At 27.4% G+C, this 288358-nt stretch overlaps 51 protein-coding genes across 51 annotated transcripts; 49 read left to right on the top strand and 2 right to left on the bottom strand.

Annotated features, from left to right (window-relative positions):
* Nucleotides 1-28896: 28896 nt before the first annotated feature.
* On the bottom strand, nucleotides 28897-30195 carry LOC145841628 (CTD nuclear envelope phosphatase 1A-like). Its single transcript, XM_082948981.1, has 4 exons — nucleotides 30067-30195; nucleotides 29599-29781; nucleotides 29214-29321; nucleotides 28897-28959 (listed from the first exon to the last, which is right to left on the bottom strand). Exons 1-4 carry the CDS (start codon nucleotides 30193-30195, stop codon nucleotides 28897-28899), a joined length of 483 nt encoding a protein of 160 aa, XP_082805107.1.
* A 60383-nt stretch (nucleotides 30196-90578) lies between these two features.
* LOC145841625 (histone H2B 1/2-like) lies at nucleotides 90579-90938 on the top strand. Its single transcript, XM_082948980.1, has one exon. The coding sequence runs from the start codon at nucleotides 90579-90581 to the stop codon at nucleotides 90936-90938; it is 360 nt and encodes a 119-aa protein (XP_082805106.1).
* A 5246-nt stretch (nucleotides 90939-96184) lies between these two features.
* LOC145841624 (histone H3) lies at nucleotides 96185-96595 on the top strand. Its single transcript, XM_082948979.1, has one exon. The coding sequence runs from the start codon at nucleotides 96185-96187 to the stop codon at nucleotides 96593-96595; it is 411 nt and encodes a 136-aa protein (XP_082805105.1).
* A 188-nt stretch (nucleotides 96596-96783) lies between these two features.
* On the top strand, nucleotides 96784-97095 carry LOC145841623 (histone H4-like). Its single transcript, XM_082948978.1, has one exon. It carries the CDS (start codon nucleotides 96784-96786, stop codon nucleotides 97093-97095), a length of 312 nt encoding a protein of 103 aa, XP_082805104.1.
* A 170-nt stretch (nucleotides 97096-97265) lies between these two features.
* On the top strand, nucleotides 97266-97646 carry LOC145841622 (histone H2A). Its single transcript, XM_082948977.1, has one exon. It carries the CDS (start codon nucleotides 97266-97268, stop codon nucleotides 97644-97646), a length of 381 nt encoding a protein of 126 aa, XP_082805103.1.
* A 164-nt stretch (nucleotides 97647-97810) lies between these two features.
* On the top strand, nucleotides 97811-98170 carry LOC145841621 (histone H2B 1/2-like). Its single transcript, XM_082948976.1, has one exon. The coding sequence runs from the start codon at nucleotides 97811-97813 to the stop codon at nucleotides 98168-98170; it is 360 nt and encodes a 119-aa protein (XP_082805102.1).
* Nucleotides 98171-103416: 5246 nt separating this feature from the next.
* On the top strand, nucleotides 103417-103827 carry LOC145841620 (histone H3). The gene has a single exon (XM_082948975.1). It carries the CDS (start codon nucleotides 103417-103419, stop codon nucleotides 103825-103827), a length of 411 nt encoding a protein of 136 aa, XP_082805101.1.
* Nucleotides 103828-104015: 188 nt separating this feature from the next.
* LOC145841619 (histone H4-like) lies at nucleotides 104016-104327 on the top strand. The gene has a single exon (XM_082948974.1). It carries the CDS (start codon nucleotides 104016-104018, stop codon nucleotides 104325-104327), a length of 312 nt encoding a protein of 103 aa, XP_082805100.1.
* A 170-nt stretch (nucleotides 104328-104497) lies between these two features.
* On the top strand, nucleotides 104498-104878 carry LOC145841618 (histone H2A). The gene has a single exon (XM_082948973.1). The coding sequence runs from the start codon at nucleotides 104498-104500 to the stop codon at nucleotides 104876-104878; it is 381 nt and encodes a 126-aa protein (XP_082805099.1).
* Nucleotides 104879-105042: 164 nt separating this feature from the next.
* LOC145841617 (histone H2B 1/2-like) lies at nucleotides 105043-105402 on the top strand. Its single transcript, XM_082948972.1, has one exon. It carries the CDS (start codon nucleotides 105043-105045, stop codon nucleotides 105400-105402), a length of 360 nt encoding a protein of 119 aa, XP_082805098.1.
* Nucleotides 105403-110647: 5245 nt separating this feature from the next.
* On the top strand, nucleotides 110648-111058 carry LOC145841616 (histone H3). Its single transcript, XM_082948971.1, has one exon. The coding sequence runs from the start codon at nucleotides 110648-110650 to the stop codon at nucleotides 111056-111058; it is 411 nt and encodes a 136-aa protein (XP_082805097.1).
* Nucleotides 111059-111246: 188 nt separating this feature from the next.
* LOC145841615 (histone H4-like) lies at nucleotides 111247-111558 on the top strand. Its single transcript, XM_082948970.1, has one exon. The coding sequence runs from the start codon at nucleotides 111247-111249 to the stop codon at nucleotides 111556-111558; it is 312 nt and encodes a 103-aa protein (XP_082805096.1).
* A 170-nt stretch (nucleotides 111559-111728) lies between these two features.
* On the top strand, nucleotides 111729-112109 carry LOC145841614 (histone H2A). Its single transcript, XM_082948969.1, has one exon. It carries the CDS (start codon nucleotides 111729-111731, stop codon nucleotides 112107-112109), a length of 381 nt encoding a protein of 126 aa, XP_082805095.1.
* A 164-nt stretch (nucleotides 112110-112273) lies between these two features.
* On the top strand, nucleotides 112274-112633 carry LOC145841613 (histone H2B 1/2-like). Its single transcript, XM_082948968.1, has one exon. It carries the CDS (start codon nucleotides 112274-112276, stop codon nucleotides 112631-112633), a length of 360 nt encoding a protein of 119 aa, XP_082805094.1.
* Nucleotides 112634-117855: 5222 nt separating this feature from the next.
* Nucleotides 117856-118266, top strand: LOC145841612 (histone H3). Its single transcript, XM_082948967.1, has one exon. It carries the CDS (start codon nucleotides 117856-117858, stop codon nucleotides 118264-118266), a length of 411 nt encoding a protein of 136 aa, XP_082805093.1.
* A 188-nt stretch (nucleotides 118267-118454) lies between these two features.
* LOC145841611 (histone H4-like) lies at nucleotides 118455-118766 on the top strand. The gene has a single exon (XM_082948966.1). It carries the CDS (start codon nucleotides 118455-118457, stop codon nucleotides 118764-118766), a length of 312 nt encoding a protein of 103 aa, XP_082805092.1.
* A 182-nt stretch (nucleotides 118767-118948) lies between these two features.
* Nucleotides 118949-119329, top strand: LOC145841610 (histone H2A). The gene has a single exon (XM_082948965.1). The coding sequence runs from the start codon at nucleotides 118949-118951 to the stop codon at nucleotides 119327-119329; it is 381 nt and encodes a 126-aa protein (XP_082805091.1).
* A 164-nt stretch (nucleotides 119330-119493) lies between these two features.
* Nucleotides 119494-119853, top strand: LOC145841609 (histone H2B 1/2-like). The gene has a single exon (XM_082948964.1). It carries the CDS (start codon nucleotides 119494-119496, stop codon nucleotides 119851-119853), a length of 360 nt encoding a protein of 119 aa, XP_082805090.1.
* Nucleotides 119854-125075: 5222 nt separating this feature from the next.
* Nucleotides 125076-125486, top strand: LOC145841608 (histone H3). Its single transcript, XM_082948962.1, has one exon. The coding sequence runs from the start codon at nucleotides 125076-125078 to the stop codon at nucleotides 125484-125486; it is 411 nt and encodes a 136-aa protein (XP_082805088.1).
* A 188-nt stretch (nucleotides 125487-125674) lies between these two features.
* LOC145841607 (histone H4-like) lies at nucleotides 125675-125986 on the top strand. The gene has a single exon (XM_082948961.1). It carries the CDS (start codon nucleotides 125675-125677, stop codon nucleotides 125984-125986), a length of 312 nt encoding a protein of 103 aa, XP_082805087.1.
* Nucleotides 125987-126168: 182 nt separating this feature from the next.
* On the top strand, nucleotides 126169-126549 carry LOC145841606 (histone H2A). Its single transcript, XM_082948960.1, has one exon. The coding sequence runs from the start codon at nucleotides 126169-126171 to the stop codon at nucleotides 126547-126549; it is 381 nt and encodes a 126-aa protein (XP_082805086.1).
* Nucleotides 126550-126713: 164 nt separating this feature from the next.
* Nucleotides 126714-127073, top strand: LOC145841604 (histone H2B 1/2-like). The gene has a single exon (XM_082948959.1). It carries the CDS (start codon nucleotides 126714-126716, stop codon nucleotides 127071-127073), a length of 360 nt encoding a protein of 119 aa, XP_082805085.1.
* A 5222-nt stretch (nucleotides 127074-132295) lies between these two features.
* On the top strand, nucleotides 132296-132706 carry LOC145841603 (histone H3). Its single transcript, XM_082948958.1, has one exon. The coding sequence runs from the start codon at nucleotides 132296-132298 to the stop codon at nucleotides 132704-132706; it is 411 nt and encodes a 136-aa protein (XP_082805084.1).
* Nucleotides 132707-132894: 188 nt separating this feature from the next.
* On the top strand, nucleotides 132895-133206 carry LOC145841602 (histone H4-like). Its single transcript, XM_082948957.1, has one exon. It carries the CDS (start codon nucleotides 132895-132897, stop codon nucleotides 133204-133206), a length of 312 nt encoding a protein of 103 aa, XP_082805083.1.
* Nucleotides 133207-133388: 182 nt separating this feature from the next.
* LOC145841601 (histone H2A) lies at nucleotides 133389-133769 on the top strand. Its single transcript, XM_082948956.1, has one exon. It carries the CDS (start codon nucleotides 133389-133391, stop codon nucleotides 133767-133769), a length of 381 nt encoding a protein of 126 aa, XP_082805082.1.
* Nucleotides 133770-133933: 164 nt separating this feature from the next.
* On the top strand, nucleotides 133934-134293 carry LOC145841600 (histone H2B 1/2-like). The gene has a single exon (XM_082948955.1). It carries the CDS (start codon nucleotides 133934-133936, stop codon nucleotides 134291-134293), a length of 360 nt encoding a protein of 119 aa, XP_082805081.1.
* A 5220-nt stretch (nucleotides 134294-139513) lies between these two features.
* On the top strand, nucleotides 139514-139924 carry LOC145841599 (histone H3). Its single transcript, XM_082948954.1, has one exon. The coding sequence runs from the start codon at nucleotides 139514-139516 to the stop codon at nucleotides 139922-139924; it is 411 nt and encodes a 136-aa protein (XP_082805080.1).
* A 188-nt stretch (nucleotides 139925-140112) lies between these two features.
* Nucleotides 140113-140424, top strand: LOC145841598 (histone H4-like). Its single transcript, XM_082948953.1, has one exon. It carries the CDS (start codon nucleotides 140113-140115, stop codon nucleotides 140422-140424), a length of 312 nt encoding a protein of 103 aa, XP_082805079.1.
* A 182-nt stretch (nucleotides 140425-140606) lies between these two features.
* On the top strand, nucleotides 140607-140987 carry LOC145841597 (histone H2A). The gene has a single exon (XM_082948951.1). It carries the CDS (start codon nucleotides 140607-140609, stop codon nucleotides 140985-140987), a length of 381 nt encoding a protein of 126 aa, XP_082805077.1.
* Nucleotides 140988-141151: 164 nt separating this feature from the next.
* On the top strand, nucleotides 141152-141511 carry LOC145841596 (histone H2B 1/2-like). Its single transcript, XM_082948950.1, has one exon. It carries the CDS (start codon nucleotides 141152-141154, stop codon nucleotides 141509-141511), a length of 360 nt encoding a protein of 119 aa, XP_082805076.1.
* Nucleotides 141512-146733: 5222 nt separating this feature from the next.
* LOC145841595 (histone H3) lies at nucleotides 146734-147144 on the top strand. Its single transcript, XM_082948949.1, has one exon. The coding sequence runs from the start codon at nucleotides 146734-146736 to the stop codon at nucleotides 147142-147144; it is 411 nt and encodes a 136-aa protein (XP_082805075.1).
* Nucleotides 147145-147332: 188 nt separating this feature from the next.
* LOC145841593 (histone H4-like) lies at nucleotides 147333-147644 on the top strand. The gene has a single exon (XM_082948948.1). It carries the CDS (start codon nucleotides 147333-147335, stop codon nucleotides 147642-147644), a length of 312 nt encoding a protein of 103 aa, XP_082805074.1.
* A 182-nt stretch (nucleotides 147645-147826) lies between these two features.
* LOC145841592 (histone H2A) lies at nucleotides 147827-148207 on the top strand. The gene has a single exon (XM_082948947.1). The coding sequence runs from the start codon at nucleotides 147827-147829 to the stop codon at nucleotides 148205-148207; it is 381 nt and encodes a 126-aa protein (XP_082805073.1).
* Nucleotides 148208-148371: 164 nt separating this feature from the next.
* On the top strand, nucleotides 148372-148731 carry LOC145841591 (histone H2B 1/2-like). Its single transcript, XM_082948946.1, has one exon. It carries the CDS (start codon nucleotides 148372-148374, stop codon nucleotides 148729-148731), a length of 360 nt encoding a protein of 119 aa, XP_082805072.1.
* A 5222-nt stretch (nucleotides 148732-153953) lies between these two features.
* LOC145841590 (histone H3) lies at nucleotides 153954-154364 on the top strand. The gene has a single exon (XM_082948945.1). It carries the CDS (start codon nucleotides 153954-153956, stop codon nucleotides 154362-154364), a length of 411 nt encoding a protein of 136 aa, XP_082805071.1.
* Nucleotides 154365-154552: 188 nt separating this feature from the next.
* On the top strand, nucleotides 154553-154864 carry LOC145841589 (histone H4-like). Its single transcript, XM_082948944.1, has one exon. The coding sequence runs from the start codon at nucleotides 154553-154555 to the stop codon at nucleotides 154862-154864; it is 312 nt and encodes a 103-aa protein (XP_082805070.1).
* Nucleotides 154865-155046: 182 nt separating this feature from the next.
* On the top strand, nucleotides 155047-155427 carry LOC145841588 (histone H2A). The gene has a single exon (XM_082948943.1). The coding sequence runs from the start codon at nucleotides 155047-155049 to the stop codon at nucleotides 155425-155427; it is 381 nt and encodes a 126-aa protein (XP_082805069.1).
* Nucleotides 155428-155591: 164 nt separating this feature from the next.
* On the top strand, nucleotides 155592-155951 carry LOC145841587 (histone H2B 1/2-like). The gene has a single exon (XM_082948942.1). The coding sequence runs from the start codon at nucleotides 155592-155594 to the stop codon at nucleotides 155949-155951; it is 360 nt and encodes a 119-aa protein (XP_082805068.1).
* A 5222-nt stretch (nucleotides 155952-161173) lies between these two features.
* LOC145841586 (histone H3) lies at nucleotides 161174-161584 on the top strand. Its single transcript, XM_082948940.1, has one exon. It carries the CDS (start codon nucleotides 161174-161176, stop codon nucleotides 161582-161584), a length of 411 nt encoding a protein of 136 aa, XP_082805066.1.
* A 188-nt stretch (nucleotides 161585-161772) lies between these two features.
* LOC145841585 (histone H4-like) lies at nucleotides 161773-162084 on the top strand. The gene has a single exon (XM_082948939.1). It carries the CDS (start codon nucleotides 161773-161775, stop codon nucleotides 162082-162084), a length of 312 nt encoding a protein of 103 aa, XP_082805065.1.
* A 182-nt stretch (nucleotides 162085-162266) lies between these two features.
* Nucleotides 162267-162647, top strand: LOC145841584 (histone H2A). The gene has a single exon (XM_082948938.1). The coding sequence runs from the start codon at nucleotides 162267-162269 to the stop codon at nucleotides 162645-162647; it is 381 nt and encodes a 126-aa protein (XP_082805064.1).
* Nucleotides 162648-162811: 164 nt separating this feature from the next.
* LOC145841582 (histone H2B 1/2-like) lies at nucleotides 162812-163171 on the top strand. Its single transcript, XM_082948937.1, has one exon. The coding sequence runs from the start codon at nucleotides 162812-162814 to the stop codon at nucleotides 163169-163171; it is 360 nt and encodes a 119-aa protein (XP_082805063.1).
* A 5220-nt stretch (nucleotides 163172-168391) lies between these two features.
* On the top strand, nucleotides 168392-168802 carry LOC145841581 (histone H3). Its single transcript, XM_082948936.1, has one exon. It carries the CDS (start codon nucleotides 168392-168394, stop codon nucleotides 168800-168802), a length of 411 nt encoding a protein of 136 aa, XP_082805062.1.
* Nucleotides 168803-168990: 188 nt separating this feature from the next.
* Nucleotides 168991-169302, top strand: LOC145841580 (histone H4-like). Its single transcript, XM_082948935.1, has one exon. It carries the CDS (start codon nucleotides 168991-168993, stop codon nucleotides 169300-169302), a length of 312 nt encoding a protein of 103 aa, XP_082805061.1.
* A 182-nt stretch (nucleotides 169303-169484) lies between these two features.
* Nucleotides 169485-169865, top strand: LOC145841579 (histone H2A). The gene has a single exon (XM_082948934.1). It carries the CDS (start codon nucleotides 169485-169487, stop codon nucleotides 169863-169865), a length of 381 nt encoding a protein of 126 aa, XP_082805060.1.
* Nucleotides 169866-170029: 164 nt separating this feature from the next.
* Nucleotides 170030-170389, top strand: LOC145841578 (histone H2B 1/2-like). The gene has a single exon (XM_082948933.1). It carries the CDS (start codon nucleotides 170030-170032, stop codon nucleotides 170387-170389), a length of 360 nt encoding a protein of 119 aa, XP_082805059.1.
* A 5248-nt stretch (nucleotides 170390-175637) lies between these two features.
* Nucleotides 175638-176048, top strand: LOC145841577 (histone H3). The gene has a single exon (XM_082948932.1). It carries the CDS (start codon nucleotides 175638-175640, stop codon nucleotides 176046-176048), a length of 411 nt encoding a protein of 136 aa, XP_082805058.1.
* Nucleotides 176049-176236: 188 nt separating this feature from the next.
* LOC145841576 (histone H4-like) lies at nucleotides 176237-176548 on the top strand. The gene has a single exon (XM_082948931.1). It carries the CDS (start codon nucleotides 176237-176239, stop codon nucleotides 176546-176548), a length of 312 nt encoding a protein of 103 aa, XP_082805057.1.
* Nucleotides 176549-176730: 182 nt separating this feature from the next.
* On the top strand, nucleotides 176731-177111 carry LOC145841575 (histone H2A). The gene has a single exon (XM_082948929.1). The coding sequence runs from the start codon at nucleotides 176731-176733 to the stop codon at nucleotides 177109-177111; it is 381 nt and encodes a 126-aa protein (XP_082805055.1).
* A 164-nt stretch (nucleotides 177112-177275) lies between these two features.
* On the top strand, nucleotides 177276-177635 carry LOC145841574 (histone H2B 1/2-like). The gene has a single exon (XM_082948928.1). The coding sequence runs from the start codon at nucleotides 177276-177278 to the stop codon at nucleotides 177633-177635; it is 360 nt and encodes a 119-aa protein (XP_082805054.1).
* Nucleotides 177636-223836: 46201 nt separating this feature from the next.
* LOC145841573 (CTD nuclear envelope phosphatase 1 homolog) lies at nucleotides 223837-225576 on the bottom strand. The gene is made up of 4 exons (XM_082948927.1): nucleotides 225448-225576; nucleotides 224564-224746; nucleotides 224174-224285; nucleotides 223837-223925 (listed from the first exon to the last, which is right to left on the bottom strand). Exons 1-4 carry the CDS (start codon nucleotides 225574-225576, stop codon nucleotides 223837-223839), a joined length of 513 nt encoding a protein of 170 aa, XP_082805053.1.
* Nucleotides 225577-288358: the final 62782 nt, after the last annotated feature.

Below are 288358 nucleotides of genomic sequence, written 5' to 3'. Positions count from 1 at the left end.
CGAACCAGAACTCAACATAAATTGTGAAAATCCCAAAGCTGAGACCAACGTGCAAAAGGAGAAGAAAGAAGATGTGAAACCAGAAGTTTCCATCAAGCCTTCATCACAAGAGCCTTCATCACAGGAAGAATCTCCAGGGGTTCTACGAACCACTGAAGCTGAATTCACTGAAAATCCTGCAGAAGCTCCTGATACCTCAGAGTCTCCAAAACCTGACAAACCAAAACCTGAGAGTGAGTCTGGAAAAAATGAGACTCAAGAAACTATTTTTTCCACAAAAGAAGGTTTTTATTTGTTCTTGAGCTTAATATTAGAGAGACGATGGCAAAAATTTTAAATACTAACTTATAAATCAAAATATTTCACTTTTAATACCAAGTCATGATAATAAAATAACACTCTCCTCGATAAATCATTTTTACGTCTTAATTTTAATTTTAAATAATAAATAAAATAAAGTTTTGAAATTTAAAATATGTGATACCTAACATTACCAGAACCAATAGAATCCTCTTCAGCAGTAGTGGAGGCAGATCACGAAGAAAATAAATCCCCTCAAGTGAAACAGGAACCATCCCAGCTCATCAAGCAGGAGAATATTGAGGAGGATACTTCAATAAAAACGCAGCAAGTTGAGGAGAAAATTACCGCAGAAGTGAAAGCGGAATATTAATAACCCGGCTGCGTTTAAAGCATATTTTCTTCATCAAAGCTCTTACCTGACTTAAAACTCAGGATTTTGTATCATTTGTTTTGATGTTATGATGTGCTTTTTCCTTTCGTAGCTTTTTCTATATTGTATCGTCAATAAAATTCGAAATAAAAATACAATGGATTTAGTTTTCTTTATAAGTTCTAATTGCATGAAGTAACTTTTTAAATAATAATGAGATCTTCATGATAATAATTATTGATGAATTTAGTTAAAAAGTTGTTCTGACTAGACTTCGGCTTAAAGAATGTAATTAGCTTGTACATTAAAGGTTTAATATTTTTAATTGATAAAGATGCTCATCTAAGTTTTGAAGATCGCAAAACTTGACAATCTAAGCCCGAGTCTATACCTACAGTTGGGATTAGTTATACGGTGTTTGTAAACGAGTTGAATTTGTTGCAGCATTAGAATAAATTTGCCAGCTTGGTTTTCAGCGGGCGTTAAATAGTATGTCAGAAAAAATTAAATAAGTAATTAAATAGCAAATGGGTGATATCTAATAAATGTGGCGGTTATTTCTTTAATTCTAGAAAAGTGCCTTCTTTAAATTACCAGTTTGGTTTGGATCTTGATAAATTAGTTGTCGATTGCAAATAATCAGCTTTTCATCCTAGATTAATAAATTATCTATATTATGATTAGGATTGCCACTAATTCTTGATTTTGACAATTTAAGCTAAAAATCTAGAATTTCGAAGAAAAAACACTAAAATTCTAAGTTTTAAACAGTTTTTACATGTAAGATAATGAAATTTTGATTCGACCCAAAAAACTTATCTTATAGATTACTTATAGTATCTTTTTAATCTTTTTATACTATTTAACACTGCTGTTTTCTTCAAATTAAAAGTAGACCCGAAAACGTGTACTTTCAAATAGCTAGAGGAAACTTCTAAAAAACTAGCGGCCATCCTGATTACTTTTGTTGTCCAACTAGTAGAGTTGACTAGAACTACCAAGGGATAAAAATTTTAGATATATCTTAAACTGTTAACCAGGAGCGTAGCGTGGGGAGGGACACTGGCGCATGCGTGCCATCTAAAAGTTGTAAAGATTTCAATAATGAGAAAATTAAAAATAAATTTTACGGATGGCATCCGATATGTGAAAATATAATTGATCTAAATGATTTAAGTAGGAAAATTTGCTTCAAAAAAGTAATAAAAAAATTAATATAGATATAAAATATTATAAACATTAAAGTATAGATGAAAAAACCTGAAAAAATACTTACATAATTGTCAGTATTTCAGTCTAAGTGCTTAATATCGGCCGAAAAAGTATTACAGAGAAATTTACTTAAAATTTTTTAAACTATATTAATCTAAATATACCCTAAATATACGTTTCAAGCGTTTTTAAATTAAATATATATATAAATATTTACAAAACAAAAAGTCTTTAGTTTTCAAGTCGCTTATGTATTTTAAATGAAAAAAATATTAAATAAGACAAAATTGGTAAAATAAATAGCTATATAAGTATTTTGGGTAATACTGTCACATGCCTTAAATTTAACATAAATTATGAAGTGTTTAAAATGCTCTTTAATTTGAAAAATAGCAAGAGTTGGACGTATTTATACTTATATAGTTTCAAAAATAGTGGATTATAAAAATATAAAATGAACGCAGTTTAAAATAAGTCAGCTCTATAACAGACAATTAAAGCACTATACCTAATTTCTTAGTCCCCAAAAAAGTCAATTTCTGCTCGATACTGTGTAAGGCAAAAGTTCTTTTGTTTAACATATTTTTTTTTTTTACAATAAAAACGCTTTAAAATGGGAACAAAAAGTTTCTGCGCTTTAAGGGGAATCTGAAGTGTATACAAAAACTTTTAATTTTTATAATATTTATCATTAAGTTTTAAATTTTTAGTTTTTAATTTTTGAACGGTTACTAAATGCAGAAATGATTCGAAAGAATTGGCTTTTCTCTCGGGAAAAGTTCCATTTGCGCGGAAACTTCCTATATTTTTACTAAGTACTTTTAATTGACTTTACTTTTTAATGACTACGATTTAATTTTTTACCCAACAAAAAATGATAATTTTAAGTTAACTAGGAACATTTAAGTTTAAATGTAAATAGTTGTAATTAAGAAACAACTTTTAAAACCTCATCTTATATATTATTTATGAATAACTTAACAAAATACATTATTAAAATAAAAAAAGTAGATTAAAACAAACTATGATTTTTTTTTAATTGCATAATCTTGTATATAAAAATTTAAGTAGCTATTTATAACTTGTTTAACTGAAGAAGAAAAAGAAGAAATGTAAGAATTACTATTTAGCGTAGTTTAAAACAAAAAAAAATATTTTCCTCAATTGTAAGTAGTAATCAGTATGTTTCAAATTACTATATACAAAAAAACTTTTACACTAGCAATTGTCGAAATAAAAAATCTTTATAATTTATTCTTTTTTCACAAATATGTCAGTAATTATATTTACACAACTTGCTCAATAATAATTGTTGCCATAATATTTTTTTCGTTTTATTATAACTATATTATAACAACTGCAGATAAATAAAATGACTTGTAAAATTTATAAAAAACTAAAACTATTTAAATATGGTAAACCTAAAAAAATTAAAGCACAAACTTTCAAAATTATCAAAATTCAAGTTTCTCTTTTTGTTATCTAAGAGTAAGTTCTAAATAATCATTCCCTTGAATCGAGCTGTTGTACAGAAACATACTTTTTAAATTGAATTGTACAAATTTTAAATGAAGTTGAACGTACAAAAATTATATATATTTCCTTTAGTTTAAGTTTGTTCTTTTTTTTTCAATCTTCTTTCACTAATAAGTCACTATTCAATAAAATTTACTGCTTTACATCGTGCTTAGTAGAAATAATAATTTTATTGTTTTATGTTTTAATATGTTTTTAAATTTTCACGACTATTTAATGGTAAAAAAAATTGAATCAAAAACTGTTAAACTTCTGTTTTTACTTTACTATTAATTTTAATATTAAACAAAAAAATTTGATCCCAAGTTCTCAAAAGCTATTAAAATTTCACTGGTCAGGGTATTTTAAGTATTTACTTTTTAGTTTTTGAATGCAGTAATACAAACAGTTATAAAAAAGTTAGGTATGTAAGTTTTTTAAATAGTTATTTTGTTCCATTATTAGAACTTTAGATGTATATTTATGTGTTAAATTTTACTAGTATATACAGACAATATGTTTAAATTATTTACACTTTTAAGAATTTTTAGTAAAAAAAAATTAATTAAACTCAGAGTTTTATATAAACCTTGTACAAATATAAAACTCTTCTTGTTTATTATATAATCTAATAATTAACTTTTTTTTTTGATTTTTAAGTTTCTTACTCTAAAGATTTAATATGCCAAAGAATCTTAATCAAAGGTAATATATAAACAACTTAATGTATTGGTAATGTCAAACTTTTTGCACAAATAAAAAAATTTAATATTTTAAAACTTTCTAAATTTAAATTTAACTTGTAGTAAAAACACTTTATAAACTTTATTATAAATATACTGTTAAATGATAGTCATTTAGCTTTCTAGTCTATAAACGTTATATAGTATCTATTATATAGTATCTATTCTATTTGAATAAGATTTATTTAAGCACTTACGATGTCTTTGACAGTAACTTAGTTTGTAAAATAAACTTTTGAAAGAATAAATTCATTATTTCTCTTCCTAGTTTAGATCTCTCTGTTTGTTTTCTTAAAACCAAAACATATAATATAGTATCTAAAGTTAAACTCTACAAAACTAGACAAGCTAATAATAAACAAACTTAACTTTTTTTATTAACTTACTAGTTCCTCTTATATTAATGTAATATGAAAATAATCAAATACATCGAATCTGAGGCGAAAAGTAAACTTATATATTAAAAGTTTTTCGAACTTTACTTACTCATAGCGTGTTTTAAATATTTGTTAAACTTGTCTAATTTAGACTGCCACGATAATGTTATTTTATCTAACGTTGCATTAAAAACTAATTTATTAATTGAAAACTAAATGTTCAAAAAGTATATTTCCTATGTAAAAACTAATTTAATTATTATTTTTTATTCTTTAAATAGCTTCAAAAATTCTACATTGTTTTTTGATATAAAAAAAAATTTAAGCATGTTTCGTTTAATTCTTAACCAATAGACTTTATAACGTAATATACATTATAATTTAAACTTCAAGTTCTAATCTTAAACAGTTGAGCTTATATTGTATCTAATTTCCTAAACTTTTAACTATTGTTTTTGGCTTATTAAAGTAATTCATTTACACTGTTAAACCTACCATCGGACGCTTGAAGGAAATAATAAAATTAAGATTAAGATTTTGTGAATTTATTCTTTCACAAATTTATTTTACAAACTAAGTTTCGGTCAAAGATCTCGTCAGTGCTTAAATAAATCTTATTCAAATAGAACGATTAAGATTAATTGATGGAATGATACTATAGAATTTATTTTAGTTTTTAAATACAATAATTATTTTATCATACTCTTTATTAATTTTAAGATTTTAACCTTCATACTCTGCACTTCAACCAAAGTGTTTTTTATTAGGATGTAAATTATGAAAAACTGATAAAATACACTTTTACTTCAAAACTTTAAAAGAAACAAAAGCATTCATAACCAAATTTAGTTTGAAAAAGAAAATATACAAAGTCATAACTTTAAACAGTTTTTAGTATTTTTTTTGTAATCTTATTAACTGTTCACCAACCTCTTAAACATGTTTTTGAATTATTATTTTTACCGTTGGCTTAAAAAAACGTAAAAATAAAAGTTAAAAATGCATTGTTTAACTTAATTTTAAAATTATTACAATCTTTTCTGTATTTGTAATTACTTACGAAGAACATAAATAATTTCGTAGATTTAATGCATAAAGCATCAAGCACGAAACACGTTCTACCTCAGGTTCTACAACTTATCTATATGGGTATAGGTTTGGTATGCACGAAGACACTTTTGCACGAGTGAAAATTTTGCACGAGAGTAAAAAAAACTAGAAATAAAAATAGAAAACCGATCAAGCATAAGGGATAGGGGTAGCAGTGATATCAAAAATAAATAAATCAAAACTAGTTAAGAAAGTTAATTTAATATACATTATTAAAAATATAAAACGACAAGGATTAACGGTGATAGTAAAAAAATAAATAAATAAAACATTTTAAACCGTGCAAACCGCTCTAGAAAGAGTGACATCTTGCAATGTTTTCTTCGTGCAAAAGTGATCCTTTCTACAAAAATCGGTTACTGCAAAAGCGTCGTGAAATAGTGTCACTTAGTCATTTTTTGACATATAAAAGATCTTATAACTGTTCAAAGAATAAAATTAAAAATCAAACTGAAGCATTATTTTTTAGTGTAAATAAAATTAATTTTCAGCTTATAACAGTTTAATTGATAACTGTACTTATTTACTAGTGCTTAGTTGTTTGTGTTTTGAAAAAAATTAACTGTAACAAATGTGTGTAGGTTTCAGAAAAGCACATCGTCACTTTTGCACAGATAGACACTTGAGTACAGTTTCACTTATGCATGTTTTTTCTTACTAAGGCCAGCTTGTACTTTTAGATCATAATTCAAATATTAAAAATTTCATATTAAATAAAATGCTTTAAATTGAACTTAATACAGTCAGCATTCTATTGATTACAAGTTTTAGGCACTTGAAAAATTGTTTTTAAGTGCAACAATACTTACTAGAAATATTTCGAAAACCTAGTTTTTTTTAATATTAATTTATTTAACTTGAAGCACAATTTATGTTCGTAAACTTTTTGAGTTGTTTTTAATTTTTTAATAAGTATAAAAAACAACTATGCAAAATAGCTTCTGTGCTAAAGTAATCTAATGTGATGTAGTGACACTCTGTGCTAAAGTTTCAACGTGATTTTAAGATCTTTATTTATTAAAAATACATATTTAACATAATTTAATCTTACTTTATTTAACTACTACATTTTTAAAGTAAAATTATCTAACAAATCATAATTTTTTATTAAGTTTTTATTTATAGAAAGCTTTTAACTAGACTTGGTTTAGACTTTATTAACTTATTTACCTATTTTGTCTGTTTGTCGTGTAATAAAACTAGTAAGTTTTTAGATTATATGCTTACAGAAAAACAAATCAACTTTTTATTAAGCAAGTCAAATGTTTGTATCATTTTTTTCATGCGCCTGCTTATACACTGAATACTTAATGAACGTTTCACTTTTAATAAGAAGTATAGCAGACAGTTTGAGGATTTAATATTTTTTATAGTTCTTTAATTGTTTTAGGAATAATTTTTTTTTGCGCTTCTTAGTTCATTCTATATGTTTTCAGTAAAATTAAACTTGATTTTGATTAATTTTGTTTTAGTTTTCAATAGAATGTTATGAAGATTCTTATAAAAAAATATCTTTCTTATGAAATATTTTGGAAAGAAAGTGTGTGTATAAATTGCGATTAAGCTATAAAATAGTTAGAGGAATTCTTAAAAACTTTTAAAGGATATATACTTTTGTAAAATATGTTTGTTAACTTTTGAGTTTTAAAAAATAACTCAAACATTATTTAAGTTATGGGTTTAATATCATAGAGTTTTTAAACTTTAATCCAATTTTTTAAGCTCTTGTAAGCATTTAATAGCTTAAACAAAGTTATAATATACAAGATGAACACATAAAACACATCTATAACAACTCTTATTTTTACCTAAAGTATTATGTATTTATTCACGGTCAAATAAATGAAAAATTTACACATATAAAACTTTAACAGTTTTTAATTAACATAAGTAAGTGTTTTTAAGACGCTTTTTGATTTTTTTAACATTAGCATATCAGTAATAATCTTACTTAATTATATAATACTTTAATCACTATTGGTTCAGTTATAAATTGTTTCATAGTATCCTACAACAAATATCCAGTTTTAAAACTAGTATAATAACTTTCATACCTGAAATGACAATATACCTGTAGATTAATTTATTTGTATAGATAACTCTGTACTAGGTATAAAAACATTTTTTTTTTCAAACTTACAGTCTATACACCTAACATTTGACTTGATGCATTATACTCTATAATCATAATTAAAAACAAATAACACGAAGTGCAAAGTTAAAAGTATAATAAAACTTGTAAAAATATAAATTCTAAGCACAACTAAGACCAGTTGTTATGCTTTTTAAATCAGTTTAAGCTAAGTGATCCAAAAGTAATAAGTTTTGACAACTTTAAGTTTACTTAAACTTTTAAATTAATCAACGTTTTGTTCATTAAATTTTAACTGGTCAAGAATTAATGTAACTTTTTAATAACAAATTAGTTGCTTATTAAAAGTATGTTGATTTTATTGAAAATTTAAAATTATATTTCTTTTAATACCTTTATTCAATCAGCTTTTACTAAGTTTAATTTACATAAACTAACATTAAAATTTACTTTCTTTACATTAGAGTACTAATAAACTTCTTGAAACTTAATTTACTAATATCATACTGTGACATATGTAATAAAATACTTATTTTAATTGTGTTAGCTATTTCGTTGGTCATAGTATTATTATATTATAATTACTTAAAATTACTTTGCAAGAAACTTTGTTACTTTTTAGCTTAAAAATAAGAAAACTAAGTATAGTTCACATTGATAATAAAAAACTATGATATATTTAAACAATTGTTTACTAATAAAATAAAATTACAAAAGTCAGCTTACATTAAGCAATTCCTTACAATTTATTCTACAAAAATTAATAAGCTATAATTTGTATTGCTGAGTTGTTTATAAAACACTTTTTATTTCTTAATAGTAAAATAAGACAGAAAGAAAAAACAACAGAAAAACTAAATATACTGTATAAAATATTAGTTTGGTAAAAATTTTATGGCTGAACTTGAAAAATGAAATTACTATTTAGCTTTGAGATATAACTACTTTAAATTTTGAGAAAAATTATAACCTAAATTCTATTTTCTTTTTTTTTTAATTTGGAAATGTCATCATTTAAACAATCATTATTAAAAATGTTTACGTCCAACCAGCAATCTTAATTGTTTCTTTTCATCCTTTTCTAAATTCCATTAAAATTCAGCATCCTTTTTCAATTTGTTTGTGAACTAACTGTTGTAGAAAAAATAAGTTATGAAAAGGTTTGGTCAAAAAAAAATTAATTGGTTTACTTAATATTTTTTTTGTCTAACAAGCTAGTTTTTTTTTTCTTTAAATCTCAACTAAAAGTTATTAAATTACATTCTTCTGCAAAAAGATAAAATGACTTAAAAATTGTAAATCACAAAGTAAAAAAAAAAACTTTTAACTTAAAGTTAATCGTTAAAAAAAAAAACAAAAACTTAAACATACTATTTGTTGATAGATTTTTCTCAAGAAATTGCAAAATTTCTGCATTTGACCGTTCATGTTGAAACAGCTTAAGCTTTTGCAAAACCAGCTTAAAATACTTGATTTCTTTTTCGTCTAAATTCTCGCGATCTTGCGCTTTCAATTTCAGCTTGTTTGTGACGTCACTATTGTGGATTACGTAATCAATAAACATGTCAGTACTCAGAGTGAGGTCGCCATTGCCAATGATAAGTCTGTTTAATGGTACGACATTGTTGATCATGTACAATCTTTGATATAGACAATTGAGTTTACTATCAAAATAGTACCAAAGATCATAAAGACAGCTGAACACTTTAGCTTCTTTCATAACTGTGGATACTAAAACATTATCAAGAAAGTTCATGATGGAATGAAGCAGGTTTGCAAGAGGCACGTTCTCGTAAACTGCGTATTCTGTTCCAGTTGATTCTAAAGTATCTCTACCATTTTCTATTGTCAACAACTTCTTGAACATCTGATTGACTTCAGGTGTTAGAACAATTTGTCGGTTCTCATAAAATACATGACTAACAAATTTTTCAGTTTCAGGATCCATGCTTATACAATTTAGCAACTTGTTATAATTACAGTTAAAGCAACTGACTAACACTTTCAAAAGAAATTGGCTTTTAAGGTTTACAATTAAAACCAATTAACATCTAAGTGCATTGTTTTTCATATACAATAACATTAAAAATTGTTAATTTTCACTAAGCATTGTTGTTCTATAAGCACATTATTAAAACGTGTTAAAATTAGTTAACCGTAACACTCATGACAAAATAATTAGTTATGCTAATAATAACTTGAAATTGATAACTTGGATTATAAGCTTGTCTTTTCTTATTAAAAAATATATCAATTATAGCACAATGAATTTTATTAAGTTTTTATTTTAATTAAAACAGTGATATACTGTTTATAACTGTTATAACTATAATAACTTACACTGTAGATAAATATTACAAAGAATCTTAAGTATAAGCTTTAGTTTTCATAGTGCAACGTTTTTTATAAACAACTTAAATTAAATCTTTTAAGTATTAGTGTAGTTTAAAACAATTGTTTTAAGTTTATGGCTTTTATCAATTTTTTTAATAAGGAATAATAGGAACTTTTTTTTTTAAATACAAGTCATATGAATTTGAATTAAACATATAAAACTAAGAATGTAATACTTCTTAAATTCGATTTCAGATTTCTAACTATGTTTTAAAGTTTCTAATTGTTTTAGTGTTTTTTTAATACTCACAGCTAATTTACTTAAATCGCTTTTTTTTTCGTTGACGAGCCAAGTTTATAGAAAAATAGCAGGCAAATCTTGTTATAAAATACTTGTTATCGAAAAGCTGTACTATGAAAACTACAAAATAAAATATGCTTAAAAGTAAAATGTCTTTGTTATAGCCAGTTATTAAGGATAACTGTGTTTTAGTTAAAAAGAAAACTAAATAAAATGAGCTTATTTTATACACATTTAATATATATTTTGAGTTTTTTAATAAACTGTTATATTTTCTATTGTGTCTTTAAATACTTTGTATGTCATTAATATTTAAAACATGTTAATTTAACAATTTTATTTCAGTGTACATTTTTTAAGTTTTAGGAACAATTCATTGGTAGTCATTTAAATATTTTTAATTAGAATTGTAATTTCAATTTTACAAGTCAGGGAAATCGTTAAATGTTCTCGGAGGACTAAAACTTGATAACTGAAATGTTTTTTTTCAAACATCAGGTCCTTAGACCAAACTTGTTGAATGTTTTATAGTATTTCAACAAATATTAACTAACAATTTAAAATTTTGTATATTGCATAAGATTTCTATACGATTATAGGAAGGTTTTTAAACGTATTTATATACCATTTCAGCTTGGTATTCAGTGTTTAGAAAAATTTATGTATTATAAAAAGTGTTTTTGTTATTTAAAGACTAAATAATTATCGTTTTTTGATTTTCATCATTTTGAAGTAAATATTTTATTGTAAGGTAACTTAAAATAATTGTATTTTATAACTGAATCAGAATGTGCAAAACAAATTTTGATTTCAATCAATCATAGCATTTTATAACTCGGTTTTTTGTTATCGGTGTTTTATTTGCAAAGTACAACGGAGCTACTAAAAGTAAAACGATTAAATTCAATGGTATGCAAATATATTTCAATGTTATTCAAAGTAAATTTAAAAATTAAAATTACTTTAGTTCCGTAATATTCAAAAAACAGATTTAAATACTAATTATTTTAAACAAAACAAAAAAATTATAAAAAATTCATGTTTGTTAGTAAGAAAAGTTATATGTTTTTTAACCTCAATATATAGTTAAATTGTTTAGGTAAATATTATGACTTGAAAACTAAAATAAATCGTTATGATTAATTTAAATTAAAGTTACAGTTTGTTTTGGAAATCAAATACCATTTTTAAGTATATAGTAGAATTTTTGGAATAACAACTCTTTTATAATGATAAAAAGTTCTTTTGTGTTATACAATTTGAGATAGATAGTAGATATGAGAGCAAACTTTTTTGGTTTAAACAAATTTACAGTAAAATTAATTTTTAAAATAGACAAGTATTGTATATTTTTTTAAAGTTAAATATAATTAATTTATAGATTTTAAGCTTTAGCGGAAAGATTTAAATTATTTGTTTTTAAACAAGTACTTTACTTTGTTTTTAGTTTGTTTAAAACAAATACTAAAATATTAAAAAACATAAAATGAGTATACAATCATAAAAAAAAATATAACACGATGAGCTATTAAATTATCTCTTAATTAACTTTTTACATAGAAATAAGTATTAGGTAGCTGTAACCAAAAATATATAGATTTATGTATGTGTTCTTATAGAGTTATACTGTAGACTTTAGTTATAAAATGACAACTAAACAAGGAAAATTAACAAAATAAAACATAAATAACTTCTTTTAAAATCAGATAAGAGTGTGTAATCGGTTTTTAATATTTTATACATTTTCATTCGGACTTATTTATAGTTTGACGAAAAGCTTTAAAGTAAATAGGATTGTAAAAGTCGAGTTATCAAAAACGAATAGATGGACACAAAGTAAATGTTTATTAGATACAAATACTAAACCTAAAAACTTTACGGTCTCAGTTTACTATGGTTGTTTTATGAAATCAAAAACTTAAAGTGATTAACATAAAGCGGTAGGAACTAGACTAGGTTATAAATTGTAGTTTAAAAATAAATTTACACAATCTAGACTTTTATTAGACTAGAATAATGAAAATTTATGTATCTTCAAGAACAAAGCATACATTAAGTAAAAATAAGTTTGACTTTATTTAATTTTTAATTTCAATCTTTAGCACTAAATAATCTTTCAAAAGTTTTAGCTAATTTGATAATTAAAAATTTTCTGCTACCTTTTATATTAAATAAATAACTATTAAACTAGAGCTGTCTTATGTTAATTTTAGATAATGTACAAGTAATGTACTATTTTAAAAAAATTATAGTTTTATAAGGTCAAATGTTAATTTATTACGTATAACTTCCTTATTTTAATTCGAAAAACAAATAAAACATTATTAAAAAACTAGATTTCTTCTTTTTTTTTTATATTTAGACTTACTTAAAACTTAAAATACAGTTTATTTATTATTATACAAAAAGTTGGGATTGTAAAAACTTGGTATAATTTAAGTTTATTAATCAAACAAATTTTTGAATTTGTCTTAAATGTTAAGTATAAAAGTTATTTAAACATCCAAAACCAATTCACTATCATTTTGCGTCATAGCAAAACCATTTAAGATGTTAAAAAAATAAACTGCCCTAACTGTGTGTTTTTTAGTTTTTAAATATTTATGTCACAACATTCCCCTTAAACCTTACTGAAAAACTATCATTTATAGTTTAAATTTGGTTTTTTTAAAGTAAAAATTTTAAAATAATTATCAAAATTATTAATTCATTGAAACAAACGAAGCAAGTGCAAACTATACTTAAACTTTAAAACTATCAATTTCTTGTTAAGAAAAACATTGAAAAAAAATAAATAAGTTTCATTTTTGTTAGTTTATTATAAACTGTTTTAAATTTAACTATTTTTAAGTATTCTCTTAAAACATGTTTGAACTATATGTTTTTATTAAACAAAAACAAACAATTTAAAACACATCAAATAATTTAAAGTATTTGTGATAAATAAAAAACTAAAAAGGTCAATGTTAAATCTTTTTATATTTTTTTCTTCTCAGAGTATTATTTAAATAGGTTAGGCGTCTAGCTTTTGAGAAGTTTATGTTGTTTAAATTTAAAAAACTTTACTGTAACAAACAAGTCAATATTTTGAATTCAAAATTAGTAGCGTCTAGCTTTTGAGAAGTTTATGTTGTTTAAATTAAAAAAAAAACTTTACTGTAAAAAACAAGTCATTATTTTAAATTCAAAGTTAGTAAACCTATTGTTTATTTTAAGTGAGTGTTAATTGTCTTGTTTATTTTCTACCCATTAATTCTCAGTTGTTCTGTTTTTATGTTAAAGTAATGTTTTACTGCTTATAACTCTAAATATAAAAAAAATATCTTAAAAGGTATACTGCTTACTAATTTAGACCACCTTCTAAAGTACTTTACCCAGATTTTTGCAGAGTAAATTATAAGTATAATGTTAAAATACTTCTTTAAAAACTAAAATGGAATTTTCTTTATAACGATTTTTAAAAATACACATCTATAGACACTCCAAAACTTTCAGTCAAACTATTCGTGCATTTAGTTAAACAATACAGAAAATAAACATACAGTTCTCATTTAGTATTTGCGTAAACAAAGCAATAAGTTATTTTATTTTCTACGTTCGTAATTTTTATTTTTATACTAAAACATGAGCCCTTTGTACATAATTTATATAATTTTTAAACGTTATATTTTGAAAAATACTTATAATGTAATTCTAATTCACTGAAACCAATAAATAAACTTAAAACATAAATCACCAAAAAAAAATTATAACTAAATTTCACTAGTGACAATTAATAAAAAATTTGCAATTAAAAGTTATTTTAAATGTCAAAAAGTTTAGAGTACGAAATTTTTCTAAACTATTTACGCTTTTCTATCATTTAAATAATTTTTCGTTTATTATTTATCATATACTTTAACCATTACCACTATAAGATCTTTTTCAATTTGATTAAATTAATCTTTAGAATAAAAACTTCAATTAAAATCTAAGTGTAGGATTAAATCGTGATAGCGGACTTTTTTTTCCGTGTAAAACTTATCACCACTAGTTACAATTTCAAAATTCTGATAACTAACTTAATGATAAATCAATATCAAACGCCTACATCTGGTTCAAAATGATTAATTATGCAGGAGTGAATCAAGAAGTTTTCCTCTCCAAATATCCCTTAAACAACTTAATTTTCCGACATTCCTGCCATTCTTTAAAATTAACTGTTTTTTCGTTGTTCATAATTCTCATAGTTTTCTCCCAAGTTTACAAAAAAATAGAGGTCTGACACCCTTTTTTATTTTATCTGCTAAGTAAGTGGAAGCTACAAGATCTTAGTGGTACTTATTTAATTGCCTTTCATGTTTAGTACAACCATCAGCAAGAATATTTTTGACTTTACTTTTACTTAAATCTATGAACAAAAAAACAAATATTCGTCAAAACTAGTTTCTTACTTTTGTTAAAGGCGCTGACTTTAAAAAAATGTTTCTATTTTGTTTGTTTAGGAGAGAGGGCAAGACAAACTTATGGTCATCAACTTGTTTTTGAAAAAGCTATGTCCTATATTTTAAGTATACTTCATAAAGTTTTAAGCATTTCGGTTCATAAAGTCTAAGGCAGTGGTCGTCAAGTTAATCAAAATATGTGGATTCTAAACTGTAATTAAAAATCTGTGCACCACAAGATCTATCTTTAGAGAGCCTTTAATGGCAGGTACACGCAAATACTTTAAAATTAATTTTAAAAAAACTTTTTATGCTCTAAAATTATTAACTAAGTTTCTATAAACATGCAAACCTTATATCAACGATAGATTAAAAAATTATCATGTAGTCCTTTTTTAATAAGCTTTATTTACGTTCACCAACAATATTTATATCACGCTCTTTTTACATAGAAAATTAAACAAACACATCTCCGCTAAGCCTACTAAAAACTATGTACTATTTAAATGTTAAATTGAGTATTAATTACATATTTAAAATAACTCCAATTTTTTTCGACTTTGTTGTTTTAACATGTATTTAACAAAGATGTTGAACAAAACAACAGAAAAATGATTTAAAAGCGATAATAAAATTAAAATTAATTTACTTAATTTTATTGAAACTAATTAAGTTAGCCATTTTGTTTCCTTTAATAGTGTTAGTTTAATTAATGACTACTTTTCACTGATTACTAATTACGCTTTTTAATTACTTTGTTAGTTTAACATTTTATTGTTTTTAAAGAAAATCTGTTCATAATTTTTTGTTCTGCTTTACTATGAGTTTCTAAAGAAAAGTAAAAAATAAGTATTAAATTGTCACCAAAAACTTTAGAGAGTGCTATATAGTACTTGTTATGTAGCTATTTAAAAGCTTACAATATTTTAAGTTATAAATAAAATAAAGTATTTTGATGGTAGTTTCAAAATCATCCATTAAACAGGTTAGTTTTATAGCTAAAGTTAATAATTAAAACATTTAAAATCATTTTAAAGTTCTAGATAATCAAAAAACGTGTTTCAAGCTTTTACGCAAAATGCACTGAAAAAATGCATAGTGACGTCACAAGCGAAATAGCAATGAACTTTTGCATTTAACTTGGATAAATACCAACCAAGTATTATAGGCATACTTCAATGGAACTCATGAAAGCTTCATGCAGCTCAATTTTTAGACTGTTGTAAAAACAGTAAATAAGATACATTACATATTACATTCAAGAATGCTTCTACTTTTTTACTAAATTTCTAAAACCTGATCTAAATAAACATTTTGAATTTATGAAAAAAAAAGAACTACACAAGATATTAGTTTTCTTTATATTATAGAAATACTAGTTAAAGTACAATTCATTTTTCCTAAAGTAATTATATCACCGACAAAGTAAAATTATTACAAAATAAAATATTTAATTTTGTTTTTTTATGATAAAATGTATGAAAATTTTGTTTAAGTTTTAATTTTAATGAATAATTTTATAACAAAATATATTACTATATAGACCTGATGAGAAATTGAAAATTAAAAAATAATTTTTTATTGTTGTGATTGACAGCTAAAATTATGAGAAACTACTAGATAGATATTTTTCAAAATTTTCAAAGGTGTTTCTAAACTACTTTACGTAATTAAATGACTATCAAATTAGCCTGCAATTTTATACAAATGAACTATCTTTTATGCGTAAATCATCATAGTTTTGTCCCGAGCTTATAACAAAAGCAAATAGGAAAATTTCAATCTCAGTACATAGTAACTGGTACCCTTTATTTATGGGATAAAGCTGGTTAATATCGGAAAACGCAATACGCTCCTTATGAAAAGAGAAAAATAGTGGTTAATAAATAAAAGTAACTTAAAGCCCACTCCCTCCTTAACTTTTTAAAATAATTATCTTGGTTTTTCAAAAAACTTTACTTGCAATATTTCTAAAAATCTGTCATAAGAAAATTTTTAACTAGTAACTAACAATTTTTTTTAGTTTTTGATCATTATATTCGACTTTAAACTTGTAGAATTTTTTACGACAGGATTTAAAATTATTGTAAGGAACATTGTCTAAATTTTTGTAACTTTAACTTATTATCTTTTTCTGCTGTTTTAAATTTGTGACAAATTAGTAGCTTATTGCAACAAATTACATTAAATTTGAATTCTATCATACAATGGGTGCATAGAGCATAAAAAATGCTTACAACATTTGATAAAGCCATTAACAACCTGGGTTCAATGAAACAAAAAAAAACTAACTTATTATGTCAGTTATTCAGGCACAAGTAAGCTATACACATTTTTTGAATATTATTACTCTATTGAAATAAAAGTTTGAAATTAAGCTCAAAACTTAACAAAGTATTGTTTATGTGTTTTGAAGACTTGTTTCTATCGGATGAATAGTATATAAATTAAAGTTTATTCTTTTTGTGAAGTTTTGTTTTGGTGAGTAAAAAATTTATACATACAGTTTTATTTTATTTTCTTAATTAGTATTACATAAATAAAAAAATCATAGTATATAATATTTTTGAAAAGTGTTAAAATGACTGAACTTTTTATGTCTATAATTTTAGTTGTAAATAAATCACTTATTTTATTTAACAATTCCAAACTTTATAAGCAAATACAAAGAATTATTTAGAATTAAAAATTCATAACCTAAGAAAAACACTAAAGCTTTGTTGAAACTTGGTTCTATTTTAAATGACTTATAAGTAATCATTAAATAAATTCAAAATAAAATGTATTTTAAGCAATAATAAACACCAAATAATTTTTCTCATCTAACTCTGAATAATTAGAGCTATCTATTATTTTTTTTTAGTTTTGGTTTTGCATTATCGTGTTTTGAATGTAGTTCAATAAATTATAGAAATATTCACAAACTTAAATTAGTCAATTATTATTCAGGTATAGAAAAACTATTTTTGTATAACTTTCAGATGAAAATAGTTAAAACAAAGCTAATAAATTATATACCGTAAATAATACTTAAGCTTTACAAAAAAACATAGATAATACCCTATTGGTTTCAATTAACATTTTAATTAAATCATGTTTAATAATATAAGTTTGTTAATAGTAATAAAAACAATCAAGTTTAGGTATTTAATTTTTGAGACGTTGGACAACACACAAAATAAACATAAACCATAAACTGTTTGAACTTAGAAAAAGGTATTACCAAAAAATAAAATATCAAAAACATATTTTTTAGGTTTGAACATGTTTTTGAGTCGAAAACGTAAAGAAACAATTGAAATATTTTATTTTAATTTTGATGTATTTTTGAAACACAGATTGTTTTTACTATGTTTTTTAGTATAACTCACTGTTGATAATTTTTTTTAGCACTTATATGTCATATAAGTGTTTAATATTATTTCCATCAATAAACATGAAGGTTTTTTTAGAGATTTTTCTTTTTTATTCAGTTTTTTACATGGCACCATATAAACAAATGTATTGATAAAACTTCAAAAAAAATTATTAACTGCAACTCTTGTTTTTTTTTTTTTTTTGTAAAACACTAAGAAAATCAGTTCATTTTTTTACCTAAAATATAAAACTTGATGTAGATTTGTTTAATTATTTCAAGTTTTTTTTTAACTTGTAAAATTGGTAAGCTAAACTTGACGAAAAAATTAAATTAATTGATAACTAAACTTTTTTAGTGCTGTAGTTTAAATGTTAAAAGTTATAATAAAAAAATGTTGTTCAAGTAAATCTATCGCATCAAAAATAGATACTTAAAAAATTCAATTGTAATAACACAATTTTGAATACAAATATTTAGTTTCTTAAAGCTGGAATAAAATTTAAGTGTATACTTTATATAAAAAATCCATAAAGTATTATTCATTTTGATATTTTTCACACTTTAAAGTTAAAAATAAACTACACTAAAAATAGTAGCTTTGTTTATTACTTTTTAATTTTTATTCTAGAAATCTTGTTCTAACTATCTTAGATGATTACAAAATCTATCTGTCATAAAGTTGTTAAAAAATTAAGGAAAAAGTTATTAATTTGAAAAGATAAGTTTATATCTCTTAAATTTTAAATGCAAAGTAAAGTTAATAGTGATTCCTAAATTTAAACTAAAGTAGTTAACTTTTGTGTGTAGTTTATACAAAAACATAACAATGATTATATTTGAAGTTGTTAAAACTTCGCAATTTAGAATTCCATTGTTTATTAATTTCAAGTTTATTCGTAAACTACTGTTAAGAAACAACATGTTTAAAATCAAGCTTTGTTTATTAAGAGTTCTTCAAAATTACATAACTTGTATTTAAACGTGTCAAACTGTATATTGTTTATGAAATTAATCAATTTCCTTAAAGACATGTTTTTAAAATGATGAATGAATGAAATCTAAAAACGGTGATGATGTTTTCGTTATTTCATTTTTTATTCATTTTTGTATGTAAGAATTTTAACTTAGGTTTTAAAACTTTAGCTTGATATACTTGTCTTTTTTAAACGTTTTACAGTGTACATTTCACAAACAGTATTCTTAGTTATAAATAACACAACCTATCCACACTGATATAGTAATTTCTACTTTGATGAATTATAAACTATTTAAACACCATAAAGATTTAAAACCTTATTTCAACAAAATGATAACATTATGCCTTTATAAAAACGAATATGCATGTTAGGTATAATCTAATTTTATAATTTACTTCTCCATCTTAAGCTACATATATTCATCAGACACATAAGTTTATCATGTTATAATAACACAACATTTTACAGGTAACTGTTCTTTCAGCGATGGATCGTGAAAAGGCTATTGCATGCAAGACAGAAACCAAATAAACAAAAAGTATTAGATGCGCTTACTAATATATATTTTTTCAAATGTGTTAAATATTTTAAACAGTTTGTCCACCTCACTAGACCGTGGAAAATTTATTTAAGAAGGTTGTGTCCTGTTTTAATATGACGTTATTTTTTTTATCCGTAACATTTACTTTGTCTTATAAGTTTCATACTTACAAATGATTTTATTTTCTTCGACATTTTTTTGTGTGTTGCGTAATAAATTTTAGGTTATTAAAACTAACGCCAATTTTGTCAACATATTTTAAGGTCGAATTTATTACAGAATTATTACTTATTTGTTTCAATAAACTTAAGTAGTAACTTTTAAACATATTTTATAAAAAGTGTACACCTTGAAAGTTAAAACTTACAAAAAAATACTTCTCGTTTGTACATAACAAAACTTAATGAAAGTTTCAAGATACTCACGCTAGTTAGAACTTCTTTAATTATTTGAAAAACTAAAGACAGCTAAAAATTAGTTTAAAAAACTTTAAGCTAAGATGAATATTGTTCATGAATTCATGCTAGTTCCTATGACGTCAAAGTTTTTTTTATAATACTAAGATATTCGGATTCAGATACATTTTTTTATAGGTATTTTATTTTTTTAAACATTTATCCTTAAGTTAAAATGTCTAAAGCTAGTTTTTGATATATAAGGATTGAGTTTTTGCAAAAAAGTGACATCTTTTTACTTACAATAATGATTTACTTACATTCGTTTTTATAGTAAATATTTAAGTTTAGTCGGTTACTAGGCTTCGATGTTGTATTTGTTCTTAACGTCTTATAATTTAACAATGCATTTAAACTTTAATACGGAATGTTTATTTAAAGTTAAATTCTGTTTTAGATTAGTTCAGATTATTTGGTACCTAATACAATGAAGTGGTTCTGATTACAAGAAATCTGATGTTAATTAGGTATTGTAAACCCATTTGATATTCAAAAAAAAAGTTAAAACTATAGTTATGCTTTTTATACTCTGAAGTATAAGTAAACTACTATTTCCAAGATAAAACAATTATAAAGTTTAAGAAATAAACAGTTTAAAAAACAGTTCTCACATTAAGACTCTCATCTAAACACAGAAGTGTAAACACAAGAAAACTATATTTACATTTAATAAATTTAATATTCGAATTAAAAAACTTCAAGCAAACAAGTAGTTTTATTTTTATACCTCTTTTGTAAAAAAAAAAGTAGTTTTTTATAAACTGAAACAAATATAATAACTTTTAGAAATATCAAAAATTATTTAAACTTAGTATTTTAATTGTATTTCGCATCTAGAAGCTTAAAGAAAAAAAAAATTGCTTTTAAATTTTTGTAATGATATTAACATCTCATTTTCGTATTTTAAAGCGGATGTTGTAAACTGTTTTACGCATATTTCGTGACGTGCTTCCAGTATTAAAAACAAACATTTATTTTATTTTAAGGAGTTAATTTCATTCCGACGCGTATATATCGGCGTTTGTCTTTCAAATAAGCGTTAAAGTTACTTGCTTAGTTATTCCGCGTTACGATCAAGTTACGATTAAAGTCAACTTTTTACTTCTAGTTTCAAGAAAAAAGAAAACGGCTACATCTCGGAGTTGAAGTTAGTATTTATATAACTTTACGATTGTTGATACTTTTTATAGATTTTATTTGTGTCGTGATTTAGTAGTTACTTTCTTCAGAACTAAGAAATTTTATTGAAAATAAAGTAAATTGCATTTGTTCAAAGTGTGTTTTATACATAATTTAGGAATAAGTTTGTAACTTTATTAAACTAGCTCGAAAGTAGATATAACCCAATTGTTTAAATTTTTACTTTATGAAGATTTTTAAAGAAAAACTTTAAAAAACTACTAATTGAATTCTTGTAGGTTATGTTCTACAAACGTTTTGATAAGATTTCAAATACTAATAATGTTTCTTTCTTTAAGTAACTCCCTATATTCTAGTTTAGCGTAATTTTGACAACCCTTTAATTGTAACTTAATTTATACTGTTTATAATTTTTGTTTGGTTATTTTAATATATTTATATCTCATTTTTTCATGTCCAATTTAGAATTAGGTGCTTTATTTGTTATAAAAAAAAATCACTTTCCCCCACCCCTTTTTAGATGTTAGCTACTTTATTGTCACACGCTACATGTTAGCTAATATTTTGCTACTTTATTGTTAGGTGAGTGTAAAAAATACTTTGCCTTTTTATCAAAATCTTTTGAAACTATATAAATTTTTTTTACTAAAGTAAGTTTATATTTCTACTTATTGTTCTCTTATTATAACTCTCTCTCCTAAAATAACAAAATGTTGTTAATAATAAAACACATCAAACTATTTCTCATGCCTTAAAGCCTCAGTACTTTATATTTTAATTTAAACATTTTTATAACAGTGATCGTCAAAGTGTGCACGGGTGCAAACTAATGTGCATAGAAATTATTTATTGAGCTCTGAAATTTATAAATATATAAAAACAATTTTAATATGATACTTTTATTGTCTTTACGACGTAAAAAAACTAATTTCAGCATAAAATAACAGTTCTTAAACTGTTATCTGAATACTTAAGAGTTCAAAAAATATATATATACATAATCATTAATAGTATTTTCTATAGTCAAGTATGCACAGATTTTATTTTCCAGTAATTTAATGTGCACAGCTTTTAAAATGGTTAAGATCAATGTTTTTAATACTAACTTTTAGGGCTTATTTTACCAACTAACTTTTTTTTAATCAAACATAAATAATAAAAACTAGTGGTCTAACCTCTAGCGAATCCTAATTTTGAAAAATAATCAAAAACCGGCCAGATTTTACTTAGTTTAAACTTACAGATTATTTTGGGAATTTAAATTTTAAATTTACTTATATTAAACCTCTATACCTATGACAAAGTTTAATTAACATGTTACTATAATGTATTTATAAACCAATAAATATTAATGTTTAATATAAAATTTGTTTGTTAGACAAACATTTTTAATAACACACGAAAAGTTTTTACCTGAACTGATATTTTTGTTAAAAATAGTTAATATTAGTACAAATAATTATAACAAAATTTTATATTATAATTGTTTAAACAATTTTATTCAATATAAGATTTTGAGCATTTCCTAAACTAAAGGTTGTTAAAACAACCTGAAATTTTTATATTAAGTAAATATACTTAAAGTATTTTATTTTAGTAAAAATATTTCCTATTATGTTACTTATGTTAAAAAGTTGATGCATTATAAAATTAATAAAAATAAGAAATTTATAAGGACTTGCTGTAACCCTTTAAATTATTTTTTCTAAATTTCAACCAATAGTTTTTAAAGACGTTATAATTAACTTTTAACAACTTATTCTGCCTAATAAACTTCATCTTAGCTAAATTAGACTTCAAAAAGCATCCCTCATTTTAAACTAGACCTCGCTTTGAAATTATTTTAAAGATATTAACTTTTTTTAGGCGTTTTTGACTATAAGGGGCGTTAATTGCGATGGTGGCAAAAAGTAAATATGTACTCTCAAGTAATGTAACGGTATCTCATAAATGGAGGCGATTGTTTTTTAATTTCTGTCATATAAGCTTAGGAAAAACTGATTTTGTAAATTTTGAAACAAAAACTTCTTTAATCACAGTTATTTTTAGCACTAATAGTCAGCTTTCAATAGTTTTTTGAATAAGAAGTAATGCCTATAGCAGGGAGTCCTAAACTTTTTTTAAAGGCTCCCTTTAAAAAAATAAAAATAAAAACCTTGTAACTAGGTTACTGAATTTCACTTCAAGTTAAGGTACAGATACGCTTTTTAAACAGTTTTAAATTACTATAGTGATTATAAACAATAAAGTACTTATAATAGCATTACTCAAGTGTAGTTATTATTAAACTATGAAGTAAACATCTACATTTAATCTTAATTATATTGTCTGATAAGGAATAAAGTAATACTTGGTAAAGTGTTTTTGAATACTTTACTGTACCATAATACATATTTATAAAAAACTAAATCGAGAGCTAAAAATTAGATTAGCAAAAGTAGAATTATATAGTTAAATTAAACTATTTTTAATTAAAACTTGTAAAGTTTTACTTAAGTAAAAATAACCTACAAATTTACACTTTGTAATTTACCTTACTAAGGTTTTATTTTGCAAAGGAAAAAAAAAATTTCTTGTTTTATACATTGTACCGTTAAGATATTATTGCACTTTAACAATAAAAAAAAATACTTTATATTATTTAGTTAAAAAACATTAAGATAGACTTTTTTAATATAATAAATTTTTAAACATATAGTGCATTTATCATTTATTTAATTGGTATAGCTTCACATGACTAAAACAGATTAAAAAGTTTGAGACATATCTATCCATGCTGTCAAGAGTTTGTTTTTTATTAATTAGCACGAAGTTTATAAGTTTAGCCACAAAGACAAAATAAACACCTAAAATTAAAAACCTTTAAAAATTTAAACTTGAGCAAAGGTGACTAAAGTACATGTAATATACTAGTAATGTTTTAAATTATCCAACTTTATGTGTTTGAATTTTCTTTTAGTATTAAACTTACAAATTCAAATAAATACAATATAAATTACAAGTTATTGAATTTAGATGCTAAATGTTGAATTTTCTACAAGTGGTTTACAAATGCTATTTTCTTCTCTAGTTAACCAAACAACTGAGGTGTTTTGTCACGGCTTTATTTAATTAAAAAATATATGTTTAATTTGATTTTTGTAGTTTTTGTATTAGTATTTTAAAACTCAAAAAATAAAAACTTTTTTTTTATTATATTGTGTTTCAATAATAAATATGTTGTAGAAAATTGTAACATGTAGCTTAAATATCTTTTAAAGGGTTGTTCACTTTAAAATAGAATAGAAAAGAAGTTGTTAATACAGTTATTGTTATAAAGCTGAGGTGATTTAATTACTGGAAACTATGTATAAGCACAAATAAAACATCATTTATATTTGATCTCAATTGTTTTCTTAGTAATATTACAAAATTAAAATAGCTCTAAACAAACTGTACAAGCAAATGTTATTAGCTCGGTAACAAAAAGGTCTTTCTTTACTTAAATCACGTTTTTAAAATGTCTTATGAAAATACTTTTCCCTTATTACAATCAGTTCGTTTATAGTTTATATAATTTCTTAATAATATGCTTACTATAACTCAATATATTTAAAAGCAGTGCAGAATAGGTTTTTAACTTATAACCGAATTGATATTGTATAGTTCCAAATACAAATTAGTTGAAGTGGTATAAACAGTTAAGAAATATAAAATAAAAAGTTAATAAGTGTTAATAATAATAAAATAAGAAGAAATCATACTGTTTTAATTCTCAAGCAATAGCCCTGGCTCAATTTACTATACAAGATAACCTCGAATTCTGAAATTAAATGGCAAATACTATAAAAAATCACTAGCTTAGTACCAAGAAAGTCAGTAATTTTTTTCTTTTGCAATCTAGAAAGAATGGTTATTGCTGACGCGGATAGAACTAAATAACTTAACATAAGTAAATAATTTATATGTACGTGCGCCCATTTTAGATCTTGTTATTTCTAATTTACATTTTTTTTATACCTTTCTTTATGTTTTTTATACTTCCCTAAGTTTAATTTGTTTTTATCATTAAACCTGAAATATTATTAATGTTAATACATAAATGATAAAATGTAGAATTATTATACGGTACATACAAATAAAATTTACATTTACTTAAAACAGCCTGATTTAAAACAATGAGTTTAAGAGGTCATCAAAATGAAAACAACGTGATTTTTTATCGTAATGATGAACTGGTGGTTAGGGTCGATAAACAAAGCCTGCTTGACAAATCTTCTTTTTTTCAAACAATGTTTAAAGACTGTTACAAACATCACAAATCTGACTTGATCGATGTTTATTTTCCGGAAAAAGAAGAAATAGTTGATAAAGTTATGCAGTCTTTTAGTAGCAACAGTATTACTATTGACTTTAACTCGATTTTCGAAACATACCATTTAGCAGAGTATTTACAAATGGACTGTCTACAACAACTTTGTCTTGACCATTTCACCCTTAATCTTAACCGAAAAACTTTTCAATCGCAGTTAAACCTCATTGCAAAATACTTTTACTTGAATTTAAAGCAATTTAAAGAGAGGTTATTGACGTTTAAAGAAAGTGGCAGTCCATCGTTTTCAGGCCTGTATTTTCTGCAAAGGAATACACTAACATCAACCTGTTTGAAAATTAAATCAAAGTCGTTTGAATCTGTTTACGTGCTCAAAGAGTTTAAAATGACACAGTTCAGTACACTACATTACTTTGACAATATGCTTTGTTTTAAAGCTAGTGAAGAGCCTTTCGGAAAAAATGACTTTTTGTTTCAGTATGATCTTTTGTCAGGAAATGTATATAAATTTCAACTTGATAGCATGAATCGTATAGATGAAGACAAGCCATCAATTTGTACTGACAGTAAAAATCTTTATCTTTTTAGTCAATACGTAAATAAATGCAATGAAATTTTTCTACGTTTGTCGTTGTATCGTAGGAACGAAAAAACAGGATGTTTAAAGGTTTGTAAATATAAAAATTTTAGTGTAAAAACAATAACCAAGTCGACAAGTTTATGTAAACTACACATATTTTTTTCGCAATCCTATGGCAGTAAACTTTATGTTTTTTACCTGCCGTGCAAAATTAATTGCTACTATTATGTTGACTATCAAATGAAAACACTCAACAATATCAATATGATGGTAATCTGTAAGAAATCTTTTCGTACTTTGAGAAATCAAAGATTATCCTGTGAAAACATAAAACTAGACAGGGATTTCATGAAACTGGAAAATATAAAAATGTGGAGTTTTGAGAAAATGTTTTATAGTGAAAAGCACGAAAAACTCTTCATCAAAACCGACTTTACTGACAATTTTTATATAGATTTATATGAAAGTTTTGACAAATGCATGTTGGTGTTTGATTTGAAAAACGATTTTTTCTATTTTCACGGAAAAATATTGCCCTCGTGTCGTTATGGAAAGGCTAACAGGGCGTTTGCAGCTTGCAAAGACGGAAGTGTTTACTCGGTCAGTGTTCATTCAACTGGCACCTTTAAAAGTATTCGCAGCGAAATTAGAAGTTTGAAGATGTCTGAAAATGAACGTTTGGTGGATGAAAAAGTAGTCTGGAAAAATTTTGAAAGAAAAACTTACAACGAAGGATATTTATGCTCTGCATGTTTTGTATAGAGATTTATTTTAAAAATCTAATCCGTAGGAAACTTTAATTGAAATGTAAAAAACTATTCTTTTTTTATTTCTAAATGCAGTTATACGAGTTCAAATTAAAATTCTGCGTTACTAATGAAAATTCAATACTTGATTTTTTACTAACATTTCCTTGAACTATTTAAATTTTAGTATTTTATATGTGTGTTAGGTTAAGACTAGGGGCATTTTTTTATGAACAGTTTCTTAATTTAAACTTTATAAGATTGGTAATAGGAATAACTTAAAAGGCTCGAAGTTATTGAATTTAGATATTAAGTTGAGTAGCAGCCAAAAGGATAAATAATCTGTCCTAAAAAATAATTTGATCTATGAGTTATTATAACTAAATTAGTTAAATTGTAATATTGGTAGTATAAATAAACGTTTGTTAGCTGACAAAAAATCTTTTCGGATATCCGTGATATATATATATAAAAGATGGCCAAAATAATTAATTTTTGATTGACCTAATAAGTGTTAGATCAGGTTTGGCAAACTGCGGCCCACGGGCCTTTAGCGGCCCGCGAGCACGTTATTATTTCAAATTTACTGCGCGTTTTATATAGAAAACAATAATTTGTCTTAAACGTTATATACTAAAAGTTAAAGTAATGGAAAATTAATAGTGGGTCCAATTACAATCTAATGGGGTTTCCGTAATGTTTGCTGAATCAGCAAAATATTTTTTTTTATTTATACCTTACCCTAACATATTTAAAATTTTACAATAGAAAAATTTTTGATAACTAAAAATAAAAGAATTACAAAATTTTTTTTTTGCTAACTCAGCAAAAATTAGGGAAGACCCCATTAGATTACAACAATACTCGTTTTAAGTGAAAATATTAAAGATTTCTGTAATAGTTTTGATTAGTATTTCAATATAGCACGGTTGCCGTAAAAACTTACTAGTTGCTATGCCAACTGACCACGAATGCTTTATAAGCGTTAATTTGTTTCGACTTAAAATGAAATTCCCAAATAATTTTTTTATTGTGTTAATTGACTAAATACATGCCTGTTGTATAGTAAAAAAAAACATAACAAGAAGTACCTTAACTAAATGCTTTCTAGATAAGAAATAAGCTATATTATATTCAAACTTATTATTTAGTTTTATATTTCAAATATTTTGATAATTGTAAATTTAAGTATAATATAGTACTTACGTATTATTTTGCTCTAACTTAACTACGCATAAAGTCTTAAGGTACTTTGAGATATTTTATTTGTAACCCTCTTGTTATAACATATTATATTCGGCTCAAAGCGAAAAGAAGTATGGACTCTCAAACACTAATGAAATTTTCAGCTACATCTAACTATGAACGACATTTATTTATTTATTTTGAAGTTTCTATTGTATTATTGAAAACTTTTATGTTAAAATAACTAATATGACATAACTATTTATAATAAATGTGATTTATATGTTTTTAAAATAAATACAAACAAGTTTTTTTGAAGTTTTATTTTGATACATTTTAATTACAACCTAAAAATAATAAACCAAAAAAATAAAGTAATTTTTGAGTAATAAATTTTGTGTAATTTCTATATTATGCAAAGTAAAACTTCTAAAACTTTTGCTCTTACGACTAATTACGACGTATCTGTTTTATCTTTGCTTTCGGGTCTTTTAAACTCTTTTAGGAATGTTCTGACATCATCGCAAAACCTGCAGTGACGTAAAACGTTTAATGACTTTATAAACTATATATTCGTTATAAGTGTACCTAACAAAAAAATGTTAAATATAACCTTGGTTATTTTCCCAAACACATCAATCTATTAGAATTAAAAAAATGTTTTACTGTTAAATAAACACATTTTACAAGTTAATAAAAACTATTTTTACCATATTTTTGATACATGGTAATCAATATTTTAATTATTTTTAATCAATTTATATTTTTAACAGTTTTCGTATAATAAAATATTCTTCACCTCATTTTGTCAAACATTGGAATTAGTTCTTCAAGACATTTATCATTTTTATTTTCATACCAAGACTCGATTGGTATCCCATTTTCTATTGAGTTTATTTTAATTATAATAAATATAATAGTAACTTTTTGATTAAACTACTTTATCTTCATCAGCTCAAAAAAAGTAAGAAACTGGTAGCAAATGTTTTTAAAACTCATTGTAAAAATTTAATGTTTTTGTTTAAGGTTCTGACAAACTTCAGAAGAAAAAGAAACTCTTCAAAATTTTAAATGTTTTAAATTTTCTTTTGAAATAGTTTACATTTTTAATATATTTTTTATTCAACATTAAACATACAGCACCTGGAAAGTTTCTGTAAGTGTTTGGAGAGTTGTCCAATAAAACAACATTTGAAAGATCTTTATCGGCAAGATTTAAATTTTTGGAATGAAAATATCCACAATGCTGAAATGTAATGACATTTATAAAACATTAGAAAAGGTTAATTTTAATAAGTTTTAAATACTTAGTAGGGTAAGTACTTTAATAGTGCTAGAAGAGAGAATGATAAAGTTTGTAAAATTTTCTGATCATTAAGACTTTTAACATAAACTAAATATAAATAAAATAACCTAACTTAAAGGTTTTAAGTTAATAACGACATATTTTTTTTATTGTTGTGAAATTTGAACTATGAAGCTGTTAATGTTAATTTATACAGAACCTTACAAAAATTATCTACCTGATTGAAATATCTTCTTAAGATAATATTTCTTCCGTTATCAAGATAATCAAGAATCGGTGTTGCATAATCTTCAAACCCAGCAGTGTAAATGACCAAATTGTACCACTCAGAAACAGTATCAAGGAACTTGTCAACTCCAGGTCTTTTGTAAACCCTCATCTCGTTTATATGTCGAGGTGCCTGTTTAAAAGAAAGTTATATTTTTAATTTGAAGAAGCTTTAACGACTTTAGATATTCTATCCTATGTTTACTATGTATACCATAAAATCAGTAGATTTTTCATTATTCTATTTTGCTTTCTTGGTAAATATACATTTATTCTGTTCTCTAAACTTAAAAAATAAAAAAAGAAAACTTCAAACTATTAACGTCGTTTAAAATATTTTGCTAAAAGCAAAGTTTCCACTTTTAAATGCATTCTAACAGTTTTTATTATGTTAAAAACAGGAAAAAGTTAAACTAACTCTGAAAACAAGATCAGGCTTGTTTTCAGTTTCGGTTGATTTGTATTCCAACCAACCATAAAGTCCCCTAGAGTGAACCAATGTTTCATCTAAGTCAAGTACCAGGGTCTTTCTTTTTACGGCATTCATTTTTACTTTGTTTTGCTTAACGTTTCTATGTCAAAAAACAAATTTAAATTGGAAAATGTTACTTAAATTAAAAATTAATTTTAAATTTATAATATATTCATCTATTAATTTTATATCTTGATAGTAATTTTGGTGCTCCTTTATTGAATTGAATGTCAAGTTTCTACAAAAAAAAAAGTTAAGATATGTTAACAGGATCATAACATAATACATTTAAAATTAGTTCAAAATTTTATTTATATACATATGTAAGATTTATAAAACAGCAAACTAATACTTATACAGACACACACAAAATAAAGTTAGCTTTAGTAAACATTTAAAAACATACCTAAACTTATAATTTAAAAAGCACAAGTTTGTTTTGGAATTTATTTATAACAAGTAAAAGTTTTACTTAGCTATAGTTATTATTATTAGTTCATTTAACGACAAAAATAGCCAAAAATATTTGGTCCTAAGACCCTTATGGTTATCGAGTCGCACACCTATTTGGATATCTTTCAACGTTTTGTCCACGACCATATCACTAACACTTAAAACATTACTACTTAATTTCACAAGTACAGCTTTATTTGAAAAATTGAACCAAATTCAGCTGTATATACTATATAAATATATATACATATACAGCTGAACATAGCTTAAGAAATATTTCATCAGATTTACTTTCTCCTAACTGTAACTTTTTTCTATATTATTTTGTGTTAAACTAAATGGAACAGAAAGTGAAACAGGTATTCCATTACAACTTTATGGATTTTAATCTGACAACAAACTGATGAAAATAGTTTAGAACTAAATTTTAACTTTATTAAGTAATAAACGATACGTAATTGTATCATAGAGTATAGTTTTTTGAATGCTTCAAAAACTTTTGTCATAATGAAGTTTGTTGTTTATTAATTGATATTTTGTTTTCTTTCAGGAATGTTCTAACGTCTTTGCAGGACCTGTAGTGACGTAAAGTGTTTAATGACGTCATAAACTAAAATGTTTTTTTTGTTTATATACAACAAATTTATACCTGTAAAACAGTTGTAATACAAAAACTGAGACATATATATTCAAAAAAAACTAGAAATATTACGATTTAATCATTGTATTTTAATGGCTAAAAAGATAAATTAAATGAAACAAAAACTTTCTTTTAAAGTAGTGCATTATCATTTCTACTTAAATTACTAAACGCTCAATAAGTAGATTAACAAAAAAAAAATATTCAGTTAAAAAAAATTTAAAAAATAAAATTTAACTATTTAAGATTTAAGATTTAATATACGGACAAAACAGTTTTTTCGTAAAATAAAACGAATGGAATTGATCTCTTTTAAAACAAGACAACTAAAGGCATTTTTTTAATTATTTCACTAAGATATAAGTATTTGTCTTAAGTTTAAATAAAAGTATAATTTTTTTTTGTCGCATTCTCAAAAATTACAACAAGTTGTTTTAGAAAATTACTTATTATTTTATTTTTAGTTAACAATCTTTTAAACGTAATTTAGTATAATTACCTCATTTTATTTAACATTGGAATAAATTCTTGAAGGCAATCGTTATTTTTATCTCCAAACCAAGACTCGATTGGGATTCAATTTTCTGTTAGGATTATTTATAAAAAAAATAAAAAATAATCTTCATTCGTTTAAAAAAAGTTAACATTTCAACCATTATATTTGTTACTACTCTTTGTAAATTTTGTAATTTTATACTGGTATAGCAAATTTATCTACCTTTTTATTAAAAACTGGTCAAAGTTTCATTTTTTAAGTGTTTAAATCAAACTCTAGTTTTAAATATTGTGTATGATGAATAACTATAAAATAAAACCTTTAAAATATCTGTAAGTTTTTGGAGAGTTGTCCAATAAGACAACTTTTTTAAGATCTTTCTCAACCAGTATTACATCTTTTGCGTGGTCATGACCATAGTGCTGAGAATAACAATGTTTGTTGGACAAATAAAATAAATAAAATAGTTTGATAATTTTTCAGTCAAATAGTGGTAAGTTATTTTTTGTACTATCAGAACTAAAAATAACCATAAAAATTGTGAAAAATATAAAAATAAAAAATTTACTTAAAATTATAATAAGTTAAACATAAAGTAAATGTTAAGCAATTTTAATAAACTAAAAATAAAATGTTTTCAGTAAAACCAAAAGAATATATTGTAGGTTGCATTGACCTCAAATTTTTACTAAAAAAATTCTTAATAAATTATTTTAGTTAATGTTACTATTGATAGAAAGCATTATTTGTAAAAAACTAGTTGAAAAAGTAAGTAAAATTTAAATTACCGTCTATAAAACTATAGTCGAATTTATCAGTAGTTGATAAAGATAATAATAAAAAATATATATAACACCTGTCTAAAAAATCTTCTGTTAAGAATACCCCTTCCATTATCTAGGTAATCAAGAATCGTTGTTGCGTAAATTTTAGTTCCAGCCGTGTACATGACCAATCTGTACCATTTAGAAACAGTATCAAGGAAATTGTCAACACCAGGTCTTTTGTAAACCCACAGGTAATTTGATAAACGATTCACTTGTTTGATTATATTTTGCTTAGATGTTACTACTTAGCGTTAGTTTACTCAAAATGATCATTAATGAAACTAAACATTTAATTATATAAGTTTAAATTTTATTTATAGTTTTGTTTTACTACTTTTTCCATAATTTATAAAAAATAAAAAAATAAAAACCAAGTTAGTTTATTAAAACTGAGTTTATTTTATTTAGTTAATAGTTTTGTTTTTTAAAATTTGGTTAACACGTACATAAGAATTACATTTGTTTATATAAGAAAAATCGTACAAAAATAAGAACAGTTTAAAAAGAAAAGGATACAAGAAATTAAGTTAATAGGTAAATTTAATGTTTATCATACTTAATTTTTTTGATTTATATAAAATTTAATCAAAAGGAATAAAAAAACCTACTCTGAAAACGAAATCTGGTTTGTTTCTATTTTCGGAGTTTGTGTATTTTAACCCATATTAAAGTCCCCTGGAGTGAACCAGTGTTTTGTCTAAGTCTAGAACCAGGGTTTTTCTTTTTAAAATTTGTTTGGCAATTTTGGTTTTCATTTTGAAACTTTTATTTAGGTTTCTGAAATTAAAAACTAAGCGTTAGAATATATTTTTATTTTTTAGGACTATTGATTTTGATCTCATACTTTAATATTCAAATACACTTTAATTATTGTTTTTATTATCTTAGTAGACATTTTAGTATATTTTTTATGTACTTTTAATTTATATTTACAGAAACACAGGGTTGAATTATCAAAATACACTTCTAAAACAAATTCATTTTTCGCCAGGTTTGTATACACTATATACTATTTAAAGGACCATGTTTAATACTAAAACACTTTGCTGTACTGATGTGCTTTTCAAAAGCTTTAATCTTTCTGTAATAATAATAAAAATAGAAATCTATTGCAAAACCTAAAAACTTTATAAATTCAGTGATACTAAATTTAAATCAATACTAAAGTTTCGCAGTGGTATTTTAAAGTGATTCAGTATTTAATTTTATTTAACAAAATTTGTTATGGTTAAACAACAAGTTATTTTTAAATTACAGTAGTGAAGTTGTATATAAGCAAAAAAGCAGACTAAATATGTACATTATAATACCATAAATTCTATCTAATCAAAGTATAAGGGTTTTATGAAATTAAATTTGCAGCAAAAAATAATATTGTTAATACAAATCATTAAAAGTTGTTTTTATATATCAGTGCAAAAAATTTAATTGATAGAAAAAAATATATTTTAAGAATGTAAGTCAATAAATTTCATTATTAAAAACTCTTATCTTTTATTTTTTTTAATGAGCATTTGTAAAAACAACTTACATGCTATTTTTAAAACAGGTTTCAGTTTTAAAAAATCTAACGTATAAGATTATGAAAAAAATATTATCAACACAGTTAACAATGCTTTTAACCTATAAGTTATATTTGTAAAGTTTTTTATACTAGCTACTAATAAAACTAAAAATAATTATTAATAAAATAATTAATAATAAAAAAAACTTTCTCATTGAAGAACAATCTGTTAAGTAGTCAACAAAAATGATTGATAAATGTTAATTAGGAATTTAGTCCAACAAACTACAGCTGCTTTAAATTGAGAATCTTTTTTTTCAAGTGTTACACACACTCTATATCAGGGTTTCCAAAAGTGGGCAAAATTGCCCCCTTGGGGGCCAAGACAGACATTCAGAGAGCCTTGAGCAGTAAAAGAGCCACAGGGAGGCCAGGAGGTCATAGCTTGAAACTTACACTAGATATTATGGAGTTGGTGTTTTTAATAGTAATTTTTTATGTAATCTTGTTTGATGGGTCCAAAACTTTTTTAATTTCTCTAAAAGCCAATGAAAAAAAGTTTGGGAAAATCTGCTTTAAATTCTTGAAGTTTAATTCAAATTTTGCAACATTTATGATGATATATGAAAACTTTTTAAAGCAGTTTACATTAAGTTTTATAACATTTAATTTCAATGATTTGAAAATATAAGTTAAATTTTAAGTTCTGAGCAGCAGCTTTTTTAAATTAAATGAAAACATAAATAAAAAATCCTAAAAAATATGTCATGTCTAAATTAATGACTCATTATTATGTTTACTTATATAAGCTGATGGTTTATTAATGACCTAATGACCATTTTAACAAAATATATTAAGTACAGATAAACTTACCATAAAAAATAAAGCTATTTAACTTATAAATCCTTAAGCTTAAAAATATAAAATAGTAAAGTTTAGGCTTATGCTTTTTTGCAGCTTAAGCCTATCTATTTTATAGCATATTTTTAGAAGTTAAATTACATTTTTAGCGTCATAACACTTGTAAATAAAATTTATAGATGAATGATAACATAATGCATTAACTCTTATCCAACAAAAATAATATTTTGTAGGAGAAAAAAAAACAAGTTTTAATGTACTTTAACCATGTCAACTAGAACTAAGAAAAAATGCAATGATGTTTAGTAAAATAAATTTTAGTGCATACCAAGTTAGTCAAATAGTCCAGTAATTAAAACTTATTCCACTTAACTAGAATAAAAAATATGTGCACCTTAAGCTAGAAATTCACCAAAGTTTGTGTGGTGGACTAAATCAAAAAAATATACTAAGTAATCTTTAACTTTCCTTAGTCAGTCTGATTTTTTTTAAATCTACAAAAATCATTTAATAAATTTTTCAGAAATAATTTAAAATAAAGTTTTTCAACAAACTTAATTGTAAAGTAATCTAATATTAAATCTGGAACAACTAAATCTAACTTAAGTTCTAAAAAGAAACTGGACTGAGCTTTTAAGGAAATTAAGAACTACTCTGAATTTTTCAACAAAAAAAAATGGCTTGAGTAATCCTGATATTTAAAAAAATTTAATCTGCGCTGAGCTGTGTATAAAATAATTACTGAGCAACCGCTTATATCTTTTTTCCAATTGTGTCTACCCTAAACTAAAAAACTCCCCTTAAATATAATAATACTTTTTTTTTTTTTTGTCTTAATTAAAGCAGGCTGAAGATAAATAGTTAAAGTGGCCAACAGTTTGACAAACCTTGGATATTAACACAGTTATGCTATTTCCTGAAAAAATTGAATCTTTAATTATCCTTTGAAGCGTGTGAATATAACAAGGTACTGAAGAGAATCCTAAAAGCAACATACCAGCCTTCACCTTAAACGCATTGTTACGCAGAAACTGTTTTGAACTATTGATGCCTCTTAAAGTTTTAGTAACCAAATACTAAATGAGCTGTATTTGTAGATTTTCACTAAATTATAGAGTCATTAGAAGAATGTAATCTGCGAGAAACTTTCAATTAACAATTAACTACTTTTACTCTAATGGATGTATGTACTTACATGTATGTTTACAACAAATAACTTAATTAATTAATTAGTCTGTTTCGCTTGACTAATTTTACATAAATTAAATATTCAAAACAAAATTTTATGAATATATAAAGTTGAAAACAGCTGATTGCGGAAAACAAAGTCTTTCCAAACTAATCAAATACAGACCCGGATAAATCTCAGCTTGGATATAGCCAGACCTGGTTCCAGATTTTTCCAGATTTTCCAGCTGAACCCGTATCCATGAAAAAAAAGGCCGGATCTGGCACATCACTATTTTTTATCCGTTAATGAAGTTTTGTGTATTTAAACTGTTTCTGATTAAATAAGTTAAAATCATTTAAAACATAAGTTTTAGATTTAAAACAGAAACTACAATATTAATTCTAAGAGTAGTAAAGAGCTAGTCACAAGGAAATAAAGGATTAATTAAGCATTTCAAAATTTGTTTAAATTAAGTTGTTGCACAAATTTGATAGATAAAATGACAAATTTTTGAAATAAAGGTTTGTTATAATAATTATAATCTTCCTTTTTTAAGTTATAAATTCAGACTACATATAAACTATGTCTAGCCAGACATTAAGCTGTTTGTTTTAGATAAGTTTATATGCGGCAAATATTCATTTGCTTTAATAAACACTAGAAAATTTGATTAAAATGGAGCAGATGACTTCACACTCTTTGCATATTTTTTTTCAAGCTTTAAAACTCTTGATTCCTATGTTTTAGTAAAAACTCAATATGTCATTTCAAAACCTGTAGTGTTAATTGAACGAACAAAAACAAAAGCGCTAAAAAAACATGGTCTAAGGACTTTGTGTGGAAAAAACCTTTCGGTTGTCAAGTCTTATACCACAGACAATTTATTTTTTTCAACAACTTAGAAATTTTAACTCATCAATACTTAGTGTAAACTTAAAATTAAAGTGACTTTATGTCTCAAGTATACTTAATTATTATCAACACTAAATTAATATTATTTCATTAAAGTTAGCGCTGTTTAAATTTTATTAACTTAATTAATTTTTAAACTCAAGTTTTAAAACAGTTAATACTTTATATAATGTGAAGAAAAGTTCAATTTCAACTTTACATAAAAGTTTAAAACGTATTCATGTTAGCGTCTTAAAGCTTTTAATATGAGCAGAAAAAAATTAAATAAGTTTTAGAAGTAAGTTTTTATCAAGTTAAGTTAAAAATATATTTTGTATATATTTAATTTTAAACTAATTATAAAATTTTTTACTACTTTTAAGTATGTTTAATTTCTTTAAAATACTGTTTTTTTATGAAAATGTTCGACTTAAAGCGAAAATTACTTAATTTTCACTGATAGTTTGTAAACAAACGTAACTTTAATAATAACTTTTTAGTTATAGTTAAATGTTACACGTTTTATGTTTTCATAGGTAAATTTCTAATTAACTTTTATTAGGTAAAATAACTAACAAGCTTTGAAATTTATAGGAAAAAAAAAATTAAGTGAAAATCTACTAAAGTTATTTAATTTAATGATATATTATGCTAAGCTTCTTATAGATTACAAACACTCTCCAAAAAACAAAAATGTATATAATTTAAATATTCATAAGTCGGCACGTGCCTTATTTAAATATTCTCATGCTATCATAAAAAGTTTCAGCTTACTCGTATTTTTCCTTGAAAATCATGCTATATTTAATATGTTATAAACACCTTGCATTTTTATTGACTATTTTTTCATGAACATTTATCTAGTTGTAATTTTATCTATTCGTGCTGTTTTTGATTTTAAGCATCATTAATAGTCTTTAATTTATAGCACTTGCTTGCTACAATTTCAAAAGTTCAATCTATTTACTTGAATCATGTCAACTCTGATATATAAGAACATGAAGAAACTATAAATATTTATAAAAACTTTTTTATCAGTAAATAACTTGAGCTATTTAAGAACTTTAATCAGCAGTATTTTTAAGATTAAATTGTATAAGAGCTAAAATTAATTTAATAAATCAGTTGATGCTAAGAGAGCTAAGCGTAACAGTCAAGGTGTAAAACTAAAACATATTTACATAAATCAAGTTTATAAAAATGTTCTAGTTAAAATCTTGTGATTATATTATGTACTTGTGTTGTTAGTTTGTATTTATACTAAGATAAACTATCTTTAGTGAAAATTCTGCAATATGTACTTAACTTAAGTTAAAAAATGTATGTTTAATAAATTTTTTAAATTTATAATGTAAAACTTAGTGTAATTTTAAATTTTTGACTAACGACTAAGACTGTAGATTCTATGACTAAAATTAATTTTGAAAGTATTTCTTATTTTTCTTAGGTTGTTATTAGCAACATGAAAATGTTTTATGCTTCATTAACAATATTTTAATTTCAGTTGGACTTCTATAAAGTTTTACTTATTAGTTTATCTTCTTTATTTATGGTTAACTTGTTCTCTTGAAAATATTTTAAAGACTGAAAAGTAACGTCTAAGTTAATAAGTTATTTTTTATTTAGGTTGTATATAAGTATAAAAAGCTGAACTTTGAAAATTTATCTTTCAACCTATTTTTACATTTTGATCTAAGTAATAATTGTTATAAAACAAGGGCTAATGAAAATTTTTAGCCACATTAAATTTTTTTATTATTATACTGACATATTGAAAAATACAATAATTTTCAGATTAGTTTTAAAACCTAATAAAATGAATATAAATACAGTTAATGTTTACAATCACAACTTTAATGAAGTTATGCCGCATGTAAAGAGTATTCTACCACATTGTAAATTCATTGGTTTGGTGAGTGTTTAAATGTTGTTTTAGTTTGGAATATTCAATCAAACTATTGAAAAATTTTTAGTGTTTAACTGAAAGTAGCAGATCTTTCTTAAATAATTAATTGCTTTAAAGTTTATTTATTGTAATAGAAAAATTTTATACAACATAGTAAACTGCTCTTAACTTTTTAAAATGTGGAATACCCAGGAGATCCAGTTAAGACTGATGAAGATTGGACAAAACCGATTAGAAGTCAGGAAGCATATGAAATAATGAGATCAAATTGTGACGTCACCAACCCCATTGCGATCGGGTTGTCTTTTTGGGATGCACGAAAACGAAATTGCTACAATGCAAACTTAAACTTGTATTTTGACAGAGAGTTAGTTTTTGTTTCAAATTTTTAAGGGGTTTGTTACAAAAACAAAAGGTTTAATCAGTCTGTATGCATTTAATCTTAAATGAATTAATGTTTATGAAACGAAGGTTATATTTTGTTTGAAGGTTACTTCCATGTTTATTGCTATCTTAAATATATATTTTTATCAATATATTTAACTTCAATGTTTTATACTCCTGATAAATTGTAACTTAGGTATTGTAAAAATGATGACAAAAATCATAGAAACTGCTTCAATATATATTGTTATGGAGATAACTTTTTTTAAAGTTTACAGTTAAACAATGATTTTATTCTAAATTTTAGCATATGTTAATAAATAAAGATAGTTTTTACATTAGATATAAAAGTAAATTTATTATTTATTTGTAAACCAAGAACTAATAGGCGAGCTTCAAACTTTCATTCATTTTGCTAAATTGTTTTCAGTTTTTTGATTATCTAAACTCCAACTTTAAATTAGAAAATTTACGACCTTAATTTTTTAATCAAAACATATTTTAAACCAAACTTAAAACAGTAACGAAGTAATAAAAGAAGGATCTTGGGAATATTTGGAGAAGAGAGATATAGATTTGTCACTGAACAAAACGAGCGGAATATCTCAAAGGAATTTTCATAGATTCTTGTGGAGTGTTGGTATACTTAAAAATCCAAAACTGTATTGGGTCATGTTTCAAGTGTAAGTAATTAAGTAAAGTAGTTTTTACATATTTTTCCTAACTAAGTGAAAAAAATAGAAAGTCTTAAATATAAAAATTAATATAATCATGACCATGAAAAGTTATCCCGAGTATTTTATACGAACAACGAATAATAACAAGCAAAAAAAAAACCATGTAAATTACAAGAAGATAAATCATCATTATAAACCATATTAATATAAGTTTTTTAGTTTATAGAAATATTTTGGATTTTTTTTATATACCACATTTTTACTCATAGCATCAGATAGTAATAAAAGAAAATTATCAAAAACATTGTTATATCTTATATAAGCCATCACAGAATATAGACATTAAGAGGTCTGGTTCTAAAGTGTAATTATAGTATTTGTTATTAAATCTGAATATAGAAAAACTTTTATACTTACAAAATGTATTTAAATTTACGTAAAAAAAAAGAAACAACATTAGAAGAATTTTGTTGTCGGAGTTCAATAAAAGAGTGATACTATATATTCTACAAATATCCTTGAATTTCAGCTAAAAAAAATATGTTATTTTCATACCACTAAAGTTACTTACATCAGTCATCTAAAAATTAAGACAATGTTTAAAACGTTGCACGTCAAAAAACAATGCTAATGTCACTGATCAATACCAGCAAGTGTATGCTTCATGTTTTATTATAATAAGCCTTTTGTAGATTGATGACTAAAAGTTTTTCAGTTTTGACTAATTAAGAAGTACTAATTAGAACTAAAGCGGTCTCAGTCTACCGAAGGTTTGTGGTCTGATAATCGAATTGGTATGAAACCTCAAGTTTTATGTTTACAAAAAATACACTAATCTCGTTAAATTTCTTACTTTTTTAAAAACTTTTTATTACTCTAAGTTTTGCTTAGTTACAACTTAGTATAGAACCTCAAAAACAATTAAACAAAGTTATCTAATAATTATTAATATCTATAGGAAAAATGATTTAATATTTACTACAAAATTGTTTACCCTTACTTACACATAAAAAGTTGTAACTCATTATAGAAAGTTTTTATTATCTGTTGATTATGTATAACAGAAGAAGACTTTTTAGTCTTACTTTGAAATTTCGTATATTTTAAAAATTTACATCCATTAAGTCCTTTTATTTATTCAGTTTTTCAAGAATATTGGTTGACGTTTTCATGAATTAAATTTTGTTAGATTTTAGAATAGACTCGGCATAGTTTGAAAACAGTTTTTTCGCCATGCCGTATTGTAATCAAACTAAAGATAATAATAATAAAGATAAACACCTATAAAAAAAAACTAAATTTAAAAACATGTAATCAAAGACTAAAGTGGATTAAAAAAGGTTTTTCCATAATTTTGCAAAAAAATTCATAAAATTTATACTATGTTTCATTACAACAAGTATTTACATTAAGTCAAAAAAAAACACTGTGTTCAAAAAGTATTGTTTACAGTTTTCTGAACTTGCAGCTTATACTATATGCTAATAGTTTAAGCTTTTTTATAAATTAAGCTTAAAAACAAAAAATAGATAACATTTAAGCGTTGACTCATAATCAATCATTTTAAGCATTTCTAAAGTATACGATAATTTCCAAAAAAAAAGATGTTTGGTTCTACTAAGCTTTATTATCTAAGGACAGGTAATAGAGTTTATTAATAAACATTATTTTTTTTACATTGTATAAATGATAATTATTGCTTATTAGTATTTTGATTTATAAATATATTTGAATATTTCAACCAAGTAAGTCCTTTAAATATTTTTTATACAATGATTCAAACTTAGTAAAAACATATTTGAATTTCCAATTGTGTTTAAATTATACTATAGGATAAGTGTTTTTCAAAACCTGTATACCACAAAATTGTGTAAATATAGAGTTTAAATATGTGTTTACATAAAATACGATTTCAGCTAACTCAAAACTTGAAACTTTATTTAAAGGTGTCACCAAAACAGATTTAAATCACAAAATTTATGAAATTTATTATGTTAACTTTACAAATATATTTACTATAAAATGTCAAAACACAAAGTATTTAAGACTTTTTGAAATTTGAAAAAGGAAATAGAAAATTTACATAAATGAACATATATTCAAACTTTACTGTAGTTAAGTTCTAATTAGACATTACGGCTTAGAAATCTCGCACATAAAAAACTTTCTTTTTTACAATTTATCTGTAAGTATTTTTCTAGGTTCACAGTATAAACTTGCTTTTTTTTAAATGATTAAAAACTTACTTCTTTCTTAAATTCAAGACAATAGATAAGTAGAAATTTATGTAAGAAAATAAGTTAGATTTACATACATAAGTGTTAAATAGGTACATAAAACATAGTTAATTTGAAAAATTGGTTATTATTTTAAAAATTAAATGGAATTATATTTTCCCTTCATCACATCAGTAAAAACGTAGTTTTTTATTTAAGTTTGTATCAAATAACAACAGTTTTTTTGGTATGAAAGTATATTTGCTAGTTAAATCTGAGACTATAAAAAAGAGTAAATTTACAGATTTATATTTCATAAACGAGACTTCTATTTTACATGAAGATAGGTTTTTATTTTTTAATTTTTATTAATACCTGAAGGACACTAAACTTTATCTTTAATATGTTTATAAATTTATTTAAAACTTAAACTTAAGTCGACTCAAGAGAAGTAATTAATAAATACTTTTGATGTTATTCTTGTGTTTTTAATGAATTTTAAAACTCTTACTAACTTTATCACTAACATCTGTGTATAATTTATTAGAAAATAAAAAGATAAGGTTATAACGAACCACTTATTACGTTTTATGTTTCGTTTTTTTTTAGAAGAGTTAAAGTTAAAGAACTTCAATGTTTTAAGTGGGGTCACAATTGGTATTGAGAATAGAAAATGAGAAGAAGAAGCGTAGAGTAAATTTGAGAGAAAGAGTTTAAAACTTGGCTTGCAGACGCGAGTCGGTTGGATTACTGCCGGGGGAGAGAACGCACACAACGACGTGGAAACAGCACAACGACAGAGAGGCGAGTGGAGTCGGCAAGGCGAATGAAAATTATTTAAGACTTGTGTTAATTAAACGAGGATAGGAAACTTTATCATGTCGGTTTTCAATGTTAAACATATTCAAGATGTTTAACACTTGGTTAGCGTGCCTATGAAGCTCTTAAAGAAATTGTCGGTAGAACTTTTATACCACTTTCTTTTTTAACATCTTATTAACTTATTTCACAATGCTTTTATTAATCTTGTAAATATATATAACGTGCACTTATAACTAGTTTTTTAGCATTGTTTCTATAGTAAGTACTAGTATATCAAATTAAGCCCGCGTTCCATCTGAACGTCTGTAATACTTTTAATAACCGTTTCTTGTTATCTGATTTAAGAGCAGCTAAACCAGCCTAACAACATTGTTATCGAGGACGGTTACAAGGTATGACTAGCAAAGTTTGTTATAAAAAATAGATAAAAATACAATAAAGTTACGTGAAAAGAATATATAATACAAACAAAAAAATTAATATAAAAATAAAAAGTTAAAATGATTTTTATACCCAGTATACATAAAAAAAAGTCTTAATAACAAGTTAAGATTTTTATTAGCAAACACCGTTAGGTATTTGAAATAAAACTCTATAAACGTGGCTATCATAACAACTTAAATCGTCGAGTAGATTATTTGTTCCTGCGATAGCACAATCTTGTTCACCCAAGTTGTTTGGTTCGCCTGATGCCCAATTATAAATCAGACCATGATAAGGTTGACCGCTAGTAAACACCCATCTACCTTCAGAGTATGCGTCACTGATGGCAATCCAATACCGTTGGCTAGGACTAAAAGCGACTCTTCTTATTTCGCTAAAAAAACAAAGTTCGTATTTGTGATACTAATAATACTCATACGCAGTTTTAAAACAGTTTTTGCTATTGTATATTGTTTTATTTTTAACATTTGAATAGTAAAATATAATATGTAATTTATTTTAAATTAATTCTAATACTCGACAAATTTTTTAAAAGATATAATTATAATTTTGAATAGATCTTTAGACTAGAATAATTTTAATGTGTTTATATATAAGTTATTAGAAATAAAAAATAATTTAAATACAGTTTTAGGTAAAACTTTACATATATTTTTAATAAATTGCATAAAATAAAATTAGTACAACTCAAATAAACTTGTGGTATTTTATGCCATATTTTCCTAAAATTAAATTCCTTAAATTCAGTCCTTATATTCACACCAACAACACCAAAGCTCATTTTAGAAACTTTTTTTTACTGAAACTAAATTTGAATTGAGTGTGATCTAAACTTACTTTATTTCTGTTTTTAAACTTTTTATTTTTACTTTAATTATATTTAAGTGTGTATAGACACGTTTCAAACAAAATAAGAGTATGACATAGAGTAAGACAGTTTTTGTTCAGAAAACTATTTTACTTTTAACAGTAAGTTTACTGTATACTTCAAATTGATTTTATGCACACCAATGTAAACAGATGCTCACATACACGTTTTCAACTTTTATTTAATTAAGGTTAAATTTAAGGCTTATTTGCATAGTTTTCTATTATAATACTTTTTTCACTTTATTTTAAGTGTGTTCAAACACAATTCAGATAAAACTTAAAAAAAAAGACATTACTTAAACAATTTTTGGGTTCAGAGTACATTTTTGATTTTTTTTTGAAATTTTCTGTGCACACCAATATAGACATACGCTTGTTATATTTAAGTGTGCACATATTTTTTAACAAAGTATGAAAATGACATAAGTTAAAGCATTGTTTTATTAAGAATACATCTTTGATTTTAAAAAAGGGTTGATCATCACAATTCGATCATCAGACCACCAGCTTTTAATTGACTGAGACCGATTTCGTCCTTATTAAGGCAAAAGGTACTCCGAACTCGAATTCCGAAAATTACTATTATTAAGGACGAAACCGGTCTCAGTATACCGAAAGTTTGTGGTCTGATGATCGAATTGGCATGATCAACCCTTTCTAAAACTTGAGCTTGTCTCATGGTAAACGAATGTCCAGACTTTCGCCGATGTTTTTGCTCATGTGTCTCTGATTTTTAAATTAAACTTTCAGTGCACATAAGTTAATTTATATCCACACTAATGTACGTACAATGATGCTCATTTTTGAAAATTAATTTGAACACTAATATCAGAGTTGCTCAAAAACTCATGACATTTCGAAACCTCTGAAAATATCAGGATGACTCAGAGTATTACGAGTATTTAAAAAAAACTTAGGATGACTCAGGCCAGTTTAGCAATTTTATATAATGCTTAGGATAGCTTTAAGATCTCTAAATATCTAAAACCAGTTTTTTTCACGATTTTATTTATCGAACCAGTTTTGTTTAAGAAGTAGTATTCATTAATATTAAAAAGTAAAGAAAAGTTTTTAAGAATTAAAAATTATAAGATGACTTAGGTCATTCAGTACAGTTTTTTTGGATTTAAAGGGTAGCATCCGTGTAATACTTAAGTTAGATTAAGTGTAATTTAAGCATAATTTTCTATTACAATTGTTTCAAAACAAAATGTTTAAGTGTATTTGGCATAAGTTAGAATAGTTTTTAGTTTAGTATACATTTTGGGTGCACGACTATCCTAATTTGAAAATTTCAAATTTCGAAAGTTCAATTTCTAAAGAAAATACTAGGTAATACTCAAAATTTAACGTATGTACAAATAACATTTTTAAAAATGTATATAGGTCTTGTTTATATCTACAATTGTTTTTATCGTTTTACAAGTTATCTATTACTACTTGAGATATGGCTAAAACCAGTTTTAAAGTATTGTAATTTTAATAATTTTTAAATACTTCAAAAAATATTTAATTTTTTCAAAAATAAAAAAATCGCTTTTATATATTAATATGAACTACACACGTACTTTTTTATTTTTTCAAATATTTATTATTTTTAAAGTATGGTCTCTAAAACATTTTTTAAAGAACTTGTATTGTCGGAATTTAAATTTTCCGATCATGTAATTATACATACTTTTTTAACCTGTATTTATTATGACTATCGTCAACAAAGTTTAGATGCTTCATGCCATTAATAACAAGTATTGACTTTTACTGCATGATGAACAACAACAACAACAACAACAACAACAACAACAACAACAACAACAACAACAACAACAACAACAACAACAGACAACCTACGATCGATTAAAGGACGAAACGGGTTATAGGTTGTCTCGATTACTGTTATTGTTGATCGTGCAATAAAGTTCAATATTTATTATTATTTTTTTAAGTATCTGTTTTTTTTGAAATTTATTTCAATTGCACACTTATATACAGAGGTGCTTTTTTTAAACTAACTTTTTCATGTATACTTGATTTAGGTATGTGAAACATATTAACGAGATAATACGTTCCGAATGTGATTTGAAAGCTGCTAAGTTATTAGAGCTTTAAGGATGAAAAGACGACATAACAATCAGTAAAACAAATTCGAACTTAAAGAATGAACCAGTTAACGTAGCGAATGAAAAAAGACATACTAACTTTGTTTCGTATACATTTGTAATTTCGACTTTTAACGTATTAAAAGCCCAGCAACTTTGACTTTTATATCAAAAAGTCGCCTTCAGACTCGAACAACACGAAAAAAAGCCCTCATTCAGCAAAACCCGTGTTTAAATGCAGAACTGATTCGAGAGAATTTGCTTTTATTTCGGGGAAAATATCAATTTGCGCGAAACTTCCTATACTTTAATTAAGTACTTGTGTAACACTTTTTTCAAGGCTTAAAAATGTGATTTTTAATATGATGGTAAACACTCAGTGTTGAATATGTGCTTATTAAAAGAAGAGATCGAGGACACTGTCCTTACATAACTAATAAATCAAATATTTTTGATGCAATTTTCCAGCCCATTACTACCAAAAACTGGTAGTTTCAAATACTTGATAATTTTTTATTCAACTTAAAATGTTACAGTCATTTAATCTTTACTTATTAATAATTAGTAATTACTAAATTAACTTGTGTTTTTGTATTTATTTTGACCAAAGTTACTAGAAATCAAAAATTATGAGCACTTAATAAACGTTCTTAAAAATTCATGTTTAAGTAATTTTGTAAAATAGATTCGACATCCTCCGGCACGCTAAAACTTTCGGCATCTAGCCTGCCGACCAAAAACGTTCCCCAACCTTACTCTAAACCTGTAAACTTTACCTTTGTTAAAAAAGGAGCACCGAGGTAGGCTTTAATTATAAGTTTCAAATAAAAGAAATGTTTGAAAATTTATAGTCAATTATAGTTTTTTAAATTAACGAAGTAAAGCATATACTTAGAAGTTTTTTAAATACAGTTGTATTTTTATGGACAAACTTTAGATTTTTGATCATTTAGAATTTTCTTAAATTTGTCTCTTTCAGTTTGATTAGATCTTATTTAAAAAACACAACAGAAATAAAACATTTAATTTTAGAGTTTCTAATTCAAACAAAAAATTTTTGTGTTTACCCCAACTAAATTTCTTTATTCTTATGTTATAACATAGATCCTAATACATTATTTTGTTGATGATACTATAAATACTGCTCAAATATAGTACAATTTCGCAAACTCTAAATATACTGAACGTTTTTATTTGTTTTTTTAATTTAGTTTTAGCCTAGCAGTTTAAGTGGTAGAACTATTAAGCATTTATTTTTGTAGCAATTTTATGGTCGCAGTTGAAAAATTGTTTGGAATTAGGTTAAAACAAAAACAAAATCATTTTAAGATTAAACTGCTTTAAAGTTGTGCTTCTCAATAAATGATTTTTGTCGATGGTAAACTCGCATTTAGTGTGGCTTCGGAATTCGTAAACATTTATGTATAGTTATAACTTATTTTCTGCGTATTAGATTAAAAAGGTTATAAAGCGTTTAATAAAATTTATCGTTAAGGTTTTAAAACAAAAAAAGAAAACTGTTGCACACTAGAAAATACTTTCTAAAAAGTAGAACAAATTGTTTAGCGGACTTCAGTAACTTAAGTAAATAATAAAAAAACAATCTGTTGCTCTGATTGTTCGAACGTCAAGAAAAACTTAATTCAAATAAGTTTTTAAAGCTAGATTTGTTAAACGCTATAAGCAAGGATTAAAAAATATTAAACAATTGTTCAAATTTTTGAATGTCTAAGGACCTTACCTTAATTTTATTAAGCTACTTGTGTTTGGGTGATTTGTTTTAAATTTTATTATATAATTCAAATTAAGCATTTGTATAGTAATATTTTCAAAAAAGTGTTCAAAGTTTTTGCTTAGTCTACAAACAAGTATTTTTTCATGATAGATTATTTTTACTATCAATACTAGAATTAAATAAGTACTTAACGTTTTTGAAACGAGACGATTTAAAAAACTTAATACTCTAGTCTAGGGGTAGGCAACGTACGGCCCGCGGGCCAGATCCGGCCCGCGAAGTGAAAATGACCGGTCCCCAAACCTATTTTAAAATTTAAATGGAATCCGGCCCGCGAATAAAATTGATCCGGCCCTCTAGTAGATGATCCGGCCCGCTAAGCATTTTCAAAATTTATATGAAATCCGGCGAACCAATGTAAATATTACAAAAATTATAAAAAACATTTTTAGAATTGTTTAAATAAAACAAAATGTAAGACTTTGACCCTAAAAACGTTTGAAAAATTGGATTTTTATTTTTGTGGTGATAAAAACACTCTTTTGTTAAAGTATCTTTTTATCCAAAATCAATTGTTTGCTGAACTAACTTTGATGATCTTACCTACCATAATGACTTTCATAAAAAATGGACGTGTTAAAAATTGCTGTCTTACCCAAATGTGTAGTGAGTTGTTATTATACTTGTTTAAAAAACTAAAAAAAAATCTTTTTAAGCTCTGACAATTATTTTAAGTCAAACTGCTCAACATTAAACTTTAATAAAACATTTTAATTTGAGACTACTATTTCCACTCTTTTCTGCTATTGATTTTTCATTTATGAATTTTTGATTAATTATATGGTTAAGTTTAGTGATGACCAATTGATGACAATAGTTTCACTTGATAATGAGTTTGTTCGTCGTTTTGCAGACTTTCAACGACTAATAGAAGAATTTGATATTTTGTCATTATAACGTTTGACACCGAAAACGCGCCTAGTAATATACAGTTAGAACTGCTAAACTTCATTGTGACAGTACACTAAAATTATAATTTAAACATTAAAAGTTTCACAGATTTTATGCCCTACTTAACAAGTCAAAGTTTATTAATTTAAAAAAGATAGCAATGAAGTTACTTGTTCTGTTTGGGTCTCCATATACTTGTGAACAAACAATCTCAACCATGTATATAAACAAAAGTTAGCTGCGTTCAAATCTTACTGATGATAATCTGCAGTCATTACTGAGAATATCTACTTCGAATATACTTCAAGATTTTAAACAACTTGTTAAAAACTCTGATGATCCACAAATGTCTCATTGACTTCTTTTTAGTGTAATTATTCTTGTTAACTCTTTAACCTTACATTTAAAATATATTATGACAGTTTTATATGTTAGTTTTTCGTTTAGTACTATTTTCATTAGTGAAACTGATCTTAAACTAAAAGTCTATTAAATTAATATGATTATCATGTTTAATCATTAATTAATTTCCTTTTTATTTTAGTATTTCGTTATTTTATGTTATAATTTTATAAAAGTGTTTTAGATAAATTGTTTGATAATATTAATTTTAGAGTACAGAACTTAGTTAAGCTTATAAGTTGTTCATTACTGTTTGATATTTTGAAAGTAAAAGTACTAAAATTTTAAGCCAAAGTAGATTTTTATCTAGTTTTAACTATTTTTTAAATATGTTGATATGAAAATTAAAATCAAGCATATAATTTTCGTTGCTTTTAGTAGATTTTTAGATAGATTTTTATGTATTATTGAAAGAGCCAAAGTCTGTCAACTTCAAAATATGACAATGAAACTAGTTGTTTTGTTTGAGACTTCATACTGAAAACAAACATTTCTGACCATAAACATTAAAAAGGATAAGCTAATTTCAAACCTAATCGGTATTTCAGTGCACTTACAGAAATCCCCAAACCGACATGCAACTAGATTTAAACAACTGTAATATATGAATAATCTTAAGTGTTTTATCGGAATCTTTTAATTTTATTTTTTTTTGCTTTTTATGATAAAACTGTTTATTATATCAGAATTAATTGTTGTTTGGTTTCTTTTATACGTGCAAAAATATGCAATGAATCTTTTTTAGTTTGTTCAAATTAAAAGTTAGTGGTTAAATTTTGTAATGTTAGTTAGCTTTTGAATATTATTAGTAATGAAAACTCCAGCCAAGGATTGCCAAAATTAGATAATTTCGGATAGTTAAGAATTTTTTAACATTTTAGCTTAAAATTTTAGGCTCGAGTAATTTTTAGTAAGTTATTGCTTTTATAAGACTAACTAGTATTAATTCGGTCCAGAGTTTTAATAAATATAGAGTTATAAATACTTAATAAAAATAAACACAAAATTTCATACTTGAGAACCTTGGTAATTTAAATATTGACTCAAAATTTTGAAATACCCGATCAATTAGCATCAAGCCGGATCGAATTCTTTTTCAAATTAGCTTCCATTCGGATCCGTATCTTTGTTTAAAATTAGTATTTAGCCGGATCTGAATAACATTTTCAAATTAGGATCTGGATCTAAAAAAGGATCCAGCTGAATCCGGTAGATCACTAACTTGAAATGCTCCGGCCCGCTGAGGACTTTTTTTTTGGATCCGGCCCGTCAACTATTTACGTTGCCCACCCCTACTCTAATCAGTAATCTAAAATTTTAGAAGATGTGTTACTTAATTTTATTCGAGTCAAAAAAACTCTAGTTTAGTCGAAATGTAATGTTTTAAATTTACGACGGATCTGTAAACAGTTAAGAGAAAGACTTGCTTACTTATTGAGTTTATATATAAAGTTTATGTAATTTAAATTCTCTGATGAACATAAAGTAAATATATATACAACTACTTGAAACAAAACTTCAATCAGAATTTATTTTAAAAATTAAGTTTATTAAAAATAAACAAAATCTTTTTAATAATTCAGGTAAATTATTTCGTAAAATATTACGTTTTACACAACGTTTAGTACAGTCATCAGATTAAAATTTTATGTAAATGTTTTTAAATAACTTTTATAAAATTTTCGATAAAAACGGTTAATCGAATAGTAAATTCAAAAAAACTTTAAATAGTGTACATACAATATATTAATACACAACTTAACCTAACTACTATAAAACATAACCTAACTTAAGTTACTCTTTAACTAAAAAATTTAGAAAAAAAAACTTATAAGCCATAACATTTCGCTTTTTATGCATTAGTCGAAATACAACAAAAATTAATATGTTCAAACATTTGAACAACTTACTTTAGAAATGATAACTATAATACAAACATTTTAAACTACACTGATAAAAGGTATTAAAATTGTTTTATAACATAAATTACAAAGAGTTATTAGAGTATTCTAAAAAAGTTAAATGGCATTCAACTTAATACAACTATTTAAAACAAAAATGATTATTTTTGTAAAAATAATTTTATTCAAACTTATGCCTACAAAGAGGACAAGTGTTGTGTTTAGCAAACCATCTTTCAACACATTCCTGACAAAAATAATGCTGACCATCGCAAGTGAGACGTCTCATTCTTCTACCAAGATCTATGTCTTCCATACAAATACGACATTGATCACCAACAAGTGACGCATCGGCTGTAAAAAGATGGAATGTCTGAATTGTTTCTTTAGACAAGCCTTGTGATTGAATATTATATTGTTGTGGTGCATTAAAATAATTTCGAAGACGACCAGTTGCTTCCCATGACTTTTGGAAAAAGTGGTCTCGAATTTTCTGAAGTTTGATTTCAGCGTGTTCAATATTTGTACGTTCTACTCTAAACATTTGAAGCTTATGAGTTTGCTGAGTGATAGCTAGTTGCTTTTCTTCGTTTTTTGCAAAGTACTGCTTTTGTAAATTTTCCAGGCGTTCGGAATTCTCCTCGAGTTTCGCGTCGATTTGAAATATATATTTTGTTAGAAATTGTTTCTTGTTGTTGAATTCTTCATTAAAGGACCGTTTGTCTTGACGAAAAATATTGTTGAGCCGTGCAAGGTCAGTGATGTCTCTGATACCCTGAATTAAACTTTCCCAAGTTTGCAATATCCTTTCAACATTCTCTTCGAGCTTTTCCAAATTAAGCTAAAAAAAATTTAATACTGTTTAAGTGAAGTTAAATATTAGCAATTTTTATTTACAAAACAGTTTATTATTTTTAAACTATGATAGTTATATACAAAAGTATGTTTTAATACTACAATTTCAAGTAAATCATGTTAACATTTAAGTTTTAAGCATGACAACATGTAAATATGATTACTTTTAAAAAATAAACTTTAATATTTATAAGCTATTATTACAAATGATTACCAACTTTTTTTATCATTTGCTAGCTAGAAAAAAGTTCAGACACACTGAAATAGGTTTTACTAGCCTGGTTCATTTTAATCTTATTTTATATCATCATTAACTAAACGTTAGTTGCATTATGTAAAATTTCATATGAAATAGATCATATGCAACAAAAGTTTAGTTAATAATGATATAAAATCAAAAAAATTAAACTTACTTTACTAATTAAAATATTGTCATCAATATGTAATACGTCGTTTTGAATAAATCAATATATAAAACAGAACACTATTTTTAGGTATTGTAATCAGCACTATGAACTTGTTAACTGATAATACTATAAATTTGAATTAATTTGGTAACTCGTTTTAAAAGTACAACTAGTTATTGATAACATAAATCATCAGTCTCAATAAAAGAATTAAACTAGCCTCAACTGTAAGGTAGCCCAACTGTAAAGGTGGTTTCTCTAATGTTAATTGATGCCAACTAACTTTGCATACACTTATCTTAAATATGTCAAGTTTTTAAAAATAATCTTAAATTTAACAACATACTAAAACATGCATAACAAAAATGTTGATAAGTATTAAGTATTAAGGTTTAATTACAAAATGTCGTATACATTTGATTATATTATAGAAAAAATTATAAATATTTTTATGGTTTACTAACCTCACATTTGGGGTTCTCCATTTCTCCATTTGGGTTCAAAACTGAACCAGCTGTATTTGTTGATGAACTATCCATTGCTTATTTTATTAACTTTTGTAATATATCTAAGTAAAAACAACAATAGTTTAATTTTTTTTGTATATGGTTTTGCTAAAAGAAATTTAGTTACAGTTGTTTTAATATAAATACAGACACGTTTCAAATTTGTTTCTATTAAAAACAACTTAATCTAGTTAATTTGTAGCAGTTTTTTTTTTCAATTCTAACTTAAGGCTGACAATTTTATATGCAAAATAATCCTAAAATAAATTTAATTAGTATAATAACACGTTTATTTAAATAATCAGTAACAATTAACAGCTTTTAGATTTAAAACATAGTGCTATTAATTTATTTTCAAAATTACCAGTCAAGTTTCAATTAAGCATTTAAATAAAATAAATTCAATATACTAGCTTGTTTACAATGCAACTTAATTCAAGTTAATCTTATATACTTAACATGATCGTATTCTATTGTAGACAAAAATACTTTTTGTACTATATTTTACTACTACAAGGTTTTAGTGTAGTTAATAACCACACTTTCAACCATAACATAAAATTAAACTTAACTTAAAAATAAATAATACTTAAAGAAATTCACACAACTTATAAAAACTAGGCAGGACTTTTGGTGATTATATTGTTTATCAAAACACATATCAAACACTATCAAAAATGAAGAGCATCAAAGTTTAGAAAATAATATAATTGGGTCATAATTTTTACCAAAAAATTAAATCTAACAGCAATATACTATAACAATGTATAATTAAATCAAGAACTAAGTACTTGAAGTTAAAATCTCTTAATAAAAGTTTTTTATCTTAAAATCTTAAACTTGTTTCAGATCAACTTGTATTCTGCTTGACTGATTTTAAAATATTCAGTGTTCAACTAACGGATCAGCAGACAAACTGTTACTCCATTAAACTATAAATGAATTTACAAAACTATCTATATATAATATAACTGTTTAGTTATAATACGGCTACACTAAAAAAATATATTATAGCGATTTTATAGTTTTTTAAGGGTAATAACTAGCAAAAAGTAAAGTATATTTCCAATAGTCTATATAATTTTAATTTATTATAAGTTAAAAAAAAAAAGATCTCTGATGTTTAGTAGATTTGTTAGACAATTCTGATATACTTTTTTCGAGCTTATCTTTCAATTGTTGTAAAGATGTCTAAACAGTAAATTTTTTTTTTTAAATAACTAATTTAAATGTATCTTAATTAAGTTTTTATATGAGTGTAGAAAATAAAACAGGAAAACGTAGTTAATAACAATCAAAAAAAAAAAAATTTTATTATCAAATATATCTTGTCAGGAATCATTTGACTTAGTTCTAAAATGCAAAAACTTGTTTCTTAAATGCAAAAAAAAAAACTAAATCAGAAACTAGTATAAACATAATACAAACATAATAATTTTTACTTTACTCATTTTCGTGAATTCTAAACAGAACTGAATCAGTATTGTTTAATTGTAAGTTTTCAATTATTTATATAAATGGTTCTATAATAAAAAACAAACATTATTAGTAATAACGATTTTTTATTGAATTAAGCTTAATACTGGTATTTAATTGCTCTTTAGAAATTTAAACTAATGAAGCAATTGAAAATATCCTAGAACTTAACAATTAACAAGTTGGTTAACTTTTATAGAAAATATTGGGTTATAAATGAAAAACATGGTAAATTCAAGTTTGAGGTATGGTAACTCAACTTCAACATGGTAAATGAGTAAAACAGTTACATTATTAGTTTAAAATTCATAAAAAAAAATGTTCAAATAAACTTAGTCTTGTTTTTTTAAGATAAACAAACTTGACTTCTAAAGTTACTGTACAGTCTTTGGGGTGCTTAGTAAGTAGTATTGTAAGATAAATTTTTATTTCTTATAAATTTCCGTATACATGTAGTACATTTTCATGTCTATGCGTTCCAAAAGTATAATTTTGTTACAGCTAGTACGATAAAGTTCAATACTTAAAAGATTTAAAAGAACTGAAAGACTGTGTATACGACATTTAAAAACAGAGTTTATATTCAACAAACAAATATTTAAATTCTTTGAGAAAAATTGGATATTTTTTATTTTTGTTGAGTGTTTTAGTAGTCATGATATTGACTAGTTTAGTAGTATGTGCTTTATACACAATACTTATCAACACGTATTTCTGCTACCAGCTTACCTTATGTACATTTTACTATTGACAAGTTATAGATTGAAAAAGTATTAAAGTGTTTTAAACTACTTTGTTTTTATGTAATTTAAATTCTCTGATGAACATAAAGTAAATATATATACAACTACTTGAAACAAAACTTCAATCAGAATTTATTTTAAAAATTAAGTTTATTAAAAATAAACAAAATCTTTTTAATAATTCAGGTAAATTATTTCGTAAAATATTACGTTTTACACAACGTTTAGTACAGTCATCAGATTAAAATTTTATGTAAATGTTTTTAAATAACTTTTATAAAATTTTCGATAAAAACGGTTAATCGAATAGTAAATTCAAAAAAACTTTAAATAGTGTACATACAATATATTAATACACAACTTAACCTAACTACTATAAAACATAACCTAACTTAAGTTACTCTTTAACTAAAAAATTTAGAAAAAAAAACTTATAAGCCATAACATTTCGCTTTTTATGCATTAGTCGAAATACAACAAAAATTAATATGTTCAAACATTTGAACAACTTACTTTAGAAATGATAACTATAATACAAACATTTTAAACTACACTGATAAAAGGTATTAAAATTGTTTTATAACATAAATTACAAAGAGTTATTAGAGTATTCTAAAAAAGTTAAATGGCATTCAACTTAATACAACTATTTAAAACAAAAATGATTATTTTTGTAAAAATAATTTTATTCAAACTTATGCCTACAAAGAGGACAAGTGTTGTGTTTAGCAAACCATCTTTCAACACATTCCTGACAAAAATAATGCTGACCATCGCAAGTGAGACGTCTCATTCTTCTACCAAGATCTATGTCTTCCATACAAATACGACATTGATCACCAACAAGTGACGCATCGGCTGTAAAAAGATGGAATGTCTGAATTGTTTCTTTAGACAAGCCTTGTGATTGAATATTATATTGTTGTGGTGCATTAAAATAATTTCGAAGACGACCAGTTGCTTCCCATGACTTTTGGAAAAAGTGGTCTCGAATTTTCTGAAGTTTGATTTCAGCGTGTTCAATATTTGTACGTTCTACTCTAAACATTTGAAGCTTATGAGTTTGCTGAGTGATAGCTAGTTGCTTTTCTTCGTTTTTTGCAAAGTACTGCTTTTGTAAATTTTCCAGGCGTTCGGTATTCTCCTCGAGTTTCGCGTCGATTTGAAATATATATTTTGTTAGAAATTGTTTCTTGTTGTTGAATTCTTCATTAAAGGACCGTTTGTCTTGACGAAAAATATTGTTGAGCCGTGCAAGGTCAGTGATGTCTCTGATACCCTGAATTAAACTTTCCCAAGTTTGCAATATCCTTTCAACATTCTCTTCGAGCTTTTCCAAATTAAGCTAAAAAAAATTTAATACTGTTTAAGTGAAGTTAAATATTAGCAATTTTTATTTACAAAACAGTTTATTATTTTTAAACTATGATAGTTATATACAAAAGTATGTTTTAATACTACAATTTCAAGTAAATCATGTTAACATTTAAGTTTTAAGCATGACAACATGTAAATATGATTACTTTTAAAAAATAAACTTTAATATTTATAAGCTATTATTACAAATGATTACCAACTTTTTTTATCATTTGCTAGCTAGAAAAAAGTTCAGACACACTGAAATAGGTTTTACTAGCCTGGTTCATTTTAATCTTATTTTATATCATCATTAACTAAACGTTAGTTGCATTATGTAAAATTTCATATGAAATAGATCATATGCAACAAAAGTTTAGTTAATAATGATATAAAATCAAAAAAATTAAACTTACTTTACTAATTAAAATATTGTCATCAATATGTAATACGTCGTTTTGAATAAATCAATATATAAAACAGAACACTATTTTTAGGTATTGTAATCAGCACTATGAACTTGTTAACTGATAATACTATAAATTTGAATTAATTTGGTAACTCGTTTTAAAAGTACAACTAGTTATTGATAACATAAATCATCAGTCTCAATAAAAGAATTAAACTAGCCTCAACTGTAAGGTAGCCCAACTGTAAAGGTGGTTTCTCTAATGTTAATTGATGCCAACTAACTTTGCATACACTTATCTTAAATATGTCAAGTTTTTAAAAATAATCTTAAATTTAACAACATACTAAAACATGCATAACAAAAATGTTGATAAGTATTAAGTATTAAGGTTTAATTACAAAATGTCGTATACATTTGATTATATTATAGAAAAAATTATAAATATTTTTATGGTTTACTAACCTCACATTTGGGGTTCTCCATTTCTCCATTTGGGTTCAAAACTGAACCAGCTGTATTTGTTGATGAACTATCCATTGCTTATTTTATTAACTTTTGTAATATATCTAAGTAAAAACAACAATAGTTTAATTTTTTTTGTATATGGTTTTGCTAAAAGAAATTTAGTTACAGTTGTTTTAATATAAATACAGACACGTTTCAAATTTGTTTCTATTAAAAACAACTTAATCTAGTTAATTTGTAGCAGTTTTTTTTTTCAATTCTAACTTAAGGCTGACAATTTTATATGCAAAATAATCCTAAAATAAATTTAATTAGTATAATAACACGTTTATTTAAATAATCAGTAACAATTAACAGCTTTTAGATTTAAAACATAGTGCTATTAATTTATTTTCAAAATTACCAGTCAAGTTTCAATTAAGCATTTAAATAAAATAAATTCAATATACTAGCTTGTTTACAATGCAACTTAATTCAAGTTAATCTTATATACTTAACATGATCGTATTCTATTGTAGACAAAAATACTTTTTGTACTATATTTTACTACTACAAGGTTTTAGTGTAGTTAATAACCACACTTTCAACCATAACATAAAATTAAACTTAACTTAAAAATAAATAATACTTAAAGAAATTCACACAACTTATAAAAACTAGGCAGGACTTTTGGTGATTATATTGTTTATCAAAACACATATCAAACACTATCAAAAATGAAGAGCATCAAAGTTTAGAAAATAATATAATTGGGTCATAATTTTTACCAAAAAATTAAATCTAACAGCAATATACTATAACAATGTATAATTAAATCAAGAACTAAGTACTTGAAGTTAAAATCTCTTAATAAAAGTTTTTTATCTTAAAATCTTAAACTTGTTTCAGATCAACTTGTATTCTGCTTGACTGATTTTAAAATATTCAGTGTTCAACTAACGGATCAGCAGACAAACTGTTACTCCATTAAACTATAAATGAATTTACAAAACTATCTATATATAATATAACTGTTTAGTTATAATACGGCTACACTAAAAAAATATATTATAGCGATTTTATAGTTTTTTAAGGGTAATAACTAGCAAAAAGTAAAGTATATTTCCAATAGTCTATATAATTTTAATTTATTATAAGTTAAAAAAAAAAAGATCTCTGATGTTTAGTAGATTTGTTAGACAATTCTGATATACTTTTTTCGAGCTTATCTTTCAATTGTTGTAAAGATGTCTAAACAGTAAATTTTTTTTTTTAAATAACTAATTTAAATGTATCTTAATTAAGTTTTTATATGAGTGTAGAAAATAAAACAGGAAAACGTAGTTAATAACAATCAAAAAAAAAAAAATTTTATTATCAAATATATCTTGTCAGGAATCATTTGACTTAGTTCTAAAATGCAAAAACTTGTTTCTTAAATGCAAAAAAAAAAACTAAATCAGAAACTAGTATAAACATAATACAAACATAATAATTTTTACTTTACTCATTTTCGTGAATTCTAAACAGAACTGAATCAGTATTGTTTAATTGTAAGTTTTCAATTATTTATATAAATGGTTCTATAATAAAAAACAAACATTATTAGTAATAACGATTTTTTATTGAATTAAGCTTAATACTGGTATTTAATTGCTCTTTAGAAATTTAAACTAATGAAGCAATTGAAAATATCCTAGAACTTAACAATTAACAAGTTGGTTAACTTTTATAGAAAATATTGGGTTATAAATGAAAAACATGGTAAATTCAAGTTTGAGGTATGGTAACTCAACTTCAACATGGTAAATGAGTAAAACAGTTACATTATTAGTTTAAAATTCATAAAAAAAAATGTTCAAATAAACTTAGTCTTGTTTTTTTAAGATAAACAAACTTGACTTCTAAAGTTACTGTACAGTCTTTGGGGTGCTTATAAAAACGTGTTCTTGAGTTTTAAATCAGTATGCATTAAATTGAAAGTTATATATAAAAATATTTTGTAGTATTTTAGACGATTTGAAGACATCATCATACAAGCTAAACCACCAAATGTAAAATTAATTAGGTACAGCAAATGAAACCACAGAGTATTTAACTGATTTTTGTTTTACATGATGTAGATATTTCAAAAATTCATTATTGGGGTTTTAGAAGACTTGAAAAAAATTTAACAGATGCAAAAAATAAACTGCTTCCCAACAACATGATTTCATCCCCTAATAACTGCATATCTTTCTGTTTTTTGACTTTATAAGTAATAAAAACATTTGTACATGTCCTCAACAAATAATATATACTAATTGATAGCCTTTACTTACAGGCATACATTTATAGACACCTTAACTTCTTTTGGTGTATTAAAACGTCATGGTACATCAAAAGCAATTGATGTGTATGTAATAGTATTTCTGTAAGAATAAGTTTTTAATTAAGGTATAGGTTTATTTATATTGCAATTTTGTTCATAGAAATCAATTTAACTCAATATAGTTTTAAAGTGCTATCATTTGTCTTCTTAATTAAGGTTAACATGTTATAAGGTTTGCAAATGAATTTTTAATAAGTGTTTTTAGGATTTCTTAACTTCTTCCAGGATTTAAAAGTGGAAATTGTTTGTCCATTTTTAGAATGAAGTTGAAATAAAGTAAAATAAATGTCTAAATAGTATAAATATATTTAAAATATACTTAAATTCTGCTTTATAAGGGTTTTATGGTTTAAAAAATCTGTAAATGAAACCAAAAAAATGTTGTTTACAGAAGAATTTTTGTATATTATCAAAATTCAAATATTTACATATAAAAAATGTTTAAAGTTTCAGGTTTTTCAACTATTTTTTATATTCCAGGTTTTTAAATATTCTTTTTTTTAATTTGCAAAACTTTTTTTTTCAATGCTCTGTTTACATAATTAATTATAGATTATGACAATTTGGAAATACAAACCAGTAAAAAGTGATAAATAATACGGACAAGTTATGAAACAGTAGTTTGTAAAATCTATTACAAGTCAAAATTTAAATGTTCTAAAAAAGTAATTTAATTTAAGGCATGATATAAATTATTATTAGGCAAAAAAACTACATCTAACGTAAATCAGGTGATTTTATAAGGGCTATAATTAATATCTTAACTTTATTATTTACGATTATAACATTCAGTATGTAATAATGATTACTTCAGTATAGTGAAAGTTTGAAAAGCATATTAGCAAAATAAAAATGCTGAATATGTAGGAATCTGCTTAAAAACAACCAATTCCATTTACAGATATTTTCTTAAGCTTAGACTTCTGATTGATGCTATAGGAGAAATTATGTAATATTTTTAAGAAAGTTTTGTTATAAACTTAAATAACTAATCTTTTCATAACTTAAAGCTTTTTCTGTTATAAGATTAGTGATATTTAATCCGTAGTTTTTAAAAATTTTTCAGGTTTTGAAAATAATTCTAGGTCATTCAATGTTTTTATCATGGTAAAAAACATACCTCTTTTTGATCATTGTTAAAATTAATTAGTGTCAAGTTAACCAAGATGTTTTTAGATAAGTTTATAACACTAACAAGATGCAACAGTTTTCTACTAATGCCACCTGTACCAACATTTAGAACAAATTTTCTAAAATTTTTTAGTTTGAAAGTTCAAAAGTATACAATTTAATAATTGTTAAATATAGAAAAAATTATTATAAAAAATGTTTTACAATAGATAACTGAGAACTTCTTTCATTTATAAGTGTGTCCTGTAATGTCCTTACTTTTTGATCTTTGACTATTGACTTTGGATGTGACTATCTAAATGAACTACAAAACTTTTTTTTTTATACATTTTAAAAGGTCTATATTTACTAGTAATTTTTTGAAAAATATTATAAAATTGAAACAAATATAGCTCCAGGCTTTTCTATGATTTTTTGTATAAAATTCCAGGTATTTTTCATATATTTTCAAATTTCAGGATTTTTTAATTTTTTTCTAATAATTTAAATTACAGTTTTGTTTGGATTCCAAGTTTTATAGCAAAACTGTTAAAACATAAGCAGGCCGTATTAAATTTATAATGCAATATACAAGTTATAAGTAGTACATGACTTAAACAAAACTTGGTTTAAATAGTATAAAACAATTACAACTTTGCAAAAGAATATATATTTTGATTAGTGTTCTAAGTAGAAAAACCTGTAAATAACAACTGAATAAAAATTTTAAATAATATTAATCTCACCCTAAAAAGCACATCCTGATTGAGCCCTAGCTTTCCAAGTAAAATTTCAAGCTGAGTTGAAAGTGGCCTTCATAAATTAAAACGAAATTAAGTTAAAATTTAGAATATTTATTCTACTAGTTTTCAAAGGAGAAAAGCCAGAATGTTATTAGATCCACAATAGACTCATAAGCAAAAACCTTAAATAGTAGCGATACACTAATTTTTTAAATTAGTTTTACTAGTTTATTCCAAATGTTTAAAAATAATTTATTATAAGTATGCATATTTTATAGTACAAGGTAGGTGATAACAACAGATTATATCAAAATTTAAAAAAAATAATATTAGAGTATATAATACATACAGTTTTACTAATTTAAAAATATTTATGTTTATAAACATATAACTAATTTATAAGGAATGTTTTATTTGTATTACTAGTTGATCGAGAACTATAAAACTAGTTTTAAAAGCAGTTGTAGTTTAAGATTAATCAAACTTATACCCTTGAATTTAAAAGCAAAATACCTAACGTTTATCTTTATACAAACCAGTGTGATTAATATCAACAAAATAAAACAGCAGTGATTTAGCGTGGGAAGGGACACTGGCGCATGCGTGTAATTTAAAAAAAGAAGTAAAAAACAAATATAGTTTATTATCTCTACTTCTATTATTTAACTTCTTTGCTTAATTATTTTCTTCACAACTATGTTTATGTAGTATTCGAAAGTATAAATGAATTTTTGAATACCAAATATATTGATTCGGTGCGTAAACATCATTTTTCACCTGTTTTGATGAAAATTTCCATATTTTTTATTTTATTTGATTGACTTAATAAGAAATTAAAATTAAAATGAGCACAGCTACTGTAGTGGACCGCAGTATTACAACAAATATGATTGATTTTTCTACAGGGAAAGATGCTTTTTTAACAAACTACCAAGCTAAACCTAGATTATCGTGATAATGATTCAAGAATAAATAAATTGTAAAAAACAAAATACCAATAATTAATTACTATTGAATAAAAAATAAATTAATAATAAAAAGCAAAAAAATACAAAACTAAATAAAATACATCAAACTATAAAAAAAAACAGTTCATATAGTGTTAATCTCACTGTATAAAACGTTTTATTAAATTACAGTAAACTTTAGTAAAATTTTTAGTAAAGTAGTTTCTTTTTTGACTAGATAATAAACAAATCAAAGACTGTCTGCTATTCTATCACCATAAATTAAAAAACTTTGTGAATTTTTATAGCAAATTATTTTAAAAATTGTTCAGTCATATCATGAACAAATTTAAAGCAACTTGTAGAAACAGGTATTTTATAATAAATTTATAATCTAAAGGACAAATTCGATAAATTTAAAGTTTAAATTTATTTCTTTTAATCTTAGATAAACTGATTTCAATATAAAGCAAAAGTTATATTTTTTGTAAATTTTTAAAAACTTGGAAAAAATTGACCTTAAAATGTATAATTTGAACATTTTGTTTTGTATCAAAAACTTTTGTAAACTTTTTTTTAAATTTCAAGGATAACTTAGGCTTTTATAAAGTTTTCAAAAACTTAAGTATGACTAATTACAGCTCAGGAACTCAAAACGTTTTAAGTTTTTTTAACTAAGGCTGAATATAGGATAGCTTTGTTTGAAAAAAAAACTTAAGGTAGTTTTAATGTTTTTAACAGCTTTCAGGAAAGTTTTTTATAGGTTATGAATGAGGTCTACTTAATTTAGTTGCATTTTATTATGTTTTCGAACAAATTTTGTTTACAAGCTCAGTTTTTATTACTTTTAAAATAGCTAAAAAAGAATTGTCAATCAATTTAAACAACTTTGTTAATTATCTTTTGAATTAAAAACTGTTGACGTAATATTCTAGCCCACGATTGCAAAAAACTGATAATTTGTTTTTTAACTTAAAATGAAAGACTCATTTAATTTTTACTTAGAAATATTTATTATTTACTTATGTTATTTGATTTGTTTTATTAACTTAGTGCAAAGTAAATGGAAATGTAGAATTATGAATACGTAATACACATTCTTAAAAATACATACTTAAGTATTTTTGTAAAATGGATTAAATATTTTCGGCAAGCAAAAATTTCGACATCAAGCCTACCGATTTAAACATTACCAAACCTTACTGTAAGCCTTCAAAGTTGTAATAATAAACGAAAAGTATTCTAATAATGAGTTTCATATAAATAAAACTCTGAACAGTTTACAGTCAATTATGTATATTTAACATAGTTGATATTAAAATTGATATATTTATAATATTTGTATTTAAAACCAAAACTTTTGCATTAAAATTTTTAAATAAATTGACCACTTTAGTTTTATTATAAAGTTTTATAAAAATTATGCTACAGTTTTGACGATATTAAACTCTTTTACAACCTACACAGTCGAAAGTTAACAATTTATGTTTTATTTATTGAATGTGAATTAATTTTTAATACCTTTCTGAAAATTTAATTTTTTATGTACAAACTATGGTGTGCGATCATTAGGAATTTTATAAAGTTCATCTCTTTAAATTTATTCATATGTTGGTCAAAAACCACAATAAAAATAAAATATCTAAATTACAGAGATTAAGGAAAGGTTTAAGTTCAAACAAAATATCTGTGTATTGGCTGCCAATCAAATTTAATTATTTCTATTGTTTAACATACTTTCTAATTCTTTTAGTTTGTTGTTGATACTATAATTTTAACTCATAAGTAGTGCAAATTAAACAAGAAACAATAAAACCTTATAAAAATTTAATTGCTTAGAAGTTTTGCTTCTTAACACATAGTTTTTCTTGATGATGAGCTAATACTTAGAGTATCTTCACAATTTGTAAACATAAATATATATATATAATTATATATTTTTTACTCTCTGCGTGTTACAACAAGTAGCTATCAACTATAATAAAGTGTATCGTTAAGTTAATGTTTTGAAACATAAAAAATAAAGTGCAGTACGCTATCAAAGTACTTTCTAAAATAATGAAAAAAATGTTTTGTGAACTACAGAAACTTGATTAAACTTAAAAAATAAATTTCTCTAATTTTTGGAACGTCATGAAACCTCAATTCAATTAAATTTATAAACCTAGATGTCTTTAAACAATCAAATTTAGGATTAAAAAATAATTAAACAGTAATTTATTTTGTTATAACAGCATGGGGACCTAATTTCAATGTTTTTTCTTAAGAAACATTTTCTAAGACGTTTTAAATTTAGATTTTTTATTTCAACTTAAATTAAATATATGTATGTCGTAAAATATATTCAAATTTTTTTCTTAATCTCCAAACATATATTTTTTCTCACAGAACTTTATTACTGTCAATACTAGAAGTAAATAAGTAGTTAACGATTTTTAAACGAGATGACTTTAAAAAAACTTAAGTTTATTTTAGTCTGATATTTACGAAAATTTATTTTTTAATTATATTTAAGTTACAGTAATTTGAATTCAGTCGAAGAGTAAAATTCATGTTTACTACGGATTTATGAGTACTAAAGAGAAAGACTAATTCTGTAGTAATAAAGCTAAATTTTAAAAAGTTACTGAATCAGTTATAAAAATCATTATTGTTTATTGAACGATAAAAAAAGCGCCCAAAAAGTTTAGTCTAAGATTTGGTTTAAGAAAGAATCTTTTGGTTATCAAAATTATACATAGTCTTTATCAAACTTAATTATGAAAACTTATTATTATACAAAAGTTAAACAAGAATACAATCGTAATTTCACCTTATCATTAATTGTGCCATGATTAATCACTATTACGTCATTAAATCCTACAAAATGTTTTTCATAACTTTCATTATGTAGAATGCAATTTTTTAATGCTACAAGTCTAGATTGAAAATTTATTTGAGCTTTTATTTAAATTTTTATCAAGTATTTAAAACTCTTGCTGTAGAAGGAACTAAAACTTTTGTTTTATTGGTATTAAAAGTTTCTATCTACTTTGTTTTGTAAAGAATACTGTTTTTTAGACTTTGAATAAAGCTTTGTATAAAACCACAGATAGTTTTTTTTTATAAAACATTACTGCTGGTTCTATGTACAACAAGTTTGATAAGTAAGTATCTAGTGTAAATATAACTGTATCAAGCAAATTTTAGTGTAAATACTATACCATACAATTATTTAGTTATGTAGTTTTTAATAATTTAACAATAAACAAACCAAGTTTATAAATGAGTGAGAAAAAAGTATTAAAAATGATTAAGATATTTACTTTAAACGAATGAACTTAAGTACACAATAATATATAATTTAATATGATTAATGCAAATACAACAAAAACGTGTTCCATCTTGTGAATCTAACATAAAGAACATTATTTTTAAACAAGTAGATATTAGCTAGTATTTAAAGTAAAAAAGGTAAGTTTGTCACAAAATTTTAAAGTACGCACTTTTGCCTAAGTTCAAAGTACGTTCCTTACTGATGTCTGTAATAACAAAAAGTTGACTGCTCTATAAAATTAAGTTTTATGTTTATGTGTAGATTTATTAATATTAAAACTTATTATAACTTTGATTTTCTGATTTACTATTTATTAGTGTCTTAATGCACAAGTTCCGTGAAAATAAAGGAAAAAGAGCTAACTGAAGCAAATAAAGAAGAAATTCGTAGAAATATAGCTTATGACGATGATGGTGATTTTAGAAGCACTTTAATTTCTGTTAGCTCTTCAAAGTTACGTTTGAACCAATCAGAAGCCAGAAACTTTTGTCAAAACCGAAGTTCGAAACTAGCTGAAATTAGAACCGAGTTTGAAAAAAACCTGTTGAATTTTTTACAAACGGAAACTAGCAGAAGGTTAACTTTTATGAAGTTTTGAGAAAACCTACTGTATTTCATGGGAAAAAACAATTACGGATATAAAATTGTATTAAGTTATTTAACAGCAGAAATGTTTAAAAAGAACTTATAACTTTAACTTTATTCTAAGTTTTGTTTGATAGCAATTGTAAAAAGTAATTTTCATAACTTGTAGAAATAAGTAGTAATATATTGCAATTTATTGATAATGGTTGTCCTTTGGTTAGTGATTGTTTTTCAATCTTAATTTTACACTTATGATTTCTAGCTTTATGATAAAGCAACTTATAAACTTGATTATAATAAGGTTCTGATCAAGTATCTTAAGTAATATTAATAATTTGCTTACAACATAAAGTACATGAGTAGATTAATTATAGGTACTTTTTTTTTTGAAAAGTTTTCTTTTTTGTTTTTAAACGTATTGATAAGCAAAAATCATACTAAAATGCTTAAAACTACATAAAAAAAGAGAAAGTTAGTTCTAATACTTTTACAAACAAAATAGTACAAATATATAAACTGACAAAACTATGACTAAATTTAGATAGCTTTGCAAAAGTATAAGGTTCTTTTTTAAAAAAAGCTCACAGCTATTAAATGACGCTGATTTGTATTATTTTAATTTTGTGTATGAAAAATAAAAAGTTTTGGTTTCAAATTTTTCAGTAATATAAAGCACGTTAAAAGTTTATGTTTTACTATCAACATATGTTTTAAATATTGGTTTAACTGGATTGATAAAGATTACTTACAGTATAAATCATATTTATTTAGTAATAACTAGTGATGTACCGGACCCGGATCCGGACTTTTTTTTCAAATTAAAATCCGGCCGGAACCGGATCCAGACTTTTTTTTCAAATTAGAATCCGGCCGGAACCGGATCCGGACTTTTTTTCAAATTAGAATCCGGCCGGAACCGGACCCGGACTTTTTTTTCAAATTAGATCCGGCCGGATCCGGATATCAAACAAAAATGGCAATATCCGGCCGTACCTGGACCCGGATAGTGAGTTCGGTACATCACTAGAATAAACTAGCCTGAGTCAGAATGAGGTTTTAAAGACTGAAAAAAAGAACTTTAATCTGATAATAAGTAGAACAGCTAGCCACAAGGTTTACAAATTTAGGTGTTATTTACAATTAAAAGTCTGAAATCAAGTTCTTGAACAAAATACACTAGAAAATTACAAAGTATTGAAAACTGGATCAGCTCAGATTCATTCAAAATCTAAAAGAAAACTAGCCTGAGTTTTTATAAAAAACTAAACTAGCCTGAGGCAGTCCAAGATTTTCTAAAATTCCCAAAAAAATTCAAACTAGCAGGGTTGCCACTGTTTAAGTCAATAAAACAACTAGAGTGAGTATAAACAAGCCTGGGTCAGAATGAGGTTTTTAAAAACTGAAAAAATTACTTTAATCTAATAATCAGTAGAACAGCTAGCAAAGGTTGACAATTTGGTAGTAAAGTTGTGGACTGATTGTGGTACACTTAACTTATTAGTACTACCCATCATAATTAAATCCTACCTTATTTAATTAATGTCTAAAAATACTAAATTATAACTGAGACTACTTTCTATAATCAGACACGACAGTTTTGACTGATGAATCTTTTATATAAAACACAACAAGAAATACTAGCATATACAAAATTATTAATTACTTTGGTAACACTTTAAAATCTGGAAGCTATTTAAATCTATATCAAAAGACTTAAAACTAAAAACCAAAAACTAAATAAAACTTTTAGTAAACAAGAAACTTTAAAACTTTTAATAAACTATTAAACTATAAATCTGGTTTAAATATTTAAACAATTAAACACCTGTTGAAATATTCACTTTTAAAACAAAACACTACTTACAATAAGCATTCACAAAAACGTTCAAGATATTTTGTTGTTTCAAGCTACACACCAAACTAGCTAACTGCTTACATATAAACTGCCTGTCATGTTCTGATATTTTGCTGCATCAGTATTTAGTTTGAAACACTTCGTCATATGATTCTCATTGGCTCGTACATTCAACCGTATCAACTCTAAATATTCTCTGAGCTCAACTTTAAACAATAAGTAATGCAAGTATTCATTCCAAAGTTTTCAATTTTACAACATATGTAAAGAGTTGCATTTCATGAAATGTTTATTTCATAGTTTAAATGTAAACAAATGTAAATTAGTCACGTGTACAAAATGAGCCAATCACTCAAGGTGTTTAATTTTAACTGACAAAAATGACTCTTATTAGTTTACACATGGTTTGTTTTTGAAAAATACTTTTCAGTATGCTCTTTTTTACTAACTAGATCCGGGTCCGGCCAGATCTCTGTTAGGATCCGGCCGGACCCGGATCCGGACTTTTTTTCAAATTAGAATCCGGCCGGAACCGGACCCGGACTTTTTTTTTCAAATTAGATCCGGCCGGATCCGGATATCAGACAAAAATGGCAATATCCGGCCGGGCCCAGATAGTGAGTCCGGTACATCACTAGTAATAACTCACTTACTTTTAATAGAGTAGTTTGTTCCTGTTGAAATTAGAAAACTTTTAAAACTTTGAAATGTCATACATAATTTACTTACAAGTTTAATTTACTTTAAATTGTCATATTTTTATTTTTGCTATAAATTTATTTCCAACTCCATCAATTTTTTCTGAATCTATAAAAGTTCTATTCGAATTAGCTTTATATTATTTGTGCTCTGCACCGAAACTGAGTGCAATAAAGTATTAAGTATAATCACTTAATATCTCCGCGTGGAAATCGATTATTCTTTTGAGATCAATTTTGTCAATAACTGCATTAATAAACTAATTGTTTTGTTTATTAAACTTAATTGCTCTTAAAATTTTTGTTTTAAGAATTTTTTTTATAATATAATAAGAATATTTGTTACAAACGCAAGCATTTTAGGTTTTAGTAGCTATTGTTGTGAATTTGAATTCAAAAACTTGTTGTATATGTTATATGAAGGAAAGTAAGTAGTATTGTAAGATAAATTTTTATTTCTTATAAATTTCCGTATACATGTAGTACATTTTCATGTCTATGCGTTCCAAAAGTATAATTTTGTTACAGCTAGTACGATAAAGTTCAATACTTAAAAGATTTAAAAGAACTGAAAGACTGTGTATACGACATTTAAAAACAGAGTTTATATTCAACAAACAAATATTTAAATTCTTTGAGAAAAATTGGATATTTTTTATTTTTGTTGAGTGTTTTAGTAGTCATGATATTGACTAGTTTAGTAGTATGTGCTTTATACACAATACTTATCAACACGTATTTCTGCTACCAGCTTACCTTATGTACATTTTACTATTGACAAGTTATAGATTGAAAAAGTATTAAAGTGTTTTAAACTACTTTGAATTCAAAATAAATATATAAAGTACTTTTCTTTGTAAAAACCAGGTGATTACAGTAATGAATTAATTGATCAAAAGTTCTGGATCGGATTAAAACTGAATGCTGATTTAAAAACCGGTTTCGAATAATGAAACAAAGTGGAACATATCAACTGAGTAAGATTGTTATAATTTGTGTTTTTACGTTTTTTTTTAATAAATATCTAAATTTAATTACATTTTGAACGAGAGTTTCTGTAAAAAAATATTTTTAAATTTATTAGTAAAACAAAACAGTTTAAAAAATTTGAAATGGTAACAAAGAATCAGACCACATTACTTTTGTATTGTAACCTTATAAAGCTAAAATGTCTTTAAATTACATTTTATGCATATTTTTTTGTTCCAATTGAGTTAATCATTTTAAAAATGATAAAAATCAAATTTAAATTTTCTACATTGTCACCAAACAAAACACCTGTAGAAACTTTATTTGATAATCATCATTTTGTTGCACTTTAAATATCGTTTTAGAGGATTTATTTGAGTGCACAACAGGTGTTTTGGTGTAATTTTTATCTTTTGAAAGTTAAGCAAACTTTGGCTTGATAATACTAAATTGAAATGACACTACTAAGCAAAAGCTTTTACAGTAACTTTTTGCATCTTTACGCACTCGTGACGTTACGCACTCTCGTTTAGTTACGCATTTTAATTTCTAAAAATTTAAAAGTACAGATTTTTTTTTAATATTGCACAAATTAGGTTTATTGTGTATTTTTTATTTAAAATATTTTTTTAAATGCTAACTCACTTATCTATATCTTTAGACTTCGTAAACTTATGTTCCTTGACTAATTGATAAACATTTAGTTATACCTCATATATCAGAAATTTTGTTAACAATAAAAGATTAAATTAAAATTCTATTAGAAATATGACTGTGTTAAATAATGAAAGTATAATGAAATAATGAGAGTTTAAAACACAAATAAATAATACAGCACTCTTGCCCTATATATGAATAAAAATCTAAAAAAGAAATAAAATGAAACTTCCTAGCAAAAAGTAGCAGAGATACTTAATAAATATACAGCTTAGACTTAACACAAATCTCAATTGTTTTTTTTAGTAAACATATCACTAACTTTCATTTGACGTTTTTTTATAGTTAAATTTCTTTTTTTATATTACTTTCTTTGCACAGCAATTTTTCTACAAGTATTATTATTTTATATAAATTTAAATCATTTTTTTAATACATGTATAGTTTTATCTTTTGTTTTCATATTTATAAATAAAGCAAATAAATTGTTAAAAGTGGGAAAGTCCCAGTCTGATTTTAACCTGAAGCAATATCAAAAACAGCCATTTTAGTAAGTATATTTGGTATCTCTCGTATCTTTACGATCTCTCGTATCTTTACACATTTTTTCTGTGGACACAATGTGCATAAATAAGCGAGAGGTTACTTTATTTAAAATTTTACAAGTTGTAAGCTAGTGAAATGTGTCGTAAAAAGAAAAAGTTGAAAGGATGCTGAAATAATATAAAATAGTAAAACCCGAAAATAATATTATAAACTTATTTTTGTCAGTATAGATGATTTCAACCCGGGCGAACCCAACAGAATTTATCAAAGATGTGTAGATTTTGGCATTATGCCCTCTACAGATTTAATTTCAGATGAAATACCTTCAACTGCGATGCTCCTGTTAGATTTATTTGTCAGAATAATGGTAAGTTTATTATTTTTCATTGATTTTTTCAAAGTTCACAAGTTTTTTTTTGGTTTTATAGGTTTTAAGTAACTTTTATTTTAACACAGTTAAATTAAAATTAGCGTTTTGTACTATTTAAACAAATGACTTGAAAAAAAAAAGTTATGATAGATTGCAGATGTAATCAACAATATACATTCTTAGTTTTTAAAAATTGTTCAATAATAAGAAGCAGCATGAAGTAACAGTGTTTTTTGTAAAAATCTAAAAAGTTTTGTGTCACATAAAAAGTATTACAGACTAGTAAGGTTAGTTAGTCGAAATCAAAAAACTATTTCAAAAGTTTATAAATATTTGATTCAAGGTTAATTCACGTTTTATTCTAAACAAAATATAAAAAGTTATTTTCACAAAAAAATAGTTTGTTGTAAAATTTTTTAAGTAAATTTCAACCAAAGTAAAGCAGGACTTCTAGTAGTTTTATTTTAACTATTAAAAGTAATTTTTTTATAAATTTCAAACTTATCATAGTATGCGTCTTTACAAACTTTTACTTAGATTACTTAGTTTTTAACATTTATTAATTTACTATAGTTATGTTTAAATAACATATTTTTAAACAACTTTGTGAATATTTTTTACTTTTTTAACAAAAAAAACGAAAAAAACAAAAAAATCAAAATTTTAGCTGTTGCAAATGTGAGTCGACAAATAGTATTAATTTTACAAATTATTTTATTAATTATAACAAACTTTACAATAAACAAACGAAAAAGCAAAACTGAAGTCGATCTGCTATCAGAAACAGTTAACGAAGTTTTAGAAGTACCATTTGAAGTATTTACAAAAACTTCAGCAGTTGATCTGAATAAAAGCTTGTTTTCAGTTGAAAATTTACTTCAAAACTACGATTTTAAGACGTTTGTATTAAACTTTAGTAGAATTTTTTAATGAAAAACATTCTTAAGTAATAAAGTCCTAACTTTAATTTAAACTTAACAATTATAAAGTCATATAAAAAATTAAACTTAATTAAATACATTTTTAAAGTTTTAAAGTTGCAATTTTTTTAATCTCATCTTGCAGAACCACTTAAAATCGACATGCAGAACATTAAACTAGAAGCAAAAAAGATCCTTAAAAATGCTACAAAAGACATTATAGTTGGAGAGGAAAGATTAAAGACAAACAAATCTTCATCAGCCACATTAAATATAATCTTCTAAAAGAAATAGCAGATAAAACCAAATCTAAAATTAACTTATCTGCAATATTGTATAGAAAACCCGATGCTTATGTTGCTGCTCAAAGTTATAAAGGAAATGTTAAAACAAGTTTTGGAACAGTAAAAATTATCGTAGTGTAGTTATGTCACAAGTTATATCTGTAAGTGTTGGTGGTCGGCATATACAAAATCTTAAATCTCCTTTAACCATCGACAACACAATTAAAGAGATGAAAAATTTTAGTTTATCATCAGTTGACAGCAGTTATTCAAACGTAAGTGATATTGTTAAAAGCAATCCAGGGTTTCACAGAGAAGGAGAACTATTGTACAAAGTCACTGAAAAATGTGTTTTTTTGAACTTTGAAACTTCAACCTGGTCAACTAAAGGCTGTTGAACAACAAGTAATGAATTGAATAACTCTACAAGAAACATAAAATTTTCTTTTACTCATATGACGCATTTTGCTGTTACTCTAGTAAGTTCTACATATACAGATACTTTTAAAGTACCAAACATATCTGAATTTTATAAACTTAAAGTAATGCTGTGATCTCATTGTCCAAACAGTTATGTACTATGTTGCTTCAGAACTTTTACACTCTAACAGTATTGTACCCAACTTTGATTCTAAAAGCAAACTTATTAAGGTAGCAAACTTTAGAACTTGGAACAAGAATTTTTACCAGTTTATTTAACTGTTCTCTTTTACATTGGGATGTGGACTTCTATATTTAGCTTGATTATCACATTGTGTGTCAACCTTTACTTTGCGTGAGTTTTTGTATAAGTTGTTTTTAATTGGTTATAGTACTTTAAAACTTAAAATCAACTTTACTTTATTTAAAATTTTTAACAACTTTTAAACATTAGTTTTTGTAATGCTTTTTAATTTCAAATCTTATTTTATGAATTAGTAGTTTTTTCTAGTAAACTGCGTTCACAAATAACCCTACAAATCTTGATAAACATCTGCATTTGCTTACTTCTTCTTAACATTATATTTTTCATTGGGATATATAAAAAATAGAATGAAAAGGAATGTTTTACTACAACAATATTTTTACATTATTCTGTTCTTTGTTTATGGTCATGGTTGTTTGTTGAAGATTATGGTTTAAATAAGAGTTGCAAGAAAAAATTTCTTTGAAATTAATAAAACCTGGTAGTTTTAAAGAATAATACTTCACACAGTTTTTAATAACTACAAATATATTTTTTTTTTTGATTGTAAATTTAACAAACCTAGCTATACTATTAACTTTCTAAACTCTTAAAAGGCTTATGGAGTAGATAACAATTGCATGTGAAGTAGGTTAAAAGTTTTTACAGTCATTTTAAAATGTAGGTAAATAAATTTTTAACACAACTTTTTATATTAAATAAGTTGAATTTTTACTTATGGTATTTTCTAAATTATCTTTATATGCACATGAGATGCATCAGATACCTATTTACAAAACTTATTTTAGTTAATAAATTTACTCAGTTAATATACACTTTTATATGTGATAAGTTTACTCTGATATGCATTATTTTCGTAATTCAAACCAGATCTAAAACAAAATTAATGCGAACGTGGTTTTGCCTGTTCAGAACTTTGGTTTACGGATATACGTAACAATATCACATATGAATAACAACAAGTTTATGCTAATTGCGTCGATATTATGTTATGGTAAATTATGAATTTTAGCTAACATTTTTTGTATGGAACATGACTTATTGTCTAATTATTTATACATTTAAACTACTTATTAATTGTAAGCTTTTTGTGAGTAGATGACTGTTGTAAACACATTCAAAACAGGTGTACCATTTATAATAGTAGCATCAATAGCAGGATCTATGAATAAAAGTTTATATCAAAGTGAAAAATATTGTTGGTTGCACCCTGATGTTGTATATGACAGTGTTGTTATACCAGTGGCTATTATTTTATTTTTCAATTTAGTTGTATTTGCTATTATTGTGTACACTGTTACTTCCGGAAGTACGGTTATTACTTTATTTTATTTACATAAAGCTTGTTTAAGATATCTGTTTAGCTGTAATGAATCTTATACAGTTGTTAACTTTCTACAAGCTAAGTTGCTAAACTATTAAAAAACTTTTTTATATTTTACTTAACTCTAAAAATCTATCATCAACTAGCTCAACTAGCAGGAAAAAAAAAGATAGAACAGATTCTTAAAAATAGTGTCTTACTTGATATAAGAATTTCAATTTGTAATAAAATTCATTACGCTTCAACACAAAAATTTTAACTAACAGACATTTCAAGCTAATTTTACGATGAAGGAGCTAAAAGTTAATTTTAAAAGGGCAATTATGATGATTTCAGTTACGTTTATTCCCTAGATGTTTTGGTACTTTATGTTGTTGTCAAGAGATAGAAGCCATAAAGAAATTTTTGCTATCTTTTTTACCTTGATTAAAATTTTCCAGGTTTTAAAATTGAATATTAGGTTAAACTTAAAACAAATAAATCACTACTTTTATTTAAGTGAAATTCAGTTGAAACTTTTTAAGTAGGTTTGGGCTTTAAAAAACAATAAAAATAATTTAACTATGTGATGTATGAAACTTTTACCAATGTTTTTGAATGTAAAACACACCAATTAACAAACAGTTTATAGTCTAATGAACATAACTAAATAATAAACCACTAAAAACAAAACCTTTAAAAAAAACTTACAGGGGGTCATAGTATTTTTTCTCTACGTAGTTTTGCAAGAAAATATACAAAAGATGATAAAAGATAAGTTTAAACATTCAATAGAGCCAATTTATGCAAAATTCAAAAGCAGCCCGTTTGTCAGAGGAGTCAGAAAAAGTCTTGGTTTCAAAGTTAGTTTCATAGAATTGCAACCATTTTAACATTTCACAATCTTATAAGAAGATTGTTGCACAGTTAAGATTAATATCTGGTTTAAAGGTTATGTTTTATAATCTAAACTTTAAAACTTGTACTCTTTACTGTTAAACTAGCACTATGATTGAGCTTTGAAAAAAGAAATATAGAATTGTACGTCTTTTGTTGCTGGTGTAGCAAAAAAATCTTTACAAATTACTTACAACTTTCATCTGATAGAGGAACTTTTAAAAGAAACGATAAAGAAAAATGCAGAAAAAGATAAGAACGCAAGAAAATCGACTGTGGGTGACACAAAAATTAGCACAATGAGTTCTTCTGTAGATTATGGCACTCCTTCGAAAGTAAAAAGTTTTTATGCTGGTTATGGGACTACTTCGAAAGTAAAAAGTTCTTCTGTTGATCACGGGGTTTCTGCGAAAGATGGAAGCATGCAAAATGAATAAAATCGAGTGAGTTTGGTTTGTCAAGTTACGGTTTTTTTAAAAAGTACACTTTTGCACATAAATTATGTTAGCATATAGAGAATTTTTGAAGTTAGTTTTTATAACAATATTACTTTTATTTGTTCTATATAGATTAGTTTAAACAGTTTTTGATGTTTTGAACGTTTTATCAAAACTAATTTCAGTCTTAATAACCATATATGTATAACATACCAAAAACAGAACAGTAGTTTAGTTTTACGTATAGATCTTTCTAAAAGAACAAATGCCTTCATTAGACTGATTTTACAAACTTTTATTTTTTAACTTTTATAGTTAAACAAGTTCAATTGCTTAACTTTTCGAGCAACTATTCTCATAAGTACTTTATACATTTTGAAAATAAAAGCTAGGTTTGAAAATGAGAACAACAGATTCATATTTTAATGAAAAAAGTTTATATTAATAGAACAATAATTTAATGAAAGCCAACAAAAATCCATACAGACAATGGAAAAGATTAAGCTATAAAAATATTCTACTAAAAAATATAATTATAATAAAAAATTATTCAACCAATGAGTTTTATATATAACTTTCTTATATTTTGTGATTCTTAGAAATCAAATAAAAAGATCTAACTACTAGAAGAAAACTAATGAGTTTATTCTTTCGATATTTTATTTTACAAACTAAGTTTCGGTCAAAGACCTCGTCAGTGCTAAAATAAATCTTATTCAAATAGAATTTCTATTTGAAATAGATTTATAATATTTTCTTATGTTAAAGTTTTTTTATTGCTTAATAACATGACTAAAAAATTAATATAATTTAACTTTCATAAAAATTAATGATCTTGCTTTGTTCTTGAGCAGTTAAAATTGAAACATTGTTTTTGAAGTTAGTATTTCAACTTTTCCTCAATATTTTACTGCCAATTTTTTTTTAATAACAATAACTTTTAAACATTATACTCTTAAGTTTAAATACTAATTTATAGACAGTTTTTAAGATATTTCCAAAAAAGTTTATTAAAACTTTTAAGTTTAGTTATTTTACTTAAAACTATTTACTAAAACGAAAACTAATTACTAATTTGGTTATTATCTACTTATTTAAACTTTTAAGTTTGTTAAACGTTAAGTTTTGTCTGATTTTATAACTTTTTTCTTAACGTCGTTTATGGTTGTATTTGTATATCCAAATAAACCTTTTTTTGGCACAATATTTTATTAGTTATTACGACTTGTAACAAATTTTAATTTTCTTCTTTGCCCTTTTTATTTAGTACGTAATTTATTTAAACTTTTAGATGGTTTTGTTTCTTTATGGTATAATACTTTAAAATATACCGATACTTGTTTTAATTAAAAAAAAACTGTATTTGGAATGTTAAAATTTCAACTATAAATATTTTTGAGAGAAACTGTTTAAATTAATTTTTATATTTAGTTTAAGATTTAAGATTTTATGTTTATATTATATAAATTTGATTTAGAAAAATCTAACCTTACAAATATTTAAATACGAAAATTCAATGACAGAATGTCATATAAAATAACAATTTAATAATTATCCTTTCTCCTTAGATAAGAGAGTCTTCCAAAAATTATTATTTTTTGTTCAGTCAATCACTTCCATTATTTAAAGTTTGTCAAAAATCTTAAGTTAAATTACTATTAACGTAAACTTACTCTAGTTGTTAGATAAAATAGAAACTAACACAGTATTTAATAATATGATACTAAATTTCTATTTTAAAAGTAAATTCTTAAGCACTAAAAAAATCTAAAGGAAAATCACATAAAATGAAAAAAAAACAGGTTTAAAAAAAATAAAACAGTTGTTGAAACACATAAACTTTTAGAAAGAAGAATTAAACGCTTTTAGTTGAAGAAAAATTACATTTATTCAATTATTAACAGTTTAATCAAAAAATTTGAAACTAAAAAACTACCTGAAAGAGCACTTCTAAAAGTAAAATTCTTATTCAACTAAAGATAATTAAAATAGTAAAACAATTAAAAACAGTTTACGATTGAAATTTAAAAAGTTGTGGTTTTGGCATAGTCATCAAATAAATGTTTCTGTACATCAAAAACACACATAAAAAATCATAATCAAAAAACATATCTTTATCTGGAATATTATTTATTCAATTATTTTAGTATTATTATTGCAAGATAACTAAAAACAAATACGTTGTTATAATGTAATAAAAATATTATTCATGGCAAAAATAAAACTTGCGCATAAGTAATTTGACCAAATTATAAATTAGAAGTTCTTTTGAAAATTTAGTTTATGTACAAGTAAATTTTAATAAATTGTGAGACTTACTTTTTCCAATTTATAGTTTAATACTAAAAATGCTATAATTAATTTACAACAATAATTTTATAACAATAATTTAAACTTTTGACAAAAACTAACAACTTTTTGAATACTAATTGAAATATACAAAAAATATCTTAAATAAAGTAACAAAAAAAAATGTTTAAACACAGCTTATAAATATTTTAAATGTTTACAATGATGATTTAGTTAATAAATATTAAATACAAAGTAAATCAATTAAAGTTTTAAGCATCAAATTTTTCATGCTAAAATAATACAATTGCAATTAGAGTGTGTTGAAATACTAACAGTAATGGCAGCAATTTTGTCCGGAATTTTTAATCAAATTTTCCTTCTTTCTTTGTTGTTAGACGTCTTGATGCTAAAACATATTAAGAATTGTTAGTATTACACAAAAAAAAAATTAAATGTTATCATGACTTATTCTTGGAACTTTATGTAGATGTTTCTACTCAGTAATTACACAATTTAACTAAAACTATGCAATGAATTTATTACACATATTACACTACAAACTTATTTTGTAATACGCATCATTTAAGTTAACGTTTTATTTGTTTAGCTTATATTTATTTCCGTAAAGTTTAGTTAAATTGAATGAAGGATTACTAATATCGTTTCATTCATTCATAAATTTATAAATGCAAGTTTTCATTTCTAACTTATAACCAAAGCAGTTGAAACAATTCACACTAAACAGTAAGTAAAAATTATTAGTTTTTAGAACTGTACAAATTTTCTTTTTAATATTTTTTTAATGAACCACAGTTAGATAATTCAATATAGTTTAACAAAGTTCAAAAACTAAAAGACTTTCAAAATTTTCATTTTCAAATTCATAAACAAGAGTTTAACTTAAAATTTTGCTACTTAGCTACATTTATGTACATGGTAAGTTATATATGAAAATACAATTAATCAACTAGCAATATGTTTACATCTGTAATTACTATTAAAATGGGATAAAACATATAACGTTTATAAACCATACCATGCTAGATTTAAGTGTTAAATTAAAACAACAAAGATAATTGTTTCAACAACCTTAGCAAAGAAATAATTATATGAGTGTGCATTTTTTCACTGGAGAACAGCTTTTTTATATTTACTAAGATAAATTGAAAACAGTACTTATCAGAAGATAATATGTACAAACATATAAACAAATTTTGTAAACTAATATTTAAAGCTTTATATGTAAAATACTGCACAGCAGCTATGGAGCTAGAACAAATTTTCTGTTTGTGATTTTAAAAGAAGAAAAGAAAAAGCCTTTATGAACTAGCCTGAGTTTATTGATTACCTTAAAAACTTTTTGAGCCTCCGAACTGTATGCTTTAACCTTAAACTTTATATAGTCTTCTTTTTTTACTTTTTTATTAATTAACAAAATGACTGCAAATAAATACTTGTGCATTCTACACCTGGGTTTCCCAAACTCATTTTCATAATCGCTTAATTAGCAGAAATTAAAAAACAATTTTCCCTATTTGCTAGACATCGTCCCTATACTAGTTAATTTATTAACAATTTATTTTTTTGCTCCTTGATAAATAAAATTACCATTTTGAAAACCTCTGCTCTATATTTTAAAAAATATCATTTAAACACTACTTTATAAAAGCTTAAAAAGTCTAATAAAAAAGTGAAGATTTTAAAAGTGTATATACGAATTCAGAGCAATCAAGTTTGTTTTTATATAGTTTTACACCAATACTTACCTTTAAAATCTATTATAAACAACTATAACTGTTGGTTAAACAAATAAAAATTAAAAATTAATATAAAAGAAACACAAAGAAAATTATTTATTTTAGAAAACAACAAACTATAATAAGTTTGTAACACAAATTAATTCTTAACCTAAACTATTATTGCTATCATAGACAACATCATTGTTTTAAGCAACAATGATAATGATGAACAACAAAAATAGATTCAGCACTGTAGTAAAAAAAAAGTTTTATATTTAGTTTCATTTAATATATATACAAATAATTATTTTAAGTAAAGTTAGCTGAAAGCAGAACAGTTATGGGTTAGTTTAAATTAAATCCACAAATTCAACAAAAACTAAAAGAAATAACACAAGTTAATAAATCTACATAAAAGTTATAAAAAAAAACTATTTTTCTCCTTGAGTTTCTCAAAAATTAAACCAATCTAGTCTTAGTCAACCAATCTCATAAAATATTTTAAATAAACTAGTTAGATAAGTATTCTGAGTTTGTGGAATGTATGTTGTATGTCTTCAATTCCTAAAACATAATTTACTTAACTTTGAATAACTAAAGCAACGTCCTTATAGAAATATAGTTTAAAAGTACTATTTTAAGAAATTTGAAGCACTGCAAATTTGTTTAAGCTATCTGCGAAGTTGTAATAAAAATAATTGTTTTATTTATTATTATTAATATTGTAAGTTTATTGTCATACGAAGGACCCAGGCATCAAAATCTAGGCCACTTATACAGAAAGACATACAACAAAAAGACAAAAATAAACCAAAATTGTACATTAAAAATGAAAAAAAAACTGAGTTTAACTAATTAAAGTTTAAAATTAACATAAAAACACAAAATTTATTATTCCGGTGCTTCCGAAAAAAGAAAACAACAATATCCTACTCCAACTTCACCCGAACAAATGGTTTCACTCCAAAACTTGTTTCACTTTCATTCGAACAACTGGCTTCACATTATTTGAACAACTGGTTCAGCCTTCATTTGAGCAACTGGTTCAACTTTTATCCATACAACTTGTTTCACTTTTATTCGTATAACTAGAACCGCTTTTATCTGAACAACGTGTTTCACTTTTGTTAGGAGAGCCTGCTTCATATTTACTTTCAAATCTTTAATACTCAGATAACTCAGCGTTTGTTGGACTTTCGTAGTGGCTAATAAATGTTGAGAACACTGACCATAAACAAAACTTAAAAACCCAAGGCCCTAAGCACTTTAACAGGCCAATTAACTGTGTGTTAAGGAACAGGTTTTGTTATACACAGAGGAAAGGCGCCGCTAATAAAATAAAGCTATAGGTTAAACCAAATTAGACAAATACAACCAATGGTTAATGAAGAAATAACAAAAAAAAATTACATATGAATTTTGCTGACAAAATATTTATTTAAATCAAACTTTTTTAACCTTAACCGAAAATGCTCAACTTTTTTACAAGAAACTAATTCGTTTGGAAGCTTGTTCCATAATTCGACTGAACGATAAAAAAAAGAATTATGCCAAACATTATTGATGTTATGTCTGCATGTAAATTTTCTGTTGTTACCTCTCAGTAAATAAGTACATTTATGAGGTTCAAAAATAGACTGTAAATTAATTTTAGTTTCACTATTAATTACTTTGAAAAAAGTAATTAAGTCAAATTCAATCCTTTTATACTCTAAAGACTTAATACCAAGTTTTGAGAGTCTATCAAAATAAGATGTGTATGAAATGTTGCAACGGTTGAAGACTATTCTTGTATATTTTCTTTGAATGGATTCAAGATGGTTAATATCTTTCTTCAAGTATGGAGACCAAATTGGTGTGTTGTATTCTAACTTAGGACGAATGTAAACGAGATAAATTTTTTTAGAATGTTTATATCTGTAGACATATTAGTTTTTATTTAGGACATATTAGTTTTGAAAATATGTAAGAGATGTGGTAAAGTTTTGATGAAGTTGAGTTATTCTAAATATTTTTATACCGCTAAAGTAAAACATAAAAATGATAAAATCAAACAGTTTTACCAAAAAAAAACAAAATAATAGCAGCTCTAGTGTTTACAAGTAAGAAATTATTTAAATTTTTACTTAAAGACTAACTTAAACAAAATTATGTCTACATAAGTCGCTAAACAACAAAGGTATATAAACAACTTATGATAAATGAAAAAAAAAAATTTGAGCACTTTACTAAAAACATTAGGCATAAAATAATTTACTCTTTTGAATTAGTTAAAATAAATTAAAAATCAAGTAAAAAAAAACTATAATATCAAAAAGTATATGTGCTCGCCATACAAACATTTTGTACATACATTTGTAATATAAGAACACAACTGCATGTTACTTAAAAAATAAAATAAATAAAAATCAATCAAAACATAAAAAAAATAAAATCATTATAAAGAGATTTCTCACCAGCAAAACTGTTTACAACTACATAAATAAAACTGAATTAAACAAATTAAAAATATTAGGGGATTTTAATTATTTTAATTTTTAGAGACTTTTAAATTTTATAATCTTTATTGTTGGATTTAGTTAAAAAAATCTTTTTTTTTAAATCCAACAAAATTTTTTAAACATTAAAAATAAATTTTAAATAAACTTCTTTAAAATAAAATATTTTTGTCAAAAAAAAAGAAAGCGATTTTTTGTTAAATTGTTTCAACACAAGTCTAAATATTCAACAGATTAAATGAAATATTATTTATTGTTCAAGTGTAAAATAATTAATATTCTTTTTAAAAAGTACAAATTTAGTCAATGCATTTAAAAAAAATAAACTTACACATAACTGGTTATTTTTCACAAAGTTTCCCAGATTGAATGTAACAAAACTTGATAATACTAATGGAAGGCTTTATTTAAGTCTCAAGAATTCATTAAATCTAAATAAATAAATTCAAAAATTACTATGCACTGCCATTATTTTACTGTATAGACTTTCTAAATATCAAAATACTTTGAAATTTAATACCTGTTAATTAAGTTGTGATATTGGTGAAATTCTTACTTTAAAATTTAAATCAAAACTGCTAACAGTTTTTTATTTTAAAAATAATTATTAGAAAACATTTATATTTTGAGTATAATAGGTAACAATGTCTTGGAAGTAATAACAATTCTTAAACATAAAATCTTATAAAAAACAAATACTGTAGTAGTGAAAAGCCAAAGATATTTTGAAAAAAGTTATACAGTGTAAATATGGAAAATATTATCTCGTTTGCTAGGATTGTTTTTTTCTACTTTTATTTGAGTTTAGCCTAATACTTTTTCAGATTTTTTACACTTACTAAAACATGAAGTCTTAGAAAATATTTTAACCTATTAAGTAGTTTATTTTACTTGCTTTTCACTTTATTTCTTGAATTTCAAAATACTCTTTCTATTTGATTTACTACCATAAAATATGAAAGTATCACTGGAATTTAAATTAGTAACACTAAGTTTTATACCACATAAGTAAAATATGTTGTAATCAACAACCATAAGCTAGTTTAAGTAACAATATTTTGATAGTCTAAAACAAGTATCCCTTATAAAAGGTCTAATTAGTTTACAAACTAATTATAGCTTATTATTAATTTATTATTGTTATTGCTTTATAGCTTAACAACTTGGTCCAACTTAATTTTTAAGTATTGTCAAATTTTGTAGAGTGCTATATAAGATACCAATCACTTTTAAAGATATAAAAGGTTAGAGCTAGTTTTAAAGGTATAAGACGTCAGAGTTGGCAAGTTCAACAGGTACCTTATGGGAGGATCATACCAGAAATACAAAAAGAAAAACTTTATTTAAGAGTCTTTTTACCTTGCACAGTAAATCAATCTTCTTCAAACTTTCGCAAGCTCTTTTTAAAAACTTTTATTTGATTAAAAGTATATTTTACTTATTATTAACTTTTCTTATATTAAATTTTTTAATTATAAGAAAAAGTTCCTGTTTTTAAACAAAAAAAAATTTTTGGTGTTTTATCATATAAATTTTAATTATTCAAACAAATCTTTAATATTCAAAATAAAATACTATAAAGGAATACTTCCTCAAACTAAGGTATTTATCTCAAAAAACTTAGGAGAAGATAGATTTTTAGTGATTTTTATTTATACAGTTTTAATGTTTTCCTCCGTAAGGACCTTGACTTTAAAAGGTTACCTCAAAAATTAGTTTCAAAAAGGTGTAAAAAGCAACTTGTAGCTTAGATAAAACTTTATAAAGCAAAATAAAGTTAAATAAAATAAGTAACTCCACTTAAATTTCCATTATGTTCTTACATAATTAGTTTTACATTTTAATGTATGTTGCCTTAAAATACCAAGTATACATATATTTGATATCAACACTAATATGATACTGTAAAGCTACTTTAGATGTGTTTTCAAGTAAAATTAGGGAAACGGGTAAAAATTTGCAGCAAGGGTCATTTTTGCACAAGAGTAAAAAAACAAAAAAAAAAGAAAAAAAAACTAAAACATAAATTAATAAAAAACCATAAAAAAAAAAAAGTTACTGACCGAGGGTAAGGGTTAGAGTAACAGTGACAGTAAAGATTTGAAAAATATTAACTAATAAAAGTTATTAAAGAAAAAAAAAATGTAAATAAAAATAAATAAACTAATTTAAAAAAAAAAGCTACCGACAAAGAGTAAAAAAATAAACTAAATTAAAAACAAAATACCACATTCAAAATAGGTAACTACTTCAGCAACAAGGACCTGACGAATTGAAATCCAATGTGGTTTATGAATATAAATTCCCTAAGGATAAGAGCATCCAATATATTGGATTTACATCAAGATCACTGATAGAAAGAGTCAAAGAACATCTAAAAGGTAAAACAGCTGTATCTGACCACATTAGTAATTGTAACAATTGTAAAGATAGAAGAATAACTGTTAACAACTTAGATAATTTAAAAGAATGCAGAAACGAGTTTGAGACCATGATTAGTAATTAACATCATAATCCACTTTTGAACAAACAACTAACTAAAACCGGTATTATCCACACACTAAGAATTTTTGACTAGTTATGTATATTTTCCTTTTAACAACATGTAAAAACTTATGTAAACGGTAATTATACTGTAAATTTTAATTTTGTCATATAACTGATAGATTATTTAAGTTATTTTGTATATTTAGTTGTTTTAACACTAATTTTTAGTTACTTTGCATAGCTTTTTATTTGAAAATGAACTAATGAAAAGTCGAAACAGTGTCAAAATAATTTAATAAACTATAAATCTACAATGTGTATCTCTCTAAATTGGTATTTAAATTAAAAAAAAAAATCAACCTGTGCAAAATTGTCTGCTTGTGCAAAAGTGTCTTCATGCAAAAGTGACCCTTCTTGCAGAAGTGTCTTTGTGCAATTCTGTCCCCTTGTGCTAAAGTGACTTTGTGCAATTTCGTACGCTCGTGCAAATTTTACAGCTATCTAAATAAGATGATACAAATATTTTTTATCTTAATTATAGGTCTTAATATATAGTAGAAATTTTCTTATTTTTCATGTAAAACTAGTTTAAAATTTCAGATTTTTCGAGGTTTTCTTTTGCCTAAATTGTCAAACCTTATTATTGACATATGCAACAAATAAAGAATTTATACTAGAAAGAAATTTTCAATAAGTCTAAAATAGAGAAATAAAAGTTAGTTTATAAATATAATTTAAACAGTAAATTTTTAAAGAATTTTTCAAGAAATACTTTAAATATCAATCTCTTCAAAATCTCTTATAAGTTATTGGCCAGTAAACAGTAAATTTTTATAGAACAGAGAGCCAAAAAAAGTAGAGATATTTTTGACAAATATAAAGTAAGGCCGTTTTTTTTCTAACATAAATTAAGTGTTTATTGTAAACTTATTTTTGTTTAAATCCAAACTATTTGTTTTAATATTTTGAATGTTTCCAGTAATCTCTATTCTAAATTTCAATAGAATAGAATTACGAACAATCATTTAAAAGATGTAATATGTTTTGAGCTGTTTAAATAGATAATAATCAGAAAATTTAGCAAAAAAGCATAATTTACGTTCTTCAACCAATCGTTTTAAGCATTTTTGTTTAATATATTATGATGAAATATCAATCAGCTATTTCAATATATAAGTTAATATCAAGTTAACATCTTTTTGCGTCTAAGTTGTTAGAATTGTTTTAGTTTACTTTAAAAAAGTTTAGATACAAAAATTGTAAATAGAAACTTTAAGTCTTATCTATACACTTATTGTTAATGTAGAAAACAACTTGAAAAAGGAAATTATTTGTTAGATAAATTCAGTACGTTTGAAGCACTGGGCATAAACCACAATTCGCAGACAGACGGAGTAAGCTGTGGTCTTCATATCATTGAAGTATGAAGATAATCTGTTTATTAATAACTTTAATACGTTTTTGAGATATTTTATTTAATAATAATTAAGGCTGCAGAACAAATTGTATTTACATACCCATTTATTCTAACTAGAAGTCATCTATCTACCAAAGTATTTCTAAATTCTAGCAAAAGAATGGAAGTGGCAACTATGCTGATAAAGGAAGGAAGTAAAAAATTATTACTATAAATAACTACTAACTATATTTACTGAGTTTTAATAATACAATAAAGATTTCAAACCGTTCAAATAATGTATTAATTAATGTTTACTTATAGTCATAAACGCCAACCAGTACTACAGATACCTTCTGTATTATCCAAATAAAAAAAAACAATTTGATGATAAATTTGAATGGCTTGGCTCATTACTTTTCAGTGTTTTGTGAAAAAAAAATTTGTGTTACGTTTGATAAAATAAATATATAATTTATTTAGGTTATCTGTTTTTGATTCAATGTGACAACTGCTTCAAATGGTTTCATGCTATAGATTGATTTAAAACTATCTAAAGATCAGTTCAAGTTCTACAAACAAAAGGATAATTGTTGCCATTACATTTTACCACTTAAACACCAGTTGAAGCACTAAAAAACTTTCAATTATGCCTTTGTTTTTTCATTAATGTTTCGTTAAACAGTCGTTTAAACTTTTTATTTTTTTTATAAACCAGAACTTAATATGGAACTGGGAAAACAATTGTGGAGTAAAATTATTCTTGAATTATTGTAATAAAAACTCATTAAAGTTCTACCAAGTTTTTTTATACATTTTTATTATACATTTTTAATAGGCTAGCTAGCTTAATACTGTGGTCAAGTATGTAGTTTTAAAATAAAAATAATTTAAAATTACTATAAACAAAAGTTTAAAATAAAAAAGACCCTTCTTTTAAAACCTCTGAAGAAGAACCCTGTAAAGTTTTAGGATTCCAAATGAACTAGAAATTACCTTTTTATTGTCGTAAAGTGATATAACATTTCTGTGATATATCCGAATTTCTTAATGTAAAATATCACTGAAACTTCCTATCCATACTGAGCTTATAATTGTATGAAATTAACTAGCTTGTAAATTTAATTTCAATTGCGTTTATAAAATGACTTTTTATTGTTTTAAGAACTACAGACATATTTAACATTTTACTTTCAGGATGCTAGCTAGTGCTGAGCTACAAAAACCAATTGTTGGTTTAGAAACAAATTCTAAATTGTATAAACTTAAACCAATTGTTGGTTTAGAAACAAATTCTAAATTGTATAAACTTTTCAAAAAATAAACCGATTCTTAATTTTTCTTAATTTAATCTTTGGAATTTTTACTGACAAATCCTGAAGCTTTGCCAGTATTGCCTTAACTTTTAAAAATCAAGTTTTTATCAAGTAGGAAATGAAAAATGTTGTCTAAAAATAAGATTTTCAAAGTTCTTTGAATAATTCACAAATATTTAATCATTTGAACTAACAAAAGCTGACATTTTATTGCCAAAATTAAAATGACTTAGCCTGACATGTATTAACCCTTAAGTATTCAAACAGCTTTATTTATTTTTATAAACATATTGCCTACAAATTTTAAATATATTTTGATGTTTCTACAAGATTAATTTTTAATCTCAAGTTTTTTTTGATATAAATAAAAATATTTGGCACCCAAAACTAAGTATCATTTGATTTGTGCACTTTTTAAAAACTTTACTACATTTTTAAAATAACAATCTGAATGATGACAAAACTTATTTTTTAAATTTATGTATTCTACTTTTTGTTAGAAATGCAATTAAGAAACACTAACCATTATGTGATCTACCATTCAGTAAAACATCAATCCATAAAAAAGAAAATTCCATCATTCAATGTTCTTTATACATTTAAGTTACACTAACTTGATCAAATTAAGTGACTCAAGATTTTTTATGAAATTATTCTTTAAAATGAATAATTTGAGCTCTTTGACACAATATGCTGTTTCGTCAATAAACATTCTCTTCTTAGGTGCTAGTGAAGCATTTATTTTGTGTATTAGACAAAATATTGTTTTTAATTTATTCAATTATGCATCATTTCAAATTGTAAATTGATATTGTTTTTAAATGAGGTTCTAACACAACTTTTTATGGTAAAAAAAAGCATCAGTCTCAAACTCTACACCTTGCAACGCAATTTCTGGGGAAACGTTTATAGGTTTGTTTGATGAGTAGATTGAAAAACCTGAGTTATTTGCTGAGTTAAGAAGTAAATTATTATTTTTATGATATTTTTAATATTAATTGTTTTGATTTATATTTTATATGTTTAGGTAAAAGGGGTTAATATAATGGTATTAATTAAAAACAATTAATGCTGACTCAGCAAATGTGGCAGTTGTTTACAATTTTTTCAAGTTACCCTCTTATGTATAATAAAAAGTATTATTAGTATAGTAAAAAGTACTTCGTTTGTTAGCCAGTACAGTAGCTAAGTCCAACCTTTTATTTGAAACGAAATGAAAAATAAATAATTAAGTTAAAACATAAAAGCATTGTATAAACAAAAATTTAATTACTTTATTTATGTGCACAGACCATTTTCTTTACTGTTCAACAGTTTTTTGAGAACCATTGACCATTTTTATTTGAAGTTCTTTTTTATTGGACACATTAAAAGCTGATATATAATTATCAATTTATAAACTTTGAAATCAAGAAAAACAGTTCTTAAGACCGAATGATTGTTAGTTATATAGTTGTCAATTGTTGTGGTTTATAAAAAAAATATTTAAGATTTAATTAATTTTAGATTCATAAAATTTCAAAATAGCCAAGTAAACATAGAAAATTTACTATAAACCAAAAATGAAAGTTAAAACTCATTCTTACTTGCTTGTTACAAATAATGCAGGTTGTTATGATTAACAGTATACAATATAAGTAAACATATTATAATATATTACACTTTATTTTATCATTAAATGATAGCCTAGTTAATAAACAACTGTTCGAAAAAATTAGAAGTATGTGGGTTGTGGTGTATATAAGTAGTTACTTGAATAATTTTTATTACTTCTATCAGTTAAACCAGTTCTATAACAAATCAAATTTATGTTATAGAATATACCCTTTAGCTTTTCACAGTATAATAAATAATAATTATTAATACTGCTAATAAATTGAGGTTTTTAAGAAAGCTTAACTGTGATGGCCATTGAATGAAACTTTTAAAATAGAACGCTAAAATTTTTGTTTGTAGGTATTTTATAGATACTAATTTCTTTAAAATTTTAATAAGCGCTAAAGAAGGAGACTATTTTTAATCTATTTAAAACAAGAATGAATAAAAGTATTCTTTAAATGTTACTTATTAAATCTAAATAAACGGCTTAAATATTTTTGGTTTATTTTAAATTTTATAAAAAGGTAAAAAATTGTAAACCTTGTGCATTTTTAACTTGATTTTAAAACTTAAAAATACCCAAGGGCTACAATACATTAAATAGAGATTTATTTGTAGAGCTTTTTTATTAAGCATAAACTATACATTTTACAATGAAAAAAATAAAATAAATACAATTTTAATCTAAGAATATTATAAAGTAGTGACGTAACATAAACTTTAACATTTTTAGGGTAAAACTGAACAATACATAAACAGCTAAACTATAAGGGTGGTAGGTGGGGACGTGGTGGTTTAATCGATAGCGCCGCCAGTGGCCAAATAGTGATAAACGCAAACTGACTGTAAATCAATAAGGGGCAAAAATGTAAAATTTAAAAAACTTTCTCTTAAAATACGTCCGTAACGAAATTATAGAAAGTAAGAAATTGCTAATTTGCATAATTTTTCAGGATATAAACCGGCGCCGAGACTGAAGTTCACACATCATCATGACAGCAACCAAAGGCGCGAAGAAGTCAGTAGCCAAGACCGCTCCGGTCGACGGCAAGAAGAAGCGAAGGAGGAGGAACAAAGAAAGCTTTGGCATCTACGTGTACAAAGTTTTGAAGCAAGTGCACCCCGACACCGGAATCTCCAGCAAGGCAATGGGAATCATGAACTCTTTTGTCAACGACATCTTCGAGCGCATTGCAGCAGAGGCTTCACGTTTGGCTCATTACAACAAGAGGTCTACTGTTAGCAGCCGCGAAATCCAAACTGCTGTCAGGCTCTTACTCCCCGGCGAGTTGTCAAAGCACGCAGTTTCAGAAGGAACTAAAGCTGTTACCAAGTACACCAGCTCAAAATAAACGCTCAACAACCGGTCCTTTTCAGGACCACCATTAGAATAGAACCAGCTTTTGATATTTACTTAAAGTACAAGCTACAGTTAAGAATGTAAGCTTAGTAATAGTACAAATAAGTTCTTATTCGTGTAAATTAAAAACTCATACACTTGAATGAACAAACTATTTTTTGTTTCAAACACTTAATAAATTTGTAACTCGTTATATTGTAGAAAAAGCATTGCATTAGTCTTATTCACAAAACAGTAGTAGTACTTGTAATTAAATGAGGCTTAACTAAGTTGATTATGTTGTCCGTAAGATTTTTCATCTGAATACTTTTTGTACGTAACATTTTTTTTATTCGTTTGTTGAAGTTCTGTAAAAGCATTCAATAAATTACAAAACTTTTTAAACAGAAATTTATATCACTTATAACAAGCAAAAACTTAGTATTCATTTTAAGTTGTTGTTGATTATTATTAAAACAACCGAGCTTTAACTTTTTAAACGTTTTTCCTTCTTATCAATTTAATTGCAATTGAAGCCATGTAACACATTTTGAAAACATAAGAATGCATAAATGAATTAAAAGTGATTGTTCAAAACAAAAAATAATAAATGTCTTTTTCAAATTAAATATTCATTCTTTCAAAGTTAACTTCTGTTTACCTTGTTTAAGAAACATTTTCAATTCAAAACATAAACACATAAAACAAACCAGCTCATTATTGGTAAAACACAAAAAATTAACTGCTTATACTTTTTTAAGTAATTTATTATGCTAGTTTTCAAAGTAAAAGTTACTTGTTTTAATTAGAAATGAGACAAATTGATGACCTAAAACAACTCTAATAGTTTGCTTAAAGTCATGTTTCTACAAATCTAAAGTAATCAGGACCACCAATTGATTTGACCAGCTACTAATGTCGAGTAAAGAATGTCAAACAAGCTCTAGCTAAGCGACAAAAAAATGTACAAATTTATATCTACATTGTGCGTGTTGGTGAAAAGTAACAGTTAGTGTACTTCAATAACTTGTAAATAAATTTTCAAAACAGAATTTCTCTGTTTTTATTTCTACCAGTTAGTTACACTTACTTCAGTTTTTGTAGTTTTACTTTTCATTTTAAACTATTCTTGATAATGAGCTTAAACCGTAGAACATGTTTTTCTGCTTCACTACTATTTAAATGTTAGGTAAAAAAGTTTTTTCAATGGGCATCTTCTTGTTTAACGTGTTGTTTAAACAAAACTCACTCTGGTTCAATTAACTTTTTAGACTTGTTTATCAAACACTCAATAGATATTTGTGGTTAGTTTAATAAAAAAACAACGATACTAAATAAAAATTTATGCTTAAGTAAGACATTATAATAAATGAGAAGAAAACTTTACATTGATATTTAAAAATACTCAATGGTATTAATTTAACGGAGGTTTGATTGTCAAAAGTGTATTAGTCTTATTTATCAGAATGCAAATGAAACAGTACAAGGGTGTTTAAAAGTTGAACAATTAAACTAATGTAAACAACAGTGATTGTTTAAAACAAACATACTATTGAAATAATCTTTCTGTTTACAAAGCTCATACTTGTTTTGTTGAACTTTTTTTTCTGTGGCTATGCCAAATAACGACATGATTCAAAGGTAAAAAAAAGAACACTTTTTTACCATTTTTTGTAACTCTTTTTTAAACTATGTTTGAGACAACTCAAAACGACTATACTTGTTTGTTTTAAGCTATGTACTTTTTAAATTTAAAGGTTAGGTGGATCACCAATTAATTACACAAGCTACTATTGACTACTAGACTCAACAACACAAATGTACATACTTAATCAACTTTGTGGTGGTAAAGAATCATAAACCATTTCGTTCCAAACTATAAATCTATTATTTATTAAATACCTAGCTTGCTACAATTTCTCTACTTTACTTTTTTTGTGCAGCTGTTAAGAAGGGAACTCTAGCTAGATGCCCTAATCCTTACTTTATTGCTTACTATCACTGAATGCTTAGTGAAAAGCTTTAACTAACTTGAGTGTCCTTTTCGTAGGCTTTTTCCGTTTAATTTTCTTTTCAAAATAAAACTTATTCTTATTCATGCTTACTTTGTGGACATTTTTTTAATTCAATATTTCATTTTTTTTAGTTTATTAAAAAAAGCTGTGCCTACGTCATTGTAAAAACTAGTTATATTTTTCAATGAAAATAATACGCTTAAACAGAAATAGAAATAAAACTTTGACTTAACAACTGAAAACGTTTTAAGCTGTTAACAACAAACAATTTTTAATGTCCTTAAAAAAAAACTGTTCAATTACAACTGAAACATTCTTAACAATTCAAATCTGATATAACACATAAATGTAAACATGATCGATTGTTCAAAAGAAAGAGAACACTATTACCAGGTACACAATTTAACACAACAAATACTTTAATAAAATGATGAACTTGTACAATTAAATATTTAATTTTACTAAGCTTACATCTACTTGGTTGGTTTAAGGCTGCCTATCTTGTCATGCATACGAAATAAACCAAATGATTAGGTGAAACATGATACAAAGAAAAGAAGTAAAAAACTTGCTACCACTTATTTGTAACTCTTATGTACGCTATACATAAGAAAATTAAAATTACTGTAACTTGTTGCTTTAAGCTATGCAGTTTTTGTAAATCTAAAGAAGAAAAAAAATTTGGACAAAGCAAAAATAAAACTTTTTTAGCCTTCATTTTTTCACAGCTTATTATATGATAGTACAAGTTTCGTAATAGGCAAACATAAAGCTTTGAGTCAAGCAAAGACCTTGTTTTATATAATTTATAATTGAGTAAGATAATGAGATTTTCTTTCAAATCTGTATGTTGTTGCTACAACAGCTATGTTCTGAACGACATCCGAGAATAAAATGTAGCTTATCCTAAGTTGTGTTCTGAACTACATTAATAGTAAGTTAGTGATAACTAGTAACGAGTCAATGAAAGCAATTGTACAGAACTTTATGATTAATCTAGGTTGAGTAAACTAAGAAACTAGTTTTAGCAGTAAAGCAACTTAAACTGAATTAAACACATGTTTAACTTGGTAAACACTTCAATCGTAAACTTTAATAAACAGTACTGTTGTTGTTTCAAAATATGTGTCAAGAAAGTAATAAGTTGTTCTATGTTGTTTCGATTAACTTTAAATTTATGAGAAGTGACAAAACAAAGTTTGAAAAAAAAAAGCTTAATTGCATTATTTTTTAAAGATAATTTGAAAGCTTATGAGTTCTGATTGTAAACAAAGCTGTATTCAAACACTAACGTTTGTCAACCTTATTTCAAAAGCTTTTCTTTTCGATTTCTTTACTCGTTTTTATTTTGTTTACTACCCTTTGTATCTTAATACTGCTTAAAAAATAAACTAACCTCTTTTTTTACGTAAAATTTTTCGTCCAAAAAATATCAACTTTTGTTTAAGTTCATATTCAGTGCTAGTTTTCATAAGCTTTTTCGACTTATTTATTTCTTTGAATCTAATTGACTTTATTTTGTTTGAAAAATTTACAACCAAATCCATTTGTTCACTTTTATCAGCACACTTTGTTCGGTTGAAATCTGCAAAGAATAAGTTCTTAGTTTGATCAAGGTTTAAGTGTAACGAGCAAAATTGCATCGGTATTTTTTAAACTGTATAACAGCTTGAATCAGTTGTTTGAAATGCTAATTTAATGTTGAACTACCTTACTTGTTAAACTAGTTTTTCATATACACCGAAAAATTTTGTTTAAAAGTAGTTTATAATTTTCAAACAAGTATGATCATAGTTACTGTACGTTTTTGAAAGGTTGTTTGGAAAACATTGTTGTAAGGTAAGTTACTAGTATGTGCAACATAAAAAAAATAGTTTAATAAAAAAAAAAATTTTAATAAAAGTTTTGAGTATATTGCTTATGAGTATATTTTGAGTAATCATAACTAGTAAAGCTAAACAAAATGAACACTTTTATTTTTTGGAATTACTTTTAACACATTAGTTTAAAATGTGATTAACTTGAACACACTTGATAGAACTTACGATTTACAAAACTCCATGAAATCGAAATAATGAAACTTTGTTTAAGTTTGAGGTAAAAAAACCTTGTGCTTTGTTAAAATTTTATTACTTTAGGCGAGCGGCAAAGGAAAATTCAGTCGGAAGTGTGCAAACATGTTTTTTTTTCATTTATGTTTTTCTTAATATATTTAGAGGTGTGCTGTAAGATACAGGCTGTTATTTCTGGACTTTTCAAACTAATGTTTTAAAAAAAGTTACTTTCAGAACAAGTTAGATATGGTTTCTTTCTTACTGGAACTTTTTCAACATTCGTAATAAGACAACTAAGTTTTTATAAGCATATGTGTCTTAAACAAACGTGATAATGCTTGTATTAAGAAGTAAAAGGTACCTTGCAAAACATAACTGCTCAACAGTCAATTCGTCACAGTCAGTAACTCTTGCAAGTAAGGTTTTGGTCGCTTTAATTTTCATTCAACATGTCTACCACAGCAGTAGCAGCAGTACCAGCGCCAGCCGCAGCCAGGTCTTCCAAGAGACCAAGCGCCAAGAAGGCAGAGCACCCTACTTACAGGGAAATGATTAGCTCTGCCCTTGGAGCAATGAAGGAACGAAAAGGTACATCCCGCCAGAAGATACAAAAGTATATCGCGGACACCTACAAGCTTGACCTCACAGCTTCCAATTCTCACTTGAAGAGAGCACTTACCAGCGGCGTGACCAAAGGTGCTTTTCTCCAGACAACTGGAAAAGGCGCTTCTGGCTCGTTCAAGCTTGCTCCAATGCCAGCTGCTGGGCCCAAGAAGAGGACAAAAAAAGTAGCTAAAAAGCCAGCAGCAAAGAAGGCCGCAGTTAAAAAACCAAAAAAGAAGTGTGCTCCCAAGAAGGCTGCAAAAAAACCAGCAGCCAAAAAGCGACCTGCTAAAAAGTGCGCTCCTAAGAAGGCAGCATCTAAAAAAGCTGCAAGCAAGAAGAAGAAAGTAACCAAGAAGAAGCCGGCAGCCAAAAAAGCATCCAAGAAGAAGAGCTGCAAAAAATAAGTTGTTCTTTTACCCAAGGTCCTTTTTAGGACCACTCAAACAAAGTATAACGCAACTCAAAATGCATAAACAATGCTAAGTTGAAAATATGCAAATTAGACTACACAGCGGAATCGCTCGCGTCCGTGTCTATGCGAACAGTATATAAGCTGTCTTGCAACAAACAGATTTATCATCAAAATGGCTCGTACCAAGCAAACCGCTCGTAAGTCAACCGGAGGCAAGGCTCCAAGGAAACAGCTCGCCACCAAGGCCGCTCGCAAGAGCGCACCCGCTACCGGAGGTGTGAAGAAGCCTCATCGCTACAGGCCCGGCACAGTTGCTCTGAGAGAAATCAGACGCTACCAGAAGTCAACTGAGCTTCTTTTGCGCAAGTTGCCTTTCCAGCGTCTGGTACGTGAAATTGCTCAAGACTTCAAAACTGACTTGAGGTTCCAAAGCAGTGCCGTTATGGCTTTGCAAGAAGCAAGCGAGGCGTACCTCGTTGGTTTGTTCGAAGATACCAACCTTTGCGCGATCCACGCCAAGCGTGTGACAATCATGCCCAAAGACATCCAGCTCGCCAGGAGAATGCGTGGCGAAAGAGCTTAAGCGTTAGCTAAAACCGGTCCTTTTCAGGGCCACCTTAAAACTTTGATAGTGAGAAAAAGAAAGCAAACGAAAAGATGTAAGTTAAGAGACTTTTTTGAGTATGCAAATTAGTTTAGTAGTAACCGTACGCGTCCGTAACAGCTTGTATATAAACTCGACGCACTGACGAAATAAGTATATTCAACAACATGTCTGGACGCGGCAAAGGAGGTAAAGGCTTGGGAAAAGGAGGTGCTAAGCGCCATCGCAAAGTACTTCGCGATAACATCCAAGGCATCACGAAGCCGGCAATCCGCCGTTTGGCTCGCCGAGGCGGAGTTAAGCGAATCTCGGGACTGATTTATGAAGAAACGAGAGGCGTCATGAAAGTTTTCTTGGAAAATGTTATTCGCGATGCAGTAACATACACAGAGCACGCCAAGCGCAAGACCGTCACAGCACTCGACGTCGTGTACGCACTCAAGCGTCAAGGAAGAACCTTGTACGGCTTCGGTGGCTAATCGCTTTCAGCAAACCCGGTCCTTTTTAGGACCACCTAATTCAATATAAAAGTTTTGACAAGATTAGCATTAGCTATGACATATGCAAATTAGTTGTTCATTCGACGCGGTTAGGTATGAGTTGTATATTGAGCTGTGCAAGCTATCATCACAATCATTCGAACAACAAAATGTCAGGACGTGGTAAAGGATCAAAACTCAAATCTAAGCCGAAGAGCAGGTCTTCCCGTGCAGGACTGCAGTTTCCAGTCGGTCGCGTGCACCGCCTGTTGCGCACCGGCAACTACAGCCAAAGAGTCGGAGCTGGTGCTCCAGTTTATCTGGCTGCCGTTCTCGAGTACTTGAGCGCAGAAGTGCTCGAGCTTGCCGGTAACGCTGCTCGTGACAACAAGAAAAGCAGGATCATTCCTCGCCATTTGCAACTAGCTATTCGCAACGACGAAGAGTTGAACAAACTTCTCGGCGGCGTCACAATTGCTCAAGGTGGTGTTCTTCCAAACATCCAGGCAGTACTGTTGCCTAAGAAGACCGCTTCAAAAAAGTCAGCCTAAGTTAAAAAAAACCAGGTCCTTTTCAGGACCACCAAAAGTATTTACAACAAACGAGAGAATTGTGAAGTGAGAGAAATTAGCTATCGTTCGCGTACGGAACTGTGCTAATTTGCATAATTTTTCAGGATATAAACCGGCGCCGAGACTGAAGTTCACACATCATCATGACAGCAACCAAAGGCGCGAAGAAGTCAGTAGCCAAGACCGCTCCGGTCGACGGCAAGAAGAAGCGAAGGAGGAGGAACAAAGAAAGCTTTGGCATCTACGTGTACAAAGTTTTGAAGCAAGTGCACCCCGACACCGGAATCTCCAGCAAGGCAATGGGAATCATGAACTCTTTTGTCAACGACATCTTCGAGCGCATTGCAGCAGAGGCTTCACGTTTGGCTCATTACAACAAGAGGTCTACTGTTAGCAGCCGCGAAATCCAAACTGCTGTCAGGCTCTTACTCCCCGGCGAGTTGTCAAAGCACGCAGTTTCAGAAGGAACTAAAGCTGTTACCAAGTACACCAGCTCAAAATAAACGCTCAACAACCGGTCCTTTTCAGGACCACCATTAGAATAGAACCAGCTTTTGATATTTACTTAAAGTACAAGCTACAGTTAAGAATGTAAGCTTAGTAATAGTACAAATAAGTTCTTATTCGTGTAAATTAAAAACTCATACACTTGAATGAACAAACTATTTTTTGTTTCAAACACTTAATAAATTTGTAACTCGTTATATTGTAGAAAAAGCATTGCATTAGTCTTATTCACAAAACAGTAGTAGTACTTGTAATTAAATGAGGCTTAACTAAGTTGATTATGTTGTCCGTAAGATTTTTCATCTGAATACTTTTTGTACGTAACATTTTTTTTATTCGTTTGTTGAAGTTCTGTAAAAGCATTCAATAAATTACAAAACTTTTTAAACAGAAATTTATATCACTTATAACAAGCAAAAACTTAGTATTCATTTTAAGTTGTTGTTGATTATTATTAAAACAACCGAGCTTTAACTTTTTAAACGTTTTTCCTTCTTATCAATTTAATTGCAATTGAAGCCATGTAACACATTTTGAAAACATAAGAATGCATAAATGAATTAAAAGTGATTGTTCAAAACAAAAAATAATAAATGTCTTTTTCAAATTAAATATTCATTCTTTCAAAGTTAACTTCTGTTTACCTTGTTTAAGAAACATTTTCAATTCAAAACATAAACACATAAAACAAACCAGCTCATTATTGGTAAAACACAAAAAATTAACTGCTTATACTTTTTTAAGTAATTTATTATGCTAGTTTTCAAAGTAAAAGTTACTTGTTTTAATTAGAAATGAGACAAATTGATGACCTAAAACAACTCTAATAGTTTGCTTAAAGTCATGTTTCTACAAATCTAAAGTAATCAGGACCACCAATTGATTTGACCAGCTACTAATGTCGAGTAAAGAATGTCAAACAAGCTCTAGCTAAGCGACAAAAAAATGTACAAATTTATATCTACATTGTGCGTGTTGGTGAAAAGTAACAGTTAGTGTACTTCAATAACTTGTAAATAAATTTTCAAAACAGAATTTCTCTGTTTTTATTTCTACCAGTTAGTTACACTTACTTCAGTTTTTGTAGTTTTACTTTTCATTTTAAACTATTCTTGATAATGAGCTTAAACCGTAGAACATGTTTTTCTGCTTCACTACTATTTAAATGTTAGGTAAAAAAGTTTTTTCAATGGGCATCTTCTTGTTTAACGTGTTGTTTAAACAAAACTCACTCTGGTTCAATTAACTTTTTAGACTTGTTTATCAAACACTCAATAGATATTTGTGGTTAGTTTAATAAAAAAACAACGATACTAAATAAAAATTTATGCTTAAGTAAGACATTATAATAAATGAGAAGAAAACTTTACATTGATATTTAAAAATACTCAATGGTATTAATTTAACGGAGGTTTGATTGTCAAAAGTGTATTAGTCTTATTTATCAGAATGCAAATGAAACAGTACAAGGGTGTTTAAAAGTTGAACAATTAAACTAATGTAAACAACAGTGATTGTTTAAAACAAACATACTATTGAAATAATCTTTCTGTTTACAAAGCTCATACTTGTTTTGTTGAACTTTTTTTTCTGTGGCTATGCCAAATAACGACATGATTCAAAGGTAAAAAAAAGAACACTTTTTTACCATTTTTTGTAACTCTTTTTTAAACTATGTTTGAGACAACTCAAAACGACTATACTTGTTTGTTTTAAGCTATGTACTTTTTAAATTTAAAGGTTAGGTGGATCACCAATTAATTACACAAGCTACTATTGACTACTAGACTCAACAACACAAATGTACATACTTAATCAACTTTGTGGTGGTAAAGAATCATAAACCATTTCGTTCCAAACTATAAATCTATTATTTATTAAATACCTAGCTTGCTACAATTTCTCTACTTTACTTTTTTTGTGCAGCTGTTAAGAAGGGAACTCTAGCTAGATGCCCTAATCCTTACTTTATTGCTTACTATCACTGAATGCTTAGTGAAAAGCTTTAACTAACTTGAGTGTCCTTTTCGTAGGCTTTTTCCGTTTAATTTTCTTTTCAAAATAAAACTTATTCTTATTCATGCTTACTTTGTGGACATTTTTTTAATTCAATATTTCATTTTTTTTAGTTTATTAAAAAAAGCTGTGCCTACGTCATTGTAAAAACTAGTTATATTTTTCAATGAAAATAATACGCTTAAACAGAAATAGAAATAAAACTTTGACTTAACAACTGAAAACGTTTTAAGCTGTTAACAACAAACAATTTTTAATGTCCTTAAAAAAAAACTGTTCAATTACAACTGAAACATTCTTAACAATTCAAATCTGATATAACACATAAATGTAAACATGATCGATTGTTCAAAAGAAAGAGAACACTATTACCAGGTACACAATTTAACACAACAAATACTTTAATAAAATGATGAACTTGTACAATTAAATATTTAATTTTACTAAGCTTACATCTACTTGGTTGGTTTAAGGCTGCCTATCTTGTCATGCATACGAAATAAACCAAATGATTAGGTGAAACATGATACAAAGAAAAGAAGTAAAAAACTTGCTACCACTTATTTGTAACTCTTATGTACGCTATACATAAGAAAATTAAAATTACTGTAACTTGTTGCTTTAAGCTATGCAGTTTTTGTAAATCTAAAGAAGAAAAAAAATTTGGACAAAGCAAAAATAAAACTTTTTTAGCCTTCATTTTTTCACAGCTTATTATATGATAGTACAAGTTTCGTAATAGGCAAACATAAAGCTTTGAGTCAAGCAAAGACCTTGTTTTATATAATTTATAATTGAGTAAGATAATGAGATTTTCTTTCAAATCTGTATGTTGTTGCTACAACAGCTATGTTCTGAACGACATCCGAGAATAAAATGTAGCTTATCCTAAGTTGTGTTCTGAACTACATTAATAGTAAGTTAGTGATAACTAGTAACGAGTCAATGAAAGCAATTGTACAGAACTTTATGATTAATCTAGGTTGAGTAAACTAAGAAACTAGTTTTAGCAGTAAAGCAACTTAAACTGAATTAAACACATGTTTAACTTGGTAAACACTTCAATCGTAAACTTTAATAAACAGTACTGTTGTTGTTTCAAAATATGTGTCAAGAAAGTAATAAGTTGTTCTATGTTGTTTCGATTAACTTTAAATTTATGAGAAGTGACAAAACAAAGTTTGAAAAAAAAAAGCTTAATTGCATTATTTTTTAAAGATAATTTGAAAGCTTATGAGTTCTGATTGTAAACAAAGCTGTATTCAAACACTAACGTTTGTCAACCTTATTTCAAAAGCTTTTCTTTTCGATTTCTTTACTCGTTTTTATTTTGTTTACTACCCTTTGTATCTTAATACTGCTTAAAAAATAAACTAACCTCTTTTTTTACGTAAAATTTTTCGTCCAAAAAATATCAACTTTTGTTTAAGTTCATATTCAGTGCTAGTTTTCATAAGCTTTTTCGACTTATTTATTTCTTTGAATCTAATTGACTTTATTTTGTTTGAAAAATTTACAACCAAATCCATTTGTTCACTTTTATCAGCACACTTTGTTCGGTTGAAATCTGCAAAGAATAAGTTCTTAGTTTGATCAAGGTTTAAGTGTAACGAGCAAAATTGCATCGGTATTTTTTAAACTGTATAACAGCTTGAATCAGTTGTTTGAAATGCTAATTTAATGTTGAACTACCTTACTTGTTAAACTAGTTTTTCATATACACCGAAAAATTTTGTTTAAAAGTAGTTTATAATTTTCAAACAAGTATGATCATAGTTACTGTACGTTTTTGAAAGGTTGTTTGGAAAACATTGTTGTAAGGTAAGTTACTAGTATGTGCAACATAAAAAAAATAGTTTAATAAAAAAAAAAATTTTAATAAAAGTTTTGAGTATATTGCTTATGAGTATATTTTGAGTAATCATAACTAGTAAAGCTAAACAAAATGAACACTTTTATTTTTTGGAATTACTTTTAACACATTAGTTTAAAATGTGATTAACTTGAACACACTTGATAGAACTTACGATTTACAAAACTCCATGAAATCGAAATAATGAAACTTTGTTTAAGTTTGAGGTAAAAAAACCTTGTGCTTTGTTAAAATTTTATTACTTTAGGCGAGCGGCAAAGGAAAATTCAGTCGGAAGTGTGCAAACATGTTTTTTTTTCATTTATGTTTTTCTTAATATATTTAGAGGTGTGCTGTAAGATACAGGCTGTTATTTCTGGACTTTTCAAACTAATGTTTTAAAAAAAGTTACTTTCAGAACAAGTTAGATATGGTTTCTTTCTTACTGGAACTTTTTCAACATTCGTAATAAGACAACTAAGTTTTTATAAGCATATGTGTCTTAAACAAACGTGATAATGCTTGTATTAAGAAGTAAAAGGTACCTTGCAAAACATAACTGCTCAACAGTCAATTCGTCACAGTCAGTAACTCTTGCAAGTAAGGTTTTGGTCGCTTTAATTTTCATTCAACATGTCTACCACAGCAGTAGCAGCAGTACCAGCGCCAGCCGCAGCCAGGTCTTCCAAGAGACCAAGCGCCAAGAAGGCAGAGCACCCTACTTACAGGGAAATGATTAGCTCTGCCCTTGGAGCAATGAAGGAACGAAAAGGTACATCCCGCCAGAAGATACAAAAGTATATCGCGGACACCTACAAGCTTGACCTCACAGCTTCCAATTCTCACTTGAAGAGAGCACTTACCAGCGGCGTGACCAAAGGTGCTTTTCTCCAGACAACTGGAAAAGGCGCTTCTGGCTCGTTCAAGCTTGCTCCAATGCCAGCTGCTGGGCCCAAGAAGAGGACAAAAAAAGTAGCTAAAAAGCCAGCAGCAAAGAAGGCCGCAGTTAAAAAACCAAAAAAGAAGTGTGCTCCCAAGAAGGCTGCAAAAAAACCAGCAGCCAAAAAGCGACCTGCTAAAAAGTGCGCTCCTAAGAAGGCAGCATCTAAAAAAGCTGCAAGCAAGAAGAAGAAAGTAACCAAGAAGAAGCCGGCAGCCAAAAAAGCATCCAAGAAGAAGAGCTGCAAAAAATAAGTTGTTCTTTTACCCAAGGTCCTTTTTAGGACCACTCAAACAAAGTATAACGCAACTCAAAATGCATAAACAATGCTAAGTTGAAAATATGCAAATTAGACTACACAGCGGAATCGCTCGCGTCCGTGTCTATGCGAACAGTATATAAGCTGTCTTGCAACAAACAGATTTATCATCAAAATGGCTCGTACCAAGCAAACCGCTCGTAAGTCAACCGGAGGCAAGGCTCCAAGGAAACAGCTCGCCACCAAGGCCGCTCGCAAGAGCGCACCCGCTACCGGAGGTGTGAAGAAGCCTCATCGCTACAGGCCCGGCACAGTTGCTCTGAGAGAAATCAGACGCTACCAGAAGTCAACTGAGCTTCTTTTGCGCAAGTTGCCTTTCCAGCGTCTGGTACGTGAAATTGCTCAAGACTTCAAAACTGACTTGAGGTTCCAAAGCAGTGCCGTTATGGCTTTGCAAGAAGCAAGCGAGGCGTACCTCGTTGGTTTGTTCGAAGATACCAACCTTTGCGCGATCCACGCCAAGCGTGTGACAATCATGCCCAAAGACATCCAGCTCGCCAGGAGAATGCGTGGCGAAAGAGCTTAAGCGTTAGCTAAAACCGGTCCTTTTCAGGGCCACCTTAAAACTTTGATAGTGAGAAAAAGAAAGCAAACGAAAAGATGTAAGTTAAGAGACTTTTTTGAGTATGCAAATTAGTTTAGTAGTAACCGTACGCGTCCGTAACAGCTTGTATATAAACTCGACGCACTGACGAAATAAGTATATTCAACAACATGTCTGGACGCGGCAAAGGAGGTAAAGGCTTGGGAAAAGGAGGTGCTAAGCGCCATCGCAAAGTACTTCGCGATAACATCCAAGGCATCACGAAGCCGGCAATCCGCCGTTTGGCTCGCCGAGGCGGAGTTAAGCGAATCTCGGGACTGATTTATGAAGAAACGAGAGGCGTCATGAAAGTTTTCTTGGAAAATGTTATTCGCGATGCAGTAACATACACAGAGCACGCCAAGCGCAAGACCGTCACAGCACTCGACGTCGTGTACGCACTCAAGCGTCAAGGAAGAACCTTGTACGGCTTCGGTGGCTAATCGCTTTCAGCAAACCCGGTCCTTTTTAGGACCACCTAATTCAATATAAAAGTTTTGACAAGATTAGCATTAGCTATGACATATGCAAATTAGTTGTTCATTCGACGCGGTTAGGTATGAGTTGTATATTGAGCTGTGCAAGCTATCATCACAATCATTCGAACAACAAAATGTCAGGACGTGGTAAAGGATCAAAACTCAAATCTAAGCCGAAGAGCAGGTCTTCCCGTGCAGGACTGCAGTTTCCAGTCGGTCGCGTGCACCGCCTGTTGCGCACCGGCAACTACAGCCAAAGAGTCGGAGCTGGTGCTCCAGTTTATCTGGCTGCCGTTCTCGAGTACTTGAGCGCAGAAGTGCTCGAGCTTGCCGGTAACGCTGCTCGTGACAACAAGAAAAGCAGGATCATTCCTCGCCATTTGCAACTAGCTATTCGCAACGACGAAGAGTTGAACAAACTTCTCGGCGGCGTCACAATTGCTCAAGGTGGTGTTCTTCCAAACATCCAGGCAGTACTGTTGCCTAAGAAGACCGCTTCAAAAAAGTCAGCCTAAGTTAAAAAAAACCAGGTCCTTTTCAGGACCACCAAAAGTATTTACAACAAACGAGAGAATTGTGAAGTGAGAGAAATTAGCTATCGTTCGCGTACGGAACTGTGCTAATTTGCATAATTTTTCAGGATATAAACCGGCGCCGAGACTGAAGTTCACACATCATCATGACAGCAACCAAAGGCGCGAAGAAGTCAGTAGCCAAGACCGCTCCGGTCGACGGCAAGAAGAAGCGAAGGAGGAGGAACAAAGAAAGCTTTGGCATCTACGTGTACAAAGTTTTGAAGCAAGTGCACCCCGACACCGGAATCTCCAGCAAGGCAATGGGAATCATGAACTCTTTTGTCAACGACATCTTCGAGCGCATTGCAGCAGAGGCTTCACGTTTGGCTCATTACAACAAGAGGTCTACTGTTAGCAGCCGCGAAATCCAAACTGCTGTCAGGCTCTTACTCCCCGGCGAGTTGTCAAAGCACGCAGTTTCAGAAGGAACTAAAGCTGTTACCAAGTACACCAGCTCAAAATAAACGCTCAACAACCGGTCCTTTTCAGGACCACCATTAGAATAGAACCAGCTTTTGATATTTACTTAAAGTACAAGCTACAGTTAAGAATGTAAGCTTAGTAATAGTACAAATAAGTTCTTATTCGTGTAAATTAAAAACTCATACACTTGAATGAACAAACTATTTTTTGTTTCAAACACTTAATAAATTTGTAACTCGTTATATTGTAGAAAAAGCATTGCATTAGTCTTATTCACAAAACAGTAGTAGTACTTGTAATTAAATGAGGCTTAACTAAGTTGATTATGTTGTCCGTAAGATTTTTCATCTGAATACTTTTTGTACGTAACATTTTTTTTATTCGTTTGTTGAAGTTCTGTAAAAGCATTCAATAAATTACAAAACTTTTTAAACAGAAATTTATATCACTTATAACAAGCAAAAACTTAGTATTCATTTTAAGTTGTTGTTGATTATTATTAAAACAACCGAGCTTTAACTTTTTAAACGTTTTTCCTTCTTATCAATTTAATTGCAATTGAAGCCATGTAACACATTTTGAAAACATAAGAATGCATAAATGAATTAAAAGTGATTGTTCAAAACAAAAAATAATAAATGTCTTTTTCAAATTAAATATTCATTCTTTCAAAGTTAACTTCTGTTTACCTTGTTTAAGAAACATTTTCAATTCAAAACATAAACACATAAAACAAACCAGCTCATTATTGGTAAAACACAAAAAATTAACTGCTTATACTTTTTTAAGTAATTTATTATGCTAGTTTTCAAAGTAAAAGTTACTTGTTTTAATTAGAAATGAGACAAATTGATGACCTAAAACAACTCTAATAGTTTGCTTAAAGTCATGTTTCTACAAATCTAAAGTAATCAGGACCACCAATTGATTTGACCAGCTACTAATGTCGAGTAAAGAATGTCAAACAAGCTCTAGCTAAGCGACAAAAAAATGTACAAATTTATATCTACATTGTGCGTGTTGGTGAAAAGTAACAGTTAGTGTACTTCAATAACTTGTAAATAAATTTTCAAAACAGAATTTCTCTGTTTTTATTTCTACCAGTTAGTTACACTTACTTCAGTTTTTGTAGTTTTACTTTTCATTTTAAACTATTCTTGATAATGAGCTTAAACCGTAGAACATGTTTTTCTGCTTCACTACTATTTAAATGTTAGGTAAAAAAGTTTTTTCAATGGGCATCTTCTTGTTTAACGTGTTGTTTAAACAAAACTCACTCTGGTTCAATTAACTTTTTAGACTTGTTTATCAAACACTCAATAGATATTTGTGGTTAGTTTAATAAAAAAACAACGATACTAAATAAAAATTTATGCTTAAGTAAGACATTATAATAAATGAGAAGAAAACTTTACATTGATATTTAAAAATACTCAATGGTATTAATTTAACGGAGGTTTGATTGTCAAAAGTGTATTAGTCTTATTTATCAGAATGCAAATGAAACAGTACAAGGGTGTTTAAAAGTTGAACAATTAAACTAATGTAAACAACAGTGATTGTTTAAAACAAACATACTATTGAAATAATCTTTCTGTTTACAAAGCTCATACTTGTTTTGTTGAACTTTTTTTTCTGTGGCTATGCCAAATAACGACATGATTCAAAGGTAAAAAAAAGAACACTTTTTTACCATTTTTTGTAACTCTTTTTTAAACTATGTTTGAGACAACTCAAAACGACTATACTTGTTTGTTTTAAGCTATGTACTTTTTAAATTTAAAGGTTAGGTGGATCACCAATTAATTACACAAGCTACTATTGACTACTAGACTCAACAACACAAATGTACATACTTAATCAACTTTGTGGTGGTAAAGAATCATAAACCATTTCGTTCCAAACTATAAATCTATTATTTATTAAATACCTAGCTTGCTACAATTTCTCTACTTTACTTTTTTTGTGCAGCTGTTAAGAAGGGAACTCTAGCTAGATGCCCTAATCCTTACTTTATTGCTTACTATCACTGAATGCTTAGTGAAAAGCTTTAACTAACTTGAGTGTCCTTTTCGTAGGCTTTTTCCGTTTAATTTTCTTTTCAAAATAAAACTTATTCTTATTCATGCTTACTTTGTGGACATTTTTTTAATTCAATATTTCATTTTTTTTAGTTTATTAAAAAAAGCTGTGCCTACGTCATTGTAAAAACTAGTTATATTTTTCAATGAAAATAATACGCTTAAACAGAAATAGAAATAAAACTTTGACTTAACAACTGAAAACGTTTTAAGCTGTTAACAACAAACAATTTTTAATGTCCTTAAAAAAAAACTGTTCAATTACAACTGAAACATTCTTAACAATTCAAATCTGATATAACACATAAATGTAAACATGATCGATTGTTCAAAAGAAAGAGAACACTATTACCAGGTACACAATTTAACACAACAAATACTTTAATAAAATGATGAACTTGTACAATTAAATATTTAATTTTACTAAGCTTACATCTACTTGGTTGGTTTAAGGCTGCCTATCTTGTCATGCATACGAAATAAACCAAATGATTAGGTGAAACATGATACAAAGAAAAGAAGTAAAAAACTTGCTACCACTTATTTGTAACTCTTATGTACGCTATACATAAGAAAATTAAAATTACTGTAACTTGTTGCTTTAAGCTATGCAGTTTTTGTAAATCTAAAGAAGAAAAAAAATTTGGACAAAGCAAAAATAAAACTTTTTTAGCCTTCATTTTTTCACAGCTTATTATATGATAGTACAAGTTTCGTAATAGGCAAACATAAAGCTTTGAGTCAAGCAAAGACCTTGTTTTATATAATTTATAATTGAGTAAGATAATGAGATTTTCTTTCAAATCTGTATGTTGTTGCTACAACAGCTATGTTCTGAACGACATCCGAGAATAAAATGTAGCTTATCCTAAGTTGTGTTCTGAACTACATTAATAGTAAGTTAGTGATAACTAGTAACGAGTCAATGAAAGCAATTGTACAGAACTTTATGATTAATCTAGGTTGAGTAAACTAAGAAACTAGTTTTAGCAGTAAAGCAACTTAAACTGAATTAAACACATGTTTAACTTGGTAAACACTTCAATCGTAAACTTTAATAAACAGTACTGTTGTTGTTTCAAAATATGTGTCAAGAAAGTAATAAGTTGTTCTATGTTGTTTCGATTAACTTTAAATTTATGAGAAGTGACAAAACAAAGTTTGAAAAAAAAAAGCTTAATTGCATTATTTTTTAAAGATAATTTGAAAGCTTATGAGTTCTGATTGTAAACAAAGCTGTATTCAAACACTAACGTTTGTCAACCTTATTTCAAAAGCTTTTCTTTTCGATTTCTTTACTCGTTTTTATTTTGTTTACTACCCTTTGTATCTTAATACTGCTTAAAAAATAAACCAACCTCTTTTTTTACGTAAAATTTTTCGTCCAAAAAATATCAACTTTTGTTTAAGTTCATATTCAGTGCTAGTTTTCATAAGCTTTTTCGACTTATTTATTTCTTTGAATCTAATTGACTTTATTTTGTTTGAAAAATTTACAACCAAATCCATTTGTTCACTTTTATCAGCACACTTTGTTCGGTTGAAATCTGCAAAGAATAAGTTCTTAGTTTGATCAAGGTTTAAGTGTAACGAGCAAAATTGCATCGGTATTTTTTAAACTGTATAACAGCTTGAATCAGTTGTTTGAAATGCTAATTTAATGTTGAACTACTTACTTGTTAAACTAGTTTTTCATATACACCGAAAAATTTTGTTTAAAAGTAGTTTATAATTTTCAAACAAGTATGATCATAGTTACTGTACGTTTTTGAAAGGTTGTTTGGAAAACATTGTTGTAAGGTAAGTTACTAGTATGTGCAACATAAAAAAAATAGTTTAATAAAAAAAAAAATTTTAATAAAAGTTTTGAGTATATTGCTTATGAGTATATTTTGAGTAATCATAACTAGTAAAGCTAAACAAAATGAACACTTTTATTTTTTGGAATTACTTTTAACACATTAGTTTAAAATGTGATTAACTTGAACACACTTGATAGAACTTACGATTTACAAAACTCCATGAAATCGAAATAATGAAACTTTGTTTAAGTTTGAGGTAAAAAAACCTTGTGCTTTGTTAAAATTTTATTACTTTAGGCGAGCGGCAAAGGAAAATTCAGTCGGAAGTGTGCAAACATGTTTTTTTTTCATTTATGTTTTTCTTAATATATTTAGAGGTGTGCTGTAAGATACAGGCTGTTATTTCTGGACTTTTCAAACTAATGTTTTAAAAAAAGTTACTTTCAGAACAAGTTAGATATGGTTTCTTTCTTACTGGAACTTTTTCAACATTCGTAATAAGACAACTAAGTTTTTATAAGCATATGTGTCTTAAACAAACGTGATAATGCTTGTATTAAGAAGTAAAAGGTACCTTGCAAAACATAACTGCTCAACAGTCAATTCGTCACAGTCAGTAACTCTTGCAAGTAAGGTTTTGGTCGCTTTAATTTTCATTCAACATGTCTACCACAGCAGTAGCAGCAGTACCAGCGCCAGCCGCAGCCAGGTCTTCCAAGAGACCAAGCGCCAAGAAGGCAGAGCACCCTACTTACAGGGAAATGATTAGCTCTGCCCTTGGAGCAATGAAGGAACGAAAAGGTACATCCCGCCAGAAGATACAAAAGTATATCGCGGACACCTACAAGCTTGACCTCACAGCTTCCAATTCTCACTTGAAGAGAGCACTTACCAGCGGCGTGACCAAAGGTGCTTTTCTCCAGACAACTGGAAAAGGCGCTTCTGGCTCGTTCAAGCTTGCTCCAATGCCAGCTGCTGGGCCCAAGAAGAGGACAAAAAAAGTAGCTAAAAAGCCAGCAGCAAAGAAGGCCGCAGTTAAAAAACCAAAAAAGAAGTGTGCTCCCAAGAAGGCTGCAAAAAAACCAGCAGCCAAAAAGCGACCTGCTAAAAAGTGCGCTCCTAAGAAGGCAGCATCTAAAAAAGCTGCAAGCAAGAAGAAGAAAGTAACCAAGAAGAAGCCGGCAGCCAAAAAAGCATCCAAGAAGAAGAGCTGCAAAAAATAAGTTGTTCTTTTACCCAAGGTCCTTTTTAGGACCACTCAAACAAAGTATAACGCAACTCAAAATGCATAAACAATGCTAAGTTGAAAATATGCAAATTAGACTACACAGCGGAATCGCTCGCGTCCGTGTCTATGCGAACAGTATATAAGCTGTCTTGCAACAAACAGATTTATCATCAAAATGGCTCGTACCAAGCAAACCGCTCGTAAGTCAACCGGAGGCAAGGCTCCAAGGAAACAGCTCGCCACCAAGGCCGCTCGCAAGAGCGCACCCGCTACCGGAGGTGTGAAGAAGCCTCATCGCTACAGGCCCGGCACAGTTGCTCTGAGAGAAATCAGACGCTACCAGAAGTCAACTGAGCTTCTTTTGCGCAAGTTGCCTTTCCAGCGTCTGGTACGTGAAATTGCTCAAGACTTCAAAACTGACTTGAGGTTCCAAAGCAGTGCCGTTATGGCTTTGCAAGAAGCAAGCGAGGCGTACCTCGTTGGTTTGTTCGAAGATACCAACCTTTGCGCGATCCACGCCAAGCGTGTGACAATCATGCCCAAAGACATCCAGCTCGCCAGGAGAATGCGTGGCGAAAGAGCTTAAGCGTTAGCTAAAACCGGTCCTTTTCAGGGCCACCTTAAAACTTTGATAGTGAGAAAAAGAAAGCAAACGAAAAGATGTAAGTTAAGAGACTTTTTTGAGTATGCAAATTAGTTTAGTAGTAACCGTACGCGTCCGTAACAGCTTGTATATAAACTCGACGCACTGACGAAATAAGTATATTCAACAACATGTCTGGACGCGGCAAAGGAGGTAAAGGCTTGGGAAAAGGAGGTGCTAAGCGCCATCGCAAAGTACTTCGCGATAACATCCAAGGCATCACGAAGCCGGCAATCCGCCGTTTGGCTCGCCGAGGCGGAGTTAAGCGAATCTCGGGACTGATTTATGAAGAAACGAGAGGCGTCATGAAAGTTTTCTTGGAAAATGTTATTCGCGATGCAGTAACATACACAGAGCACGCCAAGCGCAAGACCGTCACAGCACTCGACGTCGTGTACGCACTCAAGCGTCAAGGAAGAACCTTGTACGGCTTCGGTGGCTAATCGCTTTTAGCAAACCCGGTCCTTTTTAGGACCACCTAATTCAATATAAAAGTTTTGACAAGATTAGCATTAGCTATGACATATGCAAATTAGTTGTTCATTCGACGCGGTTAGGTATGAGTTGTATATTGAGCTGTGCAAGCTATCATCACAATCATTCGAACAACAAAATGTCAGGACGTGGTAAAGGATCAAAACTCAAATCTAAGCCGAAGAGCAGGTCTTCCCGTGCAGGACTGCAGTTTCCAGTCGGTCGCGTGCACCGCCTGTTGCGCACCGGCAACTACAGCCAAAGAGTCGGAGCTGGTGCTCCAGTTTATCTGGCTGCCGTTCTCGAGTACTTGAGCGCAGAAGTGCTCGAGCTTGCCGGTAACGCTGCTCGTGACAACAAGAAAAGCAGGATCATTCCTCGCCATTTGCAACTAGCTATTCGCAACGACGAAGAGTTGAACAAACTTCTCGGCGGCGTCACAATTGCTCAAGGTGGTGTTCTTCCAAACATCCAGGCAGTACTGTTGCCTAAGAAGACCGCTTCAAAAAAGTCAGCCTAAGTTAAAAAAAACCAGGTCCTTTTCAGGACCACCAAAAGTATTTACAACAAACGAGAGAATTGTGAAGTGAGAGAAATTAGCTATCGTTCGCGTACGGAACTGTGCTAATTTGCATAATTTTTCAGGATATAAACCGGCGCCGAGACTGAAGTTCACACATCATCATGACAGCAACCAAAGGCGCGAAGAAGTCAGTAGCCAAGACCGCTCCGGTCGACGGCAAGAAGAAGCGAAGGAGGAGGAACAAAGAAAGCTTTGGCATCTACGTGTACAAAGTTTTGAAGCAAGTGCACCCCGACACCGGAATCTCCAGCAAGGCGATGGGAATCATGAACTCTTTTGTCAACGACATCTTCGAGCGCATTGCAGCAGAGGCTTCACGTTTGGCTCATTACAACAAGAGGTCTACTGTTAGCAGCCGCGAAATCCAAACTGCTGTCAGGCTTTTGCTCCCCGGCGAGTTGTCAAAGCACGCAGTTTCAGAAGGTACTAAAGCTGTTACCAAGTACACCAGCTCAAAATAAACGCTCAACAACCGGTCCTTTTCAGGACCACCATTAGAATAGAACCAGCTTTTGGTATTTACTTAAAGTACAAGCTACAGTTAAGAATGTAAGCTTAGTACAAATAAGTTCTTATTCGTGTAAATTAAAAACTCATACACTTGAATGAACAAACTATTTTTTGTTTCAAACACTTAATAAATTTGTAACTCGTTATATTGTAGAAAAAGCATTGCATTAGTCTTATTCACAAAACAGTAGTAGTACTTGTAATTAAATGAGGCTTAACTAACTTGATTATGTTGTCCGTAAGATTTTTCATCTGAATACTTTTTGTACGTAACATTTTTTTTATTCGTTTGTTGAAGTTCTGTAAAAGCATTCAATAAGTTACAAAACTTTTTAAACAGAAATTTATATCACTTATAACAAGCAAAAACTTAGTATTCATTTTAAGTTGTTGTTGATTATTATTAAAACAACCGAGCTTTAACTTTTTAAACGTTTTTCCTTCTTATCAATTTAATTGCAATTGAGGCCATGTAACACATTTTGAAAACATAAGAATGCATAAATGAATTAAAAGTGATTGTTCAAAACAAAAAATAATAAATGTCTTTTTCAAATTAAATATTCCTTCTTTCAAAGTTAACTTCTGTTTACCTTGTTTAAGAAACATTTTCAATTCAAAACATAAACACATAAAACAAACCAGCTCATTATTGGTAAAACACAAAAGATTAACTGCTTGTACTTATTATGCTAGTTTTCAAAGTAAAAGTTACTTGTTTTAATTAGAAATGAGACAAATTGATGACCTAAAACAACTCTAATAGTTTGCTTAAAGTCATGTTTCTACAAATCTAAAGTAATCAGGACCACCAATTGATTTGACCAGCTACTAATGTCGAGTAAAGAATGTCAAACAAGCTCTAGCTAAGCGACAAAAAAATGTACAAATTTATATCTACATTGTGCGTGTTGGTAAAAAAGTTAGTGTACTTCAATAACTTGTAAATAAATTTTCAAAACAGAATTTCTCTGTTTTTATTTTTACCAGTTAGTTACACTTACTTCAGTTTTTGTAGTTTTACTTTTCATTTTAAACTATTCTTGATAATGAGCTTAAACCGTAGAACATGTTTTTCTGCTTCACTACTATTTAAATGTTAGGTAAAAAAGTTTTTTCAATGGGCATCTTCTTGTTTAACGTGTTGTTTAAACAAAACTCACTCTGGTTCAATTAACTTTTTAGACTTGTTTATCAAACACTCAATAGATATTTGTGGTTAGTTTAATAAAAAAACAACGATACTAAATAAAAAATTATGCTTAAGTAAGACATTATAATAAATGAGAAGAAAACTTTACATTGATATTTAAAAATACTCAATGGTATTAATTTAACGGAGGTTTGATTGTCAAAAGTGTATTAGTCTTATTTATCAGAATGCAAATGAAACAGTACAAAGGTGTTTAAAAGTTGAACAATTAAACTAATGTAAACAACAGTGATTGTTTAAAACAAACGTACTATTGAAATAATCTTTCTGTTTACAAAGCTCATACTTGTTTTGTTGAACTTTTTTTTCTGTGGCTATGCCAAATAACGACATGATTCAAAGGTAAAAAAAAGAACACTTTTTTACCATTTTTTGTAACTCTTTTTTAAACTATGTTTGAGACAACTCAAAACGACTATACTTGTTTGTTTTAAGCTATGTACTTTTTAAATTTAAAGGTTAGGTGGATCACCAATTAATTACACAAGCTACTATTGACTACTAGACTCAACAACACAAATGTACATACTTAATCAACTTTGTGGTGGTAAAGAATCATAAACCATTTCGTTCCAAACTATAAATCTATTATTTATTAAATACCTAGCTTGCTACAATTTCTCTACTTTACTTTTTTTGTGCAGCTGTTAAGAAGGGAACTCTAGCTAGATGCCCTAATCCTTACTTTATTGCTTACTATTACTGAATGCTTAGTGAAAAGCTTTAACTAACTTGAGTGTCCTTTTCGTAGGCTTTTTCCGTTTAATTTTCTTTTCAAAATAAAACTTATTCTTATTCATGCTTACTTTGTGGACATTTTTTTAATTCAATATTTCATTTTTTTTAGTTTATTAAAAAAAGCTGTGCCTACGTCATTGTAAAAACTAGTTATATTTTTCAATGAAAATAATACGCTTAAACAGAAATAGAAATAAAACTTTGACTTAACAACTGAAAACGTTTTAAGCTGTTAACAACAAACAATTTTTAATGTCCTTAAAAAAAAACTGTTCAATTACAACTGAAACATTCTTAACAATTCAAATCTGATATAACACATAAATGTAAACATGATCGATTGTTCAAAAGAAAGAGAACACTATTACCAGGTACACAATTTAACACAACAAAATACTTTAATAAAATGATGAACTTGTACAATTAAATATTTAATTTTACTAAGCTTACATCTACTTGGTTGGTTTAAGGCTGCCTATCTTGTCATGCATACGAAATAAACCAAATGATTAGGTGAAACATGATACAAAGAAAAGAAGTAAAAAACTTGCTACCACTTATTTGTAACTCTTTTGTACGCTATACATAAGAAAATTAAAATTACTGTAACTTGTTGCTTTAAGCTATGCAGTTTTTGTAAATCTAAAGAAGAAAAAAAATTTGGACAAAGCAAAAATAAAACTTTTTTAGCCTTCATTTTTTCACAGCTTATTATATGATAGTACAAGTTTCGTAATAGGCAAACATAAAGCTTTGAGTCAAGCAAAGACCTTGTTTTATATAATTTATAATTGAGTAAGATAATGAGATTTTCTTTCAAATCTGTATGTTGTTGCTACAACAGCTATGTTCTGAACGACATCCGAGAATAAAATGTAGCTTATCCTAAGTTGTGTTCTGAACTACATTAATAGTAAGTTAGTGATAACTAGTAACGAGTCAATGAAAGCAATTGTACAGAACTTTATGATTAATCTAGGTTGAGTAAACTAAGAAACTAGTTTTAGCAGTAAAGCAACTTAAACTGAATTAAACACATGTTTAACTTGGTAAACACTTCAATCGTAAACTTTAATAAACAGTACTGTTGTTGTTTCAAAATATGTGTCAAGAAAGTAATAAGTTGTTCTATGTTGTTTCGATTAACTTTAAATTTATGAGAAGTGACAAAACAAAGTTTGAAAAAAAAAAGCTTAATTGCATTATTTTTTAAAGATAATTTGAAAGCTTATGAGTTCTGATTGTAAACAAAGCTGTATTCAAACACTAACGTTTGTCAACCTTATTTCAAAAGCTTTTCTTTTCGATTTCTTTACTCGTTTTTATTTTGTTTACTACCCTTTGTATCTTAATACTGCTTAAAAAATAAACCAACCTCTTTTTTTACGTAAAATTTTTCGTCCAAAAAATATCAACTTTTGTTTAAGTTCATATTCAGTGCTAGTTTTCATAAGCTTTTTCGACTTATTTATTTCTTTGAATCTAATTGACTTTATTTTGTTTGAAAAATTTACAACCAAATCCATTTGTTCACTTTTATCAGCACACTTTGTTCGGTTGAAATCTGCAAAGAATAAGTTCTTAGTTTGATCAAGGTTTAAGTGTAACGAGCAAAATTGCATCGGTATTTTTTAAACTGTATAACAGCTTGAATCAGTTGTTTGAAATGCTAATTTAATGTTGAACTACTTACTTGTTAAACTAGTTTTTCATATACACCGAAAAATTTTGTTTAAAAGTAGTTTATAATTTTCAAACAAGTATGATCATAGTTACTGTACGTTTTTGAAAGGTTGTTTGGAAAACATTGTTGTAAGGTAAGTTACTAGTATGTGCAACATAAAAAAAATAGTTTAATAAAAAAAAAAATTTTAATAAAAGTTTTGAGTATATTGCTTATGAGTATATTTTGAGTAATCATAACTAGTAAAGCTAAACAAAATGAACGCTTTTATTTTTTGGAATTACTTTTAACACATTAGTTTAAAATGTAATTAACTTGAACACACTTGATAGAACTTACGATTTACAAAACTCCATGAAATCGAAATAATGAAACTTTGTTTAAGTTTGAGGTAAAAAAACCTTGTGCTTTGTTAAAATTTTATTACTTTAGGCGAGCGGCAAAGGAAAATTCAGTCGGAAGTGTGCTAACATGTTTTTTTTTCATTTATGTTTTTCTTAATATATTTAGAGGTGTGCTGTAAGATACAGGCTGTTATTTCTGGACTTTTCAAACTAATGTTTTAAAAAAAGTTACTTTCAGAACAAGTTAGATATGGTTTCTTTCTTACTGGAACTTTTTCAACATTCGTAATAAGACAACTAAGTTTTTATAAGCATATGTGTCTTAAACAAACGTGATAATGCTTGTATTAAGAAGTAAAAGGTACCTTGCAAAACATAACTGCTCAACAGTCAATTCGTCACAGTCAGTAACTCTTGCAAGTAAGGTTTTGGTCGCTTTAATTTTCATTCAACATGTCTACCACAGCAGTAGCAGCAGTACCAGCGCCAGCCGCAGCCAGGTCTTCCAAGAGACCAAGCGCCAAGAAGGCAGAGCACCCTACTTACAGGGAAATGATTAGCTCTGCCCTTGGAGCAATGAAGGAACGAAAAGGTACATCCCGCCAGAAGATACAAAAGTATATCGCGGACACCTACAAGCTTGACCTCACAGCTTCCAATTCTCACTTGAAGAGAGCACTTACCAGCGGCGTGACCAAAGGTGCTTTTCTCCAGACAACTGGAAAAGGCGCTTCTGGCTCGTTCAAGCTTGCTCCAATGCCAGCTGCTGGGCCCAAGAAGAGGACAAAAAAAGTAGCTAAAAAGCCAGCAGCAAAGAAGGCCGCAGTTAAAAAACCAAAAAAGAAGTGTGCTCCCAAGAAGGCTGCAAAAAAACCAGCAGCCAAAAAGCGACCTGCTAAAAAGTGCGCTCCTAAGAAGGCAGCATCTAAAAAAGCTGCAAGCAAGAAGAAGAAAGTAACCAAGAAGAAGCCGGCAGCCAAAAAAGCATCCAAGAAGAAGAGCTGCAAAAAATAAGTTGTTCTTTTACCCAAGGTCCTTTTTAGGACCACTCAAACAAAGTATAACGCAACTCAAAATGCATAAACAATGCTAAGTTGAAAATATGCAAATTAGACTACACAGCGGAATCGCTCGCGTCCGTGTCTATGCGAACAGTATATAAGCTGTCTTGCAACAAACAGATTTATCATCAAAATGGCTCGTACCAAGCAAACCGCTCGTAAGTCAACCGGAGGCAAGGCTCCAAGGAAACAGCTCGCCACCAAGGCCGCTCGCAAGAGCGCACCCGCTACCGGAGGTGTGAAGAAGCCTCATCGCTACAGGCCCGGCACAGTTGCTCTGAGAGAAATCAGACGCTACCAGAAGTCAACTGAGCTTCTTTTGCGCAAGTTGCCTTTCCAGCGTCTGGTACGTGAAATTGCTCAAGACTTCAAAACTGACTTGAGGTTCCAAAGCAGTGCCGTTATGGCTTTGCAAGAAGCAAGCGAGGCGTACCTCGTTGGTTTGTTCGAAGATACCAACCTTTGCGCGATCCACGCCAAGCGTGTGACAATCATGCCCAAAGACATCCAGCTCGCCAGGAGAATGCGTGGCGAAAGAGCTTAAGCGTTAGCTAAAACCGGTCCTTTTCAGGGCCACCTTAAAACTTTGATAGTGAGAAAAAGAAAGCAAACGAAAAGATGTAAGTTAAGAGACTTTTTTGAGTATGCAAATTAGTTTAATAGTAACCGTACGCGTCCGTAACAGCTTGTATATAAACTCGACGCACTGACGAAATAAGTATATTCAACAACATGTCTGGACGCGGCAAAGGAGGTAAAGGCTTGGGAAAAGGAGGTGCTAAGCGCCATCGCAAAGTACTTCGCGATAACATCCAAGGCATCACGAAGCCGGCAATCCGCCGTTTGGCTCGCCGAGGCGGAGTTAAGCGAATCTCGGGACTGATTTATGAAGAAACGAGAGGCGTCATGAAAGTTTTCTTGGAAAATGTTATTCGCGATGCAGTAACATACACAGAGCACGCCAAGCGCAAGACCGTCACAGCACTCGACGTCGTGTACGCACTCAAGCGTCAAGGAAGAACCTTGTACGGCTTCGGTGGCTAATCGCTTTTAGCAAACCCGGTCCTTTTTAGGACCACCTAATTCAATATAAAAGTTTTTACAACATTTTTGACAAGATTAGCATTAGCTATGACATATGCAAATTAGTTGTTCGTTCGACGCGGTTAGGTATGAGTTTTATATTGAGCTGTGCAAGCTATCATCACAATCATTCGAACAACAAAATGTCAGGACGTGGTAAAGGATCAAAACTCAAATCTAAGCCGAAGAGCAGGTCTTCCCGTGCAGGACTGCAGTTTCCAGTCGGTCGCGTGCACCGCCTGTTGCGCACCGGCAACTACAGCCAAAGAGTCGGAGCTGGTGCTCCAGTTTATCTGGCTGCCGTTCTCGAGTACTTGAGCGCAGAAGTGCTCGAGCTTGCCGGTAACGCTGCTCGTGACAACAAGAAAAGCAGGATCATTCCTCGCCATTTGCAACTAGCTATTCGCAACGACGAAGAGTTGAACAAACTTCTCGGCGGCGTCACAATTGCTCAAGGTGGTGTTCTTCCAAACATCCAGGCAGTACTGTTGCCTAAGAAGACCGCTTCAAAAAAGTCAGCCTAAGTTAAAAAAAACCAGGTCCTTTTCAGGACCACCAAAAGTATTTACAACAAACGAGAGAATTGTGAAGTGAGAGAAACAAGCTATCGTTCGCGTACGGAACTCTGCTAATTTGCATAATTTTTCAGGATATAAACCGGCGCCGAGACTGAAGTTCACACATCATCATGACAGCAACCAAAAGCGCGAAGAAGTCAGTAGCCAAGACCGCTCCGGTCGACGGCAAGAAGAAGCGAAGGAGGAGGAACAAAGAAAGCTTTGGCATCTACGTGTACAAAGTTTTGAAGCAAGTGCACCCCGACACCGGAATCTCCAGCAAGGCGATGGGAATCATGAACTCTTTTGTCAACGACATCTTCGAGCGCATTGCAGCAGAGGCTTCACGTTTGGCTCATTACAACAAGAGGTCTACTGTTAGCAGCCGCGAAATCCAAACTGCTGTCAGGCTTTTGCTCCCCGGCGAGTTGTCAAAGCACGCAGTTTCAGAAGGTACTAAAGCTGTTACCAAGTACACCAGCTCAAAATAAACGCTCAACAACCGGTCCTTTTCAGGACCACCATTAGAATAGAACCAGCTTTTGGTATTTACTTAAAGTACAAGCTACAGTTAAGAATGTAAGCTTAGTACAAATAAGTTCTTATTCGTGTAAATTAAAAACTCATACACTTGAATGAACAAACTATTTTTTGTTTCAAACACTTAATAAATTTGTAACTCGTTATATTGTAGAAAAAGCATTGCATTAGTCTTATTCACAAAACAGTAGTAGTACTTGTAATTAAATGAGGCTTAACTAACTTGATTATGTTGTCCGTAAGATTTTTCATCTGAATACTTTTTGTACGTAACATTTTTTTTATTCGTTTGTTGAAGTTCTGTAAAAGCATTCAATAAGTTACAAAACTTTTTAAACAGAAATTTATATCACTTATAACAAGCAAAAACTTAGTATTCATTTTAAGTTGTTGTTGATTATTATTAAAACAACCGAGCTTTAACTTTTTAAACGTTTTTCCTTCTTATCAATTTAATTGCAATTGAGGCCATGTAACACATTTTGAAAACATAAGAATGCATAAATGAATTAAAAGTGATTGTTCAAAACAAAAAATAATAAATGTCTTTTTCAAATTAAATATTCCTTCTTTCAAAGTTAACTTCTGTTTACCTTGTTTAAGAAACATTTTCAATTCAAAACATAAACACATAAAACAAACCAGCTCATTATTGGTAAAACACAAAAGATTAACTGCTTGTACTTATTATGCTAGTTTTCAAAGTAAAAGTTACTTGTTTTAATTAGAAATGAGACAAATTGATGACCTAAAACAACTCTAATAGTTTGCTTAAAGTCATGTTTCTACAAATCTAAAGTAATCAGGACCACCAATTGATTTGACCAGCTACTAATGTCGAGTAAAGAATGTCAAACAAGCTCTAGCTAAGCGACAAAAAAATGTACAAATTTATATCTACATTGTGCGTGTTGGTAAAAAAGTTAGTGTACTTCAATAACTTGTAAATAAATTTTCAAAACAGAATTTCTCTGTTTTTATTTTTACCAGTTAGTTACACTTACTTCAGTTTTTGTAGTTTTACTTTTCATTTTAAACTATTCTTGATAATGAGCTTAAACCGTAGAACATGTTTTTCTGCTTCACTACTATTTAAATGTTAGGTAAAAAAGTTTTTTCAATGGGCATCTTCTTGTTTAACGTGTTGTTTAAACAAAACTCACTCTGGTTCAATTAACTTTTTAGACTTGTTTATCAAACACTCAATAGATATTTGTGGTTAGTTTAATAAAAAAACAACGATACTAAATAAAAAATTATGCTTAAGTAAGACATTATAATAAATGAGAAGAAAACTTTACATTGATATTTAAAAATACTCAATGGTATTAATTTAACGGAGGTTTGATTGTCAAAAGTGTATTAGTCTTATTTATCAGAATGCAAATGAAACAGTACAAAGGTGTTTAAAAGTTGAACAATTAAACTAATGTAAACAACAGTGATTGTTTAAAACAAACGTACTATTGAAATAATCTTTCTGTTTACAAAGCTCATACTTGTTTTGTTGAACTTTTTTTTCTGTGGCTATGCCAAATAACGACATGATTCAAAGGTAAAAAAAAGAACACTTTTTTACCATTTTTTGTAACTCTTTTTTAAACTATGTTTGAGACAACTCAAAACGACTATACTTGTTTGTTTTAAGCTATGTACTTTTTAAATTTAAAGGTTAGGTGGATCACCAATTAATTACACAAGCTACTATTGACTACTAGACTCAACAACACAAATGTACATACTTAATCAACTTTGTGGTGGTAAAGAATCATAAACCATTTCGTTCCAAACTATAAATCTATTATTTATTAAATACCTAGCTTGCTACAATTTCTCTACTTTACTTTTTTTGTGCAGCTGTTAAGAAGGGAACTCTAGCTAGATGCCCTAATCCTTACTTTATTGCTTACTATTACTGAATGCTTAGTGAAAAGCTTTAACTAACTTGAGTGTCCTTTTCGTAGGCTTTTTCCGTTTAATTTTCTTTTCAAAATAAAACTTATTCTTATTCATGCTTACTTTGTGGACATTTTTTTAATTCAATATTTCATTTTTTTTAGTTTATTAAAAAAAGCTGTGCCTACGTCATTGTAAAAACTAGTTATATTTTTCAATGAAAATAATACGCTTAAACAGAAATAGAAATAAAACTTTGACTTAACAACTGAAAACGTTTTAAGCTGTTAACAACAAACAATTTTTAATGTCCTTAAAAAAAAACTGTTCAATTACAACTGAAACATTCTTAACAATTCAAATCTGATATAACACATAAATGTAAACATGATCGATTGTTCAAAAGAAAGAGAACACTATTACCAGGTACACAATTTAACACAACAAAATACTTTAATAAAATGATGAACTTGTACAATTAAATATTTAATTTTACTAAGCTTACATCTACTTGGTTGGTTTAAGGCTGCCTATCTTGTCATGCATACGAAATAAACCAAATGATTAGGTGAAACATGATACAAAGAAAAGAAGTAAAAAACTTGCTACCACTTATTTGTAACTCTTTTGTACGCTATACATAAGAAAATTAAAATTACTGTAACTTGTTGCTTTAAGCTATGCAGTTTTTGTAAATCTAAAGAAGAAAAAAAATTTGGACAAAGCAAAAATAAAACTTTTTTAGCCTTCATTTTTTCACAGCTTATTATATGATAGTACAAGTTTCGTAATAGGCAAACATAAAGCTTTGAGTCAAGCAAAGACCTTGTTTTATATAATTTATAATTGAGTAAGATAATGAGATTTTCTTTCAAATCTGTATGTTGTTGCTACAACAGCTATGTTCTGAACGACATCCGAGAATAAAATGTAGCTTATCCTAAGTTGTGTTCTGAACTACATTAATAGTAAGTTAGTGATAACTAGTAACGAGTCAATGAAAGCAATTGTACAGAACTTTATGATTAATCTAGGTTGAGTAAACTAAGAAACTAGTTTTAGCAGTAAAGCAACTTAAACTGAATTAAACACATGTTTAACTTGGTAAACACTTCAATCGTAAACTTTAATAAACAGTACTGTTGTTGTTTCAAAATATGTGTCAAGAAAGTAATAAGTTGTTCTATGTTGTTTCGATTAACTTTAAATTTATGAGAAGTGACAAAACAAAGTTTGAAAAAAAAAAGCTTAATTGCATTATTTTTTAAAGATAATTTGAAAGCTTATGAGTTCTGATTGTAAACAAAGCTGTATTCAAACACTAACGTTTGTCAACCTTATTTCAAAAGCTTTTCTTTTCGATTTCTTTACTCGTTTTTATTTTGTTTACTACCCTTTGTATCTTAATACTGCTTAAAAAATAAACCAACCTCTTTTTTTACGTAAAATTTTTCGTCCAAAAAATATCAACTTTTGTTTAAGTTCATATTCAGTGCTAGTTTTCATAAGCTTTTTCGACTTATTTATTTCTTTGAATCTAATTGACTTTATTTTGTTTGAAAAATTTACAACCAAATCCATTTGTTCACTTTTATCAGCACACTTTGTTCGGTTGAAATCTGCAAAGAATAAGTTCTTAGTTTGATCAAGGTTTAAGTGTAACGAGCAAAATTGCATCGGTATTTTTTAAACTGTATAACAGCTTGAATCAGTTGTTTGAAATGCTAATTTAATGTTGAACTACTTACTTGTTAAACTAGTTTTTCATATACACCGAAAAATTTTGTTTAAAAGTAGTTTATAATTTTCAAACAAGTATGATCATAGTTACTGTACGTTTTTGAAAGGTTGTTTGGAAAACATTGTTGTAAGGTAAGTTACTAGTATGTGCAACATAAAAAAAATAGTTTAATAAAAAAAAAAATTTTAATAAAAGTTTTGAGTATATTGCTTATGAGTATATTTTGAGTAATCATAACTAGTAAAGCTAAACAAAATGAACGCTTTTATTTTTTGGAATTACTTTTAACACATTAGTTTAAAATGTAATTAACTTGAACACACTTGATAGAACTTACGATTTACAAAACTCCATGAAATCGAAATAATGAAACTTTGTTTAAGTTTGAGGTAAAAAAACCTTGTGCTTTGTTAAAATTTTATTACTTTAGGCGAGCGGCAAAGGAAAATTCAGTCGGAAGTGTGCTAACATGTTTTTTTTTCATTTATGTTTTTCTTAATATATTTAGAGGTGTGCTGTAAGATACAGGCTGTTATTTCTGGACTTTTCAAACTAATGTTTTAAAAAAAGTTACTTTCAGAACAAGTTAGATATGGTTTCTTTCTTACTGGAACTTTTTCAACATTCGTAATAAGACAACTAAGTTTTTATAAGCATATGTGTCTTAAACAAACGTGATAATGCTTGTATTAAGAAGTAAAAGGTACCTTGCAAAACATAACTGCTCAACAGTCAATTCGTCACAGTCAGTAACTCTTGCAAGTAAGGTTTTGGTCGCTTTAATTTTCATTCAACATGTCTACCACAGCAGTAGCAGCAGTACCAGCGCCAGCCGCAGCCAGGTCTTCCAAGAGACCAAGCGCCAAGAAGGCAGAGCACCCTACTTACAGGGAAATGATTAGCTCTGCCCTTGGAGCAATGAAGGAACGAAAAGGTACATCCCGCCAGAAGATACAAAAGTATATCGCGGACACCTACAAGCTTGACCTCACAGCTTCCAATTCTCACTTGAAGAGAGCACTTACCAGCGGCGTGACCAAAGGTGCTTTTCTCCAGACAACTGGAAAAGGCGCTTCTGGCTCGTTCAAGCTTGCTCCAATGCCAGCTGCTGGGCCCAAGAAGAGGACAAAAAAAGTAGCTAAAAAGCCAGCAGCAAAGAAGGCCGCAGTTAAAAAACCAAAAAAGAAGTGTGCTCCCAAGAAGGCTGCAAAAAAACCAGCAGCCAAAAAGCGACCTGCTAAAAAGTGCGCTCCTAAGAAGGCAGCATCTAAAAAAGCTGCAAGCAAGAAGAAGAAAGTAACCAAGAAGAAGCCGGCAGCCAAAAAAGCATCCAAGAAGAAGAGCTGCAAAAAATAAGTTGTTCTTTTACCCAAGGTCCTTTTTAGGACCACTCAAACAAAGTATAACGCAACTCAAAATGCATAAACAATGCTAAGTTGAAAATATGCAAATTAGACTACACAGCGGAATCGCTCGCGTCCGTGTCTATGCGAACAGTATATAAGCTGTCTTGCAACAAACAGATTTATCATCAAAATGGCTCGTACCAAGCAAACCGCTCGTAAGTCAACCGGAGGCAAGGCTCCAAGGAAACAGCTCGCCACCAAGGCCGCTCGCAAGAGCGCACCCGCTACCGGAGGTGTGAAGAAGCCTCATCGCTACAGGCCCGGCACAGTTGCTCTGAGAGAAATCAGACGCTACCAGAAGTCAACTGAGCTTCTTTTGCGCAAGTTGCCTTTCCAGCGTCTGGTACGTGAAATTGCTCAAGACTTCAAAACTGACTTGAGGTTCCAAAGCAGTGCCGTTATGGCTTTGCAAGAAGCAAGCGAGGCGTACCTCGTTGGTTTGTTCGAAGATACCAACCTTTGCGCGATCCACGCCAAGCGTGTGACAATCATGCCCAAAGACATCCAGCTCGCCAGGAGAATGCGTGGCGAAAGAGCTTAAGCGTTAGCTAAAACCGGTCCTTTTCAGGGCCACCTTAAAACTTTGATAGTGAGAAAAAGAAAGCAAACGAAAAGATGTAAGTTAAGAGACTTTTTTGAGTATGCAAATTAGTTTAATAGTAACCGTACGCGTCCGTAACAGCTTGTATATAAACTCGACGCACTGACGAAATAAGTATATTCAACAACATGTCTGGACGCGGCAAAGGAGGTAAAGGCTTGGGAAAAGGAGGTGCTAAGCGCCATCGCAAAGTACTTCGCGATAACATCCAAGGCATCACGAAGCCGGCAATCCGCCGTTTGGCTCGCCGAGGCGGAGTTAAGCGAATCTCGGGACTGATTTATGAAGAAACGAGAGGCGTCATGAAAGTTTTCTTGGAAAATGTTATTCGCGATGCAGTAACATACACAGAGCACGCCAAGCGCAAGACCGTCACAGCACTCGACGTCGTGTACGCACTCAAGCGTCAAGGAAGAACCTTGTACGGCTTCGGTGGCTAATCGCTTTTAGCAAACCCGGTCCTTTTTAGGACCACCTAATTCAATATAAAAGTTTTTACAACATTTTTGACAAGATTAGCATTAGCTATGACATATGCAAATTAGTTGTTCGTTCGACGCGGTTAGGTATGAGTTTTATATTGAGCTGTGCAAGCTATCATCACAATCATTCGAACAACAAAATGTCAGGACGTGGTAAAGGATCAAAACTCAAATCTAAGCCGAAGAGCAGGTCTTCCCGTGCAGGACTGCAGTTTCCAGTCGGTCGCGTGCACCGCCTGTTGCGCACCGGCAACTACAGCCAAAGAGTCGGAGCTGGTGCTCCAGTTTATCTGGCTGCCGTTCTCGAGTACTTGAGCGCAGAAGTGCTCGAGCTTGCCGGTAACGCTGCTCGTGACAACAAGAAAAGCAGGATCATTCCTCGCCATTTGCAACTAGCTATTCGCAACGACGAAGAGTTGAACAAACTTCTCGGCGGCGTCACAATTGCTCAAGGTGGTGTTCTTCCAAACATCCAGGCAGTACTGTTGCCTAAGAAGACCGCTTCAAAAAAGTCAGCCTAAGTTAAAAAAAACCAGGTCCTTTTCAGGACCACCAAAAGTATTTACAACAAACGAGAGAATTGTGAAGTGAGAGAAACAAGCTATCGTTCGCGTACGGAACTCTGCTAATTTGCATAATTTTTCAGGATATAAACCGGCGCCGAGACTGAAGTTCACACATCATCATGACAGCAACCAAAAGCGCGAAGAAGTCAGTAGCCAAGACCGCTCCGGTCGACGGCAAGAAGAAGCGAAGGAGGAGGAACAAAGAAAGCTTTGGCATCTACGTGTACAAAGTTTTGAAGCAAGTGCACCCCGACACCGGAATCTCCAGCAAGGCGATGGGAATCATGAACTCTTTTGTCAACGACATCTTCGAGCGCATTGCAGCAGAGGCTTCACGTTTGGCTCATTACAACAAGAGGTCTACTGTTAGCAGCCGCGAAATCCAAACTGCTGTCAGGCTTTTGCTCCCCGGCGAGTTGTCAAAGCACGCAGTTTCAGAAGGTACTAAAGCTGTTACCAAGTACACCAGCTCAAAATAAACGCTCAACAACCGGTCCTTTTCAGGACCACCATTAGAATAGAACCAGCTTTTGGTATTTACTTAAAGTACAAGCTACAGTTAAGAATGTAAGCTTAGTACAAATAAGTTCTTATTCGTGTAAATTAAAAACTCATACACTTGAATGAACAAACTATTTTTTGTTTCAAACACTTAATAAATTTGTAACTCGTTATATTGTAGAAAAAGCATTGCATTAGTCTTATTCACAAAACAGTAGTAGTACTTGTAATTAAATGAGGCTTAACTAACTTGATTATGTTGTCCGTAAGATTTTTCATCTGAATACTTTTTGTACGTAACATTTTTTTTATTCGTTTGTTGAAGTTCTGTAAAAGCATTCAATAAGTTACAAAACTTTTTAAACAGAAATTTATATCACTTATAACAAGCAAAAACTTAGTATTCATTTTAAGTTGTTGTTGATTATTATTAAAACAACCGAGCTTTAACTTTTTAAACGTTTTTCCTTCTTATCAATTTAATTGCAATTGAGGCCATGTAACACATTTTGAAAACATAAGAATGCATAAATGAATTAAAAGTGATTGTTCAAAACAAAAAATAATAAATGTCTTTTTCAAATTAAATATTCCTTCTTTCAAAGTTAACTTCTGTTTACCTTGTTTAAGAAACATTTTCAATTCAAAACATAAACACATAAAACAAACCAGCTCATTATTGGTAAAACACAAAAGATTAACTGCTTGTACTTATTATGCTAGTTTTCAAAGTAAAAGTTACTTGTTTTAATTAGAAATGAGACAAATTGATGACCTAAAACAACTCTAATAGTTTGCTTAAAGTCATGTTTCTACAAATCTAAAGTAATCAGGACCACCAATTGATTTGACCAGCTACTAATGTCGAGTAAAGAATGTCAAACAAGCTCTAGCTAAGCGACAAAAAAATGTACAAATTTATATCTACATTGTGCGTGTTGGTAAAAAAGTTAGTGTACTTCAATAACTTGTAAATAAATTTTCAAAACAGAATTTCTCTGTTTTTATTTTTACCAGTTAGTTACACTTACTTCAGTTTTTGTAGTTTTACTTTTCATTTTAAACTATTCTTGATAATGAGCTTAAACCGTAGAACATGTTTTTCTGCTTCACTACTATTTAAATGTTAGGTAAAAAAGTTTTTTCAATGGGCATCTTCTTGTTTAACGTGTTGTTTAAACAAAACTCACTCTGGTTCAATTAACTTTTTAGACTTGTTTATCAAACACTCAATAGATATTTGTGGTTAGTTTAATAAAAAAACAACGATACTAAATAAAAAATTATGCTTAAGTAAGACATTATAATAAATGAGAAGAAAACTTTACATTGATATTTAAAAATACTCAATGGTATTAATTTAACGGAGGTTTGATTGTCAAAAGTGTATTAGTCTTATTTATCAGAATGCAAATGAAACAGTACAAAGGTGTTTAAAAGTTGAACAATTAAACTAATGTAAACAACAGTGATTGTTTAAAACAAACGTACTATTGAAATAATCTTTCTGTTTACAAAGCTCATACTTGTTTTGTTGAACTTTTTTTTCTGTGGCTATGCCAAATAACGACATGATTCAAAGGTAAAAAAAAGAACACTTTTTTACCATTTTTTGTAACTCTTTTTTAAACTATGTTTGAGACAACTCAAAACGACTATACTTGTTTGTTTTAAGCTATGTACTTTTTAAATTTAAAGGTTAGGTGGATCACCAATTAATTACACAAGCTACTATTGACTACTAGACTCAACAACACAAATGTACATACTTAATCAACTTTGTGGTGGTAAAGAATCATAAACCATTTCGTTCCAAACTATAAATCTATTATTTATTAAATACCTAGCTTGCTACAATTTCTCTACTTTACTTTTTTTGTGCAGCTGTTAAGAAGGGAACTCTAGCTAGATGCCCTAATCCTTACTTTATTGCTTACTATTACTGAATGCTTAGTGAAAAGCTTTAACTAACTTGAGTGTCCTTTTCGTAGGCTTTTTCCGTTTAATTTTCTTTTCAAAATAAAACTTATTCTTATTCATGCTTACTTTGTGGACATTTTTTTAATTCAATATTTCATTTTTTTTAGTTTATTAAAAAAAGCTGTGCCTACGTCATTGTAAAAACTAGTTATATTTTTCAATGAAAATAATACGCTTAAACAGAAATAGAAATAAAACTTTGACTTAACAACTGAAAACGTTTTAAGCTGTTAACAACAAACAATTTTTAATGTCCTTAAAAAAAAACTGTTCAATTACAACTGAAACATTCTTAACAATTCAAATCTGATATAACACATAAATGTAAACATGATCGATTGTTCAAAAGAAAGAGAACACTATTACCAGGTACACAATTTAACACAACAAAATACTTTAATAAAATGATGAACTTGTACAATTAAATATTTAATTTTACTAAGCTTACATCTACTTGGTTGGTTTAAGGCTGCCTATCTTGTCATGCATACGAAATAAACCAAATGATTAGGTGAAACATGATACAAAGAAAAGAAGTAAAAAACTTGCTACCACTTATTTGTAACTCTTTTGTACGCTATACATAAGAAAATTAAAATTACTGTAACTTGTTGCTTTAAGCTATGCAGTTTTTGTAAATCTAAAGAAGAAAAAAAATTTGGACAAAGCAAAAATAAAACTTTTTTAGCCTTCATTTTTTCACAGCTTATTATATGATAGTACAAGTTTCGTAATAGGCAAACATAAAGCTTTGAGTCAAGCAAAGACCTTGTTTTATATAATTTATAATTGAGTAAGATAATGAGATTTTCTTTCAAATCTGTATGTTGTTGCTACAACAGCTATGTTCTGAACGACATCCGAGAATAAAATGTAGCTTATCCTAAGTTGTGTTCTGAACTACATTAATAGTAAGTTAGTGATAACTAGTAACGAGTCAATGAAAGCAATTGTACAGAACTTTATGATTAATCTAGGTTGAGTAAACTAAGAAACTAGTTTTAGCAGTAAAGCAACTTAAACTGAATTAAACACATGTTTAACTTGGTAAACACTTCAATCGTAAACTTTAATAAACAGTACTGTTGTTGTTTCAAAATATGTGTCAAGAAAGTAATAAGTTGTTCTATGTTGTTTCGATTAACTTTAAATTTATGAGAAGTGACAAAACAAAGTTTGAAAAAAAAAAGCTTAATTGCATTATTTTTTAAAGATAATTTGAAAGCTTATGAGTTCTGATTGTAAACAAAGCTGTATTCAAACACTAACGTTTGTCAACCTTATTTCAAAAGCTTTTCTTTTCGATTTCTTTACTCGTTTTTATTTTGTTTACTACCCTTTGTATCTTAATACTGCTTAAAAAATAAACCAACCTCTTTTTTTACGTAAAATTTTTCGTCCAAAAAATATCAACTTTTGTTTAAGTTCATATTCAGTGCTAGTTTTCATAAGCTTTTTCGACTTATTTATTTCTTTGAATCTAATTGACTTTATTTTGTTTGAAAAATTTACAACCAAATCCATTTGTTCACTTTTATCAGCACACTTTGTTCGGTTGAAATCTGCAAAGAATAAGTTCTTAGTTTGATCAAGGTTTAAGTGTAACGAGCAAAATTGCATCGGTATTTTTTAAACTGTATAACAGCTTGAATCAGTTGTTTGAAATGCTAATTTAATGTTGAACTACTTACTTGTTAAACTAGTTTTTCATATACACCGAAAAATTTTGTTTAAAAGTAGTTTATAATTTTCAAACAAGTATGATCATAGTTACTGTACGTTTTTGAAAGGTTGTTTGGAAAACATTGTTGTAAGGTAAGTTACTAGTATGTGCAACATAAAAAAAATAGTTTAATAAAAAAAAAAATTTTAATAAAAGTTTTGAGTATATTGCTTATGAGTATATTTTGAGTAATCATAACTAGTAAAGCTAAACAAAATGAACGCTTTTATTTTTTGGAATTACTTTTAACACATTAGTTTAAAATGTAATTAACTTGAACACACTTGATAGAACTTACGATTTACAAAACTCCATGAAATCGAAATAATGAAACTTTGTTTAAGTTTGAGGTAAAAAAACCTTGTGCTTTGTTAAAATTTTATTACTTTAGGCGAGCGGCAAAGGAAAATTCAGTCGGAAGTGTGCTAACATGTTTTTTTTTCATTTATGTTTTTCTTAATATATTTAGAGGTGTGCTGTAAGATACAGGCTGTTATTTCTGGACTTTTCAAACTAATGTTTTAAAAAAAGTTACTTTCAGAACAAGTTAGATATGGTTTCTTTCTTACTGGAACTTTTTCAACATTCGTAATAAGACAACTAAGTTTTTATAAGCATATGTGTCTTAAACAAACGTGATAATGCTTGTATTAAGAAGTAAAAGGTACCTTGCAAAACATAACTGCTCAACAGTCAATTCGTCACAGTCAGTAACTCTTGCAAGTAAGGTTTTGGTCGCTTTAATTTTCATTCAACATGTCTACCACAGCAGTAGCAGCAGTACCAGCGCCAGCCGCAGCCAGGTCTTCCAAGAGACCAAGCGCCAAGAAGGCAGAGCACCCTACTTACAGGGAAATGATTAGCTCTGCCCTTGGAGCAATGAAGGAACGAAAAGGTACATCCCGCCAGAAGATACAAAAGTATATCGCGGACACCTACAAGCTGGACCTCACAGCTTCCAATTCTCACTTGAAGAGAGCACTTACCAGCGGCGTGACCAAAGGTGCTTTTCTCCAGACAACTGGAAAAGGCGCTTCTGGCTCGTTCAAGCTTGCTCCAATGCCAGCTGCTGGGCCCAAGAAGAGGACAAAAAAAGTAGCTAAAAAGCCAGCAGCAAAGAAGGCCGCAGTTAAAAAACCAAAAAAGAAGTGTGCTCCCAAGAAGGCTGCAAAAAAACCAGCAGCCAAAAAGCGACCTGCTAAAAAGTGCGCTCCTAAGAAGGCAGCATCTAAAAAAGCTGCAAGCAAGAAGAAGAAAGTAACCAAGAAGAAGCCGGCAGCCAAAAAAGCATCCAAGAAGAAGAGCTGCAAAAAATAAGTTGTTCTTTTACCCAAGGTCCTTTTTAGGACCACTCAAACAAAGTATAACGCAACTCAAAATGCATAAACAATGCTAAGTTGAAAATATGCAAATTAGACTACACAGCGGAATCGCTCGCGTCCGTGTCTATGCGAACAGTATATAAGCTGTCTTGCAACAAACAGATTTATCATCAAAATGGCTCGTACCAAGCAAACCGCTCGTAAGTCAACCGGAGGCAAGGCTCCAAGGAAACAGCTCGCCACCAAGGCCGCTCGCAAGAGCGCACCCGCTACCGGAGGTGTGAAGAAGCCTCATCGCTACAGGCCCGGCACAGTTGCTCTGAGAGAAATCAGACGCTACCAGAAGTCAACTGAGCTTCTTTTGCGCAAGTTGCCTTTCCAGCGTCTGGTACGTGAAATTGCTCAAGACTTCAAAACTGACTTGAGGTTCCAAAGCAGTGCCGTTATGGCTTTGCAAGAAGCAAGCGAGGCGTACCTCGTTGGTTTGTTCGAAGATACCAACCTTTGCGCGATCCACGCCAAGCGTGTGACAATCATGCCCAAAGACATCCAGCTCGCCAGGAGAATGCGTGGCGAAAGAGCTTAAGCGTTAGCTAAAACCGGTCCTTTTCAGGGCCACCTTAAAACTTTGATAGTGAGAAAAAGAAAGCAAACGAAAAGATGTAAGTTAAGAGACTTTTTTGAGTATGCAAATTAGTTTAATAGTAACCGTACGCGTCCGTAACAGCTTGTATATAAACTCGACGCACTGACGAAATAAGTATATTCAACAACATGTCTGGACGCGGCAAAGGAGGTAAAGGCTTGGGAAAAGGAGGTGCTAAGCGCCATCGCAAAGTACTTCGCGATAACATCCAAGGCATCACGAAGCCGGCAATCCGCCGTTTGGCTCGCCGAGGCGGAGTTAAGCGAATCTCGGGACTGATTTATGAAGAAACGAGAGGCGTCATGAAAGTTTTCTTGGAAAATGTTATTCGCGATGCAGTAACATACACAGAGCACGCCAAGCGCAAGACCGTCACAGCACTCGACGTCGTGTACGCACTCAAGCGTCAAGGAAGAACCTTGTACGGCTTCGGTGGCTAATCGCTTTTAGCAAACCCGGTCCTTTTTAGGACCACCTAATTCAATATAAAAGTTTTTACAACATTTTTGACAAGATTAGCATTAGCTATGACATATGCAAATTAGTTGTTCGTTCGACGCGGTTAGGTATGAGTTTTATATTGAGCTGTGCAAGCTATCATCACAATCATTCGAACAACAAAATGTCAGGACGTGGTAAAGGATCAAAACTCAAATCTAAGCCGAAGAGCAGGTCTTCCCGTGCAGGACTGCAGTTTCCAGTCGGTCGCGTGCACCGCCTGTTGCGCACCGGCAACTACAGCCAAAGAGTCGGAGCTGGTGCTCCAGTTTATCTGGCTGCCGTTCTCGAGTACTTGAGCGCAGAAGTGCTCGAGCTTGCCGGTAACGCTGCTCGTGACAACAAGAAAAGCAGGATCATTCCTCGCCATTTGCAACTAGCTATTCGCAACGACGAAGAGTTGAACAAACTTCTCGGCGGCGTCACAATTGCTCAAGGTGGTGTTCTTCCAAACATCCAGGCAGTACTGTTGCCTAAGAAGACCGCTTCAAAAAAGTCAGCCTAAGTTAAAAAAAACCAGGTCCTTTTCAGGACCACCAAAAGTATTTACAACAAACGAGAGAATTGTGAAGTGAGAGAAACAAGCTATCGTTCGCGTACGGAACTCTGCTAATTTGCATAATTTTTCAGGATATAAACCGGCGCCGAGACTGAAGTTCACACATCATCATGACAGCAACCAAAAGCGCGAAGAAGTCAGTAGCCAAGACCGCTCCGGTCGACGGCAAGAAGAAGCGAAGGAGGAGGAACAAAGAAAGCTTTGGCATCTACGTGTACAAAGTTTTGAAGCAAGTGCACCCCGACACCGGAATCTCCAGCAAGGCGATGGGAATCATGAACTCTTTTGTCAACGACATCTTCGAGCGCATTGCAGCAGAGGCTTCACGTTTGGCTCATTACAACAAGAGGTCTACTGTTAGCAGCCGCGAAATCCAAACTGCTGTCAGGCTTTTGCTCCCCGGCGAGTTGTCAAAGCACGCAGTTTCAGAAGGTACTAAAGCTGTTACCAAGTACACCAGCTCAAAATAAACGCTCAACAACCGGTCCTTTTCAGGACCACCATTAGAATAGAACCAGCTTTTGGTATTTACTTAAAGTACAAGCTACAGTTAAGAATGTAAGCTTAGTACAAATAAGTTCTTATTCGTGTAAATTAAAAACTCATACACTTGAATGAACAAACTATTTTTTGTTTCAAACACTTAATAAATTTGTAACTCGTTATATTGTAGAAAAAGCATTGCATTAGTCTTATTCACAAAACAGTAGTAGTACTTGTAATTAAATGAGGCTTAACTAACTTGATTATGTTGTCCGTAAGATTTTTCATCTGAATACTTTTTGTACGTAACATTTTTTTTATTCGTTTGTTGAAGTTCTGTAAAAGCATTCAATAAGTTACAAAACTTTTTAAACAGAAATTTATATCACTTATAACAAGCAAAAACTTAGTATTCATTTTAAGTTGTTGTTGATTATTATTAAAACAACCGAGCTTTAACTTTTTAAACGTTTTTCCTTCTTATCAATTTAATTGCAATTGAGGCCATGTAACACATTTTGAAAACATAAGAATGCATAAATGAATTAAAAGTGATTGTTCAAAACAAAAAATAATAAATGTCTTTTTCAAATTAAATATTCCTTCTTTCAAAGTTAACTTCTGTTTACCTTGTTTAAGAAACATTTTCAATTCAAAACATAAACACATAAAACAAACCAGCTCATTATTGGTAAAACACAAAAGATTAACTGCTTGTACTTATTATGCTAGTTTTCAAAGTAAAAGTTACTTGTTTTAATTAGAAATGAGACAAATTGATGACCTAAAACAACTCTAATAGTTTGCTTAAAGTCATGTTTCTACAAATCTAAAGTAATCAGGACCACCAATTGATTTGACCAGCTACTAATGTCGAGTAAAGAATGTCAAACAAGCTCTAGCTAAGCGACAAAAAAATGTACAAATTTATATCTACATTGTGCGTGTTGGTAAAAAAGTTAGTGTACTTCAATAACTTGTAAATAAATTTTCAAAACAGAATTTCTCTGTTTTTATTTTTACCAGTTAGTTACACTTACTTCAGTTTTTGTAGTTTTACTTTTCATTTTAAACTATTCTTGATAATGAGCTTAAACCGTAGAACATGTTTTTCTGCTTCACTACTATTTAAATGTTAGGTAAAAAAGTTTTTTCAATGGGCATCTTCTTGTTTAACGTGTTGTTTAAACAAAACTCACTCTGGTTCAATTAACTTTTTAGACTTGTTTATCAAACACTCAATAGATATTTGTGGTTAGTTTAATAAAAAAACAACGATACTAAATAAAAAATTATGCTTAAGTAAGACATTATAATAAATGAGAAGAAAACTTTACATTGATATTTAAAAATACTCAATGGTATTAATTTAACGGAGGTTTGATTGTCAAAAGTGTATTAGTCTTATTTATCAGAATGCAAATGAAACAGTACAAAGGTGTTTAAAAGTTGAACAATTAAACTAATGTAAACAACAGTGATTGTTTAAAACAAACGTACTATTGAAATAATCTTTCTGTTTACAAAGCTCATACTTGTTTTGTTGAACTTTTTTTTCTGTGGCTATGCCAAATAACGACATGATTCAAAGGTAAAAAAAAGAACACTTTTTTACCATTTTTTGTAACTCTTTTTTAAACTATGTTTGAGACAACTCAAAACGACTATACTTGTTTGTTTTAAGCTATGTACTTTTTAAATTTAAAGGTTAGGTGGATCACCAATTAATTACACAAGCTACTATTGACTACTAGACTCAACAACACAAATGTACATACTTAATCAACTTTGTGGTGGTAAAGAATCATAAACCATTTCGTTCCAAACTATAAATCTATTATTTATTAAATACCTAGCTTGCTACAATTTCTCTACTTTACTTTTTTTGTGCAGCTGTTAAGAAGGGAACTCTAGCTAGATGCCCTAATCCTTACTTTATTGCTTACTATTACTGAATGCTTAGTGAAAAGCTTTAACTAACTTGAGTGTCCTTTTCGTAGGCTTTTTCCGTTTAATTTTCTTTTCAAAATAAAACTTATTCTTATTCATGCTTACTTTGTGGACATTTTTTTAATTCAATATTTCATTTTTTTTAGTTTATTAAAAAAAGCTGTGCCTACGTCATTGTAAAAACTAGTTATATTTTTCAATGAAAATAATACGCTTAAACAGAAATAGAAATAAAACTTTGACTTAACAACTGAAAACGTTTTAAGCTGTTAACAACAAACAATTTTTAATGTCCTTAAAAAAAAACTGTTCAATTACAACTGAAACATTCTTAACAATTCAAATCTGATATAACACATAAATGTAAACATGATCGATTGTTCAAAAGAAAGAGAACACTATTACCAGGTACACAATTTAACACAACAAAATACTTTAATAAAATGATGAACTTGTACAATTAAATATTTAATTTTACTAAGCTTACATCTACTTGGTTGGTTTAAGGCTGCCTATCTTGTCATGCATACGAAATAAACCAAATGATTAGGTGAAACATGATACAAAGAAAAGAAGTAAAAAACTTGCTACCACTTATTTGTAACTCTTTTGTACGCTATACATAAGAAAATTAAAATTACTGTAACTTGTTGCTTTAAGCTATGCAGTTTTTGTAAATCTAAAGAAGAAAAAAAATTTGGACAAAGCAAAAATAAAACTTTTTTAGCCTTCATTTTTTCACAGCTTATTATATGATAGTACAAGTTTCGTAATAGGCAAACATAAAGCTTTGAGTCAAGCAAAGACCTTGTTTTATATAATTTATAATTGAGTAAGATAATGAGATTTTCTTTCAAATCTGTATGTTGTTGCTACAACAGCTATGTTCTGAACGACATCCGAGAATAAAATGTAGCTTATCCTAAGTTGTGTTCTGAACTACATTAATAGTAAGTTAGTGATAACTAGTAACGAGTCAATGAAAGCAATTGTACAGAACTTTATGATTAATCTAGGTTGAGTAAACTAAGAAACTAGTTTTAGCAGTAAAGCAACTTAAACTGAATTAAACACATGTTTAACTTGGTAAACACTTCAATCGTAAACTTTAATAAACAGTACTGTTGTTGTTTCAAAATATGTGTCAAGAAAGTAATAAGTTGTTCTATGTTGTTTCGACTGACTTTAGATTTATGAGAAGTGACAAAACAAAGTTTGAAAAAAAAAGCTTAATTGCATTATTTTTTAAAGATAATTTGAAAGCTTATGAGTTCTGATTGTAAACAAAGCTGTATTCAAACACTAACGTTTGTCAACCTTATTTCAAAAGCTTTTCTTTTCGATTTCTTTACTCGTTTTTATTTTGTTTACTACCCTTTGTATCTTAATACTGCTTAAAAAATAAACCAACCTCTTTTTTTACGTAAAATTTTTCGTCCAAAAAATATCAACTTTTGTTTAAGTTCATATTCAGTGCTAGTTTTCATAAGCTTTTTCGACTTATTTATTTCTTTGAATCTAATTGACTTTATTTTGTTTGAAAAATTTACAACCAAATCCATTTGTTCACTTTTATCAGCACACTTTGTTCGGTTGAAATCTGCAAAGAATAAGTTCTTAGTTTGATCAAGGTTTAAGTGTAACGAGCAAAATTGCATCGGTATTTTTTAAACTGTATAACAGCTTGAATCAGTTGTTTGAAATGCTAATTTAATGTTGAACTACTTACTTGTTAAACTAGTTTTTCATATACACCGAAAAATTTTGTTTAAAAGTAGTTTATAATTTTCAAACAAGTATGATCATAGTTACTGTACGTTTTTGAAAGGTTGTTTGGAAAACATTGTTGTAAGGTAAGTTACTAGTATGTGCAACATAAAAAAAACAGTTTAATAAAAAAAAAATTTTAATAAAAGTTTTGAGTATATTGCTTATGAGTATATTTTGAGTAATCATAACTAGTAAAGCTAAACAAAATGAACACTTTTATTTTTTGGAATTACTTTTAACACATTAGTTTAAAATGTAATTAACTTGAACACACTTGATAGAACTTACGATTTACAAAACTCCATGAAATCGAAATAATGAAGCTTTGTTTAAGTTTGAGGTAAAAAAACCTTGTGCTTTGTTAAAATTTTATTACTTTAGGCGAGCGGCAAAGGAAAATTCAGTCGGAAGTGTGCTAACATGTTTTTTTTTCATTTATGTTTTTCTTAATATATTTAGAGGTGTGCTGTAAGATACAGGCTGTTATTTCTGGACTTTTCAAACTAATGTTTTAAAAAAAGTTACTTTCAGAACAAGTTAGATATGGTTTCTTTCTTACTGGAACTTTTTCAACATTCGTAATAAGACAACTAAGTTTTTATAAGCATATGTGTCTTAAACAAACGTGATAATGCTTGTATTAAGAAGTAAAAGGTACCTTGCAAAACATAACTGCTCAACAGTCAATTCGTCACAGTCAGTAACTCTTGCAAGTAAGGTTTTGGTCGCTTTAATTTTCATTCAACATGTCTACCACAGCAGTAGCAGCAGTACCAGCGCCAGCCGCAGCCAGGTCTTCCAAGAGACCAAGCGCCAAGAAGGCAGAGCACCCTACTTACAGGGAAATGATTAGCTCTGCCCTTGGAGCAATGAAGGAACGAAAAGGTACATCCCGCCAGAAGATACAAAAGTATATCGCGGACACCTACAAGCTTGACCTCACAGCTTCCAATTCTCACTTGAAGAGAGCACTTACCAGCGGCGTGACCAAAGGTGCTTTTCTCCAGACAACTGGAAAAGGCGCTTCTGGCTCGTTCAAGCTTGCTCCAATGCCAGCTGCTGGGCCCAAGAAGAGGACAAAAAAAGTAGCTAAAAAGCCAGCAGCAAAGAAGGCCGCAGTTAAAAAACCAAAAAAGAAGTGTGCTCCCAAGAAGGCTGCAAAAAAACCAGCAGCCAAAAAGCGACCTGCTAAAAAGTGCGCTCCTAAGAAGGCAGCATCTAAAAAAGCTGCAAGCAAGAAGAAGAAAGTAACCAAGAAGAAGCCGGCAGCCAAAAAAGCATCCAAGAAGAAGAGCTGCAAAAAATAAGTTGTTCTTTTACCCAAGGTCCTTTTTAGGACCACTCAAACAAAGTATAACGCAACTCAAAATGCATAAACAATGCTAAGTTGAAAATATGCAAATTAGACTACACAGCGGAATCGCTCGCGTCCGTGTCTATGCGAACAGTATATAAGCTGTCTTGCAACAAACAGATTTATCATCAAAATGGCTCGTACCAAGCAAACCGCTCGTAAGTCAACCGGAGGCAAGGCTCCAAGGAAACAGCTCGCCACCAAGGCCGCTCGCAAGAGCGCACCCGCTACCGGAGGTGTGAAGAAGCCTCATCGCTACAGGCCCGGCACAGTTGCTCTGAGAGAAATCAGACGCTACCAGAAGTCAACTGAGCTTCTTTTGCGCAAGTTGCCTTTCCAGCGTCTGGTACGTGAAATTGCTCAAGACTTCAAAACTGACTTGAGGTTCCAAAGCAGTGCCGTTATGGCTTTGCAAGAAGCAAGCGAGGCGTACCTCGTTGGTTTGTTCGAAGATACCAACCTTTGCGCGATCCACGCCAAGCGTGTGACAATCATGCCCAAAGACATCCAGCTCGCCAGGAGAATGCGTGGCGAAAGAGCTTAAGCGTTAGCTAAAACCGGTCCTTTTCAGGGCCACCTTAAAACTTTGATAGTGAGAAAAAGAAAGCAAACGAAAAGATGTAAGTTAAGAGACTTTTTTGAGTATGCAAATTAGTTTAATAGTAACCGTACGCGTCCGTAACAGCTTGTATATAAACTCGACGCACTGACGAAATAAGTATATTCAACAACATGTCTGGACGCGGCAAAGGAGGTAAAGGCTTGGGAAAAGGAGGTGCTAAGCGCCATCGCAAAGTACTTCGCGATAACATCCAAGGCATCACGAAGCCGGCAATCCGCCGTTTGGCTCGCCGAGGCGGAGTTAAGCGAATCTCGGGACTGATTTATGAAGAAACGAGAGGCGTCATGAAAGTTTTCTTGGAAAATGTTATTCGCGATGCAGTAACATACACAGAGCACGCCAAGCGCAAGACCGTCACAGCACTCGACGTCGTGTACGCACTCAAGCGTCAAGGAAGAACCTTGTACGGCTTCGGTGGCTAATCGCTTTTAGCAAACCCGGTCCTTTTTAGGACCACCTAATTCAATATAAAAGTTTTTACAACATTTTTGACAAGATTAGCATTAGCTATGACATATGCAAATTAGTTGTTCGTTCGACGCGGTTAGGTATGAGTTTTATATTGAGCTGTGCAAGCTATCATCACAATCATTCGAACAACAAAATGTCAGGACGTGGTAAAGGATCAAAACTCAAATCTAAGCCGAAGAGCAGGTCTTCCCGTGCAGGACTGCAGTTTCCAGTCGGTCGCGTGCACCGCCTGTTGCGCACCGGCAACTACAGCCAAAGAGTCGGAGCTGGTGCTCCAGTTTATCTGGCTGCCGTTCTCGAGTACTTGAGCGCAGAAGTGCTCGAGCTTGCCGGTAACGCTGCTCGTGACAACAAGAAAAGCAGGATCATTCCTCGCCATTTGCAACTAGCTATTCGCAACGACGAAGAGTTGAACAAACTTCTCGGCGGCGTCACAATTGCTCAAGGTGGTGTTCTTCCAAACATCCAGGCAGTACTGTTGCCTAAGAAGACCGCTTCAAAAAAGTCAGCCTAAGTTAAAAAAAACCAGGTCCTTTTCAGGACCACCAAAAGTATTTACAACAAACGAGAGAATTGTGAAGTGAGAGAAACAAGCTATCGTTCGCGTACGGAACTCTGCTAATTTGCATAATTTTTCAGGATATAAACCGGCGCCGAGACTGAAGTTCACACATCATCATGACAGCAACCAAAAGCGCGAAGAAGTCAGTAGCCAAGACCGCTCCGGTCGACGGCAAGAAGAAGCGAAGGAGGAGGAACAAAGAAAGCTTTGGCATCTACGTGTACAAAGTTTTGAAGCAAGTGCACCCCGACACCGGAATCTCCAGCAAGGCGATGGGAATCATGAACTCTTTTGTCAACGACATCTTCGAGCGCATTGCAGCAGAGGCTTCACGTTTGGCTCATTACAACAAGAGGTCTACTGTTAGCAGCCGCGAAATCCAAACTGCTGTCAGGCTTTTGCTCCCCGGCGAGTTGTCAAAGCACGCAGTTTCAGAAGGTACTAAAGCTGTTACCAAGTACACCAGCTCAAAATAAACGCTCAACAACCGGTCCTTTTCAGGACCACCATTAGAATAGAACCAGCTTTTGGTATTTACTTAAAGTACAAGCTACAGTTAAGAATGTAAGCTTAGTACAAATAAGTTCTTATTCGTGTAAATTAAAAACTCATACACTTGAATGAACAAACTATTTTTTGTTTCAAACACTTAATAAATTTGTAACTCGTTATATTGTAGAAAAAGCATTGCATTAGTCTTATTCACAAAACAGTAGTAGTACTTGTAATTAAATGAGGCTTAACTAACTTGATTATGTTGTCCGTAAGATTTTTCATCTGAATACTTTTTGTACGTAACATTTTTTTTATTCGTTTGTTGAAGTTCTGTAAAAGCATTCAATAAGTTACAAAACTTTTTAAACAGAAATTTATATCACTTATAACAAGCAAAAACTTAGTATTCATTTTAAGTTGTTGTTGATTATTATTAAAACAACCGAGCTTTAACTTTTTAAACGTTTTTCCTTCTTATCAATTTAATTGCAATTGAGGCCATGTAACACATTTTGAAAACATAAGAATGCATAAATGAATTAAAAGTGATTGTTCAAAACAAAAAATAATAAATGTCTTTTTCAAATTAAATATTCCTTCTTTCAAAGTTAACTTCTGTTTACCTTGTTTAAGAAACATTTTCAATTCAAAACATAAACACATAAAACAAACCAGCTCATTATTGGTAAAACACAAAAGACTAACTGCTTGTACTTATTATGCTAGTTTTCAAAGTAAAAGTTACTTGTTTTAATTAGAAATGAGACAAATTGATGACCTAAAACAACTCTAATAGTTTGCTTAAAGTCATGTTTCTACAAATCTAAAGTAATCAGGACCACCAATTGATTTGACCAGCTACTAATGTCGAGTAAAGAATGTCAAACAAGCTCTAGCTAAGCGACAAAAAAATGTACAAATTTATATCTACATTGTGCGTGTTGGTAAAAAAGTTAGTGTACTTCAATAACTTGTAAATAAATTTTCAAAACAGAATTTCTCTGTTTTTATTTTTACCAGTTAGTTACACTTACTTCAGTTTTTGTAGTTTTACTTTTCATTTTAAACTATTCTTGATAATGAGCTTAAACCGTAGAACATGTTTTTCTGCTTCACTACTATTTAAATGTTAGGTAAAAAAGTTTTTTCAATGGGCATCTTCTTGTTTAACGTGTTGTTTAAACAAAACTCACTCTGGTTCAATTAACTTTTTAGACTTGTTTATCAAACACTCAATAGATATTTGTGGTTAGTTTAATAAAAAAACAACGATACTAAATAAAAAATTATGCTTAAGTAAGACATTATAATAAATGAGAAGAAAACTTTACATTGATATTTAAAAATACTCAATGGTATTAATTTAACGGAGGTTTGATTGTCAAAAGTGTATTAGTCTTATTTATCAGAATGCAAATGAAACAGTACAAAGGTGTTTAAAAGTTGAACAATTAAACTAATGTAAACAACAGTGATTGTTTAAAACAAACGTACTATTGAAATAATCTTTCTGTTTACAAAGCTCATACTTGTTTTGTTGAACTTTTTTTTCTGTGGCTATGCCAAATAACGACATGATTCAAAGGTAAAAAAAAGAACACTTTTTTACCATTTTTTGTAACTCTTTTTTAAACTATGTTTGAGACAACTCAAAACGACTATACTTGTTTGTTTTAAGCTATGTACTTTTTAAATTTAAAGGTTAGGTGGATCACCAATTAATTACACAAGCTACTATTGACTACTAGACTCAACAACACAAATGTACATACTTAATCAACTTTGTGGTGGTAAAGAATCATAAACCATTTCGTTCCAAACTATAAATCTATTATTTATTAAATACCTAGCTTGCTACAATTTCTCTACTTTACTTTTTTTGTGCAGCTGTTAAGAAGGGAACTCTAGCTAGATGCCCTAATCCTTACTTTATTGCTTACTATTACTGAATGCTTAGTGAAAAGCTTTAACTAACTTGAGTGTCCTTTTCGTAGGCTTTTTCCGTTTAATTTTCTTTTCAAAATAAAACTTATTCTTATTCATGCTTACTTTGTGGACATTTTTTTAATTCAATATTTCATTTTTTTTAGTTTATTAAAAAAAGCTGTGCCTACGTCATTGTAAAAACTAGTTATATTTTTCAATGAAAATAATACGCTTAAACAGAAATAGAAATAAAACTTTGACTTAACAACTGAAAACGTTTTAAGCTGTTAACAACAAACAATTTTTAATGTCCTTAAAAAAAAACTGTTCAATTACAACTGAAACATTCTTAACAATTCAAATCTGATATAACACATAAATGTAAACATGATCGATTGTTCAAAAGAAAGAGAACACTATTACCAGGTACACAATTTAACACAACAAAATACTTTAATAAAATGATGAACTTGTACAATTAAATATTTAATTTTACTAAGCTTACATCTACTTGGTTGGTTTAAGGCTGCCTATCTTGTCATGCATACGAAATAAACCAAATGATTAGGTGAAACATGATACAAAGAAAAGAAGTAAAAAACTTGCTACCACTTATTTGTAACTCTTTTGTACGCTATACATAAGAAAATTAAAATTACTGTAACTTGTTGCTTTAAGCTATGCAGTTTTTGTAAATCTAAAGAAGAAAAAAAATTTGGACAAAGCAAAAATAAAACTTTTTTAGCCTTCATTTTTTCACAGCTTATTATATGATAGTACAAGTTTCGTAATAGGCAAACATAAAGCTTTGAGTCAAGCAAAGACCTTGTTTTATATAATTTATAATTGAGTAAGATAATGAGATTTTCTTTCAAATCTGTATGTTGTTGCTACAACAGCTATGTTCTGAACGACATCCGAGAATAAAATGTAGCTTATCCTAAGTTGTGTTCTGAACTACATTAATAGTAAGTTAGTGATAACTAGTAACGAGTCAATGAAAGCAATTGTACAGAACTTTATGATTAATCTAGGTTGAGTAAACTAAGAAACTAGTTTTAGCAGTAAAGCAACTTAAACTGAATTAAACACATGTTTAACTTGGTAAACACTTCAATCGTAAACTTTAATAAACAGTACTGTTGTTGTTTCAAAATATGTGTCAAGAAAGTAATAAGTTGTTCTATGTTGTTTCGATTAACTTTAAATTTATGAGAAGTGACAAAACAAAGTTTGAAAAAAAAAAGCTTAATTGCATTATTTTTTAAAGATAATTTGAAAGCTTATGAGTTCTGATTGTAAACAAAGCTGTATTCAAACACTAACGTTTGTCAACCTTATTTCAAAAGCTTTTCTTTTCGATTTCTTTACTCGTTTTTATTTTGTTTACTACCCTTTGTATCTTAATACTGCTTAAAAAATAAACCAACCTCTTTTTTTACGTAAAATTTTTCGTCCAAAAAATATCAACTTTTGTTTAAGTTCATATTCAGTGCTAGTTTTCATAAGCTTTTTCGACTTATTTATTTCTTTGAATCTAATTGACTTTATTTTGTTTGAAAAATTTACAACCAAATCCATTTGTTCACTTTTATCAGCACACTTTGTTCGGTTGAAATCTGCAAAGAATAAGTTCTTAGTTTGATCAAGGTTTAAGTGTAACGAGCAAAATTGCATCGGTATTTTTTAAACTGTATAACAGCTTGAATCAGTTGTTTGAAATGCTAATTTAATGTTGAACTACTTACTTGTTAAACTAGTTTTTCATATACACCGAAAAATTTTGTTTAAAAGTAGTTTATAATTTTCAAACAAGTATGATCATAGTTACTGTACGTTTTTGAAAGGTTGTTTGGAAAACATTGTTGTAAGGTAAGTTACTAGTATGTGCAACATAAAAAAAATAGTTTAATAAAAAAAAAAATTTTAATAAAAGTTTTGAGTATATTGCTTATGAGTATATTTTGAGTAATCATAACTAGTAAAGCTAAACAAAATGAACGCTTTTATTTTTTGGAATTACTTTTAACACATTAGTTTAAAATGTAATTAACTTGAACACACTTGATAGAACTTACGATTTACAAAACTCCATGAAATCGAAATAATGAAACTTTGTTTAAGTTTGAGGTAAAAAAACCTTGTGCTTTGTTAAAATTTTATTACTTTAGGCGAGCGGCAAAGGAAAATTCAGTCGGAAGTGTGCTAACATGTTTTTTTTTCATTTATGTTTTTCTTAATATATTTAGAGGTGTGCTGTAAGATACAGGCTGTTATTTCTGGACTTTTCAAACTAATGTTTTAAAAAAAGTTACTTTCAGAACAAGTTAGATATGGTTTCTTTCTTACTGGAACTTTTTCAACATTCGTAATAAGACAACTAAGTTTTTATAAGCATATGTGTCTTAAACAAACGTGATAATGCTTGTATTAAGAAGTAAAAGGTACCTTGCAAAACATAACTGCTCAACAGTCAATTCGTCACAGTCAGTAACTCTTGCAAGTAAGGTTTTGGTCGCTTTAATTTTCATTCAACATGTCTACCACAGCAGTAGCAGCAGTACCAGCGCCAGCCGCAGCCAGGTCTTCCAAGAGACCAAGCGCCAAGAAGGCAGAGCACCCTACTTACAGGGAAATGATTAGCTCTGCCCTTGGAGCAATGAAGGAACGAAAAGGTACATCCCGCCAGAAGATACAAAAGTATATCGCGGACACCTACAAGCTTGACCTCACAGCTTCCAATTCTCACTTGAAGAGAGCACTTACCAGCGGCGTGACCAAAGGTGCTTTTCTCCAGACAACTGGAAAAGGCGCTTCTGGCTCGTTCAAGCTTGCTCCAATGCCAGCTGCTGGGCCCAAGAAGAGGACAAAAAAAGTAGCTAAAAAGCCAGCAGCAAAGAAGGCCGCAGTTAAAAAACCAAAAAAGAAGTGTGCTCCCAAGAAGGCTGCAAAAAAACCAGCAGCCAAAAAGCGACCTGCTAAAAAGTGCGCTCCTAAGAAGGCAGCATCTAAAAAAGCTGCAAGCAAGAAGAAGAAAGTAACCAAGAAGAAGCCGGCAGCCAAAAAAGCATCCAAGAAGAAGAGCTGCAAAAAATAAGTTGTTCTTTTACCCAAGGTCCTTTTTAGGACCACTCAAACAAAGTATAACGCAACTCAAAATGCATAAACAATGCTAAGTTGAAAATATGCAAATTAGACTACACAGCGGAATCGCTCGCGTCCGTGTCTATGCGAACAGTATATAAGCTGTCTTGCAACAAACAGATTTATCATCAAAATGGCTCGTACCAAGCAAACCGCTCGTAAGTCAACCGGAGGCAAGGCTCCAAGGAAACAGCTCGCCACCAAGGCCGCTCGCAAGAGCGCACCCGCTACCGGAGGTGTGAAGAAGCCTCATCGCTACAGGCCCGGCACAGTTGCTCTGAGAGAAATCAGACGCTACCAGAAGTCAACTGAGCTTCTTTTGCGCAAGTTGCCTTTCCAGCGTCTGGTACGTGAAATTGCTCAAGACTTCAAAACTGACTTGAGGTTCCAAAGCAGTGCCGTTATGGCTTTGCAAGAAGCAAGCGAGGCGTACCTCGTTGGTTTGTTCGAAGATACCAACCTTTGCGCGATCCACGCCAAGCGTGTGACAATCATGCCCAAAGACATCCAGCTCGCCAGGAGAATGCGTGGCGAAAGAGCTTAAGCGTTAGCTAAAACCGGTCCTTTTCAGGGCCACCTTAAAACTTTGATAGTGAGAAAAAGAAAGCAAACGAAAAGATGTAAGTTAAGAGACTTTTTTGAGTATGCAAATTAGTTTAATAGTAACCGTACGCGTCCGTAACAGCTTGTATATAAACTCGACGCACTGACGAAATAAGTATATTCAACAACATGTCTGGACGCGGCAAAGGAGGTAAAGGCTTGGGAAAAGGAGGTGCTAAGCGCCATCGCAAAGTACTTCGCGATAACATCCAAGGCATCACGAAGCCGGCAATCCGCCGTTTGGCTCGCCGAGGCGGAGTTAAGCGAATCTCGGGACTGATTTATGAAGAAACGAGAGGCGTCATGAAAGTTTTCTTGGAAAATGTTATTCGCGATGCAGTAACATACACAGAGCACGCCAAGCGCAAGACCGTCACAGCACTCGACGTCGTGTACGCACTCAAGCGTCAAGGAAGAACCTTGTACGGCTTCGGTGGCTAATCGCTTTTAGCAAACCCGGTCCTTTTTAGGACCACCTAATTCAATATAAAAGTTTTTACAACATTTTTGACAAGATTAGCATTAGCTATGACATATGCAAATTAGTTGTTCGTTCGACGCGGTTAGGTATGAGTTTTATATTGAGCTGTGCAAGCTATCATCACAATCATTCGAACAACAAAATGTCAGGACGTGGTAAAGGATCAAAACTCAAATCTAAGCCGAAGAGCAGGTCTTCCCGTGCAGGACTGCAGTTTCCAGTCGGTCGCGTGCACCGCCTGTTGCGCACCGGCAACTACAGCCAAAGAGTCGGAGCTGGTGCTCCAGTTTATCTGGCTGCCGTTCTCGAGTACTTGAGCGCAGAAGTGCTCGAGCTTGCCGGTAACGCTGCTCGTGACAACAAGAAAAGCAGGATCATTCCTCGCCATTTGCAACTAGCTATTCGCAACGACGAAGAGTTGAACAAACTTCTCGGCGGCGTCACAATTGCTCAAGGTGGTGTTCTTCCAAACATCCAGGCAGTACTGTTGCCTAAGAAGACCGCTTCAAAAAAGTCAGCCTAAGTTAAAAAAAACCAGGTCCTTTTCAGGACCACCAAAAGTATTTACAACAAACGAGAGAATTGTGAAGTGAGAGAAACAAGCTATCGTTCGCGTACGGAACTCTGCTAATTTGCATAATTTTTCAGGATATAAACCGGCGCCGAGACTGAAGTTCACACATCATCATGACAGCAACCAAAAGCGCGAAGAAGTCAGTAGCCAAGACCGCTCCGGTCGACGGCAAGAAGAAGCGAAGGAGGAGGAACAAAGAAAGCTTTGGCATCTACGTGTACAAAGTTTTGAAGCAAGTGCACCCCGACACCGGAATCTCCAGCAAGGCGATGGGAATCATGAACTCTTTTGTCAACGACATCTTCGAGCGCATTGCAGCAGAGGCTTCACGTTTGGCTCATTACAACAAGAGGTCTACTGTTAGCAGCCGCGAAATCCAAACTGCTGTCAGGCTTTTGCTCCCCGGCGAGTTGTCAAAGCACGCAGTTTCAGAAGGTACTAAAGCTGTTACCAAGTACACCAGCTCAAAATAAACGCTCAACAACCGGTCCTTTTCAGGACCACCATTAGAATAGAACCAGCTTTTGGTATTTACTTAAAGTACAAGCTACAGTTAAGAATGTAAGCTTAGTACAAATAAGTTCTTATTCGTGTAAATTAAAAACTCATACACTTGAATGAACAAACTATTTTTTGTTTCAAACACTTAATAAATTTGTAACTCGTTATATTGTAGAAAAAGCATTGCATTAGTCTTATTCACAAAACAGTAGTAGTACTTGTAATTAAATGAGGCTTAACTAACTTGATTATGTTGTCCGTAAGATTTTTCATCTGAATACTTTTTGTACGTAACATTTTTTTTATTCGTTTGTTGAAGTTCTGTAAAAGCATTCAATAAGTTACAAAACTTTTTAAACAGAAATTTATATCACTTATAACAAGCAAAAACTTAGTATTCATTTTAAGTTGTTGTTGATTATTATTAAAACAACCGAGCTTTAACTTTTTAAACGTTTTTCCTTCTTATCAATTTAATTGCAATTGAGGCCATGTAACACATTTTGAAAACATAAGAATGCATAAATGAATTAAAAGTGATTGTTCAAAACAAAAAATAATAAATGTCTTTTTCAAATTAAATATTCCTTCTTTCAAAGTTAACTTCTGTTTACCTTGTTTAAGAAACATTTTCAATTCAAAACATAAACACATAAAACAAACCAGCTCATTATTGGTAAAACACAAAAGATTAACTGCTTGTACTTATTATGCTAGTTTTCAAAGTAAAAGTTACTTGTTTTAATTAGAAATGAGACAAATTGATGACCTAAAACAACTCTAATAGTTTGCTTAAAGTCATGTTTCTACAAATCTAAAGTAATCAGGACCACCAATTGATTTGACCAGCTACTAATGTCGAGTAAAGAATGTCAAACAAGCTCTAGCTAAGCGACAAAAAAATGTACAAATTTATATCTACATTGTGCGTGTTGGTAAAAAAGTTAGTGTACTTCAATAACTTGTAAATAAATTTTCAAAACAGAATTTCTCTGTTTTTATTTTTACCAGTTAGTTACACTTACTTCAGTTTTTGTAGTTTTACTTTTCATTTTAAACTATTCTTGATAATGAGCTTAAACCGTAGAACATGTTTTTCTGCTTCACTACTATTTAAATGTTAGGTAAAAAAGTTTTTTCAATGGGCATCTTCTTGTTTAACGTGTTGTTTAAACAAAACTCACTCTGGTTCAATTAACTTTTTAGACTTGTTTATCAAACACTCAATAGATATTTGTGGTTAGTTTAATAAAAAAACAACGATACTAAATAAAAAATTATGCTTAAGTAAGACATTATAATAAATGAGAAGAAAACTTTACATTGATATTTAAAAATACTCAATGGTATTAATTTAACGGAGGTTTGATTGTCAAAAGTGTATTAGTCTTATTTATCAGAATGCAAATGAAACAGTACAAAGGTGTTTAAAAGTTGAACAATTAAACTAATGTAAACAACAGTGATTGTTTAAAACAAACGTACTATTGAAATAATCTTTCTGTTTACAAAGCTCATACTTGTTTTGTTGAACTTTTTTTTCTGTGGCTATGCCAAATAACGACATGATTCAAAGGTAAAAAAAAGAACACTTTTTTACCATTTTTTGTAACTCTTTTTTAAACTATGTTTGAGACAACTCAAAACGACTATACTTGTTTGTTTTAAGCTATGTACTTTTTAAATTTAAAGGTTAGGTGGATCACCAATTAATTACACAAGCTACTATTGACTACTAGACTCAACAACACAAATGTACATACTTAATCAACTTTGTGGTGGTAAAGAATCATAAACCATTTCGTTCCAAACTATAAATCTATTATTTATTAAATACCTAGCTTGCTACAATTTCTCTACTTTACTTTTTTTGTGCAGCTGTTAAGAAGGGAACTCTAGCTAGATGCCCTAATCCTTACTTTATTGCTTACTATTACTGAATGCTTAGTGAAAAGCTTTAACTAACTTGAGTGTCCTTTTCGTAGGCTTTTTCCGTTTAATTTTCTTTTCAAAATAAAACTTATTCTTATTCATGCTTACTTTGTGGACATTTTTTTAATTCAATATTTCATTTTTTTTAGTTTATTAAAAAAAGCTGTGCCTACGTCATTGTAAAAACTAGTTATATTTTTCAATGAAAATAATACGCTTAAACAGAAATAGAAATAAAACTTTGACTTAACAACTGAAAACGTTTTAAGCTGTTAACAACAAACAATTTTTAATGTCCTTAAAAAAAAACTGTTCAATTACAACTGAAACATTCTTAACAATTCAAATCTGATATAACACATAAATGTAAACATGATCGATTGTTCAAAAGAAAGAGAACACTATTACCAGGTACACAATTTAACACAACAAAATACTTTAATAAAATGATGAACTTGTACAATTAAATATTTAATTTTACTAAGCTTACATCTACTTGGTTGGTTTAAGGCTGCCTATCTTGTCATGCATACGAAATAAACCAAATGATTAGGTGAAACATGATACAAAGAAAAGAAGTAAAAAACTTGCTACCACTTATTTGTAACTCTTTTGTACGCTATACATAAGAAAATTAAAATTACTGTAACTTGTTGCTTTAAGCTATGCAGTTTTTGTAAATCTAAAGAAGAAAAAAAATTTGGACAAAGCAAAAATAAAACTTTTTTAGCCTTCATTTTTTCACAGCTTATTATATGATAGTACAAGTTTCGTAATAGGCAAACATAAAGCTTTGAGTCAAGCAAAGACCTTGTTTTATATAATTTATAATTGAGTAAGATAATGAGATTTTCTTTCAAATCTGTATGTTGTTGCTACAACAGCTATGTTCTGAACGACATCCGAGAATAAAATGTAGCTTATCCTAAGTTGTGTTCTGAACTACATTAATAGTAAGTTAGTGATAACTAGTAACGAGTCAATGAAAGCAATTGTACAGAACTTTATGATTAATCTAGGTTGAGTAAACTAAGAAACTAGTTTTAGCAGTAAAGCAACTTAAACTGAATTAAACACATGTTTAACTTGGTAAACACTTCAATCGTAAACTTTAATAAACAGTACTGTTGTTGTTTCAAAATATGTGTCAAGAAAGTAATAAGTTGTTCTATGTTGTTTCGATTAACTTTAAATTTATGAGAAGTGACAAAACAAAGTTTGAAAAAAAAAAGCTTAATTGCATTATTTTTTAAAGATAATTTGAAAGCTTATGAGTTCTGATTGTAAACAAAGCTGTATTCAAACACTAACGTTTGTCAACCTTATTTCAAAAGCTTTTCTTTTCGATTTCTTTACTCGTTTTTATTTTGTTTACTACCCTTTGTATCTTAATACTGCTTAAAAAATAAACCAACCTCTTTTTTTACGTAAAATTTTTCGTCCAAAAAATATCAACTTTTGTTTAAGTTCATATTCAGTGCTAGTTTTCATAAGCTTTTTCGACTTATTTATTTCTTTGAATCTAATTGACTTTATTTTGTTTGAAAAATTTACAACCAAATCCATTTGTTCACTTTTATCAGCACACTTTGTTCGGTTGAAATCTGCAAAGAATAAGTTCTTAGTTTGATCAAGGTTTAAGTGTAACGAGCAAAATTGCATCGGTATTTTTTAAACTGTATAACAGCTTGAATCAGTTGTTTGAAATGCTAATTTAATGTTGAACTACTTACTTGTTAAACTAGTTTTTCATATACACCGAAAAATTTTGTTTAAAAGTAGTTTATAATTTTCAAACAAGTATGATCATAGTTACTGTACGTTTTTGAAAGGTTGTTTGGAAAACATTGTTGTAAGGTAAGTTACTAGTATGTGCAACATAAAAAAAATAGTTTAATAAAAAAAAAAATTTTAATAAAAGTTTTGAGTATATTGCTTATGAGTATATTTTGAGTAATCATAACTAGTAAAGCTAAACAAAATGAACGCTTTTATTTTTTGGAATTACTTTTAACACATTAGTTTAAAATGTAATTAACTTGAACACACTTGATAGAACTTACGATTTACAAAACTCCATGAAATCGAAATAATGAAACTTTGTTTAAGTTTGAGGTAAAAAAACCTTGTGCTTTGTTAAAATTTTATTACTTTAGGCGAGCGGCAAAGGAAAATTCAGTCGGAAGTGTGCTAACATGTTTTTTTTTCATTTATGTTTTTCTTAATATATTTAGAGGTGTGCTGTAAGATACAGGCTGTTATTTCTGGACTTTTCAAACTAATGTTTTAAAAAAAGTTACTTTCAGAACAAGTTAGATATGGTTTCTTTCTTACTGGAACTTTTTCAACATTCGTAATAAGACAACTAAGTTTTTATAAGCATATGTGTCTTAAACAAACGTGATAATGCTTGTATTAAGAAGTAAAAGGTACCTTGCAAAACATAACTGCTCAACAGTCAATTCGTCACAGTCAGTAACTCTTGCAAGTAAGGTTTTGGTCGCTTTAATTTTCATTCAACATGTCTACCACAGCAGTAGCAGCAGTACCAGCGCCAGCCGCAGCCAGGTCTTCCAAGAGACCAAGCGCCAAGAAGGCAGAGCACCCTACTTACAGGGAAATGATTAGCTCTGCCCTTGGAGCAATGAAGGAACAAAAAGGTACATCCCGCCAGAAGATACAAAAGTATATCGCGGACACCTACAAGCTTGACCTCACAGCTTCCAATTCTCACTTGAAGAGAGCACTTACCAGCGGCGTGACCAAAGGTGCTTTTCTCCAGACAACTGGAAAAGGCGCTTCTGGCTCGTTCAAGCTTGCTCCAATGCCAGCTGCTGGGCCCAAGAAGAGGACAAAAAAAGTAGCTAAAAAGCCAGCAGCAAAGAAGGCCGCAGTTAAAAAACCAAAAAAGAAGTGTGCTCCCAAGAAGGCTGCAAAAAAACCAGCAGCCAAAAAGCGACCTGCTAAAAAGTGCGCTCCTAAGAAGGCAGCATCTAAAAAAGCTGCAAGCAAGAAGAAGAAAGTAACCAAGAAGAAGCCGGCAGCCAAAAAAGCATCCAAGAAGAAGAGCTGCAAAAAATAAGTTGTTCTTTTACCCAAGGTCCTTTTTAGGACCACTCAAACAAAGTATAACGCAACTCAAAATGCATAAACAATGCTAAGTTGAAAATATGCAAATTAGACTACACAGCGGAATCGCTCGCGTCCGTGTCTATGCGAACAGTATATAAGCTGTCTTGCAACAAACAGATTTATCATCAAAATGGCTCGTACCAAGCAAACCGCTCGTAAGTCAACCGGAGGCAAGGCTCCAAGGAAACAGCTCGCCACCAAGGCCGCTCGCAAGAGCGCACCCGCTACCGGAGGTGTGAAGAAGCCTCATCGCTACAGGCCCGGCACAGTTGCTCTGAGAGAAATCAGACGCTACCAGAAGTCAACTGAGCTTCTTTTGCGCAAGTTGCCTTTCCAGCGTCTGGTACGTGAAATTGCTCAAGACTTCAAAACTGACTTGAGGTTCCAAAGCAGTGCCGTTATGGCTTTGCAAGAAGCAAGCGAGGCGTACCTCGTTGGTTTGTTCGAAGATACCAACCTTTGCGCGATCCACGCCAAGCGTGTGACAATCATGCCCAAAGACATCCAGCTCGCCAGGAGAATGCGTGGCGAAAGAGCTTAAGCGTTAGCTAAAACCGGTCCTTTTCAGGGCCACCTTAAAACTTTGATAGTGAGAAAAAGAAAGCAAACGAAAAGATGTAAGTTAAGAGACTTTTTTGAGTATGCAAATTAGTTTAATAGTAACCGTACGCGTCCGTAACAGCTTGTATATAAACTCGACGCACTGACGAAATAAGTATATTCAACAACATGTCTGGACGCGGCAAAGGAGGTAAAGGCTTGGGAAAAGGAGGTGCTAAGCGCCATCGCAAAGTACTTCGCGATAACATCCAAGGCATCACGAAGCCGGCAATCCGCCGTTTGGCTCGCCGAGGCGGAGTTAAGCGAATCTCGGGACTGATTTATGAAGAAACGAGAGGCGTCATGAAAGTTTTCTTGGAAAATGTTATTCGCGATGCAGTAACATACACAGAGCACGCCAAGCGCAAGACCGTCACAGCACTCGACGTCGTGTACGCACTCAAGCGTCAAGGAAGAACCTTGTACGGCTTCGGTGGCTAATCGCTTTTAGCAAACCCGGTCCTTTTTAGGACCACCTAATTCAATATAAAAGTTTTTACAACATTTTTGACAAGATTAGCATTAGCTATGACATATGCAAATTAGTTGTTCGTTCGACGCGGTTAGGTATGAGTTTTATATTGAGCTGTGCAAGCTATCATCACAATCATTCGAACAACAAAATGTCAGGACGTGGTAAAGGATCAAAACTCAAATCTAAGCCGAAGAGCAGGTCTTCCCGTGCAGGACTGCAGTTTCCAGTCGGTCGCGTGCACCGCCTGTTGCGCACCGGCAACTACAGCCAAAGAGTCGGAGCTGGTGCTCCAGTTTATCTGGCTGCCGTTCTCGAGTACTTGAGCGCAGAAGTGCTCGAGCTTGCCGGTAACGCTGCTCGTGACAACAAGAAAAGCAGGATCATTCCTCGCCATTTGCAACTAGCTATTCGCAACGACGAAGAGTTGAACAAACTTCTCGGCGGCGTCACAATTGCTCAAGGTGGTGTTCTTCCAAACATCCAGGCAGTACTGTTGCCTAAGAAGACCGCTTCAAAAAAGTCAGCCTAAGTTAAAAAAAACCAGGTCCTTTTCAGGACCACCAAAAGTATTTACAACAAACGAGAGAATTGTGAAGTGAGAGAAACAAGCTATCGTTCGCGTACGGAACTCTGCTAATTTGCATAATTTTTCAGGATATAAACCGGCGCCGAGACTGAAGTTCACACATCATCATGACAGCAACCAAAAGCGCGAAGAAGTCAGTAGCCAAGACCGCTCCGGTCGACGGCAAGAAGAAGCGAAGGAGGAGGAACAAAGAAAGCTTTGGCATCTACGTGTACAAAGTTTTGAAGCAAGTGCACCCCGACACCGGAATCTCCAGCAAGGCGATGGGAATCATGAACTCTTTTGTCAACGACATCTTCGAGCGCATTGCAGCAGAGGCTTCACGTTTGGCTCATTACAACAAGAGGTCTACTGTTAGCAGCCGCGAAATCCAAACTGCTGTCAGGCTTTTGCTCCCCGGCGAGTTGTCAAAGCACGCAGTTTCAGAAGGTACTAAAGCTGTTACCAAGTACACCAGCTCAAAATAAACGCTCAACAACCGGTCCTTTTCAGGACCACCATTAGAATAGAACCAGCTTTTGGTATTTACTTAAAGTACAAGCTACAGTTAAGAATGTAAGCTTAGTACAAATAAGTTCTTATTCGTGTAAATTAAAAACTCATACACTTGAATGAACAAACTATTTTTTGTTTCAAACACTTAATAAATTTGTAACTCGTTATATTGTAGAAAAAGCATTGCATTAGTCTTATTCACAAAACAGTAGTAGTACTTGTAATTAAATGAGGCTTAACTAACTTGATTATGTTGTCCGTAAGATTTTTCATCTGAATACTTTTTGTACGTAACATTTTTTTTATTCGTTTGTTGAAGTTCTGTAAAAGCATTCAATAAGTTACAAAACTTTTTAAACAGAAATTTATATCACTTATAACAAGCAAAAACTTAGTATTCATTTTAAGTTGTTGTTGATTATTATTAAAACAACCGAGCTTTAACTTTTTAAACGTTTTTCCTTCTTATCAATTTAATTGCAATTGAGGCCATGTAACACATTTTGAAAACATAAGAATGCATAAATGAATTAAAAGTGATTGTTCAAAACAAAAAATAATAAATGTCTTTTTCAAATTAAATATTCCTTCTTTCAAAGTTAACTTCTGTTTACCTTGTTTAAGAAACATTTTCAATTCAAAACATAAACACATAAAACAAACCAGCTCATTATTGGTAAAACACAAAAGATTAACTGCTTGTACTTATTATGCTAGTTTTCAAAGTAAAAGTTACTTGTTTTAATTAGAAATGAGACAAATTGATGACCTAAAACAACTCTAATAGTTTGCTTAAAGTCATGTTTCTACAAATCTAAAGTAATCAGGACCACCAATTGATTTGACCAGCTACTAATGTCGAGTAAAGAATGTCAAACAAGCTCTAGCTAAGCGACAAAAAAATGTACAAATTTATATCTACATTGTGCGTGTTGGTAAAAAAGTTAGTGTACTTCAATAACTTGTAAATAAATTTTCAAAACAGAATTTCTCTGTTTTTATTTTTACCAGTTAGTTACACTTACTTCAGTTTTTGTAGTTTTACTTTTCATTTTAAACTATTCTTGATAATGAGCTTAAACCGTAGAACATGTTTTTCTGCTTCACTACTATTTAAATGTTAGGTAAAAAAGTTTTTTCAATGGGCATCTTCTTGTTTAACGTGTTGTTTAAACAAAACTCACTCTGGTTCAATTAACTTTTTAGACTTGTTTATCAAACACTCAATAGATATTTGTGGTTAGTTTAATAAAAAAACAACGATACTAAATAAAAAATTATGCTTAAGTAAGACATTATAATAAATGAGAAGAAAACTTTACATTGATATTTAAAAATACTCAATGGTATTAATTTAACGGAGGTTTGATTGTCAAAAGTGTATTAGTCTTATTTATCAGAATGCAAATGAAACAGTACAAAGGTGTTTAAAAGTTGAACAATTAAACTAATGTAAACAACAGTGATTGTTTAAAACAAACGTACTATTGAAATAATCTTTCTGTTTACAAAGCTCATACTTGTTTTGTTGAACTTTTTTTTCTGTGGCTATGCCAAATAACGACATGATTCAAAGGTAAAAAAAAGAACACTTTTTTACCATTTTTTGTAACTCTTTTTTAAACTATGTTTGAGACAACTCAAAACGACTATACTTGTTTGTTTTAAGCTATGTACTTTTTAAATTTAAAGGTTAGGTGGATCACCAATTAATTACACAAGCTACTATTGACTACTAGACTCAACAACACAAATGTACATACTTAATCAACTTTGTGGTGGTAAAGAATCATAAACCATTTCGTTCCAAACTATAAATCTATTATTTATTAAATACCTAGCTTGCTACAATTTCTCTACTTTACTTTTTTTGTGCAGCTGTTAAGAAGGGAACTCTAGCTAGATGCCCTAATCCTTACTTTATTGCTTACTATTACTGAATGCTTAGTGAAAAGCTTTAACTAACTTGAGTGTCCTTTTCGTAGGCTTTTTCCGTTTAATTTTCTTTTCAAAATAAAACTTATTCTTATTCATGCTTACTTTGTGGACATTTTTTTAATTCAATATTTCATTTTTTTTAGTTTATTAAAAAAAGCTGTGCCTACGTCATTGTAAAAACTAGTTATATTTTTCAATGAAAATAATACGCTTAAACAGAAATAGAAATAAAACTTTGACTTAACAACTGAAAACGTTTTAAGCTGTTAACAACAAACAATTTTTAATGTCCTTAAAAAAAAACTGTTCAATTACAACTGAAACATTCTTAACAATTCAAATCTGATATAACACATAAATGTAAACATGATCGATTGTTCAAAAGAAAGAGAACACTATTACCAGGTACACAATTTAACACAACAAAATACTTTAATAAAATGATGAACTTGTACAATTAAATATTTAATTTTACTAAGCTTACATCTACTTGGTTGGTTTAAGGCTGCCTATCTTGTCATGCATACGAAATAAACCAAATGATTAGGTGAAACATGATACAAAGAAAAGAAGTAAAAAACTTGCTACCACTTATTTGTAACTCTTTTGTACGCTATACATAAGAAAATTAAAATTACTGTAACTTGTTGCTTTAAGCTATGCAGTTTTTGTAAATCTAAAGAAGAAAAAAAATTTGGACAAAGCAAAAATAAAACTTTTTTAGCCTTCATTTTTTCACAGCTTATTATATGATAGTACAAGTTTCGTAATAGGCAAACATAAAGCTTTGAGTCAAGCAAAGACCTTGTTTTATATAATTTATAATTGAGTAAGATAATGAGATTTTCTTTCAAATCTGTATGTTGTTGCTACAACAGCTATGTTCTGAACGACATCCGAGAATAAAATGTAGCTTATCCTAAGTTGTGTTCTGAACTACATTAATAGTAAGTTAGTGATAACTAGTAACGAGTCAATGAAAGCAATTGTACAGAACTTTATGATTAATCTAGGTTGAGTAAACTAAGAAACTAGTTTTAGCAGTAAAGCAACTTAAACTGAATTAAACACATGTTTAACTTGGTAAACACTTCAATCGTAAACTTTAATAAACAGTACTGTTGTTGTTTCAAAATATGTGTCAAGAAAGTAATAAGTTGTTCTATGTTGTTTCGATTAACTTTAAATTTATGAGAAGTGACAAAACAAAGTTTGAAAAAAAAAAGCTTAATTGCATTATTTTTTAAAGATAATTTGAAAGCTTATGAGTTCTGATTGTAAACAAAGCTGTATTCAAACACTAACGTTTGTCAACCTTATTTCAAAAGCTTTTCTTTTCGATTTCTTTACTCGTTTTTATTTTGTTTACTACCCTTTGTATCTTAATACTGCTTAAAAAATAAACCAACCTCTTTTTTTACGTAAAATTTTTCGTCCAAAAAATATCAACTTTTGTTTAAGTTCATATTCAGTGCTAGTTTTCATAAGCTTTTTCGACTTATTTATTTCTTTGAATCTAATTGACTTTATTTTGTTTGAAAAATTTACAACCAAATCCATTTGTTCACTTTTATCAGCACACTTTGTTCGGTTGAAATCTGCAAAGAATAAGTTCTTAGTTTGATCAAGGTTTAAGTGTAACGAGCAAAATTGCATCGGTATTTTTTAAACTGTATAACAGCTTGAATCAGTTGTTTGAAATGCTAATTTAATGTTGAACTACTTACTTGTTAAACTAGTTTTTCATATACACCGAAAAATTTTGTTTAAAAGTAGTTTATAATTTTCAAACAAGTATGATCATAGTTACTGTACGTTTTTGAAAGGTTGTTTGGAAAACATTGTTGTAAGGTAAGTTACTAGTATGTGCAACATAAAAAAAATAGTTTAATAAAAAAAAAAATTTTAATAAAAGTTTTGAGTATATTGCTTATGAGTATATTTTGAGTAATCATAACTAGTAAAGCTAAACAAAATGAACGCTTTTATTTTTTGGAATTACTTTTAACACATTAGTTTAAAATGTAATTAACTTGAACACACTTGATAGAACTTACGATTTACAAAACTCCATGAAATCGAAATAATGAAACTTTGTTTAAGTTTGAGGTAAAAAAACCTTGTGCTTTGTTAAAATTTTATTACTTTAGGCGAGCGGCAAAGGAAAATTCAGTCGGAAGTGTGCTAACATGTTTTTTTTTCATTTATGTTTTTCTTAATATATTTAGAGGTGTGCTGTAAGATACAGGCTGTTATTTCTGGACTTTTCAAACTAATGTTTTAAAAAAAGTTACTTTCAGAACAAGTTAGATATGGTTTCTTTCTTACTGGAACTTTTTCAACATTCGTAATAAGACAACTAAGTTTTTATAAGCATATGTGTCTTAAACAAACGTGATAATGCTTGTATTAAGAAGTAAAAGGTACCTTGCAAAACATAACTGCTCAACAGTCAATTCGTCACAGTCAGTAACTCTTGCAAGTAAGGTTTTGGTCGCTTTAATTTTCATTCAACATGTCTACCACAGCAGTAGCAGCAGTACCAGCGCCAGCCGCAGCCAGGTCTTCCAAGAGACCAAGCGCCAAGAAGGCAGAGCACCCTACTTACAGGGAAATGATTAGCTCTGCCCTTGGAGCAATGAAGGAACGAAAAGGTACATCCCGCCAGAAGATACAAAAGTATATCGCGGACACCTACAAGCTTGACCTCACAGCTTCCAATTCTCACTTGAAGAGAGCACTTACCAGCGGCGTGACCAAAGGTGCTTTTCTCCAGACAACTGGAAAAGGCGCTTCTGGCTCGTTCAAGCTTGCTCCAATGCCAGCTGCTGGGCCCAAGAAGAGGACAAAAAAAGTAGCTAAAAAGCCAGCAGCAAAGAAGGCCGCAGTTAAAAAACCAAAAAAGAAGTGTGCTCCCAAGAAGGCTGCAAAAAAACCAGCAGCCAAAAAGCGACCTGCTAAAAAGTGCGCTCCTAAGAAGGCAGCATCTAAAAAAGCTGCAAGCAAGAAGAAGAAAGTAACCAAGAAGAAGCCGGCAGCCAAAAAAGCATCCAAGAAGAAGAGCTGCAAAAAATAAGTTGTTCTTTTACCCAAGGTCCTTTTTAGGACCACTCAAACAAAGTATAACGCAACTCAAAATGCATAAACAATGCTAAGTTGAAAATATGCAAATTAGACTACACAGCGGAATCGCTCGCGTCCGTGTCTATGCGAACAGTATATAAGCTGTCTTGCAACAAACAGATTTATCATCAAAATGGCTCGTACCAAGCAAACCGCTCGTAAGTCAACCGGAGGCAAGGCTCCAAGGAAACAGCTCGCCACCAAGGCCGCTCGCAAGAGCGCACCCGCTACCGGAGGTGTGAAGAAGCCTCATCGCTACAGGCCCGGCACAGTTGCTCTGAGAGAAATCAGACGCTACCAGAAGTCAACTGAGCTTCTTTTGCGCAAGTTGCCTTTCCAGCGTCTGGTACGTGAAATTGCTCAAGACTTCAAAACTGACTTGAGGTTCCAAAGCAGTGCCGTTATGGCTTTGCAAGAAGCAAGCGAGGCGTACCTCGTTGGTTTGTTCGAAGATACCAACCTTTGCGCGATCCACGCCAAGCGTGTGACAATCATGCCCAAAGACATCCAGCTCGCCAGGAGAATGCGTGGCGAAAGAGCTTAAGCGTTAGCTAAAACCGGTCCTTTTCAGGGCCACCTTAAAACTTTGATAGTGAGAAAAAGAAAGCAAACGAAAAGATGTAAGTTAAGAGACTTTTTTGAGTATGCAAATTAGTTTAATAGTAACCGTACGCGTCCGTAACAGCTTGTATATAAACTCGACGCACTGACGAAATAAGTATATTCAACAACATGTCTGGACGCGGCAAAGGAGGTAAAGGCTTGGGAAAAGGAGGTGCTAAGCGCCATCGCAAAGTACTTCGCGATAACATCCAAGGCATCACGAAGCCGGCAATCCGCCGTTTGGCTCGCCGAGGCGGAGTTAAGCGAATCTCGGGACTGATTTATGAAGAAACGAGAGGCGTCATGAAAGTTTTCTTGGAAAATGTTATTCGCGATGCAGTAACATACACAGAGCACGCCAAGCGCAAGACCGTCACAGCACTCGACGTCGTGTACGCACTCAAGCGTCAAGGAAGAACCTTGTACGGCTTCGGTGGCTAATCGCTTTTAGCAAACCCGGTCCTTTTTAGGACCACCTAATTCAATATAAAAGTTTTTACAACATTTTTGACAAGATTAGCATTAGCTATGACATATGCAAATTAGTTGTTCGTTCGACGCGGTTAGGTATGAGTTTTATATTGAGCTGTGCAAGCTATCATCACAATCATTCGAACAACAAAATGTCAGGACGTGGTAAAGGATCAAAACTCAAATCTAAGCCGAAGAGCAGGTCTTCCCGTGCAGGACTGCAGTTTCCAGTCGGTCGCGTGCACCGCCTGTTGCGCACCGGCAACTACAGCCAAAGAGTCGGAGCTGGTGCTCCAGTTTATCTGGCTGCCGTTCTCGAGTACTTGAGCGCAGAAGTGCTCGAGCTTGCCGGTAACGCTGCTCGTGACAACAAGAAAAGCAGGATCATTCCTCGCCATTTGCAACTAGCTATTCGCAACGACGAAGAGTTGAACAAACTTCTCGGCGGCGTCACAATTGCTCAAGGTGGTGTTCTTCCAAACATCCAGGCAGTACTGTTGCCTAAGAAGACCGCTTCAAAAAAGTCAGCCTAAGTTAAAAAAAACCAGGTCCTTTTCAGGACCACCAAAAGTATTTACAACAAACGAGAGAATTGTGAAGTGAGAGAAACAAGCTATCGTTCGCGTACGGAACTCTGCTAATTTGCATAATTTTTCAGGATATAAACCGGCGCCGAGACTGAAGTTCACACATCATCATGACAGCAACCAAAAGCGCGAAGAAGTCAGTAGCCAAGACCGCTCCGGTCGACGGCAAGAAGAAGCGAAGGAGGAGGAACAAAGAAAGCTTTGGCATCTACGTGTACAAAGTTTTGAAGCAAGTGCACCCCGACACCGGAATCTCCAGCAAGGCGATGGGAATCATGAACTCTTTTGTCAACGACATCTTCGAGCGCATTGCAGCAGAGGCTTCACGTTTGGCTCATTACAACAAGAGGTCTACTGTTAGCAGCCGCGAAATCCAAACTGCTGTCAGGCTTTTGCTCCCCGGCGAGTTGTCAAAGCACGCAGTTTCAGAAGGTACTAAAGCTGTTACCAAGTACACCAGCTCAAAATAAACGCTCAACAACCGGTCCTTTTCAGGACCACCATTAGAATAGAACCAGCTTTTGGTATTTACTTAAAGTACAAGCTACAGTTAAGAATGTAAGCTTAGTACAAATAAGTTCTTATTCGTGTAAATTAAAAACTCATACACTTGAATGAACAAACTATTTTTTGTTTCAAACACTTAATAAATTTGTAACTCGTTATATTGTAGAAAAAGCATTGCATTAGTCTTATTCACAAAACAGTAGTAGTACTTGTAATTAAATGAGGCTTAACTAACTTGATTATGTTGTCCGTAAGATTTTTCATCTGAATACTTTTTGTACGTAACATTTTTTTTATTCGTTTGTTGAAGTTCTGTAAAAGCATTCAATAAGTTACAAAACTTTTTAAACAGAAATTTATATCACTTATAACAAGCAAAAACTTAGTATTCATTTTAAGTTGTTGTTGATTATTATTAAAACAACCGAGCTTTAACTTTTTAAACGTTTTTCCTTCTTATCAATTTAATTGCAATTGAGGCCATGTAACACATTTTGAAAACATAAGAATGCATAAATGAATTAAAAGTGATTGTTCAAAACAAAAAATAATAAATGTCTTTTTCAAATTAAATATTCCTTCTTTCAAAGTTAACTTCTGTTTACCTTGTTTAAGAAACATTTTCAATTCAAAACATAAACACATAAAACAAACCAGCTCATTATTGGTAAAACACAAAAGATTAACTGCTTGTACTTATTATGCTAGTTTTCAAAGTAAAAGTTACTTGTTTTAATTAGAAATGAGACAAATTGATGACCTAAAACAACTCTAATAGTTTGCTTAAAGTCATGTTTCTACAAATCTAAAGTAATCAGGACCACCAATTGATTTGACCAGCTACTAATGTCGAGTAAAGAATGTCAAACAAGCTCTAGCTAAGCGACAAAAAAATGTACAAATTTATATCTACATTGTGCGTGTTGGTAAAAAAGTTAGTGTACTTCAATAACTTGTAAATAAATTTTCAAAACAGAATTTCTCTGTTTTTATTTTTACCAGTTAGTTACACTTACTTCAGTTTTTGTAGTTTTACTTTTCATTTTAAACTATTCTTGATAATGAGCTTAAACCGTAGAACATGTTTTTCTGCTTCACTACTATTTAAATGTTAGGTAAAAAAGTTTTTTCAATGGGCATCTTCTTGTTTAACGTGTTGTTTAAACAAAACTCACTCTGGTTCAATTAACTTTTTAGACTTGTTTATCAAACACTCAATAGATATTTGTGGTTAGTTTAATAAAAAAACAACGATACTAAATAAAAAATTATGCTTAAGTAAGACATTATAATAAATGAGAAGAAAACTTTACATTGATATTTAAAAATACTCAATGGTATTAATTTAACGGAGGTTTGATTGTCAAAAGTGTATTAGTCTTATTTATCAGAATGCAAATGAAACAGTACAAAGGTGTTTAAAAGTTGAACAATTAAACTAATGTAAACAACAGTGATTGTTTAAAACAAACGTACTATTGAAATAATCTTTCTGTTTACAAAGCTCATACTTGTTTTGTTGAACTTTTTTTTCTGTGGCTATGCCAAATAACGACATGATTCAAAGGTAAAAAAAAGAACACTTTTTTACCATTTTTTGTAACTCTTTTTTAAACTATGTTTGAGACAACTCAAAACGACTATACTTGTTTGTTTTAAGCTATGTACTTTTTAAATTTAAAGGTTAGGTGGATCACCAATTAATTACACAAGCTACTATTGACTACTAGACTCAACAACACAAATGTACATACTTAATCAACTTTGTGGTGGTAAAGAATCATAAACCATTTCGTTCCAAACTATAAATCTATTATTTATTAAATACCTAGCTTGCTACAATTTCTCTACTTTACTTTTTTTGTGCAGCTGTTAAGAAGGGAACTCTAGCTAGATGCCCTAATCCTTACTTTATTGCTTACTATTACTGAATGCTTAGTGAAAAGCTTTAACTAACTTGAGTGTCCTTTTCGTAGGCTTTTTCCGTTTAATTTTCTTTTCAAAATAAAACTTATTCTTATTCATGCTTACTTTGTGGACATTTTTTTAATTCAATATTTCATTTTTTTTAGTTTATTAAAAAAAGCTGTGCCTACGTCATTGTAAAAACTAGTTATATTTTTCAATGAAAATAATACGCTTAAACAGAAATAGAAATAAAACTTTGACTTAACAACTGAAAACGTTTTAAGCTGTTAACAACAAACAATTTTTAATGTCCTTAAAAAAAAACTGTTCAATTACAACTGAAACATTCTTAACAATTCAAATCTGATATAACACATAAATGTAAACATGATCGATTGTTCAAAAGAAAGAGAACACTATTACCAGGTACACAATTTAACACAACAAAATACTTTAATAAAATGATGAACTTGTACAATTAAATATTTAATTTTACTAAGCTTACATCTACTTGGTTGGTTTAAGGCTGCCTATCTTGTCATGCATACGAAATAAACCAAATGATTAGGTGAAACATGATACAAAGAAAAGAAGTAAAAAACTTGCTACCACTTATTTGTAACTCTTTTGTACGCTATACATAAGAAAATTAAAATTACTGTAACTTGTTGCTTTAAGCTATGCAGTTTTTGTAAATCTAAAGAAGAAAAAAAATTTGGACAAAGCAAAAATAAAACTTTTTTAGCCTTCATTTTTTCACAGCTTATTATATGATAGTACAAGTTTCGTAATAGGCAAACATAAAGCTTTGAGTCAAGCAAAGACCTTGTTTTATATAATTTATAATTGAGTAAGATAATGAGATTTTCTTTCAAATCTGTATGTTGTTGCTACAACAGCTATGTTCTGAACGACATCCGAGAATAAAATGTAGCTTATCCTAAGTTGTGTTCTGAACTACATTAATAAAAAGTTAGTGATAACTAGTAACGAGTCAATGAAAGCAATTGTACAGAACTTTATGATTAATCTAGGTTGAGTAAACTAAGAAACTAGTTTTAGCAGTAAAGCAACTTAAACTGAATTAAACACATGTTTAACTTGGTAAACACTTCAATCGTAAACTTTAATAAACAGTACTGTTGTTGTTTCAAAATATGTGTCAAGAAAGTAATAAGTTGTTCTATGTTGTTTCGACTGACTTTAGATTTATGAGAAGTGACAAAACAAAGTTTGAAAAAAAAAGCTTAATTGCATTATTTTTTAAAGATAATTTGAAAGCTTATGAGTTCTGATTGTAAACAAAGCTGTATTCAAACACTAACGTTTGTCAACCTTATTTCAAAAGCTTTTCTTTTCGATTTCTTTACTCGTTTTTATTTTGTTTACTACCCTTTGTATCTTAATACTGCTTAAAAAATAAACCAACCTCTTTTTTTACGTAAAATTTTTCGTCCAAAAAATATCAACTTTTGTTTAAGTTCATATTCAGTGCTAGTTTTCATAAGCTTTTTCGACTTATTTATTTCTTTGAATCTAATTGACTTTATTTTGTTTGAAAAATTTACAACCAAATCCATTTGTTCACTTTTATCAGCACACTTTGTTCGGTTGAAATCTGCAAAGAATAAGTTCTTAGTTTGATCAAGGTTTAAGTGTAACGAGCAAAATTGCATCGGTATTTTTTAAACTGTATAACAGCTTGAATCAGTTGTTTGAAATGCTAATTTAATGTTGAACTACTTACTTGTTAAACTAGTTTTTCATATACACCGAAAAATTTTGTTTAAAAGTAGTTTATAATTTTCAAACAAGTATGATCATAGTTACTGTACGTTTTTGAAAGGTTGTTTGGAAAACATTGTTGTAAGGTAAGTTACTAGTATGTGCAACATAAAAAAAACAGTTTAATAAAAAAAAAATTTTAATAAAAGTTTTGAGTATATTGCTTATGAGTATATTTTGAGTAATCATAACTAGTAAAGCTAAACAAAATGAACACTTTTATTTTTTGGAATTACTTTTAACACATTAGTTTAAAATGTAATTAACTTGAACACACTTGATAGAACTTACGATTTACAAAACTCCATGAAATCGAAATAATGAAGCTTTGTTTAAGTTTGAGGTAAAAAAACCTTGTGCTTTGTTAAAATTTTATTACTTTAGGCGAGCGGCAAAGGAAAATTCAGTCGGAAGTGTGCTAACATGTTTTTTTTTCATTTATGTTTTTCTTAATATATTTAGAGGTGTGCTGTAAGATACAGGCTGTTATTTCTTGACTTTTCAAACTAATGTTTTAAAAAAAGTTACTTTCAGAACAAGTTAGATATGGTTTCTTTCTTACTGGAACTTTTTCAACATTCGTAATAAGACAACTAAATTTTTATAAGCATATGTGTCTTAAACAAACGTGATAATGCTTGTATTAAGAAGTAAAAGGTACCTTGCAAAACATAACTGCTCAACAGTCAATTCGTCACAGTCAGTAACTCTTGCAAGTAAGGTTTTGGTCGCTTTAATTTTCATTCAACATGTCTACCACAGCAGTAGCAGCAGTACCAGCGCCAGCCGCAGCCAGGTCTTCCAAGAGACCAAGCGCCAAGAAGGCAGAGCACCCTACTTACAGGGAAATGATTAGCTCTGCCCTTGGAGCAATGAAGGAACGAAAAGGTACATCCCGCCAGAAGATACAAAAGTATATCGCGGACACCTACAAGCTGGACCTCACAGCTTCCAATTCTCACTTGAAGAGAGCACTTACCAGCGGCGTGACCAAAGGTGCTTTTCTCCAGACAACTGGAAAAGGCGCTTCTGGCTCGTTCAAGCTTGCTCCAATGCCAGCTGCTGGGCCCAAGAAGAGGACAAAAAAAGTAGCTAAAAAGCCAGCAGCAAAGAAGGCCGCAGTTAAAAAACCAAAAAAGAAGTGTGCTCCCAAGAAGGCTGCAAAAAAACCAGCAGCCAAAAAGCGACCTGCTAAAAAGTGCGCTCCTAAGAAGGCAGCATCTAAAAAAGCTGCAAGCAAGAAGAAGAAAGTAACCAAGAAGAAGCCGGCAGCCAAAAAAGCATCCAAGAAGAAGAGCTGCAAAAAATAAGTTGTTCTTTTACCCAAGGTCCTTTTTAGGACCACTCAAACAAAGTATAACGCAACTCAAAATGCATAAACAATGCTAAGTTGAAAATATGCAAATTAGACTACACAGCGGAATCGCTCGCGTCCGTGTCTATGCGAACAGTATATAAGCTGTCTTGCAACAAACAGATTTATCATCAAAATGGCTCGTACCAAGCAAACCGCTCGTAAGTCAACCGGAGGCAAGGCTCCAAGGAAACAGCTCGCCACCAAGGCCGCTCGCAAGAGCGCACCCGCTACCGGAGGTGTGAAGAAGCCTCATCGCTACAGGCCCGGCACAGTTGCTCTGAGAGAAATCAGACGCTACCAGAAGTCAACTGAGCTTCTTTTGCGCAAGTTGCCTTTCCAGCGTCTGGTACGTGAAATTGCTCAAGACTTCAAAACTGACTTGAGGTTCCAAAGCAGTGCCGTTATGGCTTTGCAAGAAGCAAGCGAGGCGTACCTCGTTGGTTTGTTCGAAGATACCAACCTTTGCGCGATCCACGCCAAGCGTGTGACAATCATGCCCAAAGACATCCAGCTCGCCAGGAGAATGCGTGGCGAAAGAGCTTAAGCGTTAGCTAAAACCGGTCCTTTTCAGGGCCACCTTAAAACTTTGATAGTGAGAAAAAGAAAGCAAACGAAAAGATGTAAGTTAAGAGACTTTTTTGAGTATGCAAATTAGTTTAGTAGTAACCGTACGCGTCCGTAACAGCTTGTATATAAACTCGACGCACTGACGAAATAAGTATATTCAACAACATGTCTGGACGCGGCAAAGGAGGTAAAGGCTTGGGAAAAGGAGGTGCTAAGCGCCATCGCAAAGTACTTCGCGATAACATCCAAGGCATCACGAAGCCGGCAATCCGCCGTTTGGCTCGCCGAGGCGGAGTTAAGCGAATCTCGGGACTGATTTATGAAGAAACGAGAGGCGTCATGAAAGTTTTCTTGGAAAATGTTATTCGCGATGCAGTAACATACACAGAGCACGCCAAGCGCAAGACCGTCACAGCACTCGACGTCGTGTACGCACTCAAGCGTCAAGGAAGAACCTTGTACGGCTTCGGTGGCTAATCGCTTTAAGCAAACCCGGTCCTTTTTAGGACCACCTAATTCAATATAAAAGTTTTTACAACATTATTGACAAGATTAGCATTAGCTATGACATATGCAAATTAGTTGTTCGTTCGACGCGGTTAGGTATGAGTTGTATATTGAGCTGTGCAAGCTATCATCACAATCATTCGAACAACAAAATGTCAGGACGTGGTAAAGGATCAAAACTCAAATCTAAGCCGAAGAGCAGGTCTTCCCGTGCAGGACTGCAGTTTCCAGTCGGTCGCGTGCACCGCCTGTTGCGCACCGGCAACTACAGCCAAAGAGTCGGAGCTGGTGCTCCAGTTTATCTGGCTGCCGTTCTCGAGTACTTGAGCGCAGAAGTGCTCGAGCTTGCCGGTAACGCTGCTCGTGACAACAAGAAAAGCAGGATCATTCCTCGCCATTTGCAACTAGCTATTCGCAACGACGAAGAGTTGAACAAACTTCTCGGCGGCGTCACAATTGCTCAAGGTGGTGTTCTTCCAAACATCCAGGCAGTACTGTTGCCTAAGAAGACCGCTTCAAAAAAGTCAGCCTAAGTTAAAAAAAACCAGGTCCTTTTCAGGACCACCAAAAGTATTTACAACAAACGAGAGAATTGTGAAGTGAGAGAAATTAGCTATCGTTCGCGTACGGAACTCTGCTAATTTGCATAATTTTTCAGGATATAAACCGGCGCCGAGACTGAAGTTCACACATCATCATGACAGCAACCAAAGGCGCGAAGAAGTCAGTAGCCAAGACCGCTCCGGTCGACGGCAAGAAGAAGCGAAGGAGGAGGAACAAAGAAAGCTTTGGCATCTACGTGTACAAAGTTTTGAAGCAAGTGCACCCCGACACCGGAATCTCCAGCAAGGCAATGGGAATCATGAACTCTTTTGTCAACGACATCTTCGAGCGCATTGCAGCAGAGGCTTCACGTTTGGCTCATTACAACAAGAGGTCTACTGTTAGCAGCCGCGAAATCCAAACTGCTGTCAGGCTCTTGCTCCCCGGCGAGTTGTCAAAGCACGCAGTTTCAGAAGGAACTAAAGCTGTTACCAAGTACACCAGCTCAAAATAAACGCTCAACAACCGGTCCTTTTCAGGACCACCATTAGAATAGAACCAGCTTTTGATATTTACTTAAAGTACAAGCTACAGTTAAGAATGTAAGCTTAGTAATAGTACAAATAAGTTCTTATTCGTGTAAATTAAAAACTCATACACTTGAATGAACAAACTATTTTTTGTTTCAAACACTTAATAAATTTGTAACTCGTTATATTGTAGAAAAAGCATTGCATTAGTCTTATTCACAAAACAGTAGTAGTACTTGTAATTAAATGAGGCTTAACTAACTTGATTATGTTGTCCGTAAGATTTTTCATCTGAATACTTTTTGTACGTAACATTTTTTTTATTCGTTTGTTGAAGTTCTGTAAAAGCATTAAATAAATTACAAAACTTTTTAAACAGAAATTTATATCACTTATAACAAGCAAAAACTTAGTTTTAATTTTAAGTTGTTGTTGATTATTATTAACACAACCGAGCTTTAACTTTTTAAACGTTTTTCCTTCTTATCAATTTAATTGCAATTGAAGCCATGTAACACGTTTTGAAAACATAAGAATACATAAATGAATATAAAAGTGATTGTTCAAAACAAAAAATAATAAATGTCTTTTTCAAATTAAATATTCCTTCTTTCAAAGTTAACTTCTGTTTACCTTGTTTAAGAAACATTTTCAATTCAAAACATAAATACATAAAACAAACCAGCTCATTATTGGTAAAACACAAAAAATTAACTGCTTATACTTTTTTAAGTAATTTATTATGCTAGTTTTCAAAGTAAAAGTTACTTGTTTTAATTAGAAATGAGACAAATTGATGACCTAAAACAACTCTAATAGTTTGCTTAAAGTCATGTTTCTACAAATCTAAAGTAATCAGGACCACCAATTGATTTGACCAGCTACTAATGTCGATAAAGAATGTCAAACAAGCTCTAGCTAAGCGACAAAAAAATGTACAAATTTATATCTACATTGTGCGTGTTGGTGAAAAGTAACAGTTAGTGTACTTCAATAACTTGTAAATAAATTTTCAAAACAGAATTTCTCTGTTTTTATTTCTACCAGTTAGTTACACTTACTTCAGTTTTTGTAGTTTTACTTTTCATTTTAAACTATTCTTGATAATTAGCTTAAACCGTAGAACAAGTTTTTCTGCTTCACTACTATTTAAATGTTAGGTAAAAAAGTTTTTTCAATGGGCATCTTCTTGTTTAACGTGTTGTTTAAACAAAACTCACTCTGGTTCAATTAACTTTTTAGACTTGTTTATCAAACACTCAATAGATATTTGTGGTTAGTTTAATAAAAAACAACAATACTAAATAAAAATTTATGCTTAAGTAAGACATTATAATAAATGAGAAGAAAACTTTACATTGATATTTAAAAATACTCAATGGTATTAATTTAACGGAGGTTTGATTGTCAAAAGTGTATTAGTCTTATTTATCAGAATGCAAATGAAACAGTACAAAGGTGTTTAAAAGTTGAACAATTAAACTAATGTAAACAACAGTGATTGTTTAAAACAAACATACTATTGAAATAATCTTTCTGTTTACAAAGCTCATACTTGTTTTGTTGAACTTTTTTTTCTGTGGCTATGCCAAATAACGACATGATTCAAAGGTAAAAAAAAGAACACTTTTTTACCATTTTTTGTAACTCTTTTTTAAACTATGTTTGAGACAACTCAAAACGACTATACTTGTTTGTTTTAAGCTATGTACTTTTTAAATTTAAAGGTTAGGTGGATCACCAATTAATTACACAAGCTACTATTGACTACTAGACTCAACAACACAAATGTACATACTTAATCAACTTTGTGGTGGTAAAGAATCATAAACCATTTCGTTCCAAACTATAAATCTATTATTTATTAAATACCTAGCTTGCTACAATTTCTCTACTTTACTTTTTTTGTGCAGCTGTTAAGAAGGGAACTCTAGCTAGATAACTGCCCTAATCCTTACTTTATTGCTTACTATTACTGAATGCTTAGTGAAAAGCTTTAACTAACTTGAGTGTCCTTTTCGTAGGCTTTTTCCGTTTAATTTTCTTTTCAAAATAAAACTTATTCTTATTCATGCTTACTTTGTGGACATTTTTTTAATTCAATATTTCATTTTTTTTAGTTTATTAAAAAAAGCTGTGCCTACGTCATTGTAAAAACTAGTTATATTTTTCAATGAAAATAATACGCTTAAACAGAAATAGAAATAAAACTTTGACTTAACAACTGAAAACGTTTTAAGCTGTTAACAACAAACAATTTTTAATGTCCTTAAAAAAAAACTGTTCAATTACAACTGAAACATTCTTAACAATTCAAATCTGATATAACACATAAATGTAAACATGATCGATTGTTCAAAAGAAAGAGAACACTATTACCAGGTACACAATTTAACACAACAAAATACTTTAATAAAATGATGAACTTGTACAATTAAATATTTAATTTTACTAAGCTTACATCTACTTGGTTGGTTTAAGGCTGCCTATCTTGTCATGCATACGAAATAAACCAAATGATTAGGTGAAACATGATACAAAGAAAAGAAGTAAAAAACTTGCTACCACTTATTTGTAACTCTTATGTACGCTATACATAAGAAAATTAAAATTACTGTAACTTGTTGCTTTAAGCTATGCAGTTTTTGTAAATCTAAAGAAGAAAAAAAGTTTGGACAAAGCAAAAATAAAACTTTTTTAGCCTTCATTTTTTCACAGCTTATTATATGATAGTACAAGTTTCGTAATAGGCAAACATAAAGCTTTGAGTCAAGCAAAGACCTTGTTTTATATAATTTATAATTGAGTAAGATAATAGTTGTTTTCTTTCAAATCTGTATGTTGTTGCTACAACAGCTATGTTCTGAACGACATCCGAGAATAAAATGTAGCTTATCCTAAGTTGTGTTCTGAACTACATTAATAGTAAGTTAGTGATAACTAGTAACGAGTCAATGAAAGCAATTGTACAGAACTTTATGATTAATCTAGGTTGAGTAAACTAAGAAACTAGTTTTAGCAGTAAAGCAACTTAAACTGAATTAAACACATGTTTAACTTGGTAAACACTTCAATCGTAAACTTTAATAAACAGTACTGTTGTTGTTTCAAAATATGTGTCAAGAAAGTAATAAGTTGTTCTATGTTGTTTCGACTGACTTTAGATTTATGAGAAGTGACAAAACAAAGTTTGAAAAAAAAAGCTTAATTGCATTATTTTTTAAAGATAATTTGAAAGCTTATGAGTTCTGATTGTAAACAAAGCTGTATTCAAACACTAACGTTTGTCAACCTTATTTCAAAAGCTTTTCTTTTCGATTTCTTTACTCGTTTTTATTTTGTTTACTACCCTTTGTATCTTAATACTGCTTAAAAAATAAACCAACCTCTTTTTTTACGTAAAATTTTTCGTCCAAAAAATATCAACTTTTGTTTAAGTTCATATTCAGTGCTAGTTTTCATAAGCTTTTTCGACTTATTTATTTCTTTGAATCTAATTGACTTTATTTTGTTTGAAAAATTTACAACCAAATCCATTTGTTCACTTTTATCAGCACACTTTGTTCGGTTGAAATCTGCAAAGAATAAGTTCTTCGTTTGATCAAGGTTTAAGTGTAACGAGCAAAATTGCATCGGTATTTTTTAAACTGTATAACAGCTTGAATCAGTTGTTTGAAATGCTAATTTAATGTTGAACTACTTACTTGTTAAACTAGTTTTTCATATACACCGAAAAATTTTGTTTAAAAGTAGTTTATAATTTTCAAACAAGTATGATCATAGTTACTGTACGTTTTTGAAAGGTTGTTTGGAAAACATTGTTGTAAGGTAAGTTACTAGTATGTACAACATAAAAAAAATAGTTTAATAAAAAAAAAATTTTAATAAAAGTTTTGAGTATATTGCTTATGAGTATATTTTGAGTAATCATAACTAGTAAAGCTAAACAAAATGAACACTTTTATTTTTTGGAATTACTTTTAACACATTAGTTTAAAATGTAATTAACTTGAACACACTTGATAGAACTTACGATTTACAAAACTCCATGAAATCGAAATAATGAAACTTTGTTTAAGTTTGAGGTAAAATAACCTTGTGCTTTGTTAAGATTTTATTACTTTAGGCGAGCGGCAAAGGAAAATTCAGTCGGAAGTGTGCTAACATGTTTTTTTTTCATTTATGTTTTTCTTAATATATTTAGAGGTGTGCTGTAAGATACAGGCTGTTATTTCTGGACTTTTCAAACTAATGTTTTAAAAAAAGTTACTTTCAGAACAAGTTAGATATGGTTTCTTTCTTACTGGAACTTTTTCAACATTCGTAATAAGACAACTAAGTTTTTATAAGCATATGTGTCTTAAACAAACGTGATAATGCTTGTATTAAGAAGTAAAAGGTACCTTGCAAAACATAACTGCTCAACAGTCAATTCGTCACAGTCAGTAACTCTTGCAAGTAAGGTTTTGGTCGCTTTAATTTTCATTCAACATGTCTACCACAGCAGTAGCAGCAGTACCAGCGCCAGCCGCAGCCAGGTCTTCCAAGAGACCAAGCGCCAAGAAGGCAGAGCACCCTACTTACAGGGAAATGATTAGCTCTGCCCTTGGAGCAATGAAGGAACGAAAAGGTACATCCCGCCAGAAGATACAAAAGTATATCGCGGACACCTACAAGCTTGACCTCACAGCTTCCAATTCTCACTTGAAGAGAGCACTTACCAGCGGCGTGACCAAAGGTGCTTTTCTCCAGACAACTGGAAAAGGCGCTTCTGGCTCGTTCAAGCTTGCTCCAATGCCAGCTGCTGGGCCCAAGAAGAGGACAAAAAAAGTAGCTAAAAAGCCAGCAGCAAAGAAGGCCGCAGTTAAAAAACCAAAAAAGAAGTGTGCTCCCAAGAAGGCTGCAAAAAAACCAGCAGCCAAAAAGCGACCTGCTAAAAAGTGCGCTCCTAAGAAGGCAGCATCTAAAAAAGCTGCAAGCAAGAAGAAGAAAGTAACCAAGAAGAAGCCGGCAGCCAAAAAAGCATCCAAGAAGAAGAGCTGCAAAAAATAAGTTGTTCTTTTACCCAAGGTCCTTTTTAGGACCACTCAAACAAAGTATAACGCAACTCAAAATGCATAAACAATGCTAAGTTGAAAATATGCAAATTAGACTACACAGCGGAATCGCTCGCGTCCGTGTCTATGCGAACAGTATATAAGCTGTCTTGCAACAAACAGATTTATCATCAAAATGGCTCGTACCAAGCAAACCGCTCGTAAGTCAACCGGAGGCAAGGCTCCAAGGAAACAGCTCGCCACCAAGGCCGCTCGCAAGAGCGCACCCGCTACCGGAGGTGTGAAGAAGCCTCATCGCTACAGGCCCGGCACAGTTGCTCTGAGAGAAATCAGACGCTACCAGAAGTCAACTGAGCTTCTTTTGCGCAAGTTGCCTTTCCAGCGTCTGGTACGTGAAATTGCTCAAGACTTCAAAACTGACTTGAGGTTCCAAAGCAGTGCCGTTATGGCTTTGCAAGAAGCAAGCGAGGCGTACCTCGTTGGTTTGTTCGAAGATACCAACCTTTGCGCGATCCACGCCAAGCGTGTGACAATCATGCCCAAAGACATCCAGCTCGCCAGGAGAATGCGTGGCGAAAGAGCTTAAGCGTTAGCTAAAACCGGTCCTTTTCAGGGCCACCTTAAAACTTTGATAGTGAGAAAAAGAAAGCAAACGAAAAGATGTAAGTTAAGAGACTTTTTTGAGTATGCAAATTAGTTTAGTAGTAACCGTACGCGTCCGTAACAGCTTTTATATAAACTCGACGCACTGACGAAATAAGTATATTCAACAACATGTCTGGACGCGGCAAAGGAGGTAAAGGCTTGGGAAAAGGAGGTGCTAAGCGCCATCGCAAAGTACTTCGCGATAACATCCAAGGCATCACGAAGCCGGCAATCCGCCGTTTGGCTCGCCGAGGCGGAGTTAAGCGAATCTCGGGACTGATTTATGAAGAAACGAGAGGCGTCATGAAAGTTTTCTTGGAAAATGTTATTCGCGATGCAGTAACATACACAGAGCACGCCAAGCGCAAGACCGTCACAGCACTCGACGTCGTGTACGCACTCAAGCGTCAAGGAAGAACCTTGTACGGCTTCGGTGGCTAATCGCTTTAAGCAAACCCGGTCCTTTTTAGGACCACCTAATTCAATATAAAAGTTTTTACAACATTATTGACAAGATTAGCATTAGCTATGACATATGCAAATTAGTTGTTCGTTCGACGCGGTTAGGTATGAGTTGTATATTGAGCTGTGCAAGCTATCATCACAATCATTCGAACAACAAAATGTCAGGACGTGGTAAAGGATCAAAACTCAAATCTAAGCCGAAGAGCAGGTCTTCCCGTGCAGGACTGCAGTTTCCAGTCGGTCGCGTGCACCGCCTGTTGCGCACCGGCAACTACAGCCAAAGAGTCGGAGCTGGTGCTCCAGTTTATCTGGCTGCCGTTCTCGAGTACTTGAGCGCAGAAGTGCTCGAGCTTGCCGGTAACGCTGCTCGTGACAACAAGAAAAGCAGGATCATTCCTCGCCATTTGCAACTAGCTATTCGCAACGACGAAGAGTTGAACAAACTTCTCGGCGGCGTCACAATTGCTCAAGGTGGTGTTCTTCCAAACATCCAGGCAGTACTGTTGCCTAAGAAGACCGCTTCAAAAAAGTCAGCCTAAGTTAAAAAAAACCAGGTCCTTTTCAGGACCACCAAAAGTATTTACAACAAACGAGAGAATTGTGAAGTGAGAGAAATTAGCAATCGTTCGCGTACGGAACTGTGCTAATTTGCATAATTTTTCAGGATATAAACCGGCGCCGAGACTGAAGTTCACACATCATCATGACAGCAACCAAAGGCGCGAAGAAGTCAGTAGCCAAGACCGCTCCGGTCGACGGCAAGAAGAAGCGAAGGAGGAGGAACAAAGAAAGCTTTGGCATCTACGTGTACAAAGTTTTGAAGCAAGTGCACCCCGACACCGGAATCTCCAGCAAGGCGATGGGAATCATGAACTCTTTTGTCAACGACATCTTCGAGCGCATTGCAGCAGAGGCTTCACGTTTGGCTCATTACAACAAAAGGTCTACTGTTAGCAGCCGCGAAATCCAAACTGCTGTCAGGCTCTTGCTCCCCGGCGAGTTGTCAAAGCACGCAGTTTCAGAAGGAACTAAAGCTGTTACCAAGTACACCAGCTCAAAATAAACGCTCAACAACCGGTCCTTTTCAGGACCACCATTAGAATAGAACCAGCTTTTGATATTTACTTAAAGTACAAGCTACAGTTAAGAATGTAAGCTTAGTACAAATAAGTTCTTATTCGTGTAAATTAAAAACTCATACACTTGAATGAACAAACTATTTTTTGTTTCAAATACTTAATAAATTTGTAACTCGTTATATTGTAGAAAAAGCATTGCATTAATCTTATTCACAAAACAGTAGTAGTACTTGTAATTAAATGAGGCTTAACTAACTTGATTATGTTGTCCGTAAGATTTTTCATCTGAATACTTTTTGTACGTAACATTTTTTTTTATTCGTTTGTTGAAGTTCTGTAAAAGCATTCAATAAATTACAAAACTTTTTAAACAGAAATTTATATCACTTATAACAAGCAAAAACTTAGTATTCATTATAAGTTGTTGTTGATTATTATTAACACAACCGAGCTTTAACTTTTTAAACGTTTTTCCTTCTTATCAATTTAATTGCAATTGAAGCCATGTAACACATTTTGAAAACATAAGAATGCATAAATGAATTAAAAGTGATTGTTAAAAACAAAAAATAATAAATGTGTTTTTCAAATTAAATATTCCTTCTTTCAAAGTTAACTTCTGTTTACCTTGTTTAAGAAACATTTTCAATTCAAAACATAAACACATAAAACAAACCAGCTCATTATTGGTAAAACACAAAAAATTAACTGCTTATACTTTTTTAAGTAATTTATTATGCTAGTTTTCAAAGTAAAAGTTACTTGTTTTAATTAGAAATGAGACAAATTGATGACCTAAAACAACTCTAATAGTTTGCTTAAAGTCATGTTTCTACAAATCTAAAGTAATCAGGACCACCAATTGATTTGACCAGCTACTAATGTCGAGTAAAGAATGTCAAACAAGCTCTAGCTAAGCGACAAAAAAATGTACAAATTTATATCTACATTGTGCGTGTTGGTAAAAAGTAACAGTTAGTGTACTTCAATAACTTGTAAATAAATTTTCAAAACAGAGTTTCTCTGTTTTTATTTCTACCAGTTAGTTACACTTACTTCAGTTTTTGTAGTTTTACTTTTCATTTTAAACTATTCTTGATAATGAGCTTAAACCGTAGAACAAGTTTTTCTGCTTCACTACTATTTAAATGTTAGGTAAAAAAGTTTTTTCAATGGGCATCTTCTTGTTTAACGTATTGTTTAAACAAAACTCACTCTGATTCATTTAACTTTTTAGACTTGTTTATCAAACACTCAATAGATATTTGTGGTTAGTTTAATAAAAAAACAACGATACTAAATAAAAATTTATGCTTAAGTAAGACATTATAATAAATGAGAAGAAAACTTTACATTGATATTTAAAAATACTCAATGGTATTAATTTAACGGAGGTTTGATTGTCAAAAGTGTATTAGTCTTATTTATCAGAATGCAAATGAAACAGTACAAAGGTGTTTAAAAGTTGAACAATTAAACTAATGTAAACAACAGTGATTGTTTAAAACAAACATACTATTGAAATAATCTTTCTGTTTACAAAGCTCATACTTGTTTTGTTGAACTTTTTTTTCTGTGGCTATGCCAAATAACGACATGATTCAAAGGTAAAAAAAAGAACACTTTTTTACCATTTTTTGTAACTCTTTTTTAAACTATGTTTGAGACAACTCAAAACGACTATACTTGTTTGTTTTAAGCTATGTACTTTTTAAATTTAAAGGTTAGGTGGATCACCAATTAATTACACAAGCTACTATTGACTACTAGACTCAACAACACAAATGTACATACTTAATCAACTTTGTGGTGGTAAAGAATCATAAACCATTTCGTTCCAAACTATAAATCTATTATTTATTAAATACCTAGCTTGCTGCAATTTCTCTACTTTACTTTTTTTGTGCAGCTGTTAAGAAGGGAACTCTAGCTAGATGCCCTAATCCTTACTTTATTGCTTACTATTACTGAATGCTTAGTGAAAAGCTTTAACTAACTTGAGTGTCCTTTTCGTAGGCTTTTTCCGTTTAATTTTCTTTTCAAAATAAAACTTATTCTTATTCATGCTTACTTTGTGGACATTTTTTTAATTCAATATTTCATTTTTTTTTAGTTTATTAAAAAAAGCTGTGCCTACGTCATTGTAAAAACTAGTTATATTTTTCAATGAAAATAATACGCTTAAACAGAAATAGAAATAAAACTTTGACTTAACAACTGAAAACGTTTTAAGCTGTTAACAACAAACAATTTTTAATGTCCTTAAAAAAAAACTGTTCAATTACAACTGAAACATTCTTAACAATTCAAATCTGATATAACACATAAATGTAAACATGATCGATTGTTCAAAAGAAAGAGAACACTATTACCAGGTACACAATTTAACACAACAAAATACTTTAATAAAATGATGAACTTGTACAATTAAATATTTAATTTTACAAAGCTTACATCTACTTAGTTGGTTTAAGGCTGCTTATCTTGTCATGCATACGAAATAAACCAAATGATTAGGTGAAACATGATACAAAGAAAAGAAGTAAAAAACTTGTTACCACTTATTTGTAACTCTTATGTACGCTATACATAAGAAAATTAAAACTACTGTAACTTGTTGCTTTAAGCTATGCAGTTTTTGTAAATCTAAAGAAGAAAAAAAACTTGGACAAAGCAAAAATAAAACTTTTTTAGCCTTCATTTTTTCACAGCTTATTATATGATAGTACAAGTTTCGTAAAAGGCAAACATAAAGCTTTGAGTCAAGCAAAGACCTTGTTTTATATAATTTATAATTGAGTAAGATAATAGTTGTTTTCTTTCAAATCTATATGTTATTGCTACAACAGCTATGTTCTGAACGACATCCGAGAATAAAATGTAGCTTATCCTAAGTTGTGTTCTGAACTACATTAATAGTAAGTTAGTGATAACTAGTAACGAATTTTGAACAGCAAAACATTTAGTCAATGAAAGCAATTGTACAGAACTTTATGATTAATCTAGGTTGAGTAAACTAAGAAACTAGTTTTAGCAGTAAAGCAACTTAAACTGAATTAAACACATGTTTAACTTGGTAAACACTTCAATCGTAAACTTTAATAAACAGTACTGTTTTTGTTTCAAAATATGTGTCAACAAAGTAATAAGTTGTTCTATGTTGTTTCGACTGACTTTAGATTTATGAGAAGTGACAAAACAAAGTTTGAAAAAAAAAGCTTAATTGCATTATTTTCAAGTTAAAAAGTTTTAAAGATAATTTGAAAGCTTATGAGTTCTGATTGTAAACAAAGCTGTATTCAAACACTAAGGTTTGTCAACCTTATTTCAAAAGCTTTTCTTTTCGATTTTCTTACTCGTTTTTATTTTGTTTACCACCCTTTGTATCTTAATACTGCTTAAAAAATAAACCAACCTCTTTTTTTACGTAAAATTTTTCGTCCAAAAAATATCAACTTTTGTTTAAGTTCATATCCAGTGCTAGTTTTCATAAGCTTTTTAGACTTATTTATTTCTTTGATACTAATTAACTTTATTTTGTTTAAAAAATTTACAACCAAATCCATTTGTTTACTTTTATCAGCACACTTTATTCGGTTGAAACCTGCAAAGAATAAGTTCTTAGTTTGATCAAGGTTTAAGTGTAACGAGCAAAATTGCATCGGTTATTTTTTAAACTGTATAACAGCTTGAATCAGTTGTTTGAAAAGCTAATTGAATGTTAAACTACTTACTTGTTAAAGTAGTTTTTCATATACACCGAAAAATTTTGTTTAAAAGTAGTTTATAATTTTCAAACAAGTATCATCATAGTTACTGTACGTTTTTGAAAGGTTGTTTGGAAAACATTGTTGTAAGGTAAGTTACTAGTATGTGCAACATAAAAAAAGTAGTTTGATAATAAAAAATATTTAAATAAAAGTTTTGAGTATATTGCTTATGAGTATATTTCTTATGAGTATATTTTGAGTAATCATAACTAGTAAAGCTAAACAAAATGAACACTTTTATTTTTTGGAATTACTTTTAACACATTAGTTTAAAATGTAATTAACTTGAACACAGTTGATAGAACTTACGATTTACAAAACTCCATGAAATCGAAATAATGAAACTTTGTTTAAGTTTGAGGTAAAAAAACCTTGTGCTTTGTTAAAAATTTATTACTTTAGGCGAGCGGCAAAGGAAAATTCAGTCGGAAGTGTGCTAACATGTTTTGTTTCATTTATGTTTTTCTTAATATATTTAGAGGTGTGCTGTAAGACACAGGCTGTTATTTCTGGACTTTTCAAACTAATGCTTTAAAAAAAGTTACTTTCAGGACAAATTATATATGGTTTCTTTCTTACTGGAACTTTTTCAACATTCGTAATAAGATTCGAAAATTCGTTACTAACCTTTGCGCTTGTTGCATCAAACTTGCATTTTACTACAAAGATTAATAAATAGTAAAATTAAAACATTGCATTTTACAAAGCTCAGACTTGTATTAATGAAACCAGGTTGTTAATAGCTTTATAAAATATCGTAGCATTTTCTTATTGCTCTATGCACCTTTTGTATGAAAAAATTCAAAAATAATGTAATTTGTTGCATTAAGCTATTAATTTGTTACAAATATAAAAAAGCAGAAAAAGATAAAAAAATCAAAGTTAAAATTTTTTAGAAAATATTACTTACAATATTTAGAAAACCTGTCGTCAGAGACTTTTTAAGTTTAAAGTCAAATTTAAAGATCAAAAACTAAAAAAAAAATTAGTTATAAGTTAAAGATTTTCTTATGACAGATTGTTAAAATTATTGGATTCTTTTGAAAATTATACAATAGACTCAAATTTCAGAACAATATATATATTTCATGCTTATTTCATCAGTTGTATACTAAGCAATAAAAATAAAGTTTCAAATCTAGCTTGTATAGTGAAAATGTAATCAACGTAAAAGTAATAATAAAGCAAAGGGTAATTAACAATATATAAGTACTTCTAAATACAATGCAACTAAAAACTTAATAAAACATAGTAACACCTTATAAAACTATTTATGAAAACAACGAAACAGTATAATCAAAATCTTTATGTTTACTCAATTTAGGTTTTCTTATCAAAATGCAAATAGCCTCAAGTTTAGTTAAATTAGAAATTTGAAAACAGTTTTTAATAATTTTAAATCTTTTCAATTTATAATTTACTTGCACAATCAATGTTATTTACTAGGTGTTCTGCAATAGCAGACCTTTTTGTAGCATTTACTACTCTAAAAGATTTACTTTTCTTATTACTCATTTTACAAAATTCATCAATACTTTTATAAATATGCTCCTTTATCCTTTTCCCAAATTGACTTGAAGTCATTCCGATATAACTAGCTTCACAGAAGAAGTTAAACTGGTAAACTACAATACTTTTTTAAATTCTTATATCGGATATTTGTCCCAAGGTCTAATCGTTGGTCTGGATAAGAAAACAATGATCGGCTTTGCAGAATGATAAGTCCCACTTACCAATCGACAGATATTTCTCTCTACAACTCTTGAGCTCTTATTGACATAAGGTAGTACTAAAAGAATCAAACGTTTCTCCGGACCTGCTGGCTTTACTTTGTTTAAACTTATAAGACGTAAATAAATTATTTTATTATTAAGTTGTTGTGGATGGCCATTTTCATTTAGTATAAGTTTTATCTGTTTCATTTCATGAGAAAATAATTCTTAATTTAAAATTTATGTATATTTTTTGAAAGAATTTACTAAAGTGTCAAAAAATGTTTAATTTTCTAAAATTATTAAAAGTAAAATTTCTAGCAAATTTCAGGTATTTATTCAAAATTTTAAGGAGGAGATAGGTTTTAAGTCATTTTATTTATTCACAATTATATTTCTCTTTCCATAAGGAGCGTATAGCGTTTTCCGACATTAACCAACTTTATCTCATAAAAAAATGGTACCACTTACTGTCAAGTGCAATTGAAAGTTTCACATTTGTTTTTGTTATAAGCTTGAGACAAAATTATCATGATTTACGCATAAAAGACAGTGCATTTGTAAAAAATAGCAGGCTAAATTCAAAGTCATTTAATTACTTATGCTAGATTAGAATCACTTTTCAAAATTTTTAAAGATATCTACCTAATAGTTTTTCATAATTTTAGCTGTCTATCACAATAAAAACAATTATTTTTAAAAGGTGTATATAATATTATATTTTATTTAGAAACATTAAACTAAGATTAAAACTTTAATAAAGTTGTCATATCTTTAATCATATAAAAACACAATTAAACATTTTAGTTTGTAACTATTTTGCTATGACGTTGTTATAATACCTTTAGGAAAAAATAGTTGTACTATATTATTTTTTTGTAAAGAAAACTTATATGTTGTACATTTCTTTTTTTAGTCATAAATTCAAAAAAATTATTTTTAATCAAGTTTTAGAAAACTAACGGTTAATGACTTGGTTAAAAATAGAAGTATCTTTCAGTGGCATAGCGTGGTATTTTGGTCAAGGAGTGTGCAAATTTTTTTCAAAAAACCCCCTAAATTAAAACTTTTGGGCTGCAAATTTTTTGGGGTCAATTTTCTCGAAAATTAAAAAAATTACTAAAAATCTATCTCCTACTTCATTTTTAAAGCAATCTTCTTCAAATTTTAGAGAATGTTTCTTAAATTACAAGAAAAAAATGTTACTCATGAACTTAGATAACTAAAATAAATAAAATTTTATCACAAAAATTAAAAAAATAGTCTTTTTCTTTCAAAAAAAAAGTTTTTACTACAAAATTTTAAATTCACAAGTAAGGTTTTTCTGTTATTGTATAAAGATTAAACTAATAAAGTTTGAAGAAGATTGCTTGAAAAATGTAGGAGAAGATAGATTTTAAACAAACTAGCCTTTTTTCGCTGTTTTAGTTTTTCCTTCCAATAGGTAACCTATTATAAGGCCCGACTTTGACTGGTCATATCTCAAAAAATAATTCGAACTTTTTAAAACAATAAAAAGCATCATAAAGCATAAAAAAATATTCCAAATAAGATCAACTTCTAAAAAACATGGCTTAACCCCCCTATGACCTTAAACTACAAAGAAATAGTCAACTAAGTATAACAATTAATACCTCAAAGCATTTTCTCTGTGCGATTTCTAAATAATGTTCAATATCTATTTTATATCCACAAAAAAGAATTGTATTAAACTCAAAATAACTCATACTTATAGTTTGTTGCAGCTTTTAATATACTATCTTTGTCTTTTATATAAAAATGTTAAATCTTTAGTATTAAAATTTAAAATTTTAAATTTTTTGTAGGAGAAACCTAAAGAGCTAGTTTTTTTTAACTTCTACATTTTTACCTATATTACAATATAAAACTGTAAAAATAAACCTTAATAAATGAAGAAAATCTGAAATATAAACAAAATTAAAATTAAAAATTTCATACCACTTGAACTGCGTAATAAACTTGAGTGATAGTAATATCTGATGTTGGTCTGCTATTTTTCAATTCAAGCTTTTGAACTTCAGATAATTTTCCTACCTGACATATTTTTATACTTGCAACATTCCATACAATATTACTTTGCATATTATTTTGAATAATAATCTAAAAATTAATGAAAACAAATGTTTACTTTTTTTTTAGTATTATTTATATTTTACAAAAAAAAAAAACAAAAAACAATTAACTTTGAAGATATCAGAATTGCCTTGCCACTCTTTGAGTCAAAATAACTGTCCTGAGTTAGTTTAAAAATGTCATGTGTCATCATAAGTATTTTAAGTTTTTTTACAGAATTTTTTATTGTTTTCAAACTAATAGAAACTAAGCTTTATAACAAAGCTTTTAAAACCACTAACTCTACCCTTAGTTAAAAAAAACAAGTCCAACCTTAGTCAGCCTTAGCTTAAAAATACTTAAAACATTCAGAGTTATCATGATTTTTACTGAGTCATACTAAAGTTTTCTAAAACTCCATAAAATCCTGAGTTATCCTGAGAGTGTGGAAAGATTTTACTAAATGTCTCTGATACAAAACAAAATGTTTGAAAGATAATTTTTTTAAGGTTAACCTTTTCAATGCTTTTAAAAATCCACAAGAAATATAACTTTTCACTTATCTTAAAGTCAGTTTTTCTAAGATCTTTAGGAAATAGCATTTTTTGAATACTAAAAACAGTTGGTAGAAAGAAATTTTTTTTTAATATCATTTAAAATTTGATTTAAAACAAAATAAACTTAAATTTAAAATTAATCAATTATATCTTATAGACTAAAAATTAATTGTAAAAAATTCTGTTTAACAAGTTGCTACAAATTTATTCATGATGTGACTAAAGAAACTTTAAATTAACTTGCTACAAAAATCGATTAATTTTTAAACTTTATGGCTGATAAAATAACAAAGTTTTATTTGTTTGTTATCTTAAAAAAAATAATTACTTTGAAAAAAGTTTGAAGTTTAGTTAACTTAAACAATACTTTTTGTATAGTGAGATTAAAATTGTAATCACAGTAAGAACTGTTTGTTTATTATTTGTTTTAATTTTTTTTTTCTGTTTTTTGTTATTTTTATTTTTAATTATGTTGTTAGTATTTTTATTTTTATTATCAATTTATCTTTATTTTATTAGCAGTTGTTTATTGCTATTTTTACTACAGTTTGTTTATTCTTGAATCATTATCACTATAAAACAGATTTAGCTTTATGGTTTGTTAACAAAATGTTAGCATTTGTCTATCTAAAAAAATCTGTCATAAAGTTATACTACTGCGGTGCACTGACTAGTTGCGTACTGTTTGAGTCTAAATTCTTATGAAGTTAATGTATTTAAAAAATAATTTCTTATGGAGTTTTTCATCAACATCGGTGCGCATTTGCAATTACGCACCGAATCAGTATACTGGGTAAATTCCCTAACTTCTCACTAATTGGTATTCGAAATTTCGTTTTACTTTTCGAATAGTAGAAAAACAGAGTTGAAAAAAGGCTAATTAAGCAAAAAAAAAAAAACAATAAAGGATAAAGATATTGCATTTTTTTTACTTATTTTTTTTTGGGTGGCACGCATGCGCCAGCGTCCCCCCCACGCTACGCCCCTGGTATCTTTGAATATAATGTATAATGTATTTTATTTACTGTTTTTACAACAGTTTTAAAATTTATCTTTACATAGCCCTCATGGGGTCCATTGGAGTATTCTTTAAATACTTGGTTGGTATTTATCCAAGTTTGATGCAAAAATTCATTGCTATTTCGCTTGTGACGCCACTATGCATTTTTAGCGCATTTTGCGTAAAAGCTTGAAACACGTTTTTTGATTATTTTGAACTTTAAAGCTTAATCATTGTAACAGTTTACTAAAGCTATAAAAATAACCTGTTTGATGGATGATTTAGAAACTACTATCATAACACTTATAATTATTTTATTTATTACTTCATACATTGTAAGCTACAATATATATAGATAACAAGTATAAAGCACTCTCTGAACTTTTTTGTGACAATTTAATACTTAATTTTTAACTTTTCTTCAAAAACTCACAGTAGAACAGAACAAAAAATTATGAACAATTTTTCACAAAAACAAAAAAAGTTAAAATAACAAAGTAATTTATAAGTGCAATCAATAATAAGTGCAAAGTGTCATTAATTAAACTAAAACACTATTATAGGAAACAAAATGGCTAATTCAATTAGTGTTTTTAATATTAAGTAAGCAAAATTTAAGTTGTTTAAATTTTTCAATTTATTGTCGCTCTTAAATCATCTTTCTGTTGTTTTGTTCAATACCTTTATTAAATACATATTAAAACCACAAAATCGAAAATAGATGGAGTTAGATCATATATGAAGTTAATACTTAATTTAACATTTAAAGAGTACTTATTAAGTAGGCTTAGCGGAGATGTGTTTGTTTAATTCAGTATGTGAGATTATATGTAGATGTAAGTAATATTATGGCTTAACGTAAATAAAGTTCATTAAAAAAGGACTGCATGATACTTTTTTTTCAGCTATCGTTGTTACAAGGATTGCATGTTAAATAAATTTAGTTAATAATTTTAGAGCCTGAAAAGTTATTTATAAAATCATTTTAAAGTAATTGCGTGTACCTGCCATCAAGGCTCTCTAAAGGTATATCTCGGAGTGCACAGATTTTGAAACTACAGTTTAGAATCCACATATTTTGATTAGCTTGACGACCACTGCACTAGACTTTATGAACCGATAAATGACGTATATTTAAAATATAGGACATAGCTTGTTCATAAGCAAGTTGATGACCATAAGTTTGTTTTGCACTCTCTCCTAAACAAACAAAATAGAAAGTTAAACTTTTTTTAAAGTCAACACCTTTAACAAAAGTAAGAAACTTGTTTTGATAAACATTTTGTTTTTTTCTTCATAGAGTTAAGTAAAAATAAAGTTAAAAATATTCTTGCTGATGGTTATACCAAACATGAAAGGCAAGTAAATAAGTACCACTAAGATCTTGTGGCTTAGCAGATAAAATAAAAAAGGATGTCAGACCTCTTTTTTTGTTGTAAGCTCGGGAGAAAACTATGAGGATTATGAATAAAAAACAACTAATTTTAAAGAACGACAGGGATGTAGGAAAATCAAGTTGTTTAAGGGATATTTTGAGTGGATAATTTCTTGTTTTTCTCCTGCGTTTTTGATCGTAACGAACCAGTTAAAGGCGTTTGATATTGATTTATCATTCATTTAGTTGTCAGAATTTAGAAATGTAACCATTATTGATATGGGTTTAAACAGGAAAAATAAAGTCGGCTATCACGATTTAATTCTAAACTTAGGTAATTGATGTTTTTTTTCTAAAGTTCTTAATTTGAAAAGTATCTTATAGTAGTATTGGTTAAAGTATCTGATAAATAATAAATGAAAAATAATTTAAGTGGTAGAAAAGCGTACTTAGTTCAGAAAAATATCGCACTCTAAATTTTATGATATATGAAATAACTTTTATTTGCAAAGTTATTATTATTTATTTTTAGAAGATAGTTGTTTTAAATTTCACTTGTTATAAAAGTTTTTTTTACCAAATAAAACTTAGATAAAATTATTTTTTTCGTGAACTATATTTAAATGTTATTTATTGGTTTATTGAATTAGAATTACATTAGAAGTATTTTTTAAACTATAACGTTTAAAAATATTTTAAACCATGTACATAGGGCTCACATTTTAGAATAAAAATAAAAATTACTGTCTTTGCAAATGAATAACTTATTGCATTGTGTACGTAAATAGTTTATTTTCTTTTTTGTTTAACTAAATGCACGAATAATTTGACTGAAAATTTCAGAATGTCTATAGATGCGTAATATTATAAATTGTTAAAGAGGACACTTCATTTTAACTTTTGTAGAAGGTTTTTAACAATATACTTATAATTTACTCTGCAAAAATCTGGGTACAGTACTTTAGAAGGTGGTCTTAGTTAGTATGAAGTATACTTTTTATGATATATTTTATTTCTTCTGTGTTTAGTGTTATAAGTAGTAAAGCATTAAATTTACATAAAAACAGTACCACTGAGAATTAATAGGTGGAAAACAAACACGATAATTTAAACTCATTTAAAATAAACAATTGGTTTACTAATTTTAAATTTGAAATATTGGCTTGTTTTTGACGGTAAAGTATTTTTTTTAATTTAAACAACATAAAAATCTCAGAAACTAGACGATTAACCTATTTAAATTTGACCCTGAGAAGAAAAATTATAAAAAATTTATCAGTAACGTTTTTAGTTTTTACTTATGATAAATACTTCAAATTATTTTATGTGTTTTAAATTATTTAATTTTATTAAATAAAAAAATATAGTTCCGAATGTCTTTTAAGGGAATACTTAAAAGTGATTTAATTAAAAACAGTTTATAATAAATTTAACAAAGATGAATTTTATTTAATGATTTAAAGATGAATTTAATTTTAATTTTATCCTTAACAAAAATTTGATAATTTTAAAGTTTAAGTATAGTTTGCACTTACTTTGTTTGTTTCAATGAGTTAATAGTTTTAATAGTTATTTTAAAGTTTTTACTTTTATTTAAACAAAACTTACACTAAAAATGATATTGTTTAGTAAAAAGGGGAAAGTTGTAACATAAATGTTTAAAAACTAAAAAACACGAGTTAGAGCAGTTTGATTTTTTAATATCTAAAATAGTTTTACTATGAAGTAAAATGATAGTGAATTTATTTTAGATGTTTAAATAATTATAGTTAACATTCAAGATAACTTCAGTTAACTTCAAAAATTAGTTTAATTTATAAGTTTAAAATCAACCAAGTTTTTACAATTCCAACTTTTTGTATAGTAAAAAAAAACTCTGTTATAAGTAAGTCTAAATATAAAAAAAGGAATAAATTTAACTTTTGAATATTTTAATTTTTTAATAATGTTTTATTTGTAATTCAATCTAAAATAAGGAAGTTATACGTAATAAACTAACATTTGACCTGAAAAAACTATAAACTTTTAAATAGTACATTACTTGTATATATTTAAAATTAACATAAGACAGCTCAAATTTAATACTTAAATAAAATAAAAAACTAATATTATAGGAAGCAAAAAAATTTAGTTATCAAATTAAATAAAACTTTTGAAATATTATTTAGTGCTAAAGATAATATAAAAAAGGAAATAAAGTTAAACTTACTTTATCTTAATGTATGCTTTATTCTAGAAGGTACATTGAATTTTATTATTTTGATGTAAACAAGTCTAGATTAAGTAAATTTATTTTTACACTACAATTTCTATCCTAGTTTCTACCGTTTTATGTTAATTGCTTCTAGTTTTTCATTTCATAAAACAATCATAGTAACCTAAAACCGCAAAGTTTTGAGATATAGTACTTTTATTTAATAAACATTTATTTCGTATCCATCTATTTGTTTTTGATAACTCGATTTTTATAATTCTATTTACTTTAAACTTTTTCATCAAATTATAAATAAATCCTAATGAAAATGTATAAACTATTCTGATTACACATTCTTATCTGAACTTAAAGGAAGTTATTTACGTTTTATTTTGCTCTTTTTCTTTGTTTATTTGTCAATTTACAACCAAAGTTTACAGTAAAACTCTAAAAGAACACATACTTAAATCTATATATACATATTTGCTTCCAGCTACTTATTTTTATATAAAAAATTAGTTAAGAGATACTTAATAGCTAATCGTATTATAATCTTTTTATGTTTCTATATTAAATTTATGTTTTTTAATGTTTTAATATTTGTTTTAAACAAGCTAAAAAAAAAGTCAAATACTTGTTTAAAAACAAATAAATAGAACTTTTCCACTAAAACTTAAAATCCATAAAATGGTCATGTTTAACTTAAAAAAAAAACTATAAAACTTATCTTTAAAAAAAATATTTCACCGTAAAGTAATTTAAACCAAAAAAGTTTGCTCTCATATCTATTATCTATCTCAAATTGTATAATACTAAAAAACTTTTTATCATTATAAATGAGTTATTATTCCAAAAATCTTATTATGTACTTAAAAAGATATTTAATTTCTAGAACAAACGGTAACTTTAATTTAGTTCAATCATAACGATTTGTTTTAGTTTCCAAGTCATAATATTTACCTAAACAATTTAAGTTTGTTTTGAGGTTAAAAAACATATAACTTTTGTTACTAATAAACAAGAATTTTCTTTATTTATTTTTTGTTTTGTTTAAAACAATTAATATATAAATCTATTGTTTGTATATTACGGAACTAAGTAGTTTTTACTTTTTTTGTTTTACTTTGAATAACATTGAAGTATAATTGCCTATCATTGAACTTAATCGTTTTACTTTTAGTAGGTTTGTTGTACTTTGCAAATAAAACACCGATAACAAAAACCCGAGTTATAAATGTTATGATTTTTTAAAATATATTTTTTTTTGCACATTCTGAATCACTTATAAAGTTCAATTATTTTAAGTTACCTTTCATAAAAACTATTTACTTCAAAATGATGAAAATCACAAAACGATAATTATTTAGTCTTCAAATATCAAAAAAAAATTTTTTATACAAAATATGTTTTTAAATACTGAATACTAAGCTGAAATGGTATATAAATACGTTTAAAAATCTTCCTATAATTGTATACAAATCTTATGCAATATACAGAATTTTAAATTGTTAGTTACAGTTATTGAATTACAATAAAACATTCAATAAGTTTGGTCTAAGGACCTGATGTTTGAAACAAAAGTTTCAGTTATCAAGTTGTAGTCCTCGGATAAAGTTCAACACTTTCCAGGACTTATCAAAGTGAAATTACAGTTCTAATTAAAAATATATAATTGACTACCTATGATTTGTTCCTAAAACTTAAAAAATGTACACTGAAAAACACTTGTTAAATTAACATGCTTATATATTAATGACATACAAAGTATATAAAGGCACAATAGAAAATATTGCAGTTTTTTAAACAACTCAAAATATATATTAAATGTGTATAAAATATGCTCATATTATTTAGTCTTCTTTTTAACTAAAACACAGTTGTCCTTAATAACTGGCTATAACAATGACATTTTACTTTTAAGCATATTTTATTTTGTAATTTTCGTAGTACAACTTTTCGATAACAAGTATTTGATAACAAAATTCGCCTGCTTTTTTTTTTGTAAACTTGACTCGTCAACAAAAACAAATAGCGATTTAAGTAACTTAACTGTGGGTATTAAAAAAACACTAAAAAAATTAGAAAATTTAAAACATAGTTAGATCTGTGTAATCGAATTTAAGAAGTATTACAATTTTAGTTTTATAAGTTTAAGTCAAATTCATATGACTTGTATTTAAAATAAAGAAGTTGCTAATATTCCTTAATGAAAAAAAATATTTAAGCCATAAATAACACTTAAAACAAATATTTTAAATTACACTAATACTTAAAAGATTTAGCTTAAGTTGTTCATAAAATACGTTGCACTATGAAAACTAAAGCTTATACTTAATATTTTTTATATTAGTTATCTACAGTGTAGTTATTATAGTTATAACAGTTATAAACAGTATATTACTGTTTTAATTAAAATAAAGACTTAATAAAATTTATTGTGCTATAGTTGATATATCTTTTAATATGAAAAGACAAGCTTAAAATCCAAGTTTTCAATTTCAAGTTATTATTTGCATGACTAATTATTTTGTCATAAGTGTTAAAGTTAACAAATTTTAACACGTTTTAATAATGTGCTTATAGAACAACAATGCTAAGTGAAAATTAACAATTTTTAACGTTATTGTTTATGAAAAACAATGCACTTATATGTTAATTGGTTTTAATTGTAAACCTTTAAAAGCCAATTTTTAATGAAACTGTTAGTCAGTTGCTGTAACTGTAGTTATAACAAGTTGCTAAATTGTATAAGCATGGATCCTGACACTGAAAAATTTGTTAGTCATGTATTTTATGAGAACCGACAAATTGTTCTAACACCTGAAGTCAATCAGATGTTCAAGAAGTTGTTGACAATAGAAAATGGTAGAGATACATTAGAATCAACTGGAACAGAATACGCAGTTTACGAGAATGTGCCTCTTGCAAACCTGCTTCATTCCATCATGAACTTTCTTGATAATGTTTTAGTATCCACAGTTATGAAAGAAGCTAAAGTGTTCAGCTGTCTTTATGATCTTTGGTTCTATTTTGATAGTAAACTCAATTGTCTATATCAAAGACTGTACATGATCAACAATGTCGTACCATTAAACAGACTTATCATTGGCAATGGCGACCTCACTCTGAGTACGGACATGTTTATTGATTACGTAATCCACAATAGTGACGTCACAAACAAATTGAAGTTAAAAGCAGAAGATCGCGAAAATTTAGACGAAAAAGAAATCAAGTATTTCAAGCTGGTTGTGCAAAAACTGAAACTGTTTCAACATGAACGGTCAAATGCAGAAATTTTGCAATTTTTTGAGAAAAATTTACCAACAAATAGTATGTCTTAGTTTTTAATATTTTTTTAATGATTAACTTTTTATTCAACGTTTTATTTTTCTTACTTTGTGATTTCAAATTTTAAGTAATATTATCTTTTTGCAGAAGAATGTAATTTAATAACTTTTTGTTGAGGTTTAATGAAAAACCATTTAATTTGTAAGAATTAAAAAAAGTCTAATATAGAAACTAATTAACTTTATTTGACCAAACCTTTTCATAATTTATTTTATCTACAACAGTTGATTTAGAAACAAATTGAAAAAGAAAGCTGAATTTTAATGGAATTAAGATAAAGATGAAAAGTAACACTTAAAATTGTTGGTTGAACGTAAATAATTTTATGATTGTTTAAATGATGACATTTTCAAAAAAAAAAAAAACAATAGTAAATATAATTTAAGTTACAATTTTTCTCAAAAATAAAAGTAATTATATTTCTAAGCTAGATAGTAGTATCCTTTTTTAAGTTGAGCCATTAACTTTTTAACAGACTATTTTTTTAATTCAGATTTTTAAATTTTTCTGTTGTCGTTTCTATCCTTCTTCTTAAAGTATTTAGAGATGAAAAATGTTTTATAAACAACTACGCAATACGAATTGTAACTTATTAGGTTTTGCAGAATAAATTGTAAAGAAATACTTAGTGTAAGCAGACTTTTGTAATTTTATTGTTAAATTGTTTAAACCTATCATAGTTTTTTACTATTAATGTGAATTAATTTTTTTTTTTTTAAGTTTAAAAGTAATAGATTTTCTTGTAAAGTAACTTTAAGAAAATATAATATAATAACACTATGACTAACGAAATAGCTAAAATAATTAAAATAAGTATTATATCACAAATATCACAGTATGATAGCAGTAAATTAAGTTTCAATAAGTTTATTAGTAACTAAGTGTAAAGGATGTAAATTTTAATGTGAGTTTTTAGAATTAAAATTATTAAAAGCTGATTAAAAAAAGGTATTAAAAGAAATAAAAGTTTAAATTTTCAATAAAATCAAAATACTTGAAATAAGCAACTGTAAATTTGTTTTTAAAGAGTTACGCTAATTCTTGACCAGTTAAAATTTAATGAACATTTTAATAACCTTAAACAAAGTGTTTATTAATTTAATAGTTTAACTAAACTTAAAATTATCATAAGTTATCATTTTTGAATTACTTAGCTTAAACTGATTTAAAAAGCATAACAACTGGTCTTAGTTGTGCTTAGAATTTATATTTTTACAAGTTTTATTATTTTTTTAACTTTGCACTTTGTGTTATTCGATTTTAATTATGATTATAGAGTATAATGCATCAAGTTAGGTGTAAGACTGTAAGTTTTAGAAAAAAAAATTATACCTAGTAAAAAGTTAACTATTCAAATAAATAAATCTACAGGTGTATTGTCATTTCAGGTATGAAAGTTATTATACTAGTTTTAAAACTGGATATTTGTTGTAGGATACTATGAAACAATTTTAAACTGAATAAGTAGTGATTAAAGTATTATATAATTAACTAAGATTATTACTGACATGCTAATGTTAAAAAAAACAAGAAGCGTCTAAAAAACACTTACTTATACTAATTAAAAACTGTTAAAGTGTTATATGTTTAATTTTTTTTTTTATTTGGCTGTTAATAAAAACATAATACTTTAAGTAAAAATAAGAGTTGTTATGGATGTGTTTGATGTGTTCATCTTATATATTATAACTTTGTTTAAGCTCTTAAATGCTTATAACAGCTTAAAAAATTTGATTAAAGTTTAAAAACTTTATGGTATTAAATCCATAACTTAAATAATGTTTAAATTAATTTTTTTAAACTCAAAAGTTAACAAACATATTTTACAAAAGTATATATTCTTTAAAAATTTATAAGTATACTGTTTACTATTTTATAGGTTAATCGTAATTTATATACAGAATTTTCTTTCCAAGATATTTTTTTATTAGAATCTTTAAAACTTTCTGTTGAAAACTAAAAAAAATTAATTAAAATATAACTTTATTTTACTGAAAACATATAAAATGAAATAAGAAGCGCAAAAAAAAAATCATTCCGAAAAGTATTAAAGAACTATAAAAAATGTTAAATCCTCAAAATGTCTGCTATACTTTTTATTACAAGTGAAACGTTCATTAAGTATTCAGTGTATAAACAAGCGCATGAAAAATATGATACAAACATTTGACTTGCTTAATACAAAGTTGATTTGTTTTATTTAAGCATATTATTTAAAAACCTTAGTAGTTATATTACAAGACAAATAGACAAAATAGGTAAATAAGATAATAAAATCGAAATCAAATCTAGTCAATAGCTTTCTAAAAATAAAAAAAATTTAAAAAGTTTTGTTTTGTTAGATAATTTAACTATAGGTTTTGTCAGTAATTATGTTGTAACAGGTTAAATAAATATGTACTTTTGATGGGAATAGACCTAAAAATCACGATCAAACTTTAGCACAGAGTGTCACTTTAGCACAAAAGATTATTTTAGCACAGAAGCTATTTTGCATAGTTGATTTTTATGCTGTTTAAAATTTAAAAACAGTTCAGAAAATTTATGAATTTAAACTATGCTTCAAGTTAAATTAATATTTGAAAAAAACTACGTTTCCGAAATAACCCTAGTAAGTGTTCTTGCATTTAAAAACAAACTTTTTAAGTGCCTAAAATTTGTAATCAATAGAATGCTGACTGTTTTAAATTAAATATAAAATACTTTGATTAATATGAAATATTTAATATTTGATTTATGAACTTATAGTATTAGCTGGCCTTAGTTAAGAAAAAACATGCATAAGTTAAACTGTACTCAAGTGTCACTCTGTGCAAAAGTGACGACGTGCTTTTCTGAAACCTACACACACTTGTTACATTTAAAAGTTTTTAAACACAAACAACTAAACACTGGTGAATAAGCACAGTTATTAATTATACTGTTCCAAGTCTTTATTTAGACTAAAAAATAATGGTTTAGTTTTAGTTTTAAACTTTAAGCAGCAATAAGGTCTTTTAGATGTCAAAAATGGACAAAGTGACATTATTGCATGACGCTTTTGCAGTAAGCCATTTATGTACAAAGATTCGTTATTACATGAAAAATATATTTCAAGACGTCACTCTTGCTAGAGCGATTTGTTTTGCACGGTTTAAAATGTTTAATTTATTTGTGTCTTTTTTTTTACTACCACCGTTAATCCTTGTCGCTAAAACTTTGTTTGTTTTATATTTTTTATAATGTTTTTTAAACTAATTTTATAACCAAATTTGGTTTATTTATTTTTAACATCACTGTTATCCCTAACCCGTATGCTTTATCAGTTTTTTTATTTATATTTCTTTTTACTTTCGTGCAAAATTGACAATTTAAAAGCATGTTTTAAAACGGTGTAATAGAAGTTAGTGAGCAGTTAATAAGATTTTGAAAAAAACATACTAAAAACTGTTTAAATTTATGACTTGGTATATATATTTTTTCAAATTAAATTTGGTAATAAATGCTTTTGTTTTAAATTTTCTTTTAAAGCTTTGAAGTAATAGGGTTTTTTTATTAGTTTTGCATAATTTACATCCTGATAAAAAAAACACTAAGGTTGAAGTGCAGAGTTATAAAGGTTAAAATCTTAAAATTAATAAAGAGTATGCTAAAACGTTTGTTGTATTTAAAAACTAAAATAAAATCTAAAGTATCATTTTATTATTTCATCATGTAATCTTAATCATTCTGAGCACTGATGAGGTCTTTGAAAGAAACTAAGTTTGTAAAATAAATTCTTGAAAGAAAAAATTAATAAAATCTTAATCTTAGTTTTCATATTTTCTTCAAACGTCCGAGGGTAGGTTTAAAAGTGTAAATGAGTTATTTTAATAACCTATAAATAATAATTTAAAGTTTAGGAAATCAATTTAAAATGTAAGCTGTTTTATTAAAGATTGGAACTTTACGTTTAAGTCCTAATGTATATTTATTTTTAAAGTCTATTGGTTGAGAATTAAATGATACATGCTAAAAAATCTTTTTATATCAAAAAAAATGTACATTTTTGAAATTATCCAAGGAATAAAAAAACAGTAACTAAATTAGATTTTACAGAAAAAATATCGTTTTTGAACATTTAGTTTTTTAATCAATAAATTAGTCTTTAATGCAACGTTAGATAAAAAAAACATTTTATGGCAGTTTAAATTAGACGAATTTCACAAATATTTAAAACACGCAATGAATAATTAAAATTCGATATTTTTTTAATATACAAGTTTTACTTATCGCTCCAGATTCAACTAATTTTATTATTTTCATACTACACTAATATAAGAGGAATTAGTAAGTAAATAAAAAAAATAAGTTTGCTTATTATTAGTTTTTCTAATTTTGTAGAGTTTTACTTTAGATACTATATAATGGTTATAGACTAAAAAACTAAATGACTATCATATATAAGTATATTTAGTAATAAAGTTTGCAAAGTGTTTTTACTGCAACTTTAATTTGAATTTATAAAAATTAAAAATATTTAAGTTCTTTACTTGTACAAAAAGTTTGACATCACCAATACATTAAGTTGTTTTTATATTTCCCTTGATTTTTACATCATACACTTTAAGTGCAAAAAAAAGAAAAGATTGTTTGGCATATTAAATCTTAAGAGTAGGAAATTTAAAAAATTTAAAATAAATTTAATTATTAGATATTTTAATAAACAATAAAAGTTTTATACTTGTACAATGTTTATACAAAACTCTGTGTTTAATTAATTTTTGTTTACTAAAAATTATTAAAAGTTTAAATATTTCAAACATATTGTCTGATATATACCAGTATAATTTCACACATATAATATACATCTAAAGTGTTACTAATGGAATAAAATAACAATTAAACTATTTTAAAAAACTTACATACTTATCTTTTTTATAGTATTTTGTACTACTGCATTCAAAAACTAAAAAAGTAAATACTTAAAATACCCTGACCAGTGAAATTTAATAGTTTTTTGAGTTTAGGATCAAATTTTTTTTACGTTTTATAATAAAATTAATTGTAAAGTAAAAAGTTGAAAAATTTTAATACTTTTTTGATTCAATTTTTTTTACCGTTGCAATAGTTGTGAAAAAAAAAAAAATATTAAAACATAAAATAGTAAAAATATTTCTTTACTAAGTACGAAGTAAAACAGTAAATTTTATTGAATAGTGACTTATTAGTGGAAGAAGGTCGAAAAAAATAAAATAAACTTAAAATAAAGGAAATATAAATAATTTCAGTGTAATTTCAATTTTATTTAATATTTATAAAATTTTATGAAGAATGCATGTTTTATTTTTTGATAATTTTATAAGTCATTTTATTCATCTGCAGTTGTTCTAATTTAGTTATCATAAAAAGAAAATATAAAATATATTAATTAAACAATTATTATTGAGAAAGTTCTCTGTAAATATTAATACTGACATATTTGTAAAAGAAGAACAAATAATAAAGATTTAGTGTTTCGACAACTGTTGGTGAAAAAGTTCTTCTGTAAATAGTATTTTGAAACATACTGATTCCTGACTTACGATTTAGGAAAATATATTTTTTAATTTTATTTATGCTATTAGGAATCCTTTCATTAAAACACTTTAGTAAAAAAATTTAATTTTTAGATAAAAGATTATGCAATTAAAAAAAAGGGTCATAATTTGTTTTAATATACTTTTTGTTATATTTTCATAATGTATTTTGTTTAGTTAATTATAAAAAATCTATAAGATAAATTTTCAAAAGTTGTTACTTTATTACAAATATTAACATTAAAACTTAATTGTTCCTAGTTAGCTAAAAATTATTTTTTTGTTAAGTAAAAAAATAAAGCGAATTCATTAGTAAAGTCAATTAAAAATATTTATTAAAGTTTAAAGTTAATTATAAACAGTAACTAAAGAAACAAAACATTTTTTTCAATATCGAAAAAAAAGTAAATATTAAGTAAACATGATAGAAAATGACCTTTAGTGTACACTGTAAAGACAGTGTCCTTTTGATAAGTATATATTCTTTGGAGTTTGTCATATTTACCGTATTTTTAAATAAATGACATTTTCCACTCTTGAAAAGTGTTTTACACAAGTACTGTAAAAATGTAAAAGTAAAATGTAAAGATCAAAGTTAGCAGTACATAATACTACAAAGTTTTCCAATTGTCATGTTATCTACTTCACATTTTCAATTGGAATTTGCTATAAGTAATTGTTACGTCGCCTTTTTCATCATTTTATTCGAAGCACAGCTTTTCTCTCGACTTAGCAGCAACCATCCTATATTCAGCCAGTGTTACTCCATTTCATTGTCCAGAATAATACCTGAATGTTTCTTTTATCTCCGGGTCCTACCCCGAAACTCACAATCGTTGCGTAAATACTTATAACTTTTTTTTTTCTAGTTTCTCTGGTAGAATTTTTATGTGTGTTTAATCGTTTTGAACTTAGTTGTAACATAAACACTTACTTTGAGTAAAAGTTAGCAGTTAGAAAGTAGTAATAATTTTTTAGTGTGTGTTAATCGTTTTGAACTTAATCGTCAAACGAATAGTTCGTTTAAATCAAAATCAATCTATTAACTAGATCAAAAACTAACTTTGTTAGTTTTCGGGTTTTTTAATAGTATTAAAGTTATTGGTATACTTAGTTTTAAAAATCGATGGTTTATAAACATTTTGCCACAAATACCTTATAACAATTGATTATAAGCCAGTTTAGAATTAAATAGTAATTACACAAACACTTGGTTTAAGTAGTTCATTAACAATATTATAATATTTAACCTCTACCCCAGGGGTCGGCAAACTGCGGCCCGCGGGCCAATTGCGGCCCGCGAGCACGTTATTTTTTTGAATGGAATGCGGCCCGCGAAAGAAAATTTTGTGGCCCGCGAGCATGTAAATGTGGCCCGCTGAGCAAAAATATGTTTCAAGTTAAATTTTTTTCGGTAACTCGATTTAATTTGATTAGTTTGGTTTTAAGTCTGTATAATATTAAAAAATAATTAGAAGAAATTACTGCTTAAGTTTAAAAATGTGAAAAAGACAAACTAGCATTTTAACAGGATATTTTTTTGAGTTTCATAATAACTTCTTTTTTACAACAGCAAGTAATTATCTGAAAAAAGAGTGTAAAGAGTGCTTGAACTTAATAAGTTAGTTATATAATATCTATTTATTAAATAAACTAAATGCAAGTGTTTTCCTTTTTTTGTACAAAAGTAATTCACAGTAATTAACTAAAGTGTCATTTCTTTATAGCTTAGATATTCTTTTTCACTGTTTTTTATACCTAAGTTTCTTTTATAGATTTTTTAATTTGTGAATGTTATATTTTAGTGTAAAAACATTTAAAATAACATAGTAATAAGAAATAAGTTTTTTTTAATTTTGCTTTTGACACATTTTAATTTTTTAGAAGTTTTTTTTGCACTTAAATTAATTTATATGCACACCAACTTAAAAAGATGCTCATATTTTGAACCACTTTTTATTTAATGCTTTAGTTAGTCTAAGTTTAGTTTATGCATAATTATCTAACATTGTTGTTTCTACATGTATCATCTAAATTTGTACAGTTATATTGAAAACAGTATATATGATATAAATTAATATAGTTTTTGTTAGGTATACATCTTCATTTTTCAAACAATGTTTTTGTAAAACTAAGTTAACTTTTATGCCTTGCATATCAATACACACATTTGCTGATTTTCGGAGCTACCTAATTAATATAAACTAGACTTAGGGATGGTAAATTTATCAAGGTTGTACACTGTTAATCAAAATAGTTCAAATTCAAGCTAATAAACAACTAAACATTGACACACACTTAGACTATCGCTATTTGTAGACTTCAAATCTCAAGCCAACTAAGTCATTTTATAAGTTTTTGGCTAGAACCGTTTTTTGTATACAAAAATATCATAAATGTTTTTGTTGACTTAGGCTGGCTTTTTGCTTGAAAAAGTGGTAAATTAAACTTATGATGTATGTTTTGCTCAATCCACAGTGTTAGTTTAAGTTATAATATATGTTAAACTTTAAGTCTTGCAGCTGATATAATTCAATATATTATTTATATTATTGTGTACATATAAGTGTGAACAATGAGTGTTGCCAAAAAAACTTGAATCCCGGAAAAGCTTTGAACTTAAAAATTAATGCTTAAAAGTTCTGGAAAAAAAAATTTAATTTGAGATTTTTTTAATAAAACTGGAATCTCAAACAATTTTTCAATGTAAAGTAATGAAATTTCGATTTGACACAAAAAGTTTAGCAAACAAACATTTCTTTATTAAAAAATATACTTAAGTAGCTTAACAGTGTTTTTTAATATTGATATATTTTTAAAACACATTATAAACTTTAATAAAACTTTATACTAAAATAAAAAGAAGGAATTGTACTTCTAAAACCTTAGTATTGGTGCATTGCAGCTTTACTTGTAAAATTTCACCGATTGTTGTGCTTCGTGTTGGAACTAAACCAAGAAATTCTACTAAAATGTCAAAGTTAGTAAAACATCTTTTATAAAAATTCTCAGATCAGCAATAGTTTTTCTATCAGTGTTCTCTTGTTAACATATTGATTAAAGTCTTAATTTGATTTATGCGACGTTATAACCTTAGTGCATTTCCTAAATACGACCTTTTGTTGTCATTGAAGAAATAAACAAACGTTTTTCATTACTACCAACATAAATTCTTTAAAAAAGTTTTCAATTATAAACGGTATCTCATTTTAAATAATAAATTTTGCTACTTTATAACTTTCCTTAACAATTTTTTTCTGATAATTCTGTAGTTACTAAAGATAATCTTGTGCTTTGTTGAAACTGATTTTGGTGATTTGTTTTTTTTATCGTTTCTCGCAATAACTCCTAACTAACTTTTTTTTTTTTTTTTGTAGCTCGTCTTATGTTTTGCAATTAATATTTTTAAATGCAATATTCTTATTGCAGATAAAGAATTGCTATAATGCTTAATAAAAAACAAGTTTTTCTATTTCGCTAATGACTCAATAAAGTTTAATACTTTTGTTAAAATTGTTTAAGAAACTTAATTGTCCATTCCAGCTGACTTGTAAGTTTTTATGGCATGTAATTTATTTACTGTTAATAACCTTTGTTATTTCTTTATGCTGTGAACTTTGTTTTAACTGGGTTGCTACACAAACAGGCTATTTTAAAAGCTTAAAAATTTAGGTTGGTGTGAAACTTTTATTTCAAACACTTTAAAGAAATCTTTTAATTTCCAGAATAGTTTTTATGATTGTAGTGTAGTTTACTAATTGTAGTTTTTTCTTGTTTTCTTACACTATGTGTACTTTTTGATGATGATGATATTTTTACTAGGTATTAAGCTTAATTAACAACGATTTATAAGTTTTTTCAACTTTTAATAAACTTAGGCTGGTTTGATACAACTCAGACATTTTTGCTTTTTAAGTGGCAACTATGTAAAATACTAGTTACAAAAAGATATTTTATTTAAGTATTCGAGAATTAATTATGTTAATGAATTTGTTCTAGCTTTCTGGAATACAAACAGGTATTAATTTTATTAAGTTAACTAATTAAAAAACTTTAATGAATGTAAACTATTTAACACGCAAAAACATTTTTTTGAAGTAAATATTCTTAGAAATATGAAAAAAGGGGTTAATAGTATAACAAATATATAAAAGTAACCCATAAATTGTCTTTCAAATTAGTTTTTTATAAAGAGTTAGATTGTTAATAAAGTTACAAAAGTATTAAGTTTAACTTATTAATGCTTATGAAAGTACATAGTTATTAACACTTAAGTATATTAGTCAATGTAAATTTTATTCTAATAAATGTTTATTAAAATAAGTATTCTATGTATAACTAAAAGTCATTTAAAATGATAAGGTGAATAAAAGTAAAACTTTTCTCTCGTGTGACTAAAACTAAAACCAAAAGATTATTCAAATGTCACCAAAACTAAAACTGCGGCCCGCGAGGACTTCGTAAACTTGAAATTTGGCCCGCGACCACCAACTGCCTGCCGACCCCTGCTCTACCCTATCGTCCCAAACATGTCATTTACCATGTTAGACCTGTAGGTTATAATGTCAGCAGACCAGATGGTTACAACACAACAAGATTTATTATTAATATTATTATTATTTTATTATTATTTTTAGTATTATTATTATTAATATTATTATTATTATTATTATTATTATTATTATTATTATTATTATTATTATTATTATTATTATTATTATTATTATTATTATTATTATTATTATTATTATTATTATTATTATTATTATTATTATTATTATTATTATTATTATTATTATTATTATTATTATTATTATTATTATTATTATTATTATTATTATTATTATTATTATTATTATTATTATTATTATTATTATTATTATTATTATTATTATTATTATTATTATTATTATTATTATTATTATTATTATTATTATTATTATTATTATTATTATTATTATTATTATTATTATTATTATTATTATTATTATTATTATTATTATTATTATTATTATTATTATTATTATTATTATTATTATTATTATTATTATTATTATTATTATTATTATTATTATTATTATTATTATTATTATTATTATTATTATTATTATTATTATTATTATTATTATTATTATTATTATTATTATTATTATTATTATTATTATTATTATTATTATTATTATTATTATTATTATTATTATTATTATTATTATTATTATTATTATTATTATTATTATTATTATTATTATTATTATTATTATTATTATTATTATTATTATTATTATTATTATTATTATTATTATTATTATTATTATTATTATTATTATTATTATTATTATTATTATTATTATTATTATTATTATTATTATTATTATTATTATTATTATTATTATTATTATTATTATTATTATTATTATTATTATTATTATTATTATTATTATTATTATTATTATTATTATTATTATTATTATTATTATTATTATTATTATTATTATTATTATTATTATTATTATTATTATTATTATTATTATTATTATTATTATTATTATTATTATTATTATTATTATTATTATTATTATTATTATTATTATTATTATTATTATTATTATTATTATTATTATTATTATTATTATTATTATTATTATTATTATTATTATTATTATTATTATTATTATTATTATTATTATTATTATTATTATTATTATTATTATTATTATTATTATTATTATTATTATTATTATTATTATTATTATTATTATTATTATTATTATTATTATTATTATTATTATTATTATTATTATTATTATTATTATTATTATTATTATTATTATTATTATTATTATTATTATTATTATTATTATTATTATTATTATTATTATTATTATTATTATTATTATTATTATTATTATTATTATTATTATTATTATTATTATTATTATTATTATTATTATTATTATTATTATTATTATTATTATTATTATTATTATTATTATTATTATTATTATTATTATTATTATTATTATTATTATTATTATTATTATTATTATTATTATTATTATTATTATTATTATTATTATTATTATTATTATTATTATTATTATTATTATTATTATTATTATTATTATTATTATTATTATTATTATTATTATTATTATTATTATTATTATTATTATTATTATTATTATTATTATTATTATTATTATTATTATTATTATTATTATTATTATTATTATTATTATTATTATTATTATTATTATTATTATTATTATTATTATTATTATTATTATTATTATTATTATTATTATTATTATTATTATTATTATTATTATTATTTTTATTATTATTATTATTATTATTATTATTATTATTATTATTATTATTATTATTATTATTATTATTATTATTATTATTATTATTATTATTATTATTATTATTATTATTATTATTATTATTATTATTATTATTATTATTATTATTATTATTATTATTATTATTATTATTATTATTATTATTATTATTATTATTATTATTATTATTATTATTATTATTATTATTATTATTATTATTATTATTATTATTATTATTATTATTATTATTATTATTATTATTATTATTATTATTATTATTATTATTATTATTATTATTATTATTATTATTATTATTATTATTATTATTATTATTATTATTATTATTATTATTATTATTATTATTATTATTATTATTATTATTATTATTATTATTATTATTATTATTATTATTATTATTATTATTATTATTATTATTATTATTATTATTATTATTATTATTATTATTATTATTATTATTATTATTATTATTATTATTATTATTATTATTATTATTATTATTATTATTATTATTATTATTATTATTATTATTATTATTATTATTATTATTATTATTATTATTATTATTATTATTATTATTATTATTATTATTATTATTATTATTATTATTATTATTATTATTATTATTATTATTATTATTATTATTATTATTATTATTATTATTATTATTATTATTATTATTATTATTATTATTATTATTATTATTATTATTATTATTATTATTATTATTATTATTATTATTATTATTATTATTATTATTATTATTATTATTATTATTATTATTATTATTATTATTATTATTATTATTATTATTATTATTATTATTATTATTATTATTATTATTATTATTATTATTATTATTATTATTATTATTATTATTATTATTATTATTATTATTATTATTATTATTATTATTATTATTATTATTATTATTATTATTATTATTATTATTATTATTATTATTATTATTATTATTTTTATTTTTATTTTTATTATTATTATTATTATTATTATTATTATTATTATTATTATTATTATTATTATTATTATTATTATTATTATTATTATTATTATTATTATTATTATTATTATTATTATTATTATTATTATTATTATTATTATTATTATTATTATTATTATTATTATTATTATTATTATTATTATTATTATTATTATTATTATTATTATTATTATTATTATTATTATTATTATTATTATTATTATTATTATTATTATTATTATTATTATTATTATTATTATTATTATTATTATTATTATTATTATTATTATTATTATTATTATTATTATTATTATTATTATTATTATTATTATTATTATTATTATTATTATTATTATTATTATTATTATTATTATTATTATTATTATTATTATTATTATTATTATTATTATTATTATTATTATTATTATTATTATTATTATTATTATTATTATTATTATTATTATCATTATCATTATCATTATTATTATTATTATTATTATTATTATTATTATTATTATTATTATTATTATTATTATTATTATTATTATTATTATTATTATTATTATTATTATTATTATTATTATTATTATTATTATTATTATTATTATTATTATTATTATTATTATTATTATTATTATTATTATTATTATTATTATTATTATTATTATTATTATTATTATTATTATTATTATTATTATTATTATTATTATTATTATTATTATTATTATTATTATTATTATTATTATTATTATTATTATTATTATTATTATTATTATTATTATTATTATTATTATTATTATTATTATTATTATTATTATTATTATTATTATTATTATTATTATTATTATTATTATTATTATTATTATTATTATTATTATTATTATTATTATTATTATTATTATTATTATTATTATTATTATTATTATTATTATTATTATTATTATTATTATTATTATTATTATTATTATTATTATTATTATTATTATTATTATTATTATTATTATTATTATTATTATTATTATTATTATTATTATTATTATTATTATTATTATTATTATTATTATTATTATTATTATTGAAGTTTATTGCCAAACGAAGGACCTATGCATTAAAACCTAAGCCACTTAAACTGAAACATAAAACATATACAAGGTACAAACTGAAAAAACTTAAACTTTTATAACTAAAATATTCAAACGATTCTAAAGCTATAACTTTACAATTAAATATTCCAAAACAGTCGTTTTTTGAAATAAGCACCTCTTATCAAAATTTTTCAGAACATGTCTCGAAATTCTAGTTAACTTGATATAACTTCGTTTTTCATTTGTTTAAAAACCAGGCTGCCTTTTGATGTTTTAGTTAAATACTAGAAACTTGAGGAACTTATTTTTAATTGGACGAAGTGTTACTCAGCCTTTAATATTTTCTCTTATAACAAATTCAATTTCTTTTATATACTTATGCAAATTAAACGTTTTGTTTAACTTGTATTATTATTTTAAAATCTTTCAACTTGTTGTTATCTCAGAAAGGGTTTTTAATTATTAGAAGTACTATTACTTAAAAAAGTATAAGCTTTACTCTAAATTATCTGTTTTCCCAAATTTAAAAATGAGTAAAAATGTATGAAAAAGTTACCTGATAAAGTAAAACGTACAATCCTCAAACTCACTATGCTAAGTTACTATTATGATTTGGAAAACTTTAATTTGTTTTTACAACTTAAAATACTAAATAAAATAGGTATACCATTTGAAATAAAACATCATTTAAACAATTTTAACGGTAAATAGTTTGTTTAGAAAAGTCGCAGCTTTTAAAAGTTTTTATAAAAAACATTTTTAAAAAGATGTTAACTGCTTTTAATATTTTATTAACTTGAACTAATTAGAAACTCTGATCAGAAATATTAAAGTATAAACCTAAGAAGGTAAGCTTTGAGCATTTGAGGTTCGAGAGCTAAAAGTAAGAGTTTAGCAAGTAAAACTAAAACATTCTGTTGATTTTAAACATTAATATTATGAGTGTGTATGTAATTTAAGTTAAGTTTAATAAACAATCAGTACTACTGTTTTAAAGTGCTAAATAAAAACGTAAGTCTATTTTGTGTTACCTAACTTAAAGATTATTGGAGCTGCTGTTGTTCTTTACATAATAAGAAATAATGATAATTACAAGTTACAAATTAAAATTTTTACAAAACTATCTAAGAAATATTCAATAACAGTAGAAAACTAAAAAAATATTTTTTACTATTTGCTTGATATTAGTGTTTTTATTTTGATGACATTAATTAGTTATTTTTATTTTCATACTTGCATTGTAAATTAGCTAGATAGTAGATTTTTATAAAGTAAATAAACATTCTAATGCGAACTCACTGAAGACAGTTTAAATTAAAAAAAATATTCAACAGATGTAGCAAAAGGTACATGATAAAGTTTCGTTAAGTTGTTTTTATTTTTATCATTATTATTGCTACTTATATTATCACTATTAAAATTACGATTGTTATAATAGTAAACAAAACTCGATATAAACAAACTAACCACTGTAAAAGTGCTAATAAGTGTGTGTTGTTTTCGTTTGTACTTGTTATTAGCTTAGAAATGTTGATTTTGTTGTTTTTACCATAAAGAAGCCATTCCACCTTTTGTTTCCTGTCCATTGAAAATTTGCAATCAAACGTAAGTTTGTCGATTCCTGTCCTTTTGTGAGTCCAAAGCTCTTTTGATTTTCTATCTGAGATTGTTTTATTTTACATAAATGACCTAACTGTTAGTAAGGTTCTATTTTTGTCAGTAAATATATTTTTATGTTTATAATTTACTAATTACATTACAAACAGTTTTTACTTCTATTAAATAAAAGAATATACTGTAAAATTAATTAAAATAGTTATTTTTGAAACAACCTTGGTTTGCACATGAAAATTAAAAGAAACGATTAAAAGAAATTTTTTTATTAACTTTTAAAGTTTGATTTTTTCTTTATGTTTTAGTATAGTTTATCTATATATATAACTCAAACTCTTCAAAGTTTTTAATATTATTTCTTCATTTTCAAACGGTCTACAATTACTTATTAAAAATGTTATCAATTCATCTTAAGTAAAATCGTTTAGAAATTTCTGTAAAGCTGTTTAAAAGTTTTTAAAACTTTAAATAAGAAATAGACTTTGTGATTATTTAGTTTGTAAATTAATTTTCAAATGTATTAATAGAACAGTTAACTTAAGTAAGCTGAAAATGTATGCTTTCTTTTATTTAAAATTTTTAAACAGGAAATAGCAATAAATGTGACGAAAACGCTGCTCAAATCAGTAAATTTTTAAAAATTAGTTTGAAATTAAAACACACTATCATTTAATGTTTATTTACAACTACAAACAGTTTGCATAAAAGTTGACAACATAAATAAATAAACAAATTTTTTAAACAAAAATTATACACTAACGTCTTATCCATCTAGTTTTAAGAAACTATATAATTTTATTATAATTTTAAATCTGACAACAAAATGTACGTATTAAACGTTTTACTATAACTTGAAATGTATTGCTTACTAAAAATTCATTAAAAATTAAATACATTTCAATTGTCATATTTGGGAAGTTGTTTTGATTCGATAATAACTAATATAGTCAAAAAGTAAACTAAACTTAAGAGATTTCTGCTTTAAAATAATATAAATAAGGTTCTTGAAGTTTAAAATGAACTTCTGTTCATAAAATCAAATTTAGATAGCCTTAAAATATAAAATAGTAATTGTGTAAGTTTTTATTATGGTGTATATTAAACATTAAATTTGTATTACCTACATATATAAGTTCAAAAAAAGTAAAAGCTACTAAATATTTTTAATCTAACAATGCTTTAACTTATATTTATTAAAATAAAAATTTATAATAAGTTTTCTTAAATAAACATAAAATTCAATGATTAATTGTGAGTTTAACTCATAGAAAAAAAATCGTGAAATTGTAAAATGAAAAGACAGTCGTTTATCATTTTTTAGATAGTAACAAAGTTTTAATCTTAATACTTTTAGGTATATAAGTTATTGCAAATGAGTACAAAAATATGTTTGAAACATTGTACAATTTAAAAATGAGTATTTAAAGTAGTCTAAAATCATTTTGTCGTAAGCAGAACTGTGACAAAATTTCTTAATACAATAACACAAGTACATGTATAATTTTTTTTTGAATTAGCTTGTAGAGTAGGGGTTGGAAACATACGGCCCGCGGGTCGGATCTGCCCCGTGAGTGGATGATCTGCCCGCTAAGCATTTAAAAAATTATATGAAATCCGGTCAGCCAATGTAAAAATAACAATATTTGTACAAAACCTTTTTTGAATTATTTTCACAAAACAAAACTGTAAGACTTTGACCCTGAAAATGTTTTTTAATTTGCTTTTTGTTTTTGTAAAGATGATAACACTTTTTTGTTATAGTCTATCTCAAATTATCCAAAAACAATTTTTTGCTGAACTAGTTTTGATGATCTTACCCACCATAATGACTTTCATAAAAGATGGTCGTGTCAAAAATTGCTGTCTTTCACAGATGTTTAGTGAAATGTTTTTATAAATGATAAGAAAAATATTTATGTTATAATTTAGTTTAAAACATTGACAATCGTTTTAAGTTAAACTGCTCAACTTATATTTTAGTAAATTAATCTAGTTTAATTAAGTTAGTGAAAGTACATGTTTTGTTAACATGATGTTTATAATTTAAAATTTATGTACTATACATAACTACGGTATAAGTTGAAACATAAGTATCTAGTTTTATCAGATTATGGTAGATTTATTACATTTTTAACTAAGGCGATATGTTAAATTATGTTATGTAAGTCCTGAAAGTTAAAAAAAATTAAGATGAATAACTAGATAGATATTAATGTTTCTTTATTTAGTTGTGTATTCAGATAAATACCTTGTATTAAATACAAATATTACATTTTTTTATTTATGATATATATTTTATTTTTAGAAATCTTTAACTTAAGGTTTTATAATCATGGATAGTCCAAAATAACGGAACGGTTACTTAGAATGTCGAGTATTTAATAGAGAATGATGTCAAAGTATTTCTCTTCACAAGTTGGTAATAATGCAGTTTGTTCGCTGGCTGTGTAGTCAAAGTGTTTCTGTAAATAAAAAATTCAACGTAAGTCGTCATTATCGACTCAAATAACTTGACTATGAAAAGAAGTTGTCTGAAGAGGAACGGGAAGCTAGAGCAATAGAGTTTGACAAAAAACAAGCCAGACAGCAGAAAGTTAAAAAAAAGTAAATTAGCCGAGTAAGCCTCCACTCACGCCAGTTTATTGGTTTCATACAACATTGCTAAACATTGTAAACCATTTTGTGATGGCGAGTTTTTTAAAAGTGTGTGCTCGATGTCGCTGATCAAGTCTGTCCCCAGTTCAGAGAGAAGTTTGAATGAGTAAGTTTGTCAAGACGAACTGTTGCTGCTTGCATTAAAATTATTGGTAAAGACCTTACTTTACAATTTAAAATGTGTGTATTTTCATTTCGGCATTTTTCATTGGCATTAGATGATAGTCAAACATTGGCAACACTGCACAACTGCTTATCTTTGTGCGAGCTATTTCAGACATTTTTGTAATCACGGAAGAATTGCTACCAATGGAGTCAACAAAAGGCATAACTACTGAAAAAAGGTACTTACCAATGTTTTGATAATGCAATTTGTAAATGAACTTATCATGGGAGAATATCGTAAGTGTTACTATTGATTGCTGTCCAGCATTAACAGGAAATACTTTTAATTTGCTAAAAAGACTCAGTGGCAAAGTTGCAGATGTTTGTTGCGGAAAGGATTAGATATTTTTATACAGCATAATACACTAGGAGGTGTTATGTAGAAAGTTCTTAATATGCAACATGAAGTAAATACAGTTGTAAAGATAGTTAACTTAATCAGAGCAAGAGGGCTTAATCACAGGCAATTTAATGGTTACTCGAAAATTCCGACACTGATCACAATGATATTAAATATTATACAGCTGTACTCTGGTTGAGGTAAAGTTTTTGACCGCGTTTGGGAACTAAAATACGTAAATACAACAATATTTAGAAATAAAAGGCAAGCAAAACGATTTTTTATTAGTTCGTACACACGGAATGGCTTTCAGATTTCGTACTCATGGTTGACTTTTTTAGAAATATGAACGAGATGAATACCAAACTGCCGGGTAAAGATACTTTTGTCTATGAATTGTACTTTGTAGTACAGGCATTTGGACTATATTGAAAATTTTTTAGTCATCTCAATAAAAACATTTTTACGCAATTCGCAAAACTTGAGACTACAGAACCATCAGTGATGACAATGAAAACGTATAAAATTATCATAGTTTCACTTGATAATGAGTTGTAAAAATGTGTATAACAAGAAAATAATTTTTCTTTTACTTTTCACAACTTAATTAGTCGCATGATACACTTTTACTCTTTATCATATAAGTTTGACCGTTTAAGCTTAAGGTACATCACTTTAAAACTGCTTTTAACATATCAGCCGTTATCATACTTATAGTTTAAAATACCAACATAAACATTACTTTTATCAGAACAAAAGGTTACTAACAATCCTATTTTTTTAATAAATTTATCTTGCCAAAAAACTGTCCGTTTAACTTCTTAAAAAACGTATACTATAAATTTATTAAAACTTTTTAATTTTATGCAAGCCAATAGAAATAATATAGAAAAGCTAAAGCTTTAATATTTTATATATTAAAATCTTTGTTAAAATCAACTATTTTTTTAAGCTTTTTTCAAAAAGTATAATAAAATAATAATCCATTACAAAAACAAATTTGTTTAGCAATTAATTTTACCAAAAATTTTTCATCGTTTTCCAAAAAAATCTATTTATAAATTTACAAATAACTGTTCCTCATTTAGGTTAGTTCTAACTCTTTATAGGTCGTAAAACATTGTTGAGCTCTTAGGTAATTAAGCAACATGCTTTTAAAGATTTTCTTTTTCAAACTTTATGGTTTAAATAGATTTTATCTGTGAGAAATAAACAGCTTTAGAATTTTATAAAGTTTGTAGGATATTTTTTTTTGCTGAACCTTTTGTTCAAAAAAGTATGCTTTTTAATAAACTCTTATATTTAAAATTTTTATAATTAAATTTTTTTTAAATTAAGTCTTCTTGAACTTGAAAATTTGCTTTTAAAGTTATATGTATAACAAACAGAAAAATGTAAACCTCTAAGTTTTACAACTTAGTACAATTTAACATGAAGTAAAACTTGTTATATATATTTAACAACATACAATTATATTTGTGGAAACATTTTTTTCTGGAATTTTGTATTAAAGCAGCTTAATAACATTAAAACCTTTAAATCGTTACAAGGCGTTTAAATTATTAACATATAACTTTACTAAATAGTTTTTCAACAAAACTAAAAGTTTTTTCCGTTCAAAGCAAGTTTTATTTATTCTTATTTAATATAATATAGAAGCAACACAAGGTTGAAAAAAAAAAACTCAGACAGTTCATATAAACTAAAAAGTATAAACAACTTTAATAAAGCTAAGTTGTTGAGAAGGATATATTTACCCACTAATCCACAATAGTAGATACTTGAAAATATATTTTCATAGTATATTAGTTTATTAAGCAAATAGTTTATCATTAATTAAAGCAGACCTTAATTATTAATTATTGATTCGTTATATATAGTTAAATAATATTCTAAAACTTTTTATTTTTTAGCAACATTTTATTGTTTATTAGTAACTTAGAAACATACAAATCTTGTTACGTAGGGAAATTTAAAAGTCTTTATTAAAAACTAATGTTAAACTTATGTTAGGCATAATAATAGTATGGTTACAAAATTAAGTATAAAAATTGTTTATAGTAATAAAATGGGAGCTTATATATGTAGTTGGTAATTGAAAAGCTTTGACAGAAAACAAACAGCAGTTACCAAAAACTACTGGTTACATTAAGTTGCGAAATTTATCTAAAATACATAAAAATATTGACAAAAAAAAAACTGATATAGCCAAATAAGCTTTCATTTTCTCATCCACGAGTTTTTGAGTAGCTTTTCGTGAGTAAAACAGTCATCAAAAATACTTTTAAGCATATTTGTAACGAAGCTCCTGAATTTCATAGACCCTTTGGTTCCCTCTAGTTTGAAGTTCTCTCTGGTCTCTTTAGTGTCTTTATCATCTAGAAAAACGAGCAGACCTTCCACTGCTACGTGCAAAACAATCAATAAGCTCCACACATCTGCAGTTTTGTAATTTTTACTTGAAAGTATTCCTGGTGAAATGTAGCCTTCAGTTCCAATGGATCTCCAAGTGTCAAACACCTTGAACAAATTTAAAACTTGAAAGATCATTCTTTCGTTATTGCTAAGTTTATAAACTGCTAGTTTTGCTTTTACAGTACTTTATAGTTAAATTTTATAATTATTAATTAAAGCTTAAGTGAAAAAGTTTTTACAAGCTTTCAAGTATCTTTAGTTATCATTTTGTAAAAGCGTAATTTTTTTGAGTTTTTAGAGAATTTGTTTTTATTTTCAAAACTTTTACTAATAAACTTTATATTAAATAACAAAAATTTTTACGGATAAATTTGTAATTAAAAGTAGAGCACTTCGAATAAACTTTGTAAAAGTATAGCTCTTAACAATTTTAAGCTCACTAAAATAAAAAAAAAATGTTTTCACTGTAATTTGTAAAGTTTTACTTTTATGCAGATTTTTCCCATTAATTTATAACTAAATCATTGATATTTTCTTATTTACCACGGTTAGATAGCCTTTTAAGTAACAGGTCAATTATTATACAAAAAAAAAAAAACTCGAGGACCGCATTTGTAGAAAATTGTTTAGTAATAAGAAAACCTAAATTAAACAGAAAATTTGGTAAATTAAGCAACAATAAAGCACAAGTAATAAGTAATTATTAAATTGAGAATATAGTTGGTAGCTTGTTATACATTTTTTTGTTTTTTATTGTACTGTAAAAACTAATCTTTATAGCTAAAAAGTACAAATCTGGCCGCGTATTTTTGCTCTAAACCGTCTATAGTAAAAAAAAAACAGTTTTATAAATTTAAATTTTTCAGTTTTATTAATAAAAAGCACTCGATAAAAGCTTACTGAGTTATTTTGCTCGAAGTAGGTATGCCCAAAATCTATGAGTTTAATTTCAATCTCTTCATTAACTTTATTCAAAAGAATGTTATCAGGTTTAATGTCAAGATAATAGACTCCTTTTTGGTTTATTCGATGAATTGTTTTGTACATCTATAAATATAGTTTTTGTTACAAGTTAAAAAAACAATAATAACTTAGGTTTGCTGTACTGGTTTAAATTAATTATATTTCTTGATTAAAAATTCGTAATAAATGATTTTTAAATTATGATAAACATACCTTAATCAGTCTTTCACTAGGTGGTTTATGTAAAACTTGAAAATTTTTCTGCATGCTTAAAAAAATTAAACTTTTAACAAACTTTTTTAAATAATTTTTTAGCAGACCATTCAAGAATAAAACCATGTTTGTCTACATAATCGCATATATCTTCAAATCCCTCTGAGTACTCCATAACAATTATGGAGTGTTTATATATACCAATCCACAAGTTTTACTACGTCTAAAATTGTAATAAAGTGAAAATATTTTAAACAATAGTACTGAGGTTAAAATCTTAGAGTTTTAACAAACTAAAGTCTTACTTTTAGCATGAACTGTATTTTTTACAGCTTCTAGCACTTTTTGGTGAGCTTCTATTTCTTTAGGCATATCACTGTTGTTTACATTGCTGTATTTAATCATTACAGCATCATTTGTTGTTTTGTTAGTGCCTAAAATTAAAAAAAAAACTTAAACAAAATAACCATAAGGTAGACTTATTATTTAATGGATTATTAATAACCTTAAACTTAAAATATATATACTGAAAAAGTTTTGATTTTTAACACCAAATATTGTTATAGCTTCAAGAAAATAAGCTTTAAATTGTGTAGTCTAGTATAAATAATATATTAAGTCTGTTTTATTGATTTTAGAAATAAATAACTTTTAACTAAAAAATTGAGTTTAAAAAATTTTTGAACACTTTGTTACTAAAAAAGTGCATAGCACCAAATTTTTCAATAAACCATTTGTACAGCAGAAACAATCCATTTATACTTATATACTTACCTTTAAACACAAAACCATTGCCTCCTTTTTTTAATATGTTTCTGATTACATATTTACTGAAAAACTTCTTTTTAGTGCTCGAGTTTTTCAGTTGTTTGTCATCAATAGTGATTACTCCACGTTTGGTCTGAAAAGTCTGACTATAAGCTTTATTTAGTTAATTTACATCTTTTTCTAATATTCTTTTCTTAGTAAATTCTGTTTTCAGCGACATTTTGGTAGTTTTATTTATGTCTTTTTTTGTTTTATTGTTGTGAAACTTGTGAGCTTTAATTACCATTTTGTTTGTTAGGTCTTACTAAAAACAATTTAAACAAAATATCTGTAATATTTTTTCAATTAGAAACAACTCTTTTTTTAGTTTTTAACTTTTAAGTTTATAGACATTTTTTACTTATATGTCTTGCTAAGAGAGGTTTTTTTAGTGGGTCAAAGATCTGGGTTTAAATTGTTAAACAAAATAAAATTATATCATATTTCAAGTATTATTGTAGAAAATCCATTTTAAACTTTTAATTCATACTTTATCGGAGATGATTTAGAATAATAATTTCATTCAAAACTCAGACTTACATTGATTCAATACATTTTTCTTAAAAAAGAACAAAGTATGGCATACAAATTAGATTCGATTTAATTCCGTAGTAAATTATTTTCTTAAATGAGGCTAACAGTAACTGAAGAGGCTCATAATTTTCACAGGATCTACCACAATGAAATTTAATTTCAGACCGCCTACACAGGTCTAACTAAAGTTTTTGTTTCCTAAGTCATTTCCTATTGGGTATAAAATAACAGACTAAATAAGTTTTTCTACCTCAGTGCTTAGATAAAATTTTATATAATTTTATATAATTTTGTTTTATTTTTAGACCCAAATATTTAACTCACCTAAAAAAAAACTATTTCACAGGATTAAAGCTGAAATAGATCCTACTAATGTAGGAAAAATCTATTTTAAATTTTACGTGAATTTAGTTTTTGCTTACTTAACTTGCATAGGTTATTAGTACATATTATTACAACTATTTTGTTGGTATTTTTTAATTGAATAAATTTATTTTTAACATTTCTATTTTAGAATTATAACTTTTTTAGTTTAACTATAAGTTAACTACTATCAGTAAATACATTTTAGATACTAATGAGCTTAAAAACAATTAAAAATATATATCTTATAAACTTACATTTTATCCAGTAGTATATAGAAATAGTAATGATAAACATCTTGATTAATGTATTGAATTGTATTAAAGTAATTAACTTGGCAAATAATACACTGTTTTATATTGTTTTATACTGTTTTATAAAATGATAAAGAAAAAAATTTATAAAGAGATAATGTATACCTAAACTCAAAGTTAGAAAAAAAGTATCAAATAGGTTTATGTAAAACAGCTATAAACTAAATGTAGATAAAACAAGATACATGTTCTACAACTCTGGCAAAAATATATATTTGAACAAAAAATACAAATCTAGATACTAAAGTTGGTAATTCAACTGAAAAACAACTACCATTGAAAACAAAATACTATGTATAACATCTTTAGTTTACTTATGACAAGTCATGTAAGATATAATTTACTGTGTTGGGGTGTGCTGCGTAGAACTTAAGTACTAAAATTAATAAACTTAAAGTTAGAGCAACAATGTGCATTAATTTTAAAATTTTGAATGAAAATAAAAGCAATATATAACTAGGAAAAAAAAATTAGATGTGGAAAACAGGAACAGCTCAAAATTAGAAGATAAAATGGTTACATTTTAGAAAAATTTAGTATGTTTGTTGTTAATAAACTATTAAACCTTCTACTTAAACTCTAATATATTTTTTAAAATCTAAACACCATTATTAATAACAGCAGTAGAAATACTTGAATATTTTGTCTAAACCAATTTTTTAAAATTTTGCACCTGTAAAATTTAGAATGCTCAAAATTTATTTTTTTAAATATTATCATTTTATAAGCAGTATAAACTTTCTTAAAAAATAGTTATGTTTGCTTTATTGAAAGCATTAATACTAATATTGAAAAAGTTATAAGAATTTTTTATATAAAAATAAGTAATCCAGAACATGGTTATTTGGGCAGTATAAAAATTTTTACTAAATGGTTTTGTATGGATAAAACTAAAACTTTTATAAAACAATAAAATAATTCACTGACTTTCAATTCTAATTTTACTATTGAAAATTTTTCAAATTGTCAATCTTTTTTTTATTTATAAGAAAAAGGTTATCAATAATATATACTTAAATAGAAATTAGTTTATTAAAACAAAATCTTTCATATTTTAATAATTCAAATTATTTTTTTACTATTATCATATGTAACACTTTACAGTTGTATAAATATAACATATCACTGATTTAAACAGGTTCTAAAATGAAGAGCGTATTTATGCACAATAGTACTCACTAATAAGTTTGTTTTAAAATACACTTATAAAAACTATTTGTATGTTTTAATAAATTGTTCTTCAAAAAGGTATTTTCTCAATGTGTTTAGTTGTAAAAATTATTGCATTTAGTTTACACGAAAGTGGCTTTAATATTTTCATCAGTCTAGAGTTTTAAGAGCGCCAGGTTAAAAAAAAATTAATGAATAACAACTAGTTTTCAAGAAGTTTGATAAATTAAAGTTATTAGTAAGTTAAAAAATATAACTAGGTAAAAAGCACAAAAAGAAGTTGCAATAAAATTTTTAGTTTGCCTAAAGTTTAAATTTGCTGATCCTTACTCTAGCATTTTAGAATGGCAGCCCCTTGTAATTCGCGGGCTTTCCTAGATAAAAATATTTGTGATGTGCACTGTTTAGAAAATTACTTCGGGAGCTGCAGTTATTTTAAAACAACTAAAACAGTTAGCAAAAAAGTTCTGTTTTGAGTCATAAATATAATAAAATAAGCTGCAATAGAGCATAAGTAATAAGTAATTTTTGAATTAAAAGCTTAATTATAAGTTTTTGTTTTATTTTTTTTTATAATTTAAAAAAGTTTAATTTTAGCTTAAAGTTTTCAAGGGCTGTAGACTTCGTTTTGAGGCCCATATTTCGACACATATATGTTTAGTTGTAACACTTTCCGAGCTTTTTATGAGACTTTCATAAGAATTTCATTTCGACGAAAGTAACTTTTTCATACTTTTTTAAACTTTAGTTTTAAGAGAAACTAGATATGAAAAACAACCGATTTTAAAGTGGTTTAACGTAGTAAAGATTTTAGTAAGTTATAAAAGACAATACTTAAATATAAAGTAAAAAAAAAGCTGCAACAAAAAGCTGAAGTTTGCTGTTTCTTGCTCAAACTCGGGGGACGCAACCTTTTGTAATTTGCCGGTCAATTTTCCTGAAAAATTACTCGTGGTTCTCACTTCTCATTGTTTAAGTTATTTCAAAGGCCTTAATTTTCAAAATAACTTAATTAATAATGAGAAATATAATTTGAACGAGGCGAAAAGTTAGCACGAAGACAATTTAGCATGGAGGGTCATTACTGCACGAGAGTAAAAAAAAAAAACTAAACAATGAATTATTAAAAAAACCAAAAGAAAAAAAAAGGTTACTCACCAAGGGTAAAAGTTAGAGGTAACAGTGATAGTAAAAATAAAAACAAAATATAACTATTAAAAGTTTTCATTATAAAAGATAAAAATAAGTTAGTAAATAAAATAAATCATTTAAAAAGAAAAAGAAAACTACCAACTAAGGGTAAGGTTTAAGGGTAAGAGTAAAAGCAAAAAAAAATTTATAAAGATAGAAAACGAATTAAAATTTAAAAAAAACTCAACCCGTGCAAAAATGTTTTCCAGCATTTTTTTTTTGTTTTTGCAGAAGTGTCTTCGTACAATTTTATCACCTCGTGCAGTTTTGTGTCCTCGTGCAACTTTTTACGTTAGTGCAAGTTTGACAGCTACTCCTACGCAAGTAACAATGTTAAACACATAACTTTTAAAAGGAAATAACAACGCGAAAATAAAAACAAAGTCGTGAGAAACTAAAACAATAACTTAGTACGCCGACTGAGCAAAATCTAAGCGGGATCTATGTTAAAGAAAGGTATTTTGAGAGAAAAGAGAAAAAGAAAAGGCCACTTTATACCGCTAAATGCTGCAGAGCCTATGAATTTAATATTGTTCACTGTATCACAATTTTAAGTATTTGAGTATAGAATAATTACAAAATTTATAAAAATCCAAGCTTCTTAAACCTAGATCGTGAAGCGTTTGTAGTGCGAACTAATAAATAATTTATTACTATGTAATTTGTTATTTTTAGTTATTTAATTTGTTTACATAAAAAAAATAAAAGAAAAAATCAAAAACAATAGTTTATTCATTGCAAGCAGCCCGTGAGCAACGTAAATTTTATATTCGACCTAGTTTTTAAATTTCAACAGCATTGACTATTCTCTCTAAAGTCAAATTAAAAGGTCAAATGATAAAAACAAAGATACTGCTACATTTTCTACTATCATTTTTAATGATCCTCTAAATAAGTTTTATTCCATAAAAACTAGTATTTATCTTGTCTAAAACATTCAACTTGTTTTGATAAGCAATTAATTTAGAGCTGTTATTTCTAAGCTAGGTTAAACTTCTCTATAATTTATTAATTGATTTTATTTTAATAACTATATATAAACTAAGTAAGATGTAACGTTAAAAGGCGTTAAACCCTGGAGATCCTGATAAGCTAAGCTTAGCGGAATATATACCACAGATGTTTTTGTGTTAAAACTTTATTCCGACTAACGGCGTTTCATTGCTCTCAAATAAATTTAAAAACAGATCTACAGAGTCTATAAAATATTAACACACATTAGAAAAAAAAGCATGTATAATTAAGTATAGTGTTTATGTGGAATAAAAACATAAAATTATGAAATTGTCTTCAAAAATTACAAATTTAATAAAAGCAAACACTAACCTCAAAAAAGCTCTAAGAATAGACCAGTTTTTAAAATGAAAGTTAAATTGAGTTGTTCAGATATGTTACGTCATAATAAATTTAACAAATTGATCAATATTTTATGCAGCTTAAAAACGTGAAGTATTAAATTTGCAAGTAGTTTCATTATTAATAAAGTTTCATTTTACAAGTAGTTTAAGCTTTTTAACAATCTTATAAATATACTTCATTAAATAATAGTTTAAGTAATTTAACTGCTTTGTAAACCTACTTCAATAAGCAGCAGTCTAGGTTCAATAAATTTAATAGAGTTTTATTTTTGTGTTTATCATTTAAGTCTTAGTACCAAAACAAAAATAGCAAGAATTTTTTTTTGTTTCTTAGGTGAACAATGATAATAAAAATAAAAGTTTAAAAACTATAAAAATAATAAGTAATAATAACCGCCCAAAAATAAGAAAAAAATTAATCTTAAATTAAAAAAAAAAACAAAAGAAGAAAAAAATCTAGAGACCGAGATTAAGGGTTAAGGGTAGCAGTGGTAGTAAAAAATTAAAAAAAATAATTAATGAAAAATAATTATTAAAATCAATAAAAAAATATATTAACTGAAAAAATATTCAACCCGTGTAAATGCTACTATTCGTTCAGAATCGTCCTCGTTCAAAAGTGTCCCTTCGTTCATATTTGATTCGTGTTAGTTTTGCAAATTATCTATATAATAGGCGATTTATATAGAAAATAATAATTTGTCTTAGACGTTATATACTAAAAGTTAAAGTAAGGGAAAATTAATACTGGGTCCGATTGTAATCTAATGGGGTTTCCCTAGTCTTTGATAAATCAGCAAAATAATATACTATTTTATACACTTATCAATAACCCAAACGTATTAAACATTTTAGAATAGAAAAAGTAAAAAAAAAAACAAAAATAAAAATTGTTAAGTTATTTATTTTACTGACTTGGCAAACTTTAGGTAAGACCCCGTTAGATTACAACAATACTCGTTTAAAGTGAAAATATTAATCATTTTTCGAATAGTTATGATCACGTTTCAATATAGCACGGTTGCCGTGAAAACTTACTAGTTGCTATTCCAACTGACCACGAATGCTTTATAAGCGTTAATTTGTTTTAACTTAAAATGAAATTCCCAAATATTTTTTTATTGCGGAATTGACTAATGCATGTCTGTAGTAAAGTAAAAAAAAACATAATCAGTAGTTGCTTTTTAATCAAAAGCTTTTTAAATAAGAAATAAGTTATATCATATTCAAACGTATTATTTAGTTTTATATTTCAAATATTTCGATAATTGTAAATTTGAATATAAAATAATAATTACGGTTTATTTTGCTCTAACTTAACTACACATAAACTCTTAAGGTACTTTAAGATATTTTATCTGTAACCTTCGAATTATAACAAATTATCTTCGGCTTTGAAGCGAAAAGATGTATGAGCTCTCAAAAACTGATGAAATTTTGAATTACATCAAACTATGAGCGAAATATATGATATATTTGTTTTGAAGTTTTTATTATATTCTTGAAAATTTTTATTTTAAAAGAACTAATATGACATAACTATTTGTGATAAATGTGATATATACATTTTTAAAATTAATACAAATTATTTATTTTTGAGATTAATTTTTTTAAACTTTAATTACAACCTATAAATAAACAAACGGAAAATTAAAGTCTATGTTCAGTAAAAAATTCTGTGCAATTTCTACAATATGAACTTCAAAATTTTCTGCTTTTACGACTATTATAAAGTAACTGTTTCATCTCTGCTTTCTGATCTTTTGTACTCTTTTAGGAATGTTCTGACATCATCGCAAAACCTGTAGTGACGTAAAACGTTTAATGACTTCTTAAACTATATATTCGTTATAAGTGTACCTAACAAAAAAATGTTAAAAATAACCTTAGTTATTTTCCTAAACACACTTTTCCATTAGAATAAATAAAAAGTCATACTGTTAAATAAATACAATTTACAAGTAAAAATAAAAACTATTTTTACTATACTTTTTAATACATGGTAATCAATATTTTATTTTATTATCACTTTATATGTTTAACAGGTTTGGATTAATAAAATATTTTTCACCTCATTTTGTCAAACATTGGAATAAGTTCTTCAAGACACTTATCATTTTTATCTTCATACCAAGACTCGATTGGTATCCCATTTTCTATTGAGTTTATTTTACTTATTATAAATATACTAGTATATTTTTGATTAAATTACTTTAACTTCAATAGCTCAAAAAACTAAGAAACTGGTTGCAAATGTTTTAAAACTTGTTGTAAAAATTTAATGTTTTTGTTTAGGGTTCTAACAGACTTCAGAAGAAATAGAAATTCTTCAAAACTTGAATTTTTTTACATCTTCTTTTGAAAAAGCTAACATTATTAAGACATTTTTTATCAAACATTAAACTGGCAGCACCTGGAAAGTTTCTGTAAGTGTTTGGAGAGTTGTCCAATAAAACAACATTTGAAAGATCTTCGTCAGCAAGAATTAAATTTTTGGATTGAAAATATCCACAATGCTAAAATGTAATAACATTTATAAGACATTAGAAAAGGTTAATTTTAATAAGTTTTAAATACTTAGTAGGGTAAGTACTTTAATAATGCTAGAAGAAAGAATGATAAAGTTTGTAAAAATATTTCGTATCATTAAGACTTTTGACATAAACTAAGTATTAATAGAATAACCCAACTTAAGTGTTTTAAGTTATTAACGAAATAATTTTTTTATTGTTGTGGAGTTGAACTATGAAGCTGTTAATGTTAATTTATACTAAACCTAACAAAAATTATCTACCTGACTGAAATATCTTCTCGAGATAATATTTCTTCCGTTATCTAGATAATCAAGTATCGGTGTTGCGTAATCTTCAAACCCAGCAGTGTAAATGACCAAATTGTACCATTGAGAAACAGTATCAAGAAACTTGTCAACTCCAGGTCTTTTGTAAACCCTCATCTCGTTTATATGTCGAGGTGCCTGTTTAAAAGAAAGTTATATTTTTATTTTGAAGAAACTTTAAGGACTTTAGATATTCTATCCTATGTTTACTATGTATACCATAAAATCAATAGATTTTTCTTTATCTATTTTGATTTCTTGGAACATATGTCTTTATTCTATTCTCTAAACTTCAAAAATAAAAAGATAAAACTTCAAACCATTAACATCGTTTAAAATATTTTGCTAAAAGCAGGGTTACTGTTCGTTTTTTCCAAATTTTTTCCAGGTTTTCCAAATTTTTTCCAGGTTTTTTAAGTACACATGTTTGGGTCTTGTTTTAGTGTAAAGTTAAGTTTAAGGTAAGAAACTGTGTTAAAAGTATAAAATCATGGAAAAGTTACTGTAAAGCTACTTTAAATATGTTTTTTAAGTAAAAAAAAATTAATGATGACAAATTTTTTTATTTATATGATAAATTTTTTAAGTCAAATCGAAATTTTACTACTTAACATGTGAAAATTATTGAGATTTTAGGTTTTTCCAGGTTTTTTAGTGATTTTTGCTCAAAATTTCAGGTTTTTTTAGGTTTTTTTTTGCTTAAACTGCCAAATTCTAGGTTTTTCAAGGTTTTCCAGGTTTCCAGGTTAAGGGGCAAACCGGTAAAAGCAAAGTTTTATACTTTTACTACACATTCTAACATTTTTATTATATTAATAACATGATTAGATTAAACTAACTCTGAAAACAAAATCGGGCTTATTTTCAGTTTCAATGGACTTGTATTCCAACCAACAATAAAGACCCCTAGAGTGAACCAATGTTTCATCTAAGTCGAGTACTAGGGTCTTTCTTTTCACGGCAGTCATTTTTGTTTAGTTTAGCTTAACGTTTCTATGTCAAAAAACACCGTTTACTTTTAAAAACTTATTTTACATTTATAATATATTAATTTTTTTAATTTTACATCTTAGTAGTAATTTTAGTTCTCCTTTATTAAGGTAAATGTCAAGTTTCTCCAAATTGAAAAGTTAAGATATGTTGTCACAATCATAATACAATAAAAATTAGTTCAAAAATTTATTTGTATATTTATGTAAAATGTATGAAACAACCAACTTATATTTATACAAACTCACACAAAATAAATTTAAACTTTAGTAAACCTTTAAAAATATACCTAAACTTATAATTCAAAAAGTATAAGCTTGTTTTGGAAATTAGCTATAACAAGTTAAAGTTTATTTACACATGAAGTTTTAGTTAGCTATAGTTATTGTTATTAGCTCATTAAACGACAAAAATAGCCCAAAATATTTGGTCTTAAGACTTTTTTGGTTATCAAGTCGCACACCTATTTGGATACTTTTCGATGTTTCGTCCAAAACCATACCAGCAACACTTAAAACATTACTACCTTATTTCACAAGTACAGCTTTATTTGAAAACTTGAAACATAATTGAATAATTTTAGTTTTTCTTAAACTAGTTTTCAAAAGTTGTATACTAAGCAATAAAAACAAATATTCAAATCTAGTATATATAGTGAAAGTGTAATCAATAGAAAATTATTAATAACAAAGCAAAGTGTAATTAACAATACTTAAGTACTTTAAATCACAATGCAACTTGAAAATAAATAAAACATACGTAACAACTGAAAAAATATTTATGAAAACATCGAAACAGTATAATCAAAAATTTAATGTTTATACAATTTAGGTTTTTTAACAAAATACATATAGCATCAAGTTTAACTAAATCAAAAATTTTAAAACTATTTTTAATAATTTCAATTTTTTTTAAGTTATAATTACTTGCACAATCAAAGTTTTTACCTAGGTGTTCTGCAATAGCAGATATTTTTGCAGCATTTACTACTCTGATGAATTTATTTTCCTTATTACTCGTTTTACAAAATCCATCAATACTTTTTGGAATATGTTCCTTTATCCTTATGCCAAATTTTAATGAAGTCATTCCGATACTACTACCTTCACAGAAGCATTTAAACTGGTAATACCATACTTTTGTTATAACCTGATATCGGATCGTTGCCCCAAGGTCTAATCATTGGTATGTATAAGAAAAAAAACTCTCGGTTTTGCTGAGTAACAAGTTTATTTTATTAATTCGTTGATACTTCTCTCTATAGCTCTTGAGTTCTTATTGACATAAGGTAATACTAAAGTAATCAAACATTTCTTCTGACCTGCTGGCTTTATTTTGTTTAAACTTTTAAGGTGTAAATTAAATATTTTACTTACAAGTTCTTGTGGATATCAATTTTTATTTAAGACAAATTTTATCTAATTTATTTCATCAGCAAATTAAACAGATTTTATGTGCTCGAATAAATAATCAATTTACAGTTTAAAAGCTTAAACAAAGTAAAGCCTGCATATTGCAAAAAGTATTGATGGATTTTGTAAAACGAGTAATAAGGAAAATAAATCCATCAGAATAGTAAATGCTGCAAAAAGATCTTCTATTGCAGAACACCTAGTTAAAAACTTTGATTGTGCAAGTAGTTATAACTTGAAAAAATTTGAAATTATTAAAAATAGTTTTAACATTTTTGATTTAGTTAAACTTGAGGCTACATGTATTTTGTTAAAAAACCTAAATTGTGAAAACATTAAAGTTTTGATTATACTGTTTCGTTGTTTTCATAAATATTTTATCAGTTGTTACGTATGATTTTTTATTTTTAAGTTGTATTGTAATTAGAATTAATTAGGTGTTGTTAACTACACTCTACTTTATTATAATTACTTTTACGTTGATTACATTTTCACTGTATAAGCTAGCTTTGAAATTTTGTTTTTATTGCTTAGTATACAACCGATGAAACAAGCATGATATATTGTTTTGAAATTTAAGTCTTTTTAGTTTTATAAAATAATTTATTAAAGTGTCAAAAAATAATTAATTGTGTTAAACAAATTTTTCAATAATTACTCCAACTAGCTATCTAAGCTACAACTGATTAGAGTTACTGGCTATTGCTAATATATACTTACTAAATAAACGTGATTAAATTTTCTAACTAGTTTCAGTTACCAAACAATTATTAATACTTGTAAATTTTTAGTAGACTAAATATGTATTTTTTAAAGTTATTTTGAAATACTAACCTGAGTAAGTTACTTTTAATCATCCTCGATTACTGAAATAAAACTATACACAAAACAAAATGTTTCTATATAGATAAATAATAAATTAATAATCAAAGTTAAAATTAGATTTAAGATGCTGTATAACTCATTGATAATATAATAAATCATCTCAAAAAGTATAAAAATAGTCTGAGATTTTACGAAAATTTCAATTAATCTCAGTTTTGTAAAAAAACTGCAATCATGCCTGAGTCAGCCTGGTTTTTTTTTTCGACTTTTACATGAATAAAAATCACATACATTTAACTTTTACAAATACTAATCGAAGTCGCAATAAAAAGTATACATTAAGTTTTGAAAACTACAGACAATAAAAACTTAACAGTTAAATACAAAAAGCACAACTAATAAATTCAATTAGTTTTTTATATTACTTTTTTATGACTAAAAGTCCAAAGATTTGAAAAAGTGGAGGAGTTTAATAGGAAACCTTTACCTTAGATTAGTAATCTAGTTAGAATTACTAAAAAAAAAGTGTGATAATAGTTATAAAAATGGGATAATTAAGAAATTAGCACTAAACTTTGTACTAAATTAAAATAAAAAACCATTTTACTAGCACAATATGTTTAAAATAGATTTTTTATTTCTATAAAATCTTCTCTTATAAACAAGTATTACAGCATATTTTATTCTACTGTGCTACTTTACATACAATTAATTTACTGAATACCTTCTGCTAAATTAAATTTTGGACTCAATAAAATTAAATATAACATTTTAATAAACTACAAGTATACATTAAAGAAAAAAAAAAGTAAATGTACTAGTAGTTTTATGTATTATATAAAATTGGAAATAAACATAACTCTTGAAGTGCTAAAAAATACCAACCGAACGACTTTATGTTAAGAATAGAACATAAATTTCTAAAAAAGCCAGTAATAACTTTATTACATTAAAGTTATATTTTAAATTTAATCCTTTTATTTAAAGAAAAAACAAAGTCTAAAAGTCATAAAGTCTTGTTAATAAAAAAAAGTCATAACCAACTTAGGTTAAAAACTGAAAATAAATTAGAGTCTTTCCTGAGTTTTATTAAAACTTTAGAGAACTATAAAGGATGAATAAGCTTCTTGCTAAACTTATATCTTGACTTGTTAACAACCTTTGTACTAACCTACAGTATATCTGTATTAGTTGGTATACAAAAATATTCTTTGCACTAGTAGGCACAGAAAACAAATTACAATTAGGGTTTAAAAATAAAACTAAACCTCTTATTCACTTGTTATATCAAATAAAATTTTACGGAATTTATTTTGTATCTTTAATATACTCTATACGAAACTAGGCATGACATTATTGAACATGTTGTATTAAAAAACGATGCAAACCACAATATCAACATAAAAACTTTACTTTAGAATGTTTTAAATAAATGAGTTAAAATATTTTTAAACAACTATATTTAAAAGACTATAGTTTAATAGTGTATAGAATAATATTAAATTTAAATACTTAAGATGCCTTGGTCCTTCGTATGACAATAAACTTACAATAATAAACTTACAATAATATAAATTAAAAAGGTACTTATAACAATAATCTCTGTATAAAAAAGAACTTTACAATAAACAACAACTAATACAAATGTCTAGTTGAAATACATGTTAGCAGCAGAAAGATGGTCTAGAATGATCTCACAGCCCAAAATTATTATATATATATATATATATATATATATACGTATATATATATTAATATATAGCTGAACATAGCCTAAGAAATATTTCATAAGACTCACTTTCTCCTAACTGTAACTTTCTTCTTTATTATTTAGTATTAAACTAAGTGTAACAGCAAGTGAAACAGGTATTCCATTACAACTTTATTGATTTTAATCTGACAACAAGTTGATGAAAATAATTTAAAACTAAATTTTAACTTCATCAAGTAATAAACGATACGTAATTGTAATATGGAGAATAGTTTTTAGAATACTTCAAAAACTTTTGTCATTATAAAGTTTTTTGTTTATTCATTGATCTTTTATATTCTTTCAGGAATGTTCTGACGTCTTTGCAGGATCTGTAGTAACGTAAAGTGTTTAAAGACATCATAAACTAAAATGTTTTTTGTTTATATACAACAAATTTATACTTGTAAAACAGTTGTCATACAAAAACAAAGACATATATATATATATATTTATTTATTTAAAATGACTAGCAAAATTACGATTTAAGCATTGTATTTTAATGGCTAAAAAGACAATTCAAGTGAAACAAAAACTTTTTTTTAAAGTACTGCATTATCATTTCCACTTAAATTAGTAAACGCTCAATAAGTAGATTAACAAAAAAAATTATTCAGTTAAAAAAATTAAAAGAATAAAATTTAACTAATTAATATTTATTATACGGGCAAAACAGTTGCTTCTTTAAAATAAATTGAATTAATCTATTCCAAAACAAGACAACTAAAAGCATTTTTCTAATAATTTCACTAAAACATAAGTATTTGTCTTAAGTTTAAAAAAAAGTATAAGTTTTTTTTTGTCGCATTCTCAAAATTTACAGCAAATTGGTCTAGAAAATTACCTATCATTTTATTTTTAGTTATCAATCTTTTAAACGTAATTTAGTATAATTACCTCATTTTATCTAACATTGGAATCAATTCTTGAAGACAATTGTCATTTTTATCTCCAAACCAAGACTCTATTGGGATTCCATTTTCTATTAATTATTTATAAGTAAAAAAAAACTCTTCATACATTTAAAAAAAGTAAACATTTCATCCAAAATATTTGTTACTATTCGTTGTAAATTTTGTAATCATTTTATTTGGTATAGCAATTTTATCTACCTTTTTATCAAACACTAGTTAAAGTTTCATTTTTAAGTGTTTTAATCAAACTTTATTTTTAAATATTGTTTATGAAAAATAAATATAAAAATAAGATAAAAAACCTTTAAAATATCTGTAAGCTTTTGGAGAGTTGTCCAATAAGACAACTTTTTTAAGATCTTTCTCAACCAGTCTTAGATCTTTTGCATGGTCATGACCACAGTGCTGAGAATAATAAGTTGTTGGATAAATAAAATAAATAAATAAGTTTGATAATTTTTCAGTCAAATAGTGGTAAGTTATTTTTTTGTACTATCAGATTTTTGAGTATACATAAAAACTTTAAAAAAATATAAAAGTAACTGTATAGATTTACTTAAAATTATTATAAGTTAGAAAGAAAACCTTTGTTGAACATTTTAAAAAAACTAAAAATAAAGTTTTATAATAAAAACAATATAATATATTGTAGGTTGCATTGACCTCAAATTGTTACTAACTAATTCTTAATAACTTATTTAAGTTAATGTTACTATTGATAGAAAGCAATATTAAAAAAGTATATTTGAAAAAGTAAGTAAAACTTATATACCATCTAATTATTTCTCCACTATAGTCGAATTAATCAGTAGTTGGTAAAGACAATAATAAAAAGTAAAAAATATATATAACACCTGTCTAAAAAGTCTTCTGTCAAGAAGACCCCTTCCATTATCTAGGTAATCAAGGATTGGTGTTGCGTAAACTTCAGTTCCAGCCGTGTACATGACCAATCTGTACCACTTAGAAACAGTATCAAGGAAATTTTCAACACCAGGTCTTTTGTAAACCAACATGTTATTTGAAAAACGGTTCACCTATCCGATTATATTTGGATTAAATGTTACTACTTAGAGTTAGTTTACTCAAAATGATCATTAAATGAAACTAAACATTTAGTTATATAAAATCCAATTTTATTTTTAGTTTTGTTCTACTACTTTTTCCATAATTTAAAAAAGAGGAAAAAGTAAGAACCAATTTATTTTATTAAAATTGAGTTTATTTTAGAACGTAGAAAAAGGTGTTTATATGATTTTTGTACCAAATTATTGCTAGTAACAAGTTTTTTTTCCATTTAAACAGTTTATTGAGAAATGCTTTCAAAATTAAACTAGTTTCCGTTTCAAAACTAAATACTTTTTATTTTATTTTGAGTTTATTCTATTTAGATAGTACAGTTTTTTTTTCTTAATTTGGTCTAACACGTACATAAAAGTTACATTTGTTTATGTTAGAAAAATCATACAAAAGTAAGAACAGTTTTTAAAGAAAAGGTTTCAAGAAATTAAGTTAATAGGTAAATTTACTATTTATCATACTTAATTACTGCGGTTTATAAAAAAAAATAATCAAAAGGAATAAAAAAACTTACTCTGAAAACGAAATCGGGTTTGTTTCTATTTTCGGATTTTGTGTATTTTAACCCATAATAAAGTCCCCTGGAGTGAACCAGTGTTTCGTCTAAGTCTAGAACCAGAGTCTTTCTTTTTAAAATTTGTTTGGCAATTTTTGTTTTCATTTTGTTGTTTTTATTTAAACTTCTAAAATTAAAAACTGAGCATTAGAAATTTTTTATTTTTTAAGATTGTTGATTTTGATCTTATATTAAGATATTTAAATACACTTTATTTATTGCTTTTATTATCTTAGTAGATATTTTAGTATATTTTTCATGTAGTTTTGGTTTATATTTACAGAAATACAGGATGAAATTATCAAAATACAGTTCTAAAACAAATTCATTTTTTCACCAGGTTTATATAAACTATATACTACGTAAAGAACTTTTGGTGACATGTTTAATACTAAAAAACTTTGCTGTACTGATGTGCTTTTCAAAAGCTTTAATCCTGTTGTAATATTAAAATAATTAGAAACCAATTGCAAAACTTAAAAACTTTATAAATTTTGTTCAACTAATAAAGGATTCAGTGATTCTAAACTTAGTTCAATACTTAAGTTTTACAGTGGTATTTTAAAGTGATTGGGTAATAATTTTATTTTACAAAGTTTATTATGGTTCAACAACAAATTACTATTATATTGAGGTAGTAAAGTTGTTTAAAGCAAAAAACCAGACTAAATATGTGCGTTATAATACTAGAAAAACCATCTAATCAAAGTATTAGGGTTTTATGAAAATAATTTGCAGCAAAAAAAAATATAATTTATATAAATCATTAAATTTTTTTTTAAATACTGGTGCCAAAATTTTAACTGATAGAAAAAATATACTAATTAGAATATAATTCAATAAGTGTTATTATTAAAAACACTTATCTTTTATTTCTTTAATAAACATTTGTAAAAACAACTCACATGCTATTTTTAAAACAGGTTTAAGTTTAAAATCTAACGTATAAGATTATGAAAATTTTTTTTTTCAAAATTGTTAGATATGTCTTCAACCTATAAGTTATATTTGTTAACTTTTTATACTAGCTATTAATAAAACTAAAAATAATTCTCAAAAAAAGAAAATTCTCATTGAACAATAATTTATTAAGTAGTCAACCAAAATGATTGATAATTGTAAATTAGGAACTTAGTGCAACACACTACAGCCGGTTTAAATTGAGAATTTTTTTTCATGCGTTACACACACTCTAGATCTGGGTTTCCAAAAGTGGGCAAAGTTGCCCCCTTGGGGGCCATGACAAATATTCAGAGAGCCATTAGCAGTAAAGGAACCACACGGGGGCCATGAGGTCATAGCTTGAAGCTTACACTAGATATTTTGGAGTTGAAGACTAAAATCAAAAAAAAAAGTCTCAGATTTTTTAATGGTAGTGTTGAAATTTATAGTAGATATTTTGGAGTTGTCAATGAAGAAACAAATAAAAAAGTCTAGGTGCTTTTAATAGTTTTTTTTTATTTAATCTTGTTTGAGTGGTCCAAACCTTTTTAATTTCTCTAAAAGCCAATAAAAAAAAGTTTGGGAAAATCTGCTTTAAATTCTTGAAGTTTATTTTAAATTGTGCAACATTTATGATGATATATGATAACTTTTTTAAGCAGTTTACATTGAGTGTTATAACATTTAATTTCAATGATTTACAAAGTTAAGTTGTAAGTTCTAAGCAGCAGCTTTCTGAAATTAAATGAAAAGATAAATGAAAAATCAAAAAATATTGCATAACTAATTTAATGACTCATTATTATCCAATTTCTATTTTAACAGTTTATTACAAACAAAACAATGTTTCACTCCTATTCTTGCATATAGGAGATCCTCAGTTGTTGTAAATAAGTCTGACTCATTATTATGTTTACTTATAGAAGCTGATGGTTTATTAATGCCTAATGATCATTTTAACAAAATATATTAAGTACAGATAAACTCACCATAATAAATAAAGCTATTTAACTTACAAATCCTTAAGCCTTAAAATATAAAATAGTAAAATTTAAGCTTATGCTTTTTTGCAGCATGAAGCCTATCTATTTTATAGCATATTTTTAGGATTTAAATTACATTTTTTAGCTTCATAACACTTGTAAAAAAATTTTTAGTTGAATGATAACACGATATATTAACTCTCATCCAACACAAAAATATTTTGTAGGAGTAAAAAACAAAATAAAATTAGTTTTAATGTACTTAAACCATGTCAACTAAAACTAAGAATAAAAGCCACGATGTTTAGTAAAATAAACTTTATGCATACCAATTAGTCAAATAGTCCAGTAATTAAAATTTATTCACACTTAACTAAAATAAAAAATATTTGCACCTTAAGCTAGAAATTTACCAGAGTTTGTGTGGAGGACTAAATCAAAAAATATACTAAGTAACCTTTAACTTTCCTTAGACAGTCTGATTTTTATAAACCCTACAAAAAATCATTAAATAAATTTTTCAGAAATAAATGAAAATAAAGTTTTTCAACAAACTTATTTGTTAAGTATTCTAATATTAAATCTTGAACAACTAAATCTAACTTAAGTTCTGAAAAGAAACTGAACTTAGCTTTTCAAGAAAATTAAAAACTATTCTGAATTTTTCAACAAAAAAAAATCTGGCCTGAGTAATCCTGAGCTGAGTATGAAATAATTACTGAGCAACCCTTAAATAATGCGTATATATTTTTCCGGTTGTGTCTGTCATAAACTAAAAAACTCCCCTTAAATAATGAAAATACTTTTTCTTGTTTTAATTCACGCAGGCTGAAGATAAATAGTTAAAGTTGCCAACAGTTTGACAGGCCTTAGATATAAACACAATTATGCTATTTCCTGAAAAAAGTGAATCTTTAATTATCAGTTGAAGCGTGTGAATATAACAAGGTACTGAAGAGAACCCTAAAAGCAACATACCAGCCTTCACCTTAAATGCATTATTACGCAGAAACTGTTTTGAACTATTGATGCCTCTTAAAGCTCAAGTAACCAAATATTAGTTTTTATAATAAATCAAGTTTTTAAATCCCTATTATAGTTAAATGAGATAAAATAGTTAAATTAAAAATTGTGAAGACTTTGAAAAAAATTCAAACACATGAAAATTTAAACATATGTTTTATAATAAAAGAAAATATTTTAATTATATAAGTAGAACTAAACTATATAGTCATTAGAAAAATGTAATCTTTAAGAAACTTTCAATTAACAACTAACTTTTTTTACTCTAATGAATTTATGTACCTGTATGTTTAACAATTTTAAACAAATAATTGAATTACTTAGTTTGTCTGTTTTGCTTGACTAATTTTGTATATGTTAAATATTCAAAACTAGATTTTATAAATATATTTAACTGAAAAAAACTGATTGCGGAAAACAAAGTCTTTCCAAACTAATTAAATTCGGACCCGGCTAAATCTCAGCTTGGATCCAGCCGAACCTGGTTCCAGATCATTTTTCAAAAATTAGGATGTTGCTGAACCCGTATTCATGAAAAAAAAAGGCTGGATCTGATACATTACTATTTATTATCCGTCAATGAAGTTTTGTGTATTTAAACTGTTTCTGATTAAATATTTATTTATTTGATTAAAATATTCTGATTTCGTTCATCAATTCCTTAGACCAAACTTTTTGAGCGCTTTTTTTATCGTTTAATAAACAACACATATCAAGAGTATGAAACCAAAAGTTAAAACTAGTGTTATTTGTAGTACTGGAAATAAAATGACCACAATGAAGTATTAAAAAAAAATTAAAATGTGTTGTAACCATTAAACAGTTCTAAAGGAAGTACAATATTCACATATTTTTAAACATTATAACTAAAATTCAGAAAAATATTTTTAAATTGAGAAACAAGCAAAAAAATTAAAATAAAAACTTTTCTCAAGACTTTCATTAACTAATTTTATTAGTTATTACCTGTTTTTCTGTGTTGATTTACTGTGATTTTTTTAAGGTTTCAAATGCAAGAGAAATTCACTAATTAATCAAAATATTAGATAGACTTGTTGATATTAAAATAAACAAACAATAGTAGAATGTAATTTTAAAAGTCTACAAAAAAATTTTTTTATGGAGTTCAGTTAAAGGCAAAATACACAATATCAGTAACACTTTTTGATATGACACAATGTGACAACATAACAGCATAAGAGCTTATCTTTAATATAATTTTTTTAACAGTTAAAACATTTACTGAAATTGTTTCGGAACTAAAATAAAACACATAACAGAAGTTACGTTATATAGAAAATCTTTATCCATTAAAGTTTAAACAATTTATTATTTTGTAAACTAAAATTTTGAAAATTTTAAATGCTTAAAGAACTAAGCTAGAGCACATCTTTTACATTTGTAATATATATTTTAGTATTTACTTTAAATGGTTGTTAGTGGATGGAGTAAGTAATTTTTATCAGCTAAATAGTTTTTAATTCATAATTTGTCCATTAATACATATAGCGTCCTGTTTCTATTAGTGTTAATTTAGTTTATTTATTATATATTTTTAATTTAATATTTCTACATACCTGTCTTCAAGGTTTAAATATAATCAAATACTAAACAACAAAATTGTTTAAAAGACTGCTGAGTGCTGTTAGTAAATATTTTTAAACAAAATTTTGATGTTAGTCAATTTTTAATAAGATATTTAAAAAAATTATTAAGTTAACTTTAAATAAATCGTTATAAACCTGTTATTTGTTATAATAATTATTATCTTTCTTTTTTATGTTATAAATTCAGACTACATATTAACTATGTCTAGCTAGACATTAAGCTGTTTGTTTTAGATAAGTTTATATGCGGCAAATATTCATTTTCTTTAATAAACACTAGAAAATTTGATTAAAATGGAGCAGATGACTTCACACTCTTTGCATATTTTTTTCAAGCTTTAAAACTTTTGATTCCTATGTTTTAGTAAAAACTCATTATGTCATTTCAAAAACTGTAGTGTTAATTGAACGAACAAAAACAAAAGCGCTAAAAAAGCTTGGTCTAAGGACTTTGTGTAAAAAAAACCTTTCGGTTGTCAAGTCTTATACCATAGACACTTTATTTATTAAACAACTAAGAAATTTTAACTTATCAATATTTAGTGTAAACTTAAAACTAAAGTGGCTTTATATCTCAAATATACTTAATTATTATCCACACTAAATTAATATTATTTCATTAAAATTAGCGCCATTTAAATTTTATTAACTTTATTAATGTTTAAACTTAAGTTTAAAAACATTTAATATTTTATTAATGTGAAAAAAAGTCCAATTTTAACTACACATAAAAGTTTAAAATGTAATCATGTTAGCATCTTAAAGCTTTTTGTATGAGTAGAAAAAAAATAATTAAGTTTTAGAAGTAAGTTTTTATCAAGTTAAATTAAAAGTATGTTTTGTATATATATATATATATAATTCTCACCTAATTATTAAAATTTTACTACTTTTAAGTATGTTTAATTTCTTCCAAAAATACTGTTTGTTTATGAAAATGTTCGACTTAAATTGAAAACTACTTAATATTAACTGATAGTTTCGTAAACAAACGTAACTCTATTAATAACTTTTTTTTTCACTTAAGTGTTATACGTTTTAAGATTTCATAGGTAAATTTTTAATTAAGTTTTACTCAGTAAAATAACTTACAAGCTTTGAAATTTATAGGATAAAAAAAATTAAGTGGAAATCTACTTAAGTTATTTATTTTAATTGTTTATTATGCTTTTGTAGATTAAAAACACTCTTCAATAAACAAAAATGTATATAACTTAAACATTTATAAATCGGCACGAGCCTTATTTAAGTATTCTCCGGCTATCATAAACATATTGAGCTTAATCCTATCTTTCCTTGAAAATCAAGTTATATATAATATATTATAAACACTTTGCATTTTTATTGACTATTTTTTCATGAACATTTAAGTAGTTGTAATACTTTTATTCATATTGTTTTTGGTTTTTGAGCGTCATTTATAGTCATTTATTTATAGCACTTGCTACAATTATTAAAATGCAAGCCATTAGCTTAAATCATGGCAACTCTGATATAGTAAGAACATTAAAAAACTATGAATATTTATAAAAACTCTTTAATCAGTAAATCTCTGGAGCTAATTAGCATCTTTAATCAGAAGTATTTTCAAGATTAAATTCTATAACATCGAAATCAGTTGCTGCTATGAGAGCTAATAGTAACAGCCTTAGTTGTTAAACTAAAAACATTCTACATAAATATATATAAAGTACTTATGTTGTTAATGTGTTCTTAAATTAAGATAAACTATCTTTGGTGGAAATTATGCAGTATGTAATTTATAAAAGTAAAAAAATTGTATACATTATACATTTAAAAAGTTAAAAATGTGAAACTCCGTGTAATTTTATGTTTTCGATCAACGGCTGAGACTGTAGAGTGTAGAGCAGGGTTTCCCAAACTCATTTTCTAAATCGCCCCCTTTTCAGAAATTCGAAAAATAATCGCCCCAAATGATTTTACAAAGTAGTTTTTCTCTTGAGTACAAACTTTTCAGCCGAAAAAAGTGTGTTCGAAATGTAATTTAGTCAGGGACTTCTTATGCACGCACTTTTGGGCTACGTTCAAGGTAGTTTACAGGGCTTGAGAAAATAAGTTACATTTGTTTTCTTATAAACCTAGTAAAGTGTATTACAATACTTAATTATTAAAAAGCCTTGTGTAATCTGTAATCAATCCTGTTTAAACATGAGTTGATTTGAAACGAATGAAACTTTTAGGGTAGTGGTGGACAACTTTTGTAGTCAGCAATTCATATTTATTAAAAAATCTTTTCTAGTTTCAACTCGTTAAAAAAATTTAATTGCGGGCTGCATAATTTAAAAAAATAACATATATGAAAATAAAAAACTTGGGCAAAATTGTAATAAAATTATTTAGTATTATTGTGATCTAAGAAATACTATTGTAAACTGAAAACCAAATTGAAAGTGTATTTCGAAATATTAAGTATCAAAAAACTAAATTTTGTTTATTTTGCAGTAGTTTTTAAGTTACTTAGCGGGTCGAAATTTGACTGGATCTTAACCGTACAATCCCCATCTGAAATCTTAACTTAAACCTGACATTATAATAATCTCTCATATAACAAATTTTGGACATTTAGAAGTTAATACTAAGTAACTTACTTAAGCCGCACAAAACACTTAAATTATTTTATAAATAAGCATATTCTAAAATTACTAACCAGAGATAAAAAAACTATAAAAGAAAGAACAGTTCATTTTACACATAATAAAATAAATATTAAAACATAATTTCTGATCTAGTTTGTGGAAGTTTGACCGACTGGTTGATTATCTCACATGAAAAGTGGTATCATCAACAGCTTCAGTTAATGCAGTAAAGTTATTAATTTCAATGCTAAGATATATTATAAGCAAGTTAGTTGTAAAGTTGAAAACTTAATTTTAAACTTTTTAAACTATATGTTTTGTAGTAGAATACCATTAAATAGTATTTGACTTGGAATAACCTTTAGGAAACTAAACCTTAATTTTATCATTTTCTTTTTTCTTAATTTAAATTCAAAAAATCAAAAATCAAAATTTTTACAGTTAATTCTGTGAACAGAAAGTAGTCGATTAAAAAAATCTTTTAATTAGTTTAATTTTTTTTTGTAACTATAGCAGTCTAATACTGTTTAAATTTATTTTTTCTCTAGCTATTAGCCTATAATAATTTACCAGAAGAAAACAGCGAAAAACTAAAAGCTAGTGTTGAACTATTAAAATAAACAATACGTTCTAATTGCTAATATATTAAAAACTAAGATAAAACAAAAAACAGTTGTATTAATAGTTTAAAATTATTTAATATATAGATTTTTTTAACAATAATAAACCAAGTTAAAAATTAAAACTAAGTTAAAGAATCTTTTAAATGAAAAATTTGAATTCATTTTAAATAAGGACCTCAAATCTATACTCTTTAAAAACCAAAAAAAAATTTCAAGTATAAACTTTAATGGTTATCAAGAGTTTTTTATTTATATAGATTAAACAAGTAATAACAACAATATCTTAAATTAATTTCTTTCAAACAAATACTTTAATTACTATGCTATAAAAACTTTTAGTGTAATGTAAAACGACAATTATAAACTACAAAATTAACCAGGTCAAAACAAAACTATTAATAGATTTAAAACATAAACCATTTGATAAATACAGTAGACTTCCGCTTGAGTTAGCACTTTGAAAAAAATAAAAAAGTGCAAACTCAAAAATTATTGACATTTTTTTTTACAAAATGATAAATTTAAATATGTTATATGCAACAACGTTATGCATAAAATGAAATTAACTAAAAAATAAAACATACATTTATTAAAATTAGATCTATATAACCTATTAAACATTATGCATTTTTAGTTTTATTAGTACTTACTTAGTAATAGACTTTATTTAAGTTAAATTTTAGAAGACATAAATTTGCACTTTTTTTTGGGTAAAAGTGCAAACTCAAAAGGAAGTCTACCGTAATTAATGTTTTTTAGGCATTATGCAAACATGTTGTAGAATAAATAACTTAATAAAATTTCTATTAAAAAAAGACTACTTAAATACAATACAAACCAGGTTAAATAAGAAGTATTTTAAAAGATCAAATAAAATAAAAAAACTTTCATAAAACAATGTCTGCTACTGAAGTCTAATATAATGTGAAGGATGAGGTTTATGACTGCTTGCAAGTTTTTCTAATCTGATTCTTAATCAGTAATATAAAGCCTCCTTTACAAATATCTAGATTAGATCTTTTGCTCAAGATGTTGATAACTAAACTGGAAGCTTTTTTAACAACACAGCTAGAAGGAAAAAATATAAACAACAATCTAAATTCCGCTCAAATGATTGGATAATTTTGCCTTAGTTTTTGTTGAGTTCAAAAGCTTTCATATCGTTCTTTGGAAAAGTTTACTTTAAGTTCAAGGTCAGTTTGTAAGTCTGAGAAGGTTTCCTGTAAGTCGTTTACTTCAAAAAGATCTGCTTGAAGGGATCCATATTTTTATCTATATGATAGCTTTTTTGTGTCAAATCGAAATTTTACTACTTAATATGTTGAAATTGTTAAAAATTCCAGACTTACTTTTTAGGTTTTTTTTTTGCCTAAATTATTAAATTTTAGGTTTTTCCAGGTTTCTAGGTAAATTGGCATCCCTGTATAGTTTTATTTCTTAGTCTAACTTAGTGACTTTTCAAAAAACAATTGGAAATAAAAGTATACAGTGTTGTCAGTTTAGCTAGAAATTTAATAATGTATAATTTTATGACAGCTCAAAATTTTAAAATCGACTCCTTTTTGCCCCCTTACTAGTTATCGCCCACCCTTTCGCCCCCTTACTAATTATCGCCCCCCGACTTACTAAAATCGCCCCCAGGGGGGCGATATCGCCCACTTTACGAAACCCTGGTGTAGAGTGTAGATTCTATGACTAAAATTATTTTCGAAGAAAGTTTTTCTTATTTTTCTTAGGTTATTATTAGCAACATAAACATTTTAAACGCTTCATTAACAATATTTTAATTTCAGTTTGAGTAGTATAATTTTCTACTTATTAGTTTATTTTCTTTATTTATGGTCAACTTGTTCTCTTAGTAATATTTTAAAGATTGCATAGTAACGTCTAAGTCAGGAGTCGGCAAACTGCGGCCCGCGAAGGGTAAATCTGCGGCCCGCGAGCATGTTATTTTTGTAAATGGAATGCGGCCCCCGAAAGAAAATTTTGTGGCCCGCGAGCATGTAAATGTGGCCCGCTGAGCAAAATTATATTTCTAGTTAAATTTTTTCGGTAATTCGACTTAATTTGATTAGTTTGATTTTAAGTCTCTCTATAACACTTAAAAAAAATTTCAAGTAATTACTGCTTTAGTTTAAAAATGTGAAAAAGACAGATTAGCGTTCCAACAGGATATGTTTCTCAGTTTCATAATTACTTCTTTTTTACAACAGTAAGTAATTTTCTGAAAAAAGAGTGTCAAGAGTGCTTGGATTTAATAAGTTGGTTATATAATACCTATTTATTAAATAAACTAAATGCAAATATTTTCTATTTTGTACAAAAGTAATGCACAGTAATTAACTAAAGTGTCATTTCTTTATAGCTTAGATATTCTTTTCAATATTTTTTATACCTCAGTTTCTTTGATAATTTTTTTATATGTAAATGTTATATTTTAGTGTGAATACATGTAAAATAACATAGTAATAAGAAATAAGGTTCATTAGATTTTTGTTTGTACACTTTTTTATTTTTTATAAGTTTTCTATGCACACCAACTTAAAAAAAAGCTCATTTTTTTAACCACTTTCTATTTAATACTTTAGTTAGTTTAAGTTTAGTTTATGAATACTTTTCTAACATTGTTATTTATACATGTCATATCTAAATTTGTACAGGCACATTAAAAACAATATATATGACATAAGTTAATATAGTTTTTGTTAGGTATACATTCCATTTTTCAAACATTGTTTTTTTCAAGCTAAGTTTATTTTTAAACCTTGCATATCTACACACAATTGCTGTTTTTTCGAGCTGCCTATTTAATATAAACTAGATATAGGGATGGTAAATTTATAAAGTTTGTACATTGTTAATCAAAATAGTTCAAATTCAAGCAAATAAACAACTAAACCAGGGTTTCGCAAAGTGGGCGATATCGCCCCCCTGGGGGCGATTTTAGTTATTTGGGGGCGATAATTAGTAAGGGGGCGAAAAGGGGCGATTTTAAAATTTTGAGCTGTCATAAAATTTTTATTTTTTATCTTGATATTTTACTAATTTTAGCTTGCTATCAAATATTTGAGCCTGAGGTAAAACTTAAACAAAAAAGTATATTGTATTTATTTAGAAAATTGTATGTATTTTAAAAGAAAAAATCAAGTACTTATGACTCCTACTTTCAAGTTAATTACATATTTTCATTTATATATTTTCTTATTTAACAATTACATAGATCATAGACGATCGGAAATCCTCTCACTATTTTCAACCTTACATTTATGTTATTTAGGATCATAAATGGTTGGTAAAAATCTATTTTATCGGTATTAACTATCAGCTAATGATATTTCCAATTGTTTTTTGAAAATTCATTAAGTTAGACTAAGAAATAAAACTAAACAGGGTTGCCAATTTACCTAGAAAAACCTGGAACTTGACAATTTAGGCAAAAAAAAATCTAAAAAATCTGGAATTTTTAACAATTTCAACATATTAAGTAGTAAAATTTCGATTTGACACAAAAAAGCTATCAGATAGATAAAAATATGTATCCCTTCGTGGCAGATCTTTTCGAAGTAAACGACTCACAGAAAACCTTCTCAGACTTACAAACTGACTTTGAACTTAAGTTAATTTTTTATAAAGAACGATATGAAAGCTTTGGGACGCAACAAAAACTAAGGCAAAAGTATTCAATCATTTGAGAGGAATTTAAATTGTTGTGTATAGTGTTTTTCCTTCTAGCTACGTTGTTTAGAAAGCTTTCTGTTTAGTTATCATCATCTTGAGAAAAGTATATAATCTAGATATTTGTAAAGGAGGTGACTTGAGGCTTTATATGACTGATTTAGAATCAGATTAGAAAAACTTGCAAGCATTCATGAACCTCATCCTTCGCATTATATTAGAATTCAGTAGCAGACATTATTTTATGAAATTTTTTTTTACTTATTTGATTTTTAAAAATACTTCTTATTTAACCTGGTTTGTATTGTATTTAAGTAGTCTTTTTATATTAAAAATTCTTATAAGTTATTTATTCTTTAACAGGTTTGCATAATGCCTAATAAATATTAATTACGGTAGACCTCCTCTTGAGTTTGCATTTTTAACCCAACAAAAAGTGCAAATTTATATTTTCTTAAATTTAACTTAAATGAAGTCTATTACTAACTAAGTATAAAAAAAAATACACAATATTTAATAGCTTATATAGATCTTTTTTCTATGAATGTTTGTTTTATGTTTTAGTTGATTTCATGTATATTCATAACTTTATTGCATATAAGACATCTAAATTTATCATTTTGTAAAAATAATGGTAATAATTTTTGAGTTTAAACTTTTTGATTTTGTTCAAAGCGCGAACTGAAGAGGAAGTCTACTGTATTTATAAAATGGTTTATGTTTTAAATATGTCAATAGCTTTGTTTTGACCTAATTAGTTTTTAGTTTATATTTGTCGATTTACATTACACTAAAACTTTTTATAGCATAGTAGTTAAAGTATTTGTTTGAAAGAAATTTGTTTGACATACTTTTATTAATTCTTGTTTGATCTGTATAAATAAAAAAATATTGATAACCATTAAAGTTTTTATTTTAAAATTTATTTTTCGGTTTAAAAAGAGTATAGATTTGATATCTCTATTTGAAATGACTTTAAACTTTTCATTTAAAAGGATATTAAACTCAAATTTATTTTCTAACTTGATTTATTAATGTTAGAAAATCTATATATTAAATAATTTTAAACTATTAATACAACTGTTTTTTGTTTTATCTCATTTTTTAATATATTTGCAATTAGAATAAGTTGTTTATTTTAATAGTTCAACACTAGTTTTTAGTTTTTCTCTATATTCTTCTGGTAAATTATTGTAGGCTAATAAGTAGAGAATAAATAAAATTAAACAGTATTAAATAAGCCATCAAAAAGACTGCTACAGTTACAAAACAAAGTTTAAACATAAATAAAAGAATTTTTAATCGATTACTTTCTGTTCACAGAATTAACTGCAAAACATTTGATTTTTTTTGAATTTAAATTAAGAAAAAAATGTTATAACTAAGGTTTAGTTTCCTAAAGGTTATTCCAAGTCAAATACTATTTAATGGTATTCTACTACAACACATATAGTTTAAAATTTAATTTTTAATTCTGCAACTAACTTGCTTATAATATATTTTAGCATTGAAATTAATAATTTTACTGCATTAACAGAAGCTATTCATAAAACCACTTTTCATGTTAGATTATCAACCAGTCGGTAAAACTTTCTACAATTGGATTAGAAATGGTGTTTTAATATTTATTTTATTATGTGTAAAATAATCTGTTCATTCTTTTGTAGTTTTTTAATCTCTGGTATTTAATTTTAGAATATGCCTATCTATAAAATAATTTAAGTATTTTGTGCGGCTTAAATAAGTTACTTAGTATTCACTTCTAAATGTCCGAAATTCCTTAAATGAGAGATAGTTATAACTTCAGGTTTCAGTTAAGATTTCAAATGGGTAACGTACGGTCCAGATCCAATCAAATTTCGACCCGCTAAGTAATTTGAAAACTACTTGTGCAAAATAAACAAAATTTAGTTTTTTGATGCTTATGATATTGAAATACACTTTCAATTTGGTTTTCATTTCACAATAGTATTTCCTAGATCACAATAATAGTAAATCACTATTAAAATTATGCTCGAGTTTTAATTTTCTATATGTTATTTTTTTTAATTATGCTACCCGCAATTACATTTTTTTAACGAGTTGAAACAAGAAAAGATTTTTTAGTAAATATGAATTGCTGACTACAAAAATTTTCCACCACTACCCTAAAAGTTTCATTAGCTTCAAAACAATTGATATTTATTCAGGATTGATAACACAAGGCTTTTTAATATTTAAGTATTTCAATACACTTTACTAGGCTTAAAAGAAAACAACAGAAACTTATTTTCTCAAGCCCTGTAAACTACTTTGAACACAGCCCAAAAGTGCGTGCATAAGAAATACCTGACTAAATTACATTTCGAACACAAATTATTTGGCTCAAAAGTTTGTACTCAAGAGAAAAACTTTTAAAATCTTGGGGGGCAATTATTTTTCAAATTTCTGAAAATGGGGCGATTTAGTAAATGAGTTTGGGAAACCATGAACTAAACATTGCCACGCACTCAGACTATCACTATTTGGAGACTTCAAATCTCAGGCCAATTAAGCCATTTTAAAGTTTTTGGCTAGAATTGCTTTTTGTATACAAAAATATCAGAAATGTTTTTGTTGGCTCAGGCTGGCTTTTTTGCTTGAAAGAGTGGCAAATTAAACTTATGATGTATGCTTTGCTCAATCCACAGTGTTAGTTTGAGTTTTAATATATGTTAAATTTTAAGTCTTGCAGCTGATATAATTCAAAATATTATTTATATTATTGTGTACATTAAAAAATGAACAATCAGTGTTGCTAAAAAAGTTGAGTCCCGTAAAAGCTTTGAATTTGTGAATTTACGGTTAAAAATTCTAGAAAAAAACTGACTTTGAGAATTTATGAAAAATCTTGGAATTTTAAACAATTTTTATATTTAAAGTAATGAAATTTCGATTTGACTAAAAAAAAATTACCAAATAAATGTTTTTTTTATTAAAAAATATATTATAGTAGCTTCACAGTGTTTTTTAATATTGATAAATGTTTTAAGACATTTTTTTAAAATTTAATTAAACTTTATACTAAAAATAAAAAAGAAGAAATTGTACTTCTAAAAACTTGTATTGGTACATTGCACCTTTACTTGAAAAATTTCACCGATTGTTGTGCCTCGCGTTGGAACTAAACCAAGAAATTCTACTAAAATGTCAAAGTTAGTAATAACATCTCTAATAAAAATTCTCAGATGAGCAATAGTTTTTCTATCAGTGCTCTCATGTTAACAGTTTGATTAAAGTCCCAATTTGATTTATGCGACTTTATAACCTTAATGGATTTCCTAAACACGACTTCATGTTGTCATTGAAGAAATAAACAAAAGTTTTTCATTACCGCTAACATCAATTCTTTATAAAAGTATCAATTATAAACGATAACTCATTTTAGGTGATAAATTTTGCTACTTTATAACTTGCCTTAACAATTTTTTCTGATCATTCTGTAGTTACTGAAGATAATAATGTGCTTTGTCGGAAATGACTTTGGTGTTTTTTTTTATTGTTTCTCGCAATAACTCCTAACTAACGCATTTTTATTCTTGTAGCTCGTCTTATATTTTACAATTAATATTGTTAAATGCAATATTCTTATTGCAAATAAAGAATTGCTATAAAGCTTAATAAAAAACAAGTTTTTCTATTTCGCTAATGACTCAATAAAATTTTATACTTTTGTTAAACTTGTTTAAGAAACTCAATTGTTCCAGCTGACTTATACACTTTTGGCATGTAATTTATTTACTGTTAATAACCTTTGTTATTTCTTTATGTAGTGAACTTTATATTAACTGGATTGCTACACAAACAGGCTATTTTAAAAGCTTGAAAACTCAGGTGTGTGAGGCTTTTATTTCAAACACTTTGAAGAAATCTTCCAATTCTCAAAATAGTTTTTATGACTGTTGTTTAGTTTACTTATTGCATTTTTTTCTTGTTTTCTTACACTTTGTGTACTTTTTGATAATGATGATATTTTAACTAGGTATTTAAGCTTGATTAACAACTATCTATTATCTTTTTCAAATTTTTATAAATTTAAACTGGTCTGATACATCTCAGATTTTTTGATTTTTAGTGGCAACCATGTAAAAGTTTAATTAATAGTAAAATATTTTATTTAAGTATTTGACAACTAATTAGGTTAAATCATTTATTTTAGCTTTCTGGAATACAAACAAGTATTAATTTTATTATGTTAACTAATTACTAAATTTCTTGATGAGTGTAAATTATTTAACTCGCACAAACTTTTTTCGAAGTAAATATTCTTAGAAATATGAAAAAGTGTTGATGATATAACAAATGTATAAAAGTAACCCATAAATTGTCTTTCAAGTTAGGTTTTTATAGAGAGTTAGGTTGTAAGTAAAATTAAAAAAGTATTAAGTTTAACTTATTAAGTGCTTATGAAAGTTCATATTTTATTAACCATATTAGTACCTATTTATTAAAGTATATTAGTCAATGTAAATAATAATCTAATGAATATTAATTTAAAAAGGCATAATAGCTAAGAGTCATTTTAAATAATAAGGTGAATAAAAGTAAAACTTTTCTTTAGTGTGACTAAAACTAAAACCATAAGATTATTCAAATGTCACTAAAACTAAAACTGCGGCCCGCGAAGACTTTAAAAACTTGAAATTTGGCCCGCGACCACCAACTGCCTGCCGACCCCTGGTCTAAGTTAATAACTGATTTTTTTTTTCAGGTTGTATTTAAGAACAAAAGGCTGTACTTAATTTTTTTTATTTTTTATAAAATTATAACTGTAATCACAAAAGTTGTAGATTATGTAGATAGGACAGTAACCTGTAAAAACATAACTTTACACATTAATTTTTATAAGAATAGTAAGAAAATAAGGGCTGATAAAAACAATTAAAAAGCTCTATTATTTTTTTCAAAACACGAGTTTAAATGATTTTATATTAATATACTTATAAATCATAAAAATATAATACTTTTCAGGATTTGTTATAAAAAGCTAATAAAATGGTGAAGTGTTGGTATGCTTAAAAATCCAAAACTCTACTGGGTTATGTTTCAAGGGTAAGTAATAAATAAGTTAAGTAGTTTATACATATTTTTTCAAACTAACTGAATAAAATAAAAAGTCTAAAATAGAAAAATTAATATAATCTTTAGATTTTAAACCTTTTAACGGATTACTATGAAAAAAATAAAACAATTATCAACTTTTATAAAAAGTGAAAATTATTTTTATTCCTTAATTACTTCTCAATATTCTAAAACAAGAACTAAAACTAAAAGTGAAGATTTTAATTTTAAATTTTATTTTAATTTTAATTCATTTTAAATACTTTACAGATCCAGAGATTTTGCTTATATTCTGAAACTAACAACGTTAGATTACAAGAAAATTCAAAATGTACAGCAGTTTAACTCATTGTCGCAACATTTCTTTCCAAAGTTTATTCATATGAAGCACTTGATAACATCTTGCAGACAATTTTCTCAAATTGTTAGTTCTTTAATTGTATTCCTTTTTATTTGTGTTTATGTAAAGTATAAATGTTGGAATTACTGCCGACTTTTAAGGAAAAAATAAAAGAAAAATTTGAATAATTTAAACTTTGTAATATCTATAGCGAAGAGTTTAAATTAATTATTTAGGATTAGAATATCAATGAAAAATAGAAAAACTATAAATTATTATATAGTATAATGTAAGTGATATCCTGTTAGTTATCATAAAATATGAATATAAAGTATATCAGAAAAGTTTAGTTTAAAGTCTGTTTAAAATAAACTTCATTTACAAAGTAGTAATGCATGAATAATTACTAAGGTTTGTATGTTTTTAAAAGATAATGTAACTATTTTGATGTATTAAATTAAATTGATGTCTTAGTAGCTAGTCCAAACTTTACTCATCCGTCTTTCTATGAATGATTTATCTTAACAGTCAAGAAAAGGAATGAAACATCTTTTCAATCACTACAAAGTTGACGTCATAAACACAAGTTGTCCGGCTTCAGATGACGCGTGCATGGTAGTCTGTTTATATACGACTATGTTGTCTAAAGTGTTCATTACTGATATGTGGAAGTACGTTGGAGCCTTGTGGAACATGAAAAGTTATCCTGAGCATGTTATACGAACAATGAGTAGTTACAAGAAAAAAAGAAACTATGTAAATTACAAGAACATAAATCATTATAATAAACCATATTAAAAGAAGTTTTTTAGTTTTTAGAAATATTTTGGAATTGTTTTACATACAATGTTTTACTGATAGCATCGTATAGCAATAAAAGATAATTACCATAAAAGTTGTTATATCTTTTATAGGCCATCACATATTATAAACATTAAGAGGTCCGGTTTTAAATGTGCAATTATAGTATTTGTTATTAAATCTAACTATAGAATAACTTTAATACTTACAAACTGTATTTTTATTTACGATTAAAAAAAAGAGAAACAACATTAGAAGAATTTTGTTGTCGGTGTTCAATAAAAGAGTGTTACCAAATATTCCACAATCGTCCTTAAATTTCAGCTAAAAACTATGTTTTTTTCTTACCACTTAAATTACTTACATCAATTATCAAAAAATCAAGGCAATGTATAAAACGTTGCACGGCAAAAAACAATTCTAACGTCACTGATTAATACCAGCAAGTGTATGCTTCATGTATTTTTATGATAAGCCTTTTGTAGATTGATGACTAGAAGTATTACGGTTTTGACCAACTGAGAAGTGCTAACTAGAACTAAACCGGTCTCAGTCTACCGAATGTTTGTGGTCTGATAATCGAATTGGTACGAAACCTCGCATTTTAGGTTTACAAAAAAAACCCTAATCTCAAAAACTTTTTATTAGTACTCTAAAACTCACATAGTGTCAATGATTTTAGTTTTAAACAACTTAGTATAGAACTTCAACAACAATTAAACAAAGTTATCTAGTAATTAGTAATATCTATAGGAGAAAGTATTTAATATTTACAAGAAAATTGTTTACCTTTACTTACACATAAAGAGATGTAACTGTTAATAGAAAGTATTTATTACCTGTTTTTTAAGTATAGCAGAAGAAGACTTTTAAGTCTTATTTTTAAATTTTGTATATTTTTGATATTTCATCTATAAGCCCTTTTATTTAATCAATTTTTCAAAAATATTGGTTGATTCATATATTTTTTAACTTTTGTCTGATTTCGGAACAGACTCAGCATAGTTTGAAATCAGTCGTTTCGCTGGGCCGTATTGTAATCAAACTTAAAGTAATGATAATAAAGTTAAAACTCTATTTATATAAAAAAAATTTAAAATATGTAATCAAAGACTAAAGGGGATATAAAAAGGTTTTCCATAGTTTTGCAAAAAAAATCAAAAAAATCATACTATGCTTCATTACAACAAGTGTTTACATCAAGTCATAAAAAAATTCCGTGGTCCAAAAGTATTATTTACAGTTTTTTGAACTTGCAGCTTATACTATATGCTAATAGTAAAAGCTTTTTTTTTTATAAATTAAGCTTTAAAACAAAAAATAAATAAAACTTAAACGTTGAATGATAATCAATCATTTAAAGCATTTCTGAAGTATACGAAAATTTCAAAAAATGAAAGCTTGTTTGGTTCTACTAAGCTTTATTATCTAAGGACAGGTAATAGAGTGTATGTATAAATATGATTTTTTTTACATTGTATAAATATACTTTTTATGGCTTAAACAAGTGTAATTAGTATTTTGATTCATAAATGTCTTTAAATATTTCAACTAAGTAAGTTCTTTAAATATTTTTTGTTCAATGACTCAATATTTGATCACATATTTGAGTTTCAACAAGTGGTTAAATTTTACTATAGGACAAGTGTTTTTCAAAACCTGTATACCACAACATTGTGTAAATATAGAGTTTAAATGTTGTGTTTACAGAAAATACTATTTCAGCTATTTCAAAACCTGAAGCTTTATTTCAAAGTATCACAAAAACAGATTTAAATCAAAAATTTATGAAATTTATTATAAAAACTAAACTAATATATTTACTATAAAATGTCAAAACACAAAATATCTTAGACTTTTTGAAATCCGAAAAAGGAAGAAGAAGATTTACATAAATTAATATTTATTCAAACTTTATTGTAGTTAAGTTCTAATTAGACATTGACGACTTCACAATCTCGCACATAAAAAAACTTGTTCATATTTTACAATTTATCTGTTAGTTTTTTCTAGGTTTACAGTATAAACTTACTTTTTTCTAAAATGCTTACAAACTTACTTCTTTCTCAAGTTCTAGACAATAGATAAGTTTAATTTTATGTGAGAAAATAAGTTAGATTTTTTTAGATGCTTTTATAAAGTCAACTAAATCGATTTTATTTTCTTAGGATATAGGAAAATATTAAATTTCAATAACTACTTCATAATGTTAATCATTTATACTTTATGTTGTGTTTTAAATGTTGAAAATTCGAAATTTTCATTAAGTTTTTAATCTGTTCTTTGCAAATAGTTATTAAAAATACATAAATTCTTTTTATTAAAAGTAGAATTTCATCTTGGAAGAAAACTTTATCAAATATATTCTTATGTGGATGCATAAGAAACAGAGGTTATTTAGTTCGTTTTGATATTTAGTAAAAAATGCTGACAAATAGCTGACACGAATTTAAAAAGATATATTTTAATGTTTATAAAATGCTGAGCAGTTTATTTTTCGATTTTTTTAAACCCTATGACTAATTTGACATATTTTATTTACAAACAAGTGTAATAAAACTTTTTATCTCTTTTATGAATTTGTTCTCTATAGTCTATTTCAGTATACTTTTTTTTCTTTAAACTGCAGATAGACTTTATATATACGATAAAGCACCAACTTTAGTTTTCAAATCTTTCGAAATGAAACAAACACTAGTAAAATTTCTTTAAATATTAAGTTTGAAGTAAATGAGAGTTTTCGTTAAAACATAATTAAAAAATTGATTTGTTCAAAATACCGGTTTTATTTACTGTGCAATACTGTTTTAGCAAAATCTTATTCACACTTGCAAGTAGTCAAATTTTATCTTAATTTTTAGTGGATCGTATGAAAAAATAAAAGACACCTATTAGTAAGAATAATTAAAGCTATAGATATTTTAAGATTTATAATATTGTTTAACTTAAGTTTTGTAAAAAGTTTAACATGATTATTAAAATATTCTTAAAGGTTTAAGTTGTTTAGTTTTTTTAGGTCATGCTAGTCGACCAAAAGATGAAAACGTACATTATTTGATGTCGACTAAAAAAGTAGTATATTTTGTAAATAAGTTTATTAAAAAGACTAAAAAACAAGTTTACATGTTTTGTTTGTTTTGTCATGATCAAAAGCTTTTTTTTTTCTAGTGTTAACTTACTTGCGAAAAAAGTAATTTATTTTCAACTAAGACGTGATTTTATTTGTAGACATGATTTAATTACATTTTGTTAGCTTATCTTGTGTAAAAATTAATAAATTTATTTGAAAAACCAGTTCATAAACTCAAAAAAAAAAAAAAACTTAAAATTACTTTTAGTAAAATGTAAAGAAAACTAATTCTTAGTTTTCAAAAGTTAAAGTTTTTATAAAAATAGATTGTTTTGTTATTGTCATACAAATTCCATAACTATGTTTTGTTTATGTAATTTAAAACAAAATAAAAGTTATGTATATATATATATATATTTTTTAAAACAAGTTAATAAGTTTTATACTTAGTTAGCTTATGTTTATCAGAGTTTTTTCAAACATAGTTTTTACTATGGACGAAAAATTTACACTGTTATAAGGATAAGTGTCAGAAATGCACGAAGCGATACTTTTGCACGAAGGTCAACTTTTGGCATAATGGGTCACTTTTTAAACAAATCACTGTTATCAGTGGTAGCTTTTGCGGGTGAAAGTTTTCGCACGTCGTCACTTTGTACAGCGTAAGTTAAACACTGGCTTAAAGTAAATTTTAAGTTTCTTTATATATATTTTTATATTTATTACCCCAACCCTTACTCTTGGTCGGTAAGCAGTTCCTTGGCCGGCTTGGTAAAAGTGACGATTGAAGCGTAACTTTTAGAAGTCCACCGTGCAAAAGTGACTCCGTGCAAAGTTGATCTTTCGTGCAAATTTGACTGCTCGTGAAAAGCTACCCATCTTGCCTTTATAAAAATGATAACAAACTTTTTTATAAATATTTCGATTAACCAACGTTTTTTTAACTTACTGATACAATTCTTAACTGTAAAAATTAAATAACAAGTTGATAAAATTTTGAAAATAAAAACAAAATGCTTTGTTTGATACGTCAAATTTTAAATATACTTTACAACTACTTTGACGTATTTAAGTTTAAACTTTTCAAACTTCTTTTGTATTAAAGAATATTATTTAATGTTGCTTAACAACAAAGTTTTAGGTAGCGTATTTCAAATAATAAAAAAAAAGAAGTTTCATGGCTTTAAAATAAAAATATATATTATTTTCTGAACAAAAAACACTTCAACAAACTCCCGATATCACAACAGACATTAAAGCGAGCAAATAAAAAAGTTTAAAGTCAACAAAAAGGTGATAAAATTCAAAAGTCTTATAAAAAATGGCTCGCTCAGTTGGAATTACTTCCATAGATCTTGGAAGAAAGATGCAGAGGATATTTGCACTGAAGCGAGATAGATACTCGAAGTGTGTCGCCTAGTGTTGAGTTTGATGGAATTATTTCCGCGTTTATTTTATTGTATTATTTTAAATATTATACTATGCTTCACATTATGTTATGTAGTTCAAACCAGGGGCGCCCCTCGGGTGTTGCACTGCCGCAATTGCACCACCTTAAAATTAAAAAAAAAAAATTAACTATCTATAACGTTTTCGTTTATTTTTAGAACGAAATCGCTTATAAAACTCCAATTTAGAAAACAACCATTTTGCTCACTTCACTGCCGCAAACTCTAAGCTGACTGCCGCAAATGAACTCAAAACAGCAAAATTTCTACAAGAATTACCGCAAAATCAATATCTTGCGGTAGTAAGCTAAATTGAAAATTCCATGTAACAGTACAGGTTTAAGTATCATTCCGCGGGTTATTGTAAACAAAAAATGAAAACAAAGCTAAGCAGAGCAAAGGCGATTCAAGCAGAGGCAACTCGAGCAGAAGCAACTCGAAAAGAAGCAACTCAAGAAGAGGCAACTCGAGAAGAAGCCACTCGAGAACAAGCAACTCGAGAAGAAGCAACTCGAGAAGAAGCAACTCGAGAAGAAGCAACTCGAGAAGAGGCAACTCGAGAAGAGTCAACTCGAGAAGAAGCAACTCGAGCAGAAGCAACTCGAGAAGAGGCAATTCGAGCAGAAGCAACTCGAGAAGAGGCAACTCGAGAAGAGGCAACTCGAGAAGAGTCAACTCGAGAAGAAGCAACTCGAGCAGAAGCAACTCGAGAAGAGGCAATTCGAGCAGAAGCAACTCGAGAAGAAGCAACTCGATCATTTTCAACTCGGATTTTTTTTCTGCATCACCTAAGAAAAATACTACGCGACGCCACTGGTTCAAACTGTAATCAACTAGTTACAACTTGTAAAAAAAACGTATAACTATCGTTTGAAAACGTGACTATAAAGTGTAAATTTACTTAGCTTTAAAGTAGAACATTGGTCTATTTATAAATTATCATGTTAAATAGTTTTTCAAATCAAACAATTATTTTAAAACTCAGGTTTAAATGTTTTAGCTTTTACTAATTTTATTTGTTTAATACTTACTAGTTATTATAATACCTTAAAAAAAATATTTTTGTTTTTTGTAAAAAACACTTATTGCTATAAGCAAATTAAACACTTATTTAATACTTTTAATTGGTCTTTATTTATTATAAATTTATAAAAAATCTTGAAAAATATTGTAAAGGTGTAAGTAGACATTAGGCATAATTCCAATAAGGTATGACAACAAATGAATATATACACAAGGTTTTACACTATTAATTAATGTTGACCATTTAAAAAGAATAATTTGTACAATTAAGTATTTATCAAAACAATTGATAATTCGTTTTTTAATTAGGTTTCATAGTAGTCTATGTACTAAAATTAATTATTTGGTTCCTTTTAAGACAGTTTATTTTCAGAGTAAAATAGTTCTGAAAGAATAGTTATAAAACAAGCTAAAGTAAGTTTAAGCCACAGAATAACATACAAGTTTTTAAACAATAAAGGAGTTAGAAGAAATTTTCTAGCTATTTCACTTTAATGTTTAATTAAGCTTTTATTTATTTGGAAACTTTTTAATTTTTTGTTGTTATATCAAACAATCAATTGCTTAGTGTGTAAATGTTGTATACTTATTTTTGTGTTATTACCTATAAAAGTTAAGTTAAGTTTAAGGTTGATTCGCTTATTTAAAAAGTAATAAACATTATATAATATATTATTTTTCAAGTATAAAGTGCTTTTAGTGTTTGAGTAAAATGAAAAAATGTTAATAGTTACAGAAATATTGCAAAAAAAGTAAAATTATCAACTTTTTTGACTCAATCTTCATATCAATTTAAACCTTTTTTTTTATAAAAAAAAAGTAATTGTTATCAATTATTAAATTTTACAGTTATAATTAAATTTTTATTTGTTTAATTAAAGGATGACTTAAGTTCATGGGTGTGTTTTAACTAGTTTCCTGTTTTCTGTGCAACCCCTGGGAATCAGGGAAAAACAAACGTAGTAAATTAAAAACACAATTGAATATAATTTTTTTTTAATGTTTACTAAAAATTCATCTGTCGGTCTGATTTAGCTATGAAGTTGTATTTACACTATATTATTTAAAGTATTATTTAGTTTATATTAGGTTGTTTTCTCTGATAAAAAAGCGCAAGTATATAGATAGAATTGTATAATTATGTCACAATAAAATTGAAAAGGGAAACTTTTGTATCATTCAAAGTTAGCCTTTAATAAAATTTAATAAAATAGTTTATGACTTTTAAAAATTTTATATCTACATAGGTTTTTTTTTCAAGGAAACAATTGACAATTTTGCATATTGATTTTTTTTTTAGTTTTAGAACTTTAAAAAACTGTAGTTTTACAACATACTTCTTTTCATTAAATTGTTAAATCATTTTTTAGGTCTGCTAGTAGTTTATTAAAAAAAATAATACATTTCCCGTTTGCAATTTAAATTTAAGTAACTGAAACTGCTAGATTAAGGAATGTATTTAAATGCTATTAAAAATGTTTTTTCTACTTTTAAGACAGGTTAATAACTATTTTTAATTTATTACTTATATCTATTTTGTTCATGAAAAATGTTTGTTTATGTTTTTTAGGTTTATAATGTAGGGCAAAATGTTTACATTGTAAATAACAACAGCACTTAGGCTTATACTTTAAATATCTTACTAAAAACAAAAGATCTAAATTAGTAATTAATATTGTAAATGCTGTTTTACTAAATTTTCAAACTTCTTAAAGTTTAAAGAGTTTTATGTATCTGAAAAACTTTTGAACATTTATCATTAGTAGCTATTACAGAAATTTCTTGATTATCGAACTAACAAAAAAATGCTACCCACTAAAAAATTCTAGAGACGCCCCTACTTTAGTTATAGTAAAACTGGATGCCTATCACATAACATAAAGTTTTAAAGAAACCTGATACTTGATATCGAAAAATTCTCTAAAGTTTATTTATAATACATTAATAACTTTTATAGACTTTGGTCCTAGAAAATTGAGCTTCTTTATTTGTGAATGGCTCATCTAAAGCGTTCATATTTTTGTTTTTGAAAATAAATCGTTTTTGTAATATTTTTTTAAGATTTTTGCTTTGTGATTATTACAAACATGCTAATTGCATTGAATGCTTATTTGAAAAAATAAACTGCTTAGTGATACGCAAGATTCACTGATTCTTAACAGTCGATTAACGCAACTTTTTGTATAATTTAGTAGAAGATGATACTGATTAAATAGTATGCTAAGAGTAAGCACTGAGTACTTACTTTTATATTGGTTAATATGGAAACGAAAAACTAAATAAATCTTGCAATATGATGGTACCTTAATTTTTTAACAACATTTAAAACAATAAAGCCATTATAATAAATTAAAATTTGTTATAAACGTTGGCTTTACATACATAAGTGTTGAATAGGCATATAAAACGTTGTTAATTTAATAAATTAGTTTTAAAATTTTGTGTAATTTACGATAGTCTGATAAACTTAATAAATTTCACATCAATTGGCTATTTAGTTAAAGTTAAATGGAAATTTATTTTTCCTTCATCACATCAATAAAAACGTAGTTTTTATTTAAATTTGAATCAAAACATATTTTTTTCATAACAACAGTTTCTATGGTATGAAAGTATATTTGCTAGTTAAATCTGAAATTATAATAAAAAGTAACTTTACAGATTTATATTTAATAAACGAGACTTCTATTTTCTGTGAAGAAAGCTTTTTATTTCTAGTTTTTATTAACACCTGAAGGACACTAAACTCGATCTTTGATATGTATATAATTTTAATAAAAATTTAAACTTTAGCCGACTTAAGAGAAGTAATTAGTAAATACTGTTTTTGTAAATCTTGTATTTTTAATAAATTACAAACTTTTTTTAACTTTTACACTAAAATCTGTGTGTAAATTATTTGAAAATAAAAAAATAAGGTGTGACTAGTGAAGTTTGCCATGAAAAATTAATAAAAATACAATGAAGTGACGTGGAAAGAATATATAACATAAACAAAAGTATAAAGGAATATAAAAATAGAAAGTTAATATGTTTTTTATACTCAATTTAAATCTTCAAGTCTTAATTACAAGTTAATAATTTTATTAGCAAACACCGTTAGGTATTTGACACAAAACGATATTAACGTGGGTATCATAACAACTTAAATCGTCGAGTAGATTATCTGTTAGTGCAATAGCACAACCTTGGCCACCCAAGTTGTTTGGTTCGCCTGGTGCCCAATTATAAATCAGACCATGATAATATTGACGGTTAGTAAACTCCCATCTACCTTCGGAGTATAAGTCACTGATGCCAATCCAATACCATTGGCTAGAATTAAAAGCGACTCTTCTTATTTCGCTAAAAAAACAAAGTTCGTAATTTTGATATTGGTTATGCTCATACAACAGTTTTAAGACCATTTTTGCTATGTATATTGTTTTGTTTTTAATATTTGAATAGTGAAATATAGTATGTATTTTTTTTATTAATTTTAAAATTCTACAAGTTTTTTAAAAGATATAACTCTAACTTTGAATAGATTTTTAGGCTAGAATAAGTTAAATATATTTATATATAAATAATTAGAAATTAAAACTAATTTAAATATAGTTTTAGGTAAAACTTAACATATATTTTTAATAAATTGCATAGAATAAAATTAGTACAGCTCAAGAAACCTGTGGAATTTTATGCCATCTTTTCCTAAAATCTGCGACGCGATTTCTCCTCCACGGCTGACGCATTGACTTTTAGCATCGTAGTAATTTCCAGATGTTGCGACCAGTTCAAAGCGAAAACAATTGTCTGTGAAAAAACATGTTAAAAATTAATAGTTTTTAATGACGTTAGGTACTAATATTAAAATAAAATAGTATAATGCAAGGTTTTCTAAATTTTTATTTTGTAAGGCCCTCTTTAAAGAAACATAAAGCCTATGGCCCCCTGTCAAAAAAAAAAACTCACGTTAAATAAGCCTAAGAATTAAAAAAAATTTTTGTTCAACAACAACTACAGACTATTTAGTATATGTTTCAAACTGTGGCGTATTCCCCAACAACTTTGCAACTTATGACCCCCTAAATTTCTTAAGTTGCACATTTTGGGAATCCCTGGTGTAGTATCAGTTTTACAATTTTTATTAAATAGGTCTATGACCTTTTCTTTGCTCTTCATTATCAACTCCAGAATACCTTGTTTAAGTTTTACTACTCTCCTTAAACAAGCCTAAAACTTTTTTTTTACTTTTGGCCGTCAACTCCAAAAAATCTACCGTAAGATTCAAATTACGGCCTCATGAAACCCTGTGGCTAATTTACTACTTGGCCAGTTTTAGGAAACCCTGACATAGTATCTACCGTGTAAATTTGTTTTGTTAAATTGTTAACTTAAAAAAATACAATTTAAACTTAAGCGAGAAAAAATAAACACTTAACATAATTGATAAACCTTTTTTACAGTGTACTCCTCCGTAGCCGTACTTACACATACATGTGTAGCTTTCATCTGTTGTTGAACAGACTCCGTTGTTTAAACATGGATTTACATCTTTGCAGTATTCTATTAAAAGTTTACAAAGTTTTATTCAAAATACATTTTTTTTGAAAATCTTTCAAACTATTACACTTAAGTAAAAAATTAACACAAAACTATGTCAAATGTTTATGTTCTCGTTCAAACATTGGTTTATGTATTTGCGATAAATGAAAACAATAACATACGTTTATCTTAAAAAGTAAAAAGTTATATTTGACAGTTTCAATAAGCCAAAACCATAAACTGTAATTATTTTTCAAAATACTTTTATACTTATTGTATACCTTTAACGATTATTAGATTTCTAAAACTGTTAAAAAAAAATTACCGTATTTACAATTGTCTCCATAATATTTTGGCAAGCAAGTACATAAATAACCAGTGCCATCTTTAGTGGGATTACATTGTCCATCATTAAAACAAGGCTCATCGTCGATACAGTGTTCTAAAGATATTAAACGTTAATAATTTTTACTTTAACTACAATACATGTAAAAGAATAACATAAAAAATTTTGAAAAAGTATGATAAGTCTAAATATATCACATTGAAAAATAGTCGATAAAAGTTTTGAATAAAGATATTTATAGCGCAAGACTTAGATTTTAAATCCAATTAAAAATTTACCTAAGATAAAGAAATTAAAGAAAAAGTATGTTTTTTTAATTGTAAACTACAACATACTTTTCTCACATTTTTCACCAAAATAGGGTAGTTGGCATGTACATTTATAAAAGTTTTTAGAACTGAGATCTCCATTACAAACTCCATTGTTTTTACATGGTTGTTGTGAGCAAATCTCTGATTTTATTTTCTCAATTAGGTTAAAATAATTAAAGTCAAACTTAACGGTTGTTGAAATGGATAAAAATATTTTAGATTTTAGTAAGTTTTTATTGTTAATTTCTTAAAACGTTTTAAGCAGTGTTTCAATTTACTTTTAGACAATAAAAAACTGTTTAATTTTTAACCAGATATAATGAGGTCAATTATTTTACCAATTTTAATTGGTGGTATTTTGTTTTTTTTTAAACCTTATGACTTATGTAATATTTGTATATAAGTTTAAAAAAAAAGTGTATACAGGTATAAAAAGTACATTTCAAAAATTTATTATGTTCAATCTTATTTTTTTTGATTGCTTAATTAAATATTGTATCACAATGTGCAGATGTATCTTTTCTTACCAACACAGACGAGAGGTTGGGTTTCAAAAGACGGTGAAATTTCTCCTCGAGAACATTTTCTAGTAGATAAACTTTCGCTAACATATCCGTCATCACATTTGTAATCAATAACTTCATTATGACGTAACGATGTTGTTGAACTTTCGTTGTATTCAGTTACATTGATTGATGTGTGTTCTATTGTTTTAATTTCACAACCTAAACAGTAGAACATTTTTATTTATATATATTGTTTATTGAAAGATAAAAAAAGCGTTCAAAAAATTCGGTCTAAGGACCTGGTGTACAAAAGAACCTTTCGGTTATCGAGTCGTACACAACATGTTTATAAAGTTTCTTACGAGTTGTTATACATAGTTTTTTATCATTAAATATTTAAATATTTAAATCTTTTGTAATAAAACAATCAGTTAAACTAAAAGAAAATGAAAGAAAATAAAACTAAACAACAATTTTATTATATATTATTTATTATGGCTTACTCTTTGGTGTTAAAGATAAATAAAACTGATTCAAATAGTTATATGAATATTCAAATTCTGACAAATAAAATATATTTGAAAACTTTCAGTTTTTTAAATTGTTTTTACATTAAGTGCGAAATAAAGCGGAAGACCACTGTATTTGTTCAAACTGGTAGCAAAGAGTTAAAATTGGTTTTCATTAAATTTTTTTAGGTTTTTAAAAGTTTTATTTTTTCGAGGTAAATGTCAAACATATTCATTATTGTGCGTTAAAATTTAAACATTTTTAATTATTTTAGAGTCAAAAACATTACAAAATCTAATACACAAAACATTTTTTCTAACTAATTAAAATAATATGATCTTTTGTAATATATACAACACGCTAGATGGTTCATCTACCAAATACATTTTTTTATAACGTTTCAGGTAGTTTTACAACTAAAACAAAACAATTTTTCAATCAAACTAATCTTTGCAAGCATAATGTTTGCTAAGGGAAGATAGCCTTTGCGGTACTGGATGATAATTTTTCATTATGACGCAATGCTAACGGTTCCAACTGACATTCTACACTTTACAGGTTACATTTAGGTTTTAACTCCATAGTTTTGATAGTATGTTAATCTAATGCCTTAAACCTACAAACTTTAACTTTGAAAGATACCCTTAGCAAAGCTTTAAACAACAAAGTGACTACATTCTTAACTATTTCTTCGCTAACAATTTTCGTGCAGTTTAAAGTGTTAAACCAGAATCAATTATCATTCTTGAATCTATCTTTTTTATAATTTTTACATGTAGTGCTCCTAGCTAACGTGTGAAATACTGCATTATCAACTGCTTACTTTTAAAGGTCATTTTTATAGTAGTGCTCCTAGCTAATGTGTGACATACTGCATTATCAACTTCTTACTTTTAAAGGTAGTTTTAGAATGAAAACTGAACGGGACTTACTAACAACTTTATTTGTAGGAAACCGTTTACTTTAAATTTTAAGTTGTGTTTACTTTTAGTTATTTTTTCCAACATCATATTTTCATAATGTTTTTATATTTTACTAAGTAAGTCAAAACTACGTAATAGAAAAAATACAAATTTTTTTTCACACATTCTATTAGTTCTTCTGTGACCGGGAATTTCCCATTTACACAACTTCTTTTCCCTTCACCGGTCGCAACTGTTCCGTCACCGCACTCAATTGTGACGTTATGTCCGTTGAAAACCATGCTTCCGGTCGGATTGCTCAAACTGCCGTTAGTTGGCGCTGTGAAGTCAACGAGACATGGTTCACCTAAAAATATTAAGTTGTGTTGACCCAAGGTCGTAGGTACAAACTGTTTATTGAAAAATTACCGATGAAAACAACTTTAATAGAATATTTGTTTTCTTCTAAGATTAAGTAATAAATAGCTCTTTCTTAAATAAGTTTCTGTGAATGCTTATTTTAAACAATTTTCTGTTCGTAATATTTACTTACTTTTAAAATTTTAACTTTAAAACTAAATTTAGTAAGCCATTTTGAAAAAGCAAAAATTAAAAAAAGTATTTCAAAGATACAAATCATATAAATTTTAACATTTTCTTTGAAAATAAATTAAAGTTTGTTAACAGAATGCTTATTTGATAAAATGAAATGCTAAAAACCTCCAGTAGAGTTGTACACCAGGTTTTGCAAATCATCTTTTTCAATCTGCAGCTTTGTGCATTCGTATTCCAGATCTTCTAAATCCTTCTTTAGAACTTTTGTTGAGTTCTGAGATTCTTTGAGTTTTATCTCTAAACTGTTTTTATCGCTTTGTAATTTTGTTTCTTTCTTCTCAAACTGTTCTTTTAATATTTCATTTTTACTTTGAAGCTGTGTACTGTCGTTCTTGCACTTTTCGTAGTTTTTTTTTTAATTTTTGACATAATTTTGTGTTTTTGTGTAATTTGCTTCTATATTTTCCTTTTCATTTTGAAGCTCTGTATAATTAACTTCTAAATTTTCTTTATCGTTTTTTAGATTTGTGTAATTTATTTTCAACTTTTCCTTTTCATTTCGAATCTTTGTGTAGTTTAACTCTAAGTTTGCATTTATTTTTTGAAGCTCTTTAGTATAGTTACTTAGTTCCCCGTATTTTTCCTCTAATTTTTTGTTTACGTTTTGCAAATCCTTAACTTTATCTTGCGATTTATTATAATTATTTTTGAGTCTATCGTGTTGATTTTCTAAATGACTATACATAATTTGCAAATTTCTGTTATTAATCTTTAAGTCGTCTCGTTGTCCTTGAAGTATGCGCGTTAGATTTTCACAACTTCTGATTTGATTTTTCAATTCTTGGTTTTCAACATCAGTGTAGTTTGGTTTATCTACAAATACAATTTTGTTTAATAATTTTGCAAGTCAAAAAAGTAGTTTTTTTGTATAACTTTTTCATAAAATGATGCCTTAATTATAAACTACGCTACGCAGCTAATTCATTAAAGTCGAATATTGTTTTTAACGGGACACGTTCAAAATCCACCCGCGATCAAAATCCACCTGCGTTAAAAATCGACCCGATCAAAATCCACTCAGTCAAATTCGAGAACCGCTTATCGATCGAGGGTAAGGGTTAGGGGTAACAGTGATAGTGAAAAATAAATAAAAGATGAATAAAAAAATTCAAAAAACTTATACAAAAAATTAATAAATAAAGAAATATTAAAGTTTGTCGGTTGGATTTTTAATGTGGGTGGATTTTGATCGGTTGGATTTTGAACACAGGTGAATTTTGATAGTATACCATTTTTAACAGTGTTATTGTTTAACACTATGAGTTTGTTAACAGTTTTAATGGCATTTCATTTTTATTCAAAGGGATTTATTTAACATAAAATCGAGCCTACAAAACAAAGTTCTATTGTTCGTGAAGTGATTTAAAGCTAAAAAATTATATATTGAAAAAAAACTAAAGTTAAAGCTATACGTTTTTAAATAAATAAAATCTAAATAAAATAGCTGTTATATTTATAAAACGACTTAAGGTATTTAAAATATATGTAATCCTTTTATTGAAAAAGTAAATTAGAGTAATTGTTGTTTTAACGATAATAACTAAAAAGAGTGAGCAAAGCAAAGTAAAAAGTACTTAGAACAAAGCAAACTTTAATTCTTTTTAACATCTATTTTTTAAAGAAAGTCAAATATGTACTATAAAAAAGTTTTTTGAGTTTAAAACTAATAAAAATATAAGACTTCTGTAATTTGTTACTCATTTAAAGAACAAACTTGTTTAGTTCATTTTTTAAAGTATAATAAACTTTTAATTATCTGAATAAAAAATACTTTTAACTCAGTGATGTTAAACTCTTTATTACTTAAATTAATTATTAAAAAATTATATTAACAAGAATAACATTTTTACTAATAAGACTTTTATACAAATAAAATAACTTTCTCTAAACTTAACACTTAATCTTTAAAAATTTGCCTATCTAGCCATAGATATAAATCTAAACTTGTAGATCTCAAATTTTATAAGCTTTACAAATTGAATTCTTAGAATTTTTTTCGTTTAATAACTAAATAAGCAATGACGTTTGTATAAAGCAGCTAATTTTTTTGTTGGTTACCTCCAATAAATATGTTAAAACTTGTCATGAACTTCAAAAATTTGTTGTTTGAGTACATTAAAATTAAAACTTATCTAAAACTGTTAATAAGTAAGATTAATAATACAGCAAGAGAACAAACATAATAATAATAATTGTTAACTAAAATAAAGAAATATGATGATGAAAATTCACCTAGTCAAAACTACAAAAGGATATTTAAAGGTTTGTTATACAAATATAATATATATATATATATTATTAAATTCTGAATAAATACTTTACATTGTAACAAAATATGTATTTTGTTGTATTTTAAATGACCGCCAGGGGGCGTTAGACGATTTTATATCAAATTATACAATAAAACTTTAAAAATGTTTGTGATAATGCTTATTAGCCTGTAGCTCGCGTACTACGCGCAGCTCGAATATGTTGTTAATTATTTTGTTTTTGGCTCAGTTAGCCATAAGATCGTGCAAAAAGCACACTAATTATAATAAGAACTTACGACACTGATTGAATTTAAGAACTTTGTTATGATTGTCATTTATAAGAACTTTATGTATGTTTGTATAACTGTATTGTAATGTGCTCAGTTAAGCCATAAGACCGTGCGAGACGCACATGAATTCATTATAAGAACTTTTTTATTATTTTCGTTCTATAAGATCTTGATTCTTATTTGCGTTATCGTATTATATTGTGCTTAGTTTAGCCATCGTTGTGCATGAAGCACGATATATATTAAGACTCTGTATTATTAGTACTTTTATTAGTAAGAACTATTTTAGTATTTAAGATTTTAAACACTTTAAAAACACTTCTATTTGTAGAACTTTATGTTTGTTTATTGTGTTTATATTCGCAGTTTTATTCAACTGGTTTATTAGCTGCTTTATCATTTCTACTTCCTAATTTTCACATTAACATCACGTTTTCAATAAACTCACTTCATTAAAGAAAATATATATATTAAGTTTATTACATACTTATTAATTACTAAGTTAAACCTAATGAGTAAGGTAAATTCAGTAAAAACCTCAAGAGCTAAACGCGCTAAGAGTTTAGCACAAAAAAGGGGACTTCCCCAAAATAAAGGTGGTCCCTACCCCAGGCCCTGGAGGACTACAACATTAATTTATTTAAAATATTAGTTATTTGAATTTAAATAAATAATCATATAATTTTGGATTTTTTAATGCAGGTGGTTTTAAAAAAGCTTGTAATTACTGATAATCAAATTTGCAACATATTTTAGTGCATTTTTAGTGATCTGAATGCTCTTTGATACTATTCACTTAGAAGTCAGTTTCTAAAGTATGACTGTATTATCTTTAAACATAACCTTTAGCATTTAGTTTGAACAATCTGCTTGTTATAAAAGTTTACTTAATTATATTATGTAGTAAAGCTAAACAATTGATACGTCGTACTTTATGAAAGCCCAACATTTTAAAACAACATACATTTTTCTACGAGAATATCGCAACAAACCAAGGTAATACTTTGAATAAAGAAGAGGAAAATTTAAGTTTAAAGTTGTTTTTGTTTTTATTAAAATTTAAGTGTCAGACTAAAACAACTAACATTTTTTCAAAGTATATTTTTACTTTTAAAACTTAAAAAAAAAACTAAAAGAATTTGTAAAGGATTTGCATTACAAAAAAAAAAAAACCAAAGTATATATAAATGCACAAAGTTACAAAAATATTAAAGATAAATTGTTTAGACTTATCAAACGTACTTTAGAACTACGGTACAGTATGTTAACAACAAATATAAATAATAATTTACGTACACAACTATTAAGTCAAAAAAAAAAGGATTTTAGTTAATTTTTTAAAACTTAAAGTTTAGCAAGGCTGATAAATAAACGTAACCAACAATACAACTTTATAGTGATGAGAATTTTTAATTATCTTAATTAAAGCTGGTTAGGCTTTAATTCAAATTTAATTAATGTATTCAAATCGGTAAAATTTTTAACTTAGATATTGGTAACAAACTTAAACTTACATTTCTGTTAGGTTATAAGTTTAGAATTGTTTTGTAACTTTTAAGTGTTATTCACAAAAGTAAAATTACATGAAGTTATATTCATTATGTATAATTAACTTGTATTTTTACTTTCATAAGGCATGGAACTAATAAGCTTACAAATTGAATTACTCTTTCAACAAGTTTCTGATTAAAGTTATAGGAATGCTACTTGAAGAAGTAAAAATTGGTGGTGTTTTTTTTAATTTAGGGTTACATAAAGAATATACCATAGCAAATTCTAAAAAATACACCAAAGCCTAAATGCTTTTTAAATATTTGTTAAGGTACAAAACTTAGAGAGACATAATACGTTATCTAGTCTACCAAGATATTATACCGATTCCTAATTTTAAAAGATGTTTAACAGTTAAAGTTTTTACCATTTGTGCTTTATTTTTGAAAATTGTCGATTATAATAACGGTAGTAAGTTTAAATAATGATTTTTAACAAAAGCTTATACACTTATGTTATACATGTGGGATTCTATAGTGATTTAAAATATGTTTTTGTTGTTTTAACTAACGCAATAAATTTAAAATTATCGCTATATGTTGACTAAAAAGATATTTTTCAAACATTTCAGCGTTTAGTTTAATTAAACTAATTAGAATATTCTTTACTTTGTTTCAGGCATGTTGAAAGCCATACAATTGTTACGTCAAATGTATGAAGGAAGTCTTGAAGTTTTATACAGCTTAAACATTACTCACCAGAAATAAGCATAATTAGCATTTTGATACTAGTTTGCTGAATATGACAGACTGCCAAGCTTGGTTTTGTTCAACGCGATTAATAATAAAATCATTTTGTTAACTAACTTAATACTTATAGTAAACTAATTTCACAAGGTACACTTTATATTATTTTTTAATATGGTTGTAGCGCTACGCAATGATAAATATTTTTTTTACTTTCATAGTAAATTGTAACTATCTTAAATATTTGAAAGAATTGTTTGTGCAATAAAGTTTAGTAACATAATAAAAAAAACTAACAACTATGTAAACACTTATAACAAATTCATGTTGTTGTTATAACACAGTTGTGTTATAAAATGTGAAAGCTATTGTGATCAAATATTTTCAAAGTATTTAGGTACGTTTTCTCAACTTATACATGAACTAATAAGTTTTTACTCTAAAAATAACTCTACATTTCTTATTTATAGCATAGCAATCAATATTTTTATACAAAATAACAAAAAAACATCTATTAATAAAATCTTCAAACTTAATAAGTTTTGTATTAAAACAAAGACCGCCCAAACACATAAATAATCTGACCTTTAACACAGTCGAAGGGGACAACATCCTTCGAAGGCCTCAAGTTACGGTCCACGCATTTCCGGTACGGTTCCGGGTTGCCGAATCCCGGGTTGCAGACTATTCTGACGTGACCTCCGTTTTCCACTGATTCTGCTTCAAATTTTCCGTTGAGTAGTTTCGGTGCACTGCAAGGCTCGTTACGGTTGATGCACACCTGCAAAAAGTCTTATTTTTAGTTGGATCTTAATGGAAGAACAAAACGATAATGGCAATGTATAATTGTTTAAAAAAAAGTAAAAAAAAAGTCTTAGAATTAAAACCTTGGTTGAATCATTTATTTTAAAGTATCCAAATCCAAAAAGCGCAGATATTCCGATTATAATGAACAGTAAGATTGTTATAGTGGAGCATAACACAACACATGTAGCTGTAAGTGCCATGATACTGTTGCAAAAAATAATTATTAAACTTAGCAAACGTTTTAAATATAAAATAACAGTAATTAGTTGTTTACTTAATGCTATTTTGTTTATTCTTTTTACATTATCTAAAATTCTAATTTATATACTTTGATAAAATTAATTAAAACTTATAATACTTAATAAGTAGTTTTAAAAAAGTTTTTAAGTTATTCTTTCACTTTTAATAACTCGCTTTTTTTAATGAAAAATAGTTTAGAAAATTAACAGGCTTGAAAATTTTTTTGTACCTTTATAAACTAGTAGTTTAAGTCACTAATTAAGTTTTACAACTGCATGTTTAAATTTTCTCACCGTTTTACTTAATGCTTCTCTTAAACAAACATGAGATGATTAAAATTTTCATTTGAGTTATTGTTTATAAACAGTTTGTTAAACAAATTACAAGGAAAAGCTTATAAGGAAGTTTTATAGTCGATTACCATTTAAAAATATGAGTTCCGTATGTAGCTGTAAATTACTTGCAAATTTTATGAGTAATTAAAGTTGCATTATTATCGTTACTTTTCTCATGTTCCTAAGACAATAAAAAATTAAAAATTTAATTTACTGCTAATGTTATACTTTTTTATTTGTTCAACATTTGGATATTTAAAGTGAAAATAGATTCAAACAAAGCATAATACTATTTAAAAATTTACAGTCGTATTTTGTGAAAACAACTATCAGTTAATATTTAATATTTTAAGTACAGTGTATTGTCATTGAAAAGATTTACTTAACTAATAAAAAATATAAGTTGATTTAGCCTTATGTAAATTTTTTGATCAAACAAATTTATTTAAAGTAAATTGAGATTAAATAATCGAAAATTTTAAAATAAAGCGTGAAATAAAGTAACGTTTATCGAAACAGAAAATCTTAGTTTGTTATATACTTATTTTAATTTTTTAATAAAAACAAAACTAAGATAAATATAGAAGAAAAGTACAATTAATCTTAGTATTGACATGCTAATTACTTTACAATATACAACGAATGAAGAAAAGTTATCGATTAATTTTATCATATTTCTACAATAAACCACAACTTAAAATTAACTTAAAACGTTCATTTTAAAGCTCTGTACATTTTAAAATGTTTAATGATTATTTTCATATATTTATTGAACAAAAACTACCAGTAAAAAAAATTAAACAAACCGTTAAAGGATGTAAATCTGATATTTGATACTTCTAATAATATTAAATCTTAACAACTTCCTTTATAATGCAAAAACTTGTGATAACAAAAACGATTATTAGAAACATTTATTTTTTTAATTTTGTGAAATGATCATTTTTTATTGTTTTGACTAACAAACTTAAACAAATTTTAATACATAACAAGTGTGTAAACTGACTTATTTTATTAAGCAATTTTGTACTATAGTTTTGAGAACTTTTGTATAATAATATTAAATATTATCTTTTTTTCAAAAACAAAATGCTAAATGTTTGGTGAAAAATCAAGTTACTTTTAAATATATAAATTCTACTATAGATATTATTTTTAGTCATATTTTACTTAAAAAACGTTCTACACAGATCTTAATTTTAAATTAATACTTATTGTCAATCTAAAAATTCAGTTATTGATTTAAAACTTAAACTTTATTAACTTATTCTTAAAAGTTATTTCAATGTTGGTTTTAAATAGTTATTTAACGTAAAATCTTATCTGTATCTAACAAAAAATTTAAGGTTTCAAATTAAAATATTTTGTGCTAGCTGGTAGTTAACACTAAAGTATTATGTTTCAGCTGTTATAAAAGGAAACAATACAAAAATTATCACTTTATGTTTCAGTTTTTGTTTTATAAGTTTACTCAATATTTCGTTTAAGTTTACGGTTCTTGTTAAAACAGTATAATATTTTAGCAACGTATAAAAAAAGATTTTTCAATTTTATTATAAGCTGAGAAACATCAATATTATAAAGAAAACGATAATATAACGCCGACAATAAAGGTAAAGTAAAAATTACTAAATTTAAAACATAAATTTTCATCTATTATTCTTTTAATCAGTAAAAGTAAAACAATAACTAAAATTTTGGTAACTTTTTACATATTTACAAAATGTTATAAGTTGTAAACGTATAAGTTTTTAACTTTTATACTTTAATTAAATTTTATGCTTGATCAATACTAAAATGATAAGCTAAAAATAGCCTAAAGAAAACAAAAATCATTATATTTTTGAAAACTTAAAAAAATATAACATAAAAAATAATGTTTTATATTTTTAAGTTGTTGTAAATAGTGTATATGTATAACTTTAGTATAAATCACTTACAGTCTATTATATCCATAAAATCATCATTGTGATCATTTATACAACTACTTTGTAGATTTAGTAGTTTAGATACAGTTTCCTCGTATGGATCTTTGAAAACAGGATCAGTATTTGTTATTTGTCTCCATGTAGTTATGCTGATTCTCAAAATCAATATGCGACAAATGTTATTATTATGAAGCAAGCTTGTAAGCCTACAACTTTAAGCTTGCTCATACAAGTGTGTTGTATTTGTAGTTATTTTTTAACGTCTAACTTTAGTTGATGACGGATAGTTTTTCAGTTTGTTCATTACCATTTTAAGGAAAACAACAGTAGCTTTAATAAAATTATCTGAATCTGAATTTACTATAATTCAAATGTGGTGGTTCACATTGGGTATCTATAGTAAAATTATATAAAAACCAGGAAATAAAGTTGTATCTCCGATAAAATAAAATAAACTTCATTATAGTTTTTACTCAGATAATTATCTACTAGATAATTAACGATGTATATACGTTAAAATAGTTTAAAGGTGAGTCTTTGTTTTGACTTCATTGTTTTTGTGATTTTGTGAATTAAACGATTATGCTGTAAATTTAGTAATGTAGATAAAATATTTTAAAATGTATCATTGTAAACAGTGTCATTGTTTTTCTTATAGTAGTTTTGCGGAGTTTGATAACTAGTTTGTGGTATTTTTGTTTTCTTTTTCATGAAAAGCAAGCTTACAGTTTTAAAATTTTCACTGTTACTTACACTAAAAAGTTGTTCTTGTTGTAAAACTTCGTCATCAGCGTCTACACTGATGTACTGATACTAAATGTTTTTTATTTCCTGTTTAAATTTGGTTTACTTGCTCAGATAGTTTTGTGCTCATAATATCTCCATGTAAACTTTCATTTAGCCTAATTCTTGCTCTTCGTCATTCAATTAAGGTTATTAGTTATTTTTCGTTTTTCGTCCATTGAACCAATTATATACATAATGCACATCAACCCCAATATCTTTCTTAATTTTTATTATATCAGTTTTACTTGGATACTTACATTTTTGATATTAAAATTTCAAAACTGATTGCTCAGTTCAAAACATAATTCCGTTAAGCGGGCAGTTGGTGTTGTACACAACACGTAGCAAAACGCTTAACGGATTTGTGAAAGATGCAACACCTATCCATGATTTAAGTGATGTAGTATAAACATTTAAATGTCATTGCGAAAGTGACTACTTAGGTCGAACACCTCAACGTTTCCACGTCAGGCGAGAGCAGCATGTCACGAATAAGCTAAAAAGGTTTATTTAATGACAAAGTTAAGCAGAAAGGTGAACAGTCATCTATCCAAAAGCACCTCCTCAACAACCCTGTTTGTGCTGAGAACTACCTGGATAGTAGGTTCAAAATTCTATCTAGAGCGAGATACACTTACCATCTAACAGTTCTAGAATCTTTGTTTATTAGAACTCGTGAGCCGAAAATTTGCAAACAAAGAGATTTTTACAATTTTAAACTTTATAAATAGCGTGTTTTTAGTATTTTTGTAAATTACTTTTTATTAAATTTTGTTTCTGGTAAAATTTCTACTCTCTTAAATGTTTTTGTTTTAAACAGTTTTCTTTTACAAACAACTTCAAATTGTTAAGTATAATTCAATTCTATTTTAAAAATTTAAACAGACTTTTATCTTTAGGACGTAACTATTTTAGCTAGGTATTTCAAAATTACTATTAATAACTAATTTTACACTATATTATTATCAGTTTTTAGCAAGTTTGTTCTGATGAAGAGCTAAACGAAATTAATTAATAAACCTGTTTTAAATGAGTGACTTAAATTAAAATTTTCTATTTAAAACTAGTACCAAAATAGAACTATTCAAAAATAACTTTAAAAAGTGTGTTGATTGAAATATTGAGGTTTAAACAATTAATTTCTAGAGAGCTTTACACTTAAGCAGCCTTTATACAATTTAGACAAAAGTTATATTGAGTTTATTACTTGACAATTGTTTTACGCTAAAGCAGGGGTAGGCAGGCAGTTGGTGCTCGCGGGCCAAATTTAAAGTTTTGAAAATCTTCGCGGGCCACAGTTTTAGTTTTAGTGACATTTGAATAATATTTTGGCTTTAGTTTTGGTCACACCAAAGATAGTTTTACTTTTAGCCACTTTATTACTTTAGTTACTTTTAGTTACATAAAAGCATGCCTATTTAATATACAAATATCTATTGGATAATCTTAATATACTTAAGTCTTAATAGAATATGTACTATCTTAAACACTTAATGAGTTAAACTTAATAAATTATTTTTATTGTTTTACTTACAACCTAACTTTTTATAATAACCAAGCTTAAAAAAACATTTATGGGTCACTTTTATACATTTTTTATATTATGAACCACCTACTCGTATTTTAAAAAATGTTAACTTTTGTAAACAGTTTTTGCGTCTTAATAGTTTGCACTCTTTTGAAAACTTAGTAATTAGTTAATTAAATAAAATTAATACCTATTTGTATGAAGATAAGCTAAATAAAATTTTAAACATAATTCATGCTCGAATACTTTAATAAAATACTTTATTAGTATTTATTAGTCTTTTACACGGTTGCCAATTCAAAAGCAAAAATGTCTGAACTATAAAAAAAGTTTATTAAAAGTTAAAATAGCTAAAAAATTTCTGTTAATCAAGCTTAACTACATAACTAAAATATAACTATTATAAAAATGCACAATATGTAAATAGACAAAAAAATACAATTAGTAAACTACACTACAGTCATAAAAACTATTCTGAGAATTCGAAAATTTATTCAAAGAGTCTGAAATAAAAGTTTGAGATACACCTGACCTGAGTTTTAAATAAATCTTCTTAAACAGTAATTTAGTCTTTTAATTAGTCTGGGCTTTTAAAATTTTTTTAAACTAGCCTGTTTGTTTGGCAACCCTGTTTAAAACAAAATTCACAAAATTAAGAAATATCAAAGTCTATTAATATTGAACTAATTATATAACTAAAAAATTATTGTAATTCAGCTTAGATAGACAATAAAGCTTTTAAACATTTTTAAGACATGTATAATAATTTAGTAAGCTATTAATGAACTAGAAAAACTAATTTTTATTGTGCATTATAGCAATTCTTTATCTGTAATAAAAATATTGCATTTAAAAAGTGCAAATGTGAATTATAAGACGAGCTATAAAAACTATAATATGTTAGTTTGGAGTTTTTGCGAGAAAAAAAAACAATCCGCTTAAGTCAGTTTCAACAACGCACTTGACTATATTTAGTAACTACAGACTGACCAGAAAAAACTGTTAAGGCAAGTTATAAAGTAGCAAAAGTAATTACTAAAAAAAGATACCGTTTAGAGTTAAAAACTCATTTAAATAATTTGTGTTGGCGTTAGTAAAACATTTTTGTTTATTTTTTCAACATCAACAAGAATTCGTGTTTAGGAAATGTCTGAAGATTATAAAGCCGCATAAACAAAATTAGAACTTAAATTAATCTGTTAAGATGAGGAACTGATACAACAGATATTGCTCATTTTAAAATTTTATTACAGGTGGTTTTACCAATTTTGACATTTTAGAAGAATTTCTAGGTTTAGTTCCAAAACAAAACACAACAATAGGTTAAACCATTTAAAACAAAGGTGCAATGCACCAATATAAAGTTTTTAAAAGTACAACATTTTGCTTTTACTTTTAGTATAAAATTAAATTAAAGGTAAAAAAAACTGTTTTAAATAATATAGAAAAATTTAAAAGATACTATTAAGTTACTTTAAATTTTTTTATAATAAAAAATATTTATATGGTTGATTTTTGTGTCAAATCGAAGTTTCATAACTTTTAATGAAAAATTGTTTAAAACTCCAGGTTTTTTCGATAATTCTTAAATTTGAGGCTTTTTCACATTTTTAAGTATAAATTTTCAAAATTCAAGCTTTTCCGGGATTTTTTGGCAACACTAATTGTTGAAAATTGTATGTATACAATTAATATAAATAATAATTTGAAATATATTAGCTGCAAGACTTAAAATTAAAATATATTTTAATTTAAACCAACACTGTACATTGAACGAAACATACATTATAAATTTAATTTACCACTCTTTAAAGCAAAAATGTCAGTCCGAGTGACCAAAACTAGCCTGATATTTTAGCAATTCAAGCCAAAAACTGAAAAATGACTAAATTGGACTGAGATTTAAAGTATTTAAATAGTCATAGTCTGAGTGTGTGGCAACTTTTATTTGTTTATTTGATCGAATTTGAACTACATATTTTAATTAAAAATGGTTAAACTTAATAAATTGCTGTTTTTCAATCTAGTTTGAATTAACGAGGTAGTTTCAAAAAACAGCAACTGTTTATATTAGTATGCAACGCATAAAAACTAATTTATTTTGCCAAAAAATATTGAATGAAAAGTCAAAAAGTATACCTAACAAAAAACTTTTTAATTTATGTTAGTATGTTGTTTTAAATGTGTTAGTACACACTTAAATATTACATTTATAAACAATAATGTTAGAAAATTATGCATAAACTAAAATTTATCTCGTTAAGTATTAAATAAAAAGTGGTTTTAATTGTGAGCATCTTTGTACATTGGTTTGCATAGGAATTAATTTAAAATGCAAAGAAAACTTCTAAAGCAGGGGTTCCCAACCAGGGGTGCTCGCACCCCTTGGGGGTGCGAGGCAGTATTCCAGGGGGTGCGAGATGGCTTTTATTTTTTGTATGACAAATAAGGAGATTTTCACTTTTTGATAAAGTTTATAAAGTTAAAAAGTACATTTTGTTATAAAAAAAAGTTGGCGCTTATTTTCTCAATAAATTAGATTTATTAATACGTCATAGAGCAAGAGCGGATTTCTAGAAGTGAATTATTTTAACTAATTTCATTTGATAGCTGTTAGTTTAGAATTAACATTTCAGTAAAGCTTTCTTAGAGTTTTACACCTGTGAACTTTAATCATCTGTTCTTTAAATGTTTTATTTTCTTAACTGGCCATTAATTGTTTAAAACAGTTAATGAGCTAGCATCTATTTTAATTGAAATCTGTTTTTTTTGCTTTGTTAAAACAGGATAATCGCATTTGCAGGGTACTCACTGTTTTCTTCATCGACATGCCTTGGCATCAAAAACATTGCCCTCGAAATCTAAAAATGTCCTTGATATTTGTTTGAGGACAATCAACTAGATTAGAGGTCGTGCTCTTAATCACCGTCTTTTAAAGTCCTTGTGTCAAGACTATGGTAGTGAACATTCAGTTTTACTTTTCCATACGGAGGTCCGCTTGCTATCACGTGGAAGAGCTTTAACGCGCTTTTTTGAATTGAGGAAAGAAGTAAAAGCTTTTCTTAAGGAACGTGACTACGACCATTTCAAAGAAATGGAGTCAAAAGAGTTTATTCAAATACTAGCTTACTTAAATGACATTTTCAGCCGGTTGAATGACATGAGTGTTTCGATGCAAGGGACAAGTGTTATGAAATGTCGTGAAGTAATAAACGCTTTTAAAAAAAAGTTAAATATCTGGTGTCGACGAGTTGAAAGAGGCAATTTATCAAACTTTTCATTACTCGAAGAAGTGACTGATGAAGATGAGTGTTTCGTTCCAAGTGTGCGTAAAGAAATTATGAACCATTTGGAAATACTATCCAAGTCTTTTGACGGATATTTTAAAATAGGAGAACTGGAAGTTTCTGAAGAATGGATAATAAATCCATATTCTTTTAATTTGAATCACATGTCCGATGATGAATCGTTAAAAGATGAACTTATTAAATTATGCATGAACCGTTTTATCTAAATGCAGTTTGAAAGCAAAACTCTTGAGCAATATTGGTGTTGTTCAATGAATATGTTTCCAAAATTTAGTGAAAAAGCACTAAGTACTCTCATTCCATTCGCAACGACTTACTTGTGTGAGTCTGGATTTAGTACTCTTTAGTCTATAAAAACTAAATCAAGAAACCGTTTGAATGCACAGGCAGACATGCGAATTGCCATCAGCAACAAAATGCCACGTTTTCAGAAAGTTTTGTACAATAAACAGGAACAAAAAAGTCATTAACTTTAGAGTAGATTTAAAATTGAGTTCTTAATCTTTTCAAAATAATATTGCATGAATAGTATTTTAATAGTTTGTTAAATACCTTGTGAGGATAATGAAGTGTCATTTAGGACTTTTTATTGAATATGTAAGATTAGTTTAGTTTTTTGTTAATGTTAATTGAAAAAAAATGTTTTTTATAAAGATAGATTAGTTTTTTTTTTCGTTTAATTAAAAAGTAATTAATTTTTTTAGTTTGTTTAAAAATGAGCAGGTAGAATTACAAGTGATGAGCTCCAAACTCACTTGCTTGACCTTCATAAAACGTTTATCGTTGCGAAGGGAAGAGTGAGTTCTGATGTTTTCTACCTTATAAAAAATAGATAAAACTTGTTCGAATATAGTTTGTTATGTTTTTAAATTTCCAAGTGTTTTATTTTTCTTAAAATAGTACACTATCATAAAAATTAAAGTACAAATTATTAGTTCATGAAACCAATGAAATTGTAATAAAATTATTAATAAATAATTAAGTATATAGTATTAGGGGTGCGAGATCAAATTAAGAGATTTTAGGGGTGCGGGGCATCAAAAAGGTTGGGAACCACTGTTCTAAAGATTCAAAGGTTTCAAAGCCAAAATAAAATTAAACTTATATCTTATTATTATTTAATTTTAAATGTTTTTGTGCACACTAAAATATAACATTTAGTAATAAAATATCTGTAATAGAAACTTAGGTATAAAAAACGTGTAAAAAAAACTTAACTATAAAGAAATGACATTTTAGTTAGTTACTGTGCATTACTTTTGTACAAAACGGAAAACATTCACATTTAGTTTATTTACAAAAAAGGTATCATATAACTATCTCACTAATTTAAAGCACTTTTTATACTCTTTTTTAGAGTTTAGAAACTAATTTGCTGTTGTAAGTAGAAAGTTATTATGAAATTAAGAAAAAAAAAACGAGTGGAATGCTAACCTGTCTTTTTCATATTTTTAAACTAAATAAGTTAAGTCTTTTAATTGTTTAAAAATAATAGAAAATAGTTATTTTATTTACTTTTGTTTAGTTTGTGTAACTATTTTTTTATTGTAAGGCGGATAATCTTAATATGAATAACTTTATCTACACAAGTGTAACTTTAAAAGTCAAGTTACATGATTTGAAATTTGATGATTTAAAAAGTATTTTTTATAAATTATAAATAGTTCTAAACAGGAACTAAAAATTTTGTTGGTTTATGTGTTACTTTAGTTAACGTTTTTAGCATTTCATATAGCGCTAGAATTCTCTCTTTTTATTTTTAAATTGTCGTAGAAAATCACATTTGATTTAAATAGGATTTGCAAAACACGTAATTTAAATTTCAGTCCTTTTATTTACAATCTCTTTATTTCGTGACTTGACAAAAGTAATGTTTTTGTTTAATGTATCTTTTGTTAACTTTTAAATGACTTGAACTTTACATTATTTCTATGTAGTTTTTTGTACAAAATAAATATGAAACTTAAATTGATATGTATAGTTCTACTAATTTTTTTTTTCCATCTCAACATTTCTATTAGACAAAACCTTATACTTTTTTAAGTTTTTAAGTTTACAAGTTTAAGTCTAAGTTGTTTATTTTCAACTGCATAAAATCCTCCTTTATTTTATTTATACATATTTTAGCAAATTTATAAAAAAGGTGACTTAGTTTTGTATAAAAATCTTCAAACTTATATTTTTATAGTATTTGAAAATATATATTTGTTATAGAAAAAGTATTTGAAGTATATATATTTAGAAAAGTGTTCACTTATCTTTTCCCATATGTTTTGTATACTATTCTGACAGAATAAACCCAAAACTGCGTTGTTGTAAAAAATACAAACTAATCTTTATCAATATTTTTTCAAGTTGTTCGGAGATCTGAACGAGGAACCGGAATGTTTCGGCAACAGGTTCATATACAAGATATCACGTGACCAGGTCAGCGGTCTGTCGCGCGTGTTCAGCGATCTGGAACGAAGGAAGAGCGAGTTGAACATTAAAGAGTACAGCTACAGCCAATCAACGCTCGAACAGGTTTGATTATTTTATTAACACCATGTATATATATATTTTAAAATAACATTAAACATGGGTTGACACTTTTAAGATAAACATTAGTGATGTCTAACTCTATGTTTGAAAAATAAGATTTAAAAACGTTTTGGTTGTCGAAAACAATGATCAGATAATGCTAAATGAAAACACAATTTTTAACCACAAAAAATAATCTTATTTTAACAATAAGACAATAAACAATCAACTGCCTTAACATTTGTATATTAAAGTATAAACATAAAAATATGTAGTATTTTTTGTCGGTGTTGAAGTAAGTATAATGCTAACATAAAATATAATTTTGAGTTAAGAATGAAATTAACTTCAAATATTACTGTCTAATAATTCATAACTCAGATTATCAGTGTAAACTAAGTACTGTGATTTAGTTATTTTGAATTAAATTGCATAATTTTACGTTCTATAAGTTACTATTAAAAACTACGTTAAAGTAAAAAAATACAAAGCATACATATAAGTTTATTTTTAGTACGAATAAACAACATGTTTTGTTAAAAATACTTACGTTTGAAATATTATATATAAATGTGTTGAGCCTAATTCGTCTTAATATTAAGAATAGTTTTAGCAACAAATTTTAAAGATCGATCAAATATTTTGTTTTGTAATTCAAGTAATCTAATACATGTAGTGCTAAGTAATAACATCTGTAAACCATAGTTTTGAATAATAGTTAATAATTAACTAAACAAATTGGGGTGTAAGATGTAAATATTTATATAGATTTTTCATTGTAATTCGTTATCAATACAAACTGTCAAATTTATTTTAAATAATATATTTTTTTAATTTGCAAAGTCTTGACTTCTTTTAAATTCTAAACCGATATATTAAAATATTTTTAAACTAGTTATCTATGCTGATCATCATTTACAATAGCAAGTTGTTTAATGAAGATGTTTAATGATCAAATGCTAACATGAAGTATTTTTTCAGGTTTTTGTTAAGTTCGCGAAAGAACAAGACAGCGCAAAAGTAGACGAAGTTATCGAATAGAAGTTTAGGTGTAATTTTTATCAAACTGGATTATATTATCATGATAAAAATTATATAAAATTGTTCAATATTTTAATTTATGATTAAATGTTTGAAAATATTTTTTTTTTCTATAGCTAAGAGTTTTATTTATTTAAAAGTTGCTAAACATTTTATAATTAATTTAATTAAATCACTTCGAGTTATCAAGCAGTTATTATTTATTGACATTTTTTTTTGAGTTTTTTTTAAATATTTGTATGACATATATAACAGCAAGTAATAATTCGTACCTCATAAATCATTCCGTTTGCTCTACATATGTGAATTTATTTGACTGCCGTTTGTTTGTAAAGATTAAACACCTTTTTTGTGACAATATTTTTTCTATAATTGAAAATACTGCTGTAATATGAAAACAAATCTCCTTCTTTTTGTTATTCGCTCAACATAGTTTTTAGTATTGCTTGAAAAGTTGTTATAGATAACTTAAAAGAAATTGTTATAAATTGTGTGCATTATCCTTGAAGATTATAATGTTTATCTGTTAGAAAAAGTAAAATATCTTGTTGTATAAAAAAAAGATTACAAAATCTAGTATATACTTAAAACACATATAAAAATGAAATAAAAGTTAATAACAGATGTGCTATTTGTGATATTTAACTTAATTTTATTGGACACTAAATATTTCCAAAATTATTAGCTAAAGTAAAATACAAAAAGTAATAACTTCTTATAAAGTTTATGTTTATTAAACTAAATCACCAAAAGCATATATTTAAACAATTAATTATAATAAAAACAAACTGTTAACTATTGTACTCAACTTTTAATCACTTTAAAAAAAAAGCAAGCATCAAATGTATTTTTTGAGTAAAGTATAAAAAAATTAATATTTTTCTTCAGTTACCACAAAGTCTTAGATAAAATATGAAATATAGTAAACTAGCTAATATATTTTTTTTATTAAAAAACATCAATATTTTTAAATAAGATTATAAATATTGTTTAAAAGTCGAACTTTTAAAAGTTTGAAAGAATTTTTTATCAAACATATTTTGTCATGTTTAATAAACTACTCGAGTTAGTAAAAATTTAAACTATTTTATCAAAAGTAGTGATATAAAAAATTCATTTAATAAATATCATTTTATTATTTGTTAATTTTTCGTCTAGCTATTTTGAGACTAAATTAAGAAAAAAAAAAAAAAAGTACATTTTATGTTTTAAAGACAACTAACAATAAAGTTATAAACTAAACGACTGACTTCTAAAAAGATTTTTTAATTTTCTGACCAAAATAGTTAACATTTTTTTGAAGAATAGTTGAAGCAAAAAGTAAACAAATTAGCTTAAATAACTAATAAAAAATCTATGTATACAACTTTTTACGATAACTTTGATAAGTAAAAATTTATTTAATTAGCATCATAAAACAAATTGTTTTTATTTTTTGTAATACACTACACATAAATTAGATTCCTGCTAGAAATTATTGAAACAAATCTACTGTTAAAAAAAACAAACCTGTTTGGTAAAAAACCTAAAGGTTCTTAGTTTGAATACTTTTAAAAAGCTCAAAGAGTAAATAATTCTTAGTCAAATTTAATACCAGTTTTAGTTTTGCATTACTCAATAACAAATGAATTTAAACACTAGACTATTAGAAAAAAAATGTAGCAAACTCCTTGAGTAGAAAAAAAGTCATTACGCTAATAAGTTCTTTTAAAAGTTTAAACTACTTAGCTTAAAAAGCTGTTTTTATAAAATAGTTAGAATATGATTGAACTTACTGTTGCTATCAGTTTGTCAATTCCAATTGTCAAGAATCCTTCATATTTGCTGAACAGATACTAGAACTCTATTTAAAGCTTATTTTTACTAAAAAAATAAAATTATGTTACAATATATTATAAGCATAATCAACATCTACTCATACATACTGGTCTAACAGTGCTTATACGCAAGCACTGCTATGTAACGAATTGAAAAGCTATGTTATACTTACTAATTTAATAGTAAACAATATATAAAAAGGTACAACTTTCAAGTATGTTTAAAATAAAGAAAATGGTAAAAACGATGTTTTTACTTCAATGTTTTTTACTACAGCTTTTGATCACTTCGCATATTTTCTTCATTTTAGGCAATTGCTTATTTGCACAACTAAAATAACATAGTTTTTCAAAAATAAAAATCTAAAAAACTTATAACTTACAAAAAATTTGGTGAAACTTGGAGTTACAATTATTTTAAAAATTACGTATCTTGTGTAATATCTTTTTTAAGTTATAGTAATTAATTACTCTAGCTGTTTTAATTTTTTATTCATAAAAAAATACAAGTTCTCTTCATTACAAAATAAACAAATTTTATCACAAACAATTTTGTATCTAACTAAAAATTGGTGCCCTACTAGCCAAAAAACTAAAAATAAGTGCATTTTATTATTTTCTGTTTTATCAAGGGAAATCTAGTGTTTTTTATGAAAATTTGATTTAACATAGAAACCCAGACCAATTCAGTGTAGTGTAGTAACAAGCCTGCGTAAATTATGAGATATATAACGATGCCAAAATTGAAGCACTGAATCACTTTGTACAACACAAACACTTAAACATCAAGAAAATTTAAAAACTTTCATGTTGTTAATATACTAAGTACGTAAGTTGTCTCTTGGCTAAAACTTCGTCGCCAAGTTTGAAACTTTTTTTAAAGTTGTTATGAATTAAGTTAATTATAATCTAGAACTTCTAATATATATAATTTGAAAAGATCTATCAAGGCGAGAAACATGATAGTATATGACCATACTATTAAAACTTTGGCAGTAAAAGTTTTTAACTAAAACCAAAAATATAATGAAATATATACAGTAACTTGCATTGAGTTTTAGTTTTAAAAGCGAAAACGTTTGAAAAATACTTGTAAATAAAACAAATATTGATAAAACTGTTAAAAGTTTTAGTGTTTGTTTGTTATATAAAAACATGTGATATGCTCAGCTGTATTGTATTTAAAAAGTAAAACTGACTATAAAACAGTTCGTACAAAGCTAACCATTTTTTTTAAACCTAACCAAAATAGAGTCGTTTATCATATATAATAATTTTAAACATGTTAATCTTTTAATTAAATTATTATAAATGTAATCCTGACTTTTTTTAAATGGTTTATATTACAGTAAAAGCTTGAAAAAATTATTTTCTAAACGTATCAGCAAAATATCTGAGCTTTTTAAACTAACCTTGTATTAGGTATAAAGGGGTAATACTTAGACGTGAAATAGGTAATAAGGAATAAAAAATAGTGGAGTCAACAGACAGACGTTTCGTTTCAATTCCCATGGGCTCGGGGATAAGTTATAAAAAGTGAGTGAGTCGACAGTTCTAAAAACTTCTAAACACTTGAGTTTATCTGCTAAGTTTAGTATCAACTATAATTACTTTTCTTTCAATACTTCTAATAACTGTAACAATAACAGTTTAATAATTTAATACACCAATGTAAGACCTGTTTTAAATAAAGTTTATCTTTTAGAGAATTCTTTGTACAGTCTTGGTTTTTTTTCACTGAAATATGGTTGATTCCTAAAGTCAACAGTGCTGTCTGTTCTTCTAATTATAATATAGTCAGAAACGATAGGACAAGTAGGGGTGAAGGTGTAGCAACTTTTTACAGAAAATCCCTTTAAGTACTTAAAATTAAAACAGAATTAATCTCTATTAACAACATAGATTTTGGATACATGTGTATAGACGTAATTAAAATAAACTAAAATCTTTCTGTGTATACCTACCCCCGATGTCGGCAAAATGTGCACTGACTATTAAAAATGTTATTGCAATCGTCAAAATATTTTTTTGAAATAGTATATCTTTGAACTTCTAGAAGTTAAAAACACTATAAACTTTCAATGCAAGCGTAGTAAATGAAACTTATGAACTTCTTCTAAAAGCTAAAAACACTGTAAACTTTCAATACAAACATAGTAATTGGATTTTAATGTTGTTGTTTTAAACTAAACGTTTCAAATTATCTGGGGTTTTGAAGATTGTTTTTAACTTTAATTGTTGAATTTAATCTCAGTCATCATAAGATATTTACTGTTCATTGAATTTTTATTTAATAAAAACGCAACTTGATTTCAGTAAACAAAGCAAATTTTACTCACTCAGTTACACTCAGTTACACTTAATTACTTACTTAATCACCTTATTACACTCAGCTACAAAATCACTTTGAAAGTATAACTTACAAAAAAAAGAAAAAAAAAGCAATCGTTTACATTTCTTCAAACATATATATATATAACGATAAAACAGCGCTCAAAAAATTTGGTCTAAGGACCTGGTGTACAAAGGAACCTTTCGGTTATCGAGTCGTACGCCATATGCTTATAAAGTTTCTCACGAGCTATTACACACAGTTTTTTTAATTATTTAAGTATTTAAATCTTTAGTAATTAAACAATCAGCTAAAAAAAAAATAAAACAAAATAAAACTAAACGAAAATTAACTGAATTTTATGTTAATAAAGTACTATGAATCTTGTTTAGTAACATAAGAATTAAAAATATATAAAATTTAAATTAACTTTTAAAAGAAGATAAACAACACTTGTGTTAATACTTAAACTAAAGGTTACAACTTCTTTAAAGAAAGTAAAATATAATACGCTGAAATACTTTTACGAAAGTTTTTTTATAAGTATTTTGTGCTAAAAAAGTAATTTTACTTTATTTAATAACTTAACTTGAACAGTAAAAACAGTTTTAAATTTGAATAGTTAAATAAACTATTGTAAAATGTTTTTTAAGAACTTTAAAGAAGTGATTTTTAAAATAACTGAACTTAATATTTTATAAATGAAAGTATGAAGATAAGTACTGTAAAATTTATGTTTTTAATAACTAAAAAATGAAAAAAACTATAATAATTTTAAAAATAATGATAGTAACAATAACAAATCTCCTTCTTTATTTAAGTATACTTGATAAAGTGGTACTTAAATCTTTAGTAAACAGTTATACATTGCATTCAAAACACTGTTATTAACTTATTCAAAGCGTTTACAAAAAATATCATAAAGTTCAGATATAGTGCAGTTTGATTAAGAAACAAAAAAAAACTCTTCAAACTAAACTTAATAAAGTTAAAGTATTTGTTATATAGAAATCAGATACGTTTCAGCATACAAAGTTATGTTTTCAAGCTAAGTAAGTTTGAGGTTTTTAATTAGCTTTACTATGCTGACAGCATGTAAAACTTAATAAAGTTTAGTAGTTAACTAACAATAAAACTTCTTATAAAAAAGCGAGTTACTTATAATTATGTTGTTTAGAATAATCAAAGCTATTTTAAAACATTGGTTATTAGAGCAGCTTAAAGTTTTTAAAACCGTTTTTAAGTTTCTACAAATGTAATTTGTTATGCTGAACTAAGTTTAGATAAAAAAAATTCTAAAGCTAGAATTTGTCAAAAGAAGTTGTTTTTACATGAACACCTTACATTTACTGTAATATTTAGCAGTTATAACTAGCCGAATTGTTAACAGTAGTACTGCTAACTGGCGACGTATGGCATTGTTGTTAAATGGTGCAAAATTTTTTGAATTTCAAATAGTTCTTCTTAGCTTTAAACTACGTTCTTAAGCAAATTTAAAAACTTTTATAAGTTGTACAGTTTAAGTTACTCATTGACTGAATATTTTTTAATCAAAAATATAAGAACTAAGCTGTTGATTACAAATATATTTACCAAAGTTTAGTATTAAGTTTAACTTTTATTTCGTACTAAATCATGTTTATTTTTATAAGTTTAGGGTAAAAGAAAAGTTGATTACAAAATGTAGCCACTAGTGACTAGTATAAAGTTGAATAAACTAATAAGTTTGCGTTGAAACAAAGTTAGTTATAAGCTAAAAAAATTCTGAGCTAAACTTAAGTAAAATTATAAGGAAACACGTTAACAAAATCAAATAAAAGTAACTGTTAATTTTTTTTAAATAATTTATCAAGCATTTTAAAAATATTTTGTCATTTATTAAACAAACATATTTTAGAATATAAACTTTTGAAAGTTTATTAACTTCTTTGGTTATTAATCTGATTAAATAGCTTTTAAATTTGAACCGGTCTAAATTGCACTAAGACAAAATTGCACGAGAGGACTAAATTGCACGAAGCCAAATTTGAACGAGGGCACATAATTAAACGAAGACGAATTTATACCAAGGGTCAATTTTGCAAGAGAGTAAAAGTATAAAGAAACAAAATAAATAAACAGAAAAAAATAAAATTTAAAAAAGTTACTGACCGAGGGTAAGGGTTAGGGGTAAAAGTGATAGTAAAAATAAAATTAAAATAACAAAAAAGAACTGTTAATAAAAAGAAAAATTAAAAATAAAAAAGCTACCGAACGAGGGTTAGGTTTAGGGGTAACAGTGCTAGTAAAATAAAATTAAGAATTTTTTTTCAATAAAAATAAAAATTAAAAAAAAACATAAAAATAAAAGAAAAATAAATAAGAAATAACTTACCAACCGAAGGTAAGGGTTAAGGGTAATAGTAATAGTGAAAAAAACTTGAAAAAAAATTATAAAAATACTAAAAAATTAAATAAAAAAGATTTAACCCGTGCAAAATTGTCTGCGTGCAAAATTGTCTGCTCATGCAAAAGTAACTCTTCGTGCAATTCTATCTTCGTGCAATTTTATTCCCTCGTGCAAAAGTACCTTCGCGCAATTTTATACGCTTGTGCAATTTAGACAGCTACTCCTTTCAAATACAGTTCTAACTAAATAATTATTTCATTTTCGTTACTAAGGACTCAATAGTTTTAATTTCAACCAATTTCGAGTTTACACTTTGTTGTAATTTGCACAACAGTTTATGGAAAGTCAGAATTTCATAAATATGTTATTATTTTAAAACTCTAGTACTTAGTTTTGAGCAAATTAATGATGTACTGTTTTTAAAACCAAGTTTGTTTGAAGAGTTTGAATTTTAAAAATAATTTAGATAGTTTAGCTCAGACAATAGTTTTTTTATCATCAAGCACATAATTATATTTGAAATGTCGTTTATGTTTATTTGCTGTAAGTTGAAATTTCTTTTTATTTTTTTATTTTTATACCTTAAAAAATAACTTTTACTTATTAGTTCATCAAATTTTTTGAAAGAACATAGAATTCTTAGTGACATTTTTTTACTATATAAAAACCTTATAATTTTAACTCAGTTTAGAAACATAAATTTTTGTTTTCAAAATAATCTTTTTTTTTAAATATATGTAAATATAACTCACTCACTTTCGAAAAAAAATTATTAATAAATTTCGTTTAGCGCATCCTCAGAATAATAATGCTAAAAACTATTAATATTGTAGTGTAATTTTAGTTATATACAATGAATTTGAAAAGTCTAGCTTATAATAGTTATGTCATAAAGTATAAAAGTCTGTTTAGAAAAAGTTTAAAATTGAATTGAGTGATACTAAGCTAATTTGAAGTAATTTATAAGACGAAATTGCTAAAACAGATTAGCTTAGTATAACTCAATTCAATTTTAAACTTTTTCTAAATAGACTTTTATACTTTATGACGTAATTATTTTTAGCTAGACTTTTCAAATTCATTTTGTATAACTAAAATTACACACGAGCATAAAGTTATTGTTATAGGAAAATTTATTAATTTTTCAAAAAACATAAAACTTTAATGTCAATTATTTTCCTTATCTTAAAAGCTATCTAAAATTTTTTTTTTTATTTTAGAGAACGCACCTTTGCCTTTAATTTAAAAAAAAAATTATTTAATTTGGGGTTGGAATTATTTCATGGGGTCCCTCCAAAAATAAAGGTTTTTTTTCGTTTTTTTTTCATCAAATGGTATTAGAACCAAAAATAAATATTTTTTTTAATTTTTTTTTTGATTTCCCTTAGTTTGCATGTTATAAAAACTCGTAAATAGTTATTTTATAAATAATGTTAATATCTTTTACGATTTGGCCCAAAATCAAAATGTAGTATATTACACTATCAT

The sequence above is a fragment of the Thalia democratica genome, chromosome 7 (genome assembly GCF_965202585.1).
Source record: "Thalia democratica chromosome 7, ktThaDemo2.hap1.1, whole genome shotgun sequence".
NCBI lineage: Eukaryota > Metazoa > Chordata > Thaliacea > Salpida > Salpidae > Thalia > Thalia democratica.
The sequence above is the reverse complement of the archived record's forward strand: the minus strand, read 5'-3'. Positions and strand labels throughout refer to the sequence as shown.

Bases quoted from the DNA above. Each gene is read 5' to 3' on its own strand.
- LOC145841628 (XM_082948981.1), bottom strand. From the start codon at position 30,195: ATGAATGCCGTAAAAAGAAAGACCCTGGTACTTGACTTAGATGAAACA. The intron at 29,782-30,066 runs GTTAGTTTAACT...TCTTTTAAACAG, and splicing joins AGCCTGATCTTGTTTTCAGA to GCACCTCGACATATAAACGA. The intron at 28,960-29,213 runs GTATGTTTAATG...TAAACTCAATAG, and splicing joins ACAGAAACTTTCCAGGTGCT to AAAATGGGATACCAATCGAG.
- LOC145841625 (XM_082948980.1), top strand. From the start codon at position 90,579: ATGACAGCAACCAAAGGCGCGAAGAAGTCAGTAGCCAAGACCGCTCCG.
- LOC145841624 (XM_082948979.1), top strand. From the start codon at position 96,185: ATGGCTCGTACCAAGCAAACCGCTCGTAAGTCAACCGGAGGCAAGGCT.
- LOC145841623 (XM_082948978.1), top strand. From the start codon at position 96,784: ATGTCTGGACGCGGCAAAGGAGGTAAAGGCTTGGGAAAAGGAGGTGCT.
- LOC145841622 (XM_082948977.1), top strand. From the start codon at position 97,266: ATGTCAGGACGTGGTAAAGGATCAAAACTCAAATCTAAGCCGAAGAGC.
- LOC145841621 (XM_082948976.1), top strand. From the start codon at position 97,811: ATGACAGCAACCAAAGGCGCGAAGAAGTCAGTAGCCAAGACCGCTCCG.
- LOC145841620 (XM_082948975.1), top strand. From the start codon at position 103,417: ATGGCTCGTACCAAGCAAACCGCTCGTAAGTCAACCGGAGGCAAGGCT.
- LOC145841619 (XM_082948974.1), top strand. From the start codon at position 104,016: ATGTCTGGACGCGGCAAAGGAGGTAAAGGCTTGGGAAAAGGAGGTGCT.
- LOC145841618 (XM_082948973.1), top strand. From the start codon at position 104,498: ATGTCAGGACGTGGTAAAGGATCAAAACTCAAATCTAAGCCGAAGAGC.
- LOC145841617 (XM_082948972.1), top strand. From the start codon at position 105,043: ATGACAGCAACCAAAGGCGCGAAGAAGTCAGTAGCCAAGACCGCTCCG.
- LOC145841616 (XM_082948971.1), top strand. From the start codon at position 110,648: ATGGCTCGTACCAAGCAAACCGCTCGTAAGTCAACCGGAGGCAAGGCT.
- LOC145841615 (XM_082948970.1), top strand. From the start codon at position 111,247: ATGTCTGGACGCGGCAAAGGAGGTAAAGGCTTGGGAAAAGGAGGTGCT.
- LOC145841614 (XM_082948969.1), top strand. From the start codon at position 111,729: ATGTCAGGACGTGGTAAAGGATCAAAACTCAAATCTAAGCCGAAGAGC.
- LOC145841613 (XM_082948968.1), top strand. From the start codon at position 112,274: ATGACAGCAACCAAAGGCGCGAAGAAGTCAGTAGCCAAGACCGCTCCG.
- LOC145841612 (XM_082948967.1), top strand. From the start codon at position 117,856: ATGGCTCGTACCAAGCAAACCGCTCGTAAGTCAACCGGAGGCAAGGCT.
- LOC145841611 (XM_082948966.1), top strand. From the start codon at position 118,455: ATGTCTGGACGCGGCAAAGGAGGTAAAGGCTTGGGAAAAGGAGGTGCT.
- LOC145841610 (XM_082948965.1), top strand. From the start codon at position 118,949: ATGTCAGGACGTGGTAAAGGATCAAAACTCAAATCTAAGCCGAAGAGC.
- LOC145841609 (XM_082948964.1), top strand. From the start codon at position 119,494: ATGACAGCAACCAAAAGCGCGAAGAAGTCAGTAGCCAAGACCGCTCCG.
- LOC145841608 (XM_082948962.1), top strand. From the start codon at position 125,076: ATGGCTCGTACCAAGCAAACCGCTCGTAAGTCAACCGGAGGCAAGGCT.
- LOC145841607 (XM_082948961.1), top strand. From the start codon at position 125,675: ATGTCTGGACGCGGCAAAGGAGGTAAAGGCTTGGGAAAAGGAGGTGCT.
- LOC145841606 (XM_082948960.1), top strand. From the start codon at position 126,169: ATGTCAGGACGTGGTAAAGGATCAAAACTCAAATCTAAGCCGAAGAGC.
- LOC145841604 (XM_082948959.1), top strand. From the start codon at position 126,714: ATGACAGCAACCAAAAGCGCGAAGAAGTCAGTAGCCAAGACCGCTCCG.
- LOC145841603 (XM_082948958.1), top strand. From the start codon at position 132,296: ATGGCTCGTACCAAGCAAACCGCTCGTAAGTCAACCGGAGGCAAGGCT.
- LOC145841602 (XM_082948957.1), top strand. From the start codon at position 132,895: ATGTCTGGACGCGGCAAAGGAGGTAAAGGCTTGGGAAAAGGAGGTGCT.
- LOC145841601 (XM_082948956.1), top strand. From the start codon at position 133,389: ATGTCAGGACGTGGTAAAGGATCAAAACTCAAATCTAAGCCGAAGAGC.
- LOC145841600 (XM_082948955.1), top strand. From the start codon at position 133,934: ATGACAGCAACCAAAAGCGCGAAGAAGTCAGTAGCCAAGACCGCTCCG.
- LOC145841599 (XM_082948954.1), top strand. From the start codon at position 139,514: ATGGCTCGTACCAAGCAAACCGCTCGTAAGTCAACCGGAGGCAAGGCT.
- LOC145841598 (XM_082948953.1), top strand. From the start codon at position 140,113: ATGTCTGGACGCGGCAAAGGAGGTAAAGGCTTGGGAAAAGGAGGTGCT.
- LOC145841597 (XM_082948951.1), top strand. From the start codon at position 140,607: ATGTCAGGACGTGGTAAAGGATCAAAACTCAAATCTAAGCCGAAGAGC.
- LOC145841596 (XM_082948950.1), top strand. From the start codon at position 141,152: ATGACAGCAACCAAAAGCGCGAAGAAGTCAGTAGCCAAGACCGCTCCG.
- LOC145841595 (XM_082948949.1), top strand. From the start codon at position 146,734: ATGGCTCGTACCAAGCAAACCGCTCGTAAGTCAACCGGAGGCAAGGCT.
- LOC145841593 (XM_082948948.1), top strand. From the start codon at position 147,333: ATGTCTGGACGCGGCAAAGGAGGTAAAGGCTTGGGAAAAGGAGGTGCT.
- LOC145841592 (XM_082948947.1), top strand. From the start codon at position 147,827: ATGTCAGGACGTGGTAAAGGATCAAAACTCAAATCTAAGCCGAAGAGC.
- LOC145841591 (XM_082948946.1), top strand. From the start codon at position 148,372: ATGACAGCAACCAAAAGCGCGAAGAAGTCAGTAGCCAAGACCGCTCCG.
- LOC145841590 (XM_082948945.1), top strand. From the start codon at position 153,954: ATGGCTCGTACCAAGCAAACCGCTCGTAAGTCAACCGGAGGCAAGGCT.
- LOC145841589 (XM_082948944.1), top strand. From the start codon at position 154,553: ATGTCTGGACGCGGCAAAGGAGGTAAAGGCTTGGGAAAAGGAGGTGCT.
- LOC145841588 (XM_082948943.1), top strand. From the start codon at position 155,047: ATGTCAGGACGTGGTAAAGGATCAAAACTCAAATCTAAGCCGAAGAGC.
- LOC145841587 (XM_082948942.1), top strand. From the start codon at position 155,592: ATGACAGCAACCAAAAGCGCGAAGAAGTCAGTAGCCAAGACCGCTCCG.
- LOC145841586 (XM_082948940.1), top strand. From the start codon at position 161,174: ATGGCTCGTACCAAGCAAACCGCTCGTAAGTCAACCGGAGGCAAGGCT.
- LOC145841585 (XM_082948939.1), top strand. From the start codon at position 161,773: ATGTCTGGACGCGGCAAAGGAGGTAAAGGCTTGGGAAAAGGAGGTGCT.
- LOC145841584 (XM_082948938.1), top strand. From the start codon at position 162,267: ATGTCAGGACGTGGTAAAGGATCAAAACTCAAATCTAAGCCGAAGAGC.
- LOC145841582 (XM_082948937.1), top strand. From the start codon at position 162,812: ATGACAGCAACCAAAAGCGCGAAGAAGTCAGTAGCCAAGACCGCTCCG.
- LOC145841581 (XM_082948936.1), top strand. From the start codon at position 168,392: ATGGCTCGTACCAAGCAAACCGCTCGTAAGTCAACCGGAGGCAAGGCT.
- LOC145841580 (XM_082948935.1), top strand. From the start codon at position 168,991: ATGTCTGGACGCGGCAAAGGAGGTAAAGGCTTGGGAAAAGGAGGTGCT.
- LOC145841579 (XM_082948934.1), top strand. From the start codon at position 169,485: ATGTCAGGACGTGGTAAAGGATCAAAACTCAAATCTAAGCCGAAGAGC.
- LOC145841578 (XM_082948933.1), top strand. From the start codon at position 170,030: ATGACAGCAACCAAAGGCGCGAAGAAGTCAGTAGCCAAGACCGCTCCG.
- LOC145841577 (XM_082948932.1), top strand. From the start codon at position 175,638: ATGGCTCGTACCAAGCAAACCGCTCGTAAGTCAACCGGAGGCAAGGCT.
- LOC145841576 (XM_082948931.1), top strand. From the start codon at position 176,237: ATGTCTGGACGCGGCAAAGGAGGTAAAGGCTTGGGAAAAGGAGGTGCT.
- LOC145841575 (XM_082948929.1), top strand. From the start codon at position 176,731: ATGTCAGGACGTGGTAAAGGATCAAAACTCAAATCTAAGCCGAAGAGC.
- LOC145841574 (XM_082948928.1), top strand. From the start codon at position 177,276: ATGACAGCAACCAAAGGCGCGAAGAAGTCAGTAGCCAAGACCGCTCCG.
- LOC145841573 (XM_082948927.1), bottom strand. From the start codon at position 225,576: ATGACTGCCGTGAAAAGAAAGACCCTAGTACTCGACTTAGATGAAACA. The intron at 224,747-225,447 runs GTTAGTTTAATC...TCTTTTAAACAG, and splicing joins AGCCCGATTTTGTTTTCAGA to GCACCTCGACATATAAACGA. The intron at 224,286-224,563 runs GTAGATAATTTT...ATTACATTTTAG, and splicing joins CGAGAAGATATTTCAGTCAG to CATTGTGGATATTTTCAATC.